Raw genomic sequence first — 288,358 nt, forward strand, 5'->3', positions numbered from 1 at the left:
ATTCGCGCATTTTTTTAACACTTTGATTCTTTCCCCTTTACTCCACGTAATTTTATTTCACGTATCTCTTCACAGGACATCGTTCTCTACACATTGAAAATGACGCAAAGGCTGTAGTGACGCTTTAGAAAATATCAGCAACGCTTTAATTTCACGTATCTCTTGTGAGGAACCAATTAAAAATACTGTAATTGCTTGGGCTTCCAACAAGAAAAAGTCTGAACAAATGTGAGTTACGAAGGCTGTACGAAAATTTCACAAGCTGGTTCAGAGGCAGTCAATCCAGCGTTCATATTACTGTAATTTTGTTTCAGTTTTGTAGATACATCGAGAACAATAACATAAACCAAGTGTCAACTTGATCATCACTATCCATGGATAAAAGATTCCTATATAATTTCACATATCTTAATATCTTCTGCAGTACGAATCCATATTATCCTGAATGTTTCCTAATTCATCACAGAGCGTCTCTGTATGATTTGGATATATCGTTTTCGCATTAAAATTGTACACTTGTCTTCTCAAGAATACTCAAAGTTCGATTTTGGGTTTTTAAATTTTTGTTGAAATTACCAACAGCAATGTTCGTCATTTTTACTCTTCCGTTTATTTCTTTAGCTGTGCATTCTGTCCTAAATATAAAAAGCCATCAACCGATCTACGACTTCCATACGTTGCTTTTATATCATTACCATCTAATTATAATGGATTTTCAGGCCTACTATAAGAATTGGACGATTAACTTCTTCCAACAGTTAATGCAGTTACCTGCATCAGCGTCAAACTGCGCAAGTTATCAGCAAAATAAAGGTAATTCTCGTCTGAAGAATACTTTCATGGCCTGTTAAAGTAGCGTCAGTGTGTGAGGATCTTTGAAGTAGATAAAGGGAATACCAGCCGGCAACAAAATTCTTTATTTTGTATGGTTGATCGCCAGGGGTCATATATGTAAAACTGGTGAAGTTTCATGGGGGGTCTTTTCTGTCATTCTCGACAGTTAAGAAATACAGGGTGTTTCAAAATGAATGTACAGCTCTTAAGGCATTGTAGCATTTGTTACATTAAACTTACGATTACAGACAATACATCGATTGAAAGAGCAACTCAAACAGTTTTTCTTACAAGCGTTCAATGTGAGCACCCTTTGTCACGCATCTAGTCAATAGGCTAGTTCCTCCAAAACCCTGATCAATGTGTCTGGAGTAATTGTTGCGAAAATGCTGTTTCTAATGTTGGGTATATCAGCTAGTAGTGGAGGCACGTACGAATGATGCTTTATGAACACCCGAAGGTAAAATCCTCATGGGGTCAGATCGTGTCTAAACGTGGAGGTCACGCGAAAGAAGTTTTGTCATCCGGTCCCTTGCAGCCAATCCAGCAGTCGGGTAAAATGGCGTTTAAACAACCGCATACTGAGTTTATGCGAGTGAGGCGTGGTACACCATTTTACTGCCAGATAAAGTTTATTGTTAACCTTCTTCCATCGAGGAAAGAGTCATAATTCTAGCGCATCTAGATTTGAGACACCAGTTACATTTGCTTCACCGAAGAAGAAAAGCCCATATTCCAACGGGATATCGCACAAAAACATTCAATTTATAGGAGTACCGTATCAGCAGAACCCTCTCGTGGGGGTTTGCTGACACCCAGATGCCCACGTTATGTGTGTTCACATTTTCACTAATGTGAAATGTCGATTCGTCACTGAGGACGACACGATCCAGAAAATGTACATCGTCATGCAGTATCATTTGGCTTGCAAAGTTGGCACGTAACACGTAGTCGGTGTGTTTTAGAGTTTGTAACAGCTACAAACAATAAGGACATAGTTGCAATATTTTTCTTAAAAGTCTCCACAGAGACGTCAGTGGAACTGCTAATTCACGACTAGCCTTCCGAACTTATTTCATTGTGCTACAAGTGAATGATTCTCACTCGTTTCGTTCAAAACATTCTTCAATCACTCCTGGTCGTTCCATACTCTGCCCTTTGTACTCAGGGATAGAAATATAACGGTTTGAGTTGCTCTTTCATCTGAAGTGTTATTTATAATTTTAAGTCGAATGCAATAAAAGATACAAAGGCTTATTGTTATTGTGGTCTTCATTCCAGACAGTTGTTTGATGCAGCTCTCCATGCTACTCTATCCTGTGCAAGCTTCTCCATCTCCAAGTAATTACTGCCCCCTACATCCTTCTCAATCTGCTTAGTGTATTCATCTCTTGGTCTCCATCTCCTATTTTTACCCTCCACGCTGCCCTCCAGTACTAAATTGAAGATCCCTTAATGGCTCAGAACATATCCTACCAACCGATCCCTTCTTTTAGTCACGTTGTGCCACAAATTCCTCTTCTCCCCAATTCTGTCATGTACCCATCTAATCTTCAGCATTCTTCTATAGCACCACATTTCGAAAGCTTCTATTCTCTTCTTGTCTAAACTGTTTATCGTCCATGTTTAACTTCAATGCACCGCTACACTGCACACAAATATTTCAAGAAAGACTTCCTGACACTTAAATCTATACTCGATGGTAACCAATTTCTCTTCTTCAGAAACGATTTCCTTGCCATAGCCAGTCTACATTTTGTTTCCTGTCTACTTCGACCATCATCAGTTATTTTGCTCCCCAAATAGCAAAACTCATCTACTACTTTAAGTGTCTCATTTCCTAATCTAATTCCCTCAGCATCACCCGACTTAATTCGACTACATTCCATTATTCTCGTTATGCTTTTGTTGATGTTCATCTTATATCCTCCTTTCAAGACTCTGTCCGTTCCGTTCGACTGCTCTTCCAGGTCCTTTGCTGTCTCTGACAGAAATACAGTGTCTACAAAGCCTTAAAAACCGTATATCAGTTTTGAAACACCCTATAGATGGCTACGTACAAATTTGGGTGTAGTGTGATTATTAACAGCTTCAAGGACATTCCAAACTAAAGTTGAAAATTCTGAGGAAGACGCAAGAGAACATTCTATGTTCTCAAAGTACTTCAACGATGTATCAGGTACTGTAATATGCACGACTATATTTTATTCAGAACAATATTCACGACAGTATTTGTGTGGAATTTGAGCGAACATTCTCGTGATATTAATAAAAAAGGACTTCATCGATACTAAAATAATAATAAATAATTATTGTCAGTGACATAATTTAATTTTCTGTGAAAACCATATCTCAGACAATACTCATGGAAAAAGATAATGGAAATCCTCATATTTTATTATCTCTGATTCTTCCAGAATAATCCTTCTTGTTCGAACTGTTGTAATGATCAGACGTCAGTGATGTCTCGTAACACAGAGGTCTGTAAAAAAAACAGTATTATGTTGTTAATTAATATTTGAAAATAGAGTTTCTGTGTGAGTGAAATGAATTTTCTTTGTTTAAAGTTTTATTTCATTGTAATTCTCGTCCTATATAAATGTTAATTAAGTTTTCTGCTCAGCAACAAAGGAGAGAAGCCATTAGCGCTATTGATCTACAGCGCGGTTTATTGGTAAATACTGAATAGCAATCGATTAACATTGAGAAATATTTTAAAATGTTAATGCATATAGTGAAGGTACAAAAAGATTTAATAATATATATTATTTGTTAGTAGTAAAACAGGGCCTGAAGCAGAATCGATAAGTGATTGCCTTATGCTAGCCGCCATATTACTGAAATATTGCAGCGGCATTTTAAATTGATTTTCTATACGAACATAAATGTTGTTGGTCATAATTGCGATACTAATTGTGTATTGGAACCCACTTTGAGGAAGTAAATTCGACTTCGATTGTGAATAATCTTACGTAATATAAACTGTTATCTGATGGTGTATGAAGCCTGGTTATTTCGTACCAACTTTTATGAAATATTTTGCCAGGATAAATACATTAGTGTTGTGTGGGTGTGATATTGTGTGTCAAAACTGTTCGTTCTGCTTAAAGAAAAGTGCTGCCACCTCGAGTAACAGTAGCGTTAAATTCGATAAACGATCTGCAACTTAGTGCTATGTACACTGCTTGACAGACATCATTGCTACACGTTACCAGGTGGAAATTTCCTTAACAAAATAACAATCATTAGCCGGGAAAAGCTATGCTTAAAAAACCCTGTTACATTGATAATAAGTAACTAGTTTTATTGTGATCGTACTGAAATTGTACAGCACGCAATCAGTCCACAATACTTTGCGCGCCACAGTAGGATCATTAACCGTATCAGATTGTTGTAAGGCAATGCTGCGGTCCACAGTAAAGTAAGCACCCGATCTGAATCCTTGCGGAAACGTTTTGTGAGGCAGATTGAAAGACACTGTTTACCGGAACTATGCCATCACACTATACAAGCTCGAACCATCGATCTGCGTGGCAACCGAACCCACTACAACATGTCATTTCAGATTCCACTGTTCGTTTGCACCCTGTGCCTACTGCAAGCGCCTGACGATTTGAAAAGACTGAATACAACTGTGGAGACTGCTTTCTGAAGACTATTATGTCCATGCAAGTTGATACGAAATGCACAGTGTACAACACCATCTGCCAATTGTGTGATTGGATTGAAGAGTTCCTGGATAACAGAACGCACCATGTCATTCTCAATGGAGAGAAGTCTTCCGAAGTAAGAGTGATTTCAGGTGTACCGCAGGGGAGTGTCGTAAGACCATTGCTATTCACAATATATATAAATGACGTTGTGGATAACATCGGAACTTCACTGAGGCTTTTTGCGGATGATGCTTTAGTATATCGAGAGATTGTAACAATGGAAAATTGTAGTGAAATGCAGGAGGATCTGCAACGAACTGACGCACGGTGCAGGGAATGGCAATTGAATCTCATTGTAGACATGTGTAATGTGCTGCGAATACACAGAAACAAAGGTCCTTTATCATTTAGCTACAATATAGCAGGTCAGCAACTGGAAGCAGTTAATTCCATAAATTATATGGGAGTAGGCATTAGGAGTGATTTAAAATGGAATGATCATATAAAGTTGATCGTCGGTAAAGCAGATGCCAGACTGAGATTCATTGGAAGAATCCCAAGGAAATGCAATCCGAAAACAAAGGAAGTAGGTTACGGTACATTTGTTCGCCCACTGCTTGAATACTGCTCACCGGTGTGGGATCCGTACCAGATAGGGTTGATAGAAGAGATAGAGAAGATCCAACGGAGAGCAGCGCGCTTCGTTACAGGATCATTTAGTAATCGCGAAAGCGTTACGGAGATGATAGATAAATTCCAGTGGAAGACTCTGCAGGAGAAACGCTCAGTAGCTCGGTACGGGCTTTTGTTGAAGTTTGGAGGACATACCTTCACCGAGAAGTGAAGTATATTGCTCCCTCCTACGTGTAGCACGCGAAGAGACAATGAGGATAAAATCAGAGAGATTAGAGCCCACACAGAGGCATACCGACAATCTTTCTTTCCACGAACAATAAGAGACTCGAATAGATGGGAGAACCGATAGAGGTACTCAAGGTACCCTCCGCCACACACCGTCAGGTGGCTTACGGAGTATGGCTGTAGATGTAGATGTAGATGCCAGCAGGTTTCCTAACTACTCATTAGAAACTGCTGTATAGAATTGTTGTTGCTTTGAATGTAAACGTACTTTTTCTTTAATTATTGTACGTTTCTTGGTTTTCGTGTGATTTAATTTTAGAACCAGGGAGTCACCTGTTGGACCACTGTAGGAAGGCAATGCAAAGCTGTAGCGGGTAGTCGTGTAGCGTGGTTCGAGCGGAGAGCTCAGTTCGTGGACCACGCTGCCACGTCTCTGGTTTGAGTTTCCCATTAACAGCGAGGTGCGAGCTGGCCTCTCCGGAAATGGACCGACGGCCTGGTCTGACTCATTGATGTGTCTGGGAAGCTCTGCGGGAATCTTCGGTCTCGTCTGGACTGCCCACATAGTTAGCACTTATCAGAAGCACTGTACCTCACCCACCCAAAGATTCACATCATCAAGGTTCAGGTAACAACGATACTACTCGTGCATGTCTCCACAATCCACAGCCCGAACTTGACAGTAGCGAGACCCTACACAAAACTACAGACAATACTGCTGATTGCTCACTAATCCTTTAATACTACGCAATCCTTCCAAAATTGTATCTTAGGATTCCTGCAAGTAGCGCATAGTTTGGATCTTGAGACCACTTTAATAACAAAACTAAAGACCGTAGTAAGACATTGGGTTTCGTGGGTGAGCACTTCGCTTGTGTGTTTCCAAAACTGTATCTTTTATGAACAAAGGAATCTGTTGCGTAATACTGAAATTGAATTACAAAACTGTTTTGAAAAGTAACATTTATCAAAAATGTTCAAATGTGTGTGAAATCTTAAGGGACTTAATTGCTAAGGTCATCAGCCCCTAAGCTTACACACTACTTAACCTAAATTATCCTGAGAACAAACACACACACCCATGCGCGAGGGAGGACTCGAACCTCCACCGGGACCAGCCGCACAGTCCATGACTGCAGCGCATTGGACCGCTCGGCTAATCCCGCGTGGCTAACATTTATCCAGCAGATGCTGGAGGGAAAAAGATTATGGTTTGCAGATACAACTGTGTCCCAAGAAATCAGCGGAATTAATATTACTAAAGTAAATATGAAAATGTTATTTTCTCCGGAACTTATGAAGTATTACAGACTCTAAGACCAGTCTTCAAACCAACAGAAAAATTTCTCTAAGATGAGACATTTTGTTCACAGATTCCTCGTCCTTTTAAATTCAGTAAAAAATTCAGTTGTTTTATTTTGCTAAGACATGTTTGCTAAGACATGTTTGAGAATGTAATAGTGAACTCAGGTATGATTGCAATTGCAAATATAGTGCTCTAATTTGAGTTGACCCGGTGAGCAGAACATTACGTACAATATGTCGTTGAACGGTTGGAATTTTGTTTTTTGTAACTTTGCACGTCGTCGAAAGCCGGCCGGGGCGGACGAGCGGTTTTAGGCACTTCAGTCCGGAACGACGCGACGGTTCGGTCGCAGGTTCGAATCCTGTCTCGGGCATGGATGTGTGTGATGTCCTTAGGTTAGATAGTTTTACGTAGTTGTAAGTTCTAGAGAACTGATGACCTCAGATGTTAAGTCCCATAGTTCTCAGAGGCATTTCAACATCGTCGGAAGGTATGCTGTACTGAACAAAGTGGAGCTCTCTGGCAACCGGCAGATAACAGCATTAGGCGTGAACCGCTGCTGAGTCCACAGGCGGCTTCGAGACAGCCAACGTGTAGCTGTAAATGGAGGTGACGAAAGTCATGAGACGACGATGTGCACATGTACAGATGGCGGTTGTATCGTGTACACAGAGTATAAGAGGGCAGTGCATTGCGGAGCTGTCACTTGTACTCTGGTGATTCGTGTGAAAAGATGTCCGGCGTGATTATGGCTGCACGACGGATATTAACAGACTCTCATCGCGGAATAGTAGGTGGAGCTAGATGCATGGGACGTTCCGTTTCGGAAGTCGTTAAAGAATTCAATATTCTGAGACCCACAGCGTCAAGAGTGTGCCGAGAATACCAAATTTCAGGCGTTGCCTTGAAACGTCCCCTTTGAACAATTATACATGACTGTGCCTAAACTGACACACAATATTTTTAGCGCAACGCAGTCTGACTTTCAAAAATCCCTACAAAAGAATGGCCCTGACTAACATTAACCTATACCTTTCACAAATCACTTACCTCACAAAAATCTTGGTCACTCGAACTACTGCAATACAGCCACTACTGCCAGCTAAATAAAAGATTCAAACTACGGAAGGCACTAACTACTGATAGGCATAGTTAGCAAGTGAAAGATTTTTATAGAGAACCAACATTGTATTTACCTTAATAGTCATCAAAAGTCATAATATATATAGCAGTTCATGACATCCAGTCTTACAAATTTCAAAATTCCGCCATTTCCCTCCCCACATCCACCACTGCTGGCGGCTCACCTCCAACTGCGCAACGCTACGCGCTGTTCACATCCAGCTGCCGCTGCCCAACACTACAATGGCAGACAACAACGCAAACTAGCCACAGACTGCACACAGCACAGCCAGTGACTTTTATACAAAGGTGGCGTTTCCAATAACAAACCTAAACAGCCTACTTACAACCTCTCACCACTGTCAACACAGTGGCCCGCGGCCTTCACTTAATGACTTAGAGCAGCGGCGATTGCGTGGAGCTGTCAGTGCTGACAAACAAGCAAAATGTGTGAAATGCCCGCAGAAATCAATGTGGGACATACGACGAACTTATCCTTTAGCAAAAATAGGGTTAAAGGGTTCAGTTGAAGAAGCAAAAAAATATGTTAAAAATGTCATTCCCCAGCACTTTAGGCCTTTAGGAATAGCACCAACAACTCCCACTGAAATTAAGGGAATTATAAATATACTGAAAAACAAGAGCTCATGTGGTGTTGATGGAGTCTCTTAACAGAATTTTGAAGTGTTGTTCTAATTTAAAAAGTGGAGTCCTTAGCGATATATGCTTCGCTGCCACAGGGAAATTTTCCAGACAGATTGAAATACGCAATTGTCAAACTTCTTGATAAGAAAGAGGACAAGAGTGACTTAAATAATTATAGACCAATCTCATTGCTGACTTCGTTTTCTAAAATTTTCGAAAAAGTTATGTATTCAAGAGTAGTCTCATATTGAAGTGAGAATAATTTACTCAGCATGTCACAGTTCGGATTCCGGAAGGGTTACTCGACTGAGAATGGTATCTACACATTTACCCTTCAAATAGTAGAAGCCCTAAATAACAAATTATCGCCAGTTGGTATTTTTTGTGATCTCTCCAAGACATTTGACTGTGTGGATCATGTCACACTCTTTGAAAAACTCAGGTTTTATAGAATTGAAGGCTATACACAGAGCGGGTTTGAATGATACTTAATGTTGGGAGGGTGTTAAATTCTAGTGAATGGGGAGTTATCACAAAGGGAGTCCCACAGGGTTCAATTTTAGGTCCTCTGCCGTCCCTTATTAATGTGAATGACCTCCCACTCAACGTTCAGCAAGCGGAACTAGTACTTTTTGCAGATGACACGGGTGTTATAATAAATCCCATTCCAGAAAAAGCAGCTGAAGATATTATTAAGAATGTCTTTCAAAGCATTATTAAGTGGTTCTCAGAAAATGGACTATCCCTTAATTTTGAAAAAAAAAACCACTATATCCATTTCTGTACACCGAGTAGAGTCATACTGGCAATTGATATAGCATATGAAAAGTGCTCAGTTAACAGGGTAGATTTCTCCAGATTTTTGAGTGTTCACATTCATGACAACTTGTTCTGGAAGAAGCATATTACTGAGCGTCTCAAACAATTAAGTTCAGCTTCTTTCGCTCTTCGTATAATCGGTAGTCTTGGTAATAAACAGATCAGCCTCCTAACGTACTTTGCGTATTTCCACTCAATAATGTCTTATGGAACAGTTTTCTGGGGTAACTCACCACTTAGACATCAAGTATTGATTGCACAAAAGCTAGGACTGAGAATAATTAGTGGTGTTCACCCAAGGACGTCATGTAGGCACCTTTTCAAGGAGTTAGGTATTTTAACTGCACCATCAGAGTACATATATTCGCTAATGAAATTCCTTACAAATAGTCCATCTCAATTCGCGAAGAACGGTGATGTTCATACGTACAACACTAGAGGGAAAAATGACCTTTCCTATCCGTTATTGAAGCTGTCAGTTGCTCAAAAAGAAGTATATTATTCAGCAACAAAAATCTTTCATCATTTGCCCAACAACATAAAGTGTCTGGCAGATAGCAGATCAAGTTTTGAATCTAGCTTAAAATCATTTATTTTGGACAACTCCTTCTACTCCATGGACGAATTTCTGTTTCAGAAATGGTAAAAAAAAAAAAAAAAAAATGTACCTCCAAATATAGAACTAAAAATTGAGTAATATTAATATTTGCACTATTCATGTGTGTATATATATCTTGTAATGTGACTTGTCCCACATCATATCGATAAAATAATCGGGAAAATGATCTACAGAACATGACATAACTAAAGCTAAAACTAGGACAATGCAACGGAATTCGGCGTTAATGGGCTATGGCAGCACGCGACCGACGGGAGTGCCTTTGCTAACAGCAGAACATCACCTGCAGCCCCTCCCCGGGCTCGTGACCGTATTGGTTGGACGCTAGACGACTCGAAAAATATATCCTGGTCAGATGAGTCCCGATTTCAGTTGGTAGGAGCTGATGGTAGGGTTCAAGTGCGGTGCAGACCCCACGAAGCCGTGGACACAAGTTGTCAACAACTCGCTGTGCAAGCCGGTGGCGGCTCCATAGCTATCTGGGCTGTGGATACATGGAATTGGGTCCTCTGAACATTGTCGAGAGGTCAGTTTGTGTACAGAATCTTACACTGTCAAGACTTTCGGAATTGTGGGCTGCTATAGCGGCAGCATGGCACGATATTTCTGTAGGAGACTCCCAAAGACTTGTTGAGACCATGCCGCGTCGAGTTGGTGCAGTACGCCGGGGACGTGGGGGGCCGACACGTTATTGGGAGGCATGGAATCACCTCAGTGTACGTTCAAACAAATTTTGTTGTGACTTGACAAGACAGCCAAGCCACTACGAGGTGAAGCCGAAAGGCACGCGTTCAAGCTCACGCAGGCTGGCGTGAGGTCTGGAACACGACACGGAAATGAACTAGCAAAAACAGGACGTAGCTGTGGAATACTTAACTTTAATCCATAATTGGTGAACATCGGTCTGACGGTACATGCATCACAAGATAAATAGCAAATGATAATGGCGCCTTGCTAGGTCGTAGCAAATGACGTAGCTGAATGCTATACTAACTATCGTCTCGGCAAATGAGAGCGTAATTTGTCAGTGAACCATCGCTAGCAAAGTCTTCTGTACAACTAGGAAGAGTGCTAGGACGTCTGTCTAGACCTGCCGTGTGGCGGCGCTCGGTCTGCAATCACTGATAGTGGCGACACGCGGGTCCGACGTATACTACCGGACCGCGGCCGATTTAAAGGCTAACACCTAGCAAGTGTGGTGTCTGGCGGTGACACCACAAATTTTACATGCAGTAGAAAATTTTGTACGTTAATGCTAATATGAAGTTAATACTAAAATAAATGAAACTAGCCCTAGCCTTAAGGCAACTTATTCTATTGCGATTAAAATTCTTCTGGGTATTATGCCACGTCATTGCTAAAAACTAACAACGATAGTAAACTAAAACCGACGTTTCGGCCGAATTGTGCCAACGGCTAAGATGACAACATTATAAGAAAGGTAGCTAAAACCAAAGGGAGCAGAACACGAGAAGAAGGCGAAGAAGAGAAGCTTCCGCTGGTACACTTTCCATATGTAAAAGGCGTCAGTGAACGTGTAGGCAACGTCCTCCGCAGACGAGGTTTCAAGACGAACGCTATGTATGATTACAACAACATAATAAATCGGCGATAGCGGAACACCACCGTGACTGTGGACAACTTATCAGGTTCCAGGAAGCCCGACTACTGGCGAAAGAATCGTGGATGCGAGAACGCAAAATACGGAAGGCGATCGAAATTATTAAGCAGCCTGACAACATCAACAGAGAAGATGGCTACTAACTCCCGGCGTCCTGGCTGCCGGCCATCCCAGTCTAATGGGCCGCGAGCGGTCTCGGGGCAGAAGCTACACGGGACACGGACGTGTCTGCGCAAACAGCTGAAGAGCAACTGCCAGTCCGCGCACACCAGGAGGAATACTTGCCGACCAGAAGCCGAACGCTGATTGGCGGACAGCATCCAATCGTTGACGACATGGACATCCACGAATAGCCTCTTTCCTTCCATCTTCCCTTACGTCATGACTAGCCAATCATATTAGAGGGCCAATTAAAAGTTTAACAATAGTGACGTCAGACATCGATAGTCTGTAATAAATAGAAGCGCCTATCCCCATGCAAAACCAGTCGTTCGCTGAGGAAGGCCGTTGCAATTCGGCCGAAACGTCTGTTTTAGTTTATTATTGTTGTTAGTTTTTAGCAATGACGCGGTATAATACCCAGAAGAATTTTAATCTATGAGACCGGCCGCGGAAGCCTACGTTCTTACAATGTATTCTGTTATTAGAAACATTTGTGTACTTTATTTTGCTACTTCACATCACTTAAACCGGTGTGGTGTCGGATGTTTTGAAATAATTTATTAGTAGACACCAAGCGTCACTTGAGAGTAAGTTGATGTTGTGGCAGATTACTTAGATCTGCAAAACCTTTAATTTTTATGAAAACCAGAAAACTGAAGGTTGACAGCAGTGTATAAACATGTCCGATGTTAATCCTGAAGTCCATAAGTGAGGGTTGTTAACAAAATAAATACTGAGCTATGAAGACACGTTATAATTTAATATTTACACTGCACATTCTTATAAAACCTAACAGCACAAGTGAACTGCAATTATCAATTCATCTCATTACGTAGATGAAGATGGATTTTTGGAGTGCTTGCGGTATACTTTATCGGTTTCAAACTTTTTTATAGACCTCCCAAGCAGAGGTAACAGCAGCCAGATGGGGGATGGGTAGCAAGTTATAAACCAGCGATATGAAGTCTTTGGCAGTAAGTAGCTGGAGGGGTAGGACAGCTGAATAAAGCCGAGTATCTTCTGATCCAATAAAGCAGTTGTTCCACCGGAAATCAGTTCCTTTGTTAATTGGCTTACGTAAGGCCCCGCGACCGTCCTTATTCAACAGGTGGCTGTCAGAAAATCGGCTTTCCTCTCATCGATCGCAGCTGCTTATCGTAAATTGCCGGAAAATCTAATTGCGAGAAAGTGCTGTAAAGACAATGAAGCCACTCGTCTCTGAGGGACAGTAACTTAAACTGCCCCCGCTGCTATGCAACTACTGTCATTTCACCCCAATGTGCTCCTTTCTGCTGATGCAGAAATATGTACAGTCATGCTCAAAAGTATCCGAACGACCTGAATTCCATTTCGCTTGATTCGAATGCAACCCACATAGCGCAGCTGTCTAGCAGGTCCTCTAATCGCCCCTCGGTACAGTCGTTTGACTATTGAAAATGGTTCCAACAAGTCACCACTAGAAAACACTGCTCTGTATCGCAATAACTCAAGATGTAAGGTAATACCAAGGTACTACAAATATCATGGAACATCTTATCACAGATAAGACGGTTCTTCAGGCTTGTAAGTTCACATTTATTACAATAAATGACATACATGAAATGTTACCACTCTCATTATTACGTCAGATAGGCAATTCACGTAGTAAGTTTCGTCGTATTCGTGATTTCCTCTTCAAAATAACATACCATACTTATTATTTAACACAAAATGACATTAAAAATTTAAGTTATTCACGAGCAGCTAGTTGAGTATACGTATGAACTTCAAATGACACGACGAACCGTCTCGTTCTGCATATGGATTCAAACCAAGGTCATGCAGACTAAGCAAAGACTTTCGTGACTGACGGAAACTTAAAAGTCATTCCTGACTAGGCATACAGAGAGTGATATACCTCGATTTTAGACAGTATGAGTTAGCAAATATCAACTTTAAATTACATAACGTAAACATTGTTAACGGACGCGAATTCCTACCCAGCATCTATTGTCCTTGTTAACGAACTACGAGAGATGTTAAATATTGCTTCTTCACAAGTAACTTACTTGAAATGCCGTGAGGTAAAGCTTTGTGTTGGACACACACACACACACACACACACACACACACACACACACACACACACACACACACGCATACACACACGCACACAGTCTTTTTTTATTTTTATTTGTTTGTTGTGCTCGACTATCGGCGAGGCACGAAAACTTTCGTCAATGATTTTCTTAGTTTTGAGTACACTTACGAAAGATATATAAAAACAACTATGAGAGTTATTGATTTATGAAGCTTAGTTTGCAGTCAGTTCTGAGTATTATTAGTAACTACGCTCCAGTCCCTAAACCCAGTTACAGAAATGTGAATCAGACGGATTACGTATTCCAGGCCGTAGCAGCCGCGTCTTTGAGACGTCAGCTATGGTCACTTCCCAGCCCATTGTAGGATCACATCGGTTTGTCTTCTTCCTGCTGGTAATGTAACTGAGATTTGGCAACAAGGCAAGGTATATTTAGCAACTCTGTGATCGACGAGTTACTTCCTGGTGTGCACGGAATTAAGCCTCAAAGTTCACTTGATTTTTCCTGAGTTATTATTAACGTTTGAGCTGTAACAAAACATTGTAAATTTACGGTTTTCAGCCCAGGAAAGTCGTTGCACGTGAAAATCGCATCTAATCTCGTCCTTTAAATAGCGGTTTACGAGTTCTAGCCACTACTGGTCTCGTAAGAGGAGGCATGGACGAATACCTCTTCCCTGGCTCTGTGGAAACGTGCTAACCTGAGAAAAAACGTCTGTTATGGTTTGCGGTTCCAGTTTTGCTGACTGTAACGTTTTTATCCCTTCTGTGAAAGAGCTACAAGCAGTCAGATCACACATCGATAAGGAAATCGCAAGAAAATACTTTCGGCTCATAGTGCAATGGTGAAAAACTTACAATGGTGCACAACAGGTAACGCCTCTTTCCGCTGCTGACAAACAAATTTAGGTTTTCTAGGAATACATAACTTTATTTATGAAATGCCACATTTGCATACCACTTGAGTATGATACAGCATACCAATCAAACGCAGACCCAATCGAAATCTAAGTGATTAGTATTTTACTAATTCGTGCCGATAGAGGCACGCTTGTGTACAGATACTCAGTTTTATTGAAACAGACTTTCGTCATAGGGTTATCGTGGGTAGTTTTATTTCATTTCTTATAACACAGTGCACAATTTTCGTACGGTTTTTTTAGTGTTGTTGAAACATTAGTTAACATGAGAGAGAAATTAATCATCAACGATATATGCGAATTCTCTGATGTTATCTATAACAGTCTGACAATGCACATGCAGTTTATTGATTACATGCATGCAGAAAACTTGTTCTGAGATAAAGCTGTCAAACAATGTTTTATGAAGAATAAAATGCCACTGCCACACGACAGCTAATGTAGAAAATACTTTTCTGACGAATTTTGGCAGGATGCGCTCTCCCCATAGATAATACAAAAATTTCGAGATGCATCCATTAAACCTGAAAAGAACAAAATGTCGCAGAAGTTAGCCCTTTTTCCACATGCGACTATTTTGGGTTGAGAAGTGAAGGGAATTATGTTCAAAGTTCCATTAGATCGATAACTTCAGCAGACAGCAGAATGACGTTTTAAAAAATGTAGCAGTGAACGTACCCAAACTCGCGACGTCTTATCAACAGTGCGCGACGCTTACAGTTACGCTACTAGCTGACACATAGCTAGAACACCTCCAGAACCCAACAACAATTCCTCCAGAACTTGCGCATTGCACAGTGCTGTGAGATAATGCATATGGCCGGATCTAGACTTCTGAGAGACAGACAGTTACAGCTTTTCTTTTGCACTGCACGACGTTTTTAACAAACAGATAGCGCAATAGAGTAGCTCAAGTTGAAAGGAAACTTCCTGTTTAAATTTCTGCATCCTACACTGTTGGCAGTTCTGTGTAGGTGTCAGTTACGTGATTTTATTTCGGTGATTACAAAATAGAGTCGAATGTATGTACTGGGTAGCCGAGGCAGCTAGTTCATGGCGATTCGGTCAACCAAGTAAATGAATGTACTGGACATGCTGAAAACCACTACAGGGAGTCTGTGTGCCAGAATTCTCATCCAGTGTGGCGCAACATTGTTATGATAGAAATATGATTGACAGAGAAGAGAATTTGGTGGTCTCTTGGATTGATGCTAGGTTCGTATATTTCTGGTCTGGGTTCGATTCCAACTTCTGCTGATGATTTTTGATAAGGAGAGACAGATTCTGTTCTCTTCTGGCTACGCCAAGTGAAGAAGGCATAATGGCATTGTGGTCTGACATTCATGTTAAACATGATATCCCTTCTCTACCAAGTAGATGTTAGGTTGAACCACAATAAAGTCAGGACTCGCGACACGTAGAAACTCTATCAACAGCAACCTTTCTTGTACTAGTCATTTATTTCTAGTGACGAAACAAACGCTATGTAGGGTCACAGGACACTTATTCCATCTTTTATTTGAGCTTCTGTATGTCGATAAAATTGGTTCTGATCTGGGAATGTAACTCAGACCGCCCTTAACGCGGAATTTGATCCCTTCGTGACAATACAGCTCGACTGCAATTTGTTGTTTGTTCAAAACTGCAGATTCCTCAACATCTCCACATATTGCGCGTGAAAGGGTTCGAATCCTGGCCCGGCACTAAAGCTTGTATCATGTATTATCAAGCTCTAGCATGAGAACACCTATCTGCTGGTGGGTAATAATTTTGATTTTTAATATATTTTCATTCGTTGTCAACACTAACGGTATCTGACGTTTTTGAGTCCCAGTGAGATAGAACTGTTTGCGAAATCATTGTAAATTCAAGGATGTTATTCCGAGCTGCTGGTGGAAAAAAAATTTGGTAGCTGACGTCTCTTTGTGTGCAGTCAACATCGATACGTGTGGGGCTCGATTCCCAGTCAGCACTGAACTCTTCGTCATATTATTTCTAGTTCAAACATGCTCACATGTCGCTGCTGGTGTAAGAAACCCATTTTTAACGTTCGTTTTCTCTAGTATATAACAGCGATAGGTGCCAGGTTGGAGTCCTGGGAAAGAAAAAATTAATGTTTCGTCTCGTCGTTTCAGTTGAAACATCTAGCTACAGCCGAGAAAATCCGATATGTCACAGTTGATTGAGCTTCGATGACAATCCAAATAGGTTCTGGGTTCGAATATCTGTCCAACACAAAGCTTTACCTCACGGCATTTCAAGTAAGTTACTTGTGAAGAAGCAATATTTAACATCTCTCGTAGTTCGTTAACAAGGACAATAGGTGCTGGGTAGGAATTCGCGTCCGTTAACAATGTTTACGTTATGTAATTTAAAGTTGATATTTGCTAACTCATAGTGTCTAAAATCGAGGTATATCACTCTCCGTATGCCTAGTCAGAAATGACTTCTAAGTTTCCGTCAGTCACGAAAGTCTTTGCTTAGTCTGCATGACCTTGGTTTGAATCCATATGCAGAACGAGACGGTTCGTCGTGTCATTTGAAGTTCATACATATACTCAACTAGCTGCTCGTGAATAACTTAAATTTTTAATGTCATTTTGTGTTAAATAATAAGTACGGTATGTTATTTTGAAGAGGAAATCATGAATACGACGAAACTTACTACGTGAATTACCTATCTGACGTAATAATGAGAGTGGTAACATTTCATGTATGTCATTTATTGTAATAAATGTGAACTTACAAGCCTGAAGAACCGTCTTATCTGTGATAAGATGTTCCATGATATTTGTAGTACCTTGGTATTACTTTACATCTTGAGTTATTGCGATACAGAGCAGTGTTTTCTAGTGGTGACTTGTTGGAACCATTTACAATAGTCAAACGACTGTACCGAGGGGCGATTAGAGGACCTGCTAGACAGCTGCGCTATGTGAGTTGCATTCGAATCAGGGGAAATGCAATTCAGGTCGTTGGGATATTTTTGAGCACGACTGTACGTTCCGCAAACAAACTTTCTCCGATTCTGATTCTGAGTTGCATATGCGAATTTCTCCCACCGTCCCTTTACAGACTTTAACGGCTAGTGGATGACTGAAGTTCCCAGTATGATATCAGTATGACGCATTTTTTAGAATTCCATTTATTGCCTATTATACATATTATTACAAAGGGCGTTCAAGAAGTTTTGCATAGTCGTCTGCAATTTTTTTTTTTTTTTTTGCAGGAGAAGAATTAAATTATTTGGGAACATACTTGGAACATTTAACTATACTTTGAACCTACTCAATGTAGCCTCCATCAGCTGTGACGCATCTGGCCTATCGTTCTTTCCATGATGTAAATGCACTTTGGTAAAATTCTTGGGATTGACTTTTACACCATCGCTTGACACAGGAAATAAGGTCTTTCTCACTATCAAATGTTTTACCGTGCAGGTACGCCTTCAGATGGCCAAAGAGGTAAAAATCAGGCGGAGCCAAGTCCGGACTGTAGGGAGGATGACGAACAATTTTCCAACCCATTTTCCTGATTTTCTCTTGCGTCATAAAGGCTGTATGGGGTTTGGCACTGTCATGGTGTAGTCTCATGAGCTGACCCTGAAGGTGTGGTCTGCGGGTCTTGATGGCACGTCGCAGCTTGCTCAGTGAAAAACAGTAACGGCCCCGGTTAATTCTGGAGCCAGGTTCCAAAAACGTCAGTGAGAATGACACCACACTGATCCCAGGAGAAGGGGTCCATCACCTTACGGCCTGCTGTTCGTGAAAGTCTTGGTTTCTTCTTCCGAGGGGAACCCGGATGACGCCACTCCATGGATTGGGTTTTGCTCTCAGGTTCGGACAGAAACAACCATGTTTCATCCTGGGTAATGACGCCTTCAAAACACTGTTTCCACTCTTCAGTAAAGGTCTTCATGAGGCCCTGATACACATTGTTCCTCACCGTTTTCATTTCTCTTGTCAATAATCTAGGCAGGCAAAGTGCACAGGTTTTTCTTTACCCTAGTCACTGTACCAGTGATACCACACTACCCAATGACAAACGAGTCATTTCAGCAAGCTGTCGTGTCGACACACATCTGTCATTTTGGCTGATTTCATCAATGGTCTCCTTATTCACATCACTCACTGCCGTCGATGGTCAACCGTATTGTGGATTGTCCGGTAGAGAGAAATCACATTCTTTAAACCTCTGCAACCACCACTGGATACTGTTGCGATCCACTGTGTCTTCCCCGTAAACGGGGGCCAACTTCCTCTGAATCGATGTGGCAGGGTCATCGATAGTCTTGAAGAGGAACTCCATCACCAACCGTTGTCGCAAACTGTCACCTACTTCACGGTCCATTGTGGCTGACCTGTAAATAAAACAAAATACTTTTATCTACCAAATTATAGCTAAATGTTCCAAGAACGTGCACAAAAAATTTCATTCTCCTCCTGCAAAAAAAAAAAAAAAAAGTCAGTCTTATTGGTTGGGAGATTTTTCAACATTCTCCCTTTATCGGGGACTTGTCACCAAGCGGCTTTCATTTCTTTCCCAAGATGAAGGACTGGCTAGCTACTCAGCTCTTCACAATCGCTCGAGGACACCGTCAGAGCCGGCCGTTGTGGCCAAGCGGTCCTAGGCGCTACAGTCTGGAACCGCGCGACCACTACGGTCGCAGGTTCGTATCCTGCCTCGGGCATGGATGTGTGTGATATCCTTAGGTTAGTTAAGTTTAAGTAGTTCTAAGTTCTAGGGGACTGATGACCTCAGAAGTTAACTCCCATAGTGCTCAGAGCCATTTGGACCATTTTTGAAAAAAATTAGTGAAGACTGAACGCCCTTTGTATTATTATAATTATTATATATTATTGCTCTCGTACTGAACGAATTGCAATACTGACCAAGAATACCTGGTTAGATGTAAGAGAATGTCTGAAGGCCCTAGTGTCGAGAGGGGAAATAAATTCATACATTAATAAAATAAATAAACCTTGTATCTGTCCAAATGTCTGCCATTCACTAAGTAGTGAAACTTCTCCCGAATGACTTTCAAGCTAGACCTTTACGTTAACGAAATGCCTCTGTCATACGAACCAATGTCAGAAAGGTCTTTACTTGTAGGCATAGCTTGGTCTTTCCTTGTTAATCATGCATAATGAGAACTCGTAACTGAAGCTGACAACTTTGTTAATAGAAAAAACTGACTGAGAATACTAGTTATTATCTTAGTCCTCTGTCGGGTAGAAGACACTGGCCTTCAATGGCGATTCACACGAGTACATTTAAATGAAAAACAAATTGATTGGTCTTTACAGAACTCCATTTAAGACTTACTAACTATTGACGTGCAGAGTGTTGATAAGAGTCGTATATTCTTACACAGGATTGTAATGATCAAAACTAGAAAAGAAAAATTCCATTGAACGTATACTATATGATCAAGAGTATCCGGAAATCCCGAAATAAGATGGAGTTAACCTCTAGATGTTATTAGAGGCCGCCAGTACAAAAGGAAGCATGGCGTACTCTGTTGTCAGTAGAGACGCACTACCAGCAGGATGCGTCAGTCAAGGGATCTCAGTGACTTCGTCCGTGGACTGGTCATTGGATGTCACCCGTGTAACAAACATTTCAACTCTTCTAAAGCTGCACAAGTGGACTGTTGGTGAGGTGACTGTGAAGTTGAAATGGAAAGGAAGAACCACATTTCAACCAAGACAAAAAAGTAAGAATGGTAAGAGTTCAACGTCCCGTCGGCAGTGTGGTCATTAGTAATGGAGCGTAAACTCAGATTACCAAAGAATGGGGCAGAAATTACTCTTGCCCTTGTCAAAGGAATCATCCCGCTTTTTGCTTTGAGAGATTTCGGGAAATCACGGAAAACCTGAATCAGGATAGGGATCGTCGAGTTTTGCGTAGGGTAGTCGTAAAAAAAAAAAAAAAATACTGGAAATCAGCAGAAGGAATCACTCGTGAGTTCCATAGTGCTACCAGAAGTCCAGCTAGCACAGTGACTGGGCGTATAGAGCTCTTCAAAAAAACTGGTGGATCAGCTCCTCATAAACCACACACATCTGCTGTCAGTCCTAAGCGACGCATGAGGTGGCGCAAGGAACGACGCCACAGGACATTGGACGATTCGAAACAAGTGATTTGGAATCGTGAGTCACACTGAACCTTTGTGGCAATCCGACTGAAGAGTTTTAGATTGCTGCTCGGCCGGAGAACTTTGCCTGCCAACATGTTATGATGGTGTTATGAGTCAGGAGTAGTTTTAATGGTTAGGTATAAATCTCCTTATTACCCGCCAGGGTAGCCGAGAGTGCTAACGCGCTGCGACGGATTACCGACGAGGGCCTGCCGGCCAGCCTGGCTGTGGTTTTTAGGCGGTTTTCCACATCCCTCAAGGTGAATACCGGGCTGGTCCCCACGTTCTGCCTCAGTAACACGCGTCGCAGACATTTGAAACACGTTCACACTATTTCACGATTTACACTAGATGCAGACAGCTGGGGCACACTGACTCCATCCCTGGGGATATAGGGTGGCGGCAGGAAGGGCATCCGGCCACCCCTAAAACTATCCTTGCCAAATCCGTTCTAACCACGCCGATCCTGTGATCGCAGCGGGACTATGGCGTAAGCGAAAGAAAGAAAGAAAGTATAAGTCTCCTTACTGTAAGAAAACATTTGCTAAATGCTGGACGATAGGACCACATTTTTAACGCATTTAGCAGAGGAACATTGCGGAAGCGATCGTTGTTTGTATCAGCAGTACAATGTACCCTGTCATAAAGCAGTGTCTATGAGGCAGTGGTTTGTGGACAACAGTTCTTTAAAGCACTGAGCTGCCCATAATCCTCACCTGCACCCAATGGAACACTTTTGGGATGAGTTAGACCGTTGAATTCTTTCCACAGTCCACTGTGCAAATTCATTACCTTCTCTGGTTGCTACTCATGAGGAAGAATGAGCTGTAATTCCTCCACAGGCATTCGGATGCCTCGTTGAAAGTGTCTTCGACAGAGTTCAAGCTGCTATAGAGGAGGGTCTGTTTGTTGTTGTTATCGTTGTTTCTGTTGTTGTCTTCAGTCCAAAGACTGGTTTGATTCAGCTCTCCACGATACTCTGTCCTGTGCAAGCCTCTTCATCTCCGAGTAACTTCTGCAACCTACATCCTTCTGAATTTGCTTAGTGTGTTCATATCTTGGTCTTCCTCTGCGATTTTTACCCTGCAGTACAAAATTGGTGCTCTCTTGATGCCTCAGGATGTGTCCTATCAACTGAGCCCTTCATCTGGTCAGGTTGTGCCACAAATTTCTTTTCTCCCCAGTTCTATGCAGCGCCTCCTCATTAGTTATGTGATCTACCCATCTAATCTTCAGCATTCTTCTGTAGCATCACATTTCGAAGGCTTCTACTCTCGTCTTGTCTAAACTGTTTATTGTGCATGTTTCACTTCCACACATGACTACACTCCACACAAACACTTTCAGAAAAGGCTTCCTGACACTTAAATCTATACTCGATGTTTAAAAGTTTCTTTTCTTCAGAAACACTTTTCTTGCCATTCCCAGTCTACATTTTATATCCTCCCTACTTCGACAATCAGCAGTTATTGTGTATCCCAAATAGCAAAACTCATGTACTACTGTAAGTATATCGTTTCCTAATCTAATTCCCTCAACATCACCTGATTTAACCGGACTGTATTCTATTGTATTCGTTTTGCGTTTGTTGATGTTCATCTTATATTTTCTTTCCAAGGCACTGTCTATTCCGTTCAACTGCTCTTTCAAGTCATTTGCTGTCTCTCACAGAATTACAATCTCATCAGCAAACCTCGAAGTTTTTATTTCTTCTCCCTGGGCTTTAATTCCCAATCCAAATATTCCTTTTGTTTCCTTTACTGCTTGCTCAATATACAGATTGAATAACATCGGGGATAGGCTGCAACTCTGTTTCACTCCCTTTCCAACCACTGGTTCCCTTTCGTGCCCATCGACTCTTATATCTGCCAGCTGGTTTCTGTACAAATTGTAAATAGCCTTTAAAATTTGAAAGGGAGCATTCCAGTCAACTTTGTCAACGCACCACGTATTAATGTCCACTAATAAGTGTCATGACGAGCGCTATAGGCAAGTGGGGTGCACTCGGCCATTGCGAGACCAATTGAGGAGTTGCTGGATTGAGAATGCGGCTCTGGTCACGAAAACTGACAAAGTCCTGGAGAGTAGTGCGCTGACGACTTGACCCTCCATATCGGCATCCTGTGACGCCTATCGGCTGAGGACGACACGGCAGTAGGTCGGTATCAAAGCGGCCTTCCTAGGATTGTTCGGACGGTCGAGGAGGAGTAGAATAGGTCTCCTGATGCTTTTGATCAAGACTATGTGTCTAGATTGGAATATTTGTGTAATATTGGTCATGCTGGCTTATGATTCAGGTCTAGTGAGATTTTGGTTACCATCTATTCTAACCGTCAAATAATCACGGCTCATATGAAGACATCTGGCTGTATTCGAATATTGTCACATACATCCGACACACGCTCCTATAAAGCGAGCGCGTTGTCGATAGTTGCGGAATACAGCAATACCTTAAAATATCCCCATAGTCAGAAACTTAGTGTTAAAGTCATATGAACGGGTAAGCAACTTTGCTGGATGTCCTCGACCAATCCATCCATCACTGAACGTTTGTGCTCGGATCTGTCATACAAACCGATAAAATAAGGCGGAGTCCCGTCATACGAGGTGCATTCAAGTTCTAAGGCCTCCGATTTTTTTTCTCCGGACTGGAAAGAGATAGAAACATGCGCATTGTTTTAAAATGAGGCTGTGTTCATTGTCAATACGTCCCAGAGATGGCAGCACTGTACGGCAGATGGAATTTTACCGCCAGCGGCGAGAACGAGAACTGTTTTAAATGCTTAAAATGGCGACGTTTTCCTTACTTGAACAGCGTGCAATCATTCGTTCTCTGAATTTGCATGGTGTGAAACCAATTGAAATTCATCGACAGTTGAAGGAGACATGTGGTGATGGAGTTATGGATGTGTCGAAAGTGCGTTCGTGGGTGCGACAGTTTAATGAAGGCAGAAAATCGTGTGACAACAAACCGAAACAACCTCGGACTCGCACAAGCCGGCCTGACGACACGATCGAAAAAGTGGAGAGAATTGTTTTGGGGGATCCCCGAATGACTGTTGAACAGATCGCCTCCAGAGTTGACATTTCTGTGGGTTCTGTGCACACAATCCTGCATGACGACCTGAAAATGCGAAAAGTGTCATCCAGGTGGGTGCCACGAATGCTGACGGACGACCACACGGCTGCCCGTGTGGCATGTTGCCGAGCAATGTTGACGCGCAACGACAGCATGAATGGGACTTTCTTTTCGTCGGTTGTGACAATGGATGAGACGTGGATGCCATTTTTCAATCCAGAAACAAAGCGCCAGTCGGCTCAATGGAAGCACACAGATTCATCGCCACCAAAAAAATTTCGGGTAACCACCAGTGCTGAAAAAATGATGGTGTCCATGTTCTGGGATAGCGAGGGCGTAATCCTTACTCATTGCGTTCCAAAGGGCACTACGGTAACAGGCGCATCTTACGAAAATGTTATGAAGAACAAATTCCTTCCTGCACTGCAACAAAAACGTCCGGGTAGGGCTGCGCGTGTGCTGTTTCACCGAGACAACGCACCCGCACATCGAGCTAACGTTACGCAACAGTTTCTTCGTGATAACAACTTTGAAGTGATTCCTCATGCTTCCTACTCACCTGACCTGGCTCCTAGTGACTTTTGGCTTTTTCCAACAATGAAAGACACTCTCCGTGGCCGCACATTCACCAGCCGTGCTGCTATTCCCTCAGCGATTTTCCAGTGGTTAAAACAGACTCCTAAAGAAGCCTTCGCCGCTGCCATGGAATCATGGCGTCAGCGTTGTGAAAAATGTGTACGTCTGCAGGGCGATTACGTCGAGAAGTAACGCCAGTTTCATCGATTTCGGGTGACTAGTTAATTAGAAAAAAAAAATCGGAGGCCTTAGAACTTGAATCCACCACGTACAGAAACCACATCTGTTGTCTGCAAGTATAAAGTTCTTTCATAATGCGGGAAATTTTTCGCGCAGCAGTGTTTGATAAAAAGCACCTGTTAATTTGTTGGATAAAGCGTATGATTCTATGAGTGGTAAGGTCTGTTCCCACTCTACGGGTTTACCGATTTTGTTTCGATGCCAGCATGACATCACAACCACAGGATTAAGCACGAAGAGAAATACAACCAATACGAACTGAACAATGAACGTCAACAAGAAGGCAGCATTCGTTCAGCACAGGCTACTGACTGCTCTCGACACAAATAGTTGTGGACTGTCTCTAAGTGCATACTCGACTGCATCGGCACGTTACCACTTTACTAAACCGTGCCTGAACACTCACTGCGCAGTCTGTTATTTTCTTGTTTAGTAGAAATACGAAAGCACTCGGCACTTGCCTAAATTACCGTCCTATTGTCGACTAGTAATTAATAGCACTTGGGCGAAGGAGCAAGAAGCTCATGAACTCGAAGGAAGAATAAACGATGACTGTGGTGTTTCGGGATATTCCCAGTATTGATGAATACACAAAAACGTTGATTTGTGTACGGAACATATCCTTATTAATAAAAAAAATCAAAATATATTAACAATAGCTGCAGAATACTGTAAAATGAATGGTACATATCGCTTCACGTTTCTGTATAAGTTCAGTTAGATTATTTTTTATTTAAAAAATAAAATAAAAGCGGTGGTACAAACTCTTGGAAGGCTGTTGATGGTTCTCACACAAGGAAGTGAATTTTGGGACATCTGTGTTTGCTGTCCAGTTACGGCAGAAAAGCATTCCTGAAGGCATATGTGGAAGTAGGTATTGAGCATTCGTTTCCCCTGCTGCCTCAGAAAATTCGTACCATCTCCACAACATTTCTGTCTGTTCAAACCAACGTCTTCTCCATCCTATGAGGCACTGTATGCGCTATGTCCACCAACAGTAAAAGACCATTCAGAATCGTTATCAACCTGATAATAGCAAAATGCGTAGCTTTACGCATTGTCAAAGAATTTTTAGGTGCTTTTCCTTCAGTTTCAAGCTTCAAGGCACGTTCACGTCCTCACATTGGCAACAAGCAACCTATCAAAACTCGACAAAGAGTCTATGTTTTGTGTTCAGCTAAGTACGGAGTACAGAATTTCTTAATGCTTCCTGGCTTTCGTCATGTGTTGACTACGGACTCCGAAGATGTTTCACTTTTGCAGGATTGCGGGCAATATGAGGTGTTGTCCATATTTCAGAGTCCATACTCCGGGTGTCTCAAATTTCACTTGATCGTTTGAGCATCTAGAACGCTTAGCTCTTGCTGCATTTCTCTTGTTAGTTTGAAAATGGTCACATGAGGAACTCGAAACTTTTTCTTCTTTCAGTCTTTCTAACAATTTCAATCAAAGTCCCACATAATTAGCTTCAGTTTTTCGTGTCCGTTCTCTGTTCTTTCGTTTTTAAAATTAGCATTGCTGTAACGTTTAGTGTTCGTTTTTAACACTGAATGAAAGTTTGGTAGTTGCCAAATCGACTTCCATTTGTGCAACCTATTTCCTACGATGTCTCCGAGGCAACGCTTATTAATGAATACAACCAGGTCTACTATAAGTTGATGATTTCACTGTGATGATGTTTCCATTGCGCGCAGTAGCAAAATAATAAGTTCAATGACACACAACATCCAAATTTCCTAAGGCATGTAACGAATGGAAACCGTGTGCACGTTTGATAACAGAGTTCTGAATCAGCTACTAATGATGAATCAGTTTCAGTACAATGCATTAGCTGATTCATTTTTACGATTTACTTAATAAAAATGTGCGAAAATCCTTTTTATTCAAATGTAGATTATCAGAAAACTGACTTGGATTGACAGAACTGTACTCATACATGAACTACGCGATGCCTAGCGTCTCTAAATGTATAAAAGAATTAGCCGATACTTCACGCCTCGAAAATAATGAATGAACGGACCTATCTATACTCACGTTCCCACAACTCTACTGAAATGACTGACACCTATAATAACTTCCCGCCTACTGTAAAATACGTTCGAATGTACATGGTGTTTGTTTCAAGTAACGTTTGAACATTTAACGTCAACTGTTAGAACACAAAGCTTTACATTTACGTCGTAAATGCGTTCTTAAATGCGGAAACAGGCAAACTTGATATTTGTTGATTACAGTGCCTACTTCTACGAATGGGAAAGAATAGTTCGACTAAACCATACGGATTTTATGGCACAGAATCTGAATTTGCAATAAAAATGGGGGATTCCTCTTTGAAGATTGACCCCTCCCACGCAGAAGGAGTGGTTAGGCGGTGGGCATTTGTAACACAGGCAGATGACCCCTTTACTAAAATGAACTTTGCACCGAGGACTTTTTTTTTCGTACGATGCGTCGTTTTCAAGATATTTAGTAGCCACGAGTTAAAACAAACCCTCTGTACATGATCCATTAATTTCTCAACTGTTCGATTGAGCCGAGTTAGGGTGTAAACTGTTAATAAATGATTATAACCGTCCATCAGATCACAAAAATGTTTCATGTAATCATTACTATTATTGACAAAGAAACAGCTACCAAATAATTATAATCAACTGAAAAAAAACACAGCACAGCATTGTATGGACGTGAAACATGGACCATAAGCAGACAGGAGAGTGTTAATTTAGAAGAATTTATAATTTAGTGCTACAGATGGTTGTTAAAACGTAAGTAAACAGATGCAGTAAGAAAATCAGGAATACAAAAGGAGCATGATAGTAAAAAAGCAGAAGACAGCACAGGCTAAGGGCAGTATCTATAGCGGAATTTTAGGAGTTGTTAACAGATGGGATAAACTGTTGTGAGAAACTGAAAAGAAAAAAATAAACTTTAAAGTTAAGGAATTGGTCAACGAAGAAGTAATTAGCGTGTGCTGGAACTGGTGAAGGACGGGAAAGGAAATCGGCTGTATTCTTTTCAAAGGACTCAATCTGTCATTTTTCTTAAAAGATTTGGGGAAAACTAAATCTGGAGAGTCGTGACGGGGATTTGAACCTTCATTCTTCAGAACACGAGTCCAGTGTCTTGCCATTGCGTCATCCCACTTGGGCAGATAGAGATTATAAGGGGTAAAACAGTTTACGGAGGCTATGTATTAAGCGTTCTATGAACGCTTATGGCGGAAACGTGCGAACTGAAAGGACAACGGTATGCATCACGTTTTGACGAATACCTGCCGCACGTCATCTGTGGACCTTCTGACGCAGAACGCTCAGTTAGGGCCAATTAGCGGCGATCTCAGGGAGCGGCCATGCTGTGAAGGCGGCCTGGGAGTGAGGAATTCTTCTTGGTGGTCGTGGCACCATCAGTCTTCTTGAAAAACAAAAAAAAAAAAGAAAAGATCATACCAGCAAGACAAAAACTATTTTGTACATTTTCGATGAAAAATCACTACACAGAAAGTGTTAACAACATGTTTTGCGCGAGAAGGTGTGGATCGGAGATAGGAAATTTTGCAGGAGATGGGTAGGTGTACAAGAGACATTATTATATCAATATAGACTGAACGATATACAATTTAGCATGATTCTTATTTCATTATAACAACTTGACGCGTTAATGAAAGTATAACTGCACTACTTTTGTAACCTTAGCTTTCATATTTATATTATTTTCTGTCTCTTACAGCAAACTTAAGGATCTTTGATTTCATTGTACTGCCCTTTTCAAGCCCTATCGAGAGACGGCAATTATTTCCATATCTTAGTAGATAGAAACAGTGAAATATTAAACGTACAGAAAAATAACCATTAACACTGTGTCGCTCGTCGAAAGTCATATTTCGATGCCTTAAAATATCGATGACACTTGGAGGGCGTAGTAACATTTTTATTGAAATTATTTTCTGCAATATTTTCTGAATTAGAACGCTATTCTGCGATGTGAAAGTGTACCGTTTTCTGGTTGTGCATTAGAAGCTTCATTCAACTGTCAAAGTCACAAAGAGGTTTCGGTTCCTGCAACCTCAATCTTCTGATCGTATCAGAAAAATTATGGTATGTTTCATTTTGATCACGAATGTGTCTGAAGATAAGTACTGCACTAATACCATCTGAAGATGATCGTTATGACAACAGGAAAAAGTTATTCAGCGCAACTGACTGATTAACATCCCACTTACTTAGTAGTTGTACTGAAAGTTTCAAAAAGATTAATCTCATTTCACAAGATTGAATCTTCTATATGAATGAATACAGGAATCTGAAGTAAGTGTTAACATACTTGTCCAAACCCAAAGTTTATCTTGACGCCAGTTGTGAGTTACTAGTTCATGGGGTTGACAGCAGGGGTCTCGCTCGCCCGTTCTTTACTCAGTGTAGTTGTAGTTGTAGTAGTAGTAGTAGTAGAAGTAGCTTTATTCATCCGTAGATCTCTTTTTACAGGGATATAGGAGATGTCAAAGTATTTACAAATTTAGATCAATTTAAAGTAAGCTAATTCCTATATACATATATTTACAGACTTCTAGTTAGAGACAATCATTAGATTTACTCCTGGTATACAACACGTTTTTTTACAAATAACTTATTAAATAATGTAATGCCACAATGTTCACTGCACACTCTACACACACATTGTTTCATAACACTTTACTCACTACACACACACACACACACACACACACACACACACACACACACACACACACACATTGGTACCGCTGGTCGAGGTGACAATCCCACTACAACAGGATGCGTCTTACGTTCTCCTTTTTAACATGTGTAATTCAGTGGTGTGAAGTGTTATCTTAGACAAGAGTAAGACACTGCACCTTCTATAGTGTTAGGGACGTACGGATGTCACAGTACACCATTGACCTCCAAAGTAGCCTGACCTATTCGGTACGTGACTTTTTTTTTTATTGTTTTGTGCGGCATTTCGTCTCCACTTCTAAGGACTTCGGCTGAACTGCGACGCTGCATAACAATAATATGGATTGCAGTTAACTCCAGACCTGTACGCAGAAATATGGGACGTGTTTCTCTATCGCCTGATTGTTCGTCGCACGTCCAGGGGAGGGTGCATTGAACATTTGTGAAAAATAAAATGGAACATTACAGCCTAAATATAATTGTTAAAAGGACCCGAAGTTTCTACGTACATGCATGCAAGAGGTATACCAATGTAAATTCGGCTTTTGCCTCCGGAAATAAAAATTTTGTAGTCCTTTACGTAAGTTAAAATTTACTTCCTGTTTCTATCTTCATATATGTGGACGATATAGCCTTGTAAAATCAGATTAATCTGACAGTCATACATCACGCCTTAGTTCATACAAACAGCGTAAACAACGGTTACAATGGTAATCCAGTCACAAAATCAAACAAAAAAAAAAAAAAAAAAAAAAAGAAACAAACACAGTCAGTAGATACAATACACGTACAGTTACAGACACCAACACATCAAAACGCTATGCCTTTTCGAGTCATCTGTCTTCTGATTGGTTTGATGAGGCCCGCCACGAATTCATCTCCTGATAATGCCCAAATAAGAATGACACAAAGCATACGTGACAATGAAAGGAGATTTGACATCGCCCACAGTCACATGCAAAACTAAACTCACACATAAAATAACAAACATTTTCAGAAGACGAGGAATAAAGATAGGGTTCTAAACAGACAAGTACATTCAAAGAATAACAAAAGACAAAAATATCTACCACGACGCTGGAATATGTCAGTCACAATGTGATGCATGTGATGGTAGCTGTGCAGGACAAACCGGCAGAACATTCAACACCCGACACAAAGAATGTATGAGAACCTGGAAATGTGGAACAAGCTCCTCAACTTTTGCCGACGATTTGACAGAAATGAATCAGAAGTCAAATATAAAAGAGAAAGTAATGAAACTCGCGAGAATAAATAATGAAAGACACTTGATAAATTTACATGAAAATTAACGCATATACCAAAAAAAAGGCAGGTAGACTTTACTGCTAATGGACCAATTGAATGTCGCAACCAACTCACTGTTTACGTTAACTGATTACATAACAGGAAACAAGAAATCCCATTTCTCTCATTAGTTACAAGAAATGTGTCTCATATGAACAGCACACACACACACACACACACACACACACACACACACACACACACACACACATACATACAAATGTACATACAGGGAGATTGAAAACAAGTGAAAACAAAAAACTGGGAGAGTTGGGAAAGCTTTCGAAAAGCTTCGTGAGACCACAGGCAGAACCGGTAAACTACAGGAACTTGAGTCACCCAAGACACCATCCGGAAATATTGCGCACTACTGACCGTTCGCCTAGAGATCATTTAAGAAAACAATTTCAGAAAGACTGGCTTTACCGAACATAGGCGATAACAAATAAAGGTAACCCCATGCCCCCCCCCCCTCCCGCCCCACCCCGTCCTTACGTTCATATGCATCTTGCAAACCTGCGTTCACAATCACAATGCTAAATGAAATACTGATGCAATTGGGAGCACACTTAGATTTTATATCGAGTAATTTGTTCCGTTGCCAAAGTTGTATTTGTTGCAAGTACAGTACTTCAGTTGCGTGCCACATATTCGCGCGTTTTCAGACGAATGCTTCTCGAATGACGTACTTCTCTGAATTAGAATTTCTTGGTAGTAACGATACAGCGATGGACATTATTACTATAGAAATACATTTCAAAAATTTTTATGTTAAAAATATCAGTAACTGATATAAACATCAGAGAAGCTACTGCAAACCATTTGCGGATACAGCCGAAGTATTTAAAAGACTACGTGTGATGGATGGAAGAAGAGATCGACAGGGTCGATCTCTCCTCCAATCCATTGCGTGTAATTCATTTACATATTTTTTTACCAAATTTCTATCTTTATTTACTGCCATCAAAACTGAAAAATTCTTGAGTACTATCATCAAGGGTAAAGAAAAAGTGTGGTCGGCATGAGTTTCCTCATTCCAGTCAAAGAGTAAAGTGTGTCTAGCAAAACCTGGTCGCACCAATAGGTTTAAAGGCACACGATTAAAAAAAAAACGCGGCCAGGAACTGCCCCATTAGCTTAGTGAGACGAGAAAATAGGGCGGCTAACGGATATGCAAACTGGCTGATGTTCGAGTCACTTTCGCGCCAATCTACTTTTTTTTACGTTAAAGTATACAGTTTTATCCAAATTATACCTCAAAATGCGGTATCCTGTGTTTTTATTTCTGATACTGTTACCTTTATTTAAACATTAAGACATAACACAAACTTCTTGCAGACGTAAAGAACCACTTTGTTTCCTCCATTACACAAATAAACCCATTATAAAATAATAGTTGCTACAGTAACATCGCCTGTATCCAATGAGGTACGAAAAACGCTAGATTGCACAATAATTCCATGATGTACGTTTGATGTAGAGGTTTATCTTCACAGAGCCGATACGTATACACACGAACAGCGTTCACTTTAGAGAACACGTTCAGAGTGACCACCTCGCATTTGCTAATACTTCTCCACTCGCTGGACCATACTTTGCTGGACCGTACGCAGCACACCTGCATCCACCACTGTCGAAAAGGCATGCACGAGAGCTAGGGGGTCGCTTAGATCCATGGTTGGAGCACTATAAAATTGTTTCTTTAGGTGCTCCCAGATATCAAAATCTAGTAGATTAAGTTCAGGGAGACATGAAGGCCACAACACTCGACCTCTACGGCAAATCCATTTCCCTGGAAACATCTACATCTACGTGATTACTCTGCTATTCAGAATACAATGCCTGGCGGGGGGTTCAATGAAGCACCTTCAAGCTGTCTCTCTACCGTTCCACTCTCGAATGGGAAAACGAGCACTTAATTTTTTCTGTGCGAGCCCTGATTTCTCTTATTTTATCGTGATGATCACTTCTCCCTATGTAGGTGGGTGACAACAGAATATTTTCGCAATCGGAGGGGAAAATTGGTGATTGAAATTTCATGAGAAGATCCCGTCGCAACGAAAAACGCCTTTGTTTTAATGATAGCCACACCAATTCACGTATCAAGTTTGTGGCACTATCTCCCCTGCTTTGCGATAATACAAAACGAGCTACCTTTCTTTGTACTTTTTCAATGTCATCCGTCAGTCCCATCTGATGCGGATCCCACACCGCACAGCAATACTCCAGAATAGGGTGGACAAGCGTGGTGTAAGCAGTTGCTTCAATACATCTGTTGCACCTTCTAAGTGTTCTACCAATGAATTGTAGTCTTTGGTCTGCTCTACCCACAACAGTATCTATGTGATCGTTAGAATTTAGGATATTTGTAACTGCAATCCCTAAGTATTTAGTTGAATTTACAGCCTTCAGATTTGTGTGACTTATCGCGTAATCGAAATTGAGCGGATTTCTTTTAGTACTCCTCTGAATAACTTCACACTTTTCTCTATTCAGGGTCAACTGCCACTTTTCGCAACGTACAGATATCTTATCTAAATCATTTTGCAAGTCGTTTTGGTCATCTGATGAGTTTACAAGACGGTAAATGACAGCATCATCTGCAAACAATCTAAGACGGCTGCTGAGATTGTCTCCTATGTCGTTAATATAGATCAGGAACTATAGAGGGTCTATAACACTTCCTTGGAGAACGCCGGATATTACTTCTGTTTCACTCGAGGACCTTCCGTCTATTACTACGAACTGTGGCCTTTCTGACAGGAAATCACGAATCCAGTCGCACAACTGAGGCGATACTCCATAGGCACGCAGTTTGGTTAGAAGTCGCTTGTGAGGAACGGTGTCGAAAGCCTTCTGGAAATCTAAAAATATGGAATCAATTTCACATCCCCTGTCGATGTAAAGGGCTAGTTGTGTTTCGCAAGGACGATGTTTTCTGAATCCGTGCTGACTACGTGTGAATAAATCGTTTTCCTCGAAGTACTTCATAATGTTCGAATACAGTACATTTTCCAAAACGCTACTGCAAATCGACGTTAGTGATATGGGCCTGTAATTCAACGGATTACTTCTACTTCCCTTTTTGGGTATTGGTGTGACTTGAGCAATTTTCCAGTCTTTAGGTAGGGATCTCTCTGTGAGCGAGCTAAATTGCTAAATATGCAGCTGTTGTATCAGCATACTCTGAGAGGAACCGGACTGGTATGAAAACTGGACCCGAAGCCTTGCTTTTATTAAGTGAAACGCTTCATTTAAAAAGTTAGGCACATTCATTCCAAAATGTGGCGGTGCACCATCATGCCAAAAACCACAGCTGTCGCCGAACACCACGTGGAACGTTTTCTAATGCGTCAGGAAAGTATTTGCAAAGTAACGTACAATTCTGGGGCGCATTCAACTTGTCCAGCGATAGATAAGGGCCGCAAAAGCACTTTTCCCACGATTGCAGCCCACAGAGTTATGCCAAAGCGTGTCTGAAAACCACGTTCACAGGTGGCAGCACGTGGTTTGTGTTTCGAAAAATAACGGGTGTTGTCGAGGTGGAGAATACCTTCACGAGTGAAGCTAGATTCGTCAGTGGATATCACGTCATTTATTAAATGTTCGTTATCTTCCATTTGATTCAAAAGCCATTCACGAAACTGCACACGTCGAATTCTGTCATCTGGCCGGTGATATTGAGTTCACGTGTAAGGATATCGATACAGTTCTTCATCCTCCAAAACTTCAACAACCAATATTTAAGATCCAGAATGAGATTTTCACTCTGCAGCGGAGTGTGCGCCGATATGAAACTTCCTGGCAGATTAAAACTGTGTGCCCGACCGAGACTCGAACTCGGGACCTTTGCCTTTCGCGGGAGAGCTTCTGTAAAGTTTGGTACTGGCAGAAGTAAAGCTGTGAGTACCGGGCGTGAGTCGTGCTTGGGTAGCTCAGATGGTAGAGCACTTGCCCGCGAAAGGCAAAGGTCCAGAGTTCGAGTATCGGTCGGGCACACAGTTTTAATCTGCCAGGAAGTTTCAAATCTTTAAGATATCTGGAACTGCCTTGCAGTGTCACAGGTACTTCGCTGAGATGACTGGTGAACGGTTTGAAGAATCGCATCCTGTGTTTGTGGAGTACGCCCAGTCCTCGGATGATCTCTGTCCATTTCTTAAAGGGCTCCGGGCGACGAAAAACATTCTTAACGGTATGGCGCATTTGAACGTGCGCTGCAGGATACGCACGAGCAGCAGCTGCTTGGTTACTGGATGTAATCAGCACCAAACGCAAGTCGATATATTCATCGTTGGTGTTCTCCGTCAGTTGGGTGCCCTACATGAACTTGACGGGACATTTTATGGTTGTGCACTGGGTGGTTAGTAGAGACATGCGTATGGTTTAATGGATCCCCACCGCCATGTGATAGGCTGTTGTTATGTGACATAATGATGTCCTGCTTATAAACGACGAGAACTAGGGGACTGACATCTAAAAAAAAGTTAAAGAAACTGACGAGATTCGTATCACATCTCCATGCTGGATGTGTCATAGGCATCTAGTACTCGCTGAGTTACAACGGTTGGTATGGTAGTGGGGGGGAGGGGGACGGCGGGGTTGCTCCAGTGCTCCAGTGCTCCAGTGCTCCAGTGCTCCAGTGCACATTCAGATGCGCTGCACGATGCGACAGTGTTGCCAACTCTTCGTTTCCTTACAAATGCTTTGAAAATGCACCCGATTTTGCTACATAAACTTTTGTCTTGAATCTGGATGAACAATCGCATGTCGACCTCCAAGTGAAGTTTTTTTTTTTCTTTCACCCTGTATATTGACGTGGTGTAGTGGTATACTGTGTATCTGGACCATCATCTGAGTTAGATAGTACATAATCAGTCTCCAATACTACAATTTGTTGCACTGCGCCTTATATCATTTCGATTTAACTAGAGTTGCCATTGAATCTGTTTCTTGGACGTAGATTATTTGTCTCAGAGTACAGCAGAATGCGCTGTTAATGTCTTTGAAACAAGAAAATGCGCTAGGGCACGAAACCTGTGCCGTGTAACATAAAGCGTTGCGAAAGACGCGCGAAAATGTGTTTTCTTATAATAATATCCATGCTTCTCCGTCGATTCACGACGAAGTTAGCTAAAATGCACTGCCTGAAAAAGAAGAAAGAAATAAAAGCTCCCAGACGACATGATAGAATTTGAATGTATCTTCGTATGCGTACACACCATTGGCGGTTGTAATTCTCTAGTAAGGTTGAATGGCCGCCGGAGTGCATTAGTATTATTAGTGTTTAGGGTTGTTGCAAGGTGGGGTCCATTATCGTAAGGCGTGTGAACAGCGTCAGACCAGGACTGCCCATTGAAGGACGGAGAGATGGAGCATACACGTGTGAGACAGCTTTATCAGCACCTGACAGACCTTGGAAGGGGCCTCATTGTGGGTGTCCACTTAACCAGGTGGTAGACATGGTGCTATATCCAGACTGTGGGGCATTGGGACGTGACAGTGGCCCGATGGTGGACTGCATGGGAACGTGGGGGCAGGTATTCTCTTCGGCACGGTTCTGGTAGACCAAGCCCAAGGAGGATCGCTGAACTATGGGTCAACCACAGCATAATCGCTTCACATCTATGGATGCCACCATGAATAAATACTAAACTCTGTGCAACATCGTGTGCCATCCCGGGCCATTCTCAGTTGACTTTCAGCAGGATCGCTGAACTATGGGTCAACCACAGCATAATCGCTTCACATCTATGGATGCCACCATGAATAAATACTAAACTCTGTGCAACATCGTGTGCCATCCCGGGCCATTCTCAGTTGACTTTCAGCAGCCGCACTAAAGCCCGTTTTACACGGTACGTGCGACACGAATAAAAAACTCGTCATCTACTGCAGCGCTCCGCGCGACAGACGGTCCAACTACAAAAAACCGCTTACGTGGTACGTGCCTGTCTAGTCGAGTGCCCTGCGTGTCAACTGTTTGTGTTGTCAACTTCCAGCAAGTGAACCGACAGCTTAAATGCATTTTTCGTGACTATCAAATATTTTACGTCGTTTTGTAACGACTACTATATTTAATTATACTTTAGGCGGACGCTGAGACGCTGTATTTAGTAGTTTTCGTGCATTTTATGTGCAAGTAAGTCACTTACATGTGTAAACAACCTCACTACAAAAGTTGTAAATCATGTACAAATTAATAGAAATGTTTCTTCTCTGTTGACAATGTTGATTTACTGGATTAAATTGCGTTTTCCCTTTCGTGAGAAGACACTATATGGCTAAGGTGCGAGTGAACATAAGAGCAGTTCCATAGATCCGGATCTCTGATTTACATTCACTTCCTCAGACAAGCGTCTTAACGTTTACATTCCTGTGAATGCTTATAGCAGAAGTTCCACTATTTCCGAGATGAACGAACTACGGCGTTTCGTTGAGCAGCATACACAATTCGGAAAGAACTTCGCGCTATTTGTCAGTTGCGCTCCCCACTCGACCGTCTCCGCATGGGCGAAGCACTTTCATATGCATGAGAATATGTACTATAATCATGGAAGCTGAAGAAATTAATTAAAATTTGTGCCACGGCCGGGACTCGAATGCGTGTCTTCTTGCTCACAAGGCACAATTACTCAAATGTTGACCATTGCACCACCACAGCTCTATGAGCAACACTGCTGAACGAACTACACAAGTCGAATGCCCCCCCCCCCCCCCCCTCCACACAAACTTCAATTCATGCCTTTATCTTAGTTTCTCCCTAAATTTTCGCTATTGCCAGGGCTCTCCAGCATTGGAATAGAACCCCAGCGTTGGACGTAATGGGGAAGGCATGTACCACAGGTGATCTTGTTGTTGTTGTTGTGGTCTTCAGTCCTGAGACTGGTTTGGTGCAGCTCTCCATGCTACTCTATCCTGTGCAAGCTTCTTCATCTCCCAGTACCTGCTGCAGCCTAAATCCTTCTGAATCTGCTTAGTCTATTCATCTCTTGGTCTCCCCCTACGATTTTTACCCTCCACGCTGCCCTCCAATACTAAATTGGTGATCCCTCGATGTCTCAGAACATGTCCTACCAACCGATCTCTTCTTCTAGTCAAGTTGTGCCACAAGCTCCTCTTCTCCCCGATTCTATTCAATACCTCCTCATTAGTTATGTGATCTACCCATCTAATCTTCAACATTCTTCTGTAGCACCACATTTCGAAAGCTTCTATTCTCTTCTTGTCTAAACTATTTATCGTCCATGTTTCACTTCCATACATGGCTGCACTCCATACAAATACTTTCAGAAACGACTTCCTGACATTTAACTCTATACTCGATGTTAACAAATTTTTCTTCTTCAGAAACGCTTTCCTTGCCATTGCCATTCTACATTTTATATCCTCTCTACTTCGACCATCATCAGTTATTTTGCTCCCCAAATAGCAAAACTCCTTTACTACTTTAAATGTCTCATTTCCTAATCTAATTCCCTTAGCATCAGCCGACTTAATTCGACTACATTCCATTATCCTCGTTTTGCTTTTGTTGATGTTCAGCTTATACCCTCCTTTCAAGACACTGTCCATTCCGTTCAGCTGCTCTTCCACAGATGATCTCATAGATCTTATATTTGAATTTTCCCAGAGACATTTAATTGTCATCTTTATTTACGATAATGATCGAAGTGAAGGAATGAATTAGAAATTGAGGCACAGGCGGAACTCGTACTTGGGGTCTTCTTGTTAACTGGGCAGAAATGCTGACCATTACTCCACTGCTGCACGATGGTCAATATTTCTGTATTAACTACCCAAGTCGATTGTGCTCCCCAACGCGAACTTCATATTTGCACCTTATTTTCCCTGTAAACTTGGGTAGCTTGCGCAGCACCATTGACCATGGCGTTCCGGTGCTGTAATAGTCAGCATTTCTCAATAATAAGCAAAAAGACCCTGGTTCTAGTCCTTTTAATTCATTTCTTCAGCTTCGCCCTGGGACTGGGTGTTTGTGTTGTCCTCATCATTTCATCATCATCATCATATCATCATCACTAGTGATAGTGGCTAGATTGTACAGTGTAAAAAAAATTGGACTGTGTAAAAATAGGGACCTTGTAAGGGTGCTGATGACCGTGCAGTTGAGTACCCCACAAACCAAACACCATCATGATTTCTTTAGCTTCCATCATTACCGTAGATAAAGATGAGGCTCAAATGTTTCAGGGAAAATTTATAACATCCGTGAGAATATGATCCATCCCATTCCACCTAACAGCGACCACACGTGTGAATCTCGTGCAAGTGGTCCCGTCTGCATGGCAGACGCCGGCGGAACCGGTACATAATGGGTAATCTTGCAAGCTCACACGTCCCGTGTAGAACGAGCTTAAGAGAATTACCGTCCCACGCATACGCTGCCGATAACACCACAACACACCAGGGTGTGTCTGGCGTGGTGCTGCGACTGGGAAGGGTGGACTGCTGATGAATGGAGTCGAATTATGTACGGCGGTGAATCATCATTCTCCACATTACACTGGGTGATCATCTTCAGGAGTATGGCGGCGCTCAAGTGAGACGTCCCCTGGTTCCAGTGTTCTGGAGAGGCACGGCGGTTTTATGCCTCGACTCATTGTGTGAGGAATTGTAGCGTATGGCTGTAGGTCACGGTTGATAGTGATTGAGGGATCTCAGACGGCGTAACGGTGTATCATGGACTACCGCGTCCCCCTATGTTATCTCTCGTGAGACAGTATCGTGGTAGCATTTTTCAACAGGACTATGTCTGTCCACACAGTACACGAGTCTCTATTGTCTGCACAATGTTGAGGTGCCCCTGTGTTCAGTGAAATTCCAAGACCTCTCCATGATAGAAAATGTGTGGGGCCAGTTCTGACGTTATTTCTGTCCCACTGTCTGTGCGCAGGATATCAGACGCCTATAACAGTTTCCACAACGAAACTTTGTCTCGAAACCTGCCAGAAAATCCAAAGAGATTCTGGTCGTATGTGAAGTATGTTAGCGGCAAGAAACAATCAATGCCTTCTTTGCGCGATAACAATGGAGATACTATCGAAGACAGTGCTGCCAAAGCAGATTTACTAAACACAGACTTTCGAAATGCCTTCGCAAAAGAAGACGAAGTAAAAAGAAAACGAAGTAAATATTCCAGAATTCGAATCGAGAACAGCTGCCAACATGAGTAACGTAGAAGTAAATATCCTCGGAGTAGTGAAGCAACTCAAGTGACTTAATAAAAGCAAATCTTCTGGTCCAGATTGTATACTAATTAGGTTCCTTTCGGAGAATGCTGGAGCATTAGCTCCATACTTAACAATCATATACAACCGTTCACTCAACGAAAGATCCGTAACCAAAGACTGGAAAGTTGCACAGGTCACACCGATATTCAAGAAATGTAGTAGGAGTAATCCACTAAATTACAGGCCCATATCGCTAACGTCGATATGCAGCAGGATTTTAGAACATATATTGTGTTCGAATATTATGAATTACCTCGAAGGAAACGTTCTGTTGACACACAGTCAACACGGGTTTAGAAAACATCGTTTCTGTGAAACACAACTAGCTCTTTATTCACATGAAGTGCTGATTGATATTGACAAGGGATTTCAGATCGATTCCGTATTCCTGGATTTCCGGAAGGCTTTTGACACTGCACCACACAAGCGGGTCGTAGTAAAATTGCGTGCTTGTGGAATATCGTGTCAGTTATGTGACTGGATTTGCGATTTCCTGTCAGAGAGGTAACAGTTCGAAGTAATTGACGGAAAGTCATTGAGTACAACAGAAGTGATTTCCGGCGTTCCCCACGGTAGTGTTATAGGCCCTTTGCTGTTCCTTTTCTATATAAAAGATTTGGGAGACAAACTGAGCAGCCGTCTTCGGTTGTTTGCAGATGACACTGTCGTTTATCGACTAATAAAGTCATCAGAAGATCAAAACAAACTGCAAAACGATTTAGAAGAAATATCGGAATGGTGGGAAAAGTGGCACTTGACCCCAAACAATGAAAAGTGTGAGGACATGCACATGAGTGCTAAAAGGAACTCGTTAAACTTCGGTTACACGATAAATCAGTCTAATCTAAAAGCCGTAAATTCAACTAAATACCTAGGTATTACAATTACGAACAACTTAAATTGGAAAGAACACATAGAAAATGTTGTGGGAAAGGCTAATCAAAGGCTGCCTTTTATTGTCAGGACACTTAGAAAACGTAACAAACCTACTAAGGAGACTGCCTACACTGCGCTTGTCCGTCCTCTTTTAGAATACTGCTGCGCGGTATGGGATCCTTACCAGGTAGGACTGACGGAGTGCATCGAAAAAGTTCAAAGAAAGGCAGCACGTTTTGTATTATCGCGAAATATGGGAGAGAGTGTCGTGGTAATGATACAGGATTCGGGTAGGAAAGCATTAAAAGAAAGGCGTTTTTCGTGGCGACGGAATCTTCTCACGAAATACCAGTCACCAACTTTCTCCTCCGAATGCGAAAATATTTTGTTGACACCGACCTACATAGGGAGGAACGATCACCAAGATAAAATAAGGGAAATCAGAGCTCGTACGGAAAGATGTAGGTGTTCATCCTTCCCGTGCGCTATACGAGATTGGAATAATAGGGAATTGTGAAAGTGGTTCGATGAACCCTCTGCCAGGCACTTGAAAGTGATTTGCAGAGTATCCATGTAGATGTAGATGTAGGAACCAGTTACAACAGTTGTGAGCCGGCTTGCTTCAGCATTGGACATAATAGCCTCATGACACCTTTCCCAACCGAATCAGGGCATTTATACACGCCAGATGGACTGCAAAATCAAACTGATTCTTGGGCACATACTGCCATGTTCTTTGTAAATTCGATTCGATGTCGTGGTCGTCGAAATAACATCACGTACCCTCTCAACAAGTACAGTTTCATTTCGTTTCCTCCTTCCATTATGGAAACTTCATTTTTTTTATTATTTCGGCAGTGTAAATCAATGGCCAACGGCCTTGCCGCAGTGGTAACGCCGGTTCCCGTCAGATCACCGACGTTAAGCGCTGTCGGACTCGGCTAGCACTTGGATGGGTGACCATCCGGTCTACCGAGCGCTGTTGGCAAGCGGGGCGCACTCAGCCCTTGTGAGGCAAACTGAGGAGCTACTTGATTGAGACGTAGCGGCTCCGGTCTCGGAAACTGACATACGGCCGGGAGAGTGGTGTGCTGACCACATTCCCCTCCATATTCGCATCCAGTGACGACTGAGGGCTGAGGTTGACGCGGCGGCCGGCCGATACCGTTGAGCGTTCAAAGGCCTGTTCAGACGGAGTTCAGTTTAATTTAGTTTAGTGTAAATCAATGTTTTAAATGCGTTAACCTAGATAATTTTTTTCTTTACGGTTTCAGTATATTTTTCTCGATAGGTTGTACAAAAATTTCCGCTACCAGCCACAATAAAAGTTTATTTATTTGTCACAAGACCGGTTCGGGCTTGCACCCATCCTCAGGTTTTGCTGGAGATCACTGTATAAATACAAAAAATTATTTGCTGTTGACTAAACAGATACAAGTGAGACAATTGTAAGTGGCAAGGCAGCATTTGTCGAAAATATACCTGTACTTACATAAAGATGAAGCGTCATTATTATAGCTACGCTGTGGTGACAGTTTTTCCACTTAGTTGCACACTTATTCTCTTTTTCACGTCCATATTGCAGTTTTATAAAGTTTAGCTGCATATTTCACTATTACGATGTGCACTCGTGAAATACACTGTGTTTATATACAAACATGTGGGCTATGCTCAAAGAACTTAGACGTAGCAGGTGTAAAGATGTTGCTCATACAGAAACATGCAGGTTATGGTCAAAGAACTTCGCCACAGGCAGTGCAGTGGTGTTGCACATATAGAAACTTTAAAAAAAAAAACTATCATAGACTGCAACGTTTTTTGATACACATTGTGAAATTTTTGATCAAAATTTTTGTCCGAGAACTTAGATCTCGGAAGTACAATGATGTTATTTACATGAAATTACTAAACGCTATTACAAATTAAAAAATGACAGCTAGAGCTGTTTTGAGCCACACTGTTGTCAGAGAACTTAGGTCTAGGAAGTACAATGATGTTACACAGATGAAATTTTGAAAGCTATTACAAATTATGAAAATGACAGTTACAGCTTGTGTTTACAATGTGACTTTTACAAATTACGACAATGACAATTGAACTGTTGTGTGACTTCTACAACGAATTTCCATAGAGTATTACTTTGTTATTATATCAGAGGATAATTAGTTTTTTATTTTGAATATTTCATATAATATGTGAAGATAAGATTTGTTTTCAAGCTCCACTTGTTCGTTGAGAATAAGGTCTGGTGAGTTAGAGCTGTGGATATAAATTTTTAGCTCTTCGAGCAGATTCATTTTCTTTCCTTTGTCCACAGTGTGTAGTATTTGTAAGTTGTCTGTAATGGCTGTGGCTGAGTGAACATGGTCTTTTAGATGCATTGCAAAGGTGGATTTATCAAAGTTATTTAGCCGGAAGGCATCACATCCTTACGGTATCTTATAGGTAACATTTCATACCAAACTGCCAACCTCTTTGGGAAAACTGGTATTCAAATTTCTTTCAGCACTAAGAACAAGCTACAACAACAAAAATGGCCCTGAACACTATGGGACTTTGAGGTCATCAGTCCCCTAGAACTTAGAACTACTTAAACCTAACTAACCTAAGGACATCACACACATCCATGCTCGAGGCACGATTCGAACCTGCAACCGTCGCGGTCGCGTGGTTCCAGACTGAAGCACCTAGAACCGCTCGGTCACAACGGCCGGCAAGCTACAACAGCACATCATCCACAACAGTAAGACAAACAACCAATGCCACCACAAATCGGGTATTTACAAACTTTTACGTGACAATTGCCCACAGTTCTACATAGGCCAAACTGGAATTTTTCTACATCCTATAAAGGAACAGTCACGGAGTTCAACAGCATCCACTATGGATAAAATTCATTTTTCCCGATGTTTTGATCGTGTTCTCCGTTACTTGCAGTAGAATTAATTATGAGGATCTGTCGTACGTCTGCTGACGAATTTTCCTTACGAACATTAGAGACACAGCAGACGTTGAGTTCTAACGCTTGTAGGCCGCGTGTGAGATCACCGGGAGCGTGTTTCATGTAGCTTACGAGCCGCAGCGTCCATCGACAGGGGATCGTAACGTCGGGGTCGCCAGAGGGGAAGGGAGGACCGCAGATTTATGGCGGCTCGCTACAGCCATCGCGTCGTTCCCTTCGTTTTCCTCCCTTTTTCTTCCGGGAACAGTTCGACGGCGCCGATTAACAGGAAGCAGTAAAACCGACGAAAATACTTTCCCCCAGCCGTAATGTTCCGCACCGGCGGGGCCCTCAGGCTGGTGCGGCAGACTCTGAGCAAAGCACCCGCCGCCACGCAATAGACGGTGATTCGGCGAGCGGGCGGATTATCTCATTCACCCGAGATGCAGAGCGTTTCAACATGCCGATTTTGTAATTGTACCAGCCAAAGAAAATAGCTACAGCGCCTGAAACATTCTGTACCAAATGACCTATTATACCCAAAGCAATCTCATTACTGAAGTACAGTTCTAGTGTTTGCCTGTGCGTCAGAAGCCCATCAGCCTGCATTCTGCCGTTGAGCAATAACTTGCTCGTAAAGCTATTGACGCATTCACAATGTATACGACAGCCGGAAAAGTGAATAGGCCTTATGGCAAACGTCGCCAAACTATACTGAAGCGTCAGAGAAACCTGTACATGTATATTCAAATACAGAGAGAGGTAAACAGCAGAACGCGGCGCTACTTTTTTTTCCTTTATTGATTTTCGATTCCCCCCCCTACAGGGGGCGGGCTGGCAGCAGCTTAGTACTCTGCTCTTCACCCTATAGAATTTTGAAAACATAAGAAGAAGATAAGAAACAATAAAAGCAGCTACGGTCGCAAGTTCGAATCCTGCATCGGGCGTGGATGTGTGTGATGTCCTTAGGTTGGTTAGGTTTAAGTAGTTATAAGTTCTAGGGGACTGGGGACCTCAGATGTTAAGTCCCATAGTGCTCAGAGCCAATAAAGGCAGGCGATGAAACGGTGACTTAAATCGTAAAATGGCGGAAAATTGTGGGAAGTTAAAACATAAAACAAAAGGTCGGCGATGCTAATAAAATACACAGGAAGCAGACAGGTAAAATAGTAGACAGACAATTAAAAAAATTCGCAAGAGATATCAAAATCACACCCAGCGACAGTATGATGTCCGTTCGCAACACGTCAGAAAAGACGCACAACACTGAACACACACTGGAAGCACTGCACTAAAAAGTCGGAAAGAAGATGACACACCACAGCCAAGGGCTGATGCGGGGGGTGGGGGGTGGGGGTGGAGTACGGCCGTGCGGTCGGCGGCAACGCCTATATAAGACGACAAGTGTCTGGCGCAGTTGTCAGATCAGTTACTGCTGCTACAATGGCAGTTAATCAAGATTTAAGTGAGTTTGAACGTGGTGTTATAGTAGACGCACGAGCGATGGGACACAGTCTCTCCTGCGGGCAGCGGTGGCCGTGCGGTTCTAGGCGCTCCAGTTCGGAGCCGCGCTGCTGCTTCGGTCGCAGGTTCGAATGCTGCCTCGGGCATGGGTGTGTGTGATGTCCTTAGGTTAGTTAGGTTTAAGTAGTTCGCAGTTCTAGGGGACTGATGACCACAGCAGTTGAGTCCCATAGTGCTCAGAGCCATTTGAGCCATTTTGACAGAGTCTCCTAGGTAGAGATAAAGTGGGGATTTTCCCGTTCGACCATTTCACGACTGTGCCGTGAAAATCAGGAATCTGGTGAAACATCAAATCTCCGACATCGCTGCGGTCTGGAAAAGAGCCTAATAAAAACTGGTTCAAATGGCTCTGAGTTCTATGGGACTTAACTTCTGAGGTCATCAGTCCCCTGGACTTACAACTACTTAAACCTAACTAACCTAAGGACATCACACACTTCCATGCCCGAGGCAGCATTCGAACCTGCGACCGTAGAGGTCGCGCGGTTCCAGACTGTAGCGCCTAGAACCGCTCGACCACCCCGGCCGGTGGAAAAAGATCCTGCAACAACATCACCAACAATGACTGACGAGAATCGTTCAACGTGACAGAAGCGCAACCCTTCCACAAATTGCTGCAGATTTCAATGCTGGGCCATTAACAAGCGTCGGCGTGCGAACCGTTTGACGCAGCATCATCGATATGGGCTTTTGGAGCCTAAGGCCCACTCGTTTACCCTTGATGACTGCACGACACAACGTTTTATGCCTCACCTGCGCCCGTCAACACCGACATTGGACTGTTGATGACTGGAAACATGTTGCCTGGTCAGACGAGTCTCGTTTCAAATTGTATCGAGCGGATGGACGTGTACGGGTATGGAGACAACCTCATGAACCCACGGACCCTGCATGTCAGCAGGGGACTGTTGAAGCTGGTGGAGGCTCTGTAATGGTGTGAGGCGTGTGCAGTTGGAGTGATGTCGGTCCCTGACACGTCTAGACCCTACTCTGACAGGTGACACGTAAGTAAACATCCTGTCTCATCACCTGCATCCATTCATATCCACTGTGCGCTCCGCACTCCGACGGACTTAGGCAACCCCAGCAGGATAATGCAACAAACCACAGGTCCAGAATTGCTACGGAGTGGCTCCAGGAACACTCCTCTCAGTTTAAACACTTCCGCTGCCCACTAAACTCCCCACATCAACGTTATTGAGGATGTGTCTGATGCATTGCAACGTACTGTTTGGAAGTGGTCTCCAGCCCCTCGTACTCTTACCGATTTATGGGCGGCCCTGCAGCATTCACGGTGTCAGTTCCCTCCAGCACTACATGAGACATTAGTCTACTCTATGCCACGTCGTGTTGCGCCACTTCTGCGTGCTGGCGGGTGCCCTACACGATATTAGGCTGGTGTACCAGTTTCTCTGACTCTTCAGTGTATCAGACGAGCGGTGCGGTTATACGCTGAAGAATATCCAGATCGTGCCAGGCACTCACGATATGTCTTTGCGAAATTATTAAAAAAAAAAAAAATCCAGAGACTATAATTGTGGAGAATAACATACGCCAAGGAAAAAGAACAGCGACTGATGACACAAGTGAAATCCACATTTTAGCGGCAATAAAACGAATTGCAAATATCACTACGAGGCGTCTCGTGAGTACGAGAGGGACCAACCAACCGAGTGTTCTACGAACACTAAATTCCATCGCATTTCATCCTCTTCGCATTTTGCAGCATGTATAGCTTCATGGCAATGACTTACAAAATTGGTTACGTTTCTCAGAATGTTATCTACGTAACCTGTAAAGTGATGCGGCATATCTATGCAAAGTTATGTTTAAGGAAGAAAACTCGTTTACAAATCATGGGAAAGTAAATCTTCGCAATATACATTAGTCATCATTTTAAAGTCCATGCTGACTCAAAGAACTCAATTAAAACAAAGCTCTTAGCCCATCAATTTCGGTGTGTGTTTTTCAAGACCGCATCATTACCCCCGGTTTATTGGTGGGGATCTAAATACACTCAAGTATCTCGAGTTCCTAAGATATGCTGCTGCAGCAGTTATCAGAAGACATCCCGCTGTACATAAGGGAGTCAGTGAGCTACCAACATGACGGATATCTCTCCCATTCAGGACATGTAATGCCAGACCCTCTTTAGAGAACATTTGGAGAGCATTCGAACGGTCGTTCAGAAACGCAAAATGACCTTCACACCACATCAAATTTAACAGTTCTATACTTTCACCTGCCGCTAAAATTAAAACAAGAGTTCTAATAAGGAAACACCGACGACTCCCAAAGGCATGAAATACTTTATAACAAGGCCTCTAAGCCGTTAACTCCAAATGAAATGGAACGTGCAACATTGTTTCCCTGAAATCACTGGTATGACAGCCACGACAAGGAACATACCAGCAATACCTAAGTTACGTGCTTGTTTACATTTGGTATAACAGAGCAGACGTTTGTGAAACTATTTCTCGTGATGGCTGGGCAGTGTTTTGCGGCGCTGTTGTCTTAATGCTATTTTCATCATACGCATTACTTAGTGGAAGTTCTCTTAAAAGCTTCTTTCCATTGCCACAGATAAAAGAGTCGGTGTCGCAATCCGGTGACCATGAACACCGTCCGAACAGGCCTTGAAGACCAAAGGTACCGACCGGCCGCCGTGTCATCCTCGGCTCTTAGGCGTCACTGGATGCGAATACGAAGGGCATGTGATCAGCACACCGCTCTACCGACCGTTGCGAGTATTCGCGACCGGTTTCGCTACTCCTCAAACAAGTAGGTCTTCAATTGTCCTCACAAGGGCTGAGTGCACCCCGATTGCTAACAGCTCCTGGCAGACCTGGACGGTGACCCATCCAAGTGCTAGCCAAGCCCGACAGCACTTAAATAAGATGATCTGACGAGAACGGGTGTTAACACTGCAGCAAGGTCGTTGGCATCCGACAACTGTAAACAATGAAAATTACTCGCGAACGGCAGGAAATTCATCACATTGTCTGCTATAACTTGGTGAAAACCACACTTCGTATTCATTTATTCTGGATTGTCATGTCTTAACTGCATCACTGTGTATATATCCCGTGCGATGCTTCTGGAAGCGACGCTATACACATCGTTTGCCACGTGTTGCACAATGTGTGTCCATGTCATCCAACGATATATTCAGTACTTGTTGCTGGTAGTTGTCCTCCCGAATCGATGCATTATTTTAGATCATCTTCTACTTTGTGTGGCGTTTGATTTCGGGTTTGTTTTGTATCCTTAGATACCTTCATTTTACAAACTTTTGCCAGTTAAACCACCACATCTCTGTCTATACTCAACTTTACACTGTGAAGTGCATGGGGAGGGGAGGGGTACCTCCCATTGCATCATTTATTAAGATTTCTTTCTGTGGCATTCGGGTATTGATTGCTGGAATAATGATTGGTTAAACACCTCTGTGTGCGTTGTAATTAGTCTAATTTTCTCTTGGGGATAGTAGCGTATTGCTAGATTGCTCACTTAAAGTTGATGCTTGTAACAATATAAGTTGGCCTTCTTCGTATAATTAGCATCTGTCTTCAAGCGTCTATAAGTTGAGGTTGTTAAGCATTTGCTTGACGCTCTCCTGCAGGTGTAACAAAGCTGTGAACACTTGTACAGCCCTTCTTTGTTTACATTCAACATCGCCTCTTAGCCCTAACTGGTGTGGGTCCCACACACCATAGCTGTATTTTAAGAAGGTCGTACTACTGTGTTGTTAGCACTCTCTTTTGGAGACTTATCATATTTTCAAACGCCTTCCATCAGTGACTGGAAGTCTGCCACCTGCTTCACCTATAAGGGAGGATATGTAATCATTCCATTTCTATCCTTATAAACTGTAACATCCAGGTACATGTATGTGTTGACAATTGTGAACCACTCAGATTTTGGTCTCAGGATACAGAGTTTATACATTTTGTGTATTGAGCAGATTAACATAAATGGACATTTGAGGCAAATTGCCTATATTTTCAACACTTTGCAATTGTATCGGTACCTGACTGGATAATAGTGCACCTTTTATCAGACGGTACTCCATTGTACACTGACGGAAAAAAATTCCATCACGAAGAAATAATGAATATAGAGAATTCATTTGTTTAGGTAACATATTTAAGCGATTAACATTGCAAGACCACAGGTTAATGTAAGCACGAGTAAAAGTCATTGCAAACGTCAATTGCTGGTGCATTAATAAGCAGTGTAACCGCCAGAATGTTGAATGCAAGTATGCAAACGTACATACATTGTGTCGTGCAGGTCTCGAATATCAGTTTATGGGATGGAGTTCCATGTCTGTTGCTCTTAGTCGGCCAGTACCAACGCAACGTGCCGACACTCTCTGGAGCAAGTCGGGTGACGACAGCGTCATGTGGATGAGCGTGATCCTGTTGGAAAACACCCCCGGATTGCTGTTCGTGCATGGTAGCACAACAGGCCGAACCAACAGACTGGCGTACAGAATTACAGTCAGGGTGAGTGGGATAACATCGAGAAGGCTGCTGATGTCACACGATATTCCACCCCAAACCATAACTCCAGTGTGTCTAGGGCGCAGACAAGTTGGCCTCCTTTAACGAACACACGGTCTCCACTGCCACCGAGGCACAGAACTGGCTTCCATCTGAAAACACAGCAGACGTGCACTCTGCCCACCGTAGAGTTGTCGGTTGATACAACTGAAGCTGCAGATGGCGGTAGTTTGAGATCGGTGGAATGCACACTGCAGCGAGTCTGCCTCATAGCTATTCTTGAAGTAACCGATATGTAACAGTTCGTTGTATCACTGTGGTACCAACTGCTGTTCGAACTGCTGCTACAACCATACGAGGTCCATTCAAGTTCTACGGCCTCCGATTTTTTTTCTAATTAACTACTCACCCGAAATCGATGAAACTGGGTTACTTCTCGACGTAATCGCCCTGCAGACGTACACATTTTTCACAACGCTGACGCCATGATTCCACGGCAGCGGCGAAGGCTTCTTTAGGAGTCTGTTTTGACCACTGGAAAATCGCTGAGGCAATAGCAGCACGGCTGGTGAATGTGCGGCCACAGAGAGTGTCTTTCATTGTTGGAAAAAGCCAAAAGTCACTAGGAGCCAGGTCAGGTGAGTAGGGAGCATGAGGAATCACTTCAAAGTTGTTATCACGAAGAGAGTGTTGCGTAACGTTAGCTCGATGTGCGGGTGCGTTGTCTCGGTGAAACAGCACACGCGCAGCCCTTCACGGACGTTTTTGTTGCAGTGCAGGAAGGAATTTGTTCTTCAAAACATTTTCGTAGGATGCACCTGTTACCGTAGTGCCCTTTGGAACGCAATGGGTAAGGATTACGCCCTCGCTGTCCCAGAACATGGACACCATCATTTTTTCAGCACTGGCGGTTACCCGGAATTTTTTTGGTGGCGGTGAATCTGTGTGCTTCCATTGAGCTGACTGGCGCTTTGTTTCTGGATTGAAAAATGGCATCCACGTCTCATCCATTGTCACAACCGACGAAAAGGAAGTCCCATTCGTGCTGTCGTTGCGCGTCAACATTGCTCGGCAACGTGCCACACGGGCAGCCGTGTGGTCGTCCGTCAGCATTCGTGGCACCCACCTGGATGACACTTTTCGCATTTTCAGGTCGTCATGCAGGATTGTGTGCACAGAACCCACAGAAATGCCAACTCTGGAGGCGATCTGTTCAACAGTCATTCGGCGATCCCACGAAACAATTCTCTCTACTTTCTCGATCATGTCGTCAGACCGGCTTGTGCGAGCCCGAGGTTGTTTCGGTTTGTTGTCACACGATGTTCTGCCTTCATTAAACTGTCGCAGCCTCGAACGCACTTTCGACACATCCATAACGCCATCACCACATGTCTCCTTCAACTGTCGATGAATTTCAATTGGTTTCACACTACGCAAATTCAGAAAATGAATGATTGCACGTTGTTCAAGTAAGGAAAACGTCGCCATTTTAAGTATTTAAAACAGTTCTCATTCTTGCCGCTGGCGGTAAAATTCCATCTGCCGTACGGTGCTGCCATCTCTGGGACGTATTGACAATGAACGCGGCCTCATTTTAAAACAATGCGCATGTTTCTATCTCTTTCCAGCCCGGAGAAAAAAAATCGGAGGGCTTAGAACTTGAATGCACCTCGTACGTCGAATGCGACGATCTTCCGTTCCCATAGTGCGGTGTGGCCATCCGGAGCCCAGTCTTCTTGCAAACGCACATTATCGTGACCGCCGCGTCCATCAATAATGTACTGCGGTTACATTCCTCCCAAATCTTTCTGCAATACTGCGGAAGGACCATCCAAATTCTCACAGCCCCATTACATGGCCTCATTAAATGTGAGCTGTTGATAACGGTGTCTTCGTAGACTTGAGACAGTCTTAACATAAACTCACTACGTCCAGTCTCAAAGGTAACTAACGCTCACGATCATAACAACGCGTATTTAAAGCAAATCTGATCTGCATCCTCATAGTGGCGTTACTACCGCCACTCTTTAGCGACTGGCGTGAAATGTGAATAGGCGACATCTTTCAGATGTAGAAACACGTCCACCAACGTTCGTTTATCCCTCAAAATTCCTTCCTGGTGCCAGGATTTTTTTTCCGACAGTGTAGGTAACTGCATCATACACCACTGGCCATTAAAATTGCTACACCACGAAGATGACGTGCCACAGACGCGAAATTTAACCGACAGGAAGAAGATGTTGTGATATGCAAATGATTAGCTTTTCAGAGCATTCACACAAGGTTGGCGCCGGTCGCGACACCTACAACGTGCTTACATGAGGAAAGTTTCCAACCGATTTCTCATACACAAACAGCAGTTGACCGGCGTTCCCTGGTGAAACGTTGTTGTGATGCCTCGTGTAAGGAGGAGAAATGCGTACCATCACGTTTCCGACTTTGATAAAGATCGGATTGTGGCATATCGCGATTGCGGTTTATCGTATCGCGACATTGCTGCTCGCGTTGGTCGAGATCCAACGAGTGTTAGCAGAATATGGAATCGGTGGGTCAACAGATGGGGACGTTTGCAAGACAACCACCATCTGCACGAACAGTTCGACGACGTTTGCAGCAGCATGGACTATCAGCTCGGAGACCTTGGCTGCGATTACCCTTGACGCTGCATCACAGACAGGAGCGCCTGCGATGGTATACTCAACGACGAACCTGGCTGCACGAATGGCAAAACGTCGTTTTTCGGATGAATCCAGGATCTGTTTACAGCGTCGTGATGGTCGCATCCGTGTTTGGCGACATCGCGGTGAACGCACATTGGAAGCGTCTATTCGTCATCACCATACTAGCGTATCACCCTTCGTGATGGTATAGGGAGCCGTTGGTTACACGTCTCGGTCACCTCTTGTTCGCATTGACGGCACTTTGAACAGTGCACGTTACGTTTCAGATGTGTTACGACCCGTGGCTCTAGCCTTCATTCGATCCCTGTGAAACCCTACATTTCAGCAGGATAATGCACGACCGCATGTTGCAGGTCCTGTACGGGCCTTTTTGGATGTTCCACTGCTGCCCTGGCCAGCACATTCTCCAGATCTCTCACCAACTGAAAATGCTCAATGGTGGCCGAGCAACTGGCTCGTCACAATATGCCAGTCACTGCTCTTGATGAACTGTGGTATCGTGTAGAAGCTGCATGGTGAGCTGTACCTGTAGACTCCATCCAAGGTCTGCCCAGGCGTATCAAGGCCATTATTACTGCCAGAGGTGGTTGTTCTGGCTACTGATTTCTCAGGATCTATGCACCGAAATTGCGTGAAAATGTAACCACATGTCAGTTCTAGTATAATATATTTGTCTAATGAATACCCATTTATCATCTGCATTTCTTCTTGGTGTACCAGTTTTAATGGCAAGTAGCGTATATGAACAGTCTGTGGTTACTATTAACATTGAAGGGCCAGTAGCACAGAACATATACTGTGAGCATCCCAGCTGTTGTGAGAACGCATCTCCGTGGAAGCTTTAGAAACTGTGGACAGGCGGGCAAGCAAGAAGCCTCTGAAATCCAGCAGCCGACAGCTGGAATATTGCTGACACAGCATGATGCAAGGCCCCAGTAGACTACGGTGCCGAGCTGAATTTGCTCATTCCACGGCTCATGCTCTGTGCTCCCTTTTTCATCTATGTGACCAAAGATGGATCCTGTCACAGTAAAGCTGGACCACTATAACCACTCGCCGCTCTGGCCATACTATTACATTGTCGTCGACTACTGATGACGTCGAGACATACTCCACGAAAGCCGTCAGTCCCATGTGGGCCAATCAGTTTCGACCATGTCTAGCAACATCATCTGCTATCTGCTGGTCTACAAACCGCTTTCAAAATTGATGGTATCGGGGCTCGAGCCGGCGCCACCAAGAGGGCACCACCTCCACAGTGACTTCATCCGGCTTCTGGATGTCTCCAAACTGTACGCTTCTGGACGTCTCCAAACTGTACGGGGTTCGGTGTCTGTAGGACAGAGCGCTATTCGCCTGACTGACCACACGAAGCAGTCGGCTGTCCAGCATACCCATCTGATGAACTGACGGCCTGATGTCGCTCCAGCGTCTGCCAAGGCTCATGAGAAAGAGTGCAGTGCATACGTCACAGTACGTGCCACTGCAGGTCTTACAAGTGACAGCAGTCGTTTCCAGTGGGGAGTGAGTAACTATTTCAAACGAGTTTAATAAAACTTAACTGTGTATTTAACTCATGCAAACTCTCGATAGCACACGGCAGAGTTACGACCTTCAGTGGGTACCTCTTCATTGACATATTGATTTCCTGTATGCCCTGCACAGGAACCAAGCTTTCGCGAAGTACGGCGGACGAGGCGACTAGTGTGACGTCACAAGCTCGTTGTGTGGCCCGTCTTTCTCGTGGACCCCGTGTGTCTGCAAGGCCACACCAGCCACCACCACTTCTCTGAGGCAGCACTTTGGCGTCCTGCGTCCTGCCACTGCAGCGTGCGACACACACCTGTGTTGGTTGTGCTGAGGTGGCAACTGCAGCCTGGAGGTCTACGCACGCCACTGAGTCGCCGCCGAATAATGAACGTTATTGCTAACTGAACTGTTCTGATTCCACGAGCGCCCGGGTGCAACCCACCATCCTGCGCACGCCATTCTGAGACAATCATCCTGGCACTCAACGGTGTCTGCACCCCTCATGCGCAAAACGCCCCTCCCTGGGGCATACCTGAAGTTACTTCCACTTCTACGACTCTCTCTTCAATATAATATGCTGTGTCCTCCCTACCAAGAAATCCTCACTTCAGCTTGTTAATTACACTACTGGCCATTAAAATTGCTACACCAAGAAGAAATGCAGATGATAAACACGTATTCATTGGACAAATACATTATACTAGAACTGACATGTGATTACATTTTCACGCAATTTGGGTGCATAGATCCTGAGAAATCACTACCCAGAACAACCACCTCTGGCCTTAATAACGACCTTGATACGCCTGGGCATTGAGTCAAACAGAGCTCGGATAACGTGTACAGGTAGAGCTGCCCATGCAGCATCAACACGATACCACAGTTCATTGAGAGTAGTGATTGGCGTATTGTGACGAGCCAGTTGCTCGGCCACCATTGACCAGACGTTTCCAATTGGTGAGAGATCTGGGGAATGTGCTGGCCAGGGCAGCAGTCGAACATTTTCTGTATCCAGAAAGGCACGTACAGGACCTGCAACATGCGGTCGTGTATTATCCTACTGAAATATAGGGTTTCGCAGGGATCGAATGAAGGTTAGAGCCACGGGTCGTAACATATCTGAAATGTAACGTTGAAACGTCCCCTTTGAAAAACTATACATGACTGTGCTTAAACTGACACACAGTATTTTTAGCGCAACGCAACCTGACTTTCAAAAATCCCTACAAAAGAATGGCCCTGACTAACATTAACCTATACCTTTCACAAATCACTTATCTCACAAAAATCTTCGTTATTCTCTCCCCGCATACACCACTGCTGGCGGCTCACCTCCAACTGCGCAACGCTATGCGCCGCTAACATCCAGCTGCCCAACACTACAATGGCAGACAACAACGCAAACTAGCCACAGACTGCACACAGCACAGCCAGTGATTTTCATACAGAGCGCTACGTGGCGTTACCAATAAGAAAACCTAAAGAGAATACTTACATAGCCCCCATGGTCCCCACAAAAAATTTTACAAATTGTTTTGGGCACTGGCCAATACATATTTGTTAAAAAATTTTCACAATTACAATAACCAAGAACTCATATGCACACACTTATTGATACAATGTTGGTCAAAAGCTAAAATTTTCTCACAGTTCATAAAGACAGTCCTGATCATTCATCACAGTAAAATTGCAGGTTTTTTTTCTCAATGTCTGAGCAGTAAAAGACAATGCACATGGAAGTAGTGGATTTGAATGCAGTCTTGAAGAAGTAGTGTTGTCCTTCCAAGAGAAAGACAGTGCTGACTCTTGACATGCAGACAGGTAATGGGCCACAACAGAGCAAACCCACAGCAGAGTCAGTCGAAGTTTTGAAGAATACTGGTAGGTAGGTCATCACAGAGCAGACCACTATAGTCCTGTTGGAGATTACGGTATTGGTGGGCTATCAAAGATGCAGATCCAATGTAGTCCATGTAGAGACAGCCAGCAGCTATCTGTTGCGACTGTGCAGGTGCACAATCACCATCGAAGGTTCTTGTACTATATAGCAAGTCCATAAACCACCACTTGTGCACTCACAAAGTTTTTTTTTTTTTTTTAATTGCCTTTAGAACCAGCAATGCTGTTATCCAGTCCCTTGCTGAATTATTAACACAGGTGCAAACACTATCAGTCCTTACTTCTCGTACCGGAGCGCGAGTGTCCTCTGAAATATGTAATTCTTGTATTACTTGTGGCAACTGATCTTGTACTTCCCGGATTTCTCTTTTGTATTGTGTATTGATTTGATTTTGATTTTGTTTGAATTTTCTAATTTGTTCATACTCTTCAGTGTCAGTGAAGGCTACAGGTCTTGTGTCATTCTGATCATCATCTACCTTTGTAGATAAGTTAGTGAACTGATCTGAAAGTTCGGCTACTTTATCTGATAGTGAAATTATTTCCTATGTGTGTTTTTCTGAACCAAGTTTCAGAGTGTCCATTTGTGTTGAAATCGTATCTACTGTGTCCTTTAAGTTTTCCTGAGTTTTTGCAAGTTGCGTAACCGAATCTGTAGATGCAACTGAGTCAATTTTAGCTTGCAAGGTGTCGTGATTTTCAAGAACAATGGTTTGCAGTTCTTTTATGGCTGATTCGTGATTCTGTAATGCATGTTCATGATGCGAAAAAATAGGTTGAAAAGGTTCACAAATTTGTGTTTTTACGTCATTACAGACTTTTTGACATTTCGATTCAATGTTATGTAACTCAGTAGTTAAATCTTCACATGTTTGTTCAAGTGTGGTGTCTAACTTCCGAAGATTTTGTTCCATTGTGTCTAACTGTAGCTGTGTTTGTCTCTGGTGTTGTTCCATTGTGTCTAACTTTTGAAGCTTTTGCTGTGTTTGTCTCTGATTTTGTTCCACTGTGTCTAACTTTCGAAGATTTGTTTCATTGTGTCTAATTTTTGAAGCTTTTGCTGTGTTTGTCCCATTTGTTGTATTAATTGTAATAACAATGCACTGGTGTCTGAAACATGTTCCTCAGTGCTTTTCGGCACATTTTGACAAGCAGAAAATGTGTCTTGACTTATTTGAGAAAACGGTGAGGACGCAAAACCTGAGTCTACAGTATTTGCAAGATTGTGTCCTGTCATTTCGGATTCCTGAGGCGAGCTGTTGCCGACCGATCGATCGATAATGCTTCCCTGTTCACTAATTTTTTCACTGCCTACACCATTATTTGCAGCTCGCTCCATTTCCCTATGCACAGTTACCAAATTACTAGTTTGAACATTAGTTAATTCATTACACGGTGGCGCTAACACACTGCTTTCGTCTTCACTGTCATTTCTCAGTTTACTTTGGAGCCTAGTATTACGTTTTTCACACGCCATTATTGTCACAATATTTCACACGACAACACAGAAAAACACAATTTGAAGAGCAAAAATAAGAGAACACATTAACATAGCACTGAAAGTAATATCTAGTTAATTGCAAGCGCAGCTGCGAAATACTTGGGGCAAATCTACATGCATGCCACACCTGTTTTACTGTACAACAATGAAAGACTGCAACTACAAAAGAGATTCTCACTACAATTACGCGCTAGCAATAAACGATAGCTACACTAATTACACAAACTACAAGAAAAAAATCAGAAGATTCCAGTGAGGTATCCTCGGCTAAGGGTCGACATATGAAACGTCTCCTTAGAAAAATTATACAAGACTGTGCTTAAACTGACACACAATATTTTTTAGCGCAACGCAATCTGACTTTCAATAATCCCTACAAAAGAATGGCCCTGACTAGCATTAAACTATACCTTTCACAAATCACTTACCTCACAAAAATCTTCGTTACTCGAACTACTGCAGTACAGCGAGCGCCACTACTGCCAGCTAAATAAAAGATTCAAACTACGGAAGGCACTAACTACTGATAGGCATGGTTAGCAAATGAAAGATTGTAATAGAGAACAAACAATGTATTTACCTTAATAGTGTTGAAAAATCATAATATACATAGCAGTTCATGGCATCCAGTCTTACAAATTTCAAAACTCCGCCATTTCTCTCCCCGCATCCACCACTGCTGGCGGCTCACCTCCAACTGCGCAACGCTACGCGCTGTTAACATCCAGCTGCCCAACACTACAATGGCTGCAGACTGCACACAGCACAGCCAGTGATTTTCATACAGAGCGCTACATGGCGTTACCAATAAGAAAACCTAAACAGCCTACTTACAACGTCCTCCGTTCAAAGTGCCGTCAATGCGAACAAGAGGTGACCGAGACGTGTAACCAATGGCATCCCATACCATCACGCCGGGTAATACGCCAGTATGGCGATGACGAATACACGCTTCCAATGTGCCTTCACCGCGATGTCGCCAAACACGGATGCGACCATCATGATGCTGTAAACAGAACCTGGATTCATCCGAAAAAAATGACGTTTTGCCATTCGTGCACCCAGGTTCGCCGTCGATCGCCGACGAGTACACCATCGCAGCCCTCCTGTCCGTGATGCAGCGTCAAGGGTAACCGCAGCCACGGTCTCCGAGCTAATAGTGCACGCTGCTGCAAACGTCCCCATCTGTTGACTCAGGGATCGAGACGTGGCTGCACGATCCGTTACAGACATGCGGATAAGATGCCTGTCATCTCGACTGCTAGTGATACGGGGCCGTTGGGATCCAGAACGACGTTCCGTATTACCCTCCTGAAACCGCCGATTCAATATTCAGCTAACAGTCATTGGATCTCGACCAACGCTAGCAGCAATGTCGCGATAGGATAAACCGCAATCGCGATAGGCTACAGTCCGACCTTTATCAAAGTCGGAAACGTGATGGTACGCATTACTTCTCCTTACACGAGGCATCACAATAACGTTTCACCAGGCAACGCGGATCAACTGCTGTTTGTGTATGGGAGATCAGTTTGAAATTTTCCTCATGTCAGCACGTTGTAGGTGTCGCCACCGGTGACAACGTTCTGTGAACGCTCTGAAAAGCTTATCACTTGCATATCACCGCATCTTCTTCCTGTCGGTTAAATTTCGCGTCTATAGCACGTCATCTTCGTGGTGTAGCAATTTTAGTCACATGTATCATAGATCATTTGAACGATTCTTTTATCGAAATGATTTGGAACAAGTCAGTTTACAATACATGTATACATGATTAGTGTTAAAAATTAATGAAAACATTATCTTTCTATTCATACTCGTACAACTACACTTAAGAACTTTTTTTTTTTACTGGCTATCAGTTTTTAAGTAGAAATTCGTCAATCCAACAGAAACAGTTGTCCAGGAGAAATAATTTGAAATTATATTTAAAACTTGGGCTTTGTTTCCTGTCAGAAGTTTTATGTTATTGAGTAAATGATCAAAAAATGTATTGTTGCTTGTTGAAGTCTTCTGTGAGTGACTGACTTCTTCAACACTGGGTAATAACGGTCATTTTCGAATTTAGTGTTTTACGTATGGACATCACTGTTCTTCCCAAGTTGTGACGGATTATTAATGACGTAATTCGTTAGCATAAGCATGTATTGTGAAGGCAGAGTTAAAATGCCTAGCTTCTACGTACGTGACATCCGTTGGTGAACCCCACATATTATACTTACAGCTCTCTTTTGTGCAATCAGTACTTTATTTATAAGTGCTGAGTTACCCCAGAAAATTATTCCATACGATGTTATTAAGTGTAAATATGCAAAATGTGTAAGGAGGTTGATACATTTTTCCGAGATTGTCAGTTATACGAAGAGCAAAAGTAGCTCAAGTCAGCTGTTTGAGAAGCTGAGTAATATGCTTCTTGCAGGTATGTACACCCAAAAATTCTACACTAGTTACTGAGTGCTGATCACATCCTATTTGTTGTACAGAACTGAATGTAGTGTGTCTTTGCAAAATTTAGGGAGAGTCCAATTTCAAAGCACCGCTTAATAATTCTGCAAAAAATGCTAATTTTGCTTGTTGAATATTAAGTGAAAGGTCATTCACATATATAAGGAATAGAATTGGATCCAAAACTGAACCCTGTGGAAATCCCTTTGGGATCTTTTTCCCCATTCACTGTTCTACCTGTACGACATTGTCATATATGAGAAATAGAGGTGGATCCAAAACTGAACCCTGTGGAAATCCCTTTGGGATCTTTTTCCCCATTCACTGAAATTTTCTACCTCTCCGACATTGTCTGCATTTTTTAGCACAATCTTGTGCAATATGTCTGTTTAGTATGACTGAGTACCAGCTGTGTGTAAAGCCATCAGTTACATAAAACTTGAGTTTTTGTAAGAGAATGTCATGATCTACACAATCGAAGGCCTCGGAGAGATCACAAAAAATACTAACGTGTTAGATGTGTTGGTGCAGTACTGATTCAGTTGCCTTCCCGGCATCTATCTGAGTGACTTGATCCGCGGCGTACGCTATGGGTGAACGTCGCCGTTTGCAAGAGGCGCGGCGATGAGACGGCAGATCGGCTACAACTGTGCAGCGCGGCTTGCTCCTCGCACCTCGGCCGCGGTCCCCCTCGCGCTGAAAGTGCTGCTGGGGCAGTTATCTCGCGAGCGCTTCTCGCCCGGCGAGGGGGACACAACAGTAGGAGGAGCGGTGGAGAGGCAAGTTAGCGGGGCGCCGCGGGGCTGGAGGGATGACTCACCGCGCACCAGCGCGGGGGCGGAGGGCCTCCAAGGTGACCCTCCCCCCTCACTGCTCTGCCACACCGCTTTGCACCTCACAGAGTGCTGCTGTCGCAGTAGGGGCATGCGAGAGGGTTCACATACTGTGCTACTACTAATAATGGAATGCACAGTACATGTAGACTGAGGTATCAAAAGTCATGGGGCAGCGAAACCCACATATTCAGATGGCAATGGTATCGAGTACACAGGGTGTAAAAGGGCGGTGCGTTGACCGAGCTGTCGTTTGCACTCAGCTGATTCATGTTGTAAGGTGGCTACAATTTCACACCTTAACAAGCACTCATCCACATACTTTGCCGTCATCTACAAACACAATTACGTATAATATAATAAATTGTACATCATATATATGAGTATATAAAGGAGAATAACATTCTCACGTACGTCTTGTAAATAACTGTTGACGTTTATTGTATGAATGGTGACAGAGTGTCTTTATTATAAAAATAGAGTAATGAATGATGACTATTAGAGGTTGGAACGCCAGTGGAGATGAAACGGCAGGCGGAACTCATGCTCTGGGTGGAAGGCCTGCACAGGTGTTGGTCCTGCTTAAACACAGGAAGTAGCTAGTGGCACCTGAGCTCTGGAGCACAATAGGGTGATGGCCGGCCGCTACTGTAGTATGGGCCGGAAGGATAACCGAATAATACTTCCCAACTCTGCAAATCTTGGACGCAGGTGAGAGGAACGAAGAAGCGGCACCTCGGATACCAAGCAGGCTGGGTTATTTCCAAGAATTTTTACTCAGAAGCATACAATTGTACCAGTATAGGTTTTTCCTCGCAAACTTTCCGCGATGGACGACAAAAGACTAAATTATGGTTGGTCGGTGTTCGGAAGAATCTGTAGAGAGGGAGAATATTCCGTGGTTTCGGGAATATTATTCGTTTTCGGAATTACGATGGTAGGGAGCCGAGCCTTGCTGGGAAGGCAGCAGTGGAGAGACGAGGTCTTCCATTGTCAGCGCCCGTGTGTGACGGTCGCTCGGTATCAGCTTTTGTTGGTACAGACGGACTTGCTGTCTTTGCTCTCAGGAGAGTTTATAGTTACAACACTTAGGCACTGTAATGTTGCGAACCTATACGATTCTGGACTTCACCTCCGGGTTGGAAGTCGTCGTTGAGTACGAAGCGTTCAGTGATTGAGAGCACTTCTTCTGCTTACACTTACGTTGAGACAATATCTGAACTCCGTCCTTGTGGCTGGGAGTTCACGTTTCTCGTCTGTAGAAGACAGAGAGGAGAAGACAGTATTAGAGTATATTAGTCAGAGGACCGCCTTCTGCCGTCCTAGTGTTTGAACGAGTTTATTTGTGGCTGGAGTTCTTCCATCGTCGCAGACGAGCATGAGAACCATCACTTCGTAGCAACGGACGCAGTACATACGGTGATATCGGAAATTGCTTCGGCTTATTAGGGCTACAAAGCTAAACAGCTGTGATCACGTTAGTATATTTCCACTGAGGTTCCACACCACCGTAGATCATCTTTGAAAGTAGTGTCTCCTAGTGTTTGGTACGTAGATGATGACAGTCATTTCGCGTTAGTGATATTAGACCACGCAGTCATAATAAGGGGCAGAGTTGGGCAATTGATTAGTAATTTTGCTTAGCCGGCCGGAGTGGCGGTGCGGTTCTAGGCGCTACAGTCTGGAACCGAGTGACCGCTACGGTCGCAGGTTCGAATCCTGCCTCGGGCATGGATGTGTGTGATGTCCTTAGGTTTAAGTAGTTCTGAGTTCTAGGGGACTGATGACCACAGCAGTTAAGTCCCGCCGGCCGGTGTGACCGTGCGGTTCTAGGCGCTTCAGTCTGGAACCGAGCGACCGCTACGGTCGCAGGTTCGAATCCTGCCTCGGGCATGGATGTGTGTGATGTCCTTAGGTTTAAGTAGTTCTGAGTTCTACGGGACTGATGACCACAGCAGTTAAGTCACGCCGGCCGGTGTGACCGTGCGGTTCTAGGCGCTTCAGTCTGGAACCGCGTGACCGTTACGGTCGCAGGTTCGAATCCTGCCTCGGGCATGGATGTGTTTGATGTCCTTAGGTTGGTTAGCTTTAAGTAGTTCTAAGTTCTAGGGGACTGATGACCACAGACGTTAAATCTCATAGTGCTCAGAGCCATTTGAACCATTTTTGAAATTAAGTCCCATAATGCTCAGAGGCATTTGAACCATTTTTGAACCAATGCTTATAAAATTCTCTCCCGCTTCTGACCGTGTCAAAGTTCTTAAAATCCGACAAGATTTGTACTGAATTCTCTGCGGATATTCTCAAATAGTAACTGGAGTGCGGTTGCTTATAAAAGTCTCTTGGCCTCCAGCTGCGCCGAAGTGTTTTAAATTCCACAAGCTTTCTAACCAATACACGGCCGATGTTCTCAAATCGTAACTGGCGTGTGGGGCCTTATAAAAATCTCTCGCGCCTGCAGCAGCGTCAAAGCGCTTTAAATTCGACAACCTTTTCTACCGAAACTCCGCGGAAATTCTGAAATGCTAACTCGTGGTACAGACCAATATCCCTAACATCAGTTGGCTGCAGTATTCTTGAACATATTATTATCAGTTCGAATATAATAAATGTTCGTGAGAAGGAGAAGATTGTGCCCACAAATCAGCTTGGTTTTAGATAACATGGCACCTGCCTAACCCAGCTTGCCCTGTTCTCACGTGATATACTGCGAACTATGGGTGAAGGTTCTAACAACCCTACCACAACAAAGGTCAAAATTTTAATAACGATTGTGGTGCTGCTCACGCTGCTGAATACTGCATTTTCGGGCAACAACAGTCATATTATGTGGCAGGTGTCATTAGAGCACAGTTAATAAAGTCATTTCATGTAATAATAAAAAAGACTAGGCACTCATCTTTTTGTGTTTTCCACGCTGGTCTCGTATTATCGTGGCTCAATCGTTGAAAATCTAGGTGATTATGATTCCAAGCTCGGATGCAAAGAGGCTTAGGTTTTTTTCTGCTATATTCAAAAGTTTTGTAGATGCGCTTCACGAAACATCATTCAAGATTACACTTTTGCAGGACAATGGTGGTGTAAAAAAAATAATCAGCATTCCGAATTTAAGTTACACTTCTTTTTAATTGCAATATCACGTAAACACAAAACATCACTTCACAATGCAAAACATACTTGAAAACATCTCTCTCACAGTCACTGTTAAAGTTCACATTTTATAAGCTGACTACGTTATGCGTCTTTCCAACATCACGTCGAAGACTTTACTTTCTCAAGGTCCGACCCTCTGTCAAGTTAACAACCAACTAACAATCGCTTACGCGCCCAAAAATCAGAGTTACAAGTACGTCAAAGATCATAGTGACAAAGAAAGAATACACATAAGAATAATATCATTGCAATATAAACATATCGATGTATCACAAATGAAATCAAATCTGAATGATGTCTCAGAAATATGTCAACTACTTCGCAGAAACACAGTAGAATATAGCTGATATCGAGAGGTTCAGGTGAGGTGCCGTAATGGTTGCGTAATTCAAGTACCATTACAAGATCAACAACCGGCAGATTCCTAAAAGCTTTTGACAGGGTGTCCCATTACAGACTATTAAAGAAGGTATGGGCATATAGAATATATTCCCAGTTATGCGAGTGACGCGAAGACTTCTTAACTAATAGCCGGCCGCGGTGGCAGTGCGGTTCTGGCGCTGCAGTCCGGAACCGCGGGACTGCTACGGTCGCAGGTTCGAATCCTGCCTCGGGCATGGGTGTGTGTGATGTCCTTAGGTTAGTTAGGTTTAAGTAGTTCTAAGTTCCATAGTGCTCAGAGCCATTTGAACCATTTTTCTTAACTAATATAACCTAGTATGCTGTCGTCGACGGCGAGTGTTCATTACAGACTAGGCTATCGCCAGAAGTGCCCCATGGAAGTGTGACAGGACCGCCATTGTATACTATATACGAGGGGCGTTTGAAAAGTCAGTGCAAAGTCCGAGAGATGGCACCACCGGCGCGTATCGAGGTCATGTTTACTTAGTAGCATCTTTGGAAAGAACGCACACCAAGTTTAAGCCATATTGGTCTATTTCTTTGTGTTTGGCATTCGTATGAATCAAGCAAGTCGAGTGATGTCAAAAAATGGACGTAAAAGAATTTTGTGTGGTGATTAAACATTACTTTATGAAAGGCAAAACGCCTCAGGAGACTAATGAGAAGCTTGATAAACATTACGGTGACTCTGCACCTTCGATTAGAACAGTTTATAAGTGGTTTCAAAATTTTCGGATGGGCCATATGGGCACAAGTGATGCTGAACGTTCTGGACGCCCTGTGGAGGCTACGACTCCAGAAATCATTGATATGGTGATGGATGACAGAAGAGTTAAGTGCGTGAGATTGCTAGTGGTGTGGGCATCTCGAATGAACGGGTAAATAATATTTTGCATTAACATTTTGACATGAGAAAGCTATCCGCAAGATGGGTTCCCCCATTGCTCACGCTTGACCAAAAACGGAATCATGTGAAGTGTTGCATGGATAGTTTACAGCGGTTCAGGAAGCATCCACACGACTTTAAGTGTCGTTTCGTCACTGTGTATGAAACATGGATACATTACAATACTCCTGGGACCAAACAAAAAGCTAATGGAGAATCTGCACCAAAAAGGCGAAGACCATTCCTTCGACTGGAAAGGTTATGGCGACTGTCTTTTGGGATTCGCATCGACTATCTGGAAAAGGGTAAAACTATTACAGGTGAATATTATTATTTTCCATCACGACAATGCACCAGCACACACCTCAGCAGTTGTGGTCGCAAAATTAATGGGAACAGGATTCCAGCTCGTTTCACATCCTCCCTATTCTCCAGACTTGGCTCCCTCGGACTACTATTTGTTCCCCAATTTGAAGAAATGGCTGGCGGGACAAAGATTTTATTCAAACAAGGAGGTGATTGCAGCAACTAATAGTTATTTTGCAGACTTGAACAATTCCTGTTATTCGGAAGTGATCAACAAATTAGAACAGCGCTAGACGAAGTGTATAAGTGTAAAAGGAGACTATGTCAAAAAATAAAAAAAAGGTTTACCCCAAACACGTAAGTAGTTTTTATTTTTGCACGGACTTTTCAAACGCCCCTTGTAAATAAATTATCTGGTGGAGTGGTTGTTTGCTGATGATGCTGTGGTGTAAGGGAAGATGTCGAATTCCAATGAGTATAGGAAGATACAAGGTGCATTCAAGTTCTAAGGCCTCCGATTTTTTTTCTCCAGACTGGAAAGAGATAGAAACATGCGCATTGTTTTAAAATGAGGCCGCATTCATTGTCAATACGTCCCAGAGATGGCAGCACCATACGGCAGATGGAATTTTACCGCCAGCAGCGAGAATGAGAACTGTTTTAAATACTTAAAATGGCGACGTTTTCCTTACTTGAACAGTGTGCAATCATTCGTTTTCTGAATTTGCGTGGTGTGAAACCAATTGAAATTCATCGACTGTTGAAGGAGACATGTGGTGATGGAGTTATGGATGTGTCGAAAGTGCATTCGTGGGTGCGACAGTTTAATGAAAGCAGAACATCGTGTGACAACAAACTGAAACAACCTCGGGCTCGCACATGCCGGTCTGATGACACGATCGAGAAAGTGGAGAGAATTGTTTTAGGGGATCGCCGAATGACTGTTGAACAGATCGCCTCCAGAGTTAGCATTTCTGTGGGTTCTGTGCACACAATCCTGCATGAAGACCTGAAAATGCGAAAAGTGTCATCCAGGTGGGTGCCACGAATACTGACGGATGACCACACGGCTGCCCGTGTAGCATGTTGCCGAGCAATTTTGACGCGCAACGACAGCATGAATGGGACTTTCTTTTCGTCGGTTGTGACGATGGATGAGACGTGGATGCCATTTTTCAATCGAGAAACAAAGCGCCAGTCAGCTCAATGGAAGCACACAGATTCACCGCCACCAAAAAAATTTCGGGTAACCGCCAGTGCTGGAAAAATGATGGTGTCCATGTTCTGGGACATCGAGGGCGTAATCCTTACCCATTGCATTCCAAAGGGCACTACGGTAACAGGTGCTTCCTACGAAAATGTTTTGAAGAACAAATTCCTTCCTGCACTGCAACAAAAACGTCCGGGAAGGGCTGCGCGTGTGCTGTTTCACAGAGACAACTCACCCGCACATCGAGCTAACGTTACGCAACAGTTTCTTCGTGATAACAACTTTGAAGTGATTCCGCAAGCTCCCCACTCACCTGACCTGGCTCCCAGTGACTTTTGGCTTTTTCCAACAATGAAAGACACTCTCCATGGCCGCACATTCACCTGCCGTGCTGGTATTGCCTCAGCGATTTTCCAGTGGTCAAAACAGACTCCTAAAGAAGCCTTCGCCGCTGCCATGGAATCATGGCGTCAGCGTTGTGAAAAATGTGTACGTCTGCAGGGCGATTACGTCGAGAAGTAACGCCAGTTTCATCGATTTCGGGTGAGTAGTTAATTAGAAAAAAAATCGGAGGCCTTAGAACTTGAATGCACCTCATACGACATAACTCAGACAAAATTTCTTGCTCGTGTGATAAATGACAGTTACCTCTAAGCGTAGAAAAATGTAAGTTATGCGGATGAGTAGGGAAACCAAACCCGTAACTTTCAAATACGGTGTTAGTTGTGTCCTGTTTGAAACAGTCACTTCGTCTAAATATCTGTACGTAACGTTGCAAAGCGATATTAAGTGGAACGAGAATGGGATGGTTGTAATATGGAAGGCGAATGGCCGAGTTCGGTTTATAGGGAGAACTTTAGGGAAGTGTGGTTCATCGGTAAAGGAGACCACATGTAGGGCGCTAGTGCGACACATTGTTGAGTATTGTTTGAGAGTTTGGGATCCGTACCGGGTCAGATTAAAGGAAGATACCGAAGCAGTTCAGTGGCGGGCTGCTAGTTTTGTTACTGGTAGGTTCGAGGAACACGCAGGTGTTGCAGGGATGCTTCGGGAACTCAAATGGGGATCTCTGGACGGTGGGCGAGGTTCTTTTCAAGGAACACTACTGAGAAAATTTAGAGAACCGGCATTTGAAGATGACTGCAGAGTGATTCTACTGCCGCCAAAACTCATTTCACGTAAGGACTACGAAGGTAAGACAAGAGAATTTAGGGCTTACACGGAGGCATACAGCCATTCGTTTTCCTCTCGCTGTATTTGCGAGTGGAACAGGAAAGGAAATGACTGATTGTGACACATGGTAGCCTCCGCCAGGCACCGTAGGTTTTCTTTTGGAGTATTTACGAAGAGTAGATGTAGATGGTGCTGCCGTCCTTATATATAACGGCGCAACCATCTGTGAATTCAGTGGTACCCAGTCCAGCAGCAAGTAAGGTACTGTTTTCGTTGCAAGACTGGCGCACCTGCTTCAGCTTTCAGATGGACCGGTTCGACGCCGTGCTTAGCTGTAGAGCACCGTCTTTGTCGAGGGTTCCAGAAATTTTTATTTCGATCGCTTCCTTTATGATGCTATCCTTGAGACAATTTGTCTGTTAATAATAATCTCTCCCCACATGATTTCCTTATTTTGGGAGCGCTGAAGAAAGATATTCGCGCCCATAGATTTATGTTGACAATTACAGCGATTATTTTTGAAGTAATAAAGTTAACTAAAATTTTTTCCATGTGTCTCGTTTTTGTTTGACTGTCCCTGATATTCGTACATAATCTGATGATACACTTAGTGTCAAAGTTTAAGTATTTTTAAAAAGTTATTACCTTTCGGTAATTTATACCTCTTGGACAGCTTAGAGGGCAATGCAATTTAGATAACAGTGTAACTGGGATAAAATTAAGGTATTTAACGTGCTTTTGTAGAACTGAAACAATATTTAAAACTTGAAATGTCATGTTCAGAAAGAATACAACGTTAAATTGTAATTTTGTTTTCCTGACTATCAACAACAGCCACAGAGACCAAGTTCATTGGACTGCTGAAAACAGGAACTCTAAATTGTATTTTTATAGCTTATAATCATTTCGAAGAAGTAGAAACATTACATAAAAAACATTACTTAAAAAATCTTTAATGTTTAACCCACATTTTCACAGTTGTCTGTCAGATCTGTTAGCAAAGACAAGACACGTTTTGTAAATTCTATATTTGTTATAGTGCTGCACAATGTTAGTTCTAATGTTGCACCTTTAATGCTTCTGATACATGTGTGGAATCAAAAGAACCAATAAAAAAGGAAGACTACATTCAATAACGGACGGTTTTTTATTAATAACAACTAAATCCATGATGCAAATACTTGCAGACTGCTACTGCGAAGCTTGAGGTACTAACTAGGTTCGACTTCTACGGGATCGTAAAGAACAAATCTAAGTATATAGTGCACTCGCATTTTATTGGATGTAAACGGAGTCTATCGTGTTGAACGTACTTGAGGCGTGATTCCACATGCGCGTTCCAGCCCACAATTCGAGGGGAGGTCATAGCTTTCTATGTTAAAGGTTTTCATTTTCTCTTTTGTCTTATGAACATTATATTTTTGTGTTGACTGATTGTGGGAAGAAGAAGATACCCAATCATTTGTGCGCCACTATTAACAGGAAAACCCTTGGATAAAAAGTACCGAACATCTTCCACAAAGCATTACTGAGAATCAATTAAATTTTTGAAGTATTTCATTAATTTTAATTTCAGTTGTTTCTCTTCTATTGGATTTAAATATGATGAGAACATCATGAGCAAGTAGCTCTGTTTCCTTTTTGTCATTGTAAGACAGGAGGACAATACTTGGTATCCATCTTTTTATCTCGTAGAGGCAACTACTTAGAAAAAGGTAGGCACATAGCTAACAGGTTCACAATACAGTAACTCTCCTACAAAGTTTGTTAGGCAAAATCAATCACAATTTGAAAATCGTTGTTTTGTAGAGGATGTGAGGTGGAAAACTGGCGAGGAGGACCCGAATCTAAGTTTTTTGAAAGGGAGGGAGGAAGAGTTGGGAGAACAGGAGCCCTGACATGCAGAGGAAGAAACAAGTATTCAATTAAATTTGGAGTGATGGATGTATCTCCTGGGGATTTAGCTGTCACGTAGGAGAGGTTGTTAAAGTTTCGTTTGGATATAATTCATGAAGTATGTAAGTGTGGGGTTGAGGAGATATCTTAGTGCAAGCACGGTAGAGTTGATGATCTAGGGTGGAACGAGTGGTTGGTTGGTGTCAAGTTAGCGGGATGGACAGAAAATCCGTTGTTCAAAGTGGAAGAGAAGAGAGGGAAAATTAATAAGTTCATACAGGATCTGAGAGGAAGAGGGTAGACGGATGAGGAAAGTAAGACGGAGTGCCTGACTTTCGAAGATTTCGAGGGAATGGTAAAAAGTTGTTGGAATAGTTATACGGGCTACACTAGCATAAGAAAACAGAGATCGGATAAAGACTCGTGAGGCATGGACTGGAGAGGAGAGCTGCAATGTTCTCCCGGTTAGAGGATGTACTCTACTGTGGAGTTTTTGTTCTATGTTTAGCAAGTGCTCTTTCAATGTTAATTTACAATGGAGGTGCGAGGACTATTCATAAATTAACCCCCGATTGACTGTTGGAAAAAGAAAAAGTAGATACCTTTTTTTACATACAACATGTACTTACATGTCGACATTACTTCTCCACATTGTCAGCAACCAAATTCAATCTTTTCTAATACTGTGACAACAGGTTCTTCATCCTTTCATGAAAGGTTGGTGCCACCTATGCTCTGACGGTGGCCTCGGGCAGTTGTGAAGAGCTGAGTAGCTAGCCAGTCCTTCACCATGGGAAAGAGATGAAAGTCGCTTGGTGACACGTCCGCGATAAAGGGAGAATGTTGAAAAATCTCCCAACCAAAAAGACCGATTTTTTTCCTCCAGTCGATTCACAGTAGTCGCTCTATGGGGTAGTGCAGTGTCGTAAAGGAGAATCATTCCTTCAGTAATCATCTTACGCGTTTTTTTTTTTACTTTTTAGATAAAACTTTGTCATTTCATAACAATCTCGCAATGAACTTGTTTCTTTTGCAAGCCCCTTATTTTATAATCTGACAGCGTCTGCTTGAACTCTTTGGGCTTACTGAGAGAATGTGTGTGCATGCATTGTGTGGACTCTTCCTCAGTTTCAAAGTTCACGTACTGCACCCGTGTATCGTCCCCAGTCACGAATCTGTTCGGAAATTCCTCCCCCATGGTAGCGCTGAACGAGTGTCAAGGCTGAAACTATTATTCCAGTTTTGTGAACATCGGTTAGAGATTCTGATACCCACTGTGCACAGAACTTATGGTAGTCTAACCTGCCTGTGATCATGCTAAAGAGGGTTGTCCTTGAAATCTGAGGTATGTCTTCTGAAAGTTAAGAAACTGAGAACCGATGTTTCGCACGCCCAGTTCCGTCAACAGGTTGCAGAAGTTCGTCAGTCACTTCTGAATCTCTTCCTCGACCACGTTATCGTACACATTTGTGCGATTTGCGTATAATTTTCTGTTTCACGTTTTCACAGCGCGGTCACCCGTAACAAAATTCCCGTGCACACGACACAATCGACGATGAATCTCGATAGTCTTGACTCGTTGTGCTAGCACGAAGCAAATGACAGAACGTATCCTGCAAATAGCGGGAGACATATTAATACAGTCCATGCAGTGGTTTTCTGCCTACACACAGACGAACGAAACAGACATATGACTAACGCAACCTGACCTTCAAATCATTCTTCTGCAATCATGCATGCGCCAAGTAAGAACAAGTGCAGGGGACGGCACGTAATACCGGCCCGTCGTATGCAAAATAATGTTCCAGTGCGTGCGCGCGAGTCAGTCATAATGGTAAACGAGAAACGCCGTCCAAACAGTAGCGCACGAACTAAATTTCCTCTGATTTACGGACACTGCGCGGAACTTCGTTGCTGTGTAAAGCAGCTGCAGCCGCAGCCAGTGATATCAGTTGAGAAAATAGGCCTCGTTGTGTGAAGCCGGGTTAGTGCGAGTGAATGATAATACCGTATTCGTCACTCGAGCGTGTCGCTATTGTTGAAGCTTTCATTCGCATTGGATCTTTTGCGAAAACAAATAATTTGTTACGAGAGAAATTTCCAGAACGCTCTGTGCCAGAAAAAAGCGCTATACAGGATTTGATTCAAAATTGACGGCGTACAGGATCGGTTCAAAATGCTCCCAGGAACAGACCACCGCCTGTCTGCACACCTGAATTAAAGAGGCAACTGCTGGAGAGAATGACAATAAGTCATCGTAAGTCAACCAGGAGATTGAGTCAACAGGTTAATGCGAGTTGCAGACATGTTTTAAGGGGACTGAAGTTAAAACCGTACTGGATCAGTGTTGTGCAATAGTTGAAGCAGCACTCCGTCTTCAGGCCACGAGTGGCCTACCGGGACCATCCGACCGCCGTGTCATCCTCAGGGGAGGATGCGGCTAGGAGGGGCGTGGGGTCAGCACACCGCTCTCCCGGTCGTTATGATGGTCTTCTTGGCCGAAGCCGCTATTATTCAGTCGAGTAGCTCCTCAATAGGCATCACGAGGCTAAGTGCACCACGAAAAATGGCAACAGCGCATTGCGGCCTGGATGGTCACCCATCCAAGTGCCGACCACGCCCGAAAGCGCTTAACTTCGATGATCTCACGGGAACCGTTATATCCACTGCAGCAAGTCCGTTGCTAGTAGTTGAAGGAGGCTGACCTGCAAATGAAGCGCATTTTTTGTTCGTGGCTGCTGAGACGTGTTGCCAGAGCTATCTCGGACCCTCTAGGGCTCATCATGAGTGACGAGTCGTTGTTACACCTGTCTGGATACACAAATTCCCAAAACTACCGGTACTGGTCGACAGAAAATCCATACGCGATCCATTAGGTACCATCGCATGACATGAAGATTGGTCTTTGGTGCGCCATTTCCGACACACGCGTTATGGGGCCAATATTCTATGAGACGACAGTGAACAGAGACGTGTATTTAGGAATCCTGGAGGTGTTTTATTCAAATTTCAGGCAAGAGGAACGTCAGCTATGTTACTTTCAGCAGGAAGGTGCAACATGCCACGCATCAGCTTCATCATTGTGCCATGTGCGTGAGAGGTTTATACCAGAGAGGACAGTCAGCAAAGGGCTATGGCCTCCTCAGTCACCAGACTTGTCCACTTATTTTATATATGGGCACTGTTAAAGGGAATAGTATACTAAACAAATCCACACACAATTGAAGAACTGAAGACCAGCATCAAGGATGTCACCAATAGCGTCACAAGAACTGACAAGGGTACAGATGAATCTTCTCAAGCTTGCTCACATCTGAGCTGAAGTGGGCGGAGGACACTTTCAGAACCAACAGTAAAAGTGAGTAATCACATTCAGTACATTAAATTTCATTTTATGTTCGTGTGTTGACCTTACGTGCAGGTTTTACGTGCCGCAGCCTATACTTGTTTACTTTTAATAGCCAGTCAGTGTACAGGATGGTCCAAACAGTCATAAAGGCTTCTAAGGATGTTGGAGTGTAGGTTGTGCTGGGAAATAATTGTCAAGAACAAAATTCGATGCGTTGCGCCATTTCCGAGTTGATTAGCATTGAAGTTAGGGAATCAGGCCGTTGCTCGCGCATATTCAAGTGGTCCACCAGAGGCGGTGTCGCCAAACGTGTACTACCTCTGGTTTCCTAAAATCGACCAAGAGAGCGATAGAAAAATTGGACGCGGGGCGGTAGCAAGGATCGAACCCGAGCCAAAGACAGCGCTCTCGACCGCTGTCATCTACACGATGAAATAAGCTGACACTAATCGTATCTGACGGGACTCGAATTTGCACACGCAACGGCCGGATTGATGAACTTCAGCAGTAGTTAATTCTGAAATGATGCAACAGGTTCAAATGGTTCAAATGGCTCTGAGCACTATGGGATTTCTGAGGTCATCAGCCCCCTAGAACTTAGAGCTACTTAAACCTAACTAACCTAAGGACATCACACACATCCATGCCCGAGGCAGGATTCGAACCTGCGACCGCAGCAGTCGCGCAGATCCAGACTGTAGCGCCTAGAACCGCTCCGCCACCCCGGCCGGCGATGCAACAGGCCTGCAACACCATTACAAGCTTTTCAGGCTGTTTCTGACCACCCTGCAGAAACGGAAGAGGTTGAAGATTAGCTTTCAGATATGATACTGCTAGAAGAACTTGACAGAGCACGAAGGATGTAAGTCGAAACAAGGCGCCTAGATTAAATGACATCCCTTCAGAATTGCTGAGATCCTAGGTGAGCTAGAAATGACAAAACTGTTACACCTGAAGTGCAAGATATGAAACAAGTGAAATACGCTCAGACTTAAAGAAGAATGCAATAGTTGTAATTCCAAAGAAGGCAACTGCAGAGAGGAGTCAATATTGCCGAACAGTTCGTTACTAAGTCATGGTTGCAAAATAATGACACAAATTATTTACAGAAGAATGGAAAAAGTGCTATAAGCCGACGTCAGCGAAGATAAGTTTGGGTTACAGAGAAATGGAGGAATACGCGAGTTAACACTGACCCTAGGACTTTTCGTAGGAGATAGGTTGAAGATAGGTAGGCCTACGTTTACAGCATTTTCAAAGTTGGAGAAAGCTAGTGCAGAAACCGGATTGGAGTTATAAGATTCGAAAGGTATGAAAGTAAAGTAGATTTGAGAAAGTAGTGAGACAAGTTTGTAGCCCACCCTCGATGTTATCGATCTGTACGGTGAGCAAGTAGTAAAAGAATCGAAGCAGGAATTTTGAAAAAAGAATTAAAGCTCATGTAGAAGTGATAAAAACTTTGAGATTTGCAGATGTCATTGTAATTCTATCAGCGACAAAAGTGCCACCCCAAACCAGCAGGGAACCTCCACCTTCCTGCGCTCGCAGGACAGTGTGTCTAAGGCGTTCAGCCTGACAGGGTTGCCTCCAGACACGTCTGCGACGATTGTCTGGTTGAAGGCATATGCGACACTCGTCGGTGAAGAGAACGTGATGCCAGTCCTGAGCGGTCCATCGGCATGTTGTTGGGCCCATCTGGTCCGCGCTGCACAGTGTCGTGGTTGCAAAGATGAACCTCGCCATAGACGTCGGGAGTGAAGTTGCGCACCATGCAGCCTATTGCGCACAGTTTGAGTCGTAACACGACGTCCTTTGACTGCACGAAAAGCATTATTCAACATGATGGCGTTGCTGCCAGGGTTCCTCCGAGCCATAATCCGTAGGTAGCGGTCATCCACTGCAGTAGTAGCCCTTGGACGGCCTGAGCGAGGCATGTCATAGACAGTTCCTGTCTCTCTCTGTATCTCCTCCATGTCCGAACAACATAGCTTTTGTTCACTCCGCCTGGACACTTCCCTTGTTGAGAGCCCTTCCTGGCGCAAAGTAAGAATGCAGACGCGATCGAACCGCGGTATTGACCGACTAGGTATGGTTGAACTACAGTCAACACTAGCCGTGTACCTCCTTCCTGGTGGAATGTCTGGAACTGATCGGCGCTGCTCATGCATGGTTGTTTACATCTTTGGGCGGGTTTAGTGACATCTCCGGACAGTCAAAGGGACTGTGTCTGTGATACATCCACAGTCAACGTCTATCTTCAGGAGTTCTGGGAACTGGGGTGATGCAAAACCTTTTTTGATGTATGTAGTATGATTAAGGGCTGAGGCAGAATCTGTAACGTCTGCAACCTGTAAGCGTACATGATAACCTGGCTTCAAAACGCAATCTAAAAATGATAGCCTTTGAAGTTCCTAAATTAAGGGTAGAAATTAAGAGGCATAAATGTGAAAAGTCTATGAGGCCGATAGTTGGTGATCGACACCAAACGCTAAATTAAACAGGTACCTAATTAATAAACGTAGACGGCTGTGCGTGTTTGAACCGTCAATTAACAATAAAAGTAGTGAGGAGATAGCGATATTAAAATTCATGATGGTGCAACACAGTTTAGTTTTGATATACGAGAAAATCTGTATAACAACAGCCCCATTAATGATTGTACTGAACTCACTAAAGCCAAACTCATGAAGTATCAAAAATGAAGCCAGACAGAACTAGTATAATTCTTTGGCCAATTAGATTTGTCTATTTCATTCAATGCTTTCCGGTTCAGTAATGAAATTTACCGTCTACATGACGGCTTAGACCTGTGTAAATGGCTTGCTATCACTATGGCCGATATCTTTAGTAACAGCCTGGAAAGTAAATTCCTTGAAGACAACGTTGATCTTAAAGACAGAACAGTATATCATGGGAGGTACATCGATGACATTATCGCCCTTATTCGAGGCGATGTCAACGACGTTGACAACTGGCTTACAGCTCTTAATCTGATGCACAACCAGATTACTTTTGAACTGGAAGAAGACAATAATACTAACTGTTTTACCTTACCATAAAAAGGTAGCTGGCCATCATAAGTTTAGTATTTTCAGGAAAACCGCCTCTACCAATCTGATTACTAATGCCAATTCGTGTCACCCTAAGAAATATTAAAAAAAACATACATTTACTCTATGATACATAGTTTGTTAAGAATTCCATTGGAACGTAACACTGTCAAGCAAGAAATGACAGTGTTAAAGTATATCGCTTATAAAAACCGTAATGTACCCGTGATCTAGGGATTCATAATCAAAACGTCTTCGGTCCCGGGTTCGATCCCCGCCAATGCCTAAATTTTGATAAGTAATCAGCATTGGCGGCCGAAGACTTCCGGCATAAGAAGTCAGCCTCATTCTGCCAACGGCCTTGTCAAAGAGGGCGGAGGAGCGGATAGAGGTTCAGGGCACTCTCTTGTCCTAGGGGTGGGAAATTGCCCCTAAAGGCGGAAGAATCAGCAATGATCAACGACATGAGGATGCAGAAGGCAATGGAAACCACTTCATTAAAGACACGTAACGTGTATCCACAGGACATGTGGCCTGTAATTGAAGAAGTGTCATGATGATCTCTCCATTGGCAAAAGATTCCGGAATAGTCCCCCATTCGGATCTCCGGGAGGGGACTGCCAAGGGGGAGGTTACCATGAGAAAAAGATTGAATAATCAACGAAAGGATAACGTTCTACGAGTCGGGGCGTGGAATGTCAGAAGCTTGAACGTGGTAGGGAAACTAGAAAATCTGAAAAGGGAAATGCAAAGGCTCAATCTAGATATAGTAGGGGTCAGTGAAGTGAAGTGGAAAGAAGACACGGATTTCTGGTCAGATGAGTATCGGATAATATCAACAGCAGCAGAAAATGGTATAACAGGTGTAGGATGCGTTATGAATAGGAAGGTAGGGCAGAGGGTGTGTTACTGTGAACAGTTCAGTGACCGGGTTGTTCTAATCAGAATCGACAGCAGACCAACACCGAAAACGATAGTTCAGGTATACATGCCGACGTCGCAAGCTGGAGATGAGCAGATAGAGAAAGTGTATGAGGATATTGAAAGGGTAATGCAGTATGTAAAGGGGGACGAAAATCTAATAGTCATGGGCGACTGGAATGCAGTTGTAGGGGAAGGAACAGAAGAAAAGGTTACAGGAGAATATGGGCTTGGGACAAGGAATGAAAGAGGAGAAAGACTAATTGAGTTCTGTAACAAGTTTCAGCTAGTAATAGCGAATACCCTGTTCAAGAATCACAAGAGGAGGAGGTATACTTGGAAAAGGCCGGGAGATACGGGAAGATTTCAATTAGATTACATCATGGTCAGACAGAGATTCCGAAATCAGATACTGGATTGTAAGGCGTACCCAGGAGCAGATATAGACTCAGATCACAATATAGTAGTGATGAAGAGTAGGCTGAAGTTCAAGACATTAGTCAGGAAGAATCAATACGCAAAGAAGTGGGATACGGAAGTACTAAGGAATGACGAGATACGTTTGAACTCTGACGCTACAGATACAGCAATAAGGAATAGCGCAGTAGGCAGTACAGTTGAAGAGGAATGGACATCTCTAAAAAGGGCCATCACAGAAGTTGGGAAGGAAAACATAGGTACAAAGAAGGTAGTTGCGAAGAAACCATGGGTAACAGAAGAAATACTTCAGCTGATTGATGAAAGGAGGAAGTACAAACATGTTACGGGAAAATCAGGAATACAGAAATACAAGTCGCTGAGGAATGAAATAAATAGGAAGTGCAGGGAAGCTAAGACGAAATGGCTCCAGGAGAAATGTGAAGACATCGAAAATATATGATTGTCGGAAGGGCAGACTCAGCATACAGGAAAGTCAAAACAACCTTTGGTGACATTAAAAGCAACGGTGGTAACACTAAGAGTGCAACGGGAATTCCACTGTTAAATGCAGAGGAGAGAGCAGATAAGTGGAAAGAATACATTGAAAGCCTCTATGAGGGTGAAGATTTGTCTGATGTGATAGAAGAAGAAACAGGAGTCAATATAGAAGAGATAGGGGATCCAGTATTAGAATCGGAATTTAAAAGAGCTTTGGAGGACTTCCGGTCAAATAAGGCAGAAGGGATAGATAACATTCCATCAGAATTTCTAAAATCATTGGGGGAAGTGGCAACAAAACGACTGTTCACGTTGGTGTGTAGAATATATGAATCTGGCGATATACTATCTGACTTTCGGAAAAGCATCATCCACACAATTCCGAAGACGGCAAGAGCTGACAAGTGCGAGAATTATCGCACAATCAGCTTAACAGCTCATGCATCGAAGCTGCTTACAAGAATAATATACAGAAGAATGGAAAAGAAAACTGAGAATGCGCTAGGTGACGATCAGTTTGGCTTTAGGAAAAGTAAAGGGACGAGAGAGGCAATTCTGACGTTACGGCTAATAATGGAAGCAAGGCTAAAGAAAAATCAAGACACTTTCATAGGATTTGTCGACCTGGAAAAAGCATTCGACAATATAAAATGGTGCAAGCTGTTCGAGATTCTGAAAAAAGTAGGGGTAAGCTATAGGGAGAGACGGGTCATATACAATATGTACAACAACCAAGAGGGAATAATAAGAGTGGACGATCAAGAACGAAGTGCTCGTATTAAGAAGGGTGTAAGACAAGACTGTAGCCTTTCGCCCCTACTCTTCAATCTGTGCACCGAGGAAGCAATGATGGAAATAAAAGAAAGGTTCAGGAGTGGAATTAAAATACAAGGTGAAAGGATATCAATGATACGATTCGCTGAAGACATTGCTATCCTGAGTGAAAGTGAAGAAGAATTAAATGATCTGCTGAACGGAATGAACAGTCTAATGAGTACACGGTGTGGTTTGAGAGTAAATCGGAGAAAGACGAAGGTAATGAGAAGTAGCAGAAATAAGAAGAGCGAGAAACTTAACATCAGGATTGATGGTCACGAAGTCAATGAAGTTAAGGATTTCTGCTACCTAGGCAGTAAAATAACCAATGACGGACGGAGCAAGGAAGACATCAAAAGTAGACTCGCTATAGCAAAAAAGGCATTTCTGGCCAAGAGAAGTCTACTAACATCAAATACCGGCCTTAATTTGAGGAAGAAATTTCTGAGGATGTACGTCTGGAGTACAGCATTGTATGGTAGTGGAACATGTACTGTGGGAAAACCGGAACAGAAGACAATCGAAGCATTTGAGATGTGGTGCTATAGACGAATGTTGAAAATTAAGTAGACTGATAAGGTAAGGAATGAGGAGGTTCTACGCAGAATCGGAGAGGAAAGGAATATGTGGAAAACACTGATAAGGAGAAGGGACAGGATGATAGGACATCTGCTAAGACATGAGCGAATGACTTCCATGGTACTAGAGGCAGCTGTAGAGGGCAAAAACTGTAGAGGAAGACAGATTGGAAAACGTCAAGCAAATAATTGAGGTTGTAGGTAGCAAGTGCTACTCTAAGATGAAGAGGTTAGCACAGGAAAGGAATTCGTGGCGGGCCGCATCAAACCAGTCAGTAGACTGATGACTGATGACAAAAAAAAATAAAAATAAAAAAAATGATCCAGCTATAGTTTTAAAAACAAGTGGAAAAAAAGGTAGAAATAAAACTGCTAATAAGGCAAAGGAAAAAAAAGTATATTTCTATGATCTACAACCATCCTCTGGCAGACAAAACTGAGCAATAGTTTCATAATTCTAATATATTCCCTGCCTTTGATAAAAATAACACTTATGCTATAAACTGAGCCACACACTAGGAAATCAACACGATAGGTAGAGAAATGCCGGGATACATGAACTTCAGTGCGACGACTGCGAAGTTTCTTATGTTGACCAGTCGAGTAGTCCTTTTTTCACCCGCTTCAGATAACACACAAGTGTTCATAATAGAACTGTCTTCGGGCACCATCTTGGTACATCCAAGCATAGAATAGTGAACATTCGCCTTAGTATGAAAATCCTTTATGAAGCACCCAGTGGTAAAAAGCTACAAATTTACAGAAATAAAAAGAGATACCCAGATAACCTTCTGAATGACCCGTTAGCGTCAGCTGCCATAATTTTGTTTAGCATTTGTGATGGTGTATTGTACGTCTAGGTAAACCAGAGGAGGCGTTTACAGGTTAACAAGTTGGTTGGCTTATAAATAAAGTATGTATGTACAGATATGTAGGCCCTTGTAGTAAAACGGCGTGTAAGTACCATCCCATTACCCCCAAAAGTTATAGATAACGTAATCGCCGTGTAATATTCACAGTATATGACGATACTCTTTGCATCCAACACTTAATGGGTTTCTCATGTGGCAGCCATTCAGAATTTAATCTCTACTGCATTATTTTGAAACCTGCTTATCATATACCTTTAGGTGTTCTTTCTATTACAGATTTCGTTTCAGCCCTTACCCATACTACTAATTATGGAACTCGGACTCAATACATCCACTTGACTTTCGTCATTTGGTATTTGCTTAAATGCCCCCATTTACAGTAATTCTTGACACACAGCACGGATTAAACACATCCTCTAGGCGCTGTATGACGTAGTCACATATGCACTATTACTGCCGATTCATATCTTTAATTTTATTGCAGTCACCTACATTGTTTTTTATGGCATATATGATTTCGATCGATTCTGTAGTAGACACCTCGTACCCAACTTGGTTCTGCCTCTGAATTAGATGACTTTTGAAGAAAGTTCTGTACCGCAGTACAATTTTACTGCCGCCAACTTACATTTCGCGGAAGGAGCACAAAGATAAGATAAGAGAGATTAGGGCTCGTACAGAGGCATATAGGCAGTCGTTTTTCCCTCGTTCTGTTTGGGAGTGGAACAGGGAGAGAAGATGCTAGTTGTGGTACGAGGTACCCTCCGCCACGCACCGTATGGTGGATTGCAGAGTATGTATGTAGATGTAGACGTATCACAGCCACCGTCTTTGACTGTGGGATGCATGTGTCTGATGTCGAGGAAAAAGCCATACGTATCGGAAATTAATCGGTTAGCACCAAACTTTCTTTCTTGCATCAAACCCGAACACACTGAACTTCGATTCGTCACTAAATATCACAGTGTTCCAAAACTCCATCGGCTTGCTGATGTAGTCCTTGGCAAACTGCAGGCGTTTCTGCCGATTAGTTTCCGATACGTATGGCTTTTTCCTGGGAGTACGTCCATGCATGTCAGCCTCATTCAACACATTTCTTATAGTTTGAACACTAACCGCCTTGTCGGACGTTGTCTGAACAACCTCAGCAATAGTTGCTGCTCTTGTAGCAGGTTCCTTCCGAGCAAGTGCGATGATACGGCGACGCTCTCGGGTTGCAAGCACTTTTGGACGTCCAGGACGACACTTATTCACTGTTGTTCCAGTCTCTTTATATTTATGAATGATGGCTCGTACCGTGGTGTAGTTAACAGACACCTCTGCTCCGATTTGTCGATAGCTTCTCCCTTGTGAATGGAGCAATACCACTCTCTCAGGCAACGCCACTGAATGTTCCTTCTTCTTCGGCCCCGTGCTGGCCACTATCGCGTAATACAGCAACATACTAGCGACTGGGCCGTAAACAGCACGCAGTGTCTATTGCGTCAGCAGACGGCGTTCCGGTACCTGAAAACCCAGCAATGTACCGAGAAGCCACGCTCTGTGCCAATACTTTTTGTGTGCAGAGCAGATACATGTTTGCCCTTAACACTGCATTTTTTTGTTAACGGCAGGCACTGTAGGCAGAATTATAATGTTTGGTATGTGAGGTAGCACGTACATGTCCTGTGTACCGGAAGGTGCGGCGTTCGTAACCTGCAAAGATAAATACGCATGTGTGCCAATACTTTTTGGTGCGATTGTATGTCTACGTTATTCACAGGTGAAGAGAAGCCGTTTGACACGCGTAAAGCTGAAATACTAAACACCTTTTTCCAAAGCTGTTTCACCGAGGAAGACCGCACTGCAGTTCCTTTTCTAAATCCTCGCACGAACGAAATAATGGCTGACATCGAAATAAGTGTCCAAGGAATAGAAAAGCAACTGAAATCACTCAACAGAGGAAAGCTCACTGGACCTGACGGGATACGAATTCCATTCTACACAGAGTACGTGAAAGAACTTGCGCCCCTTCTAACAGCCGTGTACCGCCAGTCTCTTGAGGAATGGAAGCTTCCAAATGATTCGAAAAGAGCACAGGTAGTCCCAGTTTCCAAGAAGGGTCGTCGAGCAGATGCGCAAAACTAGAGACCTATATCTCTGACATCGATCTGTTGTAGAATTTTAGAACATGTTTATTGCTCGCGTATCACGTCATTTCTGGAAACCCAGATCCTCTCTGTACGAATCAACACGGATTCCGGAAACAGCGATCGTGTGAGACCGAACTCGGTTTATTTGTTCATGAGACCCAGAAAATATTAGATACAGGCTCCCAGGTATATGCCATTTTTCTTGATTTCCGGAAGGTGTTCGATACAGTTCCGCACTGTCGCCTGTTAAACAAAGTAAGAGCCTACGGAATATCACACCAGCTGTGTGGCTGGATTGAAGAGTTTTTAGCAAACAGAAGACAGCATGTTGTTCTCAATGGAGAGACGTCTACAGACGTTAAAGTAACCTCTGGCGTGCCACAGGGGAGTGTTATGGGACCATTGCTTTTCACAATATATATAAATGACCTAGTAGATAGTGTTGGAAGTCCCATGCGGCTTTTCGCGGATGATGCTGTAGTATACAGAGAAGTTGCTGCATTAGAAAATTGTAGCGAAATGCAGGAAGATCTGCAGCGGATAGGCACTTGGTGCAGGGAGTGGCAACTGACCCTTAACATAGACAAATGTAATGTATTGCGAATACATAGAAAGAAGGATCCTTTATTGTATGATTATATGATAGCGGAATAAACACTGGTAGCAGTAACTTCTGTAAAATATCTGGGAGTATGCGTACGGAACGATTTGAAGTGGAATGATCATATAAAATTAATTGTTGGTAAGGCGGGTGCCAGGTTGAGATTCATTGGGAGAGTCTTTAGAAAATGTAGTCCATCAACAAAGGAGGTGGCTTACAAAACACTCGTTCGACCTATACTTGAGTATTGCTCATCAGTGTGTGATCCGCACCAGATCGGGTTGACGGAGGAGATAGAGAAGATCCAAAGAAGAGCGGCGCGTTTCGTCACAGGGTTATTTGGTAACCGTGATAGCGTTACGGAGATGTTTAGCAAACTCATGTGGCAGACTCTGCAAGAGAGGCGCTCTACATCGCAGTGTAGCTTGCTCGCCAGGTTTCGAGAGGGTGCGTTTCTGGATGAGGTATCGAATATATTGCTTTCCCCTACTTATACCTCCCGAGGAGATCACGAATTAGAAAGATTCGAGCGCGCACGGTGGCTTTCCGGCAGTCGCTCTTCCGGCGAACCGTACGCGACTGGAACAGGAAAGGGAGGTAATGACAGTGGCACGTAAAGTGCCCTCCGCCACACACCGTTGGGAGGCTTGCGGAGTATAAATGTAGATGTAGGTGTAGGTGAAGAGGCTTGGACGGAACGGAGCTGCGTCAAACCAGACTTCTCACTAAAGACCACAACAACAACAAAAACAACAGTCAATCGGATGCTAATTAATAAGCAGTTCTCGCGTTTTAGTAAGGTTAGTTATCGCAATAGCGTGGAAAATTATATAGTAGGAGTGATAAGGAACGCGGGGTCAGTACAGAAGCTATTTCACAGGTGGACAGCGACACAAAAGCACAACGCTGCATCACGAGGGCTCGCTGGCCCTCGGTCACTTGTTGTAATGTCGGCAGACTGCCCACCAGCGGAGGCTGGAGGTTGGCTTTGAGGGCTGTCGCTGCCTCTGGCCTGGTTTAATCGGTGGACCTCGACGGGGCGCCACGGGCTCTGCGCTCTGCTTCCCCATCGGAGGGCCTGCGGGTGACGAGGTCTGCCGAGACGCCAGCAGCCGACTGTCAACTGTCACCGCCATGCACACGCGGCCATAGCGACAGCAGCGAGAGGGGGAGGGCACCAGCGCAGTAACGCCGCACGGCCACAGAGCGGTCTTCGTCATTACCTGAAAGACAACCTCTCATTGTTCAGTTTTGTAAACTACCTGGTCCATACTCAGAGGGCATCAGACCATCTGAGTGACTTTCGGGTAAAATGAAAAAGAAAAGTTTAATTCCCTTAGATTGTCTCTTGTCTTCACAGCACGTAATAAATCAGTCTTTGGACAACGTCTGAGCTTTAATAATCATCTAAAATGAGATGCAATCAATAACGTCAAATTTTTGTGTTCTGTTGACAAATGTTTACTCCCGAACACACTCAGAGAATTAGAATCTTTGTTGTTGTTGTGGTCTTCAGTCCTGAGACTGGTTTGATGGAGTTCTCCATGCTACTCTATCCTGTGCAAGCTTCTTCATCTCCCAGTACCTACTGCAACCTACATCCTCCTGATCCTCTTTAGTTTATTCCTCTCTTGGTCTCCCTCTACGATTTTTACCCTCCACGCTGCCCTCCAATACTAAATTGGTGATCCCTTGATGCATCGGAATGTGCCCTACCAACCGATCCCTTCTTCTAGTCAAGTTGTGCCACAAACTTCTCCCCAATTCTATTCAATACCTCCTCATTAGTTATGTGATCTACCAATCTCATCTTCAGCATTCTTCTGTAGCACCTCATTTCGAAAGCTTCTATTCTCTTCTTGTCTAAACTCTTTATTATCCACGTTTCACTTCCATACATGGCTACAGTCCATAAAAATACTTTCAGAAACGACTTCCTGACAATTGAATCTATACTCGATGTTAACAAATTTCTTTTCTTCAGAAACGCTTCCCTTGCCATTGCAAGTCTACATTTATATCCTCTCTTCTTCGACCATCATCAGTTATTTTGCTCCCCAAATACCAAAACTCATTGACTACTTTACGCGTCTCATTTCCTAATCTAGTTCCCGCAGCATCACCCGATTTAATTCGACTACATTCCATTATCCTCGTTTTGCTTTTGTTGATGTTCATCTTATACCCTCCTTTCAAGACACTGTCCATTCCGTTCAACTGCTCTTCCAAGTCTTTTGCTGTCTCTGACAGAATTACAATATCATCGACGAACCTCAAAGTTTTAATTTCCTCTCCATGGATTTTAATTCCAACTCCGAATTATTCTTTTGTTTCCTTCATTGCTTGCTCAATATACAGATTGAATAACATCGGGGATAGGCTACAACTCTGTCTCACTCCCTTCCCAACCACTGCTTCCCTTTCATGCCCCTCGACTCTTATAACTGCCATCTGGTTTCTGTACAAATTGTAAATAGCCTTTCGCTGCCTGTATTTTACTCCTGCCACCTTCAGAATTTGAAAGAGAGTACTCAAGTCAACATTGTCAAAAGCTTTCTCTAAGTCTACAAATGCTAGAAACGTAGGTTCGCCTTTCCTTAATCTATTTTCTAAGATAAGTCGTAGGGTCAGTATTGCCTCACGTGTTTCAACATTTCTACGCAATCCAAACCGATCTTCCCCGAGGTCGGCTTCTAGCAGTTTTTCCATTCGTCTGTAAAGAATTCGTCTTAGCATTTTGCAGCCATGACTTATTAAACTGATGGTTCGGTAATTCTCACATCTCTCGCCACCTGCTTTCTTTGGGATTGGAATTATTATAGTCTTCTTGAGGTCTGAGGGTATCTCGCTTGTCTCATACATCTTGCTCACTAGATGGTAGAGTTTTGTTAGGCCTGGCTGTCCCAAGGCTGTCAGTAGTTCTAATGGAATGTTGTCTACTCCCGGGGCTTTGTTTCGACTTAGGTCTTTCAGTGCTCTGTCAAACTCTTCACGCAGTATCATATCTCCTATTTCATCTTCATCAACGTTCTCTTCCATTTCCATAATATTGTCCTCAAGTACATCGCCCTTGTATAGACCCTCTATATAATCCTTCCACCTTTCTACTTTCCCTTCTTTGCTTAGAACTGGGTTTCCATCTGGTCTCTTGATATTCATACAAGTGGATCTCTTTTCTGCAAAGGTCTCTTTAATTTTCCTGTAGGCAGTATCTATCTTACCCCTAGTGATATGTGCCTCTACATCCTTACATTTGTCCTCTAGCCATCCCTGCTTAGCCATTTTGTACTTCCTGTCGATCTCATTTTTGAGAAGTTTGTATTCCTTTTGCCTGCTTCATTTACTGAATGTTTGTGTTTTCTCCTTTCATCAATTTAATTCACTATCTCTTCTGTTACTCAAGGATTTCTAATAGCCCTCGACTTTCTACCTACTTGAACCTCTGCTACCTTCATTATTTCGTCTCTCAAAGCTACCCATTCTTCTTCTACTGTATTTCTTTCCCCCATTCTTGTCAATCTTTCCCTAGTGCTCTACCTGAAGCTCTTTACAACCTCTGGTTCTTTCACTTTATCCAGGTCCCATCTCCTCAAATTCCCAAATTTTAGCGTACTGTTGCAAAATGTTTACTCCTGAACACTCTTAGAGAATCACAATCTTTGTACATTTCAAAAATAACTCTTCATCCCTGTTGGATGAACAGGTGCATTTCCGAGAAAAACCTGGCTCCGAATTATTTGAAGACGTTATTTAAACAGACTGCTGCATTTCTGTTTTCCAGAGGTATATTCATTTTGTAAACTAAACTTTGCTATTTTAAATTTACTGTCATGAGTCCTCGACCACCAAAAATAAGATCACAACCAAAGGTACATAAAGAAGGGTATCCACTTCGCATAATTGTGAACTCAAGAAACAGCCCAGGTTACAAAATTACAGACAAACTTAACCAGATTCTAACTAAGACATACACATAAACTAAAAACTACTCAGTAAAAAACAATCAGCAGCTAATACACGAAATTAAAAACATCAACATTCCCCATTCAGCCCAATTTGTATTATTTGACATTACAAACCTATACACTAACATCCTCATCCCTGAAACGTTCAAAATCATCAGGTCAAACCTCATAAAACATAAAAAACTATCATTGCCCGAAATTATTAAATTCATGGACCTCCTTGAACTAGTACTAAACTACAACTATTTTACATTTAATAATAAAATCTACATGCAACATAGACGTCTTGCAAAGGGCTCAAGCACAGCTGCTACAATTGCCAACATATGTAACCACCTTGAACAAAAACCTTTTGCTATAAAATCAAGCTCTATGGATAAAATCATTTACTATAAACGTTATGTTGGTGATGCATTACTCTTGGTAGATGGTGACACAAAAGATTTTAACAACATGCTCGACACACTCAATAAACAAGATAGAAATATAAAATTCGCAGTGGGATATCAGAGCAATGGTAGCATCAATTTCCTTGATATAAACATCAGTAAAGAAAACAACCCACACATCTTCAAAGTTTACAGCAAGGCAACAGCAACAGATACCACCATACACAGTTCATCATGTCACCCCACAACACACAAACTTGCTGCATACAGAGCACTAGTTCACAGACCCAACAATATGCTAATGGATAAATATGCACATCTTGATGAGCTCAGCATAACAAAACAAATAGCTTCAGCAAATGGCTATGACGAAGTATTAATTGACAACCTTAAGCAAAAAGGAAAAACAATAATAAAACACGATCCATACATGAAAAGAATAAGAAACCCACAGTTTGCATACCTTTCACGGGTAGCTCTCCTACAAAATAGCAAACGTTCTCTCACCACACGACATTAACATTGCCTTTACAACACACAAAAAACTGCAACATACGCTGAGACACAATATATAGACACAGACGGATATACACTCACAATCAGGCATCTACAAAATAGTATGTAATCCATGCAGATCCCTCCATATAGGCCAAACTGGGAGAGACTTCCAAACAAGATATAATGAACACATAAACGTTTACCACACTAACAATTACAATAGATCAGCAATAGCTACCCTCATAAAAGACACAGGCCATCCATTACATGATATTGCGAATGATCTTCATTTATTACATAAAAACAATAAGGGACACCAAATGGACTTACATGAAGAACCGGAAATCTTCATTCATGACACAGCATATGGATATGTATTATTAAATGATAAGCTTGAAAGTGATAATGTTACCTTCTTCAACATTAAATGTTTATTTCATTCACAGAATAGTTTTCATTAAGTATCCATGTAACATTCTCCATATTGCCAATACATCTAGATAAAAAAGATCTTCACTACAGGTATATATTACTCTGGTTGAAATTGTAAGTAGTATAGCTTAGATTTTATAACTCTCTGGAAAGATGTTAACAGTCTTTTTAATTGTAAGTACTTTATCTTAGATTTTAAAACTCTTTGGAATTAACATATTACCTAATCATGCTATTCACATACTGTACACACTGTAACAGACTTTCCCTTCAACACAGGTTTATTTTTCAATTCTTAACGCCACTGGCACACATAGCTAATGCACATAACCTATCACCTGATGTATAAGTATCTGTATAATGCACCTAATGATGGCAGCATGCTGCCGAAATGCATTGTGGAAATAAAATATTAGTAAAAAGTGACTGCAGCAGTATAAATTATTCCACTTAAAATCTCTTAACACATGCATAACATACACACCAAAGAGTCAAAGAAACTGGTACACCTACCTAATATCTCGTAGGACCCTTTGCGAGCACGCAGAAGTGCCGTAACACGACGTCGCATGGACTCGACTAATGTCTGAGGTAGTGCTGGAGGGAACTGACGCCATGAATCCTGCAGGGCTGTCCATAAATCCGTAAGAGTACGAGGGGGTGGAGATCTCTTCTGAACACCACATTGCAAGGCATCCGAGATATGCTCAATAATGTCCATGTTTACAGGGTTTGGTGGGCAGCGGAAGTGTTTAAACTCGTAAGAGTGTGCCTGGAGCCACTCTGTAGCAATTCTGGACGTGTTGGGTGTCGCATTGTCCTCCTGGAATTGCCGAAGTCCGCCGGAATGCACAATGGACACGAATGGATGCGGTGATCAGACAGGATGCTTACGTACGAGTCACCTGTTAGAGTCGTATCTAAACGCATCAGGGTTCCATATCACTCCAAATACATAAACCCCACACCATTACATAGCTTGCAGTCCCTTGCTGACATGCAGGTTCCATGGATTCAAATGGCTCTGTGCACTATGGGACTTAACTTCTGAGGTCATCAGTCCCCTAGAACTTAGAACTACTGAAACCTAACTAACCAAAGGACATCACACACAACCATGCCTGAGGCAGGATTCGAACCAGCAACCGTAGCGGTCGCACGGTTCCAGGCTGTAGCGCCTAGAACCGCTCGACCACCCCGGCTGGCTTCATGGATTCATGAGGTTGTCTCCATACCTGTCCACGTCCATCCGCTCGATACAATTTGAAACGATACTCATCCGACAAGGCAACATGTTTCCAGTCATCAATAGTCTAATGCCGGTGTTGACGGGACCAAGCCAGGTGTAAAGCTTTGTGTTGTGCAGTCATGAATGGTACACGAGCGGGCCTTCGGCTCTGAATGCCTATTTCAGCGATGTTTCGTTGAATAGTTCGGACGTTGAGACTTAGTGATGGCCCAGCTTTGATATCTACAGCGATTTACGGAAAGGTTGCACTTCCGTCACGCTGAACGATTATCTTCTGTCGTCGTTGGTCCCGTTCTTACAGGATCTTTTTCCGGCCGCAGCGATGTAGGAGATTTGATGTTTTACTGGATTCTTTATATTCATGGTACACTAGTGAAATGGTCATACGGGAAAATCCCCACTTCATCGCTACCTCGGGGCCACATCGCTCGTGAGCCGACTATAACAACACGTTCAAATCCTCTTAAATCTTGATAACCTGCCATTGTAGCATCAGTAACCGACCTAACAGCAGCGCCAGACACTTGTTGTCTTATGCAGGCGTTCCCGACCACATCGTCGTGTCCTGCCTGTTTACATATCCCTGTATTTGAATACGTATGCCTATACTAGTTTCTTTGGCGCTTCAGTGTAATTATCTTGTTGTGGATTTATTAACTAAATTTTGACATGAGTGACTACTCTACAATTCTTCCACTATCATTAACTGACCATACGTTCTTTTATGACCAGATTTTGTATGGTGACTTAAATTCTCGACAAATAACGCCTTATGGGATTGCAAGTATATTGTTTTCTGTGAAAAAATAGTTCTCTTTTAAACAATATGACCAGCACTCGAATTTCATGACATGATCAGACGCCATTTAATAATCAGATTTTATACGTTGACGTAATTTTCACCACAAATAACGGTTTGTTGACTTCCAAGGACCATTGTCCTTTTGTAAAACAGGTCTGTATTACGAGCATTTCCGCCCCTGGTAGCTGAGTGGTCAGTGTGACAGAATGTCATACCTAACGGCCCCGGTTCATTTCCGGGCTGGGTTAGAGATTTTCTCCGCTCAGAGACTGGGTGTTGTGTTGTCCTTATCATCCTCATTTCATCCCAATCGACGCGCAAGTCGCCGAAGTGGCGTCAAATAGAAAGACTTGTAACAGGTGAACTGTCTACCCGATGGGAGGCCCTAGCCACACGGCATTTACATTTTTACATTACGGGTATGACTAGTTTTTTTGCTGGCAACGTATAGAAAAAATTGTTTGACGTCACTTCAGAAGACACCACCCTGATTGCGATCGATCTCAGTCTGTATGGTGACACATGGCATCCATGACATACATCTTTGATATTTGCTGGTCATCTTACTACGACGTCCCATGGCAGAGACGTCTGCAGATGGGAAACTCAGGCCAGAAGAAGGCGCCATTGTTCTACTAAATTTCGTATTATCCAGAACACAGTGTAATTACTGTATCATTATCATAGATGATAACAATTATACATAAATCCATTTGTTTATTCTATACACACGTTTTATTGGTTAAATCTCCGATGCTATGCATATATTTTACTGGTTAAATAAATTATTTACGCCACATGGTATTACAAGAAATAAGAGAAACAATTTTTAAATAATCTTACTATAGTTACTCGCAGGTTTTAACAATGTGTTCTGTCCTATAGGCACTACCTCTTTTAATTATTCACTTTTAGATAAACTGTATCTTCAAATGATACGTAATTTATGTAAATCGTTCCTCTTTGGCGTCATACAGCATAAACATGTCGTCACCAGATTTGTATAAAGCTATGCTGACTAGTCGACAGTAGCAGTTTCAGCGACTGAGATCTACTGGCTGTTCTGGCCATCGTCAGCTTCAGCTGGTGGGTAACGACTCTTCGGTTTTAATAAGTATAAATTACTTTACTGGAAGTCACTGACTTCTTTATGAAACTAGCACGATTTATATCCTTGACAGTGCTATTTTGAAGATGGCTTAAGACTAGGCTGAAACCGCTCGTGGTCGTGCGGTAGCGTTCTCGCTTCCCGCGCCCGAGTTCCCGGGTTCGATTCCCGGCGGGGTCAGGGATTTTCTCTGCCTCGCGATGACTGGGTGTTGTGTGATGTCCTTAGGTTAGTTAGGTTTAAGTAGTTCTAAGTTCTAGGGGATTGATGACCATAGATGTTAAGTCCCATAGTGCTCAGAGCCATTTGAACCATAGAAGAATGCTGAAGATTAGATGGGTAGACCACATTGTAAGGTGTCAGGAAAATCCAACACCTTCCGTGAAAACCCAGACATGATAGCAAATCCGGCAGTATGTCACATAGCTCCGAATAAATGCTGACATTAAATTAACCAAAGTAATACGATCAACGAGTGAGCAAATGGAATACCACAGACTAACACAAGAACGCCTAAATGTATATCATACCTTCCCACCGTGAAACAGACGCAGTTGCGCGAAAATGGTAGGGAGACACAGACACCACGCACAAAAAGATGGTTCAAATGGCTCTGAGCACTATGGGACTTAACATCTATGGTCATCAGTCCCCTATAACTTAGAACTACTTAAACCTAACTAACCTAAGGACATCACACAATACCCAGTCATCACGAGGCAGAGAAAAGCCCTGACCCCGCCGGGAATCGAACCCGGGAACCCGGGCGTAGGAAGCGAGAACGCTACCGCACGACCACGAGCTGCAGACCACCACGCACAATATTAGAACATAACTAATGAGGAGGTATTGAATAGAATTGGGGAGAAGAGGAGTTTGTGGCACAACGTGACATGAAGAAGTGACCGGTTGGTAGGACATGTGCCGAGGCATCAAGGGATCACCAATTTAGTACTGGAGGGCAGCGTGGAGGGTAAAAATTGTAGAGGGAGACCAAGAGATGAATACACTAAGCAGATTCAGAAGGATGTAGGTTGTAGTAGGTACTGGGAGATGAAGGAGCTTGCACAGGATAGAGTAGCATGGAGAGCTGCATCAAACCAGTCTCAGGACTGAAGACCACCACCACACACAGTGTGTGCTATGGCGGAAGGGATTAGATAATGAAGTTGAACTGGCGTTCGTTGCACGTCGGGCAGTACTGTGCAGGGACGCCGGTGTGCGGCGTTGGGAAGAGCAGGCTGTCGGCAGCTCGGTCGGCTGTGTCCCATGGCAGACAGGCCGTTGACCAGTGGTGGGGTGGTGGGCGGGAGCAGTGCCGGCTGCCGGCCATGCATTATGCAGAGCCAGCGGAGGCCGTGCGGCTGACAGCCTGAGGGACGCCGTCGTGTCCTGCCGGGCTGCACTCTGCAGCAGAGAAGAGCGGAGAGCAGAGTGGCGCCGGAGCTGGCTCTCCGCGGCTTGTTATTGCAGGTGGCTGTCCGGCCGATGGCCAGGGCAGCCAGCAGGCGGAAAGCGGAGCGACTAGCGGCTGTTGCCCTGCTGTCTGCGCCGATACTTGCCGCATTTGGGTCCAGTCAGTATGAATCCCAGAAGACTTATAAACTCATTATATCTTAATCAAAAAGTTTCAGTTAAAGTCAGAGGAGAAAGTACCAACTGGATCAGACTAGGAAAAGGAGTAAGACAAGGATGCTGTTTATCACCTACTCTTTTCAACCTCTACTTGGAAAATATGATCGACCAATGCTCATTAGATGACAAAGGAGTAGAAATTGGAGGAAGAAGAGTAGGGTGTTTGAGATTTGCTGGTGACATGGTCCTTCTAGCCACAGGAGAAAAAGAATTACAGGCTTTGGTGGACACCATTGCAACTAACGGGAAAAAAATATGGAATGAAAATTAACAAAAGTATTGGCACTAGGAGGAAATAGCACTCTGCACTCCGTCTTCAGGCCACAAGTGGCCCATCTGGACCATCCGACCGCCGTGTCATCCTCAGTGGAGGATGCGGATAGGAGGGGCGTGTGGTCAGCACACCGCTCTCCCGGTCGTTATGATGGTTTTCTTTGACCGGAGCCGCTACTAGTCGGTCGGGTAGCTCCCCAATTGGCATCACGAGGCTGAGTGCACCCCGAAAAATGGCAACAGCACATGGCGTCTCAGATGGTCACCCATCCAAGTGCCGGCCACGCCCGACAGCGCTTAACGTCAGTGATGTGACGGGAACCGGTGTATCCACTGCGGCAAGGCCGTTGCCAGGAGAAAATAAGGAAATAAAAATAATGCTGAATGGAGAAACACTAGAACAGGTGCAAAATTTTAATTATCTTGGAAGCAGGATAGACACCGACTGGAAGCGCACCACAGAAATTAAAACAAGGATAGCAATGGCAAAAGGGGCGTTTTATAAGAAAAGGAGAATCTTCTGCAGCGGTCTGGACAGAGAACTCAGAAAGAGACTCATAAAATGTCTTGTATGGAGTGTTCTTCTATATGGCGCTGAAACATGGACTATGAGGAAAAAAGTCAGAGAAAGGCTGGAGGCTTTTGAGATCTGGACGAGTGTTCTTCTATATGGCGCTGAAACATGGACTATGAGGAAAAAAGTCAGAGAAAGGCTGGAGGCTTTTGAGATCTGGACATGGCGGAAGATGGAAAGAATAAGTTGGATGGACAGAGTAAAAAATGAAGAGGTACTGAGAAGAGTGGGAGAGAAAAGACAGTTACTAGATGTAATAAAGAGAAGAAAAAGAAATTGGATTGGGCATATATTAAGAAAGAATGACGGACTGATAAAAACAGCTTTAGAAGGTTATGTAGAAGGGAAAAGGAAGCGAGGAAGGAAGAAATTCCAGATACTGGATGACATGATGGACGGTACAACATACAGCAGCCTTAAGAAGGAAGCAACGGATCGCAGAAAATGGAGAGGCAAAGGACCTGCTAACATAGCAGATAACTAATGATGATGAGTATGAATGGACCTTATTCAAGGCTTTTCCACCAGATAAAAAAAATTCTGACACTCAGTAAAAATTGTAAGTGCGACCACCATACGCTCAGAGTGGATGTCACCGGACAGGAGGAGTAGAGATGGGCAAACTCGTTCATCTTTGGGAACTACTTCACTGCTGATCGTTCTTTTTTGGGAACCGTTCATTTTTACTCGTTCACCGTTCATTTGTCCTTGGTATATAGTTCTTATGAAAAACTGAAAACTAGTAGTTTAGGTGACTGAAGGATGGAGGGCACCAAGAGGGGGCACTTACCTCCCCCCTGGAGTATAGAGTTTTTATTCATTACAGAATGCTTACACACTTTTAGAAGTAATTTCTGTGAGTCTGCAGAACCTCTCGCTTAGCCAACCGTAGCCTTGTGTGGCTGATCACAGGGAATTACGAGGGGCGTTCAGAAAGTAAGCTCCGATCGGTCGCGAAATGGAAACGACTATGGAAATCCGATAAAGCTTTGCACAGATGTGTTGGGTAGTGTCTCTAGTATAACCCCAGTTAGCATCACGTCGCTCTTCTCATTTCTGAGCTCGCAGTGAGTGCGTAAAGATGTCTAGAAAATAGTGTCTGCCGCCAAGTACGAGGGCCTGGTGAGAAATTTCGCCTGAAGCTATGCAGCTAACATTACATAACTGTCGTGCTGTTTCTTCTTCAAGACAATTCTCAGCCGCATTATGCAGGGGCAATGAAGATGCTCCTGCATCGCTTTCAAATGGAAATGTGAGATTACCCACAATACAGTCCGCAATTGTCTCCCCCTGAGTTTCATCTCTGGTCACATGAACCGCTGTCTTTGAAGACAACATTTTGACACAGACAACGAGGTGTGGGCCAGCGTGGAGAATTGGCGGAAAGCACTGGCGGCTGCCTTCTATGATGAGGCTATTGAAAAGTTGGTACAACGCTATGACAAAAGTCTAAGTCAGAACGGCGACTACGTAGAGAAGTAGCTGAAAGGTGTAGCTAATTGTTACAAGTAAAACATTTCTGATGTTCACTGTGGTTTCAATTTGGCAATCAATCGGAGCTTACTTTCTGAACAGGCCTCGTAATATAGGGTGGCGCACGGAAAACCGGCCCCGAGTACAGACTGCTCGCCAATTACGGAGGATGTGTTGTCCGTTACGAGCAGATACAACAAACAGACAAACATGTAATAAGTAGGCAGTGAGGAAATAACAAGCTAATGCAAGCAACAATTGCGAAACAATCGATGACGATGTGTAGAGAGCTGGAGAAGAGAACATGAAAATCTCACGCGACGCGCATGGGCTATAGCTTATGTAGTCTTGTAAACCTGTTGGTGGCTGTTTCCCAACTTAATAGACCACAAGTGTCTTGTATAAAATTCTTCGTTTTCACTTCCACTACATAGCTGTGCTACGTTGTAAACAATAATCGTTTATACCCTATATATACTTCACGTTGTCTCTGAGTTCGTAGGCCAAGTAGAGACTTTATGGAAGCATAAAATAAAATGTAGTTTTCTCATACTTGCGTCACACGCTTAGTAAAAATTAGGTTTTTATGTTGCATTATTAAAATTAATGCAGCAAAAATAATAATAATTAAGTTCGCAGTAATAAAGTTTTTGGTTTGAAGGCTCCTTCTGAAGAAATGTTTTTGAGATAATAAGTAAATACGATTTTATGGCAATCTATGTCTTTTCAAATGGAGAGGCACCGCTTTTCCTACTGAGCCAAAATGACTCACAACCCACTTTTTTTTTTTTTTCAAAGAAACCAAACTAACAGGCAATGCAAATTGGAAACCACCAAACTTAAAAAAAATTAGAGGCTTCCTAAATGTGATGTTTTGTATATGAAAGATACACGAAAATCGTTTTATATGCATTTTCTTACACTAAAAATTAAGCAACTTATTGAAAGTTAGCTGCTAAATCAAGTCGATGAAACCAAAAAATATATGAATAACAAAAAAACTTGCCTTGTTATAAGTATGTCTCCTGCTGTTCATTGATATAATAAAGTGAGCTGATATGCCCTTTTGTTACCTGAAAAGACATACCTGTTACATAAAACGTAATTTTTATGTAATTTACGTAAGTATAAAATACTTTTTGATTACCGGTCGTGGACGCTGAATAACCAGAACCAAGTGCAAGAACAGTTGGGAACAAGTGTAAAATAGGCGAGCGCAGTGAACGAAACGAACAACTGGATACTGAACTAACTAGTAGGAGCAGTCGGCAGTGGAAATGAGACAGGTGGTCATGCGAAGAACGACGAGTGCGGCCGAGGGAGACCGAGATTGAGACGAGCACGGGACCGAGGCTAGAACGAGAACCGCCGAAGTGACCGCCGCGACCGAAGTGAACTAGTGAACTATGAACCGATCGTTCCTCGTTCGCGGGAACTATAAGTAGACCGCCGCGACCGAAGTGAACTATGAACCTATCGTTCCTTGGAATTCGTTCCTCGGTCCTTTTGTTCATCTTGGTGAACCGCTCCTTTGCACACTTCGTTCGCGAACTACCCATCTCTAAAGAGGAGTGATTTCACACGCTCGCCGAATCCTTATCATTGATTGCAAAACATTTTAACAGACAGATTACAACCGTTTCAGCATATGCTGTCCTCAGCTTGGGTTTTATTCAGTAACGAGTTTTATAAACAACTTAAGGGGGGTAGGACGTCAAACGGACCGACTTGAAGCAGGAGAGGCGCCAGAGGACATTTTAATTTCCACTGTCTATACCTTTACAAGTAAATTCATAAACCTTTGTCAGCATGACCAGGAAGGATTCAGGATTCACACTCGTAGCAGCGGATGTTGAAAAACATAACAAAATAATTTCTTCACATGTGAAATTTCATCATTTTTTCTCTTACTATTGGCTGCATTTGTTGCTATAGGTACACTTTTCTTCGTAAGTAAGAGAGACTGTTCGATGAATTTTGCACAGCATACAAACCATCCTTACAGTTGTCTGAAACTCTAGAATCTATTTAACTTATGAAAAAATGAATGAGTTGTTACGTTTTAAACTTTATGTTTAGAAAAAAATTAAATTTTCTAGTTAATTATCTCAATTTTTACCACAGTTTTTGATAGATATGGAAAATTCTAGAGTTTCATACACCTGTAAGTATGGTTTGTATGCTGTGCAAAATTCATCGAACAGTCTCTCTTACTTGTGAAGAAAAATGTACCTATAACAACAAAAGCAGCCAAAAGTAAGTGAAAAAATGATGGAACTTTATATCTAAAAAAAAATTATCTTGTTATGTTTTTGCACTTCCACTGCTATGAGTGTGAATCCTGAATCATTCTTGGTCATGCTGACTAAGTTTTATGAATTCATTTGTAAAAGTATAGACAGTGGAACTTAAAATGTCCTGTGGTGCCTCTCCTGCTCCAAGTCGACCCGTTTGACGTACTACCCCCCCTAACAGGATCGTCATTGGAGATCCCTAGTCTCCCTTGCGGGGCAATATCTTATGAAAGATTTTGAGGAGAAGGCACAGGATACTGTTAGTTTTAAGCCTGCGATCTTTTGGAGATGTATGGACAAACACTTTTGTAGTGTCGCCCCGATGACTGGGAGAAACTTCAATTCTTGGACCATCTGAATTTCATTAACGATTAAACAGGAGCATACGTACCATTTCCACCTCATTTGATGGTACGTGCATAAATTCAGTACTGAATTTCTTGTGCATTTTAAGTGTTCAGCGAACCATCAGGCTGTGAAGATGCAATGGGCTCAGTTGTTTCATTTATTTCTTGGTACACATCTATCCTGATCCTTGTATCCACCAGAGTGGAATCCAGGATTTTGGTCGCTGCAAATGGGTGAGGGGGGGGGGGGGGGGGGGAAGGGGTGGAGGATGAGGTCGTTGAAATTTTGTGACATTATAACATCTCCAAATACTCTAGTCTCAACGGAGGTGTTTTCTTAATCTGTTATCACATCACCTACAATAGCGAGAAAATGTTTGGGATAGTTAAGTCTGAAAGCTATGTTGTAGAGATTACTTACCTTTATTACTTATCTTTACTTATCTAACCTGTTTCTTAACAGGTTAGTTCTACGTGGGTAGGAGGTGGGGAGAGGGCTTGGAGCCCCATAGCCTTCCCCCCCTCGCCGCCCCTGGATTCATCGCTGCTATCTCACTTGTGTGTACACATATGAATAATTGTGAGTGGATCGTAAGTTTGAATGTCTGCAGGAGGTAACCACAGGTGCATGAGTAGGTTAGAACCATTGGTTCAAAGCACTATGGCACTTAACATCTGAGGTCATCAGTCCTCTAGACTTAGAACTACTTAAAACTAACCTAAGGACATCACACACAACCATGCCCGAGGCAGGATTCAAACCTTCGACCGTAGCAGCAGCGCGGTTCCGAACTGAAGCGTCTAGAACCGCTCGGCCACAGTGGCCGGCTAGAACCATTGCCAACCCAGCTATATGGATAAGTTTAGAAAAGAACAGAGACTAGGGGATGAGTCAAAGATATACGGCAGGCTAGAATATTGGTAACTAGTACTAGACGTCACTGTGCAGTGTGCGATTAATTGCCTGCGTGTAAGCGTCTATTGCTTACTGGAAACAGCCTTCATCCGGCCGAAACGTACTCGTTAGACGCTATCCTGTGTGCCTGACACAACAAATTACGAGACCGATAACTCTAGTATCACTTCTGAGACCCATAATTCTGTAAACACTGTATTTATTGTGTTCCAATAAATTCCCCTCCCCCAAACTCTTGGGTTTAAGAAAATAATGAGACATAACAGAAAAAGAAACACTGTTATTCACGCAAATAACATTTCTCTTTCTGCAGAAATTGCTAGCTCCATCAAGATAATTTTTTCTGCCGAGAGAGCAATAGGTTTTCGAAAGAAATCACTGCTAATAATTATACAGGAAGATTAAGAAGTTTGGAAGGTAGGAGACGAGATACTGGCAGAAGTAAAGCTGTGAATACCGGACGTGAGTCGTGCTTCGGTAGCTCAGTTGGTAGAGCACTTGCCCGCGAAAGGCAAAGGTCCCGAGTTCGAGTCTCGGTCGGGCACACAGTTTTAATCTGCCAGGAAGTTTCATATCAGCGCACACTCCGCTGCAGAGTGAATATCCCATTCTGGAAGATTAAGAATTGCTGACGATTAGTTCGCTCCTCTAAGTGTTCCCACTTGTTTCGTTATCCATAGCGTAAATAAAACATTACACTGTTAAAAATAATAATTTAGTTGTCTAACCAGATTACACCCACTTTGCAAGTCTTTTAATCTGAGGGTGGTACGCATTGGGAAGCAAGTCTCTAACTGCTGATTCTTCCTGTAAAAATAACCAGGGGTCCAACGCAAATATATAACTGCAGCCTTTCATTGGGAACATCCAGTTTACCAAGGAGATGGAGAAAGTCGGTTGGCTCCCTTTCTAGGATATCTTGATTCATAATAAAACCATCGGCACCCTGAGACATAGTGTCTTTCTCAAGGCGTCACGTACGGATCTGTACGTGCGAGGGGAGAAGTGTCGCCACCTTGAGTAGACCGACGGTATCCTAAATACACTTGCACAGAAGGGACATAACGTTGCTGATAAAGATCTTTTTCAGGAAGAACTCGAACATCTCAGAAATGTTTCTTATGATAATGGCTATCCACCATACCAGATCCACGAGGCTTTGCAACTGAAGACGAATGTGCGTATTCCACATGAGGAAACTGAAGAGGAAAAGTTCAGGTGAACGGCTTACGTAACCTTTACAGGGGAATCTTTGTTTAAAATACGGCGTATCTTCCCTAACAATAAAGTCAAAGATTAATTTTCTGCTAGCAAAAAAGACAGCCACCCATATTGACTCTGTGAAAATGACTTTATTCCCCGTGTATAAGATTCCCTCTTCCTTTTCTTTTATTGTTATTTCAGACCTTCGCCCCATATGGGCTGGGGTAGCTCTCACGGGTACAAAAAATAATTTATTTGGAATGGAGTTCCTGCCAGTGGTCGGTGGAAAGCTTTGAAATAATTGAAGGAGTTAATGGGTTCAAATGGCTCTGAGCACTATGGGACTTAACATCTGTGGTCATCAGTCCCCTAGAACTTAAAACTACTTAAACCTAACTAACCTAAGGACATCACACGAGGCAGGATTCGAACCTGCGACCGTAGCAGTCGCGCGGTTCCGGACTGCGCGCCTAGAACCGCGAGACCACCGCGGCCGGCAGTTAATGGGTAGTATAGCGTTAAGTGTAGTTCATTTCTGACGCCATTCTCGGCAGTTTTTGGAGTGGAGTAAGTTTCTGATACGTCTCTGTAATTGTCGCTGACGTGTGAGTGTATCCTGAGTCCGTAGCAATATCCAGGTTAAGTGCTAGGACTTAGGAAGGATGAACAGAGTCTGAGGATTGATCTAAGCTGCTTAGGATAAACTGTTAGGATAGGGATGTGGGATGATATGTCGTCTAACAATGCGTGTTGAAGAAAGGACGTAGTTTGACGACGATTTGTCATATGGGTGTCTATGGCTTCCCACTAGGCATACCATTACGTGTGAGAGTAGCCTTGGATACGTTTGGGGCAGATATTGGGATGAGGTGAGGTATGTAACATGGGTATACGAGTACTTCCAGTTGGATTAAGGAATATCGAGGTGATAAAGTAGGAAGTTAAGAGCTGCTAGGATGAGGTTAGGAGTAGTATTAGTTTCAGGGTGGGTGTGTTGTGGGACAGGGACTATGTCATCTTGCAAGAAGTGAGTAAATTAATACCACCACTGGAGTTCGTCCTCTGAGGATCTGCTACGGATGTTGAGGTAACCGGCAATCATAAAATAATATAGGTGGAAAAGGTATGCGACTGAAGAAGTCAAAGGGGATAGGGCGATGGGAATACGCACATGGTAGCATGTTTTGAAGAAGAGGGTAATGAAAATGTTTTTGGCTGTGGCCAAACAAGGACGTTATTTTGGTGGCCCTCTGCAACTTCATCTCTAGCCAGGGGGAGTACATGCCCACAGTTTCTGGCACACCACCACCGACCTACTTTCTCTTCTGACGTCACAAAATGGCGTCGGCGTCATATTGAAAAACCCGACATGGCAACGGATGGTGGGAAATTTAAAAAAAAAAAAAAAAAGCACTGGTGTGCAGAACTTAAGCATAAAACTAACTTTTGCATAACGTCTAATTGCTAACAAGGGAACCTCCCCATCGCACCCCATTCAGATTTAGTTATAAGTTGGCACAGTGGGTAGTCCTTGAGAAACTGAACACAGATCATTCGAGAAAACAGGAAGAAGTTGTGTGGAACTATGAAAAAAATAAGCAAAATATACAAACTGAGTAGTCCACGAGCAAGATATGCAACATCAAGGATAGTGTGAGCTCAAGAGCGCCGTGGTCCCGTGGTTAGCGTGAGCAGCTGCGGAAGGAGAGGTCCTTTGTTCATATCTTCCCTCGAGTGAAAAGTTTACTTTCTTTATTTTCGCAAAGTTATGATCTGACCGTTCATTCATTGACGTCTCTGTTCACTGTAATAAGTTTAGTGTCTGTGTTTGGAGACCGCAACTCAAAACCGTGCAATTAGTAGACGAAAGGACGTGCCTCTCCAATGGGAACCGAAAACATTTGATCGCAATGTCATAGGTCAACCGATTCCTCCATAGGAAAACACGTCTGATACATTCTATACGACACTGGTGATGGCATGTGCGTCACATGACAGGAATTTCTTGTCGACCCACCTAACTTGTACACTTGGCGAATGGGTAAAAAGATTCTTCTACCTTGCCCGATTTAAGTTTTCTTGTGGATGTGATAATCACTCCCAAAAGAGTGATGAAAACATAAGACTTTGTCACATAAAAAAATGAATGGAACAGTTTCACAGTCGCACAGTTTTCCTTGTGCACTGTCAAAACATATGTTTTTAACGCTTTCAAGTTTTTCCGTGTATAGACCGTCAAATCCTGTATATGTCCAAACAAATCTGAACATGTCCTGGAATTTTGGAGAGCGAAGTTGATTATGTGTGAGTGCCTGAACTTTGATAATTGTCTGGAAATAAAAAAAATTAAACTTGTCACTCGACGGAAGACTTGAACCAAGGACCTCTCGTTCCGCAGCTGCTCACGGGACCACGACGCTCCTGAGCTCACACTATCCTTTATGTTTCCTATCTTGCGCATGGACTACTCAGTTTGTATATTTTGCTTAGTTTTTTCATTGTTCCACACAACTTCTTCCTGTTTTCTCGATTGGTCTGTGTTCAGTTTCTCAAGGACTATCCACTGTACCAACTTATAACTAAATCTGAATGGGGTGCGATGGGGAAGTTCCCTTGTAAAGTAACATAGCTCGATAATCTTATACCACACACAGAAATAACTGCTACAGTAAATCACTGAAGATAAATGAAACAAATAAGCAATGAGACAAACGGAAATAACGCTTTTATTGAAAGACAATAATTGCAGTGAAGTCCCCAAGACTCATGGTTGTCTCCTTGTGAGATGGCAGCCTAAAAGGCCACCCCCTCCCATTCAGTTCCATTCTGGTATGAAAAACACTCACGTTTATGCGACTTTGTTTCCCTGGTTGGTTTCAAATTTGTTTTCGATCAATAATTGAGTTGCTACAAGATTGAGGTGTAATTCCTTTTCAGTAATTTATTTTCATAACTTTATCTTGCATTTAAGTGTCTAACAGTGCATGTTGCGGGCTTTCAAATAGGGCTGTCTAGGGGCTGGGATACGTAGTTGCCGCATTACAGGCCACACACTGCTGAGTCTGCAGTATACGATAAGAATACATACATTAATCGAATGGTCGAAGGTTTCTATCACTCGGCAATTGCGAATTATAAAAGTAACATATAAATTTATAGTTGAAAAATTGCAATTAAATAAAATCTGCAGGTACTATCTTAGCGACTTTAAATGATTAGTACGATAGTAGAAGTACTTTTGACAATGCGGTATATTTCTGCAAAACACTTATTGGTGCCGATGGTCCAGCAACTAAATAAAATATAGGTTGAATAACAGGGAAACAATAGATTCCTACAGCACGTAATTAGTTATGAACAACAACATAGCTTGCAAGATATTCACTTCTAAACGCACACTACGTCTTCACTGTAGAAGCCACGGAAATCTCACAAGTGCACCAGTCGGCACTCCAAAGTATTTCTATCTGTGCGACCACGCGCAAACCGCTCCACACTCTCCAAGCCTCTGCCGCGACCGAGCGTCGGTAATTATTGAATATGATAGCAAAATGTGATCTCTGATAGGTCGTTCTGTAAGTCAATACTTAAAATTTAGTTGCGCAGAGTTCTTTTTATGACAGAGATTAAGGCTGGTAATCAACTGATAACACAGGCCAAACAAAAATTTTTTTTGAAAAACTTTTTTTTACTTTGATAGCTGATCTTTATAGATTTTTATGAGCTGAGCCCAAATCTAGCCTTAATTTTTTTGTATTGCCCATAGTTTTCAAGCTATATGCTTTTTATTATATAGTATAAAAATCCTATGCTATCCAATGTTTACAGTAAGCTACTTAAAACAATGATACGAGTTAATAGAGGTTTCACTTGTCAGCTGGAATTAGTATGTATTTTCCTCGTCTTTTTTCTTTGAAGCTTCTTGTGTAGCTTTTTCTATGATGAGTCGCTTGCTGAACTTCCCGGCAAAGCGACCAGCAGTAGTCCCCCACCGTGTTGGTGTTCCAGCAGCCTTGGTTGCGTTTTTCCATCACTTTAATGTCCTGGTGAAAATGCTCTCCTTGCGCCTCACTAACATCTCCCATATTGCCCGGGAAGTAATCAAGGTGACTGTTCAAAAAGTGAACCTTCAGGCTCATTAAACTTCCTAAAGTTTTACACTTCTTTAACACTGTAGCTATAATAGAAACACATTCTGGGTCATTTTCATGTCCCAAGAACTTTGTAACGACTTGCTTGAATGATACCCATGCTTCTTTCTCATTTAAGGTCATTGTGGATTCAAAGTTGACATCAAACATCAATTTTCCAATGTCAGGTTCGGCAAAGACGCCTTCTATTAGTTTAGCTTCTGAAAAGTGTGGAAACGTTTGGCAGAGATACTTAAAACATGGTCCATCTTTAGGCAAAGCCTTTACGAACTGTTTCATTAGGCCTAACTTTATATGTAGAGGTGGTAGGAGTAGGTTTTTTGGATCTACAAAGTTTTTGTGTAGAATGTTCTTCTCACCAAGTTTTAAAGACTCCCTCAAAGGCCGGTTCGTTCTGTACCAGTGTTGATACCTAGCCCTACAGTCTCATTCACACAAGAAACATGGAAATTGGGTAAAGCCACCTTGCTGACCAAGGAGCATGCATGTTACTTCTAGGTCGTCACATATCATCCAACTATGAGCAGAATAGCCTATTTCATTTAGCACTATTTCTAGATTTTAATAGCTGTCTTTCATATGTACAGAATGTCCAACAGTTATAGATGCATACACGTTACCATTGTGTAATAAAACAGCCTTGATACTAGTTTTGGATGAATCAATAAACAGCCTCCAGTCTTCCTTTTTATATTCACTACCAAACTCATTCATCAGACTGGGAATGTCTGAGCAGTAAAGTAAATCACCGCCGGCCACTGTGGCCGAGAGGTTCTAGGCGCTTCAGTCTGGAACCGTGCGACCTCTTGTTAAAAATACACACTTGGGAGAGTCGTGCAGTGTTAAAAAAACATTGATTGGTGAGCATACTGTGTTCAGAGATACGGAAGTCAGTATACCCATGCAACATTATGTCCCGTCACATCACAAAACCTGTACCACCAAACCTGACATGTTCGACAATGCTCTTGGGTGTATTACAGATCCACATATGGGGAGAGATGGGGACATGTAATGCATCCAGGAACATTGTCAAATATAGTCATTTTACTTGGCAGTGAAACATCATGTGAAAGTTACTTTTCTCTCTGAGTTTTGGACACTGCTGAATATATGTATGGAATGTACACATAGATAATGAACATACACACACACACACACACACACACACACACACACACACACATATACGTAGACATACACATAAAAATGTTTTCAGTACTTACAGCTAATGAACTTGGGTTGTATTATATTTTAATTTTACTACTGGCTGAGTAATCAATTAGAATTTTTGAAATGGAAATCTTTTATGACTCTTAACTGTGAAGTCATAAATGGAAGTTAATGAAATATTCTTACGGCTGGCTGTTGAACAGGCACCATCTACATGTACATCTACATTTATACTCCGCAAGCCACCCAACGGTGTGTGGCGGAGGGCACTTTACGTGCCACTGTCATTACCTCCCTTTCCTGTTCCAGTCGCGTATGTTCGCGGGAAGAACGACTGTCTGAAAGCCTCCGTGCGCGCTCTAATCTCTCTAATTTTACATTCATGATCTCCTCGGGAGGTATAAGTAGGGGGAAGCAATATATTCGATACCTCATCCAGAAACGCACCCTCTCGAAACCTGGCGAGCAAGCTACACCGCGATGCAGAGCGCCTCTCTTGCAGAGTCTGCCACTTGAGTTTATTAAACATCTCCGTAACGCTATCACGGTTACCAAATAACCCTGTGACGAAACGCGCCGCTCTTCTTTGGATCTTCTCTATCTCCTCCGTCAGACCGATCTGGTACGGATCCCACACTGATGAGCAATACTCAAGTATAGGTCGAACGAGTGTTTTGTAAGCCACCTCCTTTGTTGATGGACTACATTTTCTAAGCACTCTCCCAAGGAATCTCAACCTGGTACCCGCCTTACCAACAATTAATTTTATATGATCATTCCACTTCAAATCGTTCCGCACGCATACTCCCAGATATTTTACAGAAGTAACTGCTACCAGTGTTTGTTCCGCTATCATATAATCATACAATAAAGGATCCTTCTTTCTATGTATTCGCAATACATTACATTTGTCTATGTTTAGGGTCAGTTGCCACTCCTTGCACCAAGTGCCTATCCGCTGCAGATCTTCCTGCATTTCGCTACAATTTTCTAATGCTGCAACTTCTCTGTATACTACAGCATCATCCGCGAAAAGTCGCATGGAACTTCCGACACTATCTACTAGGTCATTTATATATATTGTGAAAAGCAATGGTCCCATAACACTCCCCTGTGGCACGCCAGAGGTTACTTTAACGTCTGTAGACGTCTCTCCATTGATAACAACATGCTGTGTTCTGTTTGCTAAAAACTCTTCAATCCAGCCACACAGCTGGTCTGATATTCCGTAGGCTCTTACTTTATTTATCAGGCGACAGTGCGGAACTGTATCGAACGCCTTCCGGAAGTCAAGAAAAATAGCATCTACCTGGGAGCCTGTATCTAATATTTTCTGGGTCTCATGAACAAATAAAGCGAGTTGGGTCTCACACGATCGCTGTTTCCGGAATCCATGTTGATTCCTACATAGTAGATTCTGGGTTTCCAAAAACGACATGATACTCGAGCTAAAAACATATTCTAAAATTCTACAACAGATCGACGTTCAAACATAGCTGAAATAAACTTTATAGGAACTTTGATAGTAAATGTTCATAGTTGTATTTTCTTCTCGGTGGGAAACTTCAACTTTTGTTTCTGCTGCGATGCTTCTCTTCAATACAGCCGCCACAGAAGTTGCTAATTATTGACTGTGTCACCTAAAGAAAGAAACACATATTTCGACGGGGTGAGATGAACTGTTTGTGAAATAAACCGACAGTCGTCTACTTTCATGGACGAAAGGTCAGAAATCTTTATTTTGGCCGTTCAACTATTGGCATATTTGTCTGGTATAGTTTAATATAGTATTTGACTAACGTGTGTCAGCTATGTGGCAACTTTGTGTTTATAAAATTTTATACATATCATATATTTTACCAAAATGTTTCTTACACTGTATAAAAATTACAACTAAATCAGTTGCTTCACATATATAAGGAAAATATATGAGGTTTCATATATGAAGTTTTTCACATTCAATTAATTATTTATCATTCTTTATTTACAACATTCTTTGTTTACATTATGACAATTGCATGTCTATCCCTTTGTTTTACGATTGTCGTCAAGCCGTCAGCATGAGCTGGCTCCATTGTTTGAAGTTCCTAGTCGTATTGTTTTGTCACCACACAGAGCATTATTCGAGAGTGTGACTGTGTGTGAACAGTTCTTAGTGTGCACGCGGGGTAACTATACACAGCAAAAAAAGTTTTGCATCACCTCGGTTCCGAGAGTTCCGGAACGTGTACAGAAAATTGGAACAGAGATCAACATAAACATCATTTCCGTCCTTTTTATTGCTCATGAAAACCACACATTGCATGTACCACCATACAGCGAGAACTTTAGAGGTGGTGGTCCAGACTGCTGTACACACCGGTACCTCTAATAACCAGTAGCACGTCCTCTTCCATTGATGCATGCCTGTATTCGTCGTGGCATACTATCCACAAGTTCATCAAGGTACTGTTCGACCAGATTGTCCTACTCCTCAACGGCGATTCGGCGTAGATGCCTCAGAGTGGTTGGTGGGCCCCATCATCCATAAACAGCGCTTTTCAATCTATCCTATGCTTGTTCGATGGGGTTCATGTCTGGAGAACATGCTGGCCACTCTAGTCGAGCGATGTCGTTATTCTGAAGGAAGTCATTCACAACATGTGGACGATGGGGCGTGAATTGTCGTCCTTGAAGGTGAATTCGTCGCCAATATGCTGCCGATATGGTTGCACTATCGGTCGGAGGATGGCATTCACGTATCGTACAGCCGTTATGGCGCCTTCCATGACCACCAGCGGCGTACGTCGGCCCACATAATGAAACCACAAAACAGCAGGGAACCTCCACCTGGCTGCACTCGCTGGACAGTGTGTCTAAGGCGTTCAGCCTGACCGCGTTTCCTCGAAACACGACCATTGTCCGTTTGAAGCCACATGCGACACTCATCGGTGAAGACAACGTGAAGCCAATCCTGAGCGGTCAATTCGGCGTGGTGTTGGGCCCATCTGTACAGCGCTGTATGGTGTCGTGGTTGCAAAGATGGACCTCGCCACGGAAGTCGGGAGTGAAGTTGGGCATCATGCACCCCATTGCGCACAGTTTGAGTAGTAACACGACGTACTGTGGCTACACGAAAAGCATTATTCAACATGGTGGCGTTGCTGCCAGGATTCCTCCGAGCCATAATCCGTAGGTAACGATCATCCACCATAGCAGTAGCCCTGGGGCGGTCTGAGCGCGGCATGTCATCGACAGTTCCTGCCTCTGTGTCTCCTCCGTGTCCGAACAACATCGCTTTGGTTCACTCAGAGGAGTCTGGACACTTCCCTTGTTGAGAGCCCTTTCTGGCACAAAGTAACAATGGGGAAGCGATCGAACCGCGGTATTGACCGTCTAAGAATGGTTGAATCACAGACAACACGAGCCGTCTACCTCCAGCTGGTGGAATGGCTGGAACTGATCGGCTGTCGGACCCCCTCCGTCAATAGGCGCTGCTCATGCACGGTTGTTTACATCTTTGGGCGGGTTTAGTGACATCTCTGAACAGTTGAAGGGACAGTGTCTGTGATACAATGTCCACAGTCACCATCAGTAGTTCTGGGAACTGGGGTGCTGCAAAACTTTTTTTGATGCGTGTACCGGGTGATCAAAAAGTCAGTATAAATTCGAAAACTTAATAAACCACGAAATAATGAAGTTAGAGAGGTAAAAATTGACACACATGCTTGGAATGACACGGGGTTTTATTATAACAAGAGAAAAAAAAGTATTGCTAGACGCGTGAAAGATTTCTTGCGCGCGTCGTGTTTGGTGATGGTCGTGCGCTCAGCCGCCACTTTCGTCATGCTTGACCTCCCAGGTCCCCAGACCTCATTCCGTGCGATTATTGGCTTTAGGGTTACCTGAAGACGCAAGTGTATCGTGGTCGACCAATAACTCTAGGGATGCTGAAAGACGACATCCGACCCCAATGCCTCACCATAACTCCGGACATGCTTTACAGTGCTGTTCACAACATTATCCCTCGACTACAGCTATTGTTGAGGAATGAAGGTGGACATATTGAGCATTTCCTGTAAAGAACATTATCTTTGCTTTGTCTTACTTTGTTATGCTAATTATTGTTATTCTGGTCAGATGAAGCGCCATCTGTCGGACATTTTTTGAACGTTTGTATTTTTTTGGTTCTAATAAAACCTCATGCCATTCCAAGCATGTATGTCAATTTGTACCTCTCTATCTACATTATTCCGTGATTTATTCAGTTTTCCAATTTATGCTGACTTTTTGATCACCCGGTATTTCTATCCGCCTACGGATTCCGTAAGCTACGACGGTCTCTACTACATTGTGAAGCCGAAAGAAACCTACTGAACCAGCAACGACAGGACAAAATTTTCGTCGACATTTTGGTGAGTGTCCGCCTTTTCATTAGCACACACTTGCCACTGTTCCGCTTATTCAGCTCGACAGAGTAGATTTGTTAAACGTTCGGAATTGCAGTTGATGAATCACGTGGAGATTGCGAACTTCAACCATTGCACAGCACTATTTCTGTATCACTAGATGAGAATCCCACATATTTGAGGAATGTTACACAACTTACATGGCACTCTTTTACATGTATTTGCTCCTTCTAATACGTCTGGTGTCACATAAGTTTGGTTTTCACAGGTTTACAAAATGTACACAAAGATATGAAACAAATAAAAACAATATAATCGCAGTTACGAGAAAATCTTATCACTATTCTAATTTGTGGTTCCTCGTAATCAAGAGCAATTTCATCACTTCACGAGGAAAGGTCCAAATGGCTCTAAGCACTATGGGACATAACATGGTCATCAGTCCCCTCGGAGGAATGGGAGAGTATAGGAATTTCATCAAGCAACTTCTGTTTAAGATAAACATTGTGCATCTTCTTGTACTAATATTTGTTTGCACAAACAATTTACACTTGTCGTTTCGACGACAGGGGAAATACTAATTGTAAATCCATTTGTCTCAGCATAGTATTTCTTATATTCCTATCTCCATCTCAAAATCCTTTGTTTAATATTTATATTTTTCACGGAGCCTGTCACTATTGAAACGGTATTTGTATGCTACGAACATATATAGATGTATTAATAACTTGAACACGACGTACTGTTTAGCCACGATAATTTAACGATGGCGCTCGTGCTGCCAGAAGCGGAGAAAATCGACACCACTTGAAAGTTATTCATTTGTCTCCGAGCGCTGCCAACGTCATGCTGTCCCTAGACGCACTGTATAATGCTAGGCTTATGTTTACTAATAAGTAACTTCTGAAAGCACTTGCTGAGATGTTTACATTAGAACAAAATCTTTCTCAAGTTTACTTGTCAATGTCACTGGGCCGGCCGGAGTGGCCAAGCGGCTCTAGGCGCTACAGTCTGGAACCGCGCGACCGCTACGGTCGCAGGTTCGAATCCTGCCTCGGGCATGGATGTGTGTGATGTCCTTAGGTTAGTCAGGTTTAAGTAGTTCTAAGTTCTATGGGCCTGATGACCTCAGAAGTTAAGTCTCATAGTGCTCAGAGCCATTTGAACCATTTTTGAACGTCACTGGGACGAGTTTACATGAGGAACTTTCTGTAAGTACTTGCTGCAGAAGTGCAGTTACTCTCAAAAACCAAAGCAGTCGTCACTATAGTTGTATTATTATTAATGAATAAAAATCATGATGAAACACAAAATTAAAAAAAAATAGAAAAAAGTTAGAGTAGTATATACTGACGTCACCGAGAAACACTATTCAGTTAACTAAAACCAGGGCGTTTCACTTAGATTAAAAACCTTGAGGATGTCATACTCGAATTTCAAACTTCTCTTGTCATTTGAGGATGTCGTATTGAAATTTGGAACAAAGTAAGAGCATATGGACTATCAGACCAATTGTGTGATTGGATTGAAGAGTTCCTAGATAACAGAACGCAGCATGTCATTCTCAATGGAGAGAAGTCTTCCGAAGTAAGAGTGATTTCAGGTGTGCCGCAGGGGAGTGTCGTAGGGCCGTTCCTATTCACAATATATATAAATGACCTTGTGGATGACATCGGAAGTTCACTGAGGCTTTTTGCAGATGATGCTGTGGTGCATCGAGAGATTGTAACAATGGAAAATTGTACTGAAATACAGGAGGATCTGCAGCGAATTGACGCATGGTGCAGGGAATGGCAATTGAATCTCAATGTAGACAAGTGTAATGTGCTGCGAATACATAGAAAGATAGATCTCTTATCATTTAGCTACAAAGTAGCAGGTCAGCAACTGGAAGCAGTTAATTCCATAAATTATCTGGCAGTACGCATTAGGAGTGATTTAATATGGAATGACCATATAAAGTTGATCGTCGGTAAAGCAGATGCCAGACTGAGATTCATTGGAAGAATCCTAAGGAAACGCAATCCGAAAACAAAGGAAGCAGGTTACAGTACGCTTGTTCGCCCACTGCTTGAGTACTGCTCAGCAGTGTGGGATCCGTACCAGATAGGGTTGATAGAAGAGATAGAGAAGATCGAACGGATAGCAGCGCGCTTCGTTACAGAATCATTTAGTAATCTCGAAAGCGTTACGGAGATGATAGATAAACTCCAGTGGATTCTGCAAGAGAGACGCTCAGTAGCTCGGTACGGGCTTTTGTTGAACTTTCGAGAACATACCTTCATCGAGGAGTCAAGCAGTATATTGCTCCCTCCTACGTATATCTCGCGAAGAGATCATGAGGATAAAATCAGAAAGATTAGAGCCCACACAGGAGCATACCGACAATCCTTCTTTCCACGAACAATACGAGACTGGAATAGAAGGGAGAACCGATAGAGGTACTCAGGGTACCCTCCGCCACACACCGTCAGGTGGCTTTCGGAGTATGGATGTAGATGTAGATGTAGATCTCTTGTAATTGTGTAATCAAATATTCCATAACGACAAACAAAAATGCGGCGCGGTATCTCACCAAGAGACTGCCTTTTAATTAGTTTTCGATTTTTGCAATCAGTATTTACTGATTTTATCGTAAATGTAATGCACTTATGTTTACGATAACATTAAAAAAAATCATTTAAAATTTGAAGACGTCTATATCGCCAATTTTGCTTTCCCTGCAGGTGGAACAATTTGATTGGCAAATACATTTCGAATTTCTTTGATATGTGTTTAAGGATTCCAGTGGTTCATTTGTTTCGGCCCGTCTGTCTTTGTGCCATTCTGTTTTCGACACTGACGTTTTCTCGTCAGTACTGAGCACACACAACCTCTGTAAGTTTGAGAAAAACTTCCACAAAATGAAAAATTCAGCAAGTACTTGCAGCAAGATGCAAGAAACCAGAACGGATTTTCACTCTATACCCGAGTGTGCGCTAATCTGAAACTTCCTGGAAAATTAGAACTGTGTGCCAGGCCGGGACTCGAACATGGGAATCCGCTCTGACACAAAGTTTTAGTGTGTCTGGAAGTTTCATGCAAGAAACTGTTTTCAGTTACTTGCAAATTTCTTGAAGTTGACGAAACTACCTGATGGAAGAGGGGGGGGGGGAGGTGTTTGCATGTATGATGGTTCCTATATTCCACCAAATGTAGTGATTGAATGAATACTGCGCCGTATCAAGGCAGGAAGTTCGACACAAAGTCTAATTACTATGATTACAGGATTACGATGCTAGAGTGGTCGCGAGCCAGGCAAAAAACAAAGCAACTGCAAGACTCGATCAGTAAGACTGAACTGTTGCCTGAAAAGGAAAACAAACTAGCCATGAAAGTGTATGTCGTGGATAAAGTCGCTGAGAGCAGGACCATAAAATAGTCCGTTTACCGCCCTCTAACTTCGATCCAAATCCTATTAAACTGGCCCGGACCAAAATAAAACGCAGTTTCAAGGAGAAGAACAGGACTGGTGCATTGTCGAAGAAAAGACTGCAGAATCTTGTTATGTTGGTTTCCTTTCAGTTAATGCACAGGATTCGAAAGGCTACTACAGGAAAGTGCAGCGTCTGGAGGAAGAGTACTGGACACGAGATGGAATAATGGAAACGGTCATCGATTAAGTTATCATCAGTAGCACCCATCAAGACACGATGTTCATGATGATTTTGAATCAAACACAAATGACAGTTATCCATAGTGAACATCGTTTTGGCAGTTCTTTCAGGCACAGTTAATTAGTAAATATTACTTCTGTGCTGTGTTTAACCCTTCGACCGTGCTCGATGAACTGAGCTCGGGAGTCTTTGTTGCACTGTCGTCGTGCTCGACGAACAGCGTTCGTCCGGCCGTGCTCTCTTGCCAGATGTGTTCGTCGAACAGAGTTCGGCTACCAGTTGGCGCTATGGTACGTGCTCAGCGAACGGCGCTCGGGCGTGCAGTCGGCCGCCTACGAAATTCATTTTGACGTCCATATCAGCCGCTAGAGTCGCTTTAAACAGTCTGCAGTTCTTTCAACGGAGGTCGCTGGTGGACTTTTCAGTGAAACAATACATTTTGTGAGACAGAGAATTTTATAGGTGCAGACGTGTCGAAGCGCGCATCTTCTTCGTCTCTGCGTGAAGAAGACATCGAACTCCAGAATGAGATTTTCACTCTGCAGCGGAGTGTGCGCTGATATGAAACTTCCTGGCAGATTAAAACTGTGTGCCCGACCGAGACTCGAACTCGGGACCTTTGCCTTTCGCGGGCAAGTGCTCTACCATCTGAGCTACCGAAGCACGACTCACGCCCGGTACTCACAGCTTTACTTCTGCCAGTACCTCGTCTTCTGCAAGGTTCGCAGGAGAGCTTCTGTAAAGTTTGGAAGGTAGGAGACGAGATACTGGCAGAAGTAAAGCTGTGAGTACCGGGCGTGAGTCGTGCTTCGGTAGCTCAGATGGTAGAGCACCTGCCCGCGAAAGGCAAAGGTCCCGAGTTCGAGTCTCGGTCGGGCACACAGTTTTAATCTGCCAGGAAGTTTCAAGACACCGAACTATTACCAAACCAGAGCGATAATGAGTGGTCTAGCGACAGTTTTTCGAGCGGTGGAGAAGACAGTGATGACAATTTCAGTGATAGTGATACAGAAACGTCAAGTGTGGAAGAGGACGTGGTAGAAGAAGTACTGACTGCTGACACTAGTTCTCCAAGATCTTAGTTAAATGTACTGCTGACAGGAGCAAGTTTCCATTCACGTGCACTCCAGGAGTAAAAATTGGTTTTGACGATCCTCCAGACCCTTTAAACATTTTTAGCCTATTTTTTTGATGAGAACTTGTTAACAATTATATCAAGTGAAGCAAACAAATATGCTGAACAGTTTAAAAGTTCATATGCAGACAAATTGAAATAACGATCTCGTGTGCACAAGTGGGTACCTACAAATAATGGCGAGCTCTATACGTTGTTTGCGCAAAAACCCGAATTCGAAATGTATTATTCGAGAAAAGAAGTTGTTGAAACTCCACTTTTTCGAAAAATTATGTCTGAAAGTAGATTTGGTCTTCTCTTGAAGTTCCCCATATTTCAGTGACAATACATTGTGTTCGTAAGACTGTGGAATTCGTTCCAAACTGTTCAAACTGAAACCTGTCATTTATCATTTACAAAAAAAAAAGTAAAAATAAAAAATAAATAAATTGAAGAGGCTTATATACTGGAACAAGAATTATCAATTAATGAATCCCTGCTATTGTGGAAAGGGCGGCTTGTTATAAAGCAGTATATTCTATTGAAACGTGCTCGTTTTGGAATTAAGTCATTTTGTCTGTACGAAGCAAAAAGTGGCTATTTGCGTCGCTTTTACACAGGAAAAGACACAGTGTTTGAGCCACAAATACTGACTATTCTTTTAGCGTCGAAAGTTGCTTTGTCGTTACTCGAAGGGTATTTTGACAAGGGATATACGGTTTTTACTGACCGATTCTATTCAAGTCCCCAGCTGTTAGATTCTCTTGTACCTAAAAGTGCCGGCCGCTGTGGCCAAGCGGTTCTAGGCGCTTCAGTCCGGAACCGCGCTGCTGCTACGGTCGTAGGTTCCAATCCTGCCTCGGGCATGGATGTGTTTGATGTCCTTAGTTTAGTTGGGTTTAAGTAGTTCTAAGTTCTGGGGGACTGATGGCCTCAGATGTTAAGTCCCATAGTGCTCAGAGCCACTTGAACCATTTTGAACCTAAAAGCAACGACTGTATTGGAACAGTTATGGTGAACAGAAAAGAAATGCCAGCAGCTTTGAGGGAAGGAAAACTCGAGAAGGGTCAAGACCTTTTGTAGAAGAAAGTTGATGGCGATGCGAAGGCGAGATAAAAAAGATGTGTACACACTATCCAGTATCTATAGTAACGAACTGAAACAAACTGAGAAGAGGAGAACTGTAAAAACAAAGCCTGAAGTTATACTAAATAAATGTAAACGTCGTGTGACTAGGCCCTCCCGTCGGGTAGACCGTTCTCTGGCTGCAAGTCTTTCGATTTGACGCCACTTCGGCGACTTGAGCGTCGATGGGGATTAAATGATGATGATTAGGACAACACAACACCCAGTCCCTGAGAGGAGAAAATCTCTGACCCAATACTGAAATACACTTACAGAATGGGCGGCGTTGATTTGGCTGAACAGTAGATGACAAATTATACTGTCATAAGAAACCACCTGCGAAAATATTATATGAAGCAGTTTCGCCATTTCATAGACGTGACAACTCTCAATTCCTACCTTATATGGTGGAAAATTGGGACGACTCAATTTTCAAATTCGTCTAAGCTCATTAGCCCAAAACATCGAGAATCCGTACCATCTCTTATCCTAAATGGACAAATATTAACTTCTCTCCCTCAGCAAAGAGTTTGGGAGTAATAATAGATGAAAATCTAAACTGGACAGAGCACGTAACTGCAGGTACTGAAAAAGATATTAGTACAAATGCTTATACTCCCAATCATTGACTACAGCTATATTATCCTACAAGGCCTCTCTCAGGAAAATTCGCGACGTCTAGAACTGGTCATGAATGCCTGCGTCCGATATATCTGTGACGTTCGACTTTTTGACCACATTTCACCAGCATATGCAAAATTGTCCTGGCTGCGTGCAGACAAACTCAGAGATTTCCATACACTCTGTCTCATCTACTACCTTATAAATGTACACTGTTCCCTATATCTCTCCTCGTCCTTAACGCTTATGTCGGGACAACATGACAGAAACACACGTTCCCATCATGATAAAATCCTCTCCGTTCCACTGCATCGCTCAGTCACCTTCTCCAAGTACTTTACAGTAGCGGGAACCCGACTCTAGAATAACCTCCCTCGTTATGTTAGAGAACTTAAAAACATGACCGGCTTCAAAAAACAGTTAACGACGTATCTACTTAAGCAACAGTAATACCTTCCTCTGTACATGAATGCACTTCATCTCATTACTTCCCTCTTTCCCCCTCCTTAAATCTCCCTTCCCCAAAACTCGCTATACTAGTAAACATCTACTTTACACAGCAAGATATTTATGTACATCTGTACAAATCTTCATTACTATTACCAATTTTTCTCATGTTTATCATTATTATTTGATTTTTTTACTGTTACTATTATTGCTTTTGTCATAATTTGTAAGTATAGCACCTGTTGTAAAAATACTGCCAGCACTTACTTTATGAGGTCTTAGTCATTACTCTTTATTCATATTGTCACTAGAGTAATTTAATTTTCTTATTTAAACTATTGTCATGATGTGTGAAATGCTGCATGTGTGGAACACTGGTCCCATGTAAGAGAGGGCCTGATGGCCCTAATCTGATCAGGTTAAATAAATAAATAAATAGTCGAAAGTTTACTGGAAAAATACAGTGCACATGTTGTTTCGTGCCCTCAGCACAGTAAGCTTGAACGCGCCTGCCAAGTTTCTGCCCCAAGACGTTTGGTAGGCTGCCACTTTCCCAAACACATTCCACCTACTGAAAACAGAAAGGCACCGACACGCAAATGCCGAGTGTGTTGCAGCAAACTGGGTGACAACGGAAAAGAAAATAAGAGGAGAAACGCGTGTGTATTGTGAAGAGTGCGATGTTGGATTGTATGCTATACCATGCTTTGAGCTATAACACACAAAGAGAAATTTCTAATAAATATTCTTCAAGAATCTGTATTTCCCTTACCTCTACCCCTAAAACCCTTCCTCAGAATATAATAATGAATAATAAATACTTTTTTAATTTCAGCAACAGCGTTACTACTGTGAAAACCTTCGAATTGTTAGCTCTTCAGTTGTCAGATAATCACTTGCCCTCACAACAATCGCACATAAGCGTGTCAGATCGCGCCGCTACAATAAGCGCTAGAGGCACGGAAAGAATTACACGCGCGGGAACAGTTCTGGGCGCCAGAACTCTGCGTCTGAGCAGCTCTGCAGCGGCCGATAATAGCCCGCCACTGGGCGCTTTTCTCCACAACAAACAGCACGGTCCAGGAGTTAATAAATGAAATGTGCACCACATTCCAAAAATCATTTTTTTTACTTTCGATTCACAGTGTCGCAAGTTGTACATTCATCTACTTCCTTTTTTCATTATTTCCGATAAGTAAATAAATAATACGTAAGTTGAAGCTAAAACTCTCGATCATGAATATGTCAACAGATTAGATGACTTCGCTCCTCTGCCCTCGGGAACCGTAATGTGGTAGCAAAGCCGTTCCCGACAGCCACCGCACCTATTAATGCCCCACAGTAATATTTGTTAGTTCTTCATGAACCTGCTTTCGGGTTCTTGGGCGATCGTCAGATAACTTAATGCTGAACAGAAAGTCCACACAACTTCGGTGAGAATTCATAGCTGTACAAAAATATGTGATACTTTCTGACTATATCGATCTGACTAGAAGAAGGGACCGGTTGGTACAACGTGTTCTGAGGCATCAAGGGATCACAAATTTAGCACTGGAGGGCAGCGTGGAGGGTAAAAATCGTACAGGGAGACCAAGAGATGAATACACTAAGCAGATTCAGAAGGATGTAGCTTGCAGTAAGTACTGGGAGATGAAGAAGCTTGAACAGGATAGAGTAGCATGGAGAGCTGCTTCAAACCAGTCTCAGGACTGAAGACAACAACAACAACAACAACATATCGATACAAACCACAAGCACAGTATAATACGTAAAGACACACTGAAAAAATAAATCTTGTATTACAGTATACTCAAATATTAAAACTATGTGAGTATATGAAGCAGAAATGTTCTACAAGTCAGTAATGGCACAGGCTGCTATGTCATATGGACAAACTGGTGAATCTGAAGAAAAGACCGAATAAAATGAGAGAAAGAAAGATGTCTATGGAACATGCGCGTGGAACAGTATAACAAGCTTAGCAGCTAATGACGAGAGGGATAAAAATGACTGCTAATTTAATAAGGTTGAGTAATCGAAATGTGTTTGGTCATTAACGACCAAGTGTGGATTTTTTGACTGTTGTTTATCAGCGGCCAGAATTTCGAGTAATGTTAGTTACCTTCCTCTAATTCCCTTATGCAGAACATCATGTTTCACATCATGTGAATGACATTCATTCAGAGTATGCTCAGCACAGGCGGAATCTCTTTCTCAGTCTCCAACTCCCTTCATGCTCAGTCAATCTGGTAGTTATAGCCCATCCTGATTGACCTACATATAATTTGCCACACAGATAGCAGGAAATTCCATAAATTCCACTGTGTTCTAAAAACAGAATCTTATCTTTACTGTTGACCATAAAGTGCACAGCAGCATTCCTAGCGTAAAAAGCTGGAGTATATTTCCTGACTTTAGTTTCCTGGCAAGAACATGTGAAGCCCTATCCATATATAGCATGTGGTTCTGTGCTGTCTGAGGTTGAGTAAATTATCAAGCAGTGTAGGACTATAACCATTACTGTGTACTGTTTCTGTAATTATTTTCAATTCGTTTTCAAAATCTGGTTTGGGTTGGGGTACAGATATTTAAGGCTGTGCACCATCGAGTGGAAGCTTAATGTTTATGGGTTATGAGATGCTGGGAACTGGCTGGTATTACTGTCTCTATTGAGGTAACTTGCTTGTATATCTTAAATAAATGCTGTTGCTTACTGATGTCAATGGTGAGGTCAAAAAACTTGAAAGAATCTCCTCCAAACTCCATTATAAACTTGAGTTTTATGTGGTGTGAATTGAAACGTTGAAAAAATTTAGTTAATTGTCTGTTGTTTCCTACCTACAAGAACAGTACTTCATTCACATACCTAGTCCAATATCGTATTTTAGAACTCTTTATCTAAAAACATTTCTTTCTTTGCTCACGTCATAGTTCTACGTCTACGTTGTATGTGTGAAGTTAATTTTGATGTTTGTCACATAATGACTTGGCAAAATGGGCATGTCATTAGATAAAATGTTTCATTCTGGCAAAATCTGTGCAGAAAATACAATGCAGGTTTATTCCTATGGTTAATAAATTGGATAGTGATACGGGTTATCAAGTGTATCCTATGTTCCTATAAGTAGTTGTATATGCAACATGCAAAAACTGCTAATTCACTTGTTCGAATTTCCTGTAATTTGGTCTTACGAAAGTGTCAGTGTTACTTGATGCAGTTTATTCATAGTATTTACTTTGCGCAATTAACTCTTATTTTGTCATTTTAACTCCTTAATGTTTGAACGACTCGTTGTGTCTCTTACATTCAATCGTTGTCTATTAAGGTACGCACTAGTTCGTAGAGTATAGCGTGCATGCGCGAATATGGCCACTGCAGACTACGTCAAAAGTCGAAGAGGTTGTTGTTGTGGTCTTCAGCCCAGAGACTGGTTTGATGTAGCTCTGCATGCTAATCAATCCTGTGCAAGATTTCATCTCCCACAACCTACTGCAACCTACATCCTTCTGAATCTGTTTAGTGTATTCATCTCTTGGTCTCTCTCTACCATTTTTACCCTCCACGCTGCCCTCCAGTACCAAATCGGTGATCTCTTGATGCCTCAGAACATGTCCTAAAAACCGATCAATTCTTCTACTCAAGTTGTGCCACAAACTCCTCTTCTCCCCAGTTCTATTCAATATCTCCTCATTAGTTATGCGATGTACCCAACTTATCTTCAGCATTCTACTGTAGCACCAAATTTCAAAAGCTTCTGTTCTCTTCTTGTCCAAACTATTTATCGTCCATGTTTCACTTTCATACATGGCTACTCTCCATACAAATACTTTCAGAAAAGACTTCCTGACACTTAAATCTATACTCGATGTTAACAAATTTCTCTTCTTCAGAAACGCTTTCCTTGCCATTGCCAGTCTACATTTTTATCCTCTCTACTTCGACTATCATCAGTTATTTTGCTCCCCAAATAGCAAAACTCGTTTACTACTTTAAGTGTCACATTTCCTAATCTAATTCCCTCATCATCACCCGACTTAATGCGACTACATTCCATTATCCTCCTTTTGCTTTTGTTGATGTTCATCTTAAATCCTCTTTCAAGACACTGTCCATTCCGTTCAGCAGCTCTTCCAAGTCCTTTGCTGTCTCTGACAGAATTACAATGTCATCGGCAAACTTCAAAGTTGTTATTTCTTCTCCATGGATTTTAATTTCTACTCCGAACTTTTCTTTTGTTTCCTTTACTGCTTGCTCAATATACAAATTGAAAAACATCGGGGAGAGGCTACAACCCTGTCTCACTCCGTTCCCAACCACTGCTTCCCTTTCATGCCCCTCGACTCATAACTGCCATCTGCTTTCTTTACAAATTGTAAATAGCCTTCCGCTCCCTGTATTTTACCCCTGCCACCTTCAGAATTTGAAAGAGAGTATTCCAGTCAACATTGTCAAAAGCTTTCTCTAACTCAACAAATGCTACAAACGTAGGTTTGCCTTTCCTTAATCTTTCTTCTAAGATAAGTCGTAAGGTCAGTATTGCCTCACGTGTTCCAACATTTCTACGGAATCCTAACTGATCTTCCCCGAGGTCGGCTTTTACAAGTTTTTCCATTCGTCTGTAAAGAATTCGCGTTAGTATTTTGCAGCCATGACTTATTAAACTGATAGTTCGGTAATTTTCACATCTGTCAACACCTGCTTTCTTTGGGATTGGAATTATTATATCCTTTTTGAAGTGTGAGGGTATTTCGCCTGTCTCATACATCTTGCTCACCAGATGATAGAGTTTTGTCAGGGCTGGCTCTCCCAAGGTTATCAGTGGTTCTAATGGAATGTTGTCTACTCCCGGGGCCTTGGTTCGAAGTAGGTCTTCCAGTGCTCTGCCAAATTCTTCACGCATTATCATATCTCCTGTTTCATCTTCATCTACGTTCTCATCCATTTCCCTAATATTGTCCTCAAGTACATCACCCTTATATAGATCCTCTACATACTCCTTCCACCTTTCTGATTTACCTTCTTTGTTTAGAAATGGGTTTTCATCTGAGCTCTTGATATTCATACAAGTGGTTCTCTTTTCTCCAAAAGAGGTAAGTGGGGAAACATCTATCACCCGCAAACTCCTCTCCTGGCACTTCGGAAAGCGCAGGTTGCCAGACTTTGTTGTTGTCGTTCATATGCATTTTTTCCAAAAATAAACTTAACGTACAGTTTGTATATTGTCATTTCGCTCTGTGTACAGTAACAAAATTTTCGTAATAGATTTCAAAGAATCTTCGTAGTTACACTGGATTATAACTAGTGTAACATCCGTTGTTAGGCTCTCCAATTTGTTTCAAAAGTAATATTGATTTTTGCGTGTTGTTAAACGAAAAATGTATATTGTGTCCAATACTAGAAGTGGAAGAGAGACGCCCCAAATTTCTATAAGGATTACAGATTGTTGTATTTTCCGTAAAGGCTGTACGCGCTGAACTGATTGAGGTGCCCTGAACTCTTCTGTTTCGCGTTTATATATAACAGAATGTTGTATTTTCCTTTGGGTAGTAGGTTCAGGTATGGTTGAGGTGCATTGACCCTTTTTGTTTACATTATAAATTCCTTAATGTCATTATGCGGATATAATACAAGTGTTTTTCCTATTTTCGGATTGTTCAACAAACAGCATTCCGAGTGTGGTATTGTGCGTATAATGTACTGTCCTGTGTACAATTGCAATTTTTTTATAGTCTTCCTTTTATGTTTAGTAGACGGAGGATGTGTGCGCAACAGCACCTGTCCTGTGTGAAAAATAGTTGCGTGGCACATTTTTTACCATACTATTTCTCCTAGCTTCTGCCTTTGGTTCCAACGATATTAAGGCTTCTCCAACCTTTTCTTCTAATGGTATCTTTTTCTCAGAAAATTTAGTGAGGGCATAACCCAGTCGTCTATAAGGGCCGTTCAAAATGAAATGGGCCGGAGGCATATTTGCAGAAACCAGTACCTTATATTAGAAGTATTGACCCTGGCTGTTGAGATACTTGTCCCACTGTGACAGAAGGCTGTGAATGGCTGTCTCATAAAATTCCCGGGGCTGCGATGTTTACCATTTCCGCACGTAGAATTGGACGTCGTCGTACGAGGTGAATCGTTTGCCCCTAAATCTCCGTCATCGCTGCCACAGGAAAAAGATCCTTCAAGAAAGGGACCAACGAAGACTGAAGAGAATCGTTCAACGTGACAGAAGTGCAACCCTTCCGTAAATTGCTGCAGATTTCAATGCTGGGCCATCAAGTGTCAGCGTGGGAACCATTCAACGGAACATCATCTATGTGGGCTTTCGGAGCTGAAGGCCCATCCGTGTACCCACGACACAAAGCTTTACGCCTCGCCTTGGTCCGTCAACACCGACATTGGACTGTTGATTACTGGAAACATGTTGCTGGTCGGACGAGTGTCGTTTCAAATTGTATCGAGCAGATGGACGTGTAGGGGTATGGAGACAACCTCATGAATGCATGTCAGCAGTGGACTGTCCAAGCTGGTGAAGACTCTGTAATGGCCAGGGGCTTGTGCAGCTGGAGTGGTACGTGGCTTCTGGTACGTCTAGATACGACGCTGACAGGTGAAACGTACGTAAGCATCCTGTCTGATCACCTGCATCCATTGATGTCCACTGTGCATTCCGACAGGCTTTGGCAATTCTAGCAGGGCAATGTGATACCTCACACATTCAGAATTGTTACCGAGTGGCTCCAGGAACACTCTTCTGAGTTTAAACACTTCCGCTGGCCACCTAACTCCCCAGACAAGAACACTATTGAGCATATCTGGGATACCTTGCAACGTGCTGTTCAGAAGAGAACTCCACCCCCCTCGTACTCTTACGGATTTATGGAAAGCGCTGCAGGATTCATGGTGTCAGTTCCCTTCTGCACTACCTCAGACATTAGCCGAGTCCATGCGACGTCGTGTTGCGGCATTTCTGCGTGCTGACGGGGGTCCTACACGCTATTGGGCAGCTATACGTTTCTTTGGCTCTTCAATGTAGAATGTAATTCAGGGAGTCGAGATCTGTTTAAGTGTTTGGTCTTTTGACAGACTGCACATTTCTTGATGACTTGTTGTACTGTACGTCTCATGTTAGGAAAATAGCAGAATGTCAATATTTTCTGAGGCGTTATACGATAAAACAAAACTCCATTATGTAACTTCTAACTTTTTCTCAAGTCTGTATCGTCAGTATTTGTTAGTTGTTGTCTTACCGTTTTCCATCGTGTATCTTCTTCCTGAAGCTGACTTATTTTTACACATTTTCACACAATAAGGCGTATAGGTACCATTGTACATGAGTAGAATCCTAAAGTCAGATATTTGTTGTGTTAAATCTGCATATTCATTTAATCCTTGTGGAAGTCTAGATAGGGCATCCGCCAAAATATTCTGTTCACTTTTGATACTGGATAAATTCCGTCGAAGTCTAACTCGTTGAGGAAAAATAGCCCGTCTGTCTAATCTTTTGTGGAATAATTTACATGTCAGTAAGACTGAAAGTGACTGATGGTCACAGTATACTTTGGTATGATTTCCCCTTAAGAAGTACTGGAATTTGCGGAACACCCATAGTATTGTGAGCACTTCAAACTCGGTTGCAGAATAAGGTCTTTGACATTCTATCAGTGCGCGGGCAGCAAAACATTATATTTACATTTTGATTTTCATTATCATGATTAATCTCAAACAGTATTGCCTCCCGACTCTGGAAGGATGTATCAGTACTGAGGCAGAATTCTTGTGCCGTATCAGGACGTAATAATATGTCAGGCCGGCCGAAGTGGCCGCGCGGTTCTGGAGCTGCACTCTGGAACCGCGAGACCGCTACGGTCGCAGGTTCGAATCCTGCCTCGGGCATGGATGTGTGTGATGTCCTTAGGTTAGTTAGGTTTAACTAGTTCTAAGTTCTAGGGGACTAATGACCTCAGCAGTTGAGTCCCATAGTGCTCAGAGCCATTTGAACCAATAATATGTCAGAGTTTAGCAAAGCTCGTTTTATGACATCAGAGTCCGTCTGACGATTTTCTGTCCATAGCCATGTGCGGTTTTTCCTCAAAAAACAGTGCATCGCTATTTAGGAGCTGGTGAAGCCCATACTTAGAAAAAAATGAGGCTAAGCCTGTGAATGCTTTTAACTGTATTTTAGTTTGTTGTTGTTGTTGTGTTGTCGTTGTTTACGCGATCAGGCCCAATGGACCGCGAGCTGGTTTGAGAGATTGCCTCCACTTTAGCCTGTTTTCGGCTCCGTTCTGCCATCCTTCCAGCAGTCCCACTCTCTGAAGGTCTTTGGATATGCAGTCACTCCATCGCGTTCTGGGTCTTCCTACGAGCCTCCTGCCGGTTGGCTTGGTGTTGAGTACAGTTTTAGGCAATCGGTTACCCTGTATTCGAGCAAAATGCCCTGCCCACTGGAGTCCTCGTGTCTTCATTATTGCCACGATGTTCGGCTATTTGTAAATACCATACAACTCTGTATTATGACGAAGCCTCCATTTCTCGCTCTCTTATCGTAAACAGTCTGTTCGAATCTTGTTTGGTTGTACTCCAGGTGGCACATCGATATAATATTTCTCGCTGTAGGAGTGTTTTGTAGATGTTTATTTTGAAATGTCTTGACAAACTTCTGGTTTTTAGGAGAGCATTAAGGCCGAGGTAACAGCGATTTCCTGCCTGTATATCCATTTTACTGGATGGTTCATCTCTGAATACTGCGCCCAGGCATTTGAACTCCCTGACGACGATAAGAACCTTCAGTTATCTGTAATGGTGGAAGTGGTTCTTCAGTTTCATTTTAGTTTGTGGGATAGGAAAATGTCTGATGCCGTGTAGTTTGTGTGGATCAGGAAGAATGCCCTTGGTGAAATAATTTGACCTATGAACATAATCTCTTTTCCGGCAAATTCTGAGCTCTTTAAGTTAACTGTGACTTCATAAGTGAAAAATTTGTGTAACACTATTCTTAATACGTGCAACTGGTCATCCCATTCAGCCGTAGCATTAAGTATATCATCCACATAGACTCTAACTTGACTTAATAACTCCCGCACTTACAGTAAAATGCGAAATTGAAAACTTCTGCCATTACAGACAAATGCTGTATATTAAACTTCCTGGCAGATTAAAACTGTGTGCCCGACCGAGACTCGAACTCGGGACCTTTGCCTTTCGCGGGCAAGTGCTCTACCAACTGAGCTACCGAAGTACGACTCACGCCCGGTACTCACAGCTTTACTTCTGCCAGTATATCGTCTCCTACCTTCCAAACTTCACAGAAGCTCTTCTGCGAACCTAGCAGAACTAGCACTCCTGAAAGAAAGGATATAGCGGAGACATGGCTTAGCCACAGCCTGGGGAATGTTTCCAGAATGAGATTTTCACTCTGCAGCGGAGTGTGCGCTGATATGAAACTTCCTGGCAGATTAAACCTGTGTGCCCGACCGAGACTCGAACTCGGGACCTTTGCCTTTCGCGGGCAAGTGCTCTACCAACTGAGCTACCGAAGCACGACTCACGCCTGGTACTCACAGCTTTACTTCTGCCAGTATATCGTCTCCTACCAAGTTTCATATCAGCACACACTCCGCTGCAGAGTGAAAATCTCATTCTGGAAACATCCCCCAGGCTGTGGCTAAGCCATGTCTCCGCTATATCCTTTCTTTCAGGAGTGCTAGTCCTGCTAGGTTCGCAGAAGAGCTTCTGTGAAGTTTGGAAGGTAGGAGACGATATACTGGCAGAAGTAAAGCTGTGAGTAGCGATCGTGAGTCGTGCTTCGGTAGCTCAGTTGGTAGAGCACTTGCCCGCGAAAGGCAAAGGTCCCGAGTTCGAGTCTCGGTCGGGCACACAGTTTTAATCTGCCAGGAAGTTTCATATCAGCGCACACTCCGCTGCAGAGTGAAAATCTCATTCTGGAAATGCTGTATATTGTTGGGTATGTGGATACAACAAGGTTAGCCAGTATGATTCATTTAGATCTATTGTCATAAGGACTTTTACTCCACAGAATTTTAATAATTGCTGCTCTAGGTTTTATGGGTTGGTTCTTACAGGTAGTACGATTTTGTTAATTTCCCTCCCATCCAAAACAAGTCATACACTTCCATCAGGTTCGGCTATCGCTAGGCTGGGGCTGTAATATGGCAAGTGAGATGGTTCTTTAACATTCCAATAGATCATGCATTCAATCATCCCTCTTACTGCTTCTTTCTATGTCCAAGGAATTGCGTATGACGTATGACAGGAAGTTTCATTGGGGTTTACTTCCATATGTTGAACATATCCTTTAATTAGTCCTGGTCTCTTTTCAAAAACATGCAAATATTGCGACAACAATATACCTAGTTAATGTTTCTGTCCAGCTAACAAACTTCCAGACTCTTCTACCTCACTCTGAATAGTGTGTAAAACTGTCTTTTCCTCTGTCATCTTTTCATTAGATTGCTCATTCACGTAATAGACTTCTGGGTACATCTGATGTATGCACACTTTATCTACTAACTCAGGTGTCTCCAAACTTTTTAGTCCGCGGGCCGCATTGACTCCTCCACGAAGTCATAAGGGCCAAGATCTACCTAGTGGGATTAAAGCACCCTAGCACTCCACGATCACCGTAATGTAAGGCTAAAGGAAAGATGAAATCGCAAAAATCTAAGGTTGTGGGAATAGCTAGCACTGAAACGAACTACGATTTTTATGCTGGCTTAGCTGCGGTAAAGTTCTGACCCGTTTTTTTTGAACTCCGAACAGTAATTGAAATTTTTTTGAACGAAGGGAATCGCTCTCTGGCTGAGTTACGGAACGGTGAATGGTTACGGAAGCTAGCATGTTTTACAGACTTAACTAAGCATATGAATGAACTTAATTTAAAATTGCAAGCTGAAAGCCAGCTTCTGCCTGATTTATACATGCATGTTAAGTCCTTTCGACAAAAGATTGCTTTGTTTCAATCTCAGTTGAACAATTATGAATCACGTTTTTCAGATATCGACGCAAATTCAAACGATATCAAGATATTTCAAAATCCCTTTGACGTCGATATAGAAGCGTTACCCGCAGAACTTCAGTTTGAAATTATTGATTTGCAATGTAGCGACTTTTTTAAAGAAAAACATTCGAAGTCAACATTACTGGAATTTTATAAGTGCCTTCCATCCACACAGTTTCCAAATTTACATAAACTTGCCAGTGGCCTTTTTTCCGCTTTTGGCACTACTTATTTGTGTGAAAAAACTTTCTCCAAAATGAAACATGCAAAAAGTACTTACAGATCAAAATTAAGTGATGAGCATTTGAAGTCGCTGATGATTAACTCTACCAGTAAACTTGATCCTCAACTGGAGGTAATTATGAAAGAAAAGTTACAGCTACATAAAAGTCACTAATTATCACTAAGATGTTAAATTTCTTTACGTGAATACTCTAACACTGTCAGTTTTCAAGATATAAATTAATTAGTTATTTATACACATCAGTTACAACTAAAATGTCCGATATCATTATGTACACCAGCTATTGCATTTTCTTTAAATTGCCTTTAAATAAAAATATTTTATACGATTTACTTGCTATGTGTATTTTACAACGTAATCAAAAGAAAGTGAAACCTCGCTTAAGAAGCATCTTCCATAATGATTGATTACTAAGGCTAGTCGCCGAAGTGGCGTCCATTTGAAAGACTTAACACCAGACTCGTGAGTAGAAAAAATTCAAAGAATTTTTTTTACTTAAAATGTTTTCGCCAAACTAGTCTGTTAACCGTCCTTTTTTTTCACTATCTCACGGAGAATGGTCTGTCTGTTTATTGTGGATAGCCACAAGTTTAACCATGACCTTCCGCTTTGTAAAGATAGAGCTCCGACAACGTCGCGGTGTATCGGTCGCTATAGGCCACGAAGCCCAATTGTTGGCAGTGTAGGTACCACCTCAAATATTTGGGGGGCCGGATACCAGGGGTGTCCGGCCAGCTAACGTGGGTCGATTTGCCGGCCCTCGCGGACCGGTTTCGGCCCGCGGGCCGTAGTTTGGAGACCCCTGTACTAAGTGATTATTCACACACGACTTTGTTTTCATTAAATCATCTGAAATTTCGTCATCGCCTGCGTAAAGAAAACATTTGCCACTGCCTAGGTTAATTTTCATTTGATATTGTCTGAAAAAATCCATTCTTAGGAGATAATTAACTATTAGTTTTTCTACCACTAGGAATGTACAAGTAATTATGGTTCCAACGAAAGCTATTGGAATAGAGGCTTGTACCTTTAAGCATTTTGGCTTATTGCCTGTAGCTGTTAAAATATGGCAATTCTGCACACGTAAATTAGGTAGGGTTAGTTTCCATTTTATTTCATCGAACTACCTGTATGAAACAAGATTCGCAGCCGCTCCTGGGTCTAGTATGACATGTAGATCCATTGTTCCTATTTTGATATTAGCCATTACCTGTACTTCATCGTTTATTGTTTTATATCATTTGTCTTATCTGTATAAAGGTCATTCCGCATATCGATTTCTTTGTGGTATCTTAAGAAATAATTGTCTTTAGCGTCAAGCTCCCACTCTCATTTTCGGTCGGCGGCTGGGGTCTGTTGTTGTTGTGGTCTTCAGTCCTGAGACTGGTTTGATGCAGCTCTCCATGCTACTCTATCCTGTGCAAGCTCCTTCATCCTCCAGTACTTACTGCAACCTACATCCTTCTGAATCTGCTTAGTTTATTCATCTCTTGGTCTCCCTCTACGATTTTTACTCTCCACGCTGCCCTCCAATACTAAATTGGTGATCCCTTGATGCCTCAGAAGATGTCCTGCCAACCGATCCCTTCTTCTAGTCAAGTTGTGCCACAAACTCCTCTTCTCCCAAATTCTAGTCAATACCTGCTCATTAGTTACGTGATCTACCCATCTCATCTTCAGCATTCTTCTGTAGCACCACATTTCGAAAGCTTCTATTCTCTTCTTGTCTAAACTCTTTGTCATCCACGTTTCACTTCCATACATGGCTACACTCCATAAAAATACTTTCAGAAACAACTTCCTGACACTTAAATCTATACTCGATGTTAACAAATTTCTCATTTTCAGAAACGCTTTCCTTGCCATTGCCAGTCTACATTTTATATCCTCTCTACTTCGACCATCATCAGTTATTTTGCTCCCCAAATAGCAAAACTCCTTTACTACTTTAAGTGTCTCATTTCCTAATCTAATTCCCTCAGCATCACCCGACTTAATTGCACTACATTCCATTATCCTTGTTTTGCTTTTGTTGATGCTCATCTTATATCCTCCTTTTAAGACACTGTCCATTCCGTTCAGCTGCTCTTCCAAGTCCTTTGCTGTCTCTGACAGAATTACAATGTCATCTGCGAACATCAAATTTTTATTTCTTCTCCCTGGATTTTAATACCTATACCAAATTTTTCTTTTGTTTCCTTTACTGCTTGCTCAGTATACAGATTGAATAACATCGAGGAGAGGCTACAACCCTGTCTCACTCCCTTCCCAACCACTGCTTCCCTTTCATGCCCCTTGACTGTTATAACTGCCATCTGGTTTCTGTACAAATTGTAAATAGTCTTTCGGTCCCTGTATTTTACCCCTGCCACCTTTAGAATTTGAAAGAGAGTATTCCAGTCAACATTGTCAATAGCTTTCTCTAAGTCTACAAATGCTAGAAACGTAGGTGTAGGCCGACCGATCGCCGTTAACTGTTAGGGGTGGTGGAGGGGGGGGGGGGCGGGGAGGGGGCTGCCGCTCCCGTGAGCCATGTCCACAACGTTTCCAACGGGATCGGTATTCTGCCATGTTCTATTCTGCGCGTTATTGGGGGTGACGTTTCGCTGATTGTGGTTTATGTCGCTCCCGCAGCCTTTGTCCTCACAATTGTTATTTATGTGTGTTATCGTCGGTACAGCGCCAGTTATTCCAATCAGTACAGTTATTTCTTGATGCTGAGCAAGGTACCCGGCGTCTGGCATCTGCTTTACCGACGATGAATTTTATATGGTCATTCCAGCTTAGATCACTCATAATGCCTACTCCCAGATAATTTATGAAATTAACTGCTTCCAGTTGCTGACCTGCTATACTGCAGCTAAATGGTAACAGATCTTTCTTTCTGTGTATTCACAGCACATTACACTTGTCTACATTGAGATTCAATTGCCATTCCCTGCACCATGCGTCAATTCGCTGCAGATCCTCCTGCATTTCAGTACAATTTTCCATTGTTACAACCTCTCGATATACTACAGCATCATCCGCAAGAAGCCTCAGCGAACTTCTGATGTTATCCACAAGGTGATTTATATATTTTGTGAATAGCAACGGTCCTACGACACTCCCCTGCGGCACACCTGAAATCGCTCTTACTTCGGAAGACCTGCTGCGTTCTGTTATCTAGGAAATCTTCAATCCAATCACACAGTTGGTCTGATAATCCATATGTTCTTATTTTGTTTATTAAATGACTGTGGGGAACTGTATCAAACGCCTTGTGGAAGTCAAGAAACACGGCATCTACCTGGGAACCCGTGTCTATGGCCCTCTGAGTCTCGTGGACGAATAGCGCGAGCTGTGTTCCACACGATCGTCTTTCTCGAAACCCATGCTGATTCCTACAGAGTAAATATCTAGTCTCCAGAAAAGTCATTATATTCGAACATAATACGTGTTCCAAAATTCTACAACTGATCGACGTTAGAGATATAGGTCTATAGTTCTGCACATCTGTTCGACGTCCCTTCTTGAATACGGGAGTGACCTGTGCCCTTTTCCAATCTTTTGGAACGCTACGCTCTTCTAGAGACCTATGGTACACCACTGCTAGAAGGGGGGCAACTCTATAAGCAAATGTATCAATACAAAAATATCACTAACATATTAAATTCAATGCAGTGGTTGCTTGGCTGAGGTAACAATTTCCTATGTCTACTTTTTCCTGTTAGTTGTTTGCACAAATATGAGAGGAACCACTGGAGACGACATTAAAGCTTCTTACCTCCCTTCTGTATTTTCCGATCCGTTGCACATTGCTTTCTTGCACTTGCTGTGCGTTACCTAACTTTTAAATTTGTGAAGAATACCAATTCCACTTTGACTCCTCGCTCCACCCAGTTCACATGTTAGAATTACGACGAATTTAGCTTATCCATTTAAAGTGATATGGGTGTAAATGTCAAACAGAAGTTCGTTGTAAGTCTATTTTAGGAACTACTATCTCCCCCTCTGTGTACAAACTAACGCTAATTGCGACCGCAACTCTGTCGCCTGGGGAAAAGGAGGGGTGTGAGCTTTGTTTGTAAGCTGCCAGTAAACAGAGTCCTAGTGCATAGACGATGGGGGCGGCGTCTGTATTTTTAGGCACATGAGTAGGCGCAGGGAGCCGGGCGTAGAAGGGGAGGGAGTAAGATTTGGATGTAGCGTCCGTCTACAATAGGCTCATTTGAGATACTGGTGAAGCTCGAAATGAACAAAGATGGTGGAGGAAACTGACCATATGCTTTTCAAAGGCGCAGTCAATACCAAAAGGTGTCTTAAGCGATTTTAGGGAACACAGTTACACTAAAGGTGGGTAGTGGACTGGGGATTTGAGCCCTGCTCGTTACGAAAGTGAATCAAGGGTCAATCATTGCGCCACCTCACTCGGTACTTTATTTATTTATTGCCAAATTATAGACCTATTACCTGATGTTTAAAACGGGTCGTACATCTTACAATTTTCGTTTTTCATCTTTTTACAGTTTCCTTTTCTTTTGTTTTATCTACAACATTTACAAAGAATTATACAGGGTGATTCAAAAAGAATACCACAACTTTAAAAATGTGTATTTAATGAAAGAAACATAATATAACCTTCTGTTATACATCATTACAAAGAGTATTTAAAAAGGTTTTTTTTTAGTCAAAAACAAGTTCAGAGATGTTCAATATGGCCCCCTCCAGACACTCGAGCAATATCAACCCGATACTCCAACTCGTTCCACACTCTCTGTAGCATATCAGGCGTAACTGTTTGGATAGCTGCTGTTATTTCTCGTTTCAAATCATCAATGGTGGCTGGGAGAGGTGGCCGAAACACCATATCTTTAACATACCCCCACAAGAAAAAATCGCTGGGGGTAAGATCAGGGCTTCTTGGAGGCCAGTGATGAAGTGCTCTGTCACGGGCTGCCTTGCGGCCGATCCATCGCCTCGGTTAGTTGACGTTCAGGTAGTTACGGACAGATAAGTGCCAATGTGGTGGCGCTCCATCCTGCTGAAATATGAATTGTTGTGCTTCTTGTTCGAGCTGAGGGAACAGCCAATTCTCTAACATCTCCAGATACTGTAGTCCAGTTACAGTAGCACCTTCGAAGAAAAAGGGACCAAAAACTTTATTGGCTGAAATGGCACAGAAAACGTTCACCTTAGGCGAGTCACGTTCATACTGAGTTGTTTCCCGCGGATTCTCAGTGCCCCATATACAGGCATTGTGACGGTTGACTTTCCCGTTAGTGTGGAAAGTTGCTTCATCACTAAACACAATCTTTGAAACGAAAGATTCATCTGTTTCCATTTGAGCAAGGAGAAAATCACAGAAATCGATTCTTTAAATCTTATCAGCTGCAGACAGTGCTTGAACCAATTTCAGACGATAAGGTTTCATAACTAACCTTTTTCGTAGGACTCTCCATACAGCTGATTGTGGAATTTGCAGCTCTCTGCTAGCTCTGCGAGTCGATTTTCCTGGGCTGCGAAAAATGCTTGCTGGCTGCGTGCTACATTTTCATCACCCGTTCTCGGCCGTCCAGAACTTTTCCCTTTGCACAAACTGTTTATACCACCGTTTAATACACCACCTATCAGGAGGTTTAACACCATACTTCGTTCGAAATGCACGCTGAACAACTATCGTCGATTCACTTCTGCCGTACTCAATAACACAAAAAGCCTTCTGTTGAGCGGTCGCCATCTTAGCATCAACTGACGCTGACGCCTAGTCAACAGCGCCTCAAGCGAACAAATGTACAACTAAATGAAACTTTATAGCTCCCTTAATTCGCCGACAGATAGTGCTTAGCTCTGCCTTTTGTCGTTGCAGAGTTTTAAATTCCTAAAGTTGTGGTATTCTTTTTGAATCACCCTGTACTTTTCAAAATAACAGTAATTTAAGGCTGAAATATAAATAAAATTTTGTTGTTTTTTGAGTAGGATATAAAAAGAGGATAGATAGAGGAGAGATTTGTAAGTACCATTACCGAATATGACTGACGGTGAATACCTCGGAAATGTTTCTTCGAGCCGTTGACCGCCAATTGCACACACACAGAAACACACGCGCACGCACGCGAGGGCGCGCGAACACACACACACACACACACTCACACACACACACACACACACACACACACACACACACACACACACACACACACATACAAATGGTTATTAGTAGAGAAATAATATTGCTTATCCTATTTATTTCTAATCCTATATATTAACTACTTTAGGTGCCCATCCATGTACAACATTTGGTGATTTCTTGGCTATATTGCCAGCACCTTATGCTTATTTACTGTCACATCTCAGCTTCCTCCTCTTGTTCCTCCTCATTGTCACTATTTTCGCTGTCACTGTGGGTATTGCTGTCCACCCTCTGGAGATTTCTGTTACGCTGCACATGGGCATGTCTGTGATGTCGTGTCCGCATATACTCTTCATGCGTTGTTTTTGAAATACTGTTTGTCACTGCGTTTAATTGTGCCCATTGTTCTTCGTCTCTTATTGCTGTGTATATATCTATGTCTGTATCTGTGTAATCTAAGTGTAGTGTATGTCTATTGTTCTCGTATTGCCCGCAGAAAAAGACAGTGTGTTCTGGGGAACCTTCTTCCCCGCATGTGTATGTAGGTGTCTGCCTCAGACTCATGCGGTTTAAATGCGTGGAATAAGGTCCGTGTCCGGTTAAGAAACGTACCATACCGCGGCTGGGATCGATATGTCTCATTCTCAACCGCTCCCTTAAGTCAGGAAGGAAGTCGTGCAGTCTACGTCCCTTATCACTTACATCCCACTCACCTTGCCATGTATCCAAACGCAACTTTTAAGGTGACGTGTCGTCTCTATGGGCACACCGGTGATTGTGTGTACCTTATCTACTCTCCCCCCCCTTTAACCAGTACCTTGCAGCTCTGTATTTGATCGTGATATCTATGGGGCATATTCCGAGCACCATACACAGTGCATCCGCTGAGGTGGTACCGAAGGCTCCAGGTAGCCTAAGTAGGACACTTCTCTGCCCTCGTCTGACCGATGCTTTGTTGGTGACCTTCAGTCTATGCGCCCACGTGCTAGCTGCGAAGCTGAGTTCTGATTCGAAGAGCGCACATTGGTTTGTCCGTATGACTGGTAGAGGTAGTCTGTACTGTTTTGAATTTAGCCTCACCAATTCGTCTAGTATTTTTTCTGCTTTGTCTGTTGTTAGCCTTATGTGTTCGTGCAAATTCAATTTTTCATCTAAGTGTACCCCAAGATGTTTGCATTCCCCAATTTTAACTCGTAGTAGACTAGCCTCCACGTGGCGCACCCTGGGCAACGTGATTATATCGCGGCTAAATAGTCTACAAACTTGGCTACCAGACTATCCTTTGGGATCTCCTGGTAATTCAAACATGCAACGAAGCGACCAAACGAACGATTCCTTTGGGAACCATCCGACTAGAAGATTGGGACCATCAGTCCGAATCTGCCAGCTAAATATTGAGGGAATTAGTCGATACAAATCTGAATATCTTTCAAAGTTTCTATTGGACAATAGCATCGATGTGGTACTCCTTCAGGAAACACATACCGACTCGCAGGAAGACTTACAAAGAAGAGGACGTATTCAAGGCTTCCAACAAATAGGCGCAACATATCATCACGCCTATGGCACCGCCACATATGCCCCATCCGATATTGAACATGCACACCTGCTGTCCACAAGCACAGAAAACAACATCCATGTTGTTGATATAAAAGTAGACAACATAAGACTTATAAATGTCTACAAACCACCAAACCAAATCTGGCCAAGTATTCTACTACCCGTACATGAACACCCAACGATATATGCCGGTGATTTTAATAGCCATCATGAAATGTGGCAATACACCCAAAATAATGAACATAGAGAAGCGCTAGCGGAATGGGCCGACGAGAACAATCTACATCTTATATTCGATGCCAAGGAGAGGGGCACATTCCACTCGACCGCCTGGCGCAGGGACTACAATCCGGACCTCTGCCTTGTAACTACCGATAACGAGGGAAAACCAGTGCCTATACGTAGAAGGGTTGCCACAGATTACCCACACAGCCAGCATAGGCCTGTTATTTTAGACTTCGGTGTCACTATACCCCTGATACGGTCCTTCCCTCGACCTAGATGGAATTGCCAAAAAGCTGACTGGGAGAACTATTCAGCGGACCTTGATAAATGCATCCGGTTTATACCGTCACTACCTAAATGCTACGATCGTTTCAGGAAATCTATAATTACCACAGCTAAAAAACACATCCCTAGGGGGCTTCGAAAAGAATACATCCCAGGATGGTATGCAAAATGCCATCAGCTATATGAGGATTTTACTAGTAGTGGTGACCAAGAAATAGCTGATGACCTCCTCCACAATCTAGGTTCCGCAAGAAGACAACGATGGACTGAAGCAACTGAAAGAATGAATTTTACTCAATCAAGCAGGAAGGCATGGAGTTTGTTACGTAAACTCGGAGGTACGACAAGACCAGCCCAGAAAAATCCAACCATAACACCAGAGAAAATTGCAAATAACATTGTCGAAATGTCAAGAGCTCCGAGAGACAAACCACATACCAGGATGCTTAAGCGTGAACTCAGAACACTAAAAAAGAATACTCCAAATATATCAGAGCTTTCCAGACCATTCACTGAGGATGATGTCATTACTGCCCTCAAGGATATGAAACCGGGCAAAGCCCCAGGTTTTGACAACATACATCCAGAATTTCTAACCTACGCTGGAAAGAACGTAGTCAAATGGCTGGCAAATTTCTTTTCGATCATTTTGACTACAAACCATCTCCCTAGAGAATTCAAAAAAACAAGAATAATAGCTTTACTGAAACCAGGGAAACCAGCAGACCAACCGCTAAGATACAGACCAATAGCACTTCTTAGCTGTACATACAAACTTCTCGAACGACTTGTCCATAATCGAATTAGCGGCATTATTATGGAGAACTTACCTATAGAACAGGCAGGCTTCAGACCTGGCCGTAGTTGCTGTGACCACGTTCTGGCATTAACATCCTACATAGAGGCTGGCTTTCAACAGAAATTGAAAACAAGTGCTGTATTTCTAGACTTAACATCTGCATATGATACTTTTTGGAGAGATGGAATAATTTACAAACTCTTAAGAGTGATTCCTTGGCAGATTCTAACATCCTTAATACATAATATGCTGAGTAACAGAACCTTCCAGGTCACCCTAAACGGAAAGACAAGCAAAACAAAACTTATTAACAACGGGCTTCCGCAAGGCTCCGTATTGGCCCCTCTTCTGTTTAACCTCTATATAGCAGATCTCCCAAACACAAAGTCAAGAAAATTTTGCTGTGCGGATGACATAGCACTGGCTACCAGAGACAAGTATCTCTTCAATACAGAAGAAGTCCTTAATAATGACGTCGAAATACTATACAATTATTTCAAGAAAGGGAGACTCAAGCCAAACCCTAACAAAACTGAAATATCTACATTCCATCTTAATAACAAAATGGCAAATGAAATTATTAACATAAAACTCGGAATCACCAACCTCAAACATAATAAGTTTCCAAAGTACTTAGGTATAACATTGGATCGCACTCTTTCTTACCGAAAACATATGGAGAACACCACTGCAAAAATTGGAACACGGAATAACATCATTCAAAAACTTAGCGCTACTACTTGGGGAGCTAACGCAAAAACATTACGCACCTCATCTATCGCCTTAGTGTTCTCTGTGGCTGAGTACTGCGCTCCAGTCTGGATTAATAGCTGTCACACCAAACTTATTGACAGGCAACTAAATAACACAATGAGGTTGATTTCTGGAACTGTTAAATCAACGCCCACGTACTGGTTACCGGTGCTATGTAATATCCTGCCCCCGGACCTGCGTAGAAAAGCGGCCCTACTGCACGAATTCAGAAAGATTGAGACGAAACCAGAATTACCAATTAAAGAAGAATTCTCACAACTGCGACACACTCGATTGAAATCAAGAAAGCCACCCATACGCACAGCTGAGCAGCTTCAAAATAATAACTATGACCACATGAAACAATGGAGACTAGATTGGAACCAAAAGACAAATGACCAACTACAGACCTGGTTTGAGAGCTAAAACTGCAACATCTCTGGAATGGAACTAACACGGAAAACATGGTCCGCATTAAATCGAATACGTACTGGACATGGCAGGTGTGCGGATTCACTACACAAATGGGGAAGAGCGATCACCAGAATGCGACTGCGGTGCCCATAGACAGACGATCCAACACATCCATGGTGAATGCTCCTTGCGAGCATATGCAGGAAACTGGTCCGACTTCCTGGAGGCATCCCCATCGGCGCTAGAATGGATCTCAAACCTCGATATAACCTTTTAACTGACCAATATAAACATAAATTATATTCATGATTCTTATAAGATTTTAATGTCTAACACTTGATGTATTAATGTTGCATGTATAGCCATACGATAAATAGATAAATAAATAAAACTCGGTACAACGAACTTTGTCAAGCACCGTGGTTTTCCCCATGTCCTTCCAGATATGGTCAAGAGCGCTTCGACGCATAAATTCAGTACAGTGTGGGGACCAACAAACACATTTCCTGATGGAGCGAGAACTGTAATTTATTCGTTGTATGTATCACTTAACGTGCAAGTATCAAACAATCTGTTGGAGTCCATCATAATTCCCTTACATCACACTAAAGAGTTTATAATATTTTCATTTAACAGTTTTTTACACTGTGGAACATGATCTTTATTTTACGGAGGCATGGAAGATGATAGTGATTTTAACACACGCTCTCATATCCAATACTCCAAGAACGTCACCAGTTGTAATATAATATTTATTACAGTTAAGTACATCCAGAACTAGTAGTTTCAGCCAATCATAGTTTCGATTTACGATTGGTTGATTGGTTGATTTGGGAGATGGGACCAAACAGCGAGGTCATCGGTCCCATCGGATTAGGGAAGAAAGTCAGTCGTGCCCTTTCAAAGCAACCATTCCGGCAACTGCCTGAAGCGATTTAGGGAAATCGCGGAAAACCTAAATCAGTATGGCCGGTCGCGGGGTTGAACCGTCGTCCTCCCAAATGCGAGTCCATCGTGCTAACCACTGCACCACCTCACTCGGTCGAAATTGCTATGTACAATATCGATTTGCTATGAGACTGAAGTTTCTCGCGACGGCATCCTTGGATAAAACATTCACAATTTTCTTGACATGTCAAATTTGACTAAAACCTCAGGCTATGTACGAAATCGTCCATTGTGTTTGTAGGAACAACTGACTGTCGTGGCTGCTGTAGCGGTGGCCATTTATAGCCCATAGGTGGATTGTGATTGGTTGGCATTCCTCATCATTACATCACGCTTCCACTGAATGTGTCCATGTGGCGATTGGTGACGTCACCATTCTCGCAGGAACATAAACGCTGCAGTTCATTTCCCTGTCTTCTCGGCAATGAGCGATCTCTTCCACCCACCACCAACAGTATAACAGCGGTCCCGATGGAAGACGTTTTCTCAATTTATAATTTTTACTGCTTCTTTAATAGTAGAATGACAGTATGTAAAAACGGAGGACAAAATCCTACTTTCATTAACAGTATCCTAAGTAAATCAACTGCTGATTTTTCAAGTTCTCGCTTTTGAATGTGCCTTTGATGTTACGCACAGCCGTCGGTAATGTTATGGACAGACTGACCGATGTACCTACTTCCGCACTCACAAGGAATCGTACTATTTCCAGGGACGCTGACACCGAGGCTGTCCTTAACCCGATTTCAGCATCTTCTTTATCTTCTTAGGTGGTCGCAAAATACGTATTACGACTCTTCTTCGCAGAACCCTACCTATTTTGCTAGGTATAGAAGCGCAGAAAAGAGAAAAACACTTTAAGTAGATTGTCACGTAATTCTTCATCTTTTCCACGTTTCAGTTTTACGTACCCAAAGCAAGACAGCTAAACCCATGCTCATGAACTAAGGATAATGCTGATACATGGTGAAACAACGCTCTGGGGAGCGGTTTGCGGGTTTAAATCACCTCGGGGTATGACCATGCGGTGCATTTGACCTGCGGTCGTCGCACGGTGGCGCTGGCAGCAGTCCACATATGCAGAGGTGTGTTGGTGCATGTCAGAGTACGGTGCATCGATTAAGTGTGCAGACGTTTTCAGGCGTGCTAATGGTGACTGTGTGTTGAAAATGGCTCAAAGAACACATATTGATGACATTATGAGGGGTAGAATACTAGGGCGATTGGAGGCTGGTCAAACACAGCAGGTCGTAGCACGGGCCCTCCGTGTGCCACAAAGTGTGATCTCAAGATTATGGCAACGATTCCACCAGACAGGAAACGTGTCCAGGCGCTACAGTACGGGACGTCCACAGTGTACAACACCATAACAAGACCGATGTCTCACTATCAGTGACCGCAGACGGCCACGGAGTATTGCAGGTAGCCTTATTCGGGACCTTACCACAGCCACTGGAACAGTTGTCTCCAGACAAACAGTCTACAGACGACTGAACAGACTTGGTTTATTCGCCTGGAGACCTGCAAGGCGCATTCCAGTGACCCCTGGTCAGAGGAGAGCTCGTAAAGCCTGGTGTCCAGAACACAGTACATGGTCATTGGAACAGTGGTCCCAGGTTATGTTCACGGACGAGTCCAGGCATAGTCTGAACAGTGATTCTCGCCCGGTTTTCATCTGGCGTAAACCAGAAGCCAGATACCATCCCCCTGAATGCCCTCGAAAGGGACCTGTATGGAGGTCGTGGTTTGATGGTGTGGGGTGGGATTATGATTGGTGCACGTACAGCCCTGCATGTCTTTGACAGAGGAACTGTAACAGGTCAGGTGTATCGGGACGTCATTTCGCACCAGTATGTCCACCTTTTCAGGGGTGCAGTGGGTCCCACCTTCCTCCTGATGGATGATAACGCACGTCCCCACCGAGCTGCCATCGTGGAGGAGTATCTTGAAACAGAAGGTATCAGGCGAATGGAGAGGCCTGCCCGTTCTCCAGACCTAAACCCTATCGAGCACGTCTGGGATGCTCTCGGTCGAAGTATCGCTGCACGTCTTCAAACCCCTACGACACTTCAGGAGCTCGGACAGGCACTGGTGCAAGAATGGGAGGCTATGCGCCAGCAGCTGCTCGACCACCTGATCCAGAGTATGCCAACCCGTTGTGCGGCCTGTGTGCATGTGCATGGTGATCATATCCCATACTGATGTCGGGGTACATGCGCAGGAAACAGTGGCGCTTTGTAGCACATATGTTTCGGGACGGTTTTCTCAACTTATCACCAATGCCGTGGCCTTACAGATCTGTGTCGTGTGTGATCCCTACGTGCCTATGCTATTAGCGTCAGTTTTGTGTAGTGCCACGTTGTGTGGCACCACATTCTGCAATTATCCTTAATTTATGAGCATTAGTGTACTTGTGTTCTTTTACGAGGTGACTTCAAAACCATTAGGTGACTTCAAAATCATGACAACACACGCTTCTAATCTGAAACATAACCATCTCAAATTAAAGACAGACACTACACTGACATTGATTTTACTTGTTTCTTCATTGCTGGTGTACATGTATGTTTACTGACTAGATACTAAAGCAAATCGTACTTCGTATTGTTTATAGTAAGCATCAGCCTTACATTACTGGCCATTAAATTTGCTACACCAAGAAGAAATGCAGATGATAAACGGGTATTCATTGGACTAATATATTATACTAGAACTGTCATGTGATTACATTTTCACGCAATTTGGGTGCGTAGACCCTGAGAAATCAGTACCCAGAACAACCACCTCTGTCCGTAATAAAGGTCTTGTTACGCCTGGGTATTGAGTCAAACAGAGCTTCGATGGCGTGTACAGGTACAGCTGCCCATGCAGCTTCAACACGGTACCACAGTTCATCAAGAGTAGTGACTGGCGTATTGTGACGAGCCAGTTGCTCGGCCACCATTGACCATACGTTTCCAATTGGTGAGAAATCTGGAGAATGTGCTGGTCAGGGCAGCAGTCGAAGATTTTCTGTATCCAGAAAGGCCGTACAGGACCTGCAACATGCGGCCGTGCATTATCCTGCTGAAATGTAGGGTTTCGCAGGGATTGAATGAAGGGTAGAGCCACGGGTAGTAACACATGTGAAATGTAGCGTCCACTGTTCAAAGCGCCGTCAATGCGAACAAGAGGTGACCGGGACGTGTAACCAATTGCACCCCATACTATCACGCCGGGTGATACGCCAGTATGGCGATGACGAATACACGCTTCCAGCGTGCGTTGTCCGCGATATCGCCAAACACGGATACGACCATCATGATGCTGTAAACAGAACCTGCATTCGTCCGAAAAAATGACGTTTTGCCATTCGTACACCCAGGTTCGTCGTTGAGTACACCATCGGAGGCGCTCCTGTCTGTGATGCAGCGTCAAGGGTAACCGCAGCCATGGTCTCCGAGCTGATAGTCTATGCTGCTGCAAACGTCGTCGAACTGTTCGTGCAGATGGTTGTTGTCCTGCAAACGTCCCCATCTGTTGACTCAGGGATCGAGACGTGGCTGCACGATCCGTTACAGCCATGCGGATAAGATGCCTGTCATCTCGACTGCTAGTGGTACGAGGCGTTGGGATCCAGCACGGCGTTCCGTATTACCCTCCTGCATCCACCGATTCCATATTCCGCTAACAGTCATTGGATCTCGACCAACGCGAGCAGCAATGTCGCGATATGATAAACCGCAATCGGAAACGTGATGGTACGCATTTCTCCTCCTTACACGGGGCATCTCAACAACGTTTCACCAGGCAAGGCCGGTCAACTGCTGTTTGTGTATGAGAAATCGGTTGGAAACTCTCCTCATGTCAGCAGCACCTTGCAGGTGTCGCCACCGGCGCCAGTCTTGTGTGAATGGTCTGAAAAGGTAATCATTTGCATATTACAGCATCTTCTTCCTGTCGGTTAAATTTCGCGTCTGTAGCACGTCATCTTCATGATGTAGCAATTTTAATGGCCAGTAGTGTAATTAAGTAAGTAGCCCATAGGATTTCTTTGTGGTGTCCCACTTAGTAAAATGGTAACGGTTAACGGAAGCTATTGCTTACTTTGTTAGTAGTACAGTTGATTTTATTAACCAAGTAATACAGATATACTTTAGCACGTTACAGACTGCATCCTCTAATTATCAGTACAGGTGTATCTGTTAAGAAAGAAGTTCGTACAGTCCTCTTTGTAGCTGGATATTGTACTGTGCTCGTCGCTACATTAAGTTCAGAATACTTTTAAACATACTGTTTTGAACATACTGTTGACAAGCATTCACAGTACTCTGACCCAGTTCTCCAAATGTGTTACCGCTAGCTCTGTGTATGACGTTATTAAGGTAACTTCGTGCACAAACATCCAAAGGGAAACGTTCTCCCGTAACAAGCAGCATCATCGGCTACAACGTGACTGAGATGTCTTATCAGTGTATTGCGTACATAAGGGATGTTGTATTGTATTGTATTGTATGTTAACTGGGGACATAGAAACGACGGAGAGGCTCTGTCCCCGTCGCAATGGTCCACAACCCCATTACGACTACCGCGGTCCACTTCACACCTCCGCCGCCCCACAGCGAAGCCAGGGTTATTGTGTGGTTCGGCCTCCGGTGGACCCCCCACCCCCTCACGGAACGCGTCACACCAGACGAGTGCAATTGCTATGTTTGCGTGGTAGAGTAATGGTAGTGTATGCATACGTGGAGAACTTGTTCGCGCAGCAATCGCCGACATAGTGTAAGTGAGGCGGAATAAGGGGAACCAGCGCGCATTCACCGAGGCAGATGGAAAACCGCCTAAAAACCATCCACAGACTGGCCGGTTCACCGGACCTCGACACAAATCCGCCAGGCGGATTCGTGCCGGGGACCAAGCGCCCCTTCCCGCCCGGAAATCAGTGCGTTGGACCGCACGGCCAACCGGGTAAGCGATGTTACTATACTTTTTTATGGCACAGGTCAACTCCTGAAGAAGATATCGTTCGACACTGAAAGAAAACAAATAATAGATACATCCTACATTCAGCTACTGCTTGAGAGAAGCTGCTGAGGCGAAAAGAGAGAATGCCTTATTTCAACAGCACTTGTCGGAGCCGTCCGTGAATGAATAACGGAAACGTGACGAGAGTTCCGAAACCTGCTCAGGGAGAAAAGCAAGACCAGCTCATTTAGCTTCCCCTCGGAAATTTTTTTTTTTCGCTTCCTCCTGTCGTGACTACAAACAAAAGAACGCCGTCGCGGAACTGCAAGGCAGCGTCGCCCGAGTGACGAGCGAACCTTACAATTAGAGAGTGGCACTGAAAAAGTAATAGCGATTAGCGGGGGGCAGTGGTGAGGGGAGAGGGGTGGCTCGCCCCAGGGAAATCTTTGTGCGCGCACCCTCGCGTGACGCCCCGGGCCTGGGGTGACACCGGCTAGGCCACAAGTGCCGTTTGCGCCCCCTGGGGGGCACCGTCTCCATGGCAACTAGAACTGACAAAACGCCGGATAGCATTTCCTTGCCGCCATATACTACCAGGACGAGTGTTTGGTGTCAATATATCTGAAAAAACTGTAACACCTCACCCGCCACTTGTCTGGTTTTGGCGTGTGTTCACCCCAGCTAATCGACTAACAGATCAACAGAGAGCGCAAAACTACCGCTATATCGGATAACCCAAAGAAAGCAATGAGGCCCCGTGACTCCTGATTGAACTGTGGTGGCAGTGTTGACATTAATTGATTCAGAATTGATCCATTTTAACAAAGAAAAGGCAAACCTACGTTTCTAGCATTTGTAGACTTGGAGAAAGCTTTTGACAGTGTTGACTGGAATACTCTCTTTCAAATTGTGAAGGTGGCAGGGGTAAACTACAGGGAGCGAAAGGCTATTTACAATTTGTACAGAAACCAGATGGCAGTTATGAAAGTCGAGGGACATGAAAGGGAAGCAGTGGTTGGGAAGGGAGAGAGACAGGGTTGTAGCCTCTCCCCGATGTTATTAAATCTGTATATTGAGCAAGCAGTAAAGCAAACGAAAGAAAAATTCGAAGCAGGTATTAAAATCCATGGAGAAGAAATAAAAACTTTGAGGTTCGCCGATGACATTGTAATTCTGTCAGAGGCAGCAAAGGACTTGGAAGAACAGTTGAATGGAATGGACAATGTCTTGAAAGGAGGGTATAAGATGAACATCAACAAAATCAAAACGAGGACAATGGAATGTAGTCGAATTAAATTGGGTGATTCTGAAGGAAGTAGATTACGAAATGAGACGCGTAAAGTAGTCAATGAGTTTTGGTATTTGGGAAGCAAAATAACTGATGATGGTCGAAGTAGAGAGGATGTAAAATGTAGACTGGCAATGGCAAGGAAAGCGTTTCTGCAGAAGAGAAATTTGTTAACATCGTGTATAGATTTAAGTGTCAGGAAGTCGTTTCTGAAAGTATTTGTATGGAGTGTAGCCATGTATGGAAGTGAGATGTGGACGATAAATAGTTTGGACAAGAAGAGGATAGAAGCTTTTGAAATGTGGTGCTACAGAAGAATGATGAAGATTAAATGGGTAGATCACATAACTAATGAGGAGGTATTCAACAGGATTGCGGAGAAGAGGAGTTTGTGGCACAACTTGACTAGAAGAAGGGATCGGTTGGTAGGACATGTTCTGAGGCATCAAGGGATCACAAATTTAGCATTGGAGGGCAGCGTGGAGCGTAAAAATCGTAGAGGGAGACCAAGAGATGAATACACTAAACAGAATCAGAAGGGTGTAGGCTGCAGTACATGTTGGGAGATGAAGATGCTTGCACAGGATAGAGTAGCATGGAGAGCTGCATCAAACCAGTCTCAGGACTGAAGACCACAACAACAACAACAACCATTTTAATTAAAAAGATGCGCACATTGATGTCATATTCAGCTATTGAACACCAGATGCAAATGTTGAACATAAAATTAATTAAGAAAGTGACTTGGCATTTCAACTACTTGATTGAAAACAGATGCAGTCGATTAGCACAAATTTATTGTAACTCACGACCTTCATTCACCACATTACATGACTCTCCTAACAGGCATTGGCAATAAATTGCGTTTACATGGAGTAAAGCGCAATAAATCAAAATTAATTCGTGTCAACTGACCCAGGCGTAATGCAAAGTGCAAGAAGAATTCCACAATACACAGCCCATGAAACGCTCATGGAATCTTTGCTGACGTGATCCAACAAATTAATCGGTGGCCTAACTCAAGCCGGAGAGGGAGCAATATCACCAAATTCAGCGTGGCGGAGCGGCGTCTTTGTGTGGACGTCGGCCGACCTCGTGGTGCTGCAAGGCTGCACTCATCTATTTACTCCTAGCTATCTTGCTCAGTACATAGCTGAACCCAAAACATTCTATCTCCAAGCTCAATCGTTCCATTTGCTATGTCCTAAACTGCAGAGATGCTCATTCTTTCCCAGGCAAGCTGAGTAAAGAATGCCATGTCCACACTCTAGGCAAGCTGGGAACGGAAGACCTCTAAGGAGACTTCTGCCAGTCCGCTCTTCACCTCGGCTTCCCCTCCAGCAAAATCACTTACGCCAGTTGCAGCATAAGTCGCGTTAATTATGTTTCGCTTCCCAGTGCCGACCAATGCCTGCTCTGGGAAGTGAACAAATTCCCACAAAATTTCCGCTATTTAGCTCCTCCTTGGCCACCCATCAAGGTCAGAAACTGCTTAAAACACCAATTTTTCCGAAATTCTGATTCCCAGGAGAGTACTTCAAATTTATTGGTCCTACGTTCCCATCGGAGGCCGGCGTATTTCATTCTGTCGCTCTTCACCTGATTTACTTCTGACTCTGTGGACCGTGAATTCAGCGTGAAGTTGCTATAGTCACAAACAAGCATATTTCGACCTCTGTTGACTGTTCCACCGTAGATTTGCGCGGCTTTCTCGCATGTTTCACAACAGGCATAAAAGTTCTTTGTCTGCTTCTCAGTACACTAGCATGGGGTCAACCACCCACTCACTGTCACTCATCTTAAGGCAGCTGGAGGCCGCGCCCTGTTACTGCTTTCTCAGAGCTTGAGCCGCCCTAAGCTGCCTATTGTTGCTTTCCTTCGCCGCTCCCCAGCTGACCACGTTGAACTCTGAATGCTTCCCTGGGATAAACTAGCTTCCAGTAAATCGACTTGTTTCCACAAAGTATTCATTTCGCGTGAATTACTTTAAAAACATCACCCACATTAATTATTCTAATATGTCCATACTATGCCCTCTACAAGATGCAGTGTGCCTTGTCAGTCATTTTTGTTCAGCCCTATTGTTCGCTCAACATGAGTTTGGTGACCTTGAATGACTTCATGTAAGGGGCATAGTTCTTGCCATCTTACAAAACAATAAATGAAAAGCTTGGAGGCGTCTCACTATATCATTCTTTGACCTATGAGTTCATAAGATGCCCTCAAACATTCCTCTTTATGTGAACTACGACACGCAAGTCAATAAACGCAAACAAACGTTCGAGTTCGAAGTAAGAAGGAACTTTCTCAGAGCGCAACGGGGTAACTGAGGAGATTAAACGTAACCTAAACTAAGACAAAACTGAAATCATATTCCGTGCAACAGATCTCATACAGCTACTCAATGTGTATGTGAACTATGCCTTAGAGGTGTCATTTGTGCAGTGTGTAAGTGCATGTCCTGTGTATCTTACATCATATAAAAAATTCAAAGGTTTTGAGCCACTGACATAACAAAGAATCTCCGTAGCTGCAACCATGAGCCTTGGAGTTCCACTGCAAAACTGACTTACGTGACTGACTGAGAATTTCATTTCAAAATAAGAAAACACCATCATTGTGGAAGGCAGTTTATTCTTGCACGCTTTAAATATACTGAAATCGAAACATACTTCTTAAGGGAAAGCATGCAAAAGCTTCAATAAAGATCAGAGGAGTGAAACATAAGTTATTGAGAATCCCAAATTAAGCCAACAAAATATTGTTCATACAGTGAGTACAAAATCTTATATTTCACGTATAAGTGCCCTTAGATCACGTGATTAGATTACATGACCGTACATAAACAAAAGAGATTAAAAACTCACCTTATATCCGTATTAACACCTATCGTATTATTTCATGAGTGGAAAAGCAATGATATAACCAACTTATGAGCCCAGATGGCTGAATAGAAATTGAATATTTATTCGCACGTGTTATGACGAAACCGTGAACTCGAAAAAAGAACTAATATAAATACTTTTTTAACTCAAGACGACCGGTTTCAACAGGCTATGCTTTCATCTTCAGAGCTTGAAATCTTTTGTTGTAAAACATGTTCATTTTACGCTGACCTCACGCACAAGGTCTCAAGCGGATAAAAATTGCACATTATAAAAGATTTAACTTCGCTAAAACATTTAAAAACATGAAGCATCTTGTGGAACAAGCTGTGTCCACCGTGTTTGTATGACGCAACAAGCAATTGAGCCGTATGCTGTATGTGGACATAGCCTGTTGCACAAGATGCTTCACGTTTTTAAATATTTTAGCGAAGACAGACCTTTCATAATGTGCTATTGTTATCCACTTGACATCTTGTGCGTGAGGTCAGCATAAAGTGAACATATCTTACAACAAAAGATTTTAAGACCGGAAGATGACAGCATAATCTGTTGAAACTAGTTGTCTTAAATGAAAAAAAAAACTATTTTATGCGATATTGCCTGTTGAAAGGTTTTTAATAATATTGTCCAAGTTGTATGCAACTGTAAAATAGAAGGTGGGGCGTGAGGAAGTCTTAAGTGGCTGTGCCAAGCGGCCAAATGAATATCATTCACGTGAGTATTGAAACTTTTTATTTACTTAAGCCAAAACTGCATTCATTTAATTAACTACCGAAATAACATAAATAACTGCCAAAAATGTACCATAAAACCAAGGTGCTGAAAGAACTGGTCAGATTCTTTACCATGAGCCGATAACGCACCTAGCGAGAAGTCGCCGCAACCCAGCAATAGTGGAGGTGCCACTCCACACAACTCCCGTCTACGTTCGCGCAGAGACCGGGCGTATTACAACATCCAGAAAGGCGCTCACTAGATTACATTCGACAATTTTACGTGAGAAACAGGGCAATTTCTCTGGTGATTCTTAAGCCCCAGTAAGTTCAAAAAATGGTTCAAACAGCTCTGAGCACCATGGGACTTAACATCTGGCGTCATCAGTCCTTAGAACTTAAACTACTTAACCCTAACTAACCCAAGGACATCACACACATCCATGCCCGAGGCAGCATTCGAACCTGCAACCGTAGCGGTCGCGCGGTTCCAGACTGAAGCGCCTAGAACCGCTCGGCCACTCCGGCCGGCCCCAGTAAGTACCACAACACAAAGAATTCTACAACGCGTTAATAACACCAATGAAAAGAAACAATAGAGCTTGAAACAGACCAATATAAAGAATAAAATAGTGTTTACAGTTTAAATAGGGCCATTTACTTGTAACGATCCAAGAACTTTGTGAAGCCGTAGACAAGTTTAAGTTAAACCCATAATAATCGACTAGTAAAGATCTTCAGAATTTCAGTAACACAAACAATCTTAAAATCTTGAATAGGGAGGTGGCAGTCGTAGTCACAATAATTTACAATATAATGTACAATAAATTAAAGGAGTCTTTAAATATAAAAATAAATAATTTAACTCTTAACAATTTAAGTGGCAAACAAGGAGACAAAAAATTCCACTTCTGAGATTTCCTCTCTCACATAAGGCGGCCAAAAACTTTTGCAACTCTCCTTCCCTAATTTTGCCACGCGTTTTAGCCGAGCGGTCTTAGGCGCTGCAGTCATGGACTGTGTGTCTGGTCCCGGCGGCGGTTCGAATCGTCCCTCGGGCATTGGTGTGTGTGTTTGACCTTAGGATAATTTAGCTTAAGTGGTGTGTAAGCTAAGGGACTGATGACTTTAGCAGTTAAGTCCCATAAGATTTCACACACATTTGAACATTGTTTCCGCTAAACTTTCAGAAACAACGAGCCAAACCAACTCGCATAGCCACGGGGCTCCTTCTCTGAACACACAAATGCTGTGGGAAAATGTTCAGAAAGGTGTTCATCAAATTCACCTACATCTTACATCTGCGTGTGTTGAACAAAGTGGGTGCTGCACGCTTCCACAGCCAGTGCACCAATGCATCCAACGACTGCTTCCGACCGATCTCACCACTTAGCCCCCTGCGTGTTACAGCCGGAAACTCTCCAGCTAGCACGCCCCCTACCTCTTGTACGAGGGTAACTGCAAAAGAGATGCACACTATTTTTGTAAAAATACGGTTTTCATTCTGCATGTGTGAAAGTTTTACAGTGTGTAGATACATTCTTCCCGCTTGTTTTCAAACTTAGTTCAACCTGTTCCCGTGAGTGGCGCCGTCACAGCATGTCTTCGAGATGGCTGCTACACTTGACGTCCGTCAGAAGCAACGTGCTGTCATAGAATTCCTGTGCTGTGAAAACGAGACAGTGGGAAACATCCACAAGAGTTTGAAAAAGGTGTATGGAGATGCTGTTGTCGATCGCAGTACAGTTAGTCGGTAGGCAAGCAGGTTACGTGATGAAAGCGGGCACGGCAATATTGAGGATTGTCCTCGCAGCGGCAGGCCTCGTACTGCACACACCCCAGACTATGTGCAGAGAGTTAACGAATTGGTGACTGCTGACAGACGCATCACAGTGAACGAATTGTCACGCTACGTTGGGATAGGGGAAGGAAGTGTTTGAGGAATACTGAAAGTGTTGGCGTTAAAAAAGGCTTGTGCCAGGTGGGTTCCCAAGATGTTGGCAGTGGCTCGCAAAGAAACAAGGAAAACGGTATGCTGCGAGCTTTTGGAGCAGCACGAGAATGGTGGAGATGAATTTCTTGGAAGAATTGTGACAGGTGGTGAAACATGGCTCCATCATTTTTCAGCAGAGACGAAGAGGCAATCAATGGAGTGGCATCATGCAAATTCACCCAAGAAAAAGATTCAGAACCACACCTTTTGCTGGAAAAGTTATGGCTACTGTTTTTTTCGATTCCGAAGACTCTTGCTTGTGAGCATCATGCCAAGTGGAATCATCATAAATCTGTGATGACACTGAAGAAACTTGAAGCTTGACCACATCGCCAAAAGCAGGATGTTTTGCTGTTGCACGACAATGCACTGCCACATGTCAGTCAAAAAACCATGGAAGCGACCACAAAACTCGGATGGACAACACTGAAACACCTGCCTTACAGTCATTACCTGGCTCCATGTGACTATCATCTGTTTGGGAAACTGAAAGACTCTCTTCGTGGGAAAAGGTTTGAAGATGATGACACCCTTGTGCACGCTGCCAAAGAGTGGCACCAACAGGTTAGTCCAGAATTCTACGGTGCGGGTATACAGACGCTGGTTCCAAGATGGCGTAAGGCAGTTGAGAGGGATGGAAATTATGTGGAGAAATGAAAATATTGTTCCTAAAGGATGTATCTACACACTGTAAAACTTTCAAACATGTAGAATAAAAGATGGATTTTAAAAAAATAGTGTGCATTTCTTTTGGAGTGACCCTCGTAGTTCGGCACTGACGCAGCACGCCGTGCTCGACCAGCGTTCGGCCAGGGTCCGACTCTTCCAAATGGTCTGGTGCGAGGCCGCCAAACCCACCAAATCAGTCCAGGACAGGAACAGCCTACTAGCTTCACAGGCGGACTGGCTGCGCCCTCTAGCGAGACACTCCTGAACACATTGCTGGGCAACCAGTATAGGGGGCCATGAATATGCGGCTGTATGACTCTAGAAATATCTCACTTGAGAAAATCTGTTCCACAAAATATAATTCCACAAATGCAGCGCAAACAAGCAACCGTCTCTCCACAATCAAGAATGATGTAGCCCCCACGTGGCCATTTATTTACCACAGTACAAAGCTATTGTACTAAACAGATCAGCATAGCCTCACGGTACCAAGCAGAAGAGCAAAGTTTGCCTTTGTCTGCTGACCGTGCAGCCGTCTGTAGCAGATCCTGCCTGCCAAGCATACTCATAGGCTGGTTTATTTCGAAGTGTACGCGACTTGCTAAGACGAACTCATTACCAGACGGCTAGATGACTACAGATTCTTTGCTTCTGAAAAGTGCTTGCCAATTTACGCATAAATACACAAAGCACGGAATGTATCCAACAGCAGAAAAACTGTCTGTTACTAAGAACATCCACCAGCTACTCAACTATTACTATGGAAATCACGACAACACGCAGTATCTAATATACTGACAACTGACAGCAGCAAAATACAGAAAAGGTATGGCTATGTACAATAACTGAAACACGACCACTGTGTGAATACTAAACACAATACAGAATTCACTCTCTTGTGGCATCACGACATAAAAAATTCAGTTTGTTGAAGAAGGTCAATTTTTATGCATTTGTTGGCAATACGCTACTGAAGAGCCAGGCATAAGAGAGTCATTCTGCTATGCTGCAGGATTTGTCCCGGTAGTTCAGGCGGAATGCATGAATGTTCTCTCTGAATGTTGATGAGTAGCCTCTACTAGTTTGCCAAAGCTTGGACACGAATTTCAAATACTTTTACTCACTTCCGATATTTTTTCATAGTAGTTTAGGTAGTGAGCATCATTTTATTTTGCGTTTTATTGCTGGTGTAGAAGTATACTCTTAGCTCTCATCTCTCAAGCCCCCGGTAGCTGAGTGGTCAGCGCGACAGAATGTCAAACCTAAGGGCCCGGGTTCGATTGCCGGCTGGGTTGGAGATTTTCTCCGTTCAGGGACTGGGTGTTTTTGTGTTGTCCGAATCATCATCCCCATCGCCGCGCATGTCGCCGAAGTGGCGTCAAATCGAAAGAGTTGCACACGGCGAACGGTCTACCCGAAGGGAGGCCCTCGTCACACGACATTTACATTTCTTAAGGAAACTGGAAGTCTGGTGAGAGATCTTTCTGAGGAAATGTACCTTTAGAAATGCAAGCAAGAATGCTTGTAGGTAGCTGCTCAGCATTTGGTTGATTCAGTTTTGGTTTCTTAATTAGTCTATCTATTACTATTTGCGAAAGCACAACTTTGTGCTAAACATATCACGCCTGAAAAAATACGGTTTTGTGAATTGAATCTTAGGTGACGGCATGCAACACCCATCATCAGGATGCGTCTAGGCCGTGCATGTTATCCAGTCGACCCCCATGGGCTAAACGTTAAGGACTATTCTTACTGCCACGAGAAAATTTTAAAATAACTGAATTCTATCACATCATTATAGCACGTAAAAAGAACAGGAAAGAGCAAGAAGAATTAGACAAGCAACTTTGGGAACTAGGTGTCGCATTCTATATCCTATTTACTGCACGGAGAAACTAACACAATTTACAAAATTTTTGCTTCTGATTTGTCTTAGCAAACATTATATTACAAATCAATAAATGATCCGTTGTTGTTGTGGTCTTCAGTCCGAAGACAGATTTGATGCAACTCTCCATGCTATTCTATCCTGTGCGAGCTTCTTCATCTCCGAATAGCTACTGCAACCTACATCCTTCTGAATCTGCTAACTGTATTTCTATCTCGGTCTCCCTCAATGATTTTTACCCCCCACACTTCCCTCCAATACTAGAATGGTGATCCCTTGATATCTCAGGATGTGTCCTATCAACCGATCTCTTCTGCTGGTCAAATTGTGGAACAAATTTCTTGTCTCCCCAATCCATGTTCAGTTCGTCCTCATCAGTTACGTGATCACATTTTGAAAGCTTCTATTCTATTTTTGTTTAAACAGTTAATCGTCCATGTTTCATTTACACACATGGCAGCACTTCATACAGATATGTTCAGAAAAGACTTCCTAGCACTTCTTTCCTTCAGAAACACTTTCTAGCCATTACCGGTGTACATTTTATGTACTCTCTACTTCGGAAAAAAATGGTTCAAATGGCTCTGAGCACTATTGGACTCAACTGCTGAGGTCATTAGTCCCCTAGAACTTAGAACTAGTTAAACCTAACTAATCTAAGGACATCACAAACATCGTGGCCGAGGCAGGATTCGAACCTGCGACCGCAGCGGTCTTGCGGTTCCAGACTGCAGCGCCTTTAACCGCACGGCCACTTCGGCCGGCCTCTCTACTTCGACCATCATCAGTTATTTTTCTATCCACATAGCAAAATTCACATACTACTTTACGTGTCTCGTTTCCTAATCTAATCCGCTTAGCATCCCCTGATTTATACCGACTACACTCCATTAACCTTGTAACCTCCCAACAGAAAAAATCTCGTTTAAGTTCCCAATAGAGAAATTTCTTTCCAATAATAAAATTTCAAGTTTTAATGTGACCTTCCATTAAAGACTGACTGCATATCGAGATTAATAAGTTTTAACGTCAGCAGCGCTGCGCCATGGCCCTGTGAAGTCATCCTGAATAAACTGAAAAATTCTTACCCCACAATGATGTCGCCGAATAACTCTATCTACGTATCTGCTCCTATTAGAAATTTCTGGCACAGCCCAGTGCAATGCTGGCCGATAGATTTTAATTTGTAGGAAAGCAACTGATTTTATTTTGCTTAATCAACATGAGTATGCACAGGAAAAATTCGTAAAATCTTTAAACTCAGATAAATGACTGGCAAAAGTTTTCTTCGGAACAAAAGTTGTTATTGAAACATTTCTGCAAGGAATTAGATGGGACTTAAACATTATGATTGTGGTTAAATCGGTTGTGGCAATTAACATATGCGCGCGGCAACAAAGAACAATAATATGTTTTTTACCTTATACTACATCGCTCAGGCACTGCCATCGTTCTGCACGAGCGGCCCAACACAAGTCAACCGCTGGACTGCCCTGTCCGAACTCCACAACTCTACAAAACACGACTGCTCTCTGTGAGCTACTAAACTCGACTTACTGCCAACACTGCTCTGACCTGAGATTATATTGTAACATAGATATTCCATATCGCAGGCAGCGCGTGAGCAATCCATCGAAATGAAATCTGCTCTAGTGCGCTACCGAATAGTAATGAACGCCTAATGAACCCCTTTCATAATCCTCCACTGGGGGTAAAAATTTCTCAGCGATGGTGAGTCAATTTGACTTGCCATGAGCAACAAATTCCTCTATCTCAAATAGATATGACATCCAGAATGAGATTTTCACTCTGCAGCGGAGTGTGCGCTGATATGAAACATGCTGGCAGATTGAAACTGTGTGCCCGACCGAGACTCGAACTCGGGACCGTTGCTTTGCGCGGGCAGGTGCTCTACCAACTGAGCTACCGAAGCACGACTCACGCCCGGTACTCACAGCTTTACTTCTGCCAGTACCTCGTCTCAGACCTTCCAAACTTTACAGAAGCTCTCCTGCGAACTTTGCAGAAATAGCACTCCTGAAAGAAAGGATATTGAGGAGACATGGCTTAGCCATAGCCTGGGGGATGTTTCCAGAACGAGATTTTCACTCTGCAGCGGAGTGTGCGCTGATATGAAACATGCTGGCAGATTAAAACTGTGTGCCCGACCGAGACTCGAACTCGGGACCGTTGCCTTGCGCGGGCAGGTGCTCTACCAACTGAGCTACCGAAGCACGATTCACGCCCGGTGCTCACAGCTTTACTTCTGCCAGTACCTCGTCTCCTACCTTCCAAACTTTACAGAAGCTCTCCTGCGAACCTCGCAGAAATAGCACTCCTGAAAGAAAGGATATTGCGGAGACATGGCTTAGCCACAGCCTGGCAGAAGTGAAGCTGGGAGTACTGGGCGTGAGTCGTGCTTCGGTAGCTCAGTTGGTAGAGCACTTGCCCGCTAAAGGCAAAGGTGCCGAGTTCGAGTCTCGGTCGGGCACACAGTTTTAATCTGCCAGGAAGTTTCATATCAGCGCACACTCCGCTGCAGAGTGAAAATCTCATTCTGGAAACATCCCCCAGGCTGTGGCTAAGCCATGTCTCCGCAATATCCTTTCTTTCAGGAGTGCTAGTTCTGCAAGGTTCGCAGGAGAGCTTCTGTGCCCGCAGCTCGTGGTCGTGCGGTAGCGTTCTCGCTTCCCGCGCCCGGGTTCCCGGGTTCGATTCTTGGCGGGGTCAGGGATTTTCTCTGCCTCGTGATGGCTGGGTGTTGTGTGATGTCCTTAGGTTAGTTAGGTTTAAGTAGTCATAAGTTGTAGGGGACTTATGACCATAGATGTTAAGTCCCATAGTGCTCAGAGCCATTTGAACCATTTTTGAAGAGCTTCTGTAAAGTTTGGAAGGTAGGAGACGAGGTACTGGCAGAAGTGAAGCTGTGAGTACCGGGCGTGAACCGTGCTTCGGCAGCTCAGTTGGTAGAGCACCTGCCCGCGCTAGATATGACATATTTAGTTTACTAAGTCTACAGTCACAGAGTACATATGACATTATCGATAAATAATATAAATACAGAACATATTAAGAAATGTCATAAAAGTGAACACGTACTGTAAAAGTCTTTAGCATATTTACAAGAACTGAACATATTAAGAAGTGAAATGAAATGCACACACACTGTAGAAGTCTTTAGCATCGTTATATGAACTGATCACATTAAGAGATGAAATAAAGTGCACACACATTGTATAAGTCTTTAGCATTTTTATAAGAACTGAACACGTTGAGAAATGAAATGAAGTACACACACACTGTATAAGTCTTTAGCATTTTTACAAGAACTGTAGACATTGAGAAATGAAATAAAGTGCACACACACTGGAAACGTCATTAGCATGTTTAGGAGAATTGATCATATTAACAAAAGAAGTTAAGTGCACATGCACTGTGTAAGTCTTTAGAATTTTTACAAGAACTAGGAAAGGAATGGGAAAGATAGCGTCATGATTGCAGCACAGTGGATTGCACATAGCTGCACTAAAAGTCCACATCTTTTTACAAAATCACAACACCAAGTGACACAATCTGGAGTTCTCTTCCCTGAAACACTTATCAGTGTAGCCAAGACACCGAAATGTTGTATTAATATTGTATGTTATCATTTTGGTAGTAGATTAGGTACACCAAACAGTAGGTCCATAATAACATCTCCATCGTTGAAGGTGGTGGGCAGCTTGATATATTAACACCACATTCTTGTAGAATCCATACTCTTACATCAATGTAGAATTAGTGTAAAAAACTAATAGAGTGCTCCATGACCATGAGGATGGACAGGATAAAGGGATTCCTCAGTAATTGGTGGTAATTAGGTCAAAAGGTCAAGGATACATTGAGTCTTATACTAATCATCATTCAGAAGTGCATACAAGAAAAGTGTTAGCACTCAGTGGCCTGTTGTTTCATTATGTATTAGAAATGCTATAGAAGTCATTCTTCAAAAACAGGAATTATTGCATGTCTAGCGAGTACATATGATATTATGCAAGTGACATAAGATATATTTAAAATGTAAGACATTTGACCTAGTACTCAAGGTGCTTAGCCTAATAATACATACAGGTAATAGAATAGCAATATTTTTTAGACTGGTAACATTATTTATTTGTGTTCTAGTAAAAGTTGGGACTAGTAATAATTTTTTGTGTACCAGCAATCCATTGCATTGGGATTAATATTTAATCGCTGGAGCACGAAAATATTTGCGTTTTATGTACTGCTGGAAATAAAGTAATGAAAGTAGTTTGTCATTTGTCATGAGTCAGCTGCAGCAAGGTTAGCAAACAAGTAGAGTATATGTGATCACATTCATGAATCATAGAAACAACTGGGTAAAATGCAAGTACTGGAACTGGTTTTTATTAACTAAGTGCTTGTAGCATATAACATAAGGACATATTTCAGAAATGATCTTGAGCTGAAAGAAATGTATTCGTATTATGCTGAAAAGAGGTAAACTTCGAATTAACAGGTAATGAAACATGTACTTAATATGCGTGTACTCTAGCTGCCTTTCCCAAAACATTCAGTCATTATACTACGCAACATATGACAAACTGTCAAAAAGAACTGCGACAAATACTTAAATAACTACATAGCATCTCTTAACTAATAGAAAATATATAAACTTAATCATTATCATCATATGCAAAGAAAAACTTCATTATTCATATTACCATATTTTTCATATATCTATTCATCATCATTCATTATTTCATATATCATAGAGCTTCTTACTTCTAGCATATGTCACAACTAAAATTGACATGTGTAGTTTTGTCCGACAGCCTGCCACAAACGCATCATATTCTGAAAGAAAGATAATTAGTCAAGACCGCTATCATATGGTATGTATAGTATATTCTTGTTAATGATTGTTAATTCCGATCCATTTACCTTTCATGACAAAGTATTGCATCTTCTTTTTTTCATTCTGATGGTAAAATATCCACGTCATTTTACAGTAAGTACCGTGTGTGTTTAATTTATTTCTTTTACAAGGTATTGCTTTCTGAAAATGATGAATATGGATTATTATCTTAAATTTATATCATATACTCACTGAAGGAACTCGTGTTTCTAATGATATAACTAAGCATACAGCATAGCATGACAGAAAATGTATTAGGTCAAATCCATAGATAAGAGTATTTTCAACTGCAGAAGTGTATACATCATATCGTAATGTAGCAGCATAAAAATGTAGAACAGTCAAGATAGTGGGATACCATAAGGCGAAATGTGAAGGTCAACTGGTGTTTGTTGTATCTTAAAGAATACATAATGCATACAGAGAATATTCTACATTCTATAGGAAAACTATCATATATACATTATAAAGTGGAAAACGTCTCAGATCTGTGATTATAGTACGTGGATTCACTTGCTAAGTTCAACTTATTGGGACCTTCCCAAGAAAGTTATGTCATATACAAAATGTGCACAGCTGTATATATAACGAAAAGAAAAGCAACCTGCTAACCTTACCTTGCCTGGCACTTGCCAAGAAAAATGCAACCATCATCAGTAAGTGGTCACATAAATGTAAGTGCATCTGGAGAAAATGGCATTACAGTGTTATAAATCATAAAGTATCTTAATTCTATAAAGGGTTTAATATTTGAAATGTGGTGGTTGCCCCTGGATTTCTGGTTCTTAAGGTTTTAAAATGTACTACATTGGGGAGGGGAATGCTGCGAATTCTATATGGACCAGCGTATAGAAGCTCGGATTTACTGCATCTACTTTTTCCACTGTTGGAGAAATAGTGTGTGCGTACTAATATCTTCTGTCCTATGTGAAATTCGTGGCATTTACAAACCTGTTTTTTCTGCCTTTTGCGGCGCTGTGCGGCATGCTTGACGTTGTTGAGCGCAATGTCAATTATTTCATGGTGGCGTAGTCGACGAGATGTAGGAAAAGATACCAATTCTTTAATTTCGTTGGGTGGTTCCACGTTTTTCAAGATAACAATAGGAGGTAACATAGTAGATTCATTTCATATAAAGTGAATTATATCCCGGAATGAGAATACGTGTGTGTCCAAATCAGTACCTCTTTTATGACAGTATATTCTACATAGTTTACCAATTTCTTTCATAAGTCGTTCAGAAGGATTCGAAAAAGCGTTGTAGCAATTATCATATGCGCGCAGCAACAAAGAACAATAATAATTTTTTTTTTACCTTATACTATACCATGGCTTCACAACATATGTGCTCGCGGAGCAAGCTGTGAGCAGCAAGGCGCGAGCACGGAGCAGCGCGAGCACGCTACCCCCACTACCGGACCGGAGCGGAGAGTGGGGAGAGTCACGTGGGGCACACTACAGCTGCCGCCAGTCAATGTAAATCTGTGGCCACCTGCAGGGATATCACTCACGAATTATTACTGCGACAAATGAAACAAATAAAGGAGAATGTACACGTGCCACGTAATTTTATTAGCTTAGTGTATGCCTCTACCATCTGTAGACACTGAAACTAAAGAATTCCACGACAATCCTATATTTTCAACTCTTTCTTCAACACTACTTAAAATATCACCTCCGGTTGTAGTGTTCTTCATGGCTACTACATCGAGGAGCTCCTCCCGCACCTGAAGATCTCTATTAACACCTCTAATAAATATGGCAAGCTGCGCTGTTCCAGAGCTAGAGAATACGCCATAAAATCTTTACAGATATTTGCAAGCTGGCTCTGGACGTCGTCTGCCATGTCCTGTATGCGACGCATAATGGTCATATTAGATAATGGCACAATCCGAAACTGTTCAACTTGAGATGGACACAAATGTTCCGCTGCAACTACCAAACATTCTTTTATTAAATCTCCATCAGCTAAGGGGCGCAGGGACTTTGCTAAAAGCAAAGCAATTTTGTAACCCACTCTGAGAGCTGCCACAGTTGATTTTTCTTCATCGTCCAGATCTTCTTCGGATAGCTTCCTTTTAAGTTTAATAACTTCCTGTGCACGATCTGGTCAGTCACATTTTCCACGTCCGTAGTCTTTCGCGTGGTACGACATATAATGTCGCTGCAAATTAAATTTCGTAAAAGAATTCAGCGTTTTGTGACATACTAAACATTTTGCAACACCATCTTTTTCAGTAAACAGATACAATTCCTCCCAATGGGGGTTGAACTGCGGAAGCATGGTTGGGGTTACACAACGGCGACTTCACATGATTCTTAACGAGCGAAGTGACTGTTAATAGCTGATCGTAGTACTTTAAACGTTACACAGTCGGCGCGAATTCAATAGGCACGCTGCGGCCCTATTCAAACCTGCGCGCGCATTTCCCCTCCCTCCCCTCCCTCCCCTCCCTCCCCACTCCGCGACCTTGCAGATGCTCGCGAGCACGTGCCTGAGCAGACGCGAGTACTCGCACTCAAAACCGGCCAGTTGTTAAACCCTGTACTACACCGTTCAGGCACTGCCATCTTTCTGCACGACCGGCCCAACACAAGTCAATCGCTGGACTGCCCCGTCCGAACTCCAGAACTCAAGTGCTCTGTGCGAGCTACAAAACACAATTGCTCTCTGCGAGCTACTAAACTCGACTTACTGCCAACACTGCTCTGACCTGAGATTATATTGTAACATAGATTTTCCATATCGCAGGCAGTGCGTGAGCAATCCATCGAAATTATTTCTGCTCAAGTGCGCTAGCGAATACCAATGAACCCCTTACAACCTTGTTTTGCATTTGTTCATGTTCATCTTATATTCAACTTCAAGACACTGTCTGTTCTGTTCAATAGCTCTTCCAAATCCTTTGCCCTCTCTGACACATTTACAGTGTCATTGTCAAAGCTCAAAATTTTTATTTCTTCTCTATGAACTTCAATTCTTATTCCAAATTTTCCTTTGGTTTCCTTCACTCCTTGTTCAGTGTACAGACTGAATAACATCAGGGATAGGCTACAACCCTTTACAAGTTGTAAATAGTCTATCGGTCCCTTATTTTACCCCTGCTACCTTCAGAATTTCTGAGGGAGTATTCCAGCCAACATTGTCAAAAGCTTTCTTTTAGTCTAAAGCGCCGGTTTTTCATTCCTTAAACTACCTTTTAAGATAAGTCGTAGCGCCAGTATTGCCCAGGGGGTGGGGGTTCGTATATTTCTCCGGAATCCAAACTGATCTTCCCAGAGATCGGCCTCCAGCAGTTTTTCCATTCTTCTGTAAAGAATTCGTGTTAGTATTTTGGAACCACGATTAAATAAACTGTTATTTCGGTAATTTTGACACCTGTCTGACCTAAGTTCTTTGGATTTACTACATTCTTCTTGAAGTCTAAGGGTACTTCTGGCTGAGCGGTTATAGGCGCTACAGTCTGGAACCGCGAGACCGCTACGGTCGCAGGTTCGAATCCTGCCTCGGGCATGGATGTGTGTGATGTCCTTAGGTTAGTTAGGTTTAACTAGTTCTAAGTTCTAGGGGACTGATGACCTCAGCAGTGTAAGTAGGCTGTTTAGGTTTTTTTTATTGGTAACGCCACCTTTGTATAAAAATCACTGGCTGTGCTGTGTGCAGTCTGTGTCTAGTTTGCATTGTTGTCTGCCATTGTAGTGTGGGGCAGTTGGATGTGAACAGCGCGTAGCGTTGCGCAGTTGGAGGTGAGCCGCCAGCAGTGGTGGATGTGGGGAGAGAGATGGCGGAGTTTTGTAATTTGTCATGAACTGCTATATATATTATGACTATTAAGGTAAATACATTGTTTTGTTCTCTATTAAAATCTTTCATTTGCTAACTACGCCTATCAGTAGTTAGTGCCTTCCGTAGTTTGAATCTTTTATTTAGCTGGCAGTAGTGGCGCTCGCTGTATTGCAGTAGTTCGAGTAACCAAGATTTTTGTGAGGTAAGCGATTTGTGAAATGCATAGGTTAATGTTAGTCAGGGCCATTGTTTTGTAGGGATTTTTGAAAGTCAGATTGCGTTGTGCTAAAAATATTGTGTGTCAGTTTAAGCACAGTCCTGTACAATTTTAAAAAGGGACGTTTCATATGTCGACCCTTAGCCTAGGATACCTCACTGGAATCTTCTGATTTTTTTCTTGTAGTTTGTGTAATTAATGTAGCTTTTGTTTATTGCTAGCGCGTAATTATAGAGAGAATTTCCTTTGTAGTTGTAGTTTTCCATTGTTGTACACAGTTGTGGCATGCATGTAGATTTGCACCTAGTATTTCGCAGTTGCGCTTGCAATTAACGAGATATTATTTTCAGTGCTATGTTAATGTGTTCTCTTATTTTTGCTCTTCAAATTGTGTTTTTCTGTGTTGTCGTGTGAAATATTGTGACAATAATGGCGTGTGAAAAACGTAATACTAGGCCTCAAAGTAAACTGAGAAATAACAGTGAAGACGAAAGCAGTGTTTTAACGCCACCATGTAATGAATTAACAAATATTCAAAGTAGTAATTTGGTAACTGTGCATAGGGAAATGGAGCGGGCGCCAAATAATGGTGTAGGCAGTGAAACTATTAGTGAACAGGGAAGCATTATCGATCTATCGGTCGGCAACAGCTCGCCTCAGGATTCCGAAATGACAGGACACAATCTTGCAAATACTGTAGGTTCAGGTTTTGCGTCCTCACCGTTTTCTCAAATCGATCAAGACATATTTTCTGCTTCTCAGAATGCGAGTATTGCCGGTTCAAATGCACTGCCGAATAGCACTGAGGAACATGTTTCAGATACCAGTGCACTGTTATTACAGTTAATGCAACAAATGGGACAAAGGCTACAAAAGTTAGACACAATGCTTGAACAAAATCGGAAACAAATGGGACAAAATCTTCAAAAGTTGGACACAATGGAACAAAATCTACAAAAGTTAGACACAATGGAACAACACCAGAGACAAACACAGCAACAGTTAGACACAGTTGAACAAAATGTTAAAAAGTTAGACACAATGGAACAAAATCTTCAAAAGTTAGACACCACGCTTGAACAAACACGTGAAGATTTAACTACTGAGTTACATAACATTGAATCGAAATGTCAAAAAGTCTGTAATGACGTAAAAACACAAATTTGTGAGCATTTTCAATCTATTTTTTCGCGGCATGAAAATGCATTACAGAATCACGAAGCAGCCATAAAAGAACTGCAAACTATTGTTCATCAAAATCATGAGACCCTGCAAGCTAAAATTGACTCAGTTGCATCTACCGATTCGGTTAGGCAACTTGCAAAAACTCAAGAAAACTTAAAGGACACAGAGGATACTCTGAAAATTGGTTCAGAAAGACACATGGTGGAAATTAGTTCATTATCACAGAAAGTAGTTGAACTTTCGGATCAGCTAAATAATTTATCTACGAAGGTAGATGATAATCTGAATGACACAAAACCGGTAGTCTTTAATGACACAGAAGAAAGCGAACAAATTAGGAAACTGAAACAAAATCTGAATCAAATTAATACGCAACACCAAAGAGAAATCCGGGAAGTACAAGATCAGCTGACACAGGTAATACAAGAATTACGTATTTCAGAGGACACTCGCGCTCCAACACGGGAAGAGGGACTTAGAAATACGGAAAAGCCGCAAAATAATAACACAGGGCATTTCGGAAGTTATGAAAGAAATTGGCAATGTGCACCGAATTTTGAGATGGAACGGCCGACACGACCTAACAATGACCGATATGCGACTCGCCGACATGATGATTTTGACTATAAGCTGTTCATTACTACACGTAAATTCAAAACGTTTAAGAATTCTGGCAACGACATTCATCCACAAGCGTGGCTCCATCAATTCTCTCATTGTTTTCCTCCCAACTGGTCGTTAGAACACAGATTAGAATTTATGTGTGGCTACTTAGAGAATGAACCAGCTGTAAGAATGCGATCGGTCATTCACGATTGCCACAGTGAAGGAGAATTTTACCATGCCTTCCTCTCAGCATATTGGTCTCAAGCTACACAAGACCGAGTAAAACATAGTATCATAATGATGAAACATTTCGAACAATCTGAATTCTCCAGTTTTGTGAAATATTTTGAAGACATGCTGCACAAGAATCAGTATCTTTCAAACCCATATAGCCCCTCAGAACTCATCCACATTTGCTTAATCAAATTGCCTGAACATTTACGACATATTATTTTGGCAGGACGTTACAAAGACGACATTGAAGCTTTTCAGGGACTCTTACAAGAATTACAAATTGACACTGACAATCGCGGAAAGCGGAAACAGGAACACAACAATTACAGGTCATATCCGTCACAATTCCGTGACGACAGAAACAATAACTGGACACGACAAGTCTATTCTTACAACGCAAATCGTGATCAAAACAGACACCACCCATATGACAACCACTGGCAGAGTAATAATAGTTACAGAGAAAGATCGCATTTCCGTGTTAATGACTATCACAGAGACAATCAGAGAAACAGACAATATGGGAACCAAAACAATTATTATCAAGGGAGGCAGAATAACTTCAGATGCAACAGTTCGGCGCACAGTTACGATTCAGGGAGAAATTCTCCACCACGTGACGGACAAGGAAGAAACTACGGAATCTACCGACATGACGCCAGACGATATATTCGTAACGACAGACCTGAATTGCATCAGAACTGGCGGGATTCAAACAGGGCAAGGCCTTCTCATCATAGTGAATTTGTAGAAGTTAGGTCTCCTAATCCCAATAACGGCGCGCACCAACAACGAGACAGACAATGACTCGCACAGCAGGCAGCCGCGTGCGCCCGCTGGCTCCGAGAAAAATAACATAGACGCTAACCTTGAGAAAAATTCCAGTTTTCTTTACCGACGTATACCACATGATAATTGCGTTAAAGTTGAAACTCTGTGTACTAGGAAGAGCAAAGGGTTACACGACATTTCACATGTAAAACCATTTATTGAGAGATAATCTGCTTTTTAACTTAGTCTTTGATATAAAATTTTTCACTTCACGTTACTAGTACTCTTTTTCAATCTTAGAAACCGTTAACATGCAACACTGATTGAAGTTAAATATCCAGTCAAGAACCAAGAGAATTTATTTATACAGAAATTACGAATGCATTGTTATTGTGAACAGATGACACAGTGTTATTGTGTGTGTACATTCTTGCTTGGTAGTTGCACGATTACGTAACGACTATAAGGCTCACATACTTAGAACATATACCGGTACTGCTAATGAGATTTTAATGCAACATTTTGGTTTACTTGAAAATACATTCTGGAGTTTATGTGACAACTACACAGTTTTATCACGACACTACTAATGAGTGACAATTTACAATGTTGCTTTTGCGGTGTATCTGTTTTATATCTGCACAGTTTTTCTGAATTATTCTGGAAAGTAAAACGTGTTTTAGTAGTAACTTTTGTGGTATAGCTGCAATGAGACAGCCTTTTCGTAGCACAACAATACGTTACAGCACAGTACTTTCTTCATCACGGCAATAAGCGTAATAACTAAGATATCTATACGCAAAGCATTTCACTTTTGTTTATCATGAGGTAAGTACATTGGCTTCTGCAGAACTTAGCTTTCGGAGGACAATAACTATGACACTTCCACAGAGATTATCTTACAGCAAGACGCACATTTAGCGCTACAGGACACGTATTTGAGTGATTAATTTTGTACTTAAATCATTTATTTTTAATGATATTTGAAGTACAATGATACAAATGTTATCTGATCCTCAGGGGGGGTACACGCCTACTTTGTGTACCATGTGTTTGGCAAGCACAAGGAGCCCTAGCTAATATGGTATTTGCTTATACAACTTCACACATCGGTACCATATTTCTCTAACACATAAATTACACAGCTATCTGATCATTTAACAGAGAGAGAGACAAACTTTTTTACTACGGCAGTGACAGATGTTTACGTAATTAATCAGTTGGATAACTTCACACTTACGAAATTGTGTTTTGTCTGTACTTTGTGAACTCTTCATATTTTTTCAGAACCATTGTGATACTATGACAGCTTTGAATGATGTATTTGGCATGGGATCATGATTTTTAAAGTACGTTTGAGGTAGATGACACTTTTGAAATGAGCAGAGAATTTTTTTTAGCCTTTGAAATTATTGGAGGAAGCTACGACGATTTTGAGAGTTGACTGAGGTGTTGTGATGTTATTATTACGATGACTATGTGTATTATGCTGTTGCGGTATGGTTATGATCAATAAGCTGATGCTATATGAGTTATTTGAGTATGCTATGTATCTGTTATCATGAAATATTGAAGAAGTGTCGACGAATAAGGTAAGGAATAATGAGTAGTGGTTAGGGACTCTGCCTTGTGAAAAAGGATGTTGGAAACCAAGAATCGTACTTTAAGAGTTATGAAATGTATGTAAATGCGTGAATGTATTACAATGCCAACGAAAATTTTTTGGACACTGTTATATCAATAGGATTTTGTTTCTACACATTTGTAACCTAATTCTCAACTTGTGAATTTTTTTTATATGAGACTGCCACTGTAGGGGAAACTGCTGTCGTAAATATTTCGTTAAGAAAGGTAAGTGACCTTGACATAATGCATTTTTGGCGCCCAGCTGAGAGGTAGTCGTCTGACAAAAGAAAGCCATTAGATGGAGAAAAAAAGAGGCCATTATCCTCGCCATTGACATTCCTTTAGAGAAAGCATCGCAAATACGACACGCTCATTACTTGGAAAGATACATCTGCACACCTGATTATGACAAGCGTCTTTCTACGAGAGTTGAGAGAATTTCTACTAACTTATGAAATGTTGCATGACTATTGAATGATATTTTTATGCCTTCCTTTTCATAGTTGCTTATTTCATTTGATATCTAGTTTCCAGCTGTATTGCAGCATTGCTTTTATAAAATAAAAGGCATTTGCTAATGTGAACACTTTCTGTCAACAGATCTATTAAATAATAATTTTGTAATCCACATTCTTAAATAAAAAAAGGAGCACTTGGAAAGGAAAGAACAATAAGAAGGGACTAGTAACAGTAACTGCACACATAATTTTCTTTTCAAGTACCTGGTAATATTTTTTTTACAATAAGCTGTTGTGGTGCACCACTTTAATTACATAGACATCAAAATGCGATTATACATTACCTTTATCTGCATTGTTGTCTTTAGTGTACTATTTTTTCTGCTTGAGCTTTGTCATGCTTAGGTGTACGTTATAGCATTTACTGCTGCTCTTTGCTAGGCATAGTGCTACTGAATTTTAATTTGTGTTACTCTGCTAAGCCAGTTTACTACTGATTTATTTTTCTTGTTTGCTGCTCATTGCCTTATATTAGTTGTAATATTGCTGCTTGCTTTGACAATTTCCATTTTTTTCATTGCTATTTGTATTAATTGTTTTGTGCTGCTGCATTGCCTCGTCCCTTAGTTTAGCATCTGAGCTCAGTAGATTTAAGTTAGCTTAAGAGGGGGTAGACTATATAAGAAACTGATTATGGACAATAGGGAAAAATGCATTGAGAAGTTACACGAAAAAGATTTGGGCCAAAGTGAGTATTGTACACTGAGAAATAATTATTTTGAAAGAAATATGAATAGAATACAGAAAACAGGTATAGATAGGACTTTTTGGGAATAATGACGAATGAAGGGAGATCTCCTAGAAGTAAAGAAAGTTTTGTTTGCAAAATACTGCAGTAAAACGAACCCTGTCCTTTCCTTGTGTTATCCCACTATATGTTTGTGTACTCTTGTGTATTTGTGTTTTTCCTGTCTTTATGTGTTTAGCTGATGAGAGCTATGTTGTAGAATTTTTCTAATACTATGTTATTTACTTTGTAAAGATGTTGAGACATTATTTATTCTGTTTTGTTGCTCATATGTGAAGGTGATGTTTCAAAAGTTATTCTGATCTTTATGTATGTACTCATGTTATAATTCCTGCAACACTGATGCATATGTCTATTTCTATTCTTTTGTAACGCCTGTTTTACTACAAATGTTATCTGTATTGTTATGTTCTTTAATGATGTATTTTGTACCTTTGTAATTGTATTTTGATGTTGTAAATTTATAATTGTATAGACACCAGTTCTTCAAATTAAGTTACATTTCACTGCACACATTTCTGTTGGTCATAGTATATGGACAATATGTGAGAAGTAGGGACTGTTAGTGTTTGCACGTGTGTTAATAATTCAGCAAGGGACTGGATAACAGCATTGCTGGTTCTAAGGACAATTCCAAAAACTTTGTGAGTGCACAAGTGGTGGTTATGGACTTGCTATATTATCCGCAAGACTCTTCAATGGTGATTGTGTACCTGCACAGTCACAACAGATGGCTGCTGGCCATCTCTACAAGGACTACAGTGGGTCTGCACCTCTGGTGGCCCACCAATATCGTAATCTCTACCAGGACTACAATGGGTATGCTCTGTGATGACCTACCTACCAATACTCTTCAAAACTTCGATTGACTCTGCTGTGGGTTTGCTCTGTTGTGGCCCATTACTTGTCTGCATGTCGAGAGTCAGCACTGTCTTTCCGTTGGAAGGACAACACTACTTCTTCAAGATGGCATGGAAATCTACTACTTCCGTGTGCATTCTCTTTTACTACTCAGACTTTGAAAAAAAAAAAAAACACTGTAATTTTACTGTGATGAATGATCAGGACTGTCTTTATGGACTGTGAGGAAATTTTAGCTTTTGACCAACAATGTATCAATAAGTGTGTGCATTTGATATCTTTGTTATTGTTATTATGAAAAGTTTTATCAAAACATTATTGGCCACTGCCCAAAACAATTTGTAAAATTTTTTGTGGGGAGCATGGGGGCTATGTAAGTAGGCTGTTTAGGTTTTTTTATTGGTAAAGCCACCTCTGTATAAAAATCACTGGCTGTGCTGTGTGCAGTCTGTGGCTAGTTTGCATTGTTGTCTGCCATTGTAGTGTTGGGCAGCGGCAGCTGGATGTGAACAGCGCATCGCGTTGCGCAGTTGGAGGTGAGCCGCCAGCAGTGGTGGATGTGGGGAGAGAGATGGCGGAGTTTTGAAATTTGTCATGAACTGCTATATATATTATGACTATTGAGGTAAATACATTGTTTGTTCTCTATCAAAATCTTTCATTTGCTAACTATGCCTATCAGTAGTTAGTGCCTTCCGTAGTTTGAATCTTTTATTTAGCTGGCAGTAGTGGCGCTCGCTGTATTGCAGTAGTTCGAGTAACCAAGATTTTTGTGAGGTAAGCGATTTGTGAAATGCATAGGTTAATGTTAGTCAGGGCCATTCTTTTGTAGGGATTTTTGAAAGTCAGATTGCGTTGTGCTAAATATATTGTGTGTCAGTTTAAGCACAGTTCTGTACAATTTTAAAAAGGGACGTTTCAGCAGATGAGTCCCATAGTGCTGAGAGCCATTTGAACCATTTTTTAAGGATACTTCGGCTGTCTCATCCATCTTGCACACCAGATGGAAGAATTTTGTCATGGCTGGCTCTCCCACGACTATCAGTAGTTCTGACGGAATATCGTACACCTCTGGGGCTTTGTTTCGACTTAGATCTTTCAGAGCTCTGTCAAATTCTTCTCGCAGTATCATATCATCCATCTCATATTCATCTACCTCCACTTCCCTTTCTATAATACTGCTTTCATGTTCCTCTGTTCCTTCTATAGAGTTCCTTTATACTCCCTCCACGTTTCAGCTTCCCCTTCTTTCCTTACGACTGGTTTTCCGTCTGTGCCCTTGATACTCAAATAGCTGCTTCTCTTTTCCCCAAAGGCCTCTTTAATGTTCCTATAGGCAGTGTCTATTTTCCCCAAATGAAATACGCTTCTAAATCCTTACATTCGTCCTCTAGCCATTCCTACTTAGCCATTTTGCACTTCCTGCCAAATCTCATTGTTAAACGTTTGCATTCCCTTTCGCCTACTTCATTTGCTGCATTTTTAAATTGTCTACTTTCATCAGTTAAATTCAATATAGTTTGTGTTAGCCAAGGATTTCTACTAGGCCTTGTCTTTTTACCTATTTGATCCTTTGCTGTCTTCACTATTTCATCTTTTAAAGCTATCCGTCTTCTACTGTATTCCTTTCCCCTTTTCTAGTCAGGCTATTGCCCTAACAGTCCTTCAGATTTCATTGTCTGACACTGGCTAGCACTGCATACTACAATTTTTGTAGCACTGCATGTGTGGGAGATAATTAAAGCTGAGCGCTTACAGGAAGGGCGCTGTGGGCTAAAGCATTCCTCAGAAGTCGCTATCAGCTAACCAGGGGCTGGCGAAGAAAGTTGTGACGTTCTGCAGGGACAGAAATTTACTGCTCTGAGAGAGAGTAGAGCGAAAAGGCGGCGGTTCATAGCGCTAGTGGCATGGAGAGTGCGGGTGAGAGGTTGAACTGTGTTGGAACGAAAAACAATTTCAGAATAGTGTACCTGCCGAAAGAACATCACGGGCAGAACAAGGTGAAAAGACATTCTTTTAGTGGGAAGGAATGTACGGGGTCACAAACTATGGTCGCGAGCTGACCTCTGAGAAATCTTCTCATGTTAAGTGCTGGGTCAAGATGTGCTAAGGATGTAGAAGGGGAAATGGAAACTCCCGAAAAATCTTCTGAAAGTAATATGAGCTTCAGGTGTTCGGTGGCAGAGTCATGACGCATGTAGTGGGAGGTAATGTTTTTGGAACGACGACTGGAATTCGTCGCCTGAGCGCAAAACTAGACACCATATGTCCAGGTGGAAACGGGCATGTGGCATAAAGCGGCACTTCCACGTGGGGATTGATCAAAGACATTTCCCTTCGGGGATCGACATAGAGGCTTCGCTGGTGAGAGCTACGGTGGAGAATCCGACGGTTAGATTTTAAGAAGAGTTGCTTTCGACACATGGAGTGCGTGAAGTCGCTTCTCTGTGAACACAGTTGCTACTCTGTTATTCGAGTGACGATTCCTTAGCTCTTGTGGAGTCTGAAATACCCTTAAGTGCTTCTTTACGGAAAGATACTCGAGTCGAATTTCTGTTCTTGGCTAGTGAGCAAAGAGAAGTCCTGACTCATGTTCTGTCTAGTCCTAGGACTTTTCAGACGGCATATTACGTCACGGTGTAAGCAGAGAATTACAGGTACGCCACATACATCATCTGCACAGTTGCCAACGCCTCAAGGTGGAGATCATGGATGCAGCCTTGGGAGAGCCAGTCTTGACAAAACTCTACCATCTGATCTGGTGAGCAAGATGTATGAGACAGGCGAAATACCCTCAGACTTCAAGAAGAATATAATAATTCCAAACCCAAAGAGAGCAAGTGTTGACAGATGTAAAAATGACCGAACTATCAGTTTAATAAGTCACAGCTGCAAAATACTAACGCGAATTCTTTACAGACGAATGGAAAAACTAGTAGAAGCCGACCTCGGGGAAGTTCAGTTTGGATTCCGTAGAAATGTTGGAACACGTGAGGTAATACTGACCCTACGACTTATCTTAGAAAATAGATTAAGGAAAGGCAAACCTATGTTTCTAGCATTTGTAGACTTAGAGAAAGTTTTTGACAATGTTCACTGGAATACTCTCTTTCAAATTCTAAAGGTGGTAGGGGTAAAACACAGGGAGCCAAAGACTATTTACAATTAGTACGGAAACCAGATGCCAGTTATAAGAGTCGAGGGACATGAAAGGGAAGCAGTGGTTGGGAAGGGAGGGAGACAGGTTTCTAGCCTATCCCCGATGTTATTCATTCTGTATATTGAGCAAGCAGTAAAGGAAACAAAAGAAAAATTCGGAGTACGTATTAAAATCCATGGAGAAGAAATAAAAACTTTGAGGTTTCTCGATGACATTGTAATTCTGTCAGACAGAGCAAAGGACTTGGAAGAGCAGTTGAACGGAGTGGACAGTGTCTTGAAAGGAGGATATAAGATGAACATCAACAAAAGCAAAACGAGGATAATGGAATGTAGTCGAATTAAGTCGGGTGATGCTGAGGGAATTAGATTAGGAAATGAGACACTTAAAGTAGTAAACGAGTTTTGCTATTTGGGAAGCAAAATAACTGATGATGGTCGAAGTAGAGAGGATATAAAATGTAGACTGGCAATGGCAAGGAAAGCGTTTCTGAAGAAGAGAAATTTGTTAACATCGAGTATAGATTTAAGTGTCAGGAAGTCATTTCTGAAAGTATTTGTTTGGAGTGTAGCCATGTATGGAGGTGAAACATGGACGATAAATAGTTTGGACAAGAAGAGAATAGAAGTTTTCAAATGTGGTGCTACAGAAGAATGCTGAAGATTAGATGGGTAGATCACATAACTAATGGGGAGGTATTGAATAGAATTGGGGAGAAGAGGCGTTTGTGGTACAACATGGCTAGAAGAAGGGACCGGTTGGTAGGACATGTTCTGAGGCATCGAGGGATCACAAATTTAGCATTGGAGGGCAGCGTGGAGGCTAAAAATCGTAGAGGGAGCTCAAGAGATGAATACACTAAGCAGATTCAGAAGGATGTAGGTTGCAGTAGGTACTGGGAGATGAAGAAGCTTGCACAGGATAGAGTGGCATGGAGAGCTGCATCAAACCAGTCTCAGGACTGAAGACCACCACAACAACAACAACATGGCATCGAAGTTGTGATTCATTCTAGTAGCATCCCGATAGGAATGATTAGTTTGATTGTTCTAAACTGAAGTAAAGTAAATCCACAACACGAAACTTCGTTTTATGGGTACTCATACGTGTAGGTTGACAACAGAGGGTCGTTTTAATCATTTGTAGAAGTGAGAATTTCATTGCGGCAACAACGTTAACCAAACATACACACGTTATGTTTCAAATACCACGGGGTTTTATAATCTGGCTCGCTAAGTTGAGTAGAAAGAGTCACACGGATACGTACTTTCATAATTCAGCGTAACGGAAAGTAAATAGGGCCCGAATTGTTTGTAGTTAAGTATTCTATAGCGAGTACTGACTCGTAAAGAACAGTGAATTAAACTGAGTATGTGAGAGCTTAACACTTATAGCATCCAGCAGAGCGACGAGGACGTTATTTCGGTTTTTTAATTCTTCTCTGAGACTAGAAAGAAACGGCAAATCATCTGACACAAAAAATAATTCATGAATGTCAGCTTCACGTAGCATCAAAATAATGTGTGTAAATCTATCTGCACGATATATAACCAACAGCAATGGCCGAAACAGCTCCTGTTCCCCTACCTTGGCTAGACCTGAAGCAATAGCAAGCAAAGAAAAGTCACTTATTTTCAATTTATTGTTGTATCGTTAACGGGGATCGTGTTAGGAAGAGCAACCCAGCAGCAATAACCGTTAGATACGGTCGCATTGTGAGATCGGAATTGAGTGATTAATTTTCGACGCACATTGAGTGGTTGCAGGTAGTAAAGTAAGGCCACAAGATGTCGCCTACGCTTCAGTGACTTAATAGAAAGAATTATATGGTATATTTTCTAACAGATCCGAGAGAAGTGGATTCATAAGCGTTTATATTGTGCCTGAATACAGGGAAATGATTTTAAAAGCCCGCTGGGGCACTCAAACCTACAGGTATAAGTTTGATATTTACGACAAGCAACTTTCAAAGTGTTGTGACCGGAAGGTGTGCGCGCGACCTTTAGGCGTTGCGACCGGTCAGCACCTATCTGCTGTAAAGTAACGCTGAAAATTCAGATGGCTGTTTGTCCTATGGTATGGACACTTATACTCGGCTCGGATAATTAAGGAAATTGCGAAAGAATGGAAATCCCAAGGGGCCAACACTGTTGTTCAATAATTACGTATTTTCTGTCTTTTAGGAGGAACGGTAAAAAAAAACCTCATATGAGAGGTATAGTACTCCCAGTGATAAATGAGCAGAGACGAGACGTGAAACTGTGAAGTTATACATCAGTGATCGAAAATCAAAGGTCACAGGTTCGTCCCTCATGTGCATGACGCGGAGGGAAGTGTCTGTTGAATAAAATGTGGGGTTTCATAGGCTATGATCGTATTTTTCTACCTTCTCCGGAGGTGGGCCCAGGCAAATTTCTGAGAACATTGCGGAACTATCCAAACTGTGATCGTCTCCCTTCGTGTGTCGCTTCCTTGCCTTTTTAGGGACCCTTATGGTATCACTTTGTTGTCTGTCGACGTATCTCGCTGAAACTTATGACTCTTACTAAGGTCTCCCGTCCCTTGGCGGCGTAAAAAATTGAAACTTCTATGTCAGTGCAATCAAAACATACGGCCATTTATGTCACATATTGATCATTTTAATAGGTCTACAGCTTTGCTTCCGCCATTTTTTCTCGAAGTTCGGGGCTTTATTGTGAAAAACTTCCAAAAAAATTATGATTCATAGTATTTCCCATCGCTGGCCACTTTCGGATAGCATACGAATCCCGTGGCGGAAGAACTGGGCGTCTTTTGTGGGGATCCATGAATCGATTCTATTTTTGCACTTGTTCATATGATCGGAAGTGCCGGTCAGCCAGACTGTATGCCACTGATCGAAAAAGGTGGTAGTCATAGCAACGTATGGAGAATACGGTGGGAGGGATAGGACTTCTCATTTCAACGTTGCCCTGTATATTTTGACGAGTTTTGCGACATGGGGTCGAGCACTGACCTGCTGCAAAATTACCTTTACGCGTCTGTCGCTGTATTGTGGACGTTTCTATGTCAGTGCTGGGTTCGAACGCATCATTTGCTTTTGCTAATGATGTCCTGTGACTTTCTTCGTCTTTTTCAGTAGCTACGAAAACGTTCTGTCTTCCCCCGTCATGTCGGTCTTCGACATCAAAATCATCGTTCTCAAGGCGTTGAAAACATTCTCTGCACGTTCTTCCACTAATAGTTCCCTCACCATTGGTCTTATCCAGCATTTTAAGAGCCACAGCCGCAGATTCCTTCATGTTAAAGCAGAAAATTAAAACTTCAACAGATGGCGAGAAATGGGTACCTAAGTTGACGTACTTAATCGAGAAAAACCTTAAGATGCAATCACAAATCGTCTAATATTTTTATGTCATTATGTTTACAGACGCCTAAGCTTGTTGTATTACACCTATGACCAACCACCTAAACCCCACTTTCCGCTACTGCCGTCTATTGCAAAACGGCGGAAGCAAAGTTGTAGACCTAATACATCACATAATTTGCTATCAAATGAACAGTTCGGTTTTAGAAGTTTAACATCTGAAAATGCTATATTCACTTTTCTCTGTGAGGTACTGGATGGGTAAAAAAAAAGGTTTCGAACGCTAGGCATATTTTTTGATTTAACTAAGGCGTTTGATTGTGTTGATCACAAAATATTGCTCCAGAAGTTGGACCATTACGGAATACGGGGAGTAGCTCACAATTGGTTATCCTCTTATTTTAACAACAGACAGCAAAATATCATTATTCACAGTGTTGAGAATGGCTGTAATGTGGGGCCAAGTAGGAAGGGAGGGGGGTGCCACAGGGATCAGTGTTGGGGCCGCTCCTGTTTCTTATTTATATAAAGGATTAGCCCTCTAGTATTACAGGTAAGTCTAAAATATTTCTGTTTACTGATGACACTAGCTTGGTAGTAAAGGATGTTGTGTGCAACACTGGCTCCGTTTCAAATAGTCCAGTTCATGACGTAAGTTCTTGACTCATAGAAAATAAACAAACGCTAAATCACAGTAAGACTCAGTTTTTACAGTATCCAACACACATTTCAACAAAACCTGACTTTTCATTTCAGAGAATGGGGATACGATTAGTGAAACTGAACAGTTAAAATTTATAGATGTACATATAGATAGTAAACTGTCGTGGAAAGGCCACGTTCAGGATGTTGTTCAAAGAATTAATGCTCCCATTTTTACTATTCGAACGGTATCTGAACTAAGTGATTGTTCGACACGAAAATTAGTCTACTTTTTTTTATTTTCATTAGCTTATGTCATATGATACTATATTTTGGGGTAAGTCTTCACATTCTAAAGGATATTTTTGGGTCAGAAACGGGCAGTTTGGGCAATAAGTGATGTAAGTTCGCGAACTTCTTGTCGACCCCTGTTCACTAGTCTGGGTATTTTGACATTGGCCTCTCAATATATATATATATATATATATATATATATATATATATATATATATATATATATATTCCAAACTGTCATTTCTTGTTAACAATATCAGCTTATTCCCAAGAATAAGCAGCTTTCACTCAGTTAATACTCCACAGAAACCAAACCTGCATTTGGATCGGACTTCCTTAACTCTTGTGCAAAAAGGTGTGCAGTGTACTGCTGCATCCATTTTCAATAAACTACCCCAAGAATTCAAAAATCTGAACAGTAATCCACACGCTTTCAAATAGAAACTGAAGAGTTTCCTCGAGGGTCACTCCTTCTGTTGAGGAGTCCCTTGAGAAATTAAGCTAATTATTATAGTGTTGATTGCCTTTACTGAAACTTATGGCTTGACCTCTTTTGGGTTCATAAACATTTTGCCGGCCAGAGTGGCCGAGCGGTTCTAGGCGCTTCAGTCCGGAACAGCACAACCGTTACGGTCGCAGGTTCGAATCCCGCCTCGGGCATGGACGTGTGTGATGTCCTTAGGTTAGTTAGGTTTAAGTAGTTCTAAGTTCTAGGGTACTGCTGACTTCAGCCGTTAAGTCCCATAGTGTCCAGAGCCATTTGAACCATAAACATTTTATTTTTGTCTGTTATTACATTTATGCTTTATCTCATGTACTGACACGTTCCATGACCTTGGAGATTTGCACGTCAATTTAGTCCTATGGAACTTGACGTTGAAAATAAAACCAGATAAAATATTTTTGTCATTTGTCATTAGACTGTCTGTCTGTCCGCTCGTCTATGAAGACTCCTTTTTCTCAGGAACGGGTAGACCTATCAAGCTGTAATACAAGTTCTATGGCCCCTTGGCGGAGTAATTAATGTAAGCCTCTGAGGCAATGCAGCCAAAAGACACGGCCTTTTGTGACTATTTTGATTCTTGCAAACTTACTGATCAAAAACCAGCAGGATACTTTTCGTTGATCTAGCATCATGAAATTTGGCAAGAAGCAAGGTTTTACAGTACAAGTAAAGGAAAACATCCGAAAATTGTTGGTATGGATTTACACTCCTGGAAATTGAAATAAGAACACCGTGAATTCATTGTCCCAGGAAGGGGAAACTTTATTGACACATTCCTGGGGTCAGATACATCACATGATCACACTGACAGAACCACAGGCACATAGACACAGGCAACAGAGCATGCACAATGTCGTCACTAGTACAGTGTATATCCACCTTTCGCAGCAATGCAGGCTGCTATTCTCCCATGGAGACGATCGTAGAGATGCTGGATGTAGTCCTGTGGAACGGCTTGCCATGCCATTTCCACCTGGCGCCTCTGTTGGACCAGCGTTCGTGCTGGACGTGCAGACCGCGTGAGACGACGCTCCATCCAGTCCCAAACATGCTCAATGGGGGACAGATCCGGAGATCTTGCTGGCCAGGGTAGTTGACTTACACCTTCTAGAGCACGTTGGGGCACGGGATACATGCGGACGTGCATTGTCCTGTTGGAACAGCAAGTTCCCTTGCCGGTCTAGGAATGGTAGAACGATGGGTTCGATGACGGTTTGGATGTACCGTGCACTATTCAGTGTCCCCTCGACGATCACCAGTGGTGTACGGCCAGTGTAGGAGATCGCTCCCCACACCATGATGCCGGATGTTGGCCCTGTATTTCGGTCGTATGCAGTCCTGATTGTGGCGCTCACCTGCACGGCGCCAAACACGCATACGACCATCATTGGCACCAAGGCAGAAGCGACTCTCATCGCTGAAGACGACACGTCTCCATTCGTCCCTCCATTCACGCCTGTCGCGACACCACTGGAGGCGGGCTGCACGATGTTGGGGCGTGAGCGGAAGACGGCCTAACGGTGTGCGGGACCGTAGCCCAGCTTCATGGAGACGGTTGCGAATGGTCCTCGCCGATACACCAGGAGCAACAGTGTCCCTAATTTGCTGGGAAGTGGCGGTGCGGTCCCCTACGGCACTGCGTAGGATCCTACGGTCTTGGCGTGCATCCGTGCGTCGCTGCGGTCCGGTCCCAGGTCGACGGGCACGTGCACCTTCCGCCGACCACTGGCGACAACATCGATGTACTGTGGAGACCTCACGCCCCACGTGTTGAGCAATTCGGCGGAACGTCCATCCGGCCTCCCGCATGCCCACTATACGCCCTCGCTCAAAGTCCGTCAACTGCGCATACGGTTCACGTCCACGCTGTCGCGGCATGCTACCAGTGTTAAAGACTGCGATGGAGCTCCGTATGCCACGGCAAACTGGCTGACACTGACGGCGGCGGTGCACAAATGCTGCGCAGCTAGCGCCATTCGACGGCCAACACCGCGGTTCCTGGTGTGTCCGCTGTGCCGTGCGTGTGATCATTGCTTGTACAGCCCTCTCGCAGTGTCCGGAGCAAGTATGGTGGGTCTGACACACCGGTGTCAATGTGTTCTTTTTTCCATTTCCAGGAGTGTATATCCACGAAAACAAAAATGTCATTAATTTTCAGACTGTTTGTTTGTCGTTCTGTTAAGACCCCTTTTCTCTGGAATGGGTGGACGTATCACTTTGAAATTTGCGTGACGGACTAATGTCTGTGGTGTCTTGGCGGTATAATGAACGTTAGCTTATAAGCCGATGCTCTCAAAAGATCCTGCCATTTATGTCATATATTTTGATACTCGGAAACTCAATCATTAAGACCTGTAGAGCACTTACCACTGACACAGATTCAGGAAATTTGGCAAGAAGCAAGGCTTCATAGTACAAGTAAAGGAAAAAAACTGAAAATTGTTGATTTGAAATTATATCACGGGAAGAAAAATAGTTCTTTTGTCACTGGTTATCTGATTTCAGACTCGAAATTGAAACATTGTCGAAAATTTTGGAGTCCCTGGGACTAATATCTTGCGAGAATCACTGTTGCTATCTGGCAAAAATCGTGGAGATGTTCTATCCTCGGTATGGATCAACTGCTTGTATACATATCTGAGGCTGTACGGAGCCCTCAATGCGCGAGTCCTACCCGCAACTGGCCATTTATTTGGTATAAATACTATTAACAGCAGTCACGTGTACGGCGTTTGATAGGGTCGCAGCTTACTGTTGTTGCTTCTCCTTTTCCGGGGTGGAGACGCCGCCTTGAATGCCTTTAACCCATCGTTTCCAGGTCTAGAAGACTGCTGGGTTACGAGTTCGCATCAGTGGAAGTTAACAGCCGGAGCTTTCAGCAGGCTTGAGATAACTGTATCACGGGAAACTTCGACGTGACCAACGGAGGCCCATCTTTTAAAGTAACGGATATCTTCAGCGGCTCTGGCCGGTCGAGCTACACTGGTAGTGCCTGGGATGGAACTGTAGTCGGTGGGACGGACAGCAACTGCGCATAAGTTCTGTGTCTGCTCGTAGTATCATTTCGGGCTTCCTTTTTCCCCTTCCACATTAACACTCGCGGCTGTAGCCGCAGATCACTACACGAGCTCCCTAATTATCGCCATAAGTAAAAATTAAGTAGGCGCAGAAGTTCGTAACAGTGTTTAATAAACACTACAGATACACATAACAGACACTGTAAGCCATGACGCTGCAGTCATGGACTGTGCGGCTGGTCCCGGCGGAGGTTCGAGTTCTCCCTCGGGTATGGGTGTGTGTGTGTGTTTGTCCTTAGGATTATTTAAGTTAAGTAGTGTGTAAGCTTAGGGACTGATGACTATAGCAGTTAAGTCCCATAAGATTTCACACACATTTGAACATTTTTATAGGCAATGAATGACGCATTCCGCTTCACTATTTACAACAGTCTGTCAACAAATGGTTCAAATGGCTCTGAGCACTATGGGATTTAACATCTGTGGTCATCAGTCCCCTAGAACTTCGAACTACTTAAACCTAACTAACCTAAGGACATCACACATCCATGCCCGAGGCAGGATTCGAACCTGCGACCGTAGCGATCATGCGGTTCCAGACTGAAGCGCCTAGAACCGCACGGCCACACCGGCCGGCGTCTGTTAACACTGGAGTAACTTTTCGATTACGTGGCTGAAGAAATCACGTAGTTTTGTGGCGAAGAACTAGTCGAGCCATGTACAGACCGCATTTCCATGCGGAAAGGAAGTTGTAACGCCGGAAATGCATATCCCCCTATTTCCATCTATTGCACTATAAATTTTTTTCTTATTTTGTTACCTGAAGATATGATATTTCTGTGTCGTTATATACCGTAATTGTTTCACAATTTGTGTCGATGTATAATTGGTTTGTTTTGTAAATATTATTTGTATTTTTACGCTGTGTCTTGCCTAGGCAAAACTGTGCTATCGAACGATTGCATCGGTAGGTCGTGTGGAGAACCAAAGTGTTTAGCATATTGGGTAGTGTTGACTCTGCCGCGTGGAGCGCGGGCAGAGCGGAGTCTGGCTGGAGTAGGGAGTTGCCGCGCTTTTGGGGTTGGGCAGCATGTAATTGCGCTCGACTTGCTATGATAATTTCTGACACGGTGTCGCGGACGGGAAACATTGGCTGGCACACATCAAGAGCTCGTTTCGCCTGGTGATCGTGTCGAGAAGAAGGCGCGCCAACATCCAGCTTCTGCAACAGCGACGGCCGACAATGAGTGACTGTCGCCACCTCCTCGATCGAGGACTTCAAACCTTCAATCAACCAACAAGGAAGACTGGGAGCACGTAAGGTTTTAGAACTGTATGGCAGACCTCAGCTTTTCAAACTGTTGCATTTGCATCACTAAAATACAGCAACTTAGCATGAACCTTTGTTTCTCATTGTCCCAATTGCATTACCAAGCAGGGTCCCTTCCTTTTCCGGAATGAACCCGAGTGTCGTTGAAATTCAAACGCCAGAGTTAAAGTAATATCATTCCATTTCGCTGCATTAATTTCAAAAATTCAGTTAAAGTATTCATAGCTGGCTACAATAGCCAAACAGAACTATATTTAGATTACACAAGCACAAATTAAGAGTGCGAGTTTTGTTACCATATTTTAGCTTACCTGTGACTGCAGCTCAGCTTTGTCTGCACTAAATTTTACTATTGTTAATTGTTCAAAATCATTTAATTCAAGTTCAGAATTAAATCTCTTACTTCTAAATTGCGTAGATTCAAGTTGCTTTTGAGATGATTGTTGAGGTAGCCCAAGACCAACCGTATTTAATTTAGTTTTGTAGTGCTTCAGAAACAAAGTTCACTGTTAATTTCAGTCATTAAATTAACTTTCAATTTTTCGGTTTTATTAATTCTTTTGCTAAATTAAGTCAGAGTGTAGCGAAATTTATTACTTCTGATAAACATTCAGTTTTCACACTACACGTGTCAACCTTCAGTTGCCACGCTTTTAAAGCTAATTATATGTGCATTAGCCTTTGTCTTTCAGTTATTATAGTAGTTGTCCATAGGACTCGCGACCGTAATTTTCCACAAATCTCAAATATCTAATTAACGCCAGTTAATTGTTAACGCAGCGACCGCACATTTACTTTCTTTATTAACTTTACCCTTTTTCAAAATTAATTTCCACCAATTTCATTTGCATTTTTCCTTTCATTTAGATTTAAACCTTCCTCCCTCTTTACCGACAGATTAATTTCGGTGATGATTGCTTTTCCCAAATTTCCATTAGGTACACGCGGTTTAATTATTCACTGTCGTTAAGGTCGATAAGTGAGAAGGCGGTTACAAAGGTGCTTGAAGGTTGTTCGATAAAGCGGGGAGAGATGAAAATGTGAGGGCGCAAGACTAAGTGAATAAGGTGGATGCTCAATGGCTTCCCAACCTAGCTCCTGTCAACCCAGCTCCTGTATATTGCTTTTTACCTGTCTAGCAAAATGCAGGCGGGCATGATCGTGAATTAGCAGCACTTGACGCAGTCTTCCTGGTTGTTGTTCTTGGACTAAGACTGCAATACGTCTCAGATATTGACAAGAAATGTCGGCAGTGATGCTTACAGCTCGGGGAATCAATTCGTAGTCATCGCATCGTACCTGTTCCACCTGTTGCATGATATTAACTTTTGTGGATTCCCGCAGGTCTTTGTACGTGAAAGTGGTGGTTTGTTTGGACTCAGCCATTCCTTTCTTATCCTTATTTTAGCATAAAGGCACCACTTCTCATCACCAGCAACAATACGGGATATGAATGGCCAGTGTTGTTCACGGAGACAATTGATGACGAGCAAGCAGAGATATACCTAGGCCCATCTACTGATTTTTGTGATTTTTGGGCTACAGCATGCGGTACATATACACCCAATTTTTGAAGCTTCCCCTTTGCATGCAAATATTGCACTATGGAGAAATGATGATAGTTCATCACATTTGCCATTTCTCAAGTACACTGACCTGGTCTTTGTGGATTAATGCGTTTACGCGATCTTCATAAAACCCTAAAGATCTTCCCGAGCGTGGACAGTCGCTAATTTCAGAACGATCCCCCTTGACCATTTTCTACCCGTGCTCTTTCAAATGGCAGTATCCTCATACACTTCGAAAAAGTTTCTGCCTACCTCCGCAGCTGTCACTCCTTGTAATATTATTGGTATTTCCGTCCTATGAAAACTCTGAGTACCCTTGGAAAGGCATTCAACTATCTGTATATTAAATGATCAACCTATGAGACATATTCTTTGAAAGACATTTATTTTATATAATTAACATTACTGTAAAGATGCGCATCTAGCGCGGACGCTAACACAACGATTGCGCAGCAAAGAAACGTTTTAACAGAAGCTGAACGACGTTCCGCTTCGATCTAAATAAAAGATGACAGTAAAAAAACTTTGGTATATCTTCAGATTTTTTAATGTACTTCTGCTTGTAATGTGAAAACGTAGAAGAACGTCGACTTTAAGCTAAAAAAAAGTGAGCGGTCTTGCCAGCGTGCAGACAACATTATTAATTAATAACATTCAAGTAATTTATATTCGAAACTGTAACTCGGCAAGCTATTGTTATCGGAGGTGTTGAACAGTGCAAGAATTGTCTTTAACGAAGGAGAAAAGTGACTGTAATTTGTGACAAAAACACGAACATAGGAGCTAGTACAGGACAGGCTGAAATCTGATCGCACCATAGAGTTAGATAATTACTTATGTAAGTTATGCTGTCTATAAAGTAGCTCTAATTGCTTGTGAGAATTATTAGAATATATTTAGTGTTTACCAGATTTCTTATTTTATTCTTTTCCTTTATACTTTTTTATCCTCCATGCCATATTATTTTTATAAATGTCAAACAGCCTTTACTACAGCAGAGAATACTGCGGCATCCTGGTCGTAGACAGAAGGCCGCTCCTTGTCTTCTATATAATTCATAGCTGCCCCATTTATGAATGATTTCATTTGCAAATGCATTTTTTTTTACTGTTCATTGTTAAAGGTCCCTTAGGTAATTATAAAATTCATACTGATTACGTAAAGAAATCCGGGTTGTTCTTTTCCAAGTAATAGAAGTCTTTGCGTAATCAAAAACTAGCCTCCTTCTGACAACGATCAGGAGCCGACCAGAAGACGGACGTCTTCGACCGCTTTCGTGTCTCCTGTGGCAAAGCTGTGCCAAACTGGGAACACGACATTCTAATATGAAACACAGATTTAAATTGATAGAATTGAAATATATTTAACATAATAATAATAATAATTTTTTTTTATCATACTAGATCCTCCATTGGAGCCAAACAGTAGAATATGTCGGAAATGTCTCGAAATGTTAACAAGGCACTCTATTTCCTAGCGTCCACAGCTTCACTCTGAGTCTCCAAATGACAAAATGATAATAAGTAAACTCAAACAGCAACAGTGAACTACAAATAAAAATGAAAATGGACAAATAAACCAACGGCGACCGGAATACTAATATGCAAAACAAAAACGCTACGAACTTGCACACCGACGCAATATTTTACGTAGCACTGACTGTACAGCAAATGCATCGCCACTTTGTATACTGGTACGTGCCGAAAATCGTGCTTCCAAATATTGGACCCTCAGCATACTTGCAACGTTACGACTGACACGTAGGCTTGGTAGCGGTGCCTACACAGGGGCAAGGGACAGAGACGTCGCCTGGCAGAGGGTAGCAGGCTTAGGAGGAGGGGGGGGGGGGGGAGGCGCGTGTCGCGCGTCACGCAGTGGTGCCACCACCACGATTTCACACCGAGGCGCGCTGGAGGATGGCCCGGGGCGGAGCCTGAGGAGCGCTAACTACGCACCGTATTGATCCCTCGAGCTGGAACCGTGGCTGGAGCCACAGCTGGAGCCGGAGGCGCACTCGCCTGCGTTTTCCAGCGTCGCCCCAGACCGCCCGCTGGACCGCGGCACCGCTCTTTGCTGGAGGGGCGCAACGGCGCATGCGCCGGAAGTAGTGAAATGCGAAGCACAGCACCTGCTTGCTGCCTCCAAGCTTTGACGTTTCGTCTACGTCCTTGTAACCGTTCCACGCACTTGAAGCCACCGCTACAGCACTGGCCCGAAAATAAGCGGCACTTTTATCCAGATTTCACCCTGGGAAAATTAGGGTGCGGCTTATATTCGCTGTCTTGTCTCCTTATATGTCCTTGCAGTAAAAAAGCTTCACTCATTTGCAACGATACGAGGGGGGACCCAAAAGAAACCGGATTGCATAAAAAATTTACTGATGAACCTTTTTACGAAATTACTACAGTCACCTTCAAAATACTCTCCATTACATGCGATGCACCTGTCAACTCTCTTCCCCCACTGTTGGAAGCATGTTTGGAACTGTTCAAGTTTGACATTGCCCTTTGCGAAGCTGTTTTTACCGCCTCCACATCGTCATAACGCTCCCCTTTTCAGCGTTTTTTTTTTTTCATTCGTGGAAATAGGAAAAAGTCGCACGGGGCTAGGTCCGGCGAATACGGGGCGTGGGGAACGACAGACCACCTCTGAGATGCCAAATAGTGGGTCACTCGTAAGGCCGTGTGTGCTGGAGCGTCGTCGTGATGCAGAAACCAGTCACCTGATCGCCAAAGTTCCGGGCGTTTCCTCCTCTCATCCTCTCGCAGACGCCTTAAAACATCCAAGTAAAAGTGCTGGTAACAGTCTGGCCAGGGGGTACGAATTCCCGATGCACAATTCCACGAACATCAAAAAAGAGACTGATCATCGTCTTCACATTTGACCTCACTTGCCTCGCTTTTTTTGGTCTGGGAGAGTTGGCAGTCCTCCACTGGCTTGACGCTTGTTTGGTTTCTGGATCATACCCGTAACACCAACTCTCATCGCCTGTAATGACTTTGTTCAAGAAGTTTGGATCACGTGGAATCTCTGTTTTCAAGTCCTGACATACATTCATGCGGATGGTTTTCTGTTCCTGTGTGAGAAGGCGCGGAACAAATTTGGCAGCAACACGTCTCATGCGCAAATCCTCACTCAAAATCCGCTGGCACGAGCTCCAACTGATTCCTGTCTCTGCTGAAATTTGGTCGGTCGTTTGGCGACAATCCTCGTTGATCTTTTGGCGGACCTTTTCAATGTTCTCCTCATTTCGCGATGTTGAAGGGCGTCCAGAACGAGCTCGGCCTTCAACACACATCTCACCACGTCTAAAGCGCCCAAACCATTCGAAAACCTGTGTGCGGCTCATAGCGTCCTCCTAGAAAGCTTCCTGAAGAATTTGGTCTGTCTCCGTTGCAGTTTTTTTAAGCAGGAAACAAAATTTCACACACGCTCCTTGTTCTTTTAAAGTTGCCATAATGACTTCGCAGAGGTAACCCGCCAACAGTCAGAGAAACGGAATACCACACTTGCACGCTCAGATCTACACTGACGCCGTCTGCACAGCTGTTTCATGAAGGTCTCTGATAACACCATCTAGCGTGAGAACCCTGCACTACGTCTACGAATCGCAGCGCCCTCGGAGTCCGGTTTCTTTTGGGTCCCCCCTCATAACAACTAGCACCTGTAAACAGATCTGGTGCCACAATGTAAATTTTTACCGGTATTATATTGGCCTTAACACTGTGTAGGTCTGCTGAGGTGTAACATGCTATTCGTAGAATGAGACGTACATCTACGTGATTACTCTGCTATTCACAATAAAGTGCCTGGCAGAGAGATCAATGAACCACCTTCAAGCTGTCTCTCTACCGTTTCACTCTAGATCAGGTAAAACGAGCGCTTAAATTTTTTTGTGCGAGCCATGATTTCTCTTATTTTAGCGTGGTGATCATTTCTACCGATGGAGGTGGGTGCCAACAGAATGTTTTCGCAATCGGAGGAGAAAACTGGTGATGGAAATTTCATGAGAAGATCCCGTCACAACGAAAAACGGCTTTGTTTTAATGATTGCCACTCCAGTTCACGTATCATGTCTGTGACACTATCAGCCATGGAGGATTAGCCGAGCGGTCTCAGGCGCTGCAGTCATGGACTGTGCGGCTTGTCCCGGCGGAGGTTCGAGTCCTCCCTCGGGCATGGGTGTGTGTGTTTGTCCTTAGGATAATTTAGGTTAGGTAGTGTGTAAGCTTAGGGACTGATGACCTTAGCAGTTAAGTCCCATAGGATTTCACACACATTTGTAACTTTTTGTGACACTATCTCCTCTATTTCGCGATAATACAAAACGAGCTGCCCTTCTTTGTACTTTTTCGATGTCATCCGTCCCACCTGATGCGGATCTCACACTGCACAGTAATAGTCCAGAACAGAGCGGGCAAGCCTGGTGTAAGCAGTCTCTTTAGTATACCTGTTGCACCTTTTAAGTGTTCTGACAATGAATCGCAGTCTTTGGTTTGCTCTTCCCCACAACATTATCTATGTGATCGTTCCAATTTAGGATATTTGTAATTGTGATCCCTAAGTATTTAGTTGAATTTACAGCCTTCTGATTTGTGTGACTTATTGCGTAATCGAAATTTAGATGATTTATTTTAGTACTCATGTGAATAACATCTCACTTTTCCTTATTCAGGGTCAACTGCCACTTTTCGCACCATAGAGATATCCTATCTAAATCATTTTGCAAGTTGTTTGGATCATCTGATGACTTTACAAGACAGTAAATGACAGCATCATCTGCATACAATCTAAGAGGGCTACTCAGATTGTGTCCTATGTCGTTAATATAGATCAGGAACAATAGAGGGCCTATAACACTTCCTTGAGGAATGCTGGATATTACTTCTGTTTTAGTCGATGTCTTTACGTCTATTACTATGAACTGTGACCTTTCTGACAGGAAATCACGAATCCAGTCCCCCAACATCGAGGTCGCAATCTGCTTTGTCGATATGAGCTCTCAAAAACAATTACACTGTTATCCCTAAGGTAACTTAATCTTATGATCATAAATTATGGATCATAACAACAAACATAAATCAGTGATATAATAATGAAGAGTTTATTTATTCTTCATGTCACCCCAACAAAACATCATCATTAAATGTAGAAAGACAAACAAAGAACTATATAAAAGTAAAATCTTAAACTCTATAGGGTCTTCTCGTCCTAAAGAAGTATTTAAGCGTTTTGACTCAAAAGTTAAATTCAAAAATTTATTAAGACAGTTGATTTCTCATCAAGCCATTCATTCCAGCCACTAATTAAGAGACTAATGATTATGCTACCTTTGCACGGTCAAAATACCGCGGCTCTTTAAAAATCCGCTCAGTGAGCAGGCCAGACCTCAAAATATTTTCAAGAGGACATGTTTTTGATAAACAGCTGGAAATCAATTTTGCCTAATTCCTTATCATAAATTTACAAGGTAAAAATATGAGACAAATAAATATACTAATTCTATCTTTATTACTAAGATTTTAAATTAAATCAATAATCGTAATTAAAAAACCTAAAATAGTTATAAAATCAAAATATAAAATAATGAACCAAAAATGTAATCTCAAAGATAGCTGGTTTAAAGCTTACTATTATATGTTTAAAAACAAATTATTGGCTATGACTTCAAAGCTTATCCCTTAAAGAACAAATAATTTAATATTTATACTTAAAAATTAAATAAATACTAGTAACTTTAAAAAAATAAATATTTTCTTAAGAAACTAGATATCTTAGGAAACGATTAACATCTCATTTCTATAAATAATTTAATAATAATTATGATACATCAACTATAAATTATTTATAAATCAACCCAAAATGAGAAAAGTAAAATAAGTACTGAAATTTTGATAAACCCTGATACAAAAGGTACATTAAATAAAACCTACTTTAAAAAATTTAAAATAGTATTTCATAAACCATTTACATTACCAATACACTATAATTTTAAAAAACAATTCTATAAAATATACTAAGACAAAGGCCAACAAAATTATTTATATTAAATAATTAAATTAACGAAAAATAAATATAATAAAATAAATAATCAAGATATTCTGATCTGCACAGAAAAATTTTCAGTGTAAGTGCAACACTTTACTAATAAGTTATATCTTGAACCTCTTCTAAGATATACTTTCCAGTACATCTACTATGTTATGACTTATCTCATCTAAATTGAAGCTACTTTAAGACAATCAGAATAATCAATCATGAGAGTGATGGGTGATGGGTACACACCTCAGAGCCAATATCAGCTCAATTAAATAAATCAAATTATTATCAAATCCACCATCATTAACAGTATTTCACCATCAAATCTGTCATAAACAAAAATTAATTTTAACTCTTCTCTTAGCTATAAGCTGCACCTTGACCTGAAATATTTTATAATTATAAATCTTTAGAATTATAGCTCTAAAAAGATTCCCTGATAATGGAGATATACAAACAAATATATTAAGTAGAATAAATTGTGTATTATCAATCACAGAGTAGGTTCCTCTGAATGGAATGAGATATCGCCAAATTCTTTGGGTTTAAAGACCTTAACTAATAATACCCTGGTAAATATAATTAACATTTAAAATAATAGGGTATCTAATCCTAGATTATTATTTAAATTTCACAGATTCATAAAAAGAGCTACAAATAAATTTTAACATTTCACCTTACAAATTTATATTTTAACCCTACTAATATAAACAACTGTTGTAACCAATAATATTCACCTGTATCAATCGTATAAGAGAAGCTGCTCTAACGAATTATGCGGATACTAAATCAATTGCTAAATCCAAAATCACTTGATAATTAAATCAAATTACTACAAAAAGAACATTTAGTTTAACAAAACTTACGTATAATACAAAGAAAAAGTGAATAAACAAGCAAGAATAAAACTCTTGGGAAAGAAAAATAAGAAATTTAAAAGTTAACCAAAACAAGAAAAATTGATTTAATTCAATGACTGTGAGGAGGATTTGCTGTTGATAACACAACATTAAATCGATTCTTTACATTTCATTTTGTATTACCATTTATTATTGCAGCTATGGCAGCAATTCATTTATTCTTCCTTCATCAAACATGATCTAATAACCCATTAGGGCTAAACAGAAATATCGAAAAAATCCCATTTCACCCATACTTTACTTTCTAGGATTCTATCACATTTGTATTAATAACATCGTTATTAATTATATTATCTTTAATTAACCCCTACCTTCTATGAAACCCAGATAATTTAGTACATGCTAATCCATTAGCAACACCAGTTCATATTCAACCAGAATGATATTTCCTATTTGCATACGATCAATTCCTAACAAGTTAGGAGGAGTTATTGCACTATTCTTATCAATTAGAATCCTAATAATTTTACCATTCTTTAATAAAACACCATTCCAAGGTATCCAATTTTATCCCATTAATCAGATTCTATTCTGAATTATAGTAGTTGTTGTATGCTTACTAACATGAATTGGTAAACGACCAGTTGAAGAAACTTACATCATAACAGGACAAATCTCAACAATTAACTACTTTACGTACTTCTTAATGAAAGTTCATGTTGGAAATGCATTAGATAACCTAATTAAAGAATAAATAAGTTAATTAGGTTAGGAAAAGTATATGTTTTGAAAACATAAAACTAGAAATTTAACTCTTCTGTTAACTTTTCTTTAAAAACTTCACTTGATAAATGAGATAAATAAAATCTTTAAACCAACAAACAAAATAAAAAAATTCAAAGATAAAGGTAAAAAACTATTTCAAGCTAAGTATATCAACTTATCATAATGGAACCATGGTAAGGTACCTCGAACTCAAATAGAGGCAAAAGATATAATAGCAAGCTTAATAACAAATATAAAAGAATAAAAATCAACCCCCAAAAAAATTAAAGCTAATAATATTCTTATAAAAACAATTCTAGTATACTCAGCAAAAAAAATTAAAGTAAAAACACCTGGATAACCGAACAATCCTCCCAATAAATACAGAAGTACGAGTATTAACAAGTGCATCAGATGTTCTTCACTCATGAGCAGTACCTGCTCTAGGGGTTAAAATTGATGCAACAACAAGTCGACTAAATCAAGGAACATTTACAATAAACTGGCCCGGACTATTCTTTGGCCAATGTTCAGAAATTTGTGGAGCAAACCACAGAGTTATACCAATTGTAATTGAAAGAACTTCAGTAAATTTATTTATCAAGTTATTATCTAAGATAATCTAAGGAGTTAGTTAAAATATATAACATTAGAGTGTCAATCTAAAATAACTAAACAATTAGTACACCTTGAAACATCAGATGATTGAAAGTAAGTAATGGTCTCTTAAACCAAACAATAGTAAATTAACGACTACTTCTGATGGGGAAACTAAATCTAAATCCCTCAAATATCTCGTCTCGTATGATTCTCCCTATTCATTATATTTTCAGCTACTTTAATCCTATTCAATCAAATAATTTTTACTCATTTAAACCTAACCTTATTAAAAGAGCAGAAAAAAGAACAATTAAGATAAAAAACTTAAATTGAAAATGATAACAAATTTATTCTGAACATTTGATCCATCAGCTAACATCTTCAACTTGTCATTAAATTGAACTAGAACATTCTTAGCGCTATTATTAGTCCCATAAATGTTCTGACTTACACCATCACGAGTTAATATTATCTTAAATAAACTAAACTTAACTTTACACAACGAATTTAAAACACTACTAGGGCGGAAATCATTTAATGGAACAATATTCATCTTTATTTCAATTTTTATTATAATACTATGTAATAATTTTATACAACTATTCCCTTATATTTTTACTAGAACAAGACAAATAGCATTAACATTTGCTATCGCTCTACCTATATGATTTAGATTAATATTATTTGGATGAATTAATCATACTAATCATATATTTACACACCTTGTTCCACAAGGAACGCCACCTGCATTAATATCATTTATAGTATTAATTAAAACAATTAAAAATGTCATTTGACCAGGTACACTAGCAGTACAACTAGCAGCAAACATAATTGCAGGACACCTAATTTCACTACTAATTATTGGTCAAATACTTCTATTAATCCCAGAATCAGCAGTGGCTATAATTCAAGCTTATGTTTTTTTTTTCAATTTTAGAGAATTATATTAAACCTATGTTAACAACTCACTCCAATCAGCCATTCCACTTAGTAGACTATAGACCTTGACTGCAATTGGAGCAATAGTCTTAGCATTAGGATTAGCAAAATGATTCCATCTATTTAACATAAACTTATTTACAATTGGATTCAGAATTACCTTATTAACTATAATTCAATGATGACGAGATGTAGTATGGGAAGGAACCTATCAAGGATTACATACAGGATTTGTATCAATTGGATTACAATGAGAAATAATCCTATTTATTGCATCAGAAGCATTATTCTTTGTCTCATTCTTCTGAGCCTTCTTTAGAAGAAGACTAGCACGAACAATTGAGCTAGGAATATTATGACCTCAAATAGGAATTCAACCTTTTAATCCTATACAAATTCCGTTACTTAATACAGCTATTCTTTTAACCTCAGGAGTAACCGTAACATGAGCACATCGTAGTTTAATAGAATCTAACCACACTCAAGCATTACAAGGATTACTTTTTACAGTATTATTAGGATTATATTTCACAATACTTCAAGCATACGAATATTGAGAAACACCTTTCACTATTGCAGTCTACTTCAACACTCTTTAAATCAGTTCTCACCAAGACACCACTTTGGATTTGAAGCAGCAGCGTGATATTGCCACTTCATAGATGTAGTATGATTATTCTTATACATTTCTATTTATTGATGAAGTAGATAATTGTTTTTCTAGTATAAATAATACATTTGGCTTCCAATCGGAAAGCTTGATATAAATCAAGAAAAACAATCTTAATCCTATCTACAAGAGTTTTTATTAGATTTATTATTCCAAATATTGTTATAATCCTTGCAACAACATTATCAAAAAAATTAATCAATGATCAGGAAAAAAGTTCACCATTCGAGTGCAGGTTTGATACAAAAAGATCAACACGAATAACATTCTCCCTCCAATTCTTCCTAATTGCAGTAATATTTCTAATCTTTGATGTAGAAATTGCATTGATTCTACCAATTGTAATTATTTTCAAAACTTCAGACATTATAATCTGGACACTATCAGCAATATTTTTTATTCTAGTTCTATTAGGTGGACTACACCATGAATGAAATCAAGGAGCCTTACAATGAGCAGAAGGGTTGTAGTTAACTATAACATTTGAGTTGCATTCAAAAAGTATTGATGTAATCAATCAACCTTAAATAGAATAAGAAGCGAAATATTGCAGTCAGTTTCGACCTGAAAGATTGGTAAATAACATACCCTTATTCTTATTAATTGAAGCCAAAAAGAGGCGTATTACTGTTAATAATATAATTGAAGTATGAAGTTCCAATAAATGAAATGTAAAGCCAATATGAAAGCTGCTAACTTTTTATATTAGCGGTTAAACTCTGTTAACATTTCTAAAATTTATATAGTTCAAATAAAACATTACATTTTCACTGTAAAAATAATATATCTATATTTATAAATAACTAAAAGTAAAAATACTTCCTTAACATCTTCAGTGTCATGCTCTAATTGTAAGCTATTTAAGTATACGAAAAATAACATTACTAAAATAAACATTCAAAAAATAAAAGTTAAAAAATAAATCTTGAAGTTAGAATCATATCAACTGTGGATATTACCAATTAAATAAATAAATAATCTATATAAACCTTGGCCACCAAATAACTCACCTCAACCATAATCAAATGATTTTGACGAATAATAACCCAACTTTAAAGGAACATATCTAACAAACTTAGTTGAAAGAAAAGGTATAAATCACATAGAAACAGCAAATCTAACAAAAGAAAGCATAATTAAAGAAAATAATTATAAGAAAAATCAAACTTAGAAATAAGATAATGCAGATAAGCACCTAAAACAACAACTGTAATAGTCAAAAACTTTAAATAATAAGGTAAAGCAATCATATGAGGAATAGGAAAAATTAATCAAGATAAATGACTACCACCAAAACAAGCAACAAGTAATAAACCAATTACACCAAATGAAATGTGATAAGCCTTATGATCAAAAGAAAATCTAGAATAAAAATTATTATCCCCAGATATTGAATAATAAAATAAACAAAAAGAATAAGAAGCAATTAAACCAGTAGAAAAAATAAAGAAACAAAATTAAACAATTAATTCATCTTAAACAAACCATTTCAAGAATCAAGTCCTTTGAATAAAACCCAGCCAAAAAGGTATACCACACAAAGATAGACTAAAAACATTAAAACAAACAGAAGTTAAAGGTATAAAATTAGCAATTGAGCCCATAAAACAAATATCCTGAGAGTCCTTTAAATTATGAATACTGAAGCTGCACACATAAATAATAATGTCATAAATAAAGTGTGAGCCAATAAATGAATGAATGCAAGCTTTGGATAATGTATAGCCAAAGTTCTTATTATTAATGCAAGTTGTCTTAAAACAGAAAGAGCAATAATCTTCTTTAAATAAAATTCAAAATTAGCACCCAATCCAGCCATAAATATAGTTATATGACCAATTCAAAGAAAAATCAACCACAATTAGAAGTATCAAGTATTGCTCTAAAACGAATCAGTAAATAAACTCCAGCAGTAACAGGAGTAGAAGAATGAACTAGAGCAGAAACAGGAGTAATAGCAGCTATAGCTGCATGAAGTCAAGAAGAAAATGGAATTTGAGCTCTCTTAGTGATAGCTGCCAAAACAATTAACATAGTAATAAGCATTATTTCAAAAGCACTAGAAATGAAATCATAACAATAAATATAATTTCAACCACCAAAATTTAACATCCAGGCAATTGAAATTAAAATAGCAACATCACCAATACTATTAGAAAGAGGAGTTAATATACCAGCACTATAAGATTTTACATTTTGATAATAAATAAACCATCCCATAATAACTAAATTCTAATCAAATTAGGACTAATAATTAAAAAACCTATAGAAAGAATAAATATTAAAACAATAATAGTAAAACGATTTATATTCTTTTCTCCTGATATCTAATCCTCTCTGTAGCAAATCACTAAAGAAGAAAAATACATAACAAAAGATGTAAAAATAAGAGATCTTCAATCCAAAATTAAAGTTATAACAATAACAGAACCATTCATATTAAATAGTTCTCATTCAACAAAAACTCTATAATCAATTATTAAATAATAAATACCTAAAATAAAAAACATGGTTCGAGAAAAAACAAAGAAAAAACTCAAAGAACCAATAGAAAATAAATTCACAGTCCAAGATAAAAACTTCATATCATTGATTCCACAAAACAATCTTTTAAATTAAAATACTTTAGAAATTTATACAAAGAAATACTCACCCTTTAAACAAAGAATATTTAAAGGTAACCAATGCAAAAGTAAAATATGATATTCACGAAAATAACCAAGAGAATAAACCCCAGAATAATAATTTCTATGCTGAGAATAAGAATATATATATATATATATATATATATATATATATATATATATATATATATATAAAGTACAAACATCTCTAAAAAAAGATAAAAAGATTCAGGCAACAAATTTAAAAGAAGATCAAGATATAGTTCTATTTAATAATCTAAGTTCACCTACCAAATTTAATGATGGAGGAGCAGCCATATTTTATGATCTTAAAAGAAATCACTATAGAGCCATTCTAGGTATTAAATTAATTATACCCTTGTTAATTAATAATCTTCATCTTCCTAAAGGTTCATTAATAATATTAGATAAACAAAATAATCCAGAAGAACATAAACCATGACCAACCATTAAAGAAAGAGAACCTATAAAACCTCAGCAATTTATGGTCATCAATCCACCAATAACCCATCTTATATGAGCGACAGGAGAATATGCAATTAAATACTTTAAATCAACCTGATGGAAGCAAATAAATCTAAGAATAACTCCACCAGATAAACCTAAAGATAATAAAAAATAATTACACATTAAACCGAAATAAGAAATAACCTTTATAACACAAAAAATCCCATAACCACCCAACGTCAATAAAACAGCAGCAAGAATTATTCTACCTGAAATAGGGACTCTATATGAACCTTAGGAAGCGATAAATGAACCAAAAATATTGGCATCTTAAAAAGCCAAAATTATAAATACATAAGATAAAAGATAATAAGAACCAAAATCAACCAATACAGGGAAATATAGAGTGTTAGAAAAATCAGAAACCTTAAATAAAACCAACAACAGAGATAATCTAGCAACCAAAGCGTGAAAAATTAAATCAACACCAGACTGTAAACGTTCAGGCTGATAACCTCTACCCAAAATCAAAAGCAAAGTAGGGACTAATCTAGCCTAAAAAAATATAAAAAGAAAGAAGTCTCAATCTAGCAAATGAACAATAAAGCATAATTATTAAAATTTAAATCATAAAAACAAAAAATTAGAATTATAAGAACTTAAATAAACTGAACCTCTAGCAGTAATTGTTAAAGAACAAATTCAAAAACCCAACAAAATTAAACTAAAAGAAAAATAATCAATACCAAAATAATATCTAATTATATTTAAGTCAGCATATGAATAAACACAAATTAAAAAAACAAAACTCAACAGAAACAGTGAATAATGAACCAACTAACAACAATTATTTAATAAACAAAGGGGGATCAAAAAATAGTTATAAATAAATACTTTAACATAAAGATAAACCAAAAGAATTAAAAAAATCATTAGCATGTGACCGAATTATTGAAATCAAAATAGAAAGCCCTAAAGCACCTTCACAAACAGAAAAAACTAAAAAATAACAGGAAAGAAATAATCATAATCAAATTCAATAAGAAGAACAATAATTACTATAAACAAAAAAAGAACAATATACTCCTTTCTCAGAAGAACAATTAATAAATGTTTACATTTAGAAAAAAAACATAAACACCAGCAAAATACACCAACAAAGAAGTAAAAACAGAGAATATAAACATTAGTTTTAATAGTTTAAAAAATCGCCAGTCTTGTAAACCAGAAATAAGTCTAGCCCCCACTTTTAAAACTTCAGAGGTGGAAAGCTTCCATTGTCGGTCTCCAAAACCGATATCTTATATAAACTAACCCCTGAAATGATTAAAATAATAATTATATCATTATCAACTGCAATAAATATTAATTTTATTAAATTAATACATCCAATATCAATAACACCTTTCATTATCCTCCAAACTTTCTTACTTGGATTAATAACAGGAACAATAATGGAAAGATCTTGACTATCATATATTTTGTTCTTAACATTGCTTGGTGGTATATTAGGCCAATTTATTTATATATACCCCTGAATAATTGCTACAGTAATTCTATTCTTAGTTATAGCAACTACATTTATAGGATACGTTTTACCTTGGGGTCAAGTATCATTTTGAGGTACAACAGTAATTACTAATTTATTATCAGCAATTCCATACTTAGGAACAGATTTAGTGCAATGAGTGTGAGAAGGATTTGCTGTTGATAACACAACATTAAATGGATTCCTTACATTTCATTTTGTACTACCACTTATAACTGCAGTTATAGCAGCTACTCATTTATTCTTCCTTCATCAAACAAGATCTAATAACCCATTAGGGCTAAATGGAACTATCAAAAAAAATCTCATTTCACCCATACTTTACTTTCAATGATTCTATCACATTTGTGATATTAACATCGTTATTAATTATATTATGTCTAATTAACACTTACCTTCTAGGAAACCGAGATAATTTTGTACATGCTAATCCATTACTAACAGCAGTTCATGTTCAACCAGAACGATATTTCCTATTTGCATATGCAATTCTACGATCAATTCCTAACAAGTTTGGAGGTGTTATTGCACAACTCTTATCAATTAGAATCCTAATAATTTTACCATTCTTTAATAAAATACCATTCCAAGGTATCCAATTTTATCCTATTAATCAGATTCTATTCTGAATTATAGTAGTTGTTGTATGGTTATTAACATGAATTGGTAAATGACCAGTTGAAGAACCTTACATCATAACAGGACAAATCTTAACAATTATCTACTTTGCATACTTCTTAATTAATGTCCATGTTGGAAACGCATTAGATAAGCTAATTAAAGAATAAATAAGTATTTAGCTTAGGAAAAGCATATGTTTTGAAAACATAAAACTAGAAGTTTAACTCTTCTATTAACTTTTCTTAAAAATTTCACTAAATAAATGACATAAATAAAATCTTTAAAACAACAAAGAAAATAAAAAAAATCTAAGATAAAGGTAAAAAACTGATCGACTACATACGTGTAAAATTCCTGCCACATGTTTGCAGATATTGCATATGTTACTTCTGTTTTACTCAATGACATTCCGTCTATCACTACGAACTGTGACCTTTCTGACAGGAAATCACGAATCTAGTCCCACAACTGAGGCGATACTCCGTAGGCACACAGTTTGGTGAAAGACGCTTGTGAGTGTTCTTGATCTCCATTGGCCGATGAAAGATTTTCGTGAGTTGAAGTAGTTAGTAAGTTGGAAGCACCCCCACTGCGGGACGTTTCTCATGGTTCGTGCAGATCGGAGTTGTACCAATCCTGTGCTATCAGCGATGTGGGCCACGGACTGCCTTTCTACCTGCTGGGTGGAGTCAGTTTGCTCTGTAGGGACCGCGAGTGAAGGGCATGGTGCGCTCGTGACCATGACTTTAAAGAAATCATCGCCGATAGGGCAACTGACGTTCAGATTTTATTGCAAAAATTGTTCAGACACTCTTGTAAGACACACTTTTGAAAACATCTGGCTGGAATTTTACGCGTATGTAGTCGATCAATTAGATGAAGTCAGAACTGTATGTTATAGGAAACACATTGAGTTCAACTTCTCGGGGTACGCTAATAGAATTCTTGTGGGCTGTTTGACTGCTTTGTCAATACATAAAATCGTCCGACGTTTCGGCCACTATTGCAAGTGGCATTCCTCAGGGTTTTGTGCTAAGCTGACAGCTGAATGGGAGAGACTTCAGATAGTAGGAAGCTTTTTACGTAATGTGATAGAGAACTTGAGGACAGTAGGAGGGGTGTTAGGCTTCTATATTGGTCTTTATATTATTCCTTCTCATTGGTGGATAAAGACGTGCTTGATTGGTGTTTACAGAATTTCTTGCCATTGGCGGCAACAGCCGGATTAGAAACTGACGGTAGCTGTGACGTATATAAGATCGAAAGTCTCTCTCATTCAGTAGTCAGCTTTGCACAAAGCACTGAGGAAGGCCCCTTGTAATAGTGGCCGAAATGTCGTTTTATGTATTGAAAATACGGTTAACAGCCCAGAAGAATTTCATTGGCAGTGACAATGGCCGCGGAAGCCTACGTTTACACTTCTGTGGCAGTGTTATTCCACTAGGTACAAGAAAAAATCTCTTTCAGCATCGTCGACGCAGCAGATAGAAGCCCATCGGGAGGTTGATTCACGGTTCAAGGGCATTACTTAGCAGGGCCCTTGCAGCGCTAATACTGTACTTCGATCGACAGAAAACATAAGAGAATTGGAAAACCCAGTAAAGTACGAGAGCTGGAGATCGACTTCTGGGGTGTTTCAACAGCCCATTCCTATCAGCCCGAATAGGAAGATAAGCCACGAAACATTCCACTACAAACACTGTTTCGTTAACATCTTCAACTTCTGTAGTCCTTGCGTGTAATATTACGGTATACTGATAATTTTTACTTTATGGACTGTCTGACTACAACTTAATGAAACACAAATTTCGTGCCATACGCGTTTCGCCATTAATTTCTGCAAGGCATCTTCAGTGGCTTGCAATATGTACATATTTTTGCTATTTAGTCTACATTTTGGTCAATGTTCGTAAAGGTTACAAACAGTTCTGGTGGTTGTTCAGAAATGTTCAAATGTGTGTGAAATCTTATGGGACTTAACTGCTGAGGTCATCAGTCCCTAAGCGTACACACTACTTAACCTACATTATCCTAAGGACAAACACACACACCCATGTCCGAGGGACGACTGGAACCTCCGCTGGGACCAGCCGCACAATCCATGACTGCAGCGCCATACACCGCCCGGCTAATCCTGCGTGGCTCTGGTGGTTGGTTTTCGCTATTATGTAGTAATATTTTGAACTGTACTTACAGGTTGCCTGGACGATTTTCTATATATTACGCTCCTGTTGCATTTTTGGTGTTGTTCCTCTTCTTATAAATGCCAATTTGCGGTTTTTTCCCCACATTTCAGTTCCTAGTGCTCTAAAATGTTGGAAAAAACCGCAAATTGACATTTATAAGAAGAGGAACAACACCAAAAGTGCAACAGGAGCGTAATACATAGAAAATCGTCCAGGCAACCTGTAAGTACAATTCAAAATATTACCACATAATAGCGAAAACCAACCACCAGAACTGTTTGTAACCTATACCTACATTGACCAAAGGTAAACTAAATAGCAAAAATATGTTCATATTCCAGGCCACTGAAAATGCTTTGCAGAAAATAAAGGCGAAAGGTGTATGGCACGAAAATTGTGTTTCATTCAGTTGTAGTCAGACGGTCCATAAAGTATAAATTATCAGTATAATGTTTCGTTAGCTTATCATCCAGTTTCGATTGGATACTGATAAGAAAGTCTAATTATTCCAATATAAATGAGTATTTAGACCGAAAAGCATCACCAAGCAAAGGAATTCCTCGCAGTTACGATGTAATGTGCAAACTTACAGTTGTGCGTTATGGGAGAACCACAACCAACAGAGAGGCTGGATGAAATTGTTGACTGGATGAGTCTAATCTCCAACGTTGGGTTGCTTCAAAAGAAGAATCGGTAAGGCAGTATCAACGACAAAATCATTCAACAGACCGGAATGTGGCGAATACCTGGAACTTGAAGCTAGAGTTCTTTCCTATGTGCTACATATGAGAAACGATGAGACACCCATCTCGTGAGAAATTATCCAACTGAAAGCCTTGGAAATCACAAAAGTCTTAAACGTGTGAGAGTTAGTGCATGTCGTAGCTTTACGCGGAGAAATAGCCTTTCTCTCCAGTGAAGGACGACACTAGAACAGATATACCTGCAGATTTCGAAGATAAACTTGTTAACTCCCAGCGGTACGTCATCTGGTTGATGAGATGTCACTTATATTCTTATCATCAAATTGCAGTGTTGACAAAACGACGATATTTTCTGATATCCCGAGCATGAAAGGCGCAGAAAGTATCCCAGTAGGAGGAAACGGGAATGAAAAAAAAAGAGTAATTGTGATGTTAGCTGCTACAGCCGATAAGGACAAGGTATCCCCTTAAGTCATTCTGCTCAAAGAAAACTTCCCTAAGGGCTTAGTGATTCGCTGCCAAGAACTGATCTGAACGTAACTGATTGTTGACTGGCTGTCTACAATTTGGGATCGCAGGCCTGGGGTAATTCTTGCTGACCAACTCATGTTAGTTTCGGATGCGTTTAAGGAATATTTAACTGCTGAAGAAAAGGTAAACATGCTGCACAAAAGACAGGCCTTGTAGTAATACTTTATGACTGTAGATGCTAAATGTGGCCATTAAGAAACCGTTGAAGGACAACCTCCGAAAAATGTGTTCAAGTTGGCTCTTGGAAGAAGACCATGGCGTTACGCTGTTTGGTAAGACTAAGGTGCCGTGAGTGACCGTTCTGTGCGAGTGGAGTCTTGCTTCAAGGTTCTCCACGTCGTCAGAGTCCATCATCAAGGGGTTCAAAACCTGCTGCGAATCCAGCGAGGATAGCGTACTGTGGGAAGAAGATGAAGAAAATTAGAGCAGTGAGAGTGATAGCAATGAAGTGAAAAAGACAAAAAATGGTACCGAGATTTGTTGAAAGACATCATGTTTACCCCAGTGACTGTTAAACTTTTTATTTCTACTATTGTAATTTCGTCATTAGGCCATTATCAAGTGCAGTTGAAACACAAAATGTTTATAAAATATTTTACAAAAATCGTTGTGTATTTTGACATTCGGCCGATCACAGGAAATGAAAAATGCAGCTCTGTAACCATGTTTACTTACGATTTTTGACTTAAAGCCATATCTGCTTTCACACTTTAACAGTCACTGCCATAAACATGATGTCTTTAAAGAAATTTCACATGACTCTGAATCCCACTTATGAAAAGTCAATTAATTGCTTGCCTAGCCAGGCACACGGGATTTTGCTGAATTACCAACGAATGAAGATAAAACTACTAAAGACAACAGAATGTATAAAATTTAACATATAGTGCAAAAGAATGAAATATCTCCAAAATACATCAACGTGAAAATTAAATCTTCCTCCACGGCAGCAAAACGAGCTATAAAGGTATGTGAAAAAGTGTGGCTCAAAGAACGAATTAAAGACAGTTTTAAAAGAGGAAAGCGGCTGGGTCAAAAGTTGTACTTAGCACATCTACAATTAGGTAAGAGTGTCCCTCCGTTACGATTCGATTATTTAATAAGAATTGTAAATGACTTTGCTCATTATGTTAGTGAACAAACTAGAACAAAGCAAAGAAAATATCTAATCTGATAGCTACACATAGTAGGAATAACTGTCAAAACGCTGAAAAAAGTGAACATAGCAATTTCAAATTTTTGAAAAGAGTCGAGAATCTTACCGGTATAATCTTCACGGATAAAAAATTAAATGTTTTAAATAAGGGATTGAAATTTTACGTTACCAACAGACCCCAATACATTATGATTAAAAACCTTATAGAGAATACCAAAGAGCGATAGATATGGCCAAACTACCATTGTATGGAAAGTTAATTTATGGTAGCGAAATGTCAGATGCCAGTGTGTTGTATCATGCCTTAGACCACAAGTTTACAGTACGTATCTATATGTTACATGTCAATACATGTACAGTTCTGGTAATTTTTCTCCTCTCAATATTCACGCAATTTTATTTTTTTTTTTTAATTTCTTCCTCAGAATTTAGAGGTGCAGTTTCTGTGTGGTGGCGACTTATTATTGGGGCTCATACGGTATTCTTATTCACCTTTATTCAGTTTTCTTATAGCATATGTTGCGTGCAACAGTAACTGTATTAGCCAGGTCAAAAGTGCTGATTGTGAATATCATTTCATTCTTGGTCGTGTATGTTTTATGGGCATTAGACTGTTGTCCAGTGAATATTTCTCTGGTTAACATTTCGTCTCCTAATACTGGAAAGATAATGGTCAAACTTGTGAAACTATAGGTGATCTCCCTTATTCACAAGTGTGGGAGGAGTTGTCTCCTGAAGGGGATTATATCGTTCAGAATGATAAAATTGCAGCTCATTTGGCTGGAAGCATCAATCACTGAGTTGATAAGCGTGGTAGTGAAATAACATTTCTTCAGCGTTCTTCAAGATCGCCAGGTTTTCGAAGCACTGTCATCTGTGTGGCAAATAATATGGTGGTAAAACAACTGTGGTTCTGTTTTCCTCGACTGTCATCCAACAAGCGAGTGATAAATTTCATGAGAAGGATGCTGGCTTCTTTGGAAGGAAAAGACAGCCCTAGACTGTATCAGGTGTGAATCTAAATTGTTTTGACAAATACCTGTGGTTCCCCTAAATTAGACTGGCCACAGCTATCGAATTTCGACATCACCAACGGGATGCTCAGTTTTATTACTTTACAGCTAGTTACTGGAAGCATGTGTTCAACGATGATGGAACGTTTCCCATGTTTCATATCCTTAAATTTGCAGTGTTGCTTGTTATCCGAAAGCCTAGTACTAAGGGATGTGCACTAAGTACACGAAATGTGTCTCAGAGTCCCATTGAGCCTTCACTGATCCAACACACTGTTGTTTTCGTTGCCAGACTTAAACGATTTTGGTCTTGTGTAGCCCGGATGCTAAGTAACAGAAAAGTGAGGGAGGGAGGGAGGAAAAGAACATAAGAGATTAACGCCCGGTCGACCACAAAGTCATTTGATACGAAGTTAGGGTTGGGAAAGAAATCAGCCGAATTCTGTTTAAAGGAAATATCACGATATTTGTCTCCAGATATTTAGGCAAACCATAAAAACGTAAATATGGGTGACCAGACGGGAATTTGAACCATTGTGCCGTCTTGTCGGTGAAAGAAAAAGAGAAACTTCCGTAACTCCAAAAGTATTGGCTATGGCATGTTGTCCCTTCTTCAGTCATTTAAAAAAAGAAAGGCATCTAGTAATGAAACGAGTTCTCGCAAGATCTATTGCATTATTCGGTGACTACGGGCAGCATTTCAGTTTTGTAAATAGTGTTTGTTTTTTATGTTTTACAACTCTCACTTTAGAATATATGTGCCTGATTAATAGGAATTAAATCTCGAATGTTGTTGTGCAGTATTAATAAATTAAATTGTGCGTGGTTGCAGTTTTCAATTTATTTGATAATACTATAGAGAACCTCGTCATTTCTTAGCAGCCAAATTGTCAACATTCATCTACACCACCAAGTCTCCAACGCTCGATTCCCGTCTTTTCCGGCTTTATCATATTCTCTGACTCATGTCAATGTAATGGCGTGCTCCAGACACACATTTGCTCAAAGTCCTTCCTCAAATTGAGGCCAATGTTTGATACTGGTAGAATACCTTGGTCCAGGAATGTCCTCCTTGCTGGTGCTGTGCTGCTTCCTATGCCCTCCGTTTTTCATCTGTCATGTGCTAGTTTGCTTCCGAAGTATCAGAAAGCCTTTACTTAGTCTAATTCGGGCTTCACGTTATGATGTTAGGTTTATCGCTAGTCACATTTCTGTTATATCTCATTACTTTTCTCTTTCTCCGGTTTACTCTCAGTTCATAGTGCATGCTCATTACTCTGTTCACTCCATTCAATAGCTCCTCTTATACCTCCTCACTTTCACTGAGATAGGAATGTCATCCTATAACACTATATTCCAACAGAACAATTAGTCCCGTCACGGGAAAAGCCATGTATAAGATTATTATACGGGTAATTGGGCACATAGTACATTTGTCATAAATGTGCCTACTTTCCATATCTGTCTTATAATGTTACCTCTTTCACAGGATTTGTCAGTGATATATAATTAATGGACATTAAAATCAGACTATTAGTTCATTTTACTAGTTACTTAGTTCGTTTTACTAAGAGTTTCTAGCAGTTAGAAAGAAATGCAGTAAAAATGGAGTAATACTGAATCTAGGACCTTTCTGTACCAATTTCATTAAGTGGTTTGTGTAATGTATGTATGGCTGTCAGCCTATCTTCGCAAAGGAATCGTTAAGTTTCAGAAAAGCAGAAGAAGTGAATTTGGCCTACTTTCCTGACATTATCTAACATAACTTCACAAATAAATATAACTTTTCCGGATATGGTTCTGACGAGAATACAGGAATATTTTAGTTACTAAACCCACACACATATATAGTTTTGATCTAGAGAAGCCACGAATTTTTAAGCATCAATATGTGTTAAAAAAAATTACCCACAGGGGACTTCTATGTTTGCATTTTGTGTAACCAACAAATTAAATACTTAAATATGCTAACAGATGATATGGCAAAAGCCAAAGGTAGGATGTGGTCACCTTATATTATCATTCAGTATTTTTATACATCCCTACTTCAGTGTTACTGAGCCACATAAACATTTTTCTTTTTGTAAGTCTATGTATTTTATTTAATTTCGTTTATAACTGAAAGAGATTTATCTCTACTTTACTCAAAACTTAAACCTCAGCATTTATGCAGACAAATTCGTCTTTTTAGCAGAACTTATTTACTCACTTGAAGTTTACTTATTACCAAAAGAAAGTAAGAATATTAAAATCGTTAAATTTGTCTGAAACCATATATTTCAGTACTTAAGCAAAATTTCGCCTCAGCAGTTCTACAGTACTTTTAGCTGCACTTTAATAGTTAGTCCACAACAATTATTTTGAGACATTTATTCAAAGATGAAAATTAGTGCTTGTAGATATTTAATAAAGCACTTCAAATGTTTTGTAATAGGATAACTCGTAATAATGAAACACCTGGAAAGGAACCTATATAGCTGAATGATTAGGAATAAAATAACAGGATGAAACAAATTTTATTTTTAACACAATAATTATTCAAAAAAGTTAATTTTTAATTAACGGTTCACACTTCTACTATTCTAATTACACATTTCGGAGCCTGTTGGCCATAGGCGTTGGTTATGGCAAATAGTAATGGCGGCTACACTACTCATGGTATAGCGTACACGTTTCTTGAAGTATGTACTAATTAATTCTTCTTAGCGTCGTTGTAACATCCACAACACTGCCCAACGACTTGTGCCAAAGCCATAATAATTCAGTAGTTGTCAGTGACGGCTATTGTGCAACCATTTCCAAGCAAGGCATCGCCTGCTCTGTACGATTGTTGCCTCTTTCAATGCTGCCTACAGACTGTGTCTTGTGGTTCCCGCTCGCTCTACAGTTAGCGCGCCAAAAGCTAAAGCCACCTGTTACGCTTCCCACCGTAACTTCCGTACCGTACATGAGCACTCCATCTTTTACATGACATATAGCCAACACATTGTGTCTAAGTGTGTACCATTTTGTACAAATGACAACTTGTACAAATATATAAAATTACAAACTGGGACATTTTCCTTTCATTAGTCCATGACAAAATATTATTTAGTAAATTATACATTTCACATATTTCTTTACATAACTTACAAATATACATTAGTGAAGCACTTTAACATCACATGTATCAAACTTTTCATATAGTCTTTGCATATCGTAGTTATATTATGACAAACTTATAAGGCAAAATATTTTTATAAATTGGATGACCGATTAAATAATAGTGTTTCAATCCACGAATCTTATCATTGATACACTACCATTGTGATACATAATTCCAACCTGGAACCTTTCTTTTAATTCTGCAATTACTTCTTCAATGATACATTGAAGTGTACTGTCGAAAGACTGCCTCCTTTAATCTCAGTATTTCGTTACAGTACATTACAAGCATTTCACTATAGGTTACACCTATTTTTGTGAGAATTTTGAACATCTTGTACAATTCCACATTGCTGAACGCTTTTTAGGTCGACGAACTAAGTGAAAGTGTCTTAATATTTCTGCAGTCTTGCTTGCATTATCAAGTGCATTGGCAGAACTGCCACCCTGGTGCCTTTAACTTATCTGAAACCAAGCTGATGGTCGTCTAACAGATGCTCCATTTTCTCTTATATTCTTTTCTATATTACTCTTGTCACCAACTTGGAGGTACGAGTTGTTAAGACGATTGTGCGATAGAATTCGCATTGGTCTGCCCTTACTTTCTTAATGATTGCGTCTGTGATATCCGTCCAAACGTATAATGGGATGTCTCCAGACTGATAGATTCCAGTAGGCAAATTGAACAGTCGTTTAGTTTCCACTTCCACTAACAATTTTAGAAATCTCGAATAAATGTTATCTATGCTTTCCGCCTTATTTCGGAAGTAATTCAAAGTCATTTTAAACTACGACTCTGATAATGGATCCGGTACGTCTTCCCTACCAACTCTCATTTCTTCTTCTATGAGTAATCCCTCGACCGTCCCCCATGCCAGACTCTTTAATGAATCTAGCTCCCATGTATAAAACAGATTCAAACATTTGATTACACAGCAGTTTTTCACGCATCTCAATGTTTATTACATCATACCTCCTGAACTATGTGTCGTATAATGACGTAATTTTGCAGGAACGTTCACTGGTGCATGCATACTGACTGCCAGTTGTGTTGTTAGTATGTGTTGTTAATAGAGTCACTGTTTTGTAGGAGTGTGAGCGAGAAAAAGTTTCGGAAAGGTTTTCAATTACGTGTAAAGTTTGTTGGAAGTGGTGAGGCGTAGCGCCTTCGCATCGCTCCTGTCACTTGTTAGGACAATATCGTTATAGGCATGAGTCATCGACAGATGTCACCAGCTGACATGGACCTGAGTTACAGAGCTGCACGTAGTTGTACTAGTAGGCGGCAGAGGTCAGCAGTTGACGGACAGTTCTAGTTAGTCAAAACACTGTTGTAAAGTTATGTTTGATTAATATTTAATGTACTTGCATCATTATAATTGTCTTATATGTGTAGTAATTAGCAGTGTGCGTGTTGTATGAGTGAAGAAGAACAGAAGTAAATGAAAATTGTTTTGTTCATTCACGAAGTACCAGTTAAACTATACAGGGGATTTACTATAGTTAAATGTGCAGTCAGTATATGGTATTAGTAAATCGTGAGTAGAGCACAAATTAATCGGTAATTTCGGAAGGAGTAATTTTATATTTGATACTTTTCTAAATTTATTTATTTAGCCATTGCCATAGAAAGAAATGGTTTACTATGATTGGTCATTGAAGTAAAGCGTGGGACAATACTGCAACCTGATTTGCTGTTTGTGATATCAGCCAATCAGAAAAATGCAGGCTCGCGCCAATCTATGCAGGGAACAAAGCCTTTGGTGTGATTTAGGTAAGTCAGGGCTGAGGGTTCGAACTAGTAACATCTCACTGAAAGCAGCTCCGACGAAAGTACTGTAAAATCGCGGAGAAATGCTAATTACGAGTTCGTGAAGTAGTACAAAGCGTATTTAAGTGAGCGGTATAGTGGAAGTCGTGTGGAATTTCGGACGGAATATCAAAATTATTGTTGTTGACTGTTACTTAAAACCGCGTGGCGTGTTGTGCAATCTAAGACTGGCACAGGTATTACGTGTAGAGCAGAGTGCACAACATCTGAGCGAGCATTTTCATAACTAAACGATCCGGTGAACTCTATTAACTTCGGTAACAGGTGTAAATACCATAAACTGGCTACGTGCGTGATTGTGGTGTGCGTGGGAATTTCACATTGTGTAGCCACTTAGTACTTAACTGTGATCTTTATCGTAAAAATACACCTGAAAATTTACATTGCCAAGTTAAAACTTTTATTTCAGTACTAGCCACATCCCAGTAACCGGACAATTCTATGTTTGTTGCGACCTGCAATAGACAGTAGTAGTCTAGTATTTTCTACTACAGCTTTTAGCTAGACAAATGAACATTGTTGGACACTGGCAGGGCGGTAAAAAAAAACGTGCCGCGCCGCAGTAGGTGAGAGCTCTCATTCTCAAATACTGGATGAATATAGTCTGAGTAATTTTCGCTCCATGAGCTACACTGTCCCAAGACTTGTATAAAATTTCTAACTTTGACAAATGTCTTAATGTGTTAAACTTTTAACATAAGATTATACTAGGGCTATTAGGAAAGTAAGGATAGATAGGTCGAGAAACGGAAACGATAGAGAAAATTCTATGAAGCTTTGCACAGATGCCTTGGGCAGTATCTCTAGTAAGCCTGTCGATTGCGTGAAGACTCTCTTTTCAGTTCTGAGCACACAGTGAGCAAGTAAAGATGCCTAGAAAAATAATTCCTCCCGTCAGTATGGGTGCCCATTGGGAAGTTGCGCCTGCTTTCATGCAACGCCACACAACGTACTCGTCATGTGTTTCCTTCTTCATGACAATCCTCGGCCACTCCCTGCAGGGGCAATGAGAACGCTCCTGCGGCGTTTTCGATGGGAAATGTTTGATGACAGCCCAGATTTGGCTTGCTATGGCTCTCTATGGACTGGTGGCTACGAAGACAACATTTTTGCACAGACTAAAAACTGCAGATCAGTGTAGTGAAGTGGCGGAAAGCACAGGCGGCTGCCTTCTGTGTTCTATGACGAGGGTATTGGAAAGTTGGTACAGCGCTACGACAAATGTCTAAACCGGCACGGCGACTATGCAGAGACTACCTGGAAGATGTATCAAACTGTTGCAAATAAAAATTTTTGTTTTGCTCTTTAGTTTCCATTTCGCGACCGGTCGGACCTTACTTTCCGAATAACCCTCGTACTATAGATACCTCTTAATGAGTAGATTACGACAGTATTTTAAATTATGAAATTCAGTCGATAATTACATGAATTACTGAAAATCAAAATTTTGTTGCCCCTGTAACCTGTTAGATAGGCAACCTGCAACTGTCCAAATGCACCGTGAACCAGAGTAGACGTTTAGTAACATAGAAGATGTCATCAGGCCAGTCTTCCCTTTCGTAGAGGCCTTCAATCTCCTTTGTCCACCTATCCGCTGTGTTTACTAGATGAATTCCCATTGCGCTCTTACTTTCAACACCCTTCCTTTTAACTTACCCGAAGATTTAGAAATTTCTATACGCTACCGACGACCATTTCTATTCTGAATTCTTCGCATTTCCCTGCTTCCATCAACCTTGGCTTCCTTCATTTCCTATCTGTCTCAGTCCCTAGTCATTTATATTACTGTATTCTCCTCTCCTTCTGAACATTTTTGTACTTCCTTCTTTCGTCGATCAATTGCAGTATTTCTTCTGTTACATAAGGCTTCTTTGCAGTAGCTCTATCACACATAATTGAAATAACATCAACAAACCTAGTCCGGACAGCACAGAGGTCTTCGTCCAAAGAAGAGTCACGTGGGAAGCTTGATTGAGCTCGTGATGGGGGACGAACCCCTAGTGAAGGACTCAGGCTGCGACGACGGCTTCTAACGGCAGCGTGACGTCACTACCACCTGGTGAAAGACTGCCTCCAGACCCGTCTCCATCGTTGGCGAGATGTGGATATCACGACGAGACATCACGTTTACTACTTGATCCACATACATAAACTAGCAAGAATGACCATAAACTCATAAGAGCTAGAAAAATCGTATGTAATCGATCATACACAGATAGAAGAAGCGTATAGCAAAATTGTAAAGACCTCTGGAGAAAAGAGAAGCACAGGTATGAATATTAAGAGCTTAGGTGGCAATCTAGTACAAGCAAAGAATGGAAGTGTGGAAGATGGAAAGAATACACAAAGAAACAAACTTGGAGACAATATTACAGAATGAGATGAGGAAGTAAATGAAGATCAGATGGGTGGTGGTGATCTTGGGAGTAGGATTTGACAGAACTCTGCAAGGCTTAAGACGAGACATGTCTGCTGGAGTAGACTACAATGCCTCAGAAACAATGAGACCCTTTGAAGAGCCAGCTATGACACAACTATTCCACCTTGAACGCAAGGTACATGAGACTTCAAGAAGAACACAATAATTCATTTTACGAGGAAGACAGGTGCTGACAGGTGTCACTTTTACCGAATTATTACTTTAACAAGTCATGTTTGCAAAATACTGACACAATTATTCTGAGATGAATGGAAAAACTGATAGAAGCCGCGGTTCTGGAAGATTAGATTGGGTTCCCGAGAAAAGTGGGAACTGACCCTGTGACATGCCCTAGATGATAGGTCGAAGAAAATCAAACCTAGATTTACAGAATTTGTAGATTTAGAGAAATATTTTGCCCATGTTGACTGGAATACACTCTTTGAAATTCTCAAGGCTGCTCGGCTAAGATATAAGGAACGAAAATCTGTAACTTGTACAGAAACCGGACTGCAGCTGCTACAGTCGTAGGACACGAAATGGAAGCAGCAACAGTAAGAGTGTGGGACAGCGATGTAGCCTATCCACGATGTTATTCAGTCTGCGCAGAGCAAGCAGTGAAGAAAACCAATCACAAATTTGTCAATGGGATTTAGGTTCAGGTGGAAGAAATAAAAGGTTTGCCGATGATGTTGTCATTCTGTCAGAGATTGCAAAGGACTTGAAACAGCAGTTCAAAGAGGTTATGAGACGAATATCAAAAAAACTCATACAAGTGTAACTGAATGTAGTCGAATACAGTAATGTGATTCTGACTGAATTAGATTAGCAAATTAATCACTAAAAGTGGTGGAAGGTTTTTGCTATATGGGAAGGAAAATAACTGACGATGACATAAGTAGATAGAATATATACTGCAGACTGGCAATTGCAATAAAGGTATTTTTGACAAAGAGAAATTTGTTAGCGTTTAGTATTAATTTAGTGTATTTGTTCGAAGTGTAACCTCGCTCGAAAGTGAAACGTGGACGATAGGTAGTTCAGACTAGAAGAGAACAGAAGTTTTTGAAATTTGGTGCTACCGAAGGATGTTGAAAATTAGGTGTGTGGGTCGCGTAAATAATGAGTAAGTACTGAGCCGGATAGGGCTACAAGAGGCATCAACGAATCGTCAGGCTGATAGGAATGAAAGGAATTCCTTTCATCGATGTTACGCGATAAGGCTCAAAGCGAGAGAGAGAGAGAGAAGGGGAAGAGAGAGAGAGAGAGACAGAGAGAGAGAGAGAGAGACGGAGGGATAGAAAAAACAATCTTAATTTCTTAAATGAGAAGAAATAGACCACAGTTGGATTCCTTGTTTGGAGGGGAAACCATCGGAGAAGGATCAATTGTCCATAAGCCAGTTTATGTGCAAAATAGATTGCAATGTGTAATTAAGTCGACTGTTCATTCGTTAGTTCGTATATTCAAGGCGAGAAATCAGTAAACTCATTTTTTGGGATGGGTGCAACTGCATGCGTTCTGCATGTTTCGTTTTCACTTCTAGCAGAGGTTACGTGTAATCCTGACAACAAAGACGCCGTCTGTTGTCTGACTGTCGCTTAGCCCATAACAGCAGAGAGATGCTGCGTAAACAACAGCATGTCCTTCGCCCTTTGAATATAGGGCAGAAATATCATTCCCGGTACTGCCCGTTTAGATGAATTACTTCCTGGAGTGTTACCTCTACTGTGCTCTGTTAGCTTCTACATCTACGTCAACATTCACACTCCGAAGGCCATCCAATGATACGTGGCGGAGGATATTTTGTGTACCATTTCCGCTTTCACCCTTCCCTGTTCAGCCGCGAAAGGTTCGCGGGAACAAGAATTGTTCATAAGCCGCCGTGTCAGACCTCTGTAATTTTACCTTCGTGATCTTTCCACGAGATATACGTTAGCGGAAGCAATGAATTGGTTGACTGTTCTAGGAATGTATGCTATTTTAAGTTTAACAACGAACCACACCGTGATACACAAGGCCTCTCTTGTACCTGCGGCCATTGGTACTGCCCGCATTTCGATAGGGCTTCTGCACTTTCTACATGAATCTGTAACTGAAAGGCCGGCCGGAGTGGCCGTGCGGTTCTAAGCGCTACAGTCTGGAGCCGAGCGACCGCTACGGTCGCAGGTTCGAATCCTGCCGTTGGCATGGATGTGTGTGATGTCCTTAGGTTAGTTAGGTTTAATTAGTTCTACGTTCTAGGCGACCGATGACCTCAGAAGTTAAGTCGCATAGTGCTCAGAGCCATTTGAACCATTTTGTAACTGAAAGTGTTGCTCTTCTTTGGATCTTCTCTACTTCCTCTATCAAATCTGTCTGATACGTATCCAAAACCGACGGGTAGTGTTGAAGTACTGGTCGAATGAGGCTTTTGTAAGATACCTCCTCTGTGCGACCTATTCTTGAGTACTGATCGAGTGTTTGGGATCCGCGGCATGTCGGACAAAAGGAAGACATCGAAGCAATTCAGATTCGGGCTGCTAGATTTCTTACCGATAGGTTAGAACAACACGTAAGTGTTACGCAGACGCTTCGGGAACTCAAATGGGAGTCCATGGAGGGAGCGCGAGGTTGTTTTCAAACAACAGTGTTGAGAAAATTGAGAGAAACAGCATTTGAAGCGGACTGCAGAACGATTCTACTGCCGCCAACATGTATTTCGCGTAAGGACCGCTGAGTTACGAAATTGGGGTTCATACCGAGGCACATAGATAGTCGTTTTTTTTCTCTTGCTCTATGTGCGAATGCAACAGGAAAGGAAACGATTAGCAGTGGTACAGGTTACCCCACACTACGCACCGTACAATGGCTTGCGGAGTGTGTATGTACACTACTGGCCATTAAAATTGCTACACCAAGAAGAAATGCAGATGATAACCGGGTATTCATTGGACAAATATATTATACTAGAACTGACATGTGATTACATTTTCACCCAATTTGGATGCATAGATCCTGAGAAATCAGTACCCAGAAAAACCACCTCTGGCCGTAATAACGGCATTGATACGCCTGGACATTGAGTCAAACAGAGCTCGGATGGCGTGTACAGGTACAGCTGCCCATACAGGTTCAACACGATACCACAGTTCATCAAGAGTAGTGACTGGAGTATTGTGACAAGCCTGTTGCTCGGCCACCATTGACCAGACGTTCTCGATTGGTGAGAATCTGGAGAATGTGCTGACCAGGACAGCAGTCGAACATTTTCTGTATCCAGAAAGGCTCGTAGATGATCTGCAACATGCGGTCGTGCATTATCCTGCTTAAATGTAGGGTTTCGCAGGTATCGAATGAAAGGTAGAGCGACGGGTCGTAACACATCTGAAATGTAACGTCCACTCTCCAAAGTGCCATGAATGCGAACAAGAGGTGACCGAGACGTGTAACTAATGGCTCCCCATACCATCACGCCGGGTGATACGCCAGTATGGCGATGACGAATACACACTTCCAATGTGCGTTCACCGCGATGTCTCCAAACACGGATGCTACCATCATGATGCTGTAAAGAGAACCTGGCTTCATCGGTAAAAATGACGTTTTGCCATTCGTGTACCCAGGTTCGTCGTTGAGTATACCATCGCAGGCGCTCCTGTCTGTGATGCAGCGTCAAGGGTAACCGCAGCCGTGGTCTCCGAGCTGATAGTCCATGCTGCTGCAAACGTCGTCGAACTGTTCGTGCAGATGGTTGTTGTCTTGCAAACGTCCCCATCTGTTGACTCAGGGATCGAGACGTGGCTGCACGATCCGTTACAGCCATGCGGATAAGATACCTGTCATCTCGACTGCTAGTGATACCAGGCCGTTGGGATCCAGTACGGCGTTCCGTATTACCCTCCTGAGCCCACCGATTCCATATTCTGCTAACAGTCATTGGATCTCGACCAACGCGAGCAGCAATGTCGCGATACGATAAACCGCAATCGTGATAGGCTACAATCCGACCTTTATCAAAGTCAGAAACGTGATGGTACGCATTTGTCAACTGCTGTTTATGTATGAGAAATCGGTTGGAAACTTTCCTCATGTCAGCGCGCTGTAGGTGTCGCCACCGCCGCCTAGCTTGTGTATGCTCTGAAAAGCTAATAATTTGCATATCACAGCATCTTCTTCGTGTCGGTTAAATTTCATTGTCAGTAGCACGTCATCTTCGTGGTGTAGCAATTTTAATGGCCACTAGTGTAGATGTAGATGTAGATTTGAGCTGCTTTTCCCGTGTTCACTCATTTTGATATTTGTCATTCTGACGTTCGTGCAATCGTGTGAAAGCAACCGCTGTACGATCTTTGTCAGTGAAACAGTTATGGAAAACGGCGTCAGCATTTCTGCCTTGGCTCTGTCAGCCTCCGTTTCGATGTCATTACGGACACAGAGTGTCTGGATTGATAGCTCTGATCCGATGTTCCGTGAAAGAATTACAAACGCTGCGTTCTGCCTTAGCGGTCTTGTGGCTTACGTGTTCTGCCAGCGGCAGGTGTAACAGCTGTAAGCGCGCCTTTCTTCGGCGCGGCGCTGACCTCTCCCAGCACTGACGGCTGACGTCACCAGCCCCACACAGTGGCTGCTCGGTCTCCCGGCCGCCCTATCTGGCTGAGCCATCGGCCGCAGCAGACAGCGCCCTCCTCCCTCTCTCCGAGCACCAGCGGACGCCGACCACACCTTACTCAGGTCGCACCGTCTCCCCAGCACGCTCCTCGGCTGTTGTACGTTATCTGCTTATCTTGCGCCACGTGTGTTAACTTTATTTCCACAACACACTAACGAATGCAGCTTTTTAAATCAAGCTGCCACAAAAAAGTATTCACACGACTCATGTGAAGATCCCATTTGAAAAAATCACAGCAACAATTGATATTTCTATGTCGTGACCGTACTGGCTACGTTATTTTGGCAGTCAGAGCTTAGAAGGAAACATCGATTCCGTATTCGTACAGCGAGCATCGACCCAGAAGCATAGAGGCAGCGACAATTAATAAATTGTATGAAACTGCAACACTACATCTACATATATACTCAGCAAGCCACCATATGGTGCATGCTGGAGTTTAGCTGAAACTTACAAAGTTGAGTGTTTATGGAAAAAGTTCAAGGCAATCGTAAAATGCGTTTTAGATATCCACGTGCCGAGTAAAACTGTGAGGGACGGGAAAAAAACCACCGTGGTTCAACACCAAAGTCAGGAAACTACTGCGAAAGCAAAGAGAGCTTCACTGCACGTTTAAACGTAGCCAAAACCTCTCAGACAAACAGAAGCTAAACGATGCCAAAGTTACCGTAAGGAGGACTATGCGTGAAGCGTTCAGTGAATTCGAAAGTAAAATTCTATGTACCGACTTGACAGAACATCCTAGAAAGTTCTGGTCTTACGTTAAATCAGTAATGGATGGAAACAGCATATCCAGACACTCTGGGATGATAATGGCATTGAAACAGAGGATGACAGGCGTAAAGGTGAAATACTAAACACCTTTTTCCAAAGCTGTTTCACAGAGGAAGGCCGCACTGCAGTTCCTTCTCTAAATCCTCGCACGAACGAAAAAATGGCTGACATCGAAATAAGTGTCCAAGGAATAGAAAAGCAACTGAAATCACTCAACAGAGGAAAGTTCACAGTACCTGACGGAATACCAATTCGATTCTACACAGAGTACGCGAAATAACTTGCCCCCCTTCTAACAGCCGTGTACCGCAAGTCTCTAGAGGAACGGAAGGTTCCAAATGATTGGAAAAGGGCACAGGTAGTTCCGGTTTTCAAGAAGGGAACAGATGCGCAAAACTATAGGCCTATATCTCTGACATCGATCTGTTGTAGCCGTCCGGCGTGGCCGTGCGGTTAAAGGCGTTTCAGTCTGGAACCGCGTGACCGCTACGGTCGCAGGTTCGAATCCTGCCTCGGGCATGGATGTGTGTGATGTCCTTAGGTTAGTTAGGTTTAATTAGTTCTAAGTTCTAGGCGACTGATGACCTCAGAAGTTAAGTCGCATAGTGCTCAGAGCCATTTGATCTGTTGTAGAATTTTAGAACATGTTTTTTGCTCGCGTATCGTGTCATTTCTGGAAACCCAAAATCTACTCTGTAGGAATCAACATGGATTCCGGAAACAGCGATCGTGTGAGACCTAACTCGCTTTATTTGTTCATGAGACCCAGAAAATATTAGACACAGGCTCCCAGGTAGATGCCATTTTCCTTAACTTCCGGAAGGCGTTCGATACAGTTCCGCACTGTCGCCTGATAGGCAAAGTAAGAGCCTACGGAATATCAGAGCAGCTGTGTGGCTGGATTGAAGAGTTTTTAGCAAACAGAACACAGCATGTTTTTCTCAGTGGAGAGACGTCTACAGACGTTAAAGTAACCTCTGGCGTGCCACGGGGGAGTGTTATGGGACCATTGCTTTTCACACTATATATAAATGACGTAGTAGATAGTGTCGGAAGTTCCATGCGGCTTTTCGCGGATGATGCTGTAGTATACAGAGAAGTTACAGCGTAATGCAGGAAAAGCTGCAGCTGATAGGCACTTGGTGCAGGGAGTGGCAACTGACCCTTAACATAGACAAATGTAATGTATTGCGAGTACGTAGAAAGAAGGATCCTTTATTGTATGATTATATGATAGCGGAACAAACACTGGTAGCAGTTACTTCTGTAAAACATCTGGGGGTATGCGTGGGGAACGATTTGAAGTGGAATGATCATATAAAATTAATTGTTGGTAAGGCGGGTACCAGGTTGAGATCCATTGGGAGAGTTCTTAGAAAATGTATCCATCAACAAAGGAGGTGGCTTACAAAACACTCGTTCGACCTATACTTGAGTATTGCTCATCAGTGTTATATCTGTACTAGGTCGGGTTGTCAGAGGAGATAGAGAAAATCCAAAGAAGAGCGGCACGTTTCGTCACAGGGTTATTTGGTAATCGTGATAGCTTTCCGGAGATGTTTAGCAAACTCAAGTGGCAGACTCTGTAAGAGAGGCGCTCTGCATCGCGGTGTAGCTTGCTGTTCAGGTTTCGAGAGAGTAGGTTTCTGGATGAGGTATCGAATATATTGCCTTCCCCTACTTATGCCTCCCTAGGAGGTCACGAATGTAAAATCAGAGAGATTCGAGCGCGGACGGAACGGCAAAAAACTGTACGAACATTCGCTAGGCAGAAACTACATTATACTGGCGCCGACTGAACCGACGCACATTCCCTATCAGAGGGGACGCAGGCCAGACGTGATAGACATGGCCCTCATCAAGGGCATTACATCGACACTCAACGTTGCCGTTGAAAACGATCTGCCCTCAAACCACCAACCTGTAATACTATACATTGAGGAAACACTGCAGCACACGGAACAACACAAGATGTTGGACTATGGGCGTGCGAATTGGACATTGTTCAAGCAAACGCTTGATAGCCACATTCCACCTATACACGAAATTAACGAAACAGCATAAATTGACGAGGCAGTAGAAACCCTCACCAACGCCGTCCGGGACGCAATGGCAGGCACCATACCTGATCGCACCTCACAACAACGCAGTGCGGCCCTGCCCCAGGAAATCCTGGGCCCAATCTCAATGAGGAATCGCCTCAGGAGACAATGGCAGCGCACCAGGCGCCCGTACTTTAAACGGCACATTAACAGACTACAGGGCATCATACACGATAAAATACAAACACACAGAACACAACAGTGGAACCAAAAACTCGAAGGGCTGGACACCACACGACCTGGTGTGTGGCAACTAGCCCGACACTTCACCAGGAAGAAAATATACACCCCAACGCTTCAAGGGCCTGACGGACCTGCATACTCAGCTGAAGAGAAAGCAGAACTAATGGCTCGAACACTCGCAGCGTCATTCACACCGAACCTGGTACCATCAGATCCAGCGTTCACACTTGCTACTGACCAAGAGGTTACACGCATTCTAGCCCAACCATCGCGCGACGACATTCGACATGCTAGCACAGCCGAAGTCTCCTGGGCTATAATGCATTCCGCTGCTAGGAAAGCCCCTGGTCATGATGGCATTCAAAACCGTGTCCTCCAGGAGTTCACGGATAAAGCAACTGAGTACCTAACACACATAACGAATGCCATACTAAAACACCAACACTTCCCCGCCTTTTGGAAGACGGCCAAGGTCCTGATGTTCAGGAAGCCGGGGAAAGACCCCAGCCTCCCACAAAATTACCGACCCATCAGCCTTCTGAGGTCGCTCAGTAAGGTTGTTGAGAAGGTGATTCTAAAACGCATCACTAGGCACTGCACAACAAATGACATCCTGAGACCGGAGCAATTCGGCTTCAGGAATCACCACTCCACAACACAACAACTCCTACGGGTCGTTGAACATATAACACATGGCTTCAACATGAACAAAGCTACAGGGGCAGTGTTCCTGGACATCGAAAAGGTTTTCGACCGTCTATGGCACAACGGTCTCATCCGCAGACTCAGCGACGCGGGATTCCCCGACGGGCTGGTGCGTCTAATACACTCATACCTCACAGACAGGAGTTTCAACACTGACGTGCAGGGAAAACAATCAACACGACACGGTATACACGCGGGAGTACCCCAGGGAAGCATCCTAGGGCCCCTACTGTTTAACCTCTACATGAACGATCTCCCAACCACACACAACACAATGATGGCAATCTACGCGGATGACACAGCCATCCTTGCGCAAGATTGGAAACCATCAAACATTACGTCACGCCTACAGACTGCACTCAGAGTGGCCGAGCCTTGGTTGGAGAAATGGCGTGTTAGAGTAAACGTCGACAAGTGCGAAGCCGTTCTGCTCACTAAAAGACCGAAGCAACTGCGCAAACACCGCTACTGCAGACCAATAACTATACATGCACGTCCAATACGTTTCCGCGAGAAAGTCAAACACCTCGGTGTCTGGCTGGACCGGAAATCACTCTGGGGGGACCACATACAACACATGACCAACCGAGCTAGCGCGAGGCTCAAACAGCTCTACCCTATGCTCAACAGGCGCAGCACACTGAACAGAAGGGTGCCGAGGTCCATGTACATGACACTTATTCGACCCCTGATGACGTACGCAGCTCCTGTCCGGGGATACGCTGCGCCCACACGCCTGCGCCGTCTGCAGCTCATACAAAACAAAGTACTCAAAATCATAAGCAATGCTCCACGATACACACGCATCGCGGACCTTCACCGGGAATACCGATTTGAGGCTCTCACGGAGGTAACCCACAAACTCACCACAAGACTATACAGCAACTCCAGACATTCGCAGAACCCGTTTATTCTGAATCTGGGGCACTACGACCACAACCATAGATGGAAACATAAAAGACCAAAAGACATACCTGTAAGGACATAACATCTATGGCCAAGCATACGCAAACATAACGGCACAGGCGAGCCCCTGTTAATCAGACGCCATTACTGGATATCCAGCTGGAATACACTGCCGAATACTGGCACCACACAGGGAAGCCGTACCGTACACTGCATGCAGACAAGCTCTACGCATCCTCCACACAGTGAGATGATCTATGGCCGATCTCCCACTACTGTGTAACGATCTTGATTGTTCCAGGGATGTAGCAGCTGCAGCAACTGGGACACATCGCCATCGCTTGTCACGGTAATGATGCATGATACCTATACTAACAAATCCAACCTTGCATGAGCTATCGCAGCTAGTAAGCCACTACTGCTCTTACTACCCATCCCACTGTCGCAGAGGTTTTTTTCCCACGGCACGAGCCTTGGCACTTTTTTCCCTCTGCTCTTCAAATCGCTACCCTCACTCGCGTTTCGTCCACTATCTATCACCCGATGGACCGTGTTAATGCGTAGCCTTACCCAGACGCACGGACAACATCACAGCCCAGCATCCTGTGATCCACTTACTAGATATCTTAACATGTTGACGGAGGTGACAGTAGAACTTTTGGTTTGGCCACCACGTTGGTGCGGGCGTGGAGGGGCCCCCATCTCTTTTTTACGCGACTGGAACAGGAAAGGTAGGTAATGACAGTGGCACGTAAAGTGCCCTCCGCCACACACCGTTGGGTGGCTTGTGGACTATAAATGTAGATCTAGATGTAGTGTAACTTGCACTGCTGCGAGTGATTCACTTCCCGGTTCCTCTCGCTAGTGGAGCGAAGGAAAAGAACTATATACGTGCTTCGTATGGCCCCTGACTGCTACTATCACGTCTTCGTGGTACGTATGTTGCTGGTAGTAGCATGGGTCTACAGTCTGTCACAAACAGCTTTTTAATAACGTGTCAAGGACGGAACGTGGTGTTTCCACCTGAGTTCACGTAGCACTTCCTTAATACTTCCACGTTGATGGAAAGTGACGGTAACCTGTCTACAGCACGCCTCTGAATTGTTTTCGTCTCTGCTTTCAATACGTCCTAATGTAGATCCAAAACACTCGAACGGTACTGAGGAATGGGTAGCGCAAATATTCTGCGCCCGATTTCTTTTATAGATGAGCTACATTTCCCTACAATTTTCCCGATAAATCGAAACTAACCACTCGTTTAATTTCATGTCGGTTTGCGACATTACGCCCAGGTATGTATCCGTCATGACAATGTGAACAAAAACGCTACTGTATTCGAATGCTATTGGATTCTTTTTCCTGCATTAATTTACGTTTTTCTACATTTAGAGAAAACTACCATTGATCACACCAACTAGAAATTTTGTCTAAGCCATCTCGTATCCTTCTACAGTCATTCAACGACGACACATCATCATATGAGAATAATAGCAATCCTATCACTCTTCCCTGGGGCATTCCTGATGACACCCTAGGCTCTGATGAACACTCGCCGTCGAGTACAACATACTGGGTTCTATAACTTAAGAAATCTTCGACACAATCACATATCTGGTAACCTATTTCATAAGCTTGTACCTTCGTTAACAGTTTGCAGTGGAGCTTCGTGTTAAATGCGGTCCGGAAAGCGAAGAATATGGAATCTCTCTGGTGCCCTTCATCCACGGCCCCAGGATCTCTTGCAACGAATGGACAAGCTGAATTACTAGATTCAAGTTGATTTGTGCATAGTAACTTTTATCCCTGTAAGAAATTTATTACATACGGACTAAGAATATGCTCAAGAATTCTGCAGCAAATGGAGTTCAGGGACCTCGTATGTACTCGTAATTTTACGAGTCCATTGCTTTAGCCTTCGTATATACAGGCGTCACTTTATAGCTCATCTATGTGATTTCGGACGATAAAACTTGGGTGTTTTTCCATACGATCGTAGTGACTAACACTACGTTGCAGATCGTAAATAAAGTTCAAAGCGATTGTGTTATATGTAATTAATGAAATTACTTATCTTACAATGGAATTCGTTGTCGAAGAGGTGATATTTCGTTTTAGGAGTAAACATGATGTATTTCTATGTCCATTTTCGTAACAAACTGGAACATTCTTTTATACTTCACCTCGCCGTTTATTCCAATTCTCACACCAATAAAAATCTTGACAAAATAACTCGAATTATTAAAGAGACACTCACAAGGAAGTTAACAGAAAAACGGCTTGAGGCAAACAGTTGACTACATCTTTCACGAACTAAAGCTTTGTAACAGCTGAGATAAAGAGCTAACTTACCTGCACTGACTAGTACAAACTGAGAAGGAATCTAACTTTTGATGCGCTGCGCCTTGAGCTACTTTATATAAACTACGATTACACTCTAAGACTTACTAGGTAGGTTTTACAAATTTTAAAACAGAAGTTGGTTAAAATTTATTTACACGTTTTTCAAAGCGTTCGTTTTAACATAATTTCAATTTTGCTTTCTAACTTTCTGGAATGATATTTGTTTACGTTCTTATTCGTAAGCATTTTTCTTCATAAAAAGAGTTTCTGACAAAATTAACTTCATCATTGTATTTAGTATGTATGTAATTAAGTAGTGCACAATAAAGTTTTTGATTGTAAACCTCCTAAACAAAATTGACTGTTTTATGAAATCTGCGCACTCCTCATTAAGAGCATTAAAAAGGGAAATCTAGCATAATTTGCTTCAATATCGCCTATTTTTAACTTACCAGTGAGATGGTATACTCAGTAATAATGCAGTAGTCTTTTATCAGAAATACTGACCCTTAGACAATGTGTCTAATAGTGTATTTTAAATACGACAGTATACCATCTTAGGCACTGTATAACATTAAAACACTTGATAATGGCAATTTAAAACCGAAATCATGGTCGTGTAAACGTAACACTGCAAATAAAAAACAATCTAATGGCGGTACTGACTTTAAATAAATATATTATGACTGTGGACCCACATTATGAAAAAATTATTAAACAAAGTGATCCTACAAGACTTTCGTTTTTATTGACTGAGGTATGAGACCCTAAAATCGATGTTCTATACCTGAAAAATTGTTGTAAGCGTGATAAAAAAAAAAAAAAATTCTGTGACAACTAGCGCTTGGTGCTGTACACGGTCACGATTTAAATATCTCAAGCGTCTGCGAGCGTTACATCAATTCGGCACGATTTAAAGCACGGGGGAAGGAATATTGGAACCTATCAACCACAGTTGGGCCCCGGACACCGACAGGGTAAGAGTGTATGTTGGTCGGCTCTTTGCCTCCGTTAAAGAATATTTCCCCCTTTTGTGAACAGTAATATTTATTTTACTACTCTGTTTGTGATCCTGCTTTAACCAGTTCCCATACATACATGCTGTATCGCGAACCCTTTGCTATGTCAATTCTTTGGTGGGTTGGTCCGCTCTCAGTCACTAGTATTCACTAGCTGCTTTCAATCCATGTAGCTTCCATGTTCGAAGAGGGTTAGCCATAACATTTACGTACTACATCCAGTCTGATTCTGTTGTAAGTTGGAGAGGTACTTTCGAGGTTAATGTTGTTCAGATGAAGTCATCTTTCTTTACTGGAGAGCCTTGTTGATGAGCAGATGTAACCATGTACAAGAGATCCGGTAAGATCAATGCAATTTCTATTCACTGCTGAAGTACAGTTTTCCGCAGGAGGTTAGCTGGCTTCGAATACTAGTATTCGGTCGCGTGTTTCTACGCAGTGAAATAGGTGCGAAGAGGTTGAAAATTCGAAACTGCCTGGCTGGCTACTGCATTACTTATAGCTTCATTTCGTTCCGTTCTGTCTTAAAGTCATCCACGTTAACTGTTTATGGAATGCAAGATTACTTCTTGTGTTCATCATTCTGCTTTACACATCCGATGAGATTGTCTTGGTTTTTGAGTGGGAGCGTAGATTAAATTACCCCTGCGAAGTTGTAAGCTGGGCCAGTTACGTCTGAAGGTCAGTATATATAACACTGTAACTAAGAAATTATTTACTAGGAACATATTGCCCAGTATACTTGCTTTAATTGAATGTGTCAGGCTAGTGAGCCGCCATGTTGTCACGCTACGGAAATCAAATATGCTGTTCACAGTAAATCGCCACCCAACTCCAGAGCCGTCATTGTGAATTATAAACAGCTATCAGTAGAAGCTCTGTGCGTGCCAGTTTTTTTGAGGAACAGATGTAAGATAAGATAAAGTTATGTATGATGAGCTGCTGGAGGCTGATATTGGAATTGTGGTTGCACTGCTTCAATGCACTACTGTGGTAACATGACCAACAGGAAGTTAGGTATTTACTGAATGATCTTGCTGGACGGTATGAATGGATGGATAAAACACATATTCTAAGTATGTGTGGTATGGGAGCTGTGGCCATGTGGGCCCACTTTTCTCCTTATATACTCAGACTGCCCACTTAATCTAGCGTCCTTATGTAAACAAACCATTCGTTCATGCTCTTAAGTTATATTCACAAAAAGTCTAATTTATGACCCTTATAAACGTGCCATTTACATATGATCATAATTCTGTTTGTGTAAGTTTAAATTATGACCAGATGCTCTTAGCTTCATCTTAATAGCTGTAATTAGCATTTTTCCGCTATTTTACAGTACTTTCATCGGAGCTGCTTTCAATGAGATGTTACTAGTTCGAACCCTCAGCCCCGACCCCCCCTAGATTACACCAAAGGCTTTGATCCGAGCGTAGATTGGCGCGAGCCTGCATTTTTCTGATTGGCTGATATCACAAACAGCAAATCAGGCTGCGGTATTATCCCGCGCTAACCCGCGCTTTACTTCAATGACCAATCATAGTAAATCATTTCTTCTTATGGCAATGGCTAAATAAATAAATTTAGAAAAGTATCAAATATAATATTACTCCTTCTAAAATTAACGATTAATTTGTGTTCTACCTACGATTTATTAGTACCATAAACTGACTGCACATTTAATTATAGTAAATCCCCTGTATACTTTAACTGGTACTTCGTGAACAAAACAAAACAATTTTCATTTACTTCTGTTCTTCTTCACTCATACAACACTCACACTGCTAATTACTACACATATAAAACAATTATAACTATGCAAATACATTAAATATTAGTCAAACATAACTTTACAACATTGTTTTGACTACGACTGCTAGCACTGTCCGTCAGCTGCTGACCTCTGCCGCCTACTAGTACAACTACGTGCAGCTCTGTAACTCAGGTCCATGTCAGCTGGTGACATCTGTCGATGACTCATGCCTATGACGATTTCGTCCTAACAAGTGACAGGAGCGATGAGAAGGCGCTACGCCTCAACTGGAACCATGGATGCTAATGTGAATGTTCCTCCAAGCATAACGGAGCCACTGCCAGCTTGTCTGTGTCCCGCAGCGCAGGTGTCATGGAACTGTCCCCCTGGATCACGATGGATTCGCTTCCTTGCATCGGCATGACGGAGAAGGCATCGGGATTCATCAGACCGTGAAACACTCTGCAACTGTACCAATGCCCAGAGCCGATGGTCACGTGACATTTCATTCATAGTTCCTAATGCTGGGGTGTTAGCATTGGCCCAGTCATGGGTCGTCGGGTGTGGAGGCCCATCATTAGGAGTTTTCGGTGCATTATGTGTCCATACACGCTTGTAATCTGCAAAAATTTAGCGCGGTCTTCAATGCGAGATGCCTATAACAGCTTCCACAGCGAGACATTGTCTCGAAAGCTGGCAGAAAACCCAAAGAGATTCTGGTCGTATGTGAAGTATGTTAGCGGCAAGAAACAATCAATGCCTTCTCTGCACGATAGCAATGGAGATACTAACGAAAACAGTGCTGACAAAGCAGAGTTACTGAACACAACCTTCCGAAATGCCTTCACAAAAGAAGACGAAGAAAATATTCCAGAATTCGAATCGAAAACAGCTGCCAACATGAGCAACGTAGAAGTAAATATCCTCGGAGTAGTGAAGCAACTTAAATCACTTAATAAAAGCAAGTCTTCTGGTCCAGACTGTAGGAGTATGCTGATGCATTAGCTCCATACTTAACAATCATATACAACCGTTCGCTCGACGAAAGATCCGTACCGAAAGACTGGAAAGTTGCACACGTCACACCAATATTCAAGAAAGGTAGTAGGAGTAATCCACTAAATTACACGCCCGTATCGTTAACGTCGATATGCAGCAGGATTTTAGAACACATATGGTGTTCGAACGTAATGAACTACCTCGAAGAAAACGGTCTATTGACACACAGTCAACATGGCTTTAGAAAACATCGTTCCTGTGAAACACAACTAGCTCTTTATTCACATGAAGTGTTGAGTGCTATTGACAAGGGATTTCAGATCGATTCCGTATTTCTGGATTCCCGAAAGGCTTTTGACACTGTACTACACAAGCGGCTCGTAGTGAAATTGCGTGCTTATGGAATATCGTCTCAGTTATGTGACTGGATCTGTGATTTCCTGTCAGAGAGGTCACAGTTCGTAGCAATTGACGGAAAGTCATCGAGTAAAACAGAAGTGATTTCTGGCGTTCCCAAAGGTAGTGTTATAGGTCCTTTGCTGTTCCTTATCTATATAAACGATGTGGGAGTCAATCTGAGCATCCGTCTTCGGTTGATTGCAGATGACGCTGTCGTTTATCGACTAATAAAGTCATCAGAAGATTAAAAAAAACTGCAAAACAATTTAGAAGAAATATCGGAATGGTACGAAAAGTGGCAGTTGACCTTAAATAACGAAAAGTATGAGGTCATCCACATGAGTGCTAAAAGGAACTCGTTTAACGTCGGTTACACGATAAATCAGTCTAATCTAAAAGCCGTAAATTCAACTAAATACCTAGGTATTACAATTACGAACAACTTAAATTGGAAGAAACACATAGTAAATGTTGTGGGGAAGGCTAATCAAAGACTGCGTTTTATTGGCAGAACACTTAGAAAATGTAACAGACCTACTAAGGAGACTGCCTACACTACGCTTGTCCGTCCTTTTTTTAGAATACTGCTGCGCGGTGTGGGATCCTTACCAATTAGGACTGACGGAGCACATCGAAAAAGTTCAAAGAAAGGCAGCACGTTTTGTATTATCACAAAATATGGGAGAGAGTGTCACAGAAATGATACAGGATTTGGGATGGACATCAGTAAAAGAAAGGCGTTTTTCGTTGCGACGGAATCTTCTCACGAAATTCCAATCACCAACTTTCTCCTCCGAATGCGAAAATATTTTGTTGAGATAGGGAGTGTTGTGGCTTGGCAGGACAGCCAAACCACTAGGACGAGATAGCCGAAAGGCACGCGTTTAAGCTCACGCAGGCTGGCGTAAGGTCTGGAACAGGTACGGTAATTATACTATCCAGAAAAGTACGTAGCTTCTGGAATACTTAACTTTAATCCATAATTGGTGAATATCGGTCTGACTGTACATGCATCACAATATAAATAGCAGAGGATAATGGCGCCTTGCTAGGTCGTAGCAAATGACGTAGCTGAAGGCTATGCTAACTATCGTCTCGGCAAATGAGAGCGTAATTTGTCAGTGAACCATCGCTAGCAAAGTCGGCTGTACAACTGGGGCGAGTGCTAGGAAGTCCATCTAGACCTGCCGTGTGGCGGCGCTCGGTCTGCAATCACTGACAGTGGCGACACGCGGGTCCGACGTATACTACCGGACCGTGGCCGATTTAAAGGCTACCACCTAGCAAGTGTGGTGTCTGGCGGTGACACCACAGGGAGGAACGATCACCAAGATAAAATAAGGCAAATCAGAGCTCGTACAGAAAGATATAGGTGTTCATTCTTACCGCGCGCTATACGAGATTGGAATAATAGAGAATTGTGAAGGTGGTTCGATGAACCTTCTGCCAGGCACTTAAATGTGATTTGCAGAGTATCCATGTAGATATACATGTAGAAATATTAAAATCTGATGTTACTTCTGCGACAGTTCACCGCCAGTCGTATTTAATACTCTACTCAGCCAAGGACGTCCAACATCTGTAATGAAGGGCGGCCTCCCAACCCCACGACATCTGGACGAGACCTCACCTTGGTTTTGCCACGTGTTGAAGACACTCACCACAGCACTCCTCGAACCACCTGACGAGTCGTGCAGATTCCGAAATGCTCGTGCCGAGCCTCTGGGCAATCACAATGTGCCCTCAGTCAAACCCAGAAGATCGCGCTTCTCCCCCATTCTATACACGGACAGCGGGCTTACTGATGCTACATGCACCATGGTTGTGTCTGACCAGCAGTCACTCCTCGCCAGGTGACGCTGATGGACCGGTTTATATCGACAGTAGGTTCGCGGTCGGAATGTTCTGGTTGATCAATGTACATTAGAACGTGTAGGTCTTCTTCTTCTTCTTTTTATTCTGCCTAAGGATGGTGGCTGATATCTACTGCTGTCGATTCATGTTGATCAACCGATGTACAGACATGAATGACGAGTTCATCTCACGATGATGACTACCATACACCAATGTGTGGTGGGTGCAGTTCACAACTGTTTTGGAGTTGTGGGAGGAAGTCTTAGGTGGCCATGACATCATAAATCATCGTAATTCAGCCCACCCTCCAATCACCCAGCTGGTCTAGAGGAGGAGGGTTAGCCATTTTTTGGATCATAGATTATGATGTTAAGATAAAGGTTCATAAACTAGACTTACATAAAAATAGCTTATGTGCGTATTTGGGATGTTTATATTAGGGTCATAATTTTGACTTTGTAAACACACCCTGGGGCAAAATTTTTATCGTTACGTCAAGTATTTGTCAGTTTTTAACCTGTGGTAATACGTGTTCCTGTGTGGCGTTCAGTAGAATCGACAGATTCATAGCGCTATATGTTGTTGATTTTAAAATCCTGGGTAACATGTTGCCGTACCTGACAACTTCATGTTGTTAAGTGGATACCATTACCCCACGTAATTAATTCTACAATCTTATTTTTCTTTATGTGCTGATTTGTAAACTTTGTATATATATAGGGTGAGTCACCTAACGTTACCGCTGGATATATTTCGTAAACCACATCAAATACTGACGAACAGATTCCACAGACCGAACGTGAGGAGAGGGGCTAGTGTAATTGTTTAATACAAACCATACAAAAATGCACGGAAGTATGTTTTTTAACACAAACCTACGTTCTTTTAAATGGAACCCCGTTAGTTTTGTTAGCACATCTGAACATATAAACAAATACGTAATCAGTGCCGTTAGTTGCATTGTAAAATGTTAATTACATCCGGAGATATTGTAACCTAAAGTTGACGTTTCAAACCTCCGACGTTCAGTTGCGTGTTGTAACAAACACGGGCCACGGTCGGCGAGCAGCATCTGCAGGGACATGTTTACGACGACGACCGTGTTTACGAGTGTGGCTGTAGTGCACTGTTGTGGTTTGGTCTAGCTGTCGCAGTGTCCGCATGTAGCGCTTGCTGCTATTGTTATTCTGCATTCGTCTCCGCACGCAGACCAACTGTAGTACACCGAGTTACCAGACGTCTGTGATAGTGTAGTGTTATAGGAACTGTGACCATGGTGTATTCGAACTCTGAAAAGGCTCATCTATGGTGAGTGTTGACGAAATGCAGCTGAAGCCTGCAGGGTGTATGCAGAACGGTACCCGGACAGAGAGCATCCAACGTGCCGCACATTGCAAAACATCTACCACCAACTGTATGCAACAGGTATGGTCGTAGCACGCAGACGGGTCCGTAACAGGCCCGTCACAGGAGAAGCGGGTGCAGTTGGTGTGTTAGCTGCTGTTGCCATGAACCCACACATGAGTACACGGGACATTGCGAGAGCCGGTGGACTGAGTCAAAGTAGTGTCATGGGCATACTGCATCGTCACCGCTTTCACCCGTTTCATGTGTCGCTACATCAGCAATTACATGGTGATGACTTTAATCATCGAGTGCAATTCTGTCAATGGGCATTAACAGAGAAGCGTAGCAGTTCTACCTATTTACCGATGAAGCGGGTTTCACAAACCACGGGGCAGTGAATCTACGGAACATGCATTACTGGTCCGTGGACAATCCTCGCTGGTTCAGACAGGTAGAGCCACAGCGACCGTGGACTGTAAATGTATGGTGCGGAATCATTGGCGACCACCTCATTGGTCCTCACTTCATTGCAGGGGCCCAAACAGCTGCAACATACCTCGCGTTTCTACAGAATGATCTGCCAACGTTGCTCGAAAATGTCCCACTGGAAACGCGTCGACGTATGCGGTATCAGCATGATGGTGCACCTGCACATTCCGCAATTAACACTAGGCTGACCCTTGACAGGATGTTCGACGGGCATTTCATAGGACGTGGAGGACGCATAAATTGGCCAGCCCGTTCTCCTGATCTTACACCTCTGGACTTCTTTCTGTGGGGCACGTTAAAGGAGAATGTGTACCGTGATGTGCCTACAACCCCAGAGGATGTGAAACAACGTATTGTGGCAGCCTGCGGCGACATTACACCAGATGTACTGCGGCGTGTACGACATTCATTACGCCAGAGATTGCAATTGTGTGCAGCAAATGATGGCCACCACATTCGACATCTATTGGCCTGACATGTCGGGACACACTCTATTCCACTCCGTAATTGAAAACGGAAACCACGTGTGTACGTGTACCTCATCCCTCATGGTAATGTACATGTGCGTCAGTGAAAAAGACCAATAAAAAGGTGTTAGCATGTGGACGTAATGTGCTGTTCCAGTGTCTTCTGTACCTAAGGTCCATCACCGTTCCCTTTGGATTCCTACGTAATTCGGTGCTCTCCGATACACACGATCGAACAGCGGAGGAGTGGTACTCAAGCGTCAACTTTAGGTTACAATATCTCCGGATGTAATTAACATTTTACAGTGCAACAAACGGCACTGATTACGTATTTATTTATATGTTCAGATGTGCTAACAAAACTAACAGGATTCCATTTAAAAAACGTAGGTTTGTGTTAAAAAACATACTTCCGTGCATTTTTTTATGGTTTGTATTAACCAATTACACTAGCCCCTCTCCTCACGTTCGGTCTGTGGAATCGGTTCGTCAGTATTTGATGTGGTTTACGAAATATATCCAGCGGTAATGTTAGGTGACTCACCCTATATACATATACACTCCTGGAAATTGAAATAAGAACACCGTGAATTCATTGTCCCAGGAAGGGGAAACTTTATTGACACATTCCTGGGGTCAGATACATCACATGATCACACTGACAGAACCACAGGCACATAGACACAGGCAACAGAGCATGCACAATGTCGGCACTAGTACAGTGTATATCCACCTTTCGCAGCAATGCAGGCTGCTATTCTCCCATGGAGACGATCGTAGAGATGCTGGATGTAGTCCTGTGGAACGGCTTGCCATGCCATTTCCACCTGGCGCCTCAGTTGGACCAGCGTTCGTGCTGGACGTGCAGACCGCGTGATACGACGCTTCATCCAGTCCCAAACATGCTCAATGGGGGACAGATTCGGAGATCTTGCTGGCCAGGGTAGTTGACTTACACCTTCTAGAGCACGTTGGGTGGCACGGGATACATGCGTACGTGCATTGTCCTGTTGGAACAGCAAGTTCCCTTGCCGGTCTAGGAGTGGTAGAACGATGGGTTCGATGACGGTTTGGATGTACCGTGCACTATTCAGTGTCCCCTCGACGATCACCAGTGGTGTTCGGCCAGTGTAGGAGATCGCTCCCCACACCATGATGCCGGGTGTTGGCCCTGTGTGCCTCGGTCGTATGCAGTCTTGATTGTGGCGCTCACCTGCACGGCGCCAAACACGCATACGACCATCATTGGCACCAAGGCAGAAGCGACTCTCATCGCTGAAGACGACACGTCTCCATTCGTCCCTCCATTCACGCCTGTCGCGACACCACTGGAGGCGGGCTGCACGATGTTGGGGCGTGAGCGGAAGACGGCCTAACGGTGTGCGGGACCGTAGCCCAGCTTCATGGAGACGGTTGCGAATGGTCCTCGCCGATACCCCAGGAGCAACAGTGTCCCTAATTTGCTGGGAAGTGGCGGTGCGGTCCCCTACGGCACTGCGTAGGATCCTACGGTCTTGGCGTGCATCCGTGCGTCGCTGCGGTCCGGTCCCAGGTCGACGGGCACGTGCACCTTCCGCCAACCACTGGCGACAACATCGATGTACTGTGGAGACCTCACGCCCCACGTGTTGAGCAATTCGGCGGTACGTCCACCCGGCCTCCCGCATGCCCACTATACGCCCTCGCTCCAAGTCCGTCAACTGCACATACGGTTCACGTCCACGCTGTCGCGGCATGCTACCAGTGTTAAAGACTGCGATGGAGCTCCGTATGCCACGGAAAACTGGCTGACACTGACGGCGGCGGTGCACAAATGCTGTGCAGCTAGCGCCATTCGACGGCCAACACCGCGGTTCCTGGTGTGTCCGCTGTGCCGTGCGTGTGATCATTGCTTGTACAGCCCTCTCGCAGTGTCCGGAGCAAGTATGGTGGGTCTGACACACCGGTGTCAATGTGTTCTTTTTTCCATTTCCAGGAGTGTGTATATATATATATATGGAACTGATTGCTACCAGACTATATATATATATATATATATATATATATATATATATATATATATATTGCTACCAGACCATCTGATGATGACAAAATTTCGAAATTGCAATTGTGATGTATAAACAATAACAATTTCTCTTGAAGCCTAAGCGTAATGACAATTTTGAGTCGCATTCATCGTGTGTTACCACATCTATTTGCGCGTATTTTCTTTCTGATTTATTTAAATTCTCTAATAATTTACATGCGAAGTCTTTTCGCCCATACACATCACGTTCCACGACACTCACGAATTTTTCCCAACTGTCTCTCTGTTCTCTTCTTGTTTAGAGTTTTTGCAGTATTTCTAGCAGCTATGTGATGTTGCCTAACTTGATCCGCTTGTAGCTGCCTGCTTATCTCCCAGTGCCTTTACTGTTTCATTGTTCCCTATTCTCAAACAGTTCTTCCGTTTCGCAGTAGTTTGTATGCCCAGTATTTCATCTGCTGCTCTTTTCATAAAGTTATTCATCCTCTGTCGTACTTCATTAACATGTTTCTTTGCTTAGTTTTCTACCACACACGTGTTTAATCTCTGCTGATAGAGATCTGCTATTGATTTTTCTTTCATTAGTTCAATTCTGTAATTTCCTTCAGTTTATTTTCTAGCACTAATTTTTTATTAGTTTTTGACCATGTGTAACATTTCCAAAAAATATCTGAGGGTACTGAGTGTAAGTGAAGAGGTTAGCGCGAAGGGAAGTTGTGGCGGGCCACAACAAAGCAGTCTGAGGACCGATGGCAAAAAAAGATGGGTCCAAGAAAAGTCACAGACCCAAACTGAAGAGTCGAAATTATCAAGAAATGAAAAGGGCAGCACTAAACAGAAAAAGAGGTTGTGGCGGCAACATAGAGCCTTTGAAAGTCGACGATGATGACGCAAATAATTCAGATGGACCGTTTTAAGGGCACGAAGTATAGACGCAAACAGCGACACATTCATTCATCTTTTAAAATCAAACCGCCCACAGCCGTGACCTTTTTTCTGACTGAACTGAAAACAGCAAAATATCGTCTCCGCCCGCGAATACCGCCGAGGGGTGCTGGTCTCAAAGAAGACACGGAAGCAGCAGACGGTTATTTTCTGCTCTCGCGACCCGCCGCTAAATAGCGCGACCTGTGTTAGGTTACTCGGTTATCAAAAAATCCAATTTCGCAGGCCATCGCGCAGTCTGTAATGAGCGGGAAGTGCGTTCGCGATGAAATTCTGCCGCTTTTACGCGTATTTCCGGCGCGCGCACGCACGCACGCACGTGTGCGGATCAGAGCGGTCTGCTGGGCGATGGATTTACCTGCAGAGAGCGAGAGTAAAACGGATAAAGAGAACCGCTGGAAAAAGTATTTAGGCGTTCGTGCAGAGCAGATTTAATTCAATGCTTTCTCGTAAATTAACACAACACGGCTATTTAAACTGCGATACAGTTGTTAATCAGTCAATAGCACAGTGCGTGTCCAGACTGGTTTGTGAGGTTGATTTGCAGTTTCCCTTTAACACTTGGATTATACAGGGTGATTCAAAAAGAATACCACAACTTTAGGAATTTAAAACTCTGCAACGACAAAAGGCAGAGCTAAGCACTATCTGTCGGCGAATTAAGGGAGCTATAAAGTTTCATTTAGTTGTACATTTGTTCGCCATTTCAGCCAATAAAGTTTTTGGTCCCTTTTTCTTCGAAGGTGATACTGTAACTGGACTACAGTATCTGGAGATGTTAGAGAATTGGCTGTTCCCTCAGCTCGAACAAGAAGCACAACAATTCATATTTCAGCAGGATGGAGCGCCACCACATTGGCACTTATCTGTCCGTAACTACCTGAACGTCAACTACCCGAGGCGATGGATCGGCCGCCAGGCAGCCCGTGACAGAGCACTTCATCACTGGCCTCCAAGAACCCCTGATCTTACCCCCTGCGATTTTTTCTTATGGGGGTATGTTAAGGATATGGTGTTTCGGCCACCTCTCCCAGCCACCATTGATGATTTGAAACGAGAAATAACAGTAGCTATCCACACTGTTACGCCTGATATGCTACAGAGAATGTGGAACGAGTTGGAGTATCGGGTTGATATTGCTCGTGTATCTGGAGGGGGCATATTGAACATCACTGAACTTGTTTTTGAGTGAAAAAAAAACCTTTTTAAATACTCTTTGTAATGATTTATAACAGAAGGTTATATTATGTTTCTTTCATTAAATACACATTTTTAAAGTTGTGGTATTCTTTTTGAATCACCCTGTATTTCAGAGTTCTTTTTATACAAGCTGAAAAATACTGACACGAATTATTCACAGTAGAATGGAAAATCAGATAGAAACCCACCTCGGAGAAGATCAGTTTACGCTCCGGAGAAATTAGGAACACACGAGGCAATATTGATCCTATGAGTCATCGTAATTAGTTAAATGTGTGACAGATAATTTGAACCATTCTTTTATCGAAACGATGTGGAACGAGTCAGTTTACAGGAATAGTGTTAACATTAATCAAAACATTCTCTTTTAGTTCCATCCATGCAACTACACTTAAAAGTTGACCATTTTTATTTTCACTGGCTTCCAGTTTTTAAGTAGAAATTCATCAATGAAATAGAAGGAGTCGTCCAGAAGAGATGATTTTAAGTTAGATTTAAAACTGCTTCAGTATCTGTCAGATACTTTATGTTATTGGACACATTATCGACGCTTTTTTGATGGATATTGAACTCCTTTCCGAGCCACTAACAGCTATAATAGATCCTCAAATTGTGATGGATTATTTATGAACAATTTCATTAGCAAATATGTGTATCGTGACGGCGTAGTTAAAATGTCTAACTCCTTGAAAAGCAACCTAAATGGCCCCCGTGGCTGTGCACCACATATTACTCTTATAGCTCACTTTCTTCGAGCTCAGTGTAAAGATCTGTTCAAAATACTTGGAATTTTAACTGCTCCGTGTGAATAAACTTACCACTCAGTTGTACACATCAAAATAACATCGGTAATTACTGCACAAAGAGCTCTGTCCATGACCATGGGACAAGAGCAAGACTCAACTTACATTTGCCAAGAAAAAATAAACATAAAACAACATTTCCTACCAAGGAAAAAACTGGACAATAAATTAACAAGACAGATCAAATAAATTGCAAAAACACACTTATTTAAAGAGGCAGCTAAAAAGTACCTGTTATGCAATACATTTTATGCATTGAAGGCTTACTTAGATAAAACAGAGTAGGGGCTTGGTAACAATAATTTTATACAAATAAATAATAATAATGACTATAAAACATAAAACATTCCACATAACACCTTCACACTACGTTTTTTTTCTTCCTTTTTTTCCATTTCTAGAAAAACTTACCCCCAAGCTATGCATAGCACAATACTAACACCTCTTCCTCTTTCTGAGCTCAACATCTCACTCATTATAGAGGGATGCTGTCTCAGCTTTTCAAGGTAGCAAATGGGAAGCTGCGATACAGAAAATGGCTCAGAGATCGCCAGTGTGCGTGTGTGTGTGTGTGTGTGTGTGTGTGTGTGTGTGTGTGTGTAGTGACTGAAGTGTTATGAAACAGTGTGCGCAAAGTGTGTGCAGTGACTGATAGTGAGATATGAGTGAACAATGTGGCATTACATTATTTAATAAGTTATTTGTAAAAGAAATATTGTATAGCAAGAGTAAATGTAATGATTGTCTCTAACTAGAAGTCTGTAAATGTATGTTTATACGAATTAGCTTGTTTTAAATTGCTCTAAACATGTAAATACTTTGACACGTCCTATATCTTTGTAAAAAGAGATCTGTGGATGAATAAAGCTACTACTACCACTACTACTACAATCAGTACTTTCTTTCTAAATGATGAGTTAATCCAGAAATAGGTTCTGCAAACATGTGCAGAAGGCAAATATTGAATGGACTACAATCTTTGAAACTTTCAAGCTGGTAGGGGCAAAATATAGCAGCGAAAGTTTATTTACAAGTTGTAGAGAAAAGAAAATGCAACTATAATAGTCCAAGGACATGAACAGGAAGCAGTGGTAGAGAAAGGCGTGACTGCGTTGCACCCTATCCTCAATCTTTTTCAATCTGTGCACTGAGAAAGCATTAGAGGAAACCAAGGAGAAGCTTGGGAAGAGAACCAAAATTCTGGGAAAAGATGTAAAAAATCTAAGGTTTGCTGGTGATATTGTAATTCTGTCACAGATGGAAACCGTCTTGGAAGAACAGTTGAATGGAATGGACAGCGTGTTGAAAAGATTACAAGATGAACATCAACAAAAGCAAAACACGGGTAATGGGATGTAGACATATTAAATCAGGCGATGGTGAGGGAACAGATTATGAAATGAGACTCTGAAAGTAATCGATGAGTTTTGCTATTTTGGCAGCAAAATAGCGGATAATGGCTGCAGCAAAGAGAATGCAACATGTATACTGGTAACATCAGTAAAAACGTTTCTGAAAAGAGGAATTGCTTAACCTCCAATATTAAGGTAAGTCTTAGGAGCTGTTTTCTGACTGTTTGTAACCTTGTACAGAAATGAAACGTGGACGATAAACAGTTCGGATGTGAAGAGAATAGAATATTCTGAAAGGTTGTGCTACAGAATAATGTTGAAGGTTAGAAGGAGAGATCGAATAACTAATGAGAGGGTAACTCACGAGGGGAGGCCGCCAATTGTGAAATTCAGATTCGATTGATACTGCGCATAATAAAAGCTCATGGCCAGAGGTGTAATGTGGCAAAGCACCAAGATGCACTTCTCAGCCACTGTCGAGAAAATCGACAGTTAAAAGAAACCGTTGCGGTGAAATACTCTCTACGATTAATAATATTTTCCAGCGTCGTGGCGCAGCGGTAAGCGCGCGGGTTCGTAATCCGAAGGTCGCCGGATCGAATCTCGCGCCATGCAATTTTTTTTTTATAATGAGTTTTTTGTAATTCGTACCAAAGCTCTCCCGTCCGCACTGATTTTCGACGATGTTATAAGTTGCGCTAGGGACCGCATCTACCTTCTTTCGAAGTTAGCAGGCAACTACGCTAGTTATGCGGCGGCTCGTTTCGGCCCATTCAACGTCTGTTCTTCAAGTGTAACGAGCGAGTAACGGAGTTTATACTTCATACCTGCCACAACAAATTTGTGTTCGTGGGGTCTCTATTCTAATTCGACCGTTTGACTTACGCTATACGTATTCGTTTCGGAATATCGTTTCTACGTCTTCCGTTAACTATACGTGGTTAACATTATGAAGACAATTAATAACATTTGTGAAATACAACTTTGTTTACGGAAAACATAATGACGTTCGAAGTCGCCAGTATATATATATATATATATATATATATATATATATATATATATATATATATATATAAATTAAAAAAAAGAAATAGTAAAATAAAAAAAGGTTGCATGGCGCGAGATTCGATCCGGCGACCTTCGGATTACGAACCCGAGCGCTTACCGCTGCACCACGACGCTCTATGAGGTTATTAATCGCAGAGAGTATTTCACCGCAACGGTTTCTTTTAACTGTCGATTTTCTCGAAAACGGCTGAGAAGTGCATCTTGGTGCTTTGCCACATTACACCTCTGGCCGTGAGCTTTTATTATGCGCAGTATGAATCGAATCTGAATTTCACAATTGGCGGCCTCCCCTTGTCTCAGAAACACCCATGAAAATGCCTGAACGCCAGTAAAAGTATTTGGTAGTGACCAGTAAACGTAACAGATTCACAACTGTCCGTGAACTGACTGCTGAAAGAAACACAAACTAGGTATGCACCAGTGAGTGAGTCAACAGCGAGACGGTGCTTGGCAGAAAGCTAGCTCCAGGCTTGTGTAGCAGCAAGGAAGCCGTTGTTGCGCCCTGTTAACAAGAAGAAAAGGCTTCAATGGACTACGGCGCACCAGCATTGGACAGCAGGGGATTGTGAATGAGTCTTATGAACTGCTGAATCCAAGTTCGAAGTACGTGGAAGTAAAAGTCGTCAATCATAAGTCGTTTATCCCATGAAAGCTTGAATGCTCAGTGTATAATTCCAGCTGCGAAACCTGGAGGGGATTCTGTGATGGTATGGGGGAATATAGAGGGGATTTGGTGAAAGTAGATTAACTATGAATGGAAAGAATTATCATGTCATTCAGCAGTCACACGCTAAGTCATCTGGTTAGCGTCTGATTGGGAAAGCGTTTGCCTTGCAGCAGGAAAATGACCCAAGACATTCATCCCGCTTCTGTCAGAACTATATGAAGTCTCTAGAGGGCCAGAAAACTGTGAAAAAAGTGGAATAGCCTCCCTAGTCCCCTGACTGTACCCTAAGCGAGCTACTATGAGATGAGCTGAACAGGAGGACCGAAGCACGGGGAATCATGAGTGTGGACACATTTGTGGGAGATCCTGCAGCATAATAGAGACTAATTGGTGTGAGGTAATGGGCGAGTTGTGGCGCCCTGAAAATATTCTCAAGTTCGGAGTTGGCGCGGCCGTGCTGAAGCCTCTCGGCGGGTCGAGGCCCAGCAGCAGCCACGTGGTGCCTAACGTTAGCTTACTAAGAGGAGCTGCCCCAGCGCGTAGTCCAGCCACGTGGCTGGGAATTCCATAGTGATGTTGTGTCGATGAAGGAGACACGCCGGGAGTGTCAAAGATGGCGGACTTTGTGAAACCTTAATGGCAGACATTTCACAGTTCATATAGAAACTAATATGTTGTTGTTGTTGTTGTGGTCTTCAGTCCTGAGAGTGGTTTGATGCAGCTCCCCATGCTACTCTATCCTGTGCAAGCTTCTTCATCTCCCAGTACCTACTGCAACCTACATCCTTCTGAATCTGCTTAGTGTATTCATCTCTTGGTCTCCCTCTACGATTTTTACCCTCCACGCTGCCCTCCAATGCTAAATTTGTGATCCCTTGATGCCTCAGAACATGTCCTACCAACCGATCCCTTCTTCTGGCCAAGTTGTGCCACAAACTTCTCTTCTCCCCAATCCTATTCAATAGCTCCTCATTAGTTACGTGATCTACCCACCTTATCTTCAGCATTCCTCTGTAGCACCACATTTCGAAAGCTTCTATTCTCTTCTTGTCCAAACTAGTTATTGTCCATGTTTCACCTCCATACATGGCTACACTCCATACAAATACTTTCAGAAACGACTTCCTGACACTTAAATCTATACTCGATGTTAACAAATTTCTCTTCTTCAGAAACGCTTTCCTTGCCACTGCCAGTCTACATTTTATATCCTCTCTACTTCGACCATCATCAGTTATTTTACTCCCTAAATAGCAAAACTCCTTTACTATTTTAAGTGTCTCATTTCCTAATCTAATTCCCTCAGCATCACCGGACTTAATTTGACTATATTCCATTATCCTCGTTTTGTTTTTGTTGATGTTCATCTTATATCCTCCTTTCAAGACACTGTCCATTCCGTTCAACTGCTCTTCCAAGTCCTTTGCTGTCTCTGACAGAATTACAATGTCATCGGCGAACCTCAAAGTTTTTACTTCTTCTCCATGAATTTTAATACCTACTCCGAATTTTGTTTTGTTTCCTTTACTGCTTGCTCAATATACAGATTGAATAACATCGGGGAGAGGCTACAACCCTATCTCACTCCTTTCCCAACCACTGCTTCCCTTTCATGCCCCTCTGTAGCACCACATTTCGAAAGCTTCTATTCTCTTCTTGTCCAAACTAGTTATTGTCCATGTTTCACTTCCATACATGGCTACACTCCATACAAATACTTTCAGAAACGACTTCCTGACACTTAAAATGAAACTGATAATAGCGAGATTAATCTTGATACCTCATAAAGAAACATCTATATTACCATTATTTGCATGACGATTCTGATGGTGTAATCAGATTTTCAATATCTTTATTAGTTTAAAGTTTAGTATCTGATGATAAATTATACAAGTAACACCCAGCAACGAATTTCCAAAATCTAAACGCTTCATCTGATTTCGTCGATCGATATGTCTTTAGAAAGCTATTAGTGTAAACCTAAATTGGTGTAAATTACAGGCATGTAACTTGAATAGTACATGAGTTATTGGAGGTCAAAGTGGCCGATTACTATCGATCGCGTCAGGGCATAAGTACTCCACAGTTACACGAAAAGACGGTAGCAGCATGGTTATGAATATATTTATTCATGTATGTCTTTGTTTATATCCGATATATGCTATTCATGAAGAAACTGATTAATGATATACTGTGTTTTAGAAAGCACAGAGACATTAGGCTAATGGCCTACTTTTGCTTGCTATTCCTTTGATATATCATCATCATCATCATCATGATCATTTAAGACTGATTATGCCTTTCAGCGTTCAGTCTGGAGCATAGCCCCCCTTATACAGTTCCTCCACGATCCCCTATTCAGTGCTAACATTGGTGCCTCTTCTGATGTTAAACCTATTACTTCAAAATCATTCTTAACCGAATCCAGGTACCTTCTCCTCGGTCTGCCCCGACTCCTCTTACCCTCTACTGCTGAATCCATGAGTCTCTTGGGTAACCTTGCTTCTCCCATGCGTGTAACATGACCCCACCATCTAAGCCTGTTCGCCCTGACTGCTACATCTATAGAGTTCATTCCCAGTTTTTCTTTGATTTCCTCATTGTGGACAGCCTCCTGCGATTGTTCCCATCTACTAGTACCTGCAATCATCCTAGCTACTTTCATATCCGTAACCTCAACCTTGTTGATAAGGTAACCTGAATCCACCCAGCTTTCGCTCCCATACAACAAAGTTGGTCGAAAGATTGAACGGTGCACAGATAACTTAGTCTTGGTACTGACTTCCTTCTTGCAGAAGAGAGTAGATCGTAGCTGAGCGCTCGCTGCATTAGCTTTGCTACACCTCGCTTCCACTTCCTTCACTATGTAGCCATCCTGTGAGAATATGCATCCTAAGTATTTGAAACCGTCCACCTGTTCTAACTTTGTTCCTCCTATTTGGCACTCAATCCGTTTATATTTCTTTCCCACTGACATTACTTTCGTTTTGGAGATGCTAATCTTCATACCATAGTCCTTACATTTCTGATCTAGCTCTGAAATATTACTTTGCAAACTTTCAATCGAATCTGCCATCACAACTAAGTCATCCGCATATGCAAGACTGCTTATTTTGTGTTCACATATCTTAATCTCACCCAGCCAGTATATTGTTTTCAACATATGACCCATAAATAATATGAACAACAGTGGATATATATGTCTATTTAATTTATTTATGTATTTAATAATGTGTATTAGAGCTTGTTTATGGTTCAACCATAGGAATATTTGTTTAGTTCCAAGTTATTTAAACGTACATCCAGTATTTCGAATGTATTTCAAAATGTTTGTGAGTGTGCGCTGGCTTGGAGACATGACGGGAGCGCTATCGCCAATCACATCACTCGTTACTAAGAGAGGCGACTACCGAAGTGAATGGAGGGGGAATCTGGGACAGTACGGAACAGGACACGGGGGAGGGCGGGGGGTGAAGTCTGGGACAGTACGGCGCTAGGGACGCACGGTCAGGAGAGAGACTTGGACAGTGGAGCAGTTTGCGCGTGGTCGCGGAGGATAGAAATACTTCGGAGTGCCGATCTGTGCTGGTTTCTGCAGTGAAGACGTAGTATGCGTTCAGAAGTGAATATCTCGCGAGCTATGTTGTTATTCATAACTAATTACGTGAAGTAGGGATCTATTGTTTCCCTGTTATTCAACTTATATTTTACCTATTTGCTGGACCATCGACACCAATAAGTGTTTAGCGGTAATATACTATATTCTTAAAAGTACTTCTGCTGTCGTACCCATAATTTAAATTCGTTAAGATAGTACCTGCATATGTTATTTAATTGCAATCTTTCATTTATAAATTTATATGTTACATTCATAATTCGCAATTTTTGAGTGATAGAAACGTTCGACCATTTGATTCATGTGTGTATTCTTATCGTATACTGTGGACTCAGCAGTATTTGGCGGCAACTACGTATCCCAGCCCCTAGACAACAGAACCGGCCAAAACTTTTAATACCGCAATTCTGAGGCCGATGGTGCGTAGTTGAGGGACACACACCAATATCATCTCATTTTCTTATTTGAATTTATGGCACAACGTGACTACACCGCCTGAGGCATCAAGGAATGGTCAAACCGGTAAAGAAGATAGCTGGGGAGTGTGAGAGGGGGGGGGGGGGGGGGGCAGAATCGTCGTGGGAGACGAAATTATGAATACAACAAGCAGGTTCAGATGGATGTGTGTTTCAGTAACTACCCAGGGATGAAGATGTTTGCACAGGATAGGCTACAGTTGAGACCTGCAGAAAACCAATCTTTGGAGTGAAAGTCACAAAACAACAGCTTGTTCGTCGGGCAGTTCTTGGTCTATATACTGCGGAAGTCTATTTTGTAGGTTTTTAAGCACGACTTTGCTAGCAAGTGACATAAGAGCGTTTGTCCGGGGATTTGAACAGCCTTTATAAATTCCATTCTGTGGAATTGGGACGAATTCTCAGATTTTCTAGTCTTTTGGCCACTGTTAGGTTCTCCGTTATTTTCTGACATACTCAATGTAACACTTCCATTGCATTCTTCCCAGTTATTTTAAACAACTCTCCTGGAATTCCATCATGATCACTAACCTCGTTTTCAGCAATATTTTCTAGGACCATTTGACTTCAGTCTCCAAAATATTTGGCTCTGGTTCAAAATAACATTGACTTCATCATTATCAGTACGCACTTCTTTCTTATACAGGTTTTCCACATATTCTGCCCATTTTTTTATTGTTCTCTGCTTCTGTTAGAACTTTACCATTTCTATTTTTTACATTCTAGTCTTCGCTTGGAATTTTCCTTCATGTCCTTAATTTATCTTGTAAAGATCCCATTCAACTATTCTCTTCAATTTCTTTCCACTGCTCAAATAAGAAGCTATTCTTGTCTCTTCTAGCTTATTCCCAAAAATCTGTGTTAATTTAAACATCGCTGATTTGATTTAAATATTGCTTTGATTTTTGCTTTCATTCATTCTCCTGCCTCAGACGTTAACCATCTGGCCTTCTTGCTATTCCTTTTCTTGGGAATATGTTCCCCTGCTGCCTCCTTGACACTACAGGCTTCTTGTGACCACTGCTCTTGCGGGTTTCTATCTTCTAACGCTAATGCATTAACTGTGTTCTTGACTTCTATTGTACAATCAGAAGGTATGCTCCTGAGGTTATACCTGTATAATGGAATAGCTTTCAGTTGGAGTTTTGCAAATAAGAGCTTACGATCTGACCAGGAATCAGCTCCTGGCCTTCTTGTAGTTGAATACATAGCACTCTTACACCTCTGCTTACGAAGTATGTAATCAACTGGACTGCAATGATGGCCTTCTAGCGAAGTCGAAGTTTATTGCCGTCGTTTTAGTAGCTGGAACAGTGCGTTAGTAATAGTCAGGGAACTGACTTGGTAGAATTCTAGGAGTCTTTGTCCTGCTTCATTCATTGTACCTTCACCAAATTTTCCTGTTACATCTTCTACAGTTTGATTTCCCATTTTGGCGTTCTAATCTGCAACTATGACGACGACATACTTTTTAGGTGTCAGCATCAATAATTCTTGCAAAATTCGGTAAAAGTGGTCGGTAACGTCCTCTTCTGCATCAGTGGTAGGCACTTAAACTTGAATGACTGTTTCTCAAGACGCTGACCTTAGAATCCCATGGATACCACTCTAGCATCTTTGTAAAGGACGCCTTAAAATTAACCTGGCCGAAAATTACTCCTGCCCAATGAGAACCATGTTAAGTGATTAATGTCTCTCTCTCGTCTATATCTGACGGTAGTATCTGTTCCCGAAAGAACAGTTACCGTGGATGACCATGCAGCTTTTCTAGAAATGAAATGATAATTAAATGGACACCCTAGCTGCAAGCAGGCGTTGATATACTTCATTGGGGACATGTTGAAAATGTGTGCCCCGACCGGAACTCGAACCAGGGATCTCCTGTTTACATGGCAGATGGATAGAGCGTCTGCCATGTAAGCAGGAGATTCCGGGTTTGAGTCCCGGTCGGGGCACACATTTTCAACATGTCCCCAATGAAGTATATCAACGCCTGCTTGCAGCTAGGGTGTCCATTTAATTATCATTTCATCTCTCTCTCGTCTGCGGAACACGCGGAAAGCCGAGAGACAGCGTTTTTTATTATTTTAATTTACAGCTTCATTCCCTAACGAAATGGGTGTACTATCACAGTGGCATAGGAGAATAAACAAGGGGTCTGGTGAGCCTTAAATATGGTGGAGAAGATGACAGGGAACAAAAGAAGACGAAGTAAATATTCCAGAATTCGAATCGAGAACGGCTGCCAACACGAGTAACGTAGAAGTAAATATCCTCAGAGTAGTGACGCAGCTTAATAAAAGCAAGTCTTCTGGTCCAGACTGTATACCAATTAGATTCCTTTCGGAGTGTGCTGATGCATTTGCTCCATACTTAGCAATCATATACAACCGATCGCTCGACGAAATATCCATATCCAAAGACTGGAAAGTTGCACAGGTCACATCAATATTCAAGAAAGGTGGTAGGAATAATCCACTAAATTACAGGCCCATATCGTTAACGTCGATATGCAGCAGGATTTTGAAACATGTATTGCGTTCAAACATTATGAATTACCTCGAAGAAAATTGTCTATTGACACACAGTCAACATGGGTTTAGAAAACATCGTTCCTGTGAAACACAACTAGCTCTTTATTCACATGAAGTGTTGAGTGCTATTGACAAGGGATTTCAGATCGATTCCGTATTTCTGCATTTCCGGAAGGCTTTCGACACTGTACCACACAAGCGGCTCGTAGTGATATTGCGTGCTTATGGAATATCGTCTCAGTTATGTGACTGGATTTGTGATTTCCTGTCAGAGTGGTCACAGTTCGTAGTAACTGATGGAAAGTCATAGAGTAAAACAGAAGTGATTTTTGGCGTTCCCCAAGGTAGTTTTATAGGCCCTTTGCTGTTCCTCATCTATATAAACGATTTTTGAGACAATCTGAACAGCCGTCTTCGGTTGTTTGCAGATGACGCTGTCGTTTATCGACTAATAAAGTCATCAGAAGATCAAAACAAACTGGAAAATGATTTAGAAAAGATATCTGAATGGTGCGAAAAGTGGTAGTTGACCCTAAATAACGAAAAGTGTGCAATCATCCACATGAGTGCTAAAAGGAACTCGTTAAACTTCGGTTACACGATAAATCAGTCTAATCTAAAAGCCGTAAATTCAACTAAATACCTAGGTATTAAAATTACGAACAACTTAAACTGGAAGGAACACATAGTAAATGTTGTGGGGAAGGCTAACCAAAGACTGCGTTTTATTGGCAGGACGCTTAGAAAATGTAACAGACCTACTAAGGAGACTGCCTACACTACGTATGTCTGTCCTCTTTTTAGAATACTGCTGCGCCGTGTGGGATCCTTACCAGGTCATACTGACGGAGTACATCGAAAAAGTTCAAAGAAAGGCAGCACGTTTTGTATTATCGCGAAATATGGGACTGTCACAGAAATGATACAGGAATTGTGCTGGACATCATTAAAAGAAAGGCGTTTTTCGTTGCGACGGAATCTTCTCACGAAATTTCAGTCACCAACTTTCTCCTCCGAATGCGAAAATACTTTGTTGACACTGACCTACATAGGGAGAAGCGATCACCACGATAAAATAAGGGAAATCAGAGCACGTACGGAAAGATATAGGTGTTCGTCCTTTCGGAGCGTTATACGAGATTGGAATAATTAGAGAATTGTGAAGATGATACGACGAACCTTCTGCCAAGCACTTACATGTGATTTGCGGAGTATCCATGTAGATGTAGCTGTAGGAGATTGGAGTTGGGAGCTCCGGTGTGGGTGAGGCTATGGTATGAAGAGGGGAAGAAAGGGAAAGAGTGAGTGGGAAGGAGACCTGACAGTGGCTAGGATAGGAAAGGAATAAGTAGTGCTGATAGGACGAATAAATTTCGGAGTGCATTTAATTTTGTGGGAGAGCGAGTCGATTAACATTTCCTTGAAAGTGAGTGCAGGTGTGCGGTTGATGGGATGTGTCGGTATAGGGGCGGCAGCAGATCTCCGTTGGTAATTAAGTGGGGAAAGTTGAGGTTATTAGAGTCGACTTTGCGGATGGTGTAGGATGTACGGGGGACATGGATACAAATCAGCCTCCGCTAATTCGTATTTTGTACAGGAGCCGCTAATCAGCTTCAAATTACTCGAATAAACAATACGTGACAGCCGAGAGACGTATTTATTCAAAGATTGGTTTCAGCTAGTAACCACCCCCCCCCCCCCTCCCCTCCCTGCTCATCAATCGCTACCAAAGATTCTTTAAATAATCTAACTCCCTTTTTTAAAAGCACCATATCTGCTGAACCATGTCCTATTCAGTGGTATATGTGGATACTGCCAGCAAAACGTGCTGCGAATAGAGTTAGCAGTAAAGAAGTAATAAATTAAAACTTCATGCCTGATGCCGAAGTTTAATTCCATGAACAGCCAAAATGTAATAAGCGAGAAAGTTTTTCCCTTTCTTTATTTAGCGCGGGATTAGGGGGCGGTGGGAGCGGGAAGTGACAGCAAGAAATTATGTGCAAAGTTTGTCGCTAAGTGTGTTCTCATTCTCGAATAATGGGTGAATATAGTCTGGGTAATAATTTGCGAGCTGTAAGTTATGCTGCCTCGAGAGATCCACAGTTTTAACTTTCATATGTTTATCGTGTTTAACCTTAACGTAAGATCATATCTCTTAATGGGTAGATTACGACAGCATTTTTAATTTTTAAATTCGGTCAGTAATCATACGAAATAATGAAAATCAAATTTTGGCTGCCCGTGGAAGCCGTTACCCAGGCTTGACGGAGTACCATTATTACCTGACAATTCCAAAGGAAACGTAACGAAAAATCGATTTATCACTTAAGCACATTTACTTGTATTAACACTTAAACATTACGTGTTAACATTATTCCAAAACAGAAAAGAACCCAGCACACTGAAAGCACAGAACAATACTGATGCGTTACAACAGCGGCTCGATGTGACAACAAACAACGTTGTTACAGGCGTTGTACCTACGAAGCATGTTCTGGTGCACACTCTCCATCCCATCTGGTGTCTCTCCAGTTCCTAATGCAGCGGCCAGAAGTCAAGCCAGCAGATCTTCCTCTGTTTATACAAGAGTGTCGTAAATTAAACTTTGCATACCAATCCATACCAGCTCGGTTTTAGGAAACAGCGGTCATGCGAGACACAGCTGGCCCTCTTTGTGCATGATATACAACAGGCTCTAGATACCGGCTCCCAGGTTGATGCCATATTTCTCGACTTTCGAAAGGAGTTCGACTCAGTTCCGCACTGTCGCTTGCTCCAAAAAGTGCGAGCTTACAGTCTATCCGATGACATATGCAGTTGGATAGAAAGTTTTCTAACAGACAGAGAGCATATGTCGTCATGAACGGGATGACTTCAACAGAAACAAGCCGTACTTCAGGTGTGCCCTAGGGCAGCGTAATAGGTCCGCTGCTTTTTACGATTTACGTAAACGGTCTGGTTGATGGTATTGACAGCGGCCTTAGACTGTTTGCCAATGATGCTTTAGTCCACAGGAAAGTAGTATCACACGAAAGTTGTGAACAAATCAATGAAGATTTGCAGAAAATAAGTGCGTGGTGTAATGACTGACAGTTATCTCTCAATGTTAGTAAGTGTAACCTACTGCATATAACAAGGCGAAAATCCCCATTAATGTATGAGTACAAAATAAACGCCCAGTATTTGGAAGCGGTAACATCCGTCAAGTATCTGGGTGTGACTGTTCGAAATGATCTCAAATCGAATGATCAGATTACACAAGTAACGGGCAAGGCGAACTCTTGATTGCGGTTTATTGGTAGAATCCTCAAGCGATGCAGTCCTTCAACAAAGGAAATAGCCTACAATACGTTAGTTCATCCAGTCTGATGGTTTGTCTGCATCGGACCCTTACCAGTTTGGTCTCATTCAAAAGACTGAGAAGGTCCAAAGAAGAGCGGGAAGATTCGTGACTGGTACATTCATCCATCGCGAGAGCGTTACAAATCTCAAAAAATGGCTCTGAGCACTATGGGAGTTAACATCAGAGGTCATCAGTCCCCTAGAACTTAGAACTACCTAAACCTAAATAACCTAAGGACATCACACACATCCATGCCCGAGGCAGGATTCGAACCCGCGACAGTAGCGGTCGCGCGGTTCCAGACTGAAGCGCCTAGAACCGCTCGGCCACGCCAGCCGGCTTACAAATCTTTTTCGCAAGTGTCGACAGTTTTCCGTTTGAAGCGTTGCTGAGTTCTAGGGTGACGCTACAAGGCGCCACACTTTCTAACCTTTATAGAAGAAGGTTGTATGCAACTTTGAGCCAAATCTGAAATTTATGCGTCGCAGTGGGAGGCAGTTACAGGCTTTCGAGAAGGTGATCTTGTAATTGAGTGACACAGTATACACTCATACTCATAAATTATGTATAATTGCAGAATGTGAGGCTACACAACATAGCACTACACAAAACTGGCGCAAATAGCATTTGACAAATGGAACACACACGACGCAGATAAGTAAGTTCACAGTATTGGTGATAAGTTGAGAAAACCGTCCGGAAACACATGTGCTACAAAACGCCATTATTTCCTTCGCATGTACCCAGACTTCAGTATGGGATATGATCACCATGCACACGTACACAGGCTACGAAACGAGTTGGTGGTCGATCAGCTGCTGGGGTATAGCCTCTCATTCTTGCACCGGCGCCTGTCGGAGCTCCTGAAGTGTCGTAGGGGTTTGAAGACGTGCAGTGATACGTCGACCGAGAGCATCCCAGACGTGCTCGATGGGGTTTAGGTCTGGAGAACAGGCAGGCCACTCCATTCGGCTGATATCTTCTGTTTGAAGGTACTCCTCCGCGATGGCAGCTCGGTGGGGCCGTGCGTTATCATCCATCAGGAGGAAGGTGGGACCCACTGCATCCCTGAATAGGTGTGCATACTGGTGCAAAACGACGTCCCGATACACCTGACCTGTTACAGTTCCTCTGTCAAAGACATGCAGGGGTGTACGTACACCAATCATAATCCCACCCCACACCATCAAACAACGACCTCAATACTGGTCCCTTTCAAGGACATTAAGGGGTTGGTATCTGGTTCCTGGTTCACGCCAGTTGAAAACCCGGCGAGAATCACTGTTCAGACTATACCTGGACTCGTCCTTGATCATAACCTGGGACCACAGTTCCAATGACCATGCACTGTGTTCTTGACACCAGGCTTTACGGTCTCTGCTGTGACCAGGGGTCAGTGGAATGCACCTTGCAGGTCTCTGGGCGAATAAACCGTGTCTGTTCAGTCGTCTGTAGACTGTGTGTCTGGAGACAACTGTTCCAGTGGCTGCAGTAAGATCCCGAGCAAGGCTGCCTGCAGTACTCCGTGGCCGACTGTGGGCATTGATGGTGAGATATCGGTCTTCTTGCGGTGTTGTACACTGTGGACGTCCCGTACTGTAGCGTCTGCACACGTTTTCTTTCTGCTGGAATCGTTGCCATAATCTTGAGATCACACTTTGTGACACACGGAGGGCCCGTGCTACGACCCACTGTGTTTGACCAACCTGCAGTCGCCCTAGTATTCTACCCCTCACAACGTCATCCATGTATGTTCTTTGAGCCATTTTCAACACACAGTCACCATTAGCACGTCCGCAAACGTCTGCACACTTACTCGCTGCACCGTACTCTGACATGCACCAACACACTTCTACGTATGTGGGCTGCTGCCAGCGCCACCGTGGGACGACCGCAGGTCAAATGCAGCGCATGGTCATACCCTGAGGTGATTAAATCCCGCAAACCTCCCACCAAAGCGTTGTTTGACCATGTATCAGCATTATCCTTAATTTATGAGCATGAGTGTGTATAGTGTGACTAGTGTGAGGAATTGTCTTACAGTGAGGTAACAAAAAGTGATCCTTTAATTGAGTGACAGTGTAGGTGGTATTGCTATTGCCAGGAATTGTGTTGCAGTGAGCTGAAAAGTCACGGGATAGAGATGTACACATAAACAGATGGCGGTGGTATCATTTGCACAAGGGATGAAAGGGCAGGACGTTGGTAGAGCTGTCACGTCACTTGGACTCAGCTGATTCACGAGAAAAGATTTGTGACGTGTTTATGGCAGCACGATGGTTATCAACAGACTTTGAACGCGGGATGGTAATTGGAGAGAGACGCACAGGAAAATCCTTTTCGGAAATCATTAAAGGATCCAATATTATGAGATCCACAGTGTGAAGGATTTGCCGATAATACCGAATTTGAGGCATTACTTCTCACCATGGACAATACAGTGGTCTATGGCCTTAACGACCGAGAGCAGTGACGTTTCCGTAGAGTTGTCAGTGCTAACGAACAACCAGTACTGCGTGAAATCACTGTAGAGAGCAACGTGGAACGTACGACAAACGTATCCAGTAGGGCAGTATGGCGAAATTTGGCGTTAATGGGCTATTACAGTAGAGGACCGACGCGAAAGCCTTTGCTAACAGCACGGCATCACCTGCAGAACCTCTCCTGGATTCGTGACCATATTGGTTGGAGCATAGACGACTGGAAAACCGTGACCTGGTTAGATGAATCCAGATTTCAGTTGGTAGGAGCTGATGGTAGAGTTCGAGTGTGGTGCAGACCCCACGAAGCCATGGACCCAAATTGTCAACAAGACACTTTGCAAGCTGGTGGTGGTTATATAGTGGTGTGGGCTGTGTTTACATGAAATGAACTGGTTCCTGTGATCCAGCTGGCCCGATCGTTGATTGGAAATAGTTACGTTCGGCGACTATAGACCCATATCTCTAACGTCGATCAGTTGTAGAATTTGGAACACGTATTATGTTCGAGTATAATGACTTTCTGTAGACTAGAAATCTACTCTGTAGGAATCAGCATGGGTTTCGAAAAAGACGGTCGTGTGAAACCCAGCTCGCGCTATTCGTCCACGAGACACAGAGGGCCATAGACACGGGTTCACAGGTAGATGCCGTGTTTCTTGACTTCCGCAAGGCGTTCGATACAGTTCCCCACAGTCGTTTAATGGACAAAGTAAGAGACTATGAACTATCAGACCAATTGTGTGATTGGATTGAAGAGTTCCTAGATAACAGAACGCAGCATGTCATTCTCAATGGAGAGAAGTCTTCCGAAGTAAGAGTGATTTCAGGTGTGCCGCAGGGGAGTGTCATTGGACCGTTGCTATTCACAATATACATAAATGACCTTGTGGATGACATCGGAAGTTCACTGGGGCTTTTTGCAGATGATGCTGTGGTGTATCGAGAGGTTGTAATAATGGAAAATTGTACTGAACTGCAGGAGGATCTGCAACGAATTGACGCATGGTGCACGGAATGGCAATTGAATCTCAATGTAGACAAGTGTAATGTGCTGCGAATACATAGAAAGATAGATCCCTTATCATTTAGCTACAAAATAGCAGGTCAGCAACTGGAAGCAGTTAATTCCATAAATTATCTGGCAGTACGCATTAGGAGTGATTTAAAATGGAATGATCATATAAAGTTGATCGTCGGTAAAACAGATGCCAGACTGAGATTCATTGGAAGAATCCTAAGGAAATGCAGTCCGAAAACAAAGGAAGTAGGTTACAGTACGCTTGTTCGCCCACTGCTTGAATACTGCTCACCAGTGTGGGATCCGTACCAGATAGGGTTGATAGAAGAGATAGAGAAGATCCAACGGAGAGCAGCGCGCTTCGTTACAGGATCATTTAGTAATCACGAAAGCGTTAAGGAGATGATAGATAAACTCGAGTGGAAGACTCTGCAGGAGAGACGCTCAGTAGCTCGGTACGGGCTTTTGCTAAAGTTTCTAGAACATACCTACACCGAAGAGTCAAGCAGTGTATTGCTCCCTCTTACGTATATCTCGCAAAGAGACCATGAGGATAAAATCAGAGAGATTAGAGCCCACATAGAGGTATACCGACAATCCTTCTTTCCACGAACAATACAAAACTGGAATAGAAGGGAGAACCGATAAAGGTACTCAGGGTACCCTCCGCCACACACCGTCAGGTGGCTTGCGGAGTATGGATGTAGATGTAGATGTAGACCACTTGCAGCAATTCATGTATGGACGACAGTGCGGCACAGTTGCTCGCGACTGGTTTGAAGAAGTCGACGTAAAAGTTTCCTGGGTATGGTACCGCGTCATAATGTATATAACTACTGCTGCTGGAGAAAACCAACGTTTCGGCCACGGTTGCAGCGGCCTTCTTCTGGGTCTAATTGTGCTTTCTAGCACCCATCAGGAACATGTCCCGCCAGACATATGCGACCTGGTTGATTTGTGCCTGACTTCAACGTACTTCAAATGGCAATGGAAAATACTACGTGCATACAGACGGCGTAGCAATGGGGTCTCCCCTATCTCCGCTGGCAGCCGACATATTCATGGAAGCCTTTGAAGCAACGGCCCTCGGTTCAGCTCCTTTACGCCCACGTTGCTGGTTCAGATACGTGGACGACACGTTCTCTATATTGCCTCATGGTGAAATGGAGCTACACAAGTTTCACGAATATTTGAACAATATGCACTGGAAGATACAGTTCACGCTCGAAGTAGAAAAGAATGGTGCTATCCCATTTGTAGACGCCGAAATATACAGGAGAACGGAGGGCACACTGCGGCACAGAGCATATCGCAAGCCTACGTATACAGACAGGTAACTCCACCCCCAATCTTACCACCAACCAGCGCAGAAGAACTCTAAAAATGGTTCAAATGGCTCTGAGCACTATGGGACTTAACATCTATGGTCATCAGTCCCCCAGAACTTAGAACTACTTAAACCTAACTAACCTAAGGACAGCACACAACACCCAGTCATCACGAGGCAGAGAAAATCCCTGACCTCGCCGGGAATCGATCCCGGGAACCCTGGCGTGGGAAGCGAGAACGCTACCGCACGACAGAAGAACTCTGTCATCCGTTCTTTGGCAATCCGTGCGCAGCGCCTAAGTGATGCTCAAAACATCACACCTGAGCTGAAAAGGCTACGCACAACGTTCCTATCCAATGGTTACAGCCATAAGTCGATAAACACAGCCTTGTCGACGAACACAAACAAGAAAGATAAGCAAGAAATAGACAAACTGGAGCCAACAGTGCGCTTATCTTATGTGAAAATGTTACTGACCGAATAGGCAAACACCTACGCCGCGTTGGGGTGCAACCTGTCTTCTATAGTGGTTGTAGGATCCAGGACGCGCTAGGCTCTACTAAGGACAAGGTGGATGCATTACACACTGTAGGCGTGTGCACGGTGGAAATCGAATGTGGAGAGGCATACATCGGCGAGACTGATAGGCCAATAGCAACGCACATTCGGGAACACCAGCGCTATATTCGTCTAGGGCAACACAACAAATCCGCAGTGGCAGAACATGAGCAAGACTGCGGAAAAGAAATAAAATTCAGCGATGCCTGTGTGTTGGCCAAGCAGCCAATTATCACGAAACGCAAAATCAGAGAGGCCATCGAAATAATTAAACACACTAATAACATGAACAGGGAGGATGGACTCAGGCCGAGCGGTTGTAGGCGCTACAGTCTGGAACCGCGCGACCGCTACGGTCGCAGGTTCGAATCCTGCCTCGGCCATGGATGTGTGTGATGTCCTTAGGTTAGTTAGGTTTAAGTAGTTCTAAGTTCTGGGGGACTGATGACCATAGATGTTAAGTCCCATAGTGCTCAGAGCCATCTGAACCATTTTTAGAGTTCTTCTGCGCTGGTTGGTGGTAGTATTGGGGGTGGAGTTACCTGTCTGTATATGTAGGCTTGCAATATACTCTGTGCCGCAGTGTGCCCTCCGTTCTCCTGTATTTTTCGGCGTCTACAAATGGGATAGCACCATTCTTTTCTACTTAGAGCGTGAACTGTATCTTCCAGTGCATATTGTTCAAATATTCGTGAAACTTGTGTAGCTCCATTTCACCATGAGGCCATATAGAGAACGTGTCGTCCACGTATCTGAACCAGCAACGTGGGCGTAAAGGAGCTGAACCGAGGGCCGTTGCTTCAAAGGCTTCCATGAATATGTCGGCTGCCAGCGGAGATAGGGGAGACCCCATTGCTACGGCGTCTGTATGCACGTAGTATTTTCCATTGCCATTTGAAGTACGTTGAAGTCAGGCACAAATCAACCAGGTCGCATATGTCTGGCGGGACATGTTCCTGATGGGTGCTAGAAAGCACAATTAGACCCAGAAGAAGGCCGCTGCAACCGTGGCCGAAACGTTGGTTTTCTCCAGCAGCAGTAGTTTTATACATTATGACGCGGTACCATACCCAGAAAACTTTTACGTCGACTGACTCTTGCCGCGGAAGCCGACGCAGTTATATGGTTTGAAGAACAATCGAGCTAATGATTTGGCCGTCCAGGTCGCCCGACATCAATCCCATCGCATTTTTATGGTACATAATCAAGAAATCAGTTCTTGTACAACGTCCTGCACGAGCAACACTTTCGCAAATATTGACAGGTACAATGGTTGCATGGCTCAATGTTTCTGGAGCAGACTTCCAGCAACTTGTTGAGTCCATACCATGTAGAGTTGCTGTACTACGCCGGGAAAAAGGAGGTTCGACGCGTCATTACAAGGGATCCCACGGCTTTCGTGAGCTCAGTGTAATATACTACGAACGCTTGCAGTAAATATGCTTGATATTTTACAGAATCCGCCTCAGTTGCGCAAATTTTCTGGTCTTCACCAGGTTTCGGCTAAATTAATCTAGCCTTCTTCAGAATCATAAAATTACGATAACATGCCACAGAAAGGCACAGTCAACATTAAAATTAGAACCTATAGTACCGTGGTACCATGTCGAATTAAAACGGTACTACAGGTTTTAATTTTAATGTTGACTGTGCCTTACTCTGGCGTTTTATAGTAATTTTATGCTTCTGAAGAAGGCTAGATTAACTTATTTACTATTAAAAACAGTCTTGATCACGATTTATTTATCAAGGTGACCGGTTTCGACCACTACAGTGGTCATCTTCAGACGTACAAGTTGTATCCAAAGGTTTAATTAGAGGGGAACATACATTAAAGAAAATACATAAAGTTATGAAGCTATAAAACGATGAATTACCATTGAGTAGGAACCTGTTTCTGCTGGAGAATCACTACTGGAGAAACCAGTGCACGTCTTACTATATATAATGTAGGCTCCGCCCACTTCTGATGGGATGATGTCATTACTAACCAAAGAGTTATAAGTCGAATTACAATTAAAAATTTCTTAGTTAATAGAACATTGTCAAGAATTAAAAATAAATACACACTAAACTTAGCTTATTGAACAGTTATTGTCAAGAAGCGTTGAAAATATTTAAATTTGTAGGATAAATGAACTTCGGTTTGGCAGTACATGTGTTGCCTTCTCAAAGCCTGTTAGTGAACAATTTGGAACCAGCTGGTTGCCATGGTGAAGTTGGACGCCGTTCCAAAGATGAGACAGCAGTCTTCTTTCCACTGACGTTGTTGTAAAGTCGATGGGCGGACTAGTTGTTGCCATGGTGAGGATAAACGCCAGTGCAAAGATGTGGCAGCAGGATTCTTTCTAACGAAGTTGTTGCAAAAGTGGAAGTTCATTTATCCTACATATTTAAATATTTTTAACGCTTCTTAATTCACAATAGCTGTTTAAGAAGCTAAGTTTAATGTGTGTTTATTTTTAATTATTGACAATGTTCTTTTAACTAAGAAATTTTAAATTGTTATTCGACTTATAACTCATTGGTTAGTAATGACATCATGCCGTCAGAAGTGGGCGGAGCCTCCATTATACATGCACTGGTTTCTCCAGTAGTGATTCTCCAACAAAACGAGGTTCCTACTCAATGGTAATTCATCGTTTTATAGCTTTATAACTTTATGTATTTTCTTTCATGTATGTAGCCCTCTAATTAAATGTTTGTATACAACTTGTACGTCTGTAGATGACCACAGTAGTGGTCGAAACCGGTCACTTTGATAAATCAATCTTGATCAAGACTGTTTTTAATAGTAAATATTTGTAAGACATTGATCACTGCCAGTCCCATAATGTATTCAAAGGTAATTAGATTAATTTAGCCGAAACCTGGTAAAGACCAGAAAATTTGCGCAACTGAGGCGGATTCTGTAAAATATTAGTATTATCACAGTTGCTGACGGGTCTACAATATGCTAAAAATTCTTAAATATGATTAATCCTTCCGTTGACAATTGCTCTTCCTTACTAGTGAAAATGACTTCATTAGGTCAGCGAGAAAACAGGAAAGAAGTCGTCGAGAAGGAATGCTGTATTGTTGGTTCACGGAGGCCATGCCTTCTCTCGAGGAACGGTGCAACTGCAGCTGTTGAGTCATTCGTATTCGACTTCTACATCTATATCTACATCTACATCTACATCCATACTCCGCAAGCCACCTGACGGTGTGTGGCGGAGGGTACCTTGAGTACCTCTATCGGTTCTCCCTTCTATTCCAGTCTCGTATTGTTCGTGCAAAGAAGGATTGTCGGTATGCCTCTGAGTGGGCTCTAATCTCTCCGATTTTATCCTCATGGTCTCTTCGCGAGATATACGTAGGAGGGAGCAATATACTGCTTGACTCTTCGGTGAAGGTATGTTCTCGAAACTTCAACAAAAGCCCGTACCGAGCTACTGAGCGTCTCTCCTGCAGAGTCTGCCACTGGAGTTTATCTATCATCTCCGTAACGCTTTCGCGATTACTAAATGATCCTGTAACGAAGCCCGCTGCTCTCCGTTGGATCTTCTCTATATCTTCTACCAACCCTATCTGGTACATATCCCACACTGCTGAGCAGTATTCACGCAGTGGGCGAACAAGCGTTCTGTAACCTACTTCCCTTGTTTTCGGATTGCATTTCCTCAGGATTCTTCCAATGAATCTCCGTCTGGCATCTGTTTTACCGACGATCAACTTTATATGATCATTTCATTTTAAATCACTCCTAATGCGTACATCCAGATAATTTATGGAATTAACTGCTTCCAGTTGCTGACCTGCTATATTGTAGCTAAATGGTAAAGGATCTTTCTTTCTATGTATTCGCAGCACATTACACTTGTCTACATTTATTTCAATTGCCATTCCCTGCACCATGCGTCAATTCGCTGCAGATCCTCCTGCATTTCAGTACAATTTTCCATTGTTACAACCTCTCGATATTACACGGCATCATCCGCAAAAAGCCTCAGTAAACTTCCGATGTCATCCACAAGGTCATTTATGTATATTGTGAACAGCAACGGACCTAGGACACTCCCCTGCGGCACACATGAAATCGCTCTTAGTTCGGAAGACTTCTCTCGATTGAGAATGACATGCTGCGTTCTGTTATCTAGGAAGTCTTCAAGCCAATCACACAATTGGTCTGATAGTCCATATGCTCTTACTTTGATCATTAAACGACTGTGGGGAACTGTATCGAACGCCTTGCGGAAGTCAAGAAACACGGCATCTACCTGGGAACCCGTGTCTATGGCCCTCTGAGTCTGGTGGACGAATAGCGCGAGCTCGGTTTCACACAATCGTCGTTTTCGGAACCCATGCTAATTCCTACAGAGTAGATTTCTAGTCTCCAGAAAAGTCATTATTCTCGAACATAATCCGTGTTCCAAAATTCTACAACTGATCGACGTTAGAGATGTAGGTCTATAGTTCTGCACATCTGTTCGACGTCCCTTCTTGAAAACGGGGATGACCTGTGCCCTTTTCCAATCCTTTCAAACGGTACGCTCTTCTAGAGACCTTTGGTACACCGCTGCAAGAAGGAGGGCAAGTTCCTTCGCGTACTCTGTGTAAAATGGAACTGGTATCCCATCAGGTCCAGAGGCCTTTCCTCTTTTGAGCGATTTTAATTGTTTTTCTATCCCTCTGTCATCTATCTCGAAATCTACCATTTTGTCATCTGTGCAACAATCTAGAGAAGGAACTACAGTACAGTTTTCCTCTGTGAAACAGCTTTGGAAAAAGACATTTAGTATTTCGGCATTTAGTCTGTCATCCTCAGTTTCAGTACCACTTTGGTCGCAGAGTGTCTGGAAATTTTGTTTTGATCCACCTACCGCTTTGACATAAGACCAAAATTTCTTAGGATTTTCTGCCAAGTCACTATATAGATCTTTAATTTCGAATTCATTGAACGCCTCTCGCATAGCCCTTGTAAGATGTCAGGCAAATCCAACACCTTCCATGAAAACCCTAACATGATAAGCAAATCCAGTAGTATGTCACATAGGTCCGAATAAATCGTGACATTAAATTAACCAAAGTAGTACGAGTAACGAGTGAGCAAATGGAATACCACAGACTAACACAAGAACGCCTAAATGCATGTCATACCTTCCCACTGTGAGACAGACTCAGTTCCGAGGGGAGAATCGATAACAGAAGCCGAGAGCAGAACCGTGTTAAGCGAGAAGGCCCTACGATAAGGGACGGACACCCACGTCGCCAGCTAACCGCTAGGACCACCCCAGACACAAGTTTTAGCATGAGACTTTTTCGCCTCTTTATTACGTCAGGACCACCCCCCTCCCCAGCCCATGTTAAAAGCTACAGCCCTCCAGAAGAACAGTATAGATCTTATGATAACACAAAAAGGGCCACCCCCAGCCGCAAGTTTTAGCATGAGACCTTTTCGCGTCTCTGTTAACGTCAGGACCATCCCCCAGCCCATGTTAAAAGATAGAGCCCTCCAGAAGGACAGTATAGATTTTACGATAACACTAAAAGGACCACACCAGCTGTAAGTTTTAGCGTGAGACTTTTTCGCGTCTCTGTTACGTTGCAAACTTTAAAAACATTGCCCCACCACGGAAAGTATAACGTTTCTCATTGGATAGACAGAATTTTTGTAGGCGGAGCTTAAGGTTAACATTGAGACCCTGATTGGTCACATGAAAACACAGCCAGATAGTTTTTTTAAACCAACTTCGGTAAATTGTAGTAAGGAGAAATTAGGGGAGAGTTGCTTACGAGACAGCGAGGTGAGCGGAGCTGCGCCGGCCGCCGCCCCCTGACGAACACTGACAAGGTAATGAACGCACGCGATGCCGCATAACAGCGCATAAGGCTTCACTCAGAACTGCAGAAGTCTCACCTGTTACACCCCCTTTTTGCGTAATACTAGTGTCGATCGTCAATTAAAGCTCATGGTGTTCACATTTGCCACTTGAAGTAAAAATCTGAAACGTGATGATTTTTCTGTTATATAGTTATTGAGAAGCCACATCAGCCACTGTAATTTACGACAAGTTAGATAAGTAGTTAAAGATAATTGAGGGTCACTGCAGACCATATTTGATAGTTTTCTCTTTTGTGAAACTTAATTTAAACCTAGATTATAGATGTGATATGGCATAGGTCATCCTTCGATCCATTGTAGAACTTGGAAACCCATTCAGGGAATATTCGTTCACATTTTTGTTGAATGCAGTTGGTTTTTACCATCCTGTATTAAAATATTTCCTTTTATCAATAGTGCAATTTATAAACAATGTTTTGTGAGTAGAATAAAATTTCCAATGGTAAACTTAACTGCTTTTTAGACGTTAATTTACCAGCTAGTTAAAAATAGGAAAGCCTTGAACCCTTTACACTAAATTTAGTTAGTATTAAGATTCTTTTACAGGGAGTGCAGTGGAGCTGACGCTGAAATCATGAAGTATTTGATTATATCATCGCTAGTCTCACTGAACTCTTTTGAATTCTACATGCCATGTGTGGTCTGGTGTCACCTTACCAGCAACAGGTCCCAGGTTCAAACTAGTCAATTCCCTAAAAAACACGCTCAGAGCGTCGTTGCGCGAAAGTGGTAGGGAGACACGATATATAACAACAGACACCACGCAGAATGTTAGACCCTCCTCACACCACATTTCGCTTCGCGTAATATCTGTTTGCCTGCAAGGCTATGGCTATGTTTATGTTTCCTTTGAAGTTCCCTTTGCTTCCGCAGCAGTTTTCTAACTCGGTTGGCACATACTCATCTAACGCATATTGTGCGATGGTTTTGAACTTTGTCCACTGATCCTGAACACTATCTGTACGTGAGACAAAACTTTTGCCACTTTTCCTAAACAGAAAAATCATCCTACCTTTTTTAATATTTTTATTTACCGCTTAAATCATTGATGCAGTAACCGCTTTATGATCGCTGATTTCCTGTTCTGCGTTAACTGTTTCAAATAGTTCGGGTCTGTTTGTGACCAGAAGGTCTAATACGTTATCGCCACGAGTCGGTTCTCTGCTCAATTGCTCAAGGTAGTTTTCAGACAATGCACTTAAAAAAATTTCACTAGATTCTTTGTCCCTGACACTCGTTATAAATGTTTGAGTCTACCAGTCTATATCCGGAAAATTAAAATCTCCACCCGGAACTATAACCTGATCGGGAAATCTACTCGAAATTTATTCCAAATTCTCCTTCAGGTGCACTGCCACAACAGCTGCTGAGCCAGGGGCCTATAGAGACAGCGAATTACCATGTTTGAGCCTGCTTTAACTGTGACCTTCACTCAAATGATTTCACATTTCGGATCTCCGCCAATTTCCTTCGATACAATTGCACTTTTTATCGCTATAAACACGCCTCCCCCGTCGATGTCCAGCCTGTCTCCGCGGTATACATTCCAGTCTGAGTTTAGAATTTCATTACTGTTTACATGTGGTTTCAGCCAACTTTCGGTCCCTAGTACTATGTGGGCGTTGTGACCGTTTATTAATGAGAGCAGTTCTGGGACCTCTCTGTAGACGCTCCTGCAGTTTACTATTAGCACATTAATATTGTTATTCCCTGTTGCATTTTGCCTACTCCTACCTTGCCGCGTCTCAGGAGGCGTCTTGTCGGGCCTAGGGAGGGAATTCTGTAACCTAAAAAATCCACATGTGCACTCCACACATACTCCGCTACCCTTGTAGCCGCTTCCTGCGTGTAGTGCACGCCTGACGTATTCAGGGGGGACCCTACATTTCTCCACTCGATAGCGGAGGTCAAGAAATTTGCACCCCAGATCTCCGCAGAATCGTCTGAGCCTCTGGTTTATGCCTTCTACTCGGCTCCAAACCAGAGGACCGCGATCGGTTGTGGGAACGGTACTACAAATAGTTAGCTCTGATTCCACCCCGCGAGCGAGGCTTTCCGCCTTCACCAATTCCGCCAACTGCCTGTACGAACTGAGGATGACCTCTGAACCCAGACGGCAGGAGTCATTGGTGCCGACGTGAGCAACAATTTGTAGTCGGGTGCACCCAGTGCTCTGTATCGTCGCCGGCAGGGCCTCCTCCACATCTCGGATGAGACCCCCCGGCAAGCAGACATAGTGAACACTGGCCTTCTTCCCCGACCTTTTCACTATTTCCCTAAGGGGCTCCGTCACCCGCCTAACGTTGGAGTTCCCAATAACTAATAAACCCCTACCCCCGTGTGCCTGCTCGGACCTTGCTGAAGGAGCGGCCACATGTCCACTCACAGGCAGAGCGGGCGATGCCACACGGCCAGCCTCCACATTGACCCTCCGCCTCGTGCGCCGTGGACGCCGCTGAACCCGCCACTCCTCTTGGGGAGAGGGTGACCCAACTGCGCCCGGTACCCGCGAAGATGTCTCGACACCAGGGACAGTGGGTGAAGCATGTAACACCTGGGGTGTACCATGCAACGCACCAGACTCCCCACTGCCGCTACACTCCGAGGCAGCAGCCTGAAGACAGCTGACCGCGGCCATCAACACGTTCAGCTGTTCGCGAACAGTGGCCAGCTCCTCTTGCGTCCGTACACGGCAGTCACACATCCTATCCATCCTAAGAAATCAATTTACTGTAGAGAGTTAATCAACTTTTAACTAGACTGCGAATTCACTAAAGGTGGCTAATAGTAATTTTATGCTTCTGATGAAGGCTACATTAATTTAGGTGAAACCTGGTAGAGACCAGAAAATTTGCGCAACTGACGCGCATTCTGTAAAATATTAGTCTACCACAGTTGCTGACGGGGCTGCAATATGCTAAAAATTCTTAAATATGGTTAATCCTTCATTTTATACGTTGACAATTGCTCTTCCTTACTAGTGAAAATGACTTCATTAGGTCAGCGAGTTAACAAGAAAGAAGTCGTCGAAAAGGAATGCCGTATTGTTGGTTCACGTAGGGCGTGACTTCTTTCGAGGAACGCTGCATCTACAGCTGTTGAGTCATTCGTATTCGACTTCTACATCTACATCTACATCCATATTCCGCATGCCACCTGACGGTGTGTGGCGGAGGGTGCCTTGAGTACCTCTATCGGTTCTCCCTTCTATTCCAGTCTCGTATTGCTCGTGGAAAGAAGGGTTGTCGGTATGCCTCTGTGTGGGCTCTAATCTCTCTGAATTTATCCTCACGGTCTCTTCGCGAGATATACGTAGGAGGGAGCAATACACTGCTTGACTCTTCGGTGAAGGTATGTTCTCGAAACTTGAACAAAAGCCCGTACCGATCTACTGAGCGTCTCTCCTGCAGAGTCTTCCACTGGAGTTTATCTATCATTTCCGTAACGCTTTCGCGATTACTAAATGATTCTGTAACCAAGCCCGCTGCTCGCCTTTGGATCTTCTCTATCTCTTCTATCAACCCTATCTGGTACGGATCCCACACTGCTGAGCAGTATTCAAGCAGTGGGCGAACAAGCGGTACTGTAACCTACTTCCTTTGTTTTCGATTGCATTTCCTTAGGATTCTTCCAATGAATCTCAGTCTGGCATATGCTTTACCGACGATCAACTTTATTTGATCATTCCATTTTAAATCACTCCTGATGCCTACTCCCAGATAATTTATGGAATTAACTGCTTCCAGTTGCTGACCTGCTATATTGTAGCTAAATGATAAAGCATCTTTCTTTCTATGTATTCGCAGCACATTACACTTGTCTACATTGAGATTCAATTGCCATTCCCTGCACCATGCGTCAATTCGTTGCAGGTCCTCCTGCATGTCAGTACAATTTTCCATTGTTACAACCTCTCGATATACCACAGCATCATCTGCAAAAAACCTCAGTGAACTTCCGATGTCATTCATAGGGTCATTTACGAACGCCTTGCGGAAGTCAAGAAACACGGCATCTACCTTGGAACCCGTGTCTATGGCCCTCTGAGTCTCGTGGACGGACAGCGCTGTTTTCACGGACGCCCTCCGAAGGCCGGGCGAAACGCACCGAACACCAGCGGCGCCGTGCCGTCTGGATGGCGTCGCGACGGCGGTGGGCGAGGTTTCGCAACGGCGCAGCCGGCGCCATCTGGCGGGCGGCGGGGGCGGCTGGTGCTGCGCGGTTGGCAGGCCTGGCGTCGCCATGGCGACGCGAGCGCCGCAGACTGCGTGGCGCCGCCTCACGCACGGGCCGGCCGGGCCACGCACGGGCCGCACGCACGCACGCCGCTGCGTATTGATCGGCGACACCGCGCGCGCACATCCACTCGCCCGCGCGACGCGTCCATTATGTCCAAAAACTTCGGCTCTGTTGTCAGCCAGGCGGAAGAAAGTCCTGTTCAGAGGGCTCCTTCCGTTTCTGCTTGACGTCTCTCCACAGGCCTCCCTCCCGTTTTATTTACGAGGGCGCACTGAGAAGTAATGCCTACGAATTTTTTAATTTGAGAACTCTTGTTGTTGTTGTCGTCTTCAGTCCCGAGACTGTTTGATGCAGCTCTCCATGCTACTCTATCCTGTGCAAGATTCTTCATCTCAGTACCTACTGAAGCCTACATCCTTCTGAATCTGCTTAGTGTATTCATCTCTTGGTCTCCCTCTACGATTTTTACCCTCCACGCTGCCCTCCAAAACTAAATTGGTGATCCCTTGATGCCTCAGAACATGTCCTAGCAACCGGTCCTTTCTTCTAGTCAGGTTGTGCTACAAACTCCTCTCATCCCAAATTCTATTCAATACCTGCTCATTAGTTATGTGATCTACCCATCTCATCTTCAGCATTTTTCTGTAGCACCACATTTCAAAACCTTCTATTCTCTTCTTGTCTAAACTCTTCGTCATCCACGTTTCACTTCCATACATGGCTACACTCCATAAAAATACTTTCAGAAACGACTTCCTGACACTTAAATCTATACTCGATGTTAACAAATATCTCTTTTTCAGAAACGCTTTCCTTGCCATTGCCAGTCTACATTTTATATTCTCTCTACTTCGACCATCATCAGTTACTTTGCTCCCCAAATAGCAAAACTCCTTTACTAATTTAAGTGTCTCACTTCCCAATTTAATTCTCCCAGCATCACCCGACTTATTTCGACTACATTCCATTATCCTCGTATTGCTTTTGTTGATGTTCATCTTATATCCTCCTTTCAAGACACTGTCCATTCCGTTCAACTGTTCTTCCAAGTCCTTTGCTGTCTCTGACAGAATTACAATGTCATCGGCGAACCTCAATTTTTTTTATTTCTTCTCCATGAATTTTAATACCTACTCCGAACTTTTCTTTTGTTTCCTTTACTGCTTGCTGAATATACAGATTGAATAGCATCGGGGAGAGGCTACAACGCTGTCTCACTTCCTTCCCAACCACTGCTTCCCTTTCATGCCCCTCGACTCTTATAACTGCCATCTGGTTTCAGTACAAGCTGTAAATAGCCTTTCGCTCCCTGTATTTTACCCCTGCCACCTTCAGAATTTGAAAGAGAGTATTCCAGTTAACAGAGTCAAAAGCTTTCTCCAAGTCTATGAATGGTAGAAACGTAGGATTAGCCTTTCCTTAATCTTTCTTCTAAGATAAGTCGTAGGGTCAGTATTGCCTCACGTGTTCCGACATTTCTACGGAATCCAAACTGATCTTCCCTGAGGTTGGCTTCTACCAGTTTTTCCATTCGTCTGTAAAGAATTCGCGTTACTATTTTGCACCTGTGACTTATTACACTGATACTTCGGTAATTTTCACATTTGTCTACGCCTGCTTTCTTTGGGATTGGAATTATTATATGAAAACATTTAAGGTTTTTTTAAATAAAACAAACGCAGTTACAATTCTACATCGTTATTCTTCGTGTCTACATGTTTGCAGACCTCTGCCGCCAGAGAGCTCCGAATTGTAGCGAGTAACATAGCGGAGTGTAATTTAACTATGTCGGTGCGTGGGAAACGGCGTCCTGTAATCGAGTTTCGAATTCGAGGAGTCTGGCCACATGTGGACCACCCTGACCTTCAGCATCACAATGCCAGACCACACAGGAGCGCTGCTACAAGTGCAACAATCCGATGCCTTGGGTTCCTTGTCACCTACCATCCTCCAGTCGCCACTTGCCCCCGTCCTATTTTCGTATCTTTCCAAAGCTTAAAAGAACACCTTCGAAGATCTCGCTTCGATAGTGCTGATCTGTGATCTGTTCGTAGCCAGGGTGCCAACGTTGGGAAATAAATATGTAGACATGAAGAATATAATGTTAATAACATTTATTTTACTTAAAAATCCTTGAGAGCTTTAACGTAAAGTAAAAGGAGACTTTACATTCCACTAATACCTCGTATTTATGTACAAGGTGCGCAACTTTGCTTCCGCCATTTGCCGATAGGTGGCGACAACAGTAAGCAGCGGTCTTCGACCATAAATATAATAGACTGGCCCTGACGTCATTTTCGTGGCTCCAACATCACCGGGCTACAGTCACGTGAATATTGGCAAAACATAGTTGTTTCGTGTTGCGCTTATGGCTGTACTCAGCGTTTTGTCGGGGGAAATGGCATTACATTTCACGTGTAAGTGTTTCTATGATAGTGCAGACGCGGTTATTATAATCTGCTGACGTGACTTTTATATGTTTTTTACACTTGAAATAAGAATATCACGTAAATTAAAGTGTTGAAAGTGATTCCTGTAAAGTCAGATTCATATAACATTTTGGAAACTACCTGTGATAATTCGGTTACAGAAGGAAGTATAATTGTTTCTCGTTCCTACTCATAGGTTGCCTAAGGATGAAAACCGAAGGCAGCTTTGTATACAGACCCTGAAATGAAAAGCTTTAAGCCATCTGCACATACGCGCCTTTTTGTATATACAAGTGAGATTATAATAAGGTAAGAACACCTATAGTCGACACATGAAGAGAATATTTTTCTACCTTCTAATACTATTAAATAAATTTAGGCTCCCAAATTATTTTCTGAAACTTCAAAGTCTCACCTTTCATTTAAAATATCATAGTAAATATAGTAGGAACTGAACCGTTGTGCACCTAAAACTGATACTCTAAAATGGACCTGCTCCTAAAGTCGACATTTTTGGCACCTATAGTTGACATAATTCCCATATGCCATTTTCTTTTATAAGTGACTAGAGCTCAAAACGCGGCGAATCCAATGTTTAAAGTTTTGACACGAGCCCACTCTTACTGTTTAAAAGAATTTTAACGACATTTTACTTTAATTGATAGTTTATAGTAATTTCGACCCGCTGCCCACCAGAGGGACGTTCGATGTATTTGTTAGATTTTATAAATGGTACTGTGAACAAGTCCAGGTCAAATGTAGCTGTGACATAATTTTTCGCAAACAAAAAAGGAATTTTTGTTGGAAGCTTTTGGCAGTCAATTCAGAAATGTGGGTAAAATACGATACAAACATAGGATGGCAGACCGCTGATTTGAAATCCCGCCACGCTTTGCCAACAGTCACGTCGTTTATGTTGGAGCCACACCAACCCTATAGCTTCTGCACAGCAAGGCCAGTCTACTAGTATCGAAAGAAACAGATCGCAGACGTCAGGCAGTTAGCTTGGATCTCGACAACATAACCTCATTCAAACATTAGTCGATTTCCGTATGCATCATAAAGTTGTTCTTGATTGAAAATGTCAGTTTACGAGCTTAATTCTCGTCATTTGCGGCAGGCGTTACTGTTTTGTTTCAATATGAAGAAAACAGCGGCTGAGTCTGATTGAATGATTAGGTATGGTTAAGGACGCTATTAGTGAAAGAACGTGTCGTGAGTGGTTTCAACGCTTCAAGGACGGTGATTTTAACGTTGTAGACCGGCATTGTGGTAGAAGAGAGAAGGTTTTCGAAGATGAAGAATTGCAGTCATTGCCAAGACTCACTTCAAACTCAAGTAGAATTGGCACGATTAGTGGGAGTGACAGCAAGCCATTTCAAAACGTCTCAAGGCTATGGGCAACATTAAGAAAGAAGGAACTTGGGTCCCGTGTGAGCTGAAACCAAGAGACGTTTGAACGGCGTTTGTTTGTGAACAGTTGCATGAGAGGTAAAAACGTAAGTGATTTCTGCATCGCATTGTGACCGGGGACGAAAAATGGGCTCATTACGATAACGCTAAACGCAAAAAATCATGGGGATACCCCGGTAATGCTTCCACGTCGACGGCCAAACCGAATATTCACGGCTCCAAGATCATGGCGTGCATTTGGTGGGACCAGCTCGGCGTCGTACACTTGTTGTAACATTACAAACGTTTCACTTGCAGATTTTCCTAGTTTGAAACAAAATTTGATGTTAACACGCTGTTCTTTCTGTACACTCAACATTTTCCGACGCACAGACAAAACGTCAACTACTTAAAACAGACGCCACGGGCAGACTGAGTGCAGGAGGCAGATGAAACTTGAGCAGTAGGCGGAGCGAGAGTCACGTGACAGGCCACGCGACTTTCAGCCTTATTGCATTCGTTTTATTGTTTCACCAGTACTAGTCCGGTTTTTTTCTAGCCACACCTCGTATATCCTTTTACCTCTTCATTCAGAGCTGATGCATCGTAAACAAAAATAATTGGACACACTATGACTCCCCATTCGACTGTAATATTAGATATCAACAATGGGAAGTCCAGGATGGATTTTCTTAACATTCACTCCAGATATTAGGTTAGATTGGTTATAGTTTTGGTCCCATAGGCCTATAGTGGCGAGATACTCTAGGTAATTCTGCATGTAATAAAAAAGGAATACACAACACATATTTACGAAAGAAGAGGTAAATAAATGTAAATGTCGTGTGACTAGGCCTCCTGTCGTGTAGATAGTTCGCCGTGTGCAAGTCTATCGATTTGACGCCACTTCGGAGCCTTTCGCGTCGATGGGGATGAAATGATGATGATTAGGACAACACAACACCCAGGACACAGCCGGGATTCGAACCCGGGCCGTTAGGATTGACATTCTGTAGCGCTTACCACTTTTTTTTTTCATTTTGTTCGATATTGCTCGTTGCGTTTGGTCTGGGCGAACGTCACATGACATCCGTTCGAGTTGATCGTTGATTCCTTTACTCAGTTCTTTATTACAGAGGGCGAGCAGCCCTCCGATCGAACACGCTGAGCTACCGTGCCGGCGTAATAACTATTTGCGTTGCCCAGAAACCACTCAGCTAAGGGGGGCGGGCGAAAGAAGAGGAATGGTTGTGTTACAGATGCTAAGAGAAGTGGCGGTCACAGATCAGTTTTACGGCTGCTGGCAGGGTTTTGAAAGTGTGAGTTCCTGAATAACAGACAACTTTCTTGACCGAAGTAAGTGTCGTTAAGTGTTACGAAGATTACAACCGACTCCGTAGCTGAGGTTGGTAACCCACACACGTGCGATGCCGCTCGAATCGGAGGTAAGCCAGTTCGAATCCTGGTGTTGGATGTAACCTTCACTGCCAGTGTTTGGTCGGCAAGAGGAGGAGGGGTGGTAGCGTAAAGTTTCTGATCATCAGTCTTTACGCCAGTGTCCTGGATTACGAGGTGCATTCAAGTTCTAAGGCCTCCGATTTTTTTTTCTCCGGACTGGAAAGAGATAGAAACATGCGCATTGTTTTAAAATGAGGCCGTGTTCATTGTCAATACGTCCCAGGTATGGCAGCACCGTACGGCAGATGGAATTTTACCGCCAGTGGCGAGAATGAGAACTGTTTTAAATACTTATAATGGCGACGTTTTCCTTACTTGAACAGCGTGCAATCATTCGTTTTCTGAACTTGCGTGGTGTGAAACCAATTGAAATTCATCGACAGTTGAAGGAGACATGTGGTGATGGAGTTATGGATGTGTCGAAAGTGCGTTCTTGGGTGCGACAGTTTAATGAAGGCAGAACATCGTGTGACGACAAACCGAAACAACCTCGGGATCGCACAAGCCGGTCTGACGACATGATCGAGAAAGTGGAGAGAATTGTTTTGGGGGATCGCCGAATGACTGTTGAACAGATCGCCTCCAGAGTTGCCATTTCTGTGGGTTCTGTGCACACAATCCTGCATGACGACCTGAAAATGCGAAAAGTGTCATCCAGGTGGGTGCCACGAATGCTGACGGACGACCACACGGCTGCCCGTGTGGCATGTTGCCGAGCAATGTTGACGCGCAACGACAGCACGAATGGGACTTTCTTTTCGTCGGTTGTGACAATGGATGAGACGTGGATGCCATTTTTCAATCCAGAAACAAAGCGCCAGTCAGCTCAATGGAAGCACACAGATTCACCGCCACCAAAAAAATTTCGGGTAACCGCCAGTGCTGAAAAAATGATGGTGTCCATGTTCTGGGACAACGAGGGCGTAATCCTTACCCATTGCGTTCCAAAGGGCACTACGGTAACAGGTGCATCCTACGAAAATGTTTTGAAGAACAAATTCCTTCCTGTACTGTAACAAAAACGTCCGGGAAGGGCTGCGCGTGTGCTGTTTCACCAAGACAACGCACACGCACATCGAGCTAACGTTACGCAACAGTTTCATGGTGATAACTACTTTGAAGTGATTCCTCATGCTCCCTACTCACCTGACCTGGCTCCTAGTGACTTTTGGCTTTTTCCAACAATGAAAGACACTCTCCGTGGCCGCACATTCACCAGCCGTGCTGCTATTGCCTCAGCGATTTTCCAGTGGTCAAAACAGACTCCTAAAGAAGCCTTCGTCGCTGCCATGGAATCATGGCGTCAGCGTTGTGAAAAATGTGTACGTCTGCAGAGCGATTACGTCGAGAAGTAACGCCAGTTTCATCGATTTTGGGTGAGTAGTTAATTAGAAAAAAAATCGGAGGCCTTAGAACTTGAATGCACCTCGTACATTCCAAATCTCTGTGTGGTGTCTCATGAAGTGCGGGCAAGTGAAGCTGTTGACGGTGACCCTTCGGTAGATATCAGACAATCATTTTTGATTCCATGAACGTTGTTGGTTTGAAAAAGAGATACATTACTTACGACGAATTTCATTAAGGTAATTATACTGGGAAAGATATTTTAGTATCCCAATTTCATGAACAGGCATCTCCAGGACATTCTTGTGTTCACACTACAAATGAATCGTATTAGACGTTTCGTACACGGAAAATTTAACCGACGTTAAGTTCGGCGACCGTCTTAGTGCTATTCGAGAGGGGTAGGCTATGTGACGGCACCAGGTTTTACTCTCTCCCTTCTCTCCGCATAGAAGACAAACATAATACTACACTATACGAGCATACGCTACACTCACTCACACTCTAGAGACACACATACGACACAACTGTCACATATCCCCTAACGAAAGGGGCCAAAGTGCTCTGAAGGGGAACACTGTTTCCGATGGGCGGCTGAACCAACTCGTCGGATATCGCAGCCGACAATGCGTTACAGCATTTGCATTTTACGTTCATGAAGAGCATTGTTATATTTAGTTTCGATTCCACGAACGGTGTTGATTTGAAAAAGATACACATTGCTTACGACGAATTTTATTGAGGTCAGTATATCGGGAAGCAGATTTTAGTATCCCCAATTCATGAGCAGGCCTCTCCAGGAATTTCTTGTGCTCACATCACAAATAAATCGTATCATACGTTTTGGACACGGAAAATTTCAACTTGGCTTGATGAGTTAGCGCAAATAATTCTCAATCTTACCAAAACTTACATAAATACGAGGGCGTGGTGGAAAGAAATGTCTCCTTTTATTTTACGTTAAAGCTCCTAAGGATTTTTAAGTAAAAGAAATGTTATTCATGTCGACATATTTATTTTCAAAAGTTGTCACCCTGGCTACGAACATATTTCTCCCAACGAGAGACTGGTTTGATGATACCGTCACTGTGGAATGTTTTACTATGTTGACGGAGCTACAAACTCACCTGTGCTTTCACCGCTTCAGCACTATCGAAGCGAAATCCTCGAAGGTGTTAAATCTTACCAAAACTTAAAAGGTGCACGACTTTGCTTCTGACGTTTTTTCCCCAACATTTGAGGCTTTAATGAAACAAATTGGTTACACAAGTATCATTCGAAGTATTTTCCATCGTTGGCCACTATTTTCTCCCATCTTTCGGGCAGTGTATGAATCCCGCGTGGAAAAAATTGTACATTTTTGAAGCGATCCACGAATCGATACAATTTGTGCCTTTCTTCATGAGATCGGAGGTGCTGGCAGCCAGACCATGCGCCGTTGATCTAAACAGGTGATAGAGGGAGCAATGTCCGGAGAATACGGCGGCTGGGGTAGGACCTCCCATTTCAACGTTACGAACTACGTTTTGACCTCTTTTGCAACGTGGGGTCAAGCGTTGTCGTGCTGCAAAATCACTTTATCGTGTCTCTCGCTGTATTGTGGCCGTTTGTCTTTTAATGCTCTGCTCAAACGCTTTAATTGCGTTCGATAACTAGCGCCTGTGATTGTTTAACAATCAGAGCAGTGTCTGAGTTAACAGGAGTTGACTTGTTGTCTTGTCGAACAAGTTTACCGATTTTTCCAATGTTTGCATCAGTTTTTGCTGACAATGGTCTGCCACTGCGAGTCTTATCACTGGTGTCTTCGCGGCCATCTTTAAATCGTTTAAACCACTCAAACACTTGTGTTCGCGATAAACAATCATCGCCGTACACTTGTTGTAACATTACAAACGTTTCACTTGCAGATTTTCCTAGTTTGAAACAAAATTTGATGTTAACACGCTGTTCTTTCTGTACACTCAACATTTTCCGACGCACAGACAAAACGTCAACTACTCAAAACAGACGCCACGGGCAGACTGAGTGCAGGAGGCAGATGAAACTCGAGCAGTAGGCGGAGCGAGAGTCACGTGACAGGCCACGCGACTTTCAGCCTTATTGCATTCGTTTTATTGTTTCACCAGTACTAGTCCGGTTTTTTTCTAGCCACACCTCATATTCTTTTATGCTACACGTGTGGCTCCAACAGTTAGTTGCGCACCTATAGATCGGGAGATGATGTCCTTCATGGTATTCAACGAAATTTTGATTCCTTGTGTGCTGTTTTATAATTGTTATCGATACTTAGATTCACAAATGACATCTATAAACTGCAATTTTTCACGGCCGGAAATGATGGTGTTGTTGTGGACTTTACTCCGAAGACTGGTTTGATGCTGGCCACCCTAATCATTTCTGTGCTAGAGTCTTCACGCCTGCACAAATGCACAACTGTAAGCAGTATCCAGTTGAAAATTCTTACCGTAGTGAAGCCTCTGTAATTTTTACCCTCCGTTTCCCCGCTCTTGCCCCACCCAACACTTTCCTCCATTACCAAATTGACGGTTCTTTAATGGCTCAAGAAGTGTTCTATCGACCTATCCCTTCTATTATTCAAGTTGAAACTTTACTCCTGTTAAAACTACAAGGTAGCCTGAGTTTAATTCGTTATTTATGCAAGGCTATTGAACAAGAAACGTTATTTATGTAAGAATCCTTGACTTGAATCGCCATTTGTACCAAATGGCCGCTTTAAAAATTTCAGCTCGTTTTTCCCAAGAAACAAGAAACTTAAGCGAGCCACCTAGCAATTTGATTAATTAATGATTAAATTTCCTTTGCTTCACGTCTGTGGTCACTAATTTTTGTGTCAGCAGACTACCGGTTTCGGTCTATAACGACCGCCTTCAGATCTGCTTTGTAAAAACGTGTCCTAATATACTGGAGCCACAGTGGCATGGTCAAATGCTAAACACAAAATCAGCGCCAGCATTTTTGCATTTGACGACGCCACTATGGCTTCTGTATGTTTGGACACATTTTTGTTTAAACAGATCTGAAGATGGTCGTTATAGGCCGAAACCGGTAGTCTGATGGCATAAAAATTTGTGACCATAGACGTGAAGTAAAGGAAATTTATTCTACTCATTATCAGGAGGGTGAAGTTGGTACTGTTTATGAGTAAAAGAATAGTGAGATTTTATGGCATTTATACGTACCATACCTTGAACTTGTGGTACATTGGTGCAACAAATCAGCAACATTAATTCAATGACATGACATTCAGTAGAAAAAAAATAATGCGCACTATTACCAATAAAATACAGATGGAGATTACAAAGTTCTACTCACGGTATCAGAATACACTTTTCAGATGTGGACAGGAAAAGTGATAGGTCATAGTGAGTTGCGCTACTTACAGAACTAGTATAGACTGGAGAAACGACTATTTGTTTACTACTAATTAATATGGTATAACACTACTGTCCGCTACTGTTATAACATAACATCAGAACTGGAGGCAAACTGTATCACGAAATTATTAGTCAAAGCAATTACAGTATAAAGAAGCAGAGCAGTGTTACCCTCTGGAAGGAATTTTGTTATGTTGACCGCGATGTACCTAACGGAAGTGGCTTATCCGATTGGAAAGTCAGAATTAAGTAAATGTTTAAACGGTAACAAGCAAAGTTTACCTATCCACACAGTACAAATGATAAAGAAAACGGTCGCCAGCCTAATTAGGCGTAAGAATGAGTAACATTCCTATTCAATAAAAATGGATATGAGTAACTTTAATGGACAGACACAGCCTATACCTTGCCACATGAGAGTGCGATGAACTCTAGCACAAGTGTGTGTTAACGATAAGGTTGGAGCTGATAGTCTGAGCAGAACAAACTATTTGCCTAAGTACAGCAGACGCTGACACACACTACTGTCTTCAGTGAGTAGTCAAACAAGATGGTCTCGATAATATTACTATTAATATTCACCATAGAATCATAAATTGGACATAGGTTAAGTCTCTCTCGGCTAAATACCTTTCTACTTAGAATAAAATTTAAATGAAATGCACTGACAAACGCTTTCTCACTGATCTATGACTACAAGCAGTTACTGTAATCATAACAAATGGCCTATCTATCAAATGTTTCCTACTAGTGAGCACAATAAACAAACTTTAGGTCGTATTACACCAATGAAATGCACTTTCCTATACACATGGGACCCTTATTTTAGCAAACAAAAAAATGGTTCAAATGGCTCTGAGCACTAAGGGACTTAACATCTGAGGTCATCAGTCCCCTAGAACTTAGAACTACTTAAACCTAACCAACCTAAGGACATCACACACATCCATGCCCGAGGCAGGATTCGAACCTGCGACCGTAGCGGCCGCGCAGTTCCAGACTGTAGCGACTAGAACCGCAAGGCCACACCGGCCAGCTTTTAGCAAACATAACCATGAAACTTGCATCAGTAATTTGACCTGTCACTGCAGTAAGACACAAGTTAACATAAAAGATCGGGCATTTACCCACCTGGTACAGTGGACAACAAGTTGTATTATTCATTGACCGAACAAAGTTTTGTAGCCTCAGTGTGAGTAAGTATTCTATCAGCTTTGAAATAACAGCAGATTGTTTCAAGACCTAATTGAATTTATCTGATTCTTTATTTTCGATAATTCTTTGAATACCCATAGATTTTTAAGCAACGACTTTGATTGCAAAATTCACTTCGAGAAACAGTTAGCGTGGCACATTCTTTATCCACATTAATTTTAACCAAAACTTTTAATGTTTTAAAGAGGCCTTTTAATATAACACACGGGGCTTTGATATTCTTTCAGTTAGGATACTCGGTAAGCGCTTTAACATGGGAAGGACCCTGATTGGATAAGTGACTGAGGATAAAGAATCTGGATAAGTACAAGAGTCCAGGTATAAATTACCTTATATTTGAGCACACTGAAAAATCCAATGAGTTGATCCTTCACTGTACAATTCTACTATTTCCTGGTCCCTTTTCAGTGATTGCGCAATGTGGTGGCGAGTGCATGTTGTTGGATGGAGGCGCAGAGAGACAAGTTGGACTCTGTCATTTCTTGGTGGCGAAGATAGATATTAATTTCAGAGTATTGCTAGCATATTACTCCGTTCACTCGAGGCTTTAACGCATATTAAAACGTCACTACAAGCCCCTCTCGGCATCAGCACAAATCACAACCTTTACATGAGCTGTCAGCGGATCAGTAGCTCGTCCCCGACTGACTCTTTGTTCCACCTTTCCATCCATGCCAACCACATTTTGCGCGCGCTACACAGTTCCGTTCCCGAGGAGAACCACACCACCTTTTACATACAAAATAACTAAGAACCCTAACTGAAGATTAGCAAGTACGTAACAGCAACCAAACATATTAAATAAAATAGATCAGTTACACATATTGGTATTTCTACAAAAAAAATTATTCACACAGAAATTACAATTATATACAGTAAGTTTTGTCCCCTCCAAATGAGACAAAGAATTTAAATAATAAAGACAATACATTACATATGATTAAACCAGGACATCACAGTTTCTACAAAGAAAAAAGTACACATTTTTATACAGTACCGAAGTAATCATAGAATAATTACAGAAGCTCAACGATGGAATGTTGAACAAAACAGAAAGCAAAATGAATCATCGAGAGGTATGTAGTGTTGTAAGTAGGCTGTTTGCTATGTAAGTAGCCTGTCTAGGGTTTTATGTTGGTAACGCCACGTAGCGCTCTGTATGAAAATCACTGACTGTGCTGTGTGCAGTCTGTGGCTGGTTTCCGTTGTTGGAATATATGCTATTGTAGTGTTGGGCAGCTGGATGTTAACAGCGCGTAGCGTTGTGCAGTTGGAGGTGAGGCGCCAGCAGTGGTGGATGTGGGAACAGAGATGGCGGAGTTTTGAGAGTGGACGATGTAGACGTGTGCCCGTCAGAAAAAGGAAATTTGTAAGACTGGATGTCATGAACTGCTATATATATTATGACTTTTGAACACTATTAAGGTAAATACATTGTTTGTTCTCTATCAGAATCTTTCATTTGCTAACTATGCCTATCAGTAGTTAGTGCCTTCCGTAGTTAGAATCTTTTATTTAGCTGGCAGTATTGGCGCTCGCTGTATTGCAGTAGTTCGAGTAACGAAGATATTTGTGAGGTAAGTGATTCATGACAGGTATTGGTTATTGTTAGTCAGGGTCATTCTTTTGTAGGGATTATTGAAAGTCAGATTGCGTTGCGCTAAAAAGTATTGTGTGTCAGTTTATTGATGATCAGAATAAGTAAAGACAGAAATGTCTGAGCACGTTCAACTTTGCTCAGCTGTTTGAAAATCAAATAACGTAAGGGGTTTACCAGCACAGTAATTCATAAATTTTTCTACGGGGATGTTTCAGTGTCTAAGCAATGATGTTACAAGGGGAGCACAAAAGTTACAAGGCCTTTTCTCGCTTCCTAGTATAGCACAACTGCATTGTGACCACGTTGTTCGACACACAAAGAAAGTGGCATACACTCAGTTAATTTAACCTGACTCTTTATGAAAGAAATAGCGAATACACTCCCACAATGTTTTAAACAATGAAAACTGTTTGGAAACGTTTAATAGCATTACAGCGTGAATAGAGTGACCTACCGCTGAGTGATTCAATGCACTGGGTGACCCCCAGTTGCGCACATTCTGTATGTGCGATGTGTCGATTCGTCACTGAAGACGACACGATCCAGAAGTTCTTCATCGTCATGGAGAAACATTTCTACTGCAATGTTGGCACGTAAACTATAGTCTGCAGGCTTTAGAACTTGTACGAACTGAAACGATAAGGACGTAGTTTAAGCGTCTCGTTAAAAGTTTCCACACAGACTCACTGGAATTGCTAATTCACGACTAGCCTTCCCAAGGGGTGTCTTGGGTCTCCGCGTGAAACACTCTCACTCGTTTAACGCGTTCTTCAGTTACGCTTGGTTATTCCATACTCTTCCCTTTGCGTAAAGATATACAAACAAAACTGTCTGAGTTGCTATTTCATTTGATGTACAATTTATAGTTGTAAGTTGAATATAAGAAATGCTACAAAGCAATAAAACCCGCATATTCATTTTGAATCAACCTGTAAAAAGTTTCAGGAAAAATTAATTTATGCTTTTAATCAAACACAGAACTTTTTTTTTTTTTTTTTTTTTTTTTTTTTTTTTTTTTTTTTTTAGTAGCTCTTCTGTACATCCCTCGAAAGTCCAAGACGATCCTTCCGTTTGACCTAAAACACCCCCGTGAGTTTTTAATCCTCGTAACGTACTTCGCCCCCGCAGTAGGAAATCAGATCGGAAGCAGCTAGCTACGACTGTTTCCGTGTGATTTAGTCAGTAAGGCGCAGCTGTTTTAGGACAGTGGGCTAGTATTCTGGAGGAACAAAGTTCGAATCATCTTACGATATTCGTGGTTTAGATTTTCTATAGTTTCCTTAAATCACGTCAGGGACGGTTAATTTGGAAAATTTGCGGGTGCTTTCATCTCCATTCCTGCACACCTTTCTCTCTGGCTCTCATGAGCGCGCTTCCGAGAGGTCTTTAAACTTTCCAGTTGTCCAACAGCAACTTTTTTCACTACTTAAAACCGCCGCGCGCTGTAACTGTTTGGACGTGACCAGGCAAACGGTAGACGCACGTACCTCCTCTTCTCTTTTGCTACAAGCAGACTCCTACGTGCCTCCCTTCACACAACAAGTACTTAACGCATCGTCTCCACGTATCAGTGACGCAACGGCAGAGCTACCTGCTGTTCTGCCAGGACCTATCTGCGAAACTAAAACTCTTTCTGCACTGCAGTCATGTACTGGAATTACTGTTTTGATTCCAAGCTTCGACAGATTTATTCTGACTGGTAGCAAACATATATTAATGACCAGCTTGTTATACTTCATCGTCGCTGACGCTGTTACAGGTTTGGATTAACATCTCCAGTCCACTGCTGCAGAAGATTTTTGCTATCGATTTGAAGAATTCGCCAGGAAAAATTGAAAAGTATCAAATGGTTCAAATGGCTCTGAGCACTATCGGACTTACTTAAACCTAACTAACCTAAGGACATCACACACATCCATGCCCGAGGCAGGATTCGAACCTGGGACCGTAGCGGTCGAGCGGTTCCAGACTGAAGCGTCTAGAACCACTCGGCCACAGCGGCCGGCTGAGAAGTATCATCGTTGTCTATGAACTGATCCAGAAGATTATACAGAGAACGGAAGAAGTAAATGTTTAAGATCGCAAGATCAGAAGAATATGGAAGGATGGGAGAATCGGAGAAATCATCTCCCAGTCGATCGTATCTTAAGCTGCTTTAGTGGATTGTTTTGCTTCTGGTAGCAGTTCTCGGTGTTTCTCTTCAATTGTCGCTAGAATGGATCTGGTTTGCTGTCGGTAGCTGCAGCTATAAGGGGCAGCAGAAATTCTTACTAGACAATGTTTTATTTTTTCTCTCCCAACGTATGTGATCATCTTCACACGCAAACGTTTCTATGGGGTTTTAGTTTAAAGCTTGGTCTGTCATGCCCCTTACATCATGACGATGTGACACAACTTGACCTCATCATCAGTGGTCTTCGATAAAAAATATTCGATGTTGTAAGCGAGCCAACTTGTAACAAGGCACGAAAGATGTACAGATAGTCACTCGATAGGATTCATTCAAAGCAGATGGCACTCTCATAACACATTAAACTCCTCGAATACAGCCTGACGGTTGAGTGACCACAATGCATCAACTCGACTAATTGTGGGGTGAGATTCTGTCACAGTTTAGAAGGCGCACATCAAAGGAAAAAGATGAAAACAATAATAGACTTCTTTGCGTACATACATCGAATCTTGAAACGTCCGTCTTAAGTCTAATGATTAAAAAGTTTGTACTAGAATAAGAAATTAAAATATTATCTAAAAAATTCTTATTTGCAGACATGCTCATACACTTCTTCACCCCAGACGCACAACTTGACCTAAACCAGTTGTAATAGTTTGCTTAGGATAAAGACAGAACTCAATGAAGAAAACCAAACAGAATAAGGTGAAGACACTTAATGTTAGTCGATTTCGACAGATCGAATGATTGTGATGTAGTTCACGGGTCAGCCACAGAGAGATAACGAAGTCGTGTGTAAATAAAAATAGATGAAATTTGAGAATATTGGGAGTAAAAAGAAAAGCAAATGCATCCACCATCACGCAGAATACTTTGACAGATTTGGACTTTGTGTGTAGTAGTTGCACAAATATTGCATCGAGGCTATAGCCTTACAGCTACATCTACATGTTCATCTCCAGGCTGCAAAGTATTCTGAAGTGCATGGCAGAGGGTAGTTCCCATAGTATGACTTCTTTCGATTCCGTTCACGTAAGAAGCGCAGGAAGAATGATTGCTTAAATGCTTCTGCGGCTGTCGTTTTAATCTCCCTACGATAGCAAAACGTAGTGGGTTTTATCGTATTTCTAGACTTAATTGATTCACCGAATGTGGCTTAGTTACATTAGTATATGTAGCAGAAGTGCTCCACAAGTAAGAACATTTATAGTCCTTACAAATCACAAAATATTGACGAAAGTCCATTGATTGAGAGTGTGGCAGAACTGATGGTACTACCATTAGGAAGAATTAATGGGAAGCAGTTTCTATACTCAGATTCGAAACATACTTTCGCCACAAAGATACAAAGACCGAATCTCCATACGTGAGACACTCATCCGACGCATGGAAGTTATACGAGTAACTTGGCGATGCGAATCAGGATAACAGTTACGCTTGAAACACGCGGTCGCTATGAATGATCAGCAAGGCCGTATTGCCAGTGTGCACAGCTAGTAGACAACCTAGGTGCAAACCATTACCTCACTGTGCAACACAGCACCCACGGGCACCGGCCTCCAAAGGGCAACCGACCTCCAACCACGCAGAGCGCACGAGTTCAAAAATTGTTCAAATGGCTCTGAGCACTATGGGACTTAACTTAGGAGGTCATCAGTCCCTTAGAACGTAGAACTACTTAAACATAACGAACCTAACGACATCACACACATCCATGCCTAAGGCAGGATTCGAATCTGCGACCGTGCGGTTGCGCGGTTCCAGACTGTAGCGCCTAGAACCGCTCGGCTACACGGCCGGCACACACGAGTACACTCTTGAAACTGATGCTCCCCTGTATTGCTAAGGAGGCAGTCTGTCAGTTGATTGGTCGGCACAGTTGAAAATCAAAGAACACTTTCTAGGTACTTCACAGACTGGCGCAAAATTAACTACGTTGTTACACTCCTGGAAATTGAAATAAGAACACCGTGAATTCATTGTCCCAGGAAGGGGAAACTTTATTGACACATTCCTGGGGTCAGATACATCACATGATCACACTGACAGAACCACAGGCACATAGACACAGGCAACAGAGCATGCACAATGTCGGCACTAGTACAGTGTATATCCACCTTTCGCAGCAATGCAGGCTGCTATTCTCCCATGGAGACGATCGTAGAGATGCTGGATGTAGTCCTGTGGAACGGCTTGCCATGCCATTTCCACCTGGCGCCTCAGTTGGACCAGCGTTCGTGCTGGACGTGCAGACCGCGTGAGACGACGCTTCATCCAGTCCCAAACATGCTCAATGGGGGACAGATGCGGAGATTTTGCTGGCCAGGGTAGTTGACTTACACCTTCTAGAGCACGTTGGGTGGCACGGGATACATGCGGACGTGCATTGTCCTGTTGGAACAGCAAGTTCCCTTGCCGGTCTAGGAATGGTAGAACGGTGGGTTCGATGACGGTTTGGATGTACCATGCACTATTCAGTGTTGGTTGGTTGGTTGGTTGTTTTGGGGAAGGAGACCAGACAGCGTGGTCATCGGTCTCATCGGATTAGGGAAGGATGGGGAGGGAAGTCGGCCGTGCCCTTTGAGAGGAACCATCCCGGCATTTGCCTGGAGTGATTTAGGGAAATCACGGAAAACCTAAATCAGGATGGCCGGACGCGGGATTGAACCGTCGTCCTCCCGAATGCGAGTCCAGTGTCTAACCACTGCGCCACCTCGCTCGGTACTATTCAGTGTCCCCTCGACGATCACCAGTGGTGTACGGCCAGTGTAGGAGATCGCTCCCCACACCATGATGCCGGGTGTTGGCCCTGTGTGCCTCGGTCGTATGCAGTCCTGATTGTGGCGCTCACCTGCACGCCGCCAAACACGCATACGACCATCATTGGCACCAAGGCAGAAGCGACTCTCATCGCTGAAGACGACACGTCTCCATTCGTCCCTCCATTCACGCCTGTCGCGACACCACTGGAGGCGGGCTGCACGATGTTGGGGCGTGAGCGGAAGACGGCCTAACGGTGTGAGGGAAAGTAGCCCAGCTTCATGGAGACGGTTGCGAATGGTCCTCGCCGATATCCCAGGAGCAACAGTGTCCCTAATTTGCTGGGAAGTGGCGGTGCGGTCCCCTACGGCACTGCGTAGGATCCTACGGTCTTGGCGTGCATCCGTGCGTCGCTGCGGTCCGGTCCCAGGTCGACGGGCACGTGCACCTTCCGCCGATCACTGGCGACAACATCGATGTACTGTGGAGACCTCACGCCCCACGTGTTGAGCAATTCGGCGGTACGTCCACCCGGCCTCCCGCATGCCCACTATACGCCCTCGCTCAAAGTCCGTCAACTGCACATACGGTTCACGTCCACGCTGTCGCGGCATGCTACCAGTGTTAAAGACTGCGATGGAGCTCCGTATGCCACGGCAAACTGGCTGACACTGACGGCGGCGGTGCACAAATGCTGCGCAGCTAGCGCCATTCGACGGCCAACACCGCGGTTCCTGGTGTGTCCGCTGTGCCGTGCGTGTGATCATTGCTTGTACAGCCCTCTCGCAGTGTCCGGAGCAAGTATGGTGGGTCTGACACACCGGTGTCAATGTGTTCTTTTTTCCATTTCCAGGAGTGTATTTCTTCTTCTTCAAGCATGACACCATTTAGCTATTTAGCCACGATAATAACTGAATATCTTTGCAGTAAGACTGCAACGACTGCTATGGGCGATAACTGAATCGCAAAAACATTGTAAATCAAATACTGCAATTATTAATGCAGTAAGCCACTGTCAAGTTCCTTTGAAACCAAATCGCACTTTCGGCAGAAGAATCAGTGCTACAGACGCACTAGGAATATGTCAAGTGGAAGTAAAAAGCGAGAACTTGCTGTGGACAACAAAGAAAATGGCAATAACGATAGGAAACGCAAGTATAGAAAATGCGACACTAGCTACCTAGATTTTGGTTTCATGTACACTCTTGTGAACAGTGAAGAACTTCCTCAGTTTCTTTTGTGTTTGAGAGCACTTTCTGTTGTACGTATGCTACCTATAAAATTAAGTCATTTAGCACGTATTCATAATAATGACGTGGTCGAAACAAGAGAATATTTTTTTTATAAATCTAAGTCAAACGAGAGAACAAAAAAATCATCATTTTCTAAGCAGGCGGAAATCTCGAATAAAGCACACCTAGCGTCCTACAGAGTGGCAAACTGTAAGAAAGCCCGTGCGATTGCAGAAGATCTACTTCTGCCGTGTGCTACGACATGGTATCCATTATGCTTGTAGAGCCCCCATAGCAAAACAGCTTTTGCTTATTCCTTTGTCTGTCACTACAATTAATCATCGATTTAAAATGAGTTAAGAATCCCTTCAGTAATAGGTCTTCGTGAACAAATTAGAGGAAGGGATTTTTGTTTGCAATTTAATGGTGCCATTTAGAGCACCAGAGATGCTCATTTGATTTGCAAAATGCGATTTGTTGATGAAAAATGTAACAAAATCTTAGAACATTTTCTTTTTTGTAAGGAAATAAGTGCTGCAACGCCAGACAAAGATATGCTCAAAGTGTCAGCAACTCGTGGTCGTGCGGTAGCGTTCTCGCTTCCCGCGCCCGGGTTCCCGGGTTCGATTTCCGGCGGGGTTAGGGATTTTCTCTGCCTCGTTATGACTGGGTGATGTCCTTAGGTTAGTTAGGTTTAAGTAGTTCTAAGTTCTAGGGGACTGATGACAATAGGTGTTAAGTCCCATAGTGCTCAGAGCCATTTTGAACCATTTATGTTCAAAATAATGGACAACTTTGAAACAAAAATTGAAATTAACTGTGTTCACAGTGTTCGCGTGTCTACTGACAGTGCCCGATCCACATAGGGGCGTTACAGTGGTCTTACAACCCCTTATCACCGGTAAAATTGTTGAAATAATGTGGACGAATTGCATTATCCATAAAGAAGCACTTGCTTCGCCTCATTTGAGTGTTGATCTGAATCAAGTACTGCAAAGCCTCATACATGAGGTGAACGTTTTTAAAATTCGTCCTCAGAAAGCTTGATCTTTTAGACAAATGTGTAACGATAAGGGGGCAGAACATATATCTCTCCTATTTTATAGCGGCACTCTTCATCTTCGAATAACTACTACAACCCACAACTTTCTGAATCTGCATACTGTATTCACTTCTTGGTCTACCTCTATGATTTTTACCTCCCAAACGTCCATCCAATGCCACATTGGTGATCCCTTGATGTCTCAGAATGTGTCCTATCAACCGATCCCTACGTTTCGTCAAGGTGTACCATAAGTTTCTTGTCTCCCCAATCCTATTCAGTACTTCCAGATTAATCACATGATAGATCCACCTAATCTTCAGCATTCTTCTGTAGCATCACATTTTGAAAGCTTCTATTCTCTTTTTGTCTAAACTGTTTGTCGTCCACGTTTCACTTCCACACATGGCTGCACTCCAGACAAATAGCTTCAAAAAAGACTTCCTAACACTTAAATCTATACTCGATGTTATCAAACTCCTCTTTTTCAGAAATGTTTTTGTTGCCGTTGCCAGTCTACATTTTATACAGCCTCTCCACTCCGGCCGTCCTCAGTTAATTTGTAATCCAAACAGCAAAATTCGTATAATGCATTAAGTGCCTCGTTTCCTAATCTGATACCGTTCCATCACCTGAATTAATTGGACAACATTCCATTATCCCCCTTTTGCTTTTGTTGATGTTCATCGTACATTCTCCTTTCAAGACACCGTCCATTCCGTTCAACTGCTCTTCCAGGTCCTATGCTGTCTCTGACAGAATTACAATGTCATCGCAAACCTCAAATTTTATACTTCTTGTCCATGAACTTTGTAAGTAGGCTGTTTAGGTTTTCGTATTGGTAACGCCACGTAGCGCTCTGTATGAAAATCACTGGCTGTGCTGTGTGCAGTCTGTGGCTGGTTTGCATTGTTGTCTGCCATTGTATTGTTGGGCAGCTGGATGTGAACAGCGCGTAGCGTTGTGCAGTTGGAGGTGAGCCGCCAGCAGTGGCGGATGTGGGGAGACAAATGGTGGAATTTGTAATATTGGATATCATGGACAGATATACACATTATAACTTTTGAACACTATTAAGGTAAATACATTGCTTGTTATCTATCAAAATCTTTCATTTACTAACTATGCCTATCAGTAGTTAGTGCCTTCCGTAGTTTGAATCTTTTATTTAGCTGGCAGTAGTGGCGCTCGCTGTATTGCAGTAGTTCGAGTAACGAAGATTTTTGTGAGGTAAGTGATTTGTGGAACGTATAGGTTAATGTTAGTCAGGGCCATTCTTTTGTAGGGATTTTCGAAAGTTGCGTTGCGCTAAAAATATTGTGTGTCAGTTTAAGCACAGTCATGTATAATTTTTCTAAGGGGACGTTCCATATGTCGACCCTTAGCCGAGGATACCTCACTGGAATCTTCTGATTTTTTCTTGTAGTTTGTGTAATTAGTGTAGCTTTTGTTTATTGCTAGCGCGTAATTGTAGAGAGAATCTCCTTTGTAGTTGCAGTCTTTCATTGTTGTACAGTAAAACTGTTGTGGCATGCATGAAGATTTGCACCAAGTACTTTGCAGCTGCGCTTGCAATAACTAGATATTATTTTCAGTGCTATGCTAATGTGTTTTCTTATTTTTGCTCTTCAAATTGTGCTTTTCAGTGTTATGGTGTGAAATATTGTGACAATTAAGACACAATGGAACAACGCCAGAGACAAACACAGCAACAATTAGACGTAATGGAACAAAAGCTTCAAAAGTTAGACTCAGTGGAACATACGATTGAACAAACATGTGAAGATTTAACTACTGAGTTACATAAAATCGAATCTAAATGCCAAAAAGTCTGTAATGACGTAAAAACACCAATTTGTGAGCATTTCCAACCTATTTTTTCGCGGCATGAAAATACATTACAGAATCACGAAGCAGCCATAAAAGAACTGCAAATTATTGTTCATGACAATCATGACACCTTGCAAGCTAAAATTGACTCAGTTGCATCTACCGATTCGGTTACGCAACTTGCAAAAACTCAGGAAAACTTAAAGGACACAGTAGATACGATTTCAACACAAATGGACACTCTGAAACTTGGTTCAGAAAAACACACTGAGGAAATAAGTACACTATCGGAGAAAGTAGCCGAACTTTCGGATCAGTTTACTAACTTATCTGCAAAGGTAGATGGGGATCTGAGTGACAAAAGACCTGTGGCCTTCACTGACACAGAAGAGCATGAACAAATTAAAAAATTCAAAGAAAATCAGAATCAAATTAATACGCAACACAAAAGAGAAATCCGGGAAGTACAAGATCAGTTGGCACAAGTAATACAAAAATTACATATTTCAGAGGACATTCGCGCTCCAACACGGGAAGAGGGACTTAGAAATACGGAAAAGCCGCAAAATAATAACACAGGGCATTTCGGAAATTATGAAAGAAATTCGCAAGGTGCACCGAATTTTGAGATGGAACCGCCGACACGACGTAACAATGACCGATATGCTACTCGCCGAAACGATGATTTTGACTATAAGCTGTTCATTACTATACGTAAATTCAAAACATTTAAGAATTCCGGCAACGACATTCATCCACAAGCGTGGCTCCATCAATTCTCTCATTGTTTTCCTCCCAACTGGTCATTAGAGCACAGATTAGAATTTATATGTGGCTACTTAGAGAATGAACCAGCTGAAAGAATGCGATCGGTCATTCACGATTGTCACAGTGAAGGAGAATTTTATCATGCCTTCCTCTCAGCATATTGGTCTCAAGCTACGCAAGACCGAGTAAAACATAGCATCATAATGATGAAACATTTCGAACAATCTGAATTCTCCAGTCTTGTGAAATATTTTGAAGACATGTTGCATAAGAATCAGTACCTGTCAAACCCTTACAGCCCCTCAGAACTCATCCGCATTTGCTTAATCAAATTGCCTGAACATTTACGACATACTATTTTGGCAGGACGTTGCAAAGACGACATTGAAGCTTTTCAGGGACTCTTACAAGAATTAGAAATTGACACTGACAATCGCGGAACGCGAAAACAGGAACACAACAATTACAGGTCACATCCGTCACAATTCCGTGACGACAGAAACGATAACTGGAGACGACAAAGCTATTCTTACAACGCAAATCGTGACCAAAACAGACACCACCCATATGACAACCACTGGCAGAGTAATAGTTACAGAGATAGATCGCATTTCCGTTGTAAAGAGTATGACAGAGACAATCATAGAAACAGACAATATGGCCACCAGAACTATTATTATCAAGGGAGACAGAATAACTTAAGACGCAACAGTCCAGCGCACAGTTACGATTCAGGGAGAAATTCTCCACCACGTAACCGACAAGAAAGAAACTACAGAAACTACCGACATGACGACAGACGATATAATCATAACGACAGACCTGAATTTCATCAGAACTGGCGGGATTCAAACAGGGCAGGGCCTTCTCGTCAAGGTGAATTTGTAGAAGTTAGGTCTCCTAATCCCAATAACGACGCGCGCCAACAAAGAGACAGACAATGATTCGCTGTATTGCCGTAGTTGGAGTAACGAAGATATTTGTGAGGTAAGTGATTTGTGAAACGCATATGGCTAAATGGCTCTGAGCACTATGCGACTTAACTTCTGAGGTCATCAGTCGCCTAGAACTTAGAACTAAGTAAACCTAACTAACCTAAGGACATCACACACATCCATGCCCGAGGCAGGATTCGAACCTGCGACCGTTGCGGTCGCTCGGTTCCAGACTGTAGCGCCCAGAACCGCACGGCCACTCCGGCCGTGAAACGCATAGGTTAATGTTAGTCAGGGCCATT

The 288,358-nt window shown here is 42.2% G+C and overlaps 2 pseudogenes; one reads left to right on the plus strand and one right to left on the minus strand.

The window, feature by feature from the left end:
• Positions 1-41,669: 41,669 nt before the first annotated feature.
• On the plus strand, positions 41,670-41,787 carry LOC124790599 (annotated as a pseudogene).
• Positions 41,788-93,506: 51,719 nt separating this feature from the next.
• Positions 93,507-93,624, minus strand: LOC124790792 (annotated as a pseudogene).
• Between the last annotated feature and the right edge of the window lie 194,734 nt (positions 93,625-288,358).

Source organism: Schistocerca piceifrons, chromosome 3 (genome assembly GCF_021461385.2).
Source record: "Schistocerca piceifrons isolate TAMUIC-IGC-003096 chromosome 3, iqSchPice1.1, whole genome shotgun sequence".
Classification (NCBI taxonomy): Eukaryota; Metazoa; Arthropoda; class Insecta; order Orthoptera; family Acrididae; genus Schistocerca; species Schistocerca piceifrons.